Genomic DNA, 288,358 nt, shown 5'->3' with positions numbered 1-288,358 from the left:
TTTAGGTGAGTGGTTCTGGCTCAGGTCTCTCATGAAAGTTCAGTGAGAGGTGGGTCTACAGTCTTCTACCTGGGTCTGGAGGTGCTACTTCCAAAGTGGCTCACTTACATTCCTAGCAAGAGATGCTAGTTGTTGGCAGCAGGCCTCATTTTCTCCCCATGTGTCCTCATGACATCGTGGCTGCCCTCCCCCATACTGAGTGACTGAAGAGAGAGCAAGGTAGAAGCCATAGTCTCAGAAGTCATCTTTTGTCATTGTTCACCCTACTGGTTACACAGATATGTTCTATTCCGTGTGGGAGGGGACTACATGAGGGCATGCAGAGGGGAAGACTCCCTCAGCACCATCTTGGGTGTTGGCTACCACTAGGGTGGGGTGGGATGGAGTATCTCAACACTTTTAATGTACATTTTGACTTTCTAGCCAATTTTAGCAAGGAATCATCATCTTTAACTACACTCAATGTCTCCAGTTCAAGGACCCTGAGTTTTGTCCTCTCCAAAGAATAAATTTCCAATCCTCTGTAAAATGGAGGATAGCAGCCTCCTGGCTGCACTGACGGGGGGTGGGGGGTGGGGGGTGAAGGTCTAGGAATTTGCATCTTTTTTTTTTAAGATTTATTTATTTATTTTAGAGAGAGAGCGAGAGTGCCCATGTGCAAGGAGGAGGGGCAGAGGGAGAGGAAGAAAGAGTCTCAAGTAGACTCCGCATTGAGCCCAACCCTGGGGCCGGGGGGTCCATCTCAAGACCCCAAGATCAGGACCTGAGCCAGACACTTAACCAACTGTGTCACCCAGGTGCCCCAAGGAGTTTGCTTCTTAAAAAGACTTTCATCCAGTCTTCCTGTCATTAGCTCCCCCTTTACCTATGCTTCAGGGAGTATCTGGCCTGCTAATGCCTGAGTCTTTGGGGGAGGGAGGTGGCTCAGCCGCATAAATTGGGTTGGTTCTTGGCTTTTCCCACTGCCAGTTTAAAATTCAGCTCTGCTTCTGCTAAGTCAGCTCTGCTCATCCATCTGCTTTTCTGCTTCCCTTTCTCTTACTCTCTTTGTTCCCATGGATTTATATCTTTCTAATAATCTCTTTATCATTCTTGATTGGGCTTTAGGGAAGGAGTAGAAGCTGGTGCGTGCCTTTTTTTCCCTAATCTTTCATTGCCAGTGCCTCTCTTTTCATCCTTGCTTCTTCTGGGTTTCGCCCTTTGGAAAATTTTTCTTTTTTCTTTTTTTTTTTTCTCTCCCACCTCTCATAAAGCTTCTGAAATGAAACTTAAGGACCTGTTTTGAAAGCTAAAACTGAATAAAGGTTCTTCCTAGGTACATTTTAATCCTTTCTAGGAAATGGATGACTCTGGTTAAATAGGAAGAAGGTCACATACAAAAAATAAAGTATTACACACTCCAAAATATTATCCAACCACAGAAGCATCACCCTCCTAGTCAAACGGTCATCGGTAAAAAAAGTATCAGGTAAAAGAAGGTAACTGAACTGGTAAAATCGTATTCTTGACCCAAGCATGTTGAGTGTTCTCACATTGAGCCCACCCCACTCCCTCCCCAAATCTCGTTGTTGAGGCTCCACTGGGACGTACAGGGCGTACTCCTCTGTAAAGAAGTAATTTGTATTGATTGATCATGAAAACTTACAACTTCTTAGTTAAGCATGTCCTGGTTGAGAAACTAGCAGTTCTCAATAGAGCAGAACTGTCTGTCTTGGAATGTGTGGAAATGGTGGGGTAATTTTTGGTTGTCATCAAAGACTGGGTAGCAATGCAGGCATTTGTGAGGCCAGAGATGCTAAACGTCATAAAAGTTTTAGAAAATACTTTACAGTGAAGAATTTTCCTATCCCGAATGCCAAAGGCCCTCTCATTAAGAAACACTGCATAGGAAGATACCTTCAATGGAGCTTGAAATTATAAATACAGTAACTAATCCACAGAGTACTAGAGCTCGATTAGTTAAGTAATTAACTTGGTTCTATAGAGATGTAACAAACTATTCAAAGGAAATTTGGGCTGAAGTGCCAGGAAATGATAGATAACATATTCCAGAAGAGGTGCTAAAACATATACAGAAGTGAACAAAAAAATTTCCAAAAACTGTTTACATAACTCTTAAATTCTTACCCACCTTGAAGGTGCTAAAGGGTCAAGAGTAGGAAATTTGGGGAGAAATTTGGAAGATTTCTTTATAAAGAGGCTATGCTGTGAATCCTTTCCCTTGCAACACTTGCCAACAGGGACTTTTTCAGTTAGAAAGGTCACTACTGGGGCGCCTGGGTGGCTCAGTCGGTTAAGCGGCTGCCTTCGGCTCAGGTCATGATCCCGGGGTCCTTGGATCGAGCCCCACATCTGGCTCCCTGCTCAGTGGAGAGTCTGCTTCTCCCTCTCCCTCTGCCTGCCTCTCTGCCTACTTGTGCTCTCTCTCTATCTCTCTGTCAAATAAATAAATAAAATCTTAAAAAAAAAAAAAAAGAAAGAAAGGTCACTACTTCTGCAGCTGAGGAAACAGAGGCTCACCTTTGCCCCTCAAGTTCTTAGCCATGAGTGGCAGAACTGGAAATAGAATTGGGACCTTTGAGTTTTATCCCAGTGTCTTTTTTTTTTTTTTAATTATACACAAGTGTTTTCTTTTCCCTGCCACAGGAACAAAGAAGGGGAGCCACGCTGCTCCTTAGATGTCTGCGTGTGACTCAAGTCATGGAGCACCCAGGCAACCCCTCCAGGAGCTCAGTGATGCTGTCCTTAGGCACCTAAGGGTGCTGCCTTAATGAGGAAACCTGGGATTGAGTCCCACATCGGGCTCCCTGCTCGGCGGGAAGCCTCTTCTCCCTCTCCTACTCCCCCTGCTTGTGTTCCCTCTCTTGCTGTGTCTCTCTCTGTCAAATAAATAAATAAAATCTTAAAAAAAAATAAAAATAAAAAATAAAATAAAAATCATCAGGAAAACATGTTTTAAAATACAGGGTTTAAGGCCTGGCCCCCAGAAATTGAGATCCAGTCTGGGGTGGTGCCCAGGAGTCATGTTTTTGGCAGTCAACCCCAGGTGAGTCTGATGCATGTGGTCCACAGCCTTTACAAGTCCCATGAACAGATCACGTTGCCCTAAGGAAACTACTGCACTTCAAAAATGCTATCCCTCTGGGGCACCTGGGTGGCTCAGTTGGTTAAGGGACCCACTCATGATTTCAGCTCAGGTCATGATCTCAGGGTCATGGGATGGAGCTCCTTGTCGGGCTCCATGCTCAGCAGGGAGTCTGCTTAAGATTCTCTCTCCCTCTTCCTCTGCCCTCCCCCAATCTCTCTCTCTCTCTCTCTAAAATAAATAAATCTTTTATGGGACATCTGGGTGGCTCAGCCGATTAAGCATCTGCCTTCGGCTCAGGTCATGATCCCAGGGTCCTGGGATGGAGTCCTGTATCGGGCTCCCTGCTCCGCAGGGAGCCTGCTTCTCCCTCTCCCTCTGCCGCTCTCCCTGCTTGTGCTCTCTTGCTCTCTTTTTCAAATAAGTAGGTAAATAAATAAAATCTTTTAAAAAATAATAAAATAAACAAATCTTTTTTAAAAATGCTATCCTTCCCCTTCTGGCAGGTTCAGGTAGGAGCTTCAGCGTGGGCTCAGGCTTTGGAGGAAAGAGGACAGCTCCTCGGAGTGAATTCAGTGGCAAGGTAATAGATATGGCAATAGATGCTGTTTCTGGCACTCCTGGATCTTCCAGTGTCTGCATTATGATTCTGGAATAAAGATGATTTTGAATCTGGGGCCCTGAAGATGAACGGGACCCCAAGATGGCACAGATGACATGCTCCCTGCCACAGGAACAAAGAAGGGGAGCCACGCTGCTCCTTAGATGTCTGCGTGTGACTCAAGTCATGGAGCACCCAGGCAACCCCTCCAGGAGCTCAGTGATGCTGTCCTTAGGCACCTAAGGGTGCTGCCTTAATGAGGAAACCAGCTTTGGCTGTTGCTCTTTGAAGAAGTCTATGTATGTGTGTGATAACACCAGTAATAATAACACAGAGCAGGACATTATCTGCATCCTTTCTTTTATCTGTGAACCTATGTGAAGGTCTAATGACTCTCCATTATTAGCTTAACAACGCTTACTTAACCTTATGTTTTCTTTTGTCTAGAACTGGGTTTTATTTCCTATCTCTAGAGATCTTGCTCTCTGTTTAACACACTCAAGTGGGATGCACTGTTGGCGTGCTCTCAGAGAGGCAGCCCCACATACCCTCCTCCTTCCTGGTATTTGTCGAACTTTACAAATAATTACATTGTGATGATTTGATGATTGTCTTCCCCCTAGACCGCAAGCTTCATGTGGACGGGAATCAACACATTCCCAGATAAAGCCCAGTGCCAGCAAGGCAGAGTGGTGGCTGGATGAATAAGTGGATGGTGAAGGAGCTGACCAATGCACACCTTATGTAACAAAGGGATGCTGGCTGTCCAACCTCTTGTTGGATGGTAAACAAGGAGAAAGTTTGAGATCACCCAAGTGCTGACCAGGCTTGGAGAACTTGCTCTGCACGGCAGATGAAGGGGTCCTGCCATCTTGCATGTCCCAGACTATACTCTTCATCGCCCCCCCGTCCTGAAAAGCCCCCCATCCTGCTCTTTCTTGGCCTCCTCTCAATGACGGGCATAGTCACCCCCCTTGTGTCCCCGTCAGGACCCTATGCATCATCCTTGACACTGGCCTCTCCCACCTTGACGAAATCCAACTCATCCCCAGCCAGGGGACTCTGTTGGCCTCCCAGTAGCCCCCCTAGCTCTCAGCCCCCCTCCCTCAGCTAATTCCCACTGGACTGTTAGGCTTCACGCAGTCATCCCCTCCCCCTTTCCAGATTCCATCCACTCCCCTCCTTCCCCCCCACCCTGCCACTGCCAGAGTCAGTTAAAAGACATCAAAGGAGCACTCCTTGGATCTGTCTCTCACTGTTCTCATCACCTACAGATGCACTGGCCTCTTTACCTGCCTGTCTCTCCACCTAGACCTAAGAGAACAGAGCCCGGGACTGTGGAAGTTCATAGCTATTTGTTGGAGGGAGGATAGAATCACAGAGGGACACACCTGTCCTCTCTGGGCCGCTCCTCCAGTCCTTCAGTTGGCAGCTGTCTCCAAATGGTTTCTATGGGGTGCTGTTAAAGCAGGGGGGAAGGGTCTTTCTATTCACTGCACCCCAGTTCCTACTGCACCAGATTCATGGTTTTTTTTTTTTTTTTTTTTTTTTGGTCTTAACAATTCTATTCGCTTTTGTTTGGAGCAGAATCACTGGGGACCACTGAGTCTGCGGCTCTTGCTGCATTGGGGTTCCCACCATCCCGCACACCATCTGCTAGGCAGGGCTTCTTGAGTTGGGCTGCCCAGCTGTCTCCCCCTGAAATCTGATTCTCCACACCGGCATCTTGTTCCCACAGCTTGCTGAAGTCTTTGTCCAGGGGCCCATCGGGGGCTGAGGATAGAAGGCAGGGTGTGTGATAAAGGAGGATGCTGTTCCCACTGCTCGGGCCCCGACTCCTGAGAATCAGAGGTCTTGCCAACAACCCAAACGTTCCCAGAGTGATACAGAGTCACAGAGGCCTGGCTGTTCCTGGAGTGAGCCCATTCTTCTCTTATCAGGAGCATGTGCTCAGCACACCTAGGGGCACCCTGTCCTCTCCTCTCCCGGTCTCTCCACGGGCACCCCAAACCACAGTGTAATTCCACTGTGCTGTGAGGCTCACCCAAGCCCTGACGCCATTGTTGGCTGAGCTACTCTAAAGCCACATTCCATGACCTAAAGCTGTCGTTAGAAAAGGAATGGGACCAAGAGGCAGACAGTGCCGGCTCTAGTCCTGGCCCTTCCATTTGTACTTGCCTGGCCATATGTGGTCACTTTGTTTCTCTAGGTCTCTGATTCCACATCTGTATAATGGGTTTATGTGCCTTCCCTGTCAACTCACAGAGTTGTGGTGATGGCAACACGAGTTGGTGAGTGTGAAAGTCCTTGTCAAGTAGGGAGGGATGTACAAAGGCAAGGCAAGTACATGCATTAATAACAATGAGGGCCAGGCCTCAGAAAGTGGAAAGCAGAAGTTTGCCTCATGTCTTACTGTCCATTCTCCAGTCATTTCCATACCAATGCCCATGTAGACCACCTAGTTCCAGAAGAGAAGTTGGGCATGTAACCTGCTGACCACATTAGTGTACATTCATTTAATGTATTACTGCCCTGGGGCATTTTAATTTTAACAGAATGAAAGGAGAGAAACTTAAAGAAATTAATAATGCAGGGGCGCCTGGGTGGCTCAGTCGTTAAATATCTGCCTTCAGCTCAGGTCATGATTCCAGGGTCCTGGGATCAAGCCCCGCATCGGGCTCCCAGCTCCGCGGGAAGCCTGCTTCTCCCTCTCCCACTCCCCCTGCTTGTGTTCCCTCTCTCGCTGTGTCTCTCACTGTCAAAGAAATAAAATCTTAAAAAAAAAAAGAAAGAAAGAAATTGATAATGCAGGGGCACCTGTGTGAATGGGAACACACAGGGCAGGGAGATTGTCCTACATAGTGCACATGACTTCATCATCAGGGAAGGGCAGTGCTTTTGTGGGTGGAGCTTTAAAGCTTTGGCCTTATGCCATGCCCCTTCCTCCCGCCACAGAGAGGGGGGCAGTTGAGAAGATTCCCCCTGTGTGTTCTGAATGATGTGCCTGCAGGGGAGGAAGCAGCACAAGTGAGTTGTTTAAGAGCACTGTGGCCTTCTCTGAAAAGCTGTTAGCCCACTCCAGGTCTCTAAGACTATTCAGAGTGGAAAAGAAATGATCGTCCCACAGCATGACAGAGGTGGAGGTGGCTCAGCTGCTCTCTGTCCCTGTCTGTCTCTAGCTTCTCTTCTCTCCCATTCTGACCTTCAAAGAGTGCCATGGGTCTCTGTTCATGAACACACACACATGCAGCGCTCATGGTGAAGTGCCCAGAACCAAGCTGTATGCAGATGGCAGTACAGCCTGGAGGGTGGGAATATGGCCTTGGAGAATCACAAAAACTGGAAAAAATGAAGCTGGCCTTATTGAAGAAGTTGTTTTTCCAAACGACTCCTCAGGACTTTATTAGATCTTTTGAAGCAAGGAGACCAATAAGTGCATATTTTCTCCTGCACATGGGGTCACCCTGGACTTGAATCCCAATCCAGCAGAGTCTGGACCCCATGGCCCTTCATCTCCTATGCTCAAGCTCTGCCTCGGCAGAAGGCTGGTGACTGTGGCCCTCCATCGACGTTATAGTGCCTGTCTTCAGGTCTCTGCTCCTCAGCAATATGGCCACCATCTTCTACCCAGAATGCTTTCTCCTCCTCCCAGAGGGCAGTCTCTTCTTCCCAGAGGGACTTTTTATCCTCCCACAGGGCCTTCTCCTCCTCAAGAAGAGCTCTTTCCTCTACCGACAGGGCTTTCTCTTCCTCCCACAGGGCCTTGTCCTCCTGAAGAAAGTTCCGATCTCTTTCCCATAAGACATTGTCCTCTTTCCAAAAGGCCTTATCCTCCTTCCAAAAGGTACGGTACTTTTTCCAAAAGGTTTTCTCTTCTTCTCGGAAAGATTTTTCCATTTCCCAGAAGGTTTTTTCCTCTTCCCAGAAGGTTTGCTCCTCTTCCCAGAAAGGTCTCTCCTCTTCCCAAAAACCTAAGATCTGACCCCGGAAAGCACAGATCTTGCCTCGGAAATTCCACATCTCTTCCCTGAAATTTTCTATTTTCTCACGAAAAATTTTCATCTCTTCCCGAAAAGCCTTTTCTTCCTGCAGCTTATGGATTAGTTTCTTCCGGCGAATGTTGGGTGAGGAGCCCACCATTGACCGGAAGCAAGCAAGCCCCATCCATTTGCTCACCTTGAAGGGAAACATCTTCTTAGTCGGCCAGAATGGTGGGGTGGCCATGATGGAGAACAGGGCTGTTGGCCAAGTCCAGGTCAGCTGGTCGAACCCTGTGGGGGCAGCACAAGAAACATGTTCATGAGTATCACATGCCAGAGAACAAGCCCTTGGGTCTGTATCATTTGATTTAGAAAAATTTAACCGTTTCTCTCTTTGTCCCATCGGCTGTGTTTGTGAGAGCTGAGGTTTGGTAGACAAACACTCTGAGGGGCCATGGTTTTGGGCTGAAGAGGTGCTCAGTATATTCAAGCTCAAGGCTGCTAAAATCACAGAATCTCAGCCAACAAGGACAGGGGTTCTCAACTAGGGTATCAGAACACACGAGTATGTCATGGTCACTTAAGGTGTGTGTCACAGGATTTTTTGCTTTTAAATAATAAAGTACTGTAACCCCCAAATGATTTACTTTTGTTAAACCAACCAGAATTCATTTAAAGTTTTGACATTCTCACTTGGGGATTGCTCAGAACATTCTCATGGTCACGCTCACAGCAGGGTGCCATGTATGTGAATGTGTTGTTACAGGTCACCCGGAAAACAGAGGGTGAGACCCACTGACATAGAGGGGACTATTTTAGTAGAAGAGTCTTTGGCGGGGGAACAGAGGCTCAAACAATAAGGTGAGAGACAATGCCAAATGTTGGCAAGGATATGGAAAAGAGGAGCTCTGACAATATGGAGTAATACTGAACAATAGGGAAGACATTTTATGACCCAGCAGCTCCGCTTCCAGATAGGTACCCTGAGGAAACTTATGAATCGTGACCAGGATACACATACAAGAATGTCTGAGGAACTTTGTTCAGGAAAGCTCAACACTGCAAACAACCCAATGACAATCACAATAGAATGGAATTTAAAAATGGTAGTATATTCATGCAATGGATAGCATAGCTAAGTGCAATAATGTGGGTGAATCTTATAAACATAATGTTGAAAGAAAGAAGCAGGATCAAAGAATTTCAAAAAATAAATTCCCAAACAGGCAAAACTAAATGCTATTGTTTATGGAAATATGCATAGGTGAAAACGCAAAAAGGCACAGCAAGGAAGTGAGTCCCATAATTCGAGAGAGTGGTTACTTGTAGGGGGGAGGATGAGGTGGGGAGGTGAGGGCGGCTTCTGAGGGGCTAGCAGGCTTCTATTTCTTTACTTGGAAGCTGGTTGCATGTGTGTTCATTATGAAAATGTGCTAAGCTGTATGTATATATTTTATGTACTCCAGTAAATGTATTATATTTCACAACAAAATATAAGTTAGGGAGAAGGGAAGGAAGGAAGAGAAAGAAAGAAAGAAGAAAGGAAAAGAACAGAACAGAGAGAGAGAGAGAAAGGAAAACCTCGCCATACATCTCAGGTATCAGATACCAGAACTTTCAGAACTATCCACAGACATTCCAGTTAACTACAAAGGTGGGTCGAGGGATGAGAAGGTCTGGACATTGTAGAATGGGCAGAACAAGGGGGGCATGCACCTGGTGAGGACATTGATTTCCATTTTGAGCCTTCCGGAAGAGCTGCCGGGGTCGGCTTCACTCAGCGGGCCTCGCCAAGCACCGCGCGATGGAGCAACATGAATCCCTTTGGGAGATTTCTGGGCTTTCCCCTTTTTTCCATGTTCTGACTTGGGAGCAGCCGGGGTATGTGTGCGTGCACGCTCATGGTGAAGAGATAGACGGTGGCTCCGCTGTGGGCAGCCAGGGGCGCCAACATATCCACCCAGCCACACAAGCCAGAAACCTGGAGCTTACCCCCGACTCCCTCCTCTTCCTCACCAGACTTTGAATCCATCATCAACCCTCCCAGTTAACACTTCTTGAAATCATGCCCCCTGCTTCATCTCATTGACCGCAGCTGGCTTAGGCCAGGACCCCTGTGACCGTCTCCACCAGTCCCTCTGGGATTGAGCTCACCCTCCCATCCGCCCCTACTGTAGCCCCAGGGGTGTTTCTAAAACACATCACATCACACCTGCTCACAAAGCTCTGAAGACCCCACAGCCAAATCCAAACACCCTGATAAGGTTCCCACTGTCTCCAAAGCTAAGTTTTAGTAAAAATAGGCTATATCCAGTTCTCTGGACGAGACCCTCAGTTTCTTGCCTCCAAGCCAAGGAACATGCTGCTATCCTCTGTACGGATTTTTTTTTCTCCCATTGTGGGCTGGAATTCCTGTCCACAGCTGTCCCCTCTGAAAGCTACTTGGACCCTCCAGGGGCGCCTGGGTGGTGCAGTCGGTTAAGCATCTCTCCAACTCTTGGTTTTAGCTCAGGTTGTGATCTCAGGGTCGTGAGATTGAGCCCTGCATCAGGCTCTGTGCTCAGCAGGGAGTCTGCTTGAGATTCTCCCTCTCTCGCTGCCCCACCCCACCATGCTTTCTCTCTCTCTCTCTCTCTCTCAAATAAATAAATAAATCTTAAAAACAAACAAACAAACAAGCTACTTGGACCCTCCAGATGAAGTCAGTCACCACCTCCTCGATGCCACCGTGTCTCCCCACTCCCCTGATTGACTTGTCGCACTTGGTTGAAATTAGGCGTGGGCGTGCCTTGTCGCCGTCCCTATAACCCAGTATCTAATATGAAGCTAGGGGTATAAGAGGTAATTGATAAAAATGTTGGTTGACTTGAACTGAATTTCATTGAATTTTGGAATTTTGATTTTCTATGTTGTATTATGGTTATTTGTCTTATTTATGTAGCTGTTGATATCTCGAGGTGGGAGAAAGTGCCTCCTTCTTCAAGTGCCTACATTTATTTCTTTCCTCTATGAGAACACAAAGCAGGCCCTCAATAAGCGTTTGTTGAACTGGATTCGGAAACTCTATGAGCAAAGCCTCAGGGTCAACTAGAGTCCAGGATAGCAGTCAACAACAATCAGCTTTCTAATTATAATGTCAGGAACAACATCAACTACCTGCTCATTTATTCAGCCCTTTTATGCTGGGCATTACACCAGCATTACCTGTTTAATCCTTTTAACCATAATGTGAGATAGGCACCTTGATTAACCTCATTATACAACTCAGGCTTGAGTAAGTTAAAAACCTGTTCAAACAATTAAGTAGGTGAGTCAAGATTCTGCTAGTAAGTGCTAGAAGTGCATTACGTGGTCAAGCAATACTGCTTGTAAATACCATCAGGCTGATATTTTCACTAGGAAGATGTGTGTGTGTGTGTGTAAGAGAGAGACAGCATTTGTATCAAGCCCTGGACCTACTGATAACAACTTAATGATAACATTTAGCAACTTGGTCACTAATTTTAAATGAATCTCTTTTCTCCTCATACAATCCTACTGCTGGAGGAAAATATGCCGATACCCACACTAAGAAGCATATCAAAGAACATGGAATGTTACCACTGAAGAAAATAACTATATTTTTCAACAAACAACAAAAAAAGACTCACAAAAGTCTACTTTCGTATGTGAGACCTGTCCCCAATTTGCAACAAAACAAAACAAAACAAAAACCAACCAACGAACAACAAAAACCACTTTTGTGCAGGCTTCTGACTTTCTTCTGAAATGTTTCCTGGACCTATCCCAACACCAGAAGGAACCACCTTCCAAATTACACTAAAGCTTTATTTCTTACTCCTTGGGAAATGTTCGCACTAACAGAGCACTCACGGAATCAGATTAATAAATTCCTTTGTCCTTTTGGCCAGAGATGCCAACTGTTGCCTAATTCCGCATTTCCCTCTGTCCAGTTTCTTCCAAGCTCTTCTCTGGCTCTTGCCGTGGCCACACACATTCTGACGCTCTAGCACCCCTTGTTGCTCTTGGCGGGCCTTCCTCTGAGGGCTGAGCTCCACAAACAAACAGTGGGGGCATTCATGAGGAGAGAGCCCCACAAAGCTGGGTGAGAAGTCAGTTCTGGGGGGCTGGCTCAGTCCACGGAGTCACTCGAGAATAGGACAAAACTACAAATCGTAGGTCTGTGAGCACCAAGTGTTCACTCCAGCTGCTTTTCCCCCTGAGTCTCACTGCCTGCTTGGCAACAGCAGCAGAAATGTGCTTATGGCACTTGTTGACAAGAAACTTCTCCTTGTATTGTATTATAAGTATTTGGGGACTGCCCCTTGTTGCCAGAGGATCTGGGTTCCTACGTGTGGAGAAACAGAGGCCCATGGGCTGAAACTTCCTCGGCTTCCAGCTCCCCTCTTGGCACCCACGTCCGGGTTAACACCCTCCTCTGGGCTCCTGGGCAAAGCTGGACCCTCCCCCCATCTCCTCACAACCCAGTGGGGACCTTATTTCCTCAGGGATCCCTCACTCCTGGGCCTTCCCTGTCTCTCTCTCTCTCTCTCTCTCTCTGCTCATTCTGGCCTCTGGGCACACAAACACAATCCAGTCCCTCTCATCTTCAAACCACCACCCAAGTGCCTGACCACAGAATCCGCTAACTCCCTGAGCCCATTTGCTAGCCCTCTCCTCCTTGAAGAGTCTTCTCAGAGAGCAGCCACCAACCGCTATCCACCACTTCTGAATTGCACGTATGCCTCATCCTCCGGCAATCTGTCTTTTGCCTCCTCACTCCACCGAAACTGTATTCATTAAGATCAAGAGTGACTTGCTGGTTGTTCAGTCCTTCGTCCTCACTGACCTCTGGGCAGCATTTGACTCTAGTCCTTTTTGAATCTCTTTCTCCTTGGCTTCTATAACACCAGGCCATCCTGCTCCAGTCCCACCTCCCGGGCACTCTTTCTCCATCTGTTTGTGGACCCCTTTTCCCGATGGAATGTGCTTTATCCACAGAAGGCAGTACCCACCTCATGGGGCTCTTATAGGAAATAAATTGGGTATGTCGAGTGCTTAGCCCAGTACCTGGCCCATAGCAAGTGCTCAATAAACAGAAAACCATTTTTGCCTTATCTCTCAGCCACCCTCCCTGATGCCTAGGCTCTGGCCACGCGCAATCCCTCAAACGTGCCAAGGTTTCCTCAGTTCCCCGCCATACTGTTCTCTCTCCCTGGATAGCCTTGCCTAACCTCACTTCACTTCACCTAGCTAACCCTTCAGGACGTGGTTACCTCCTCTAGCGGCCTCTCCTGACACCCCAGTCTCCACCAAGTTAAGACTGAGAGTACGCTCCTCTTGTCCCACTAGGAACACTTTGTCTCACATCCCTATGCCCGGCATCCAACACAACCACAGGTACATAATACATGTTAAGTAAATGGCAGCTGAACGAAGGGGAGTCTCCAGGTTAGTATGTTAGAGAAAAATTCATTTGCAAGTTTTTCTCGTGATCATTTAAATTATCTTTGAGGAAGAGATAAATTAAGTACAATATCAAATGTGTATTTAGATATAAAGCATAAGATAAAACTGTAAATGTGTACCTACAGAGATATAAAAACATGAATCAAAGAAACACGCCTAATCTTCAATATTGTACTTCAGGACAGGAACTTAGTTTTAAGGAAAACATTACATATAACTCTATGCTTTGAACGGATGCTATCCAATCTAAAGCCAACAGTTACTTACTGCTTAGCTGTTTCCCAACTGGGCAGGTACTGTAGCCCTCAGAAGGCTGGCAATCATTGTCACATCACAGACCCCCTAAGGCTGTTTGTAATGACCCCTCTGACCCTCTCAGGCCTGACTCACAGGGTAGGGAGGGCCAGGATGGGTTAGAGACTTTAAGGAATGGAGAGGGAAACACTTGCCCGTCTTCCATCTTTGACTTCACCAATAGGGTGGCTGTTGATGACTCGCAAATGATTGTTACCTCACATTCTACCTGGATTGTGTCCAGGAGCAGGCTTCTGGAAAATCCCATTGCAGTTGGGGGTTTGTAGGTGATGAATCATTTCTCTTGCTGCCCTGGAGCTGCTGTCTTTTGGCTTTTGACAGTTGGACTTCGATGTGCCTGGGTGTCGATCTCTTTGAGTTTATACTACCTGCAATTTGTTGAGCTTCTTGGAGATGCAGATTTGATGCAGTTTTTCCCCAAAATTTGAGAAGTTTTTGGTCATGATCTCTTCAAATATTCTTTCTTCCGCTTTCTTTATTCTTCCTCTAGGACTCCTTTTATATGTAAGTTAGGAGCTTGATGATGTCCCACAGGTCTCTGAGGCTCTGTGCATTTTCTTCATTCATTTTCTTTCTATTGCTTAGACTGGATGATCTCAATTGATCTGTCAGTGCTCATGCAGGCAGTTTACAATTCGGCCTTAGCCTTCACTTCCTTGCTTGTGCAAGACCTCAAGGCCAGTCAGAGGTAAAGAATTATGACCTCCTTAGATCTTTCCTGGGCATGTACACAGTCACATATGTGTGACCTTCTAGATTCCCATAAGTATGTTAGAATTTTTCATAGTCTCCATGTTATTCCCCAGTTTTTCCTTTTAGGTTATTACTCAGCTTCTTATGCCCTGAGGATAGGGCTATTTGCACAGAAGTAGCATTGACTTAGGTTAAATAAAGACAAGTCCTTTGGACGGAGCTTTTCAGTGAACTGCCCCACAAGTCAAAAAGTAATGATTCTTTGGAGATGGGGATTTTTATGGTGCTCCAAACCCAACCTGACCCCTTGCTTGGCCATTCTCGGGGTCCCAGTCATTGGTTTTAATCCTTGTTCTTTTCTAATATATATACTGAAGACTCTCAGTCTCCCTATAAACACACTTACTTGGATCTCACATGCTTTGACGTCACATTTTAACTATCCTTCAATTAAACTATTTTCTGATATTCAGTGTAATTTCTTCTTTGGCCCACTGGCTATGTATAAGTATGTTACTTAATTTCCAAATATGTGGAGATTTTCCAGTTACCTTTTTGTTATTGATTTTTAGCTCAATTCCACTATAATCTATGTCTGCACAAAGAATATGATTTGTATACTTTCTATCATTTCAATTATTTCAATTTGTTAAGACTTGCTTATGGCCCTGCATATATTAAATTTTGATAAATGTTCCATGTTCACTCAAAAATAATTGGCATTCTTCAGTTGTTTGATGCCATGTTCTCTCTCTATATGAATTAGGTTAAGTTTTTAACTGTGTTCAAATCTTCTATATCTTTGTTGATTTTTTTTTTTAAAGATTTTATTTATTTATTTGAGAGAGAATGAGAGACAGAGAGCACGAGAGGGCAGAGGGGGAAGCAGACCCCCCGCTGACCAGGGAGCCCGATGCGGGACTCGATCCCGGGACTCCAGGATCATGACCTGAGCCGAAGGCAGTCGCTTAACCGACTGAGCCACCCAGGCGCCTCTTTGTCGATTTTTATGACTGTTCTATCAGTTACTGAGAGGATATGCTTACAGATCTATTTCTCTTTCCAGTTCTGTCAGTTTTTGCTTTATATGCTTTGAGGCTAGGTTATTAGGTACACACATATTTACAATTGTTATATTTTCTTAGCATATTAACTTTTATTTTTATGAAATGCCCCTCTTTATTTTTGGTAAGACTTCTTTCCTTAAAGTCTATTTTGATGTTAGTATAGACACATCACCTTTCTTTCATGTTGGCGCGGTATATCTTTTCTATTTTTCCATTTCAACTTTTCTGTGACCTTATATTTAAAGTGTGCTTCTTGTGACTAGCATATAACTGAGTTTTGTGTTTTCCACTCTGAAAAAATTTGTCATCTCATTGGGGTATTATTTTATATTCACATTTAATATAATTACTGATGTATATTTTGATTTGGCTCTCTCATCTTAGCATTTTTTTCTAGACCCACTTATTTATTCTAGACCCACTTCTTTCTTTTTTCTTTCAGAGTAATTTATTATTCCATTTCCCTTTATTATTTCATCAGTTATATGTTCTTTTAGTAATTATCCTAGAGATTAAAATAGGCATCCTTGAACTATTAAAGTATAATATACATTTTTACCTTTATCACATCACTGTAATGCTAGAATCTTAGAAGATTTTAGCTCCATTTACACCCCTCCTTCTCAACTTTTACATTTTGTTGTCATGAATTTTAATTCTACATGTATTTAAGACTCCAGAAGACTTTACTATTATTGTTTTGAGAAGTCAGTGTTTATTTATAATTACACATATTTTTATCCTTTCTGGTTCTCTTCATTTTTTGCTGCATCTCTATGCCTCTCTTTGAGATCATTTTCTTTTGACCCCCAAAATCATACCCTTTAGGTTTCCTTTATTATGGGTCTTGTGATGACTTCTCTCAGGGCTTATTTTTTGAAAATACTTTTATTGTGCTGTCATTTTTATACCATCCAACAGATTTTATTTATAAAATAATTTACTTAACGTGTTTCTATTACGATGTAAACAAATGATTCTTTCATTTTTTTGGTTCTCACAGTATTGAGTATTTCATGGTAATAGGATTTCAAAGCATTGTAAGAAATGAATTTTAATTTCTGTAAACATACTGGTGACAAAATCAGCATTTGTCTCTGTTGAATTTGTATTATCATGACATTGGTTCTAAGTTTTTAATAGAAAGGAAGAAAATGTACTTTGGGGCTACCCAACACTGAAATTCTAACATCAGTATCTTTGGTTTTTACTCTGAAATGCAATCCTTTATGATCCCATTTGTCTTCATTTTCAAAGCATATTGCCACTGGTTAGAGAATTCTAGGTTAGTTGTTATTCTGGCTTTTACTGTTCTGTTGAGAAGTCAGCATCAATTTAATTGTTGCTTTTTTAGAAAAGTAGTATGCTTTTTTTGTTTTTAGCTGCTATTAAGACTTTGCCTTTTATCTTCAAGTTTTATTTTGTATGATTAAATATGCTTTACTTTGTATTTGTCATGCTTGGAATTTGAAGCATATCCTGTTTCTATGGCTTAATGATTTTTATCATTTTGGGGGCATTCTTGGCCATATCTCTTCAAATATATCTTCTCAATTTCTTCTCTCTTCCATTTCCAATAACATATACGTTAAACATTTTCACTGGGTTCCTTATTTCTTATGCTCTTTACTATATTCTCCATTTTTTTTGTCTTTGTGGTTTAGTTTGTGCATTTTCTACTGCCCTATATTCCAGATCATTACTGTGTCTTCAGCTGTGACTAATGTGCTGTTTACTTATCCACTCAGTCTTTTCTTTTTTTATTGGATATTATTCAGGTCTGGAATATCCATGTGATTATTTTGCATAGTTTTCAGGGGTTTTCGTGCCAAGTTTATTCATCTTGATTTTTAAGTCCATGAATATATTAGTAATAGTTCAGAGTGTATGTCTTATTATTTAAAAAATCTGGATCTTCTGTGGATTTCTTTCTATTGTCTGTTTTTCCCTTTTGGTTGTCTGTCAAAACTTGTTTTCTTATATGACTGGTTACTTTTATTGATGTTATCTTTTTCCAGAGGTACTTATTTTTTGCTTTTAGTAGACAGAGAGGCTAGAAGCTGATTACCTAAATCCAATCAGGTGTTGCTATGATTCTAAAACTAGGCCTTAATCCCTGTGAGATATGCTTCTCCAGTTGACCCTTTCTCCAAAAAATATGTTTGTGATGTTTTCCAGTACCTCTCCCCTCTAATAAGTTCTTTTTTTTTTTTTTTTTAAGATTTTATTTATTTATTTGGCAGAGAGAGACACAGCGAGAGAGGGATCACAAGCAGGGGGAGTGGGAAAGGGAGAAGCAGACTCCCCGCTGAGCAAGGACCTCCCGATGCGGGGTTTGATCCCAGGACCCTGGGATCATGACCTGAGCCGAAGGCAGACACTTAAAGACTGAGCCACCCAGGCGCCCCCCACCCAATAATTTCTTAAACTCTAATTTTATCCCTCTAAACATTTTCATATTGATGAAACCTCTCTTCATACTTTCCAGCTTTCCATTCACTGCTTTTACTTTTGGAATCAGCTTCAAATGTCACTCACCTCTACTGACTTGATTCCTTATTCAGATCTTGGTCTAAAAAATTCTCCCTGACTAGATATTTCTGAGATTTCCAGTATTTCTACTTGTTCCCAGCAAGATACGTTGTCTCAAACAACCTAGTCAGCCACTGCCGAGTTACAAGACTCATATGGGGGCTTATAACCAAAGGAGTGACAAAATGTAACTCAACATCATTGACCTAGCCAAAAGGCCCAAAGTAGATGCCAATAAATTAATTATATAATTGATATCGCTAGCACTGATTGATCATTAACTATGTGCCCAGCTGCTGTTCCATGTGCTTTTACATGTATTTCCTCACAACAAATTAATAAATTAGATAGTATTGCTACCTTCATTTTATAGATGAAGAAAGAAATACATAGAGAAGTTAAGAAACTTGCCTAAGGTCATACAGGAATAGAGCCTGTATTCGAACCTAGGTAGTTTTGTTCAGGATGCATACCTCTCTGATGCAGAAGATTGCTGTGATAATGGAGGCAACAGGTTGTCTGAGTCATGATGGGTATTGTAGCTGGGGAGTCAGAGAGGAATCAATAGCTATAGGAAATAATTCAAAGAAAGACTCATTAGGTGATCAAAACAGTTGCATGGGATGAACACTAAGGAAGTAAGGGCAAGACTAAGGTGCCTGGCCTCAGTGCCTGGAAAGTGACCAGGCACTGATTAGAAATTTGAAATTGAGATGGAGTTGATTTAGATGAGCTGAAGTATTGTTACAGGAAACCTGTGAACCTCAGTAATTCACAATTCATAAAATGTTGGTTATTCCAAATAAACCTTATAGCCTCTGGGAGAAATAGCAAATGAAATTATTATTGCTGAGTGTGAATGGAGTACTGAAAATAATTTGATCCTGAACATCAGTGAGCTCACAGGATTGAAAAGGATAAGCTTTTCCCTAGCACCACCTACTTTGCTCCAAATCAACAGTTCCTGGTCCCTCAAGACAGAAAGTTTAGCTTAAATTTTGTTCAATATTATTATTTAAAAAATAATATTGCCATTATTGCCAATTTTCAGAACAATACATGCTCATTGTAAAAAATATTAGGAAATAGAGCAAGGATGAAGAAGAAAATTAAAATAATCCATAATCCCAGTACACATTTGCGGTATAGTCTTCCACCATTTTTCCTGTGCTAATGGCTAGATATATTCTGTGTGACTGGTTTTCTGCTGTGCATAGTGCTTTGTGGCTTGCCTTTTTAGGTAATAACATAGCATAAGCACTCCCCCATTTCTTTAAATATTTCTGAGAACATGATTTTTAATAACTGCATGAGTGCACATTCCCCTCTTTTTGGAAATTGATTTGTTCTGTTAGGAATATACATTATTTTCCTGGACGAGTAGGTCAAACCAGAAAATTGCTCACAGATGAAGACAATGGCAACATAATCAATCATTGCTGCCCATGGCCTCAGTCTCTGCATTGAAAGAAAAGAATTCTTTCTAGCAGCACCAGTCATAGAAAGGGATCATTCATGGGAAGCTGGCCTTGTGAGGGCAGAGATTTTCTTTGTTCCTGACACCTCACAGTGCCCATTTTACAAAGAGCTTCTGAAATCAAGCAGAAAAAGGTAAACAACCCGATAGATAAATGACCAAAGACTGAATAAATTGATTGCAGATAAACAAAAATGACTCTAGGAAAAAATTCCCAACCACACTTAAAGAGAAATGAAATTGAAAATAAATATTGCATTTCCTACCTACCAGATTGGCAAAAATCCAAAAGTTTGACAATGCACTCTGTTAGCAAAACTATGTGGAAATAGGCCTCTTTATACCATGCTGGTAGGAATGCTAAATGTTACAACCCCTAGAGAGGGGAACTGGTCGGTATCTAACAAAATTACAGATGCAGGTAACTACCTTTTGACTCTGCAACTCCATGTCTGGAAGTGTATCCCACAGGTACACCTCTAGAAGGACAAAATGACAGCTATAAAGGTTATGCAATTCATTGGAGTATTGTTTGTAACTTCAAAAGATTGGCAATGATCCAATTTTCCAGTGATAAGGGACAGCTTAAATAAATGATGTCCTGTCCACCCAGCAGAGTAGTATGCAGCTGTAAAAAAAAAAAATACAGCAAAGGCTCTACATGTGTTGATATGGAGAGGTCTCCAGGATATACACAGTAAAAAAACCACCATCAACAAGGTGCAGAATACTGCTACATATTGTGTAAGGGAGAAAATAAGAATACATACCTATGTATTTGCTTATATTTGCACAAAGAAATATTAGAAGAAAGGGTGGCTGGGTGGCTCAGTTGGTTAAGAGTCCGCCTTCGGCTCCAGTCATGATCTCAAGGTCCTGGGATTGAGCCCCACATCGGGCTCCCTGCTCTGCGGGGAGCCTGCTTCTCCCTCTCCCTCTCCCTTTGTGATCTCTCTCGCTCTCGCTCTTGCTCTCTCTCAAATAAATAAAATCTTAGGAAAAAAAAAGAAGTAATAGAAGAAAAACACCAAGCTAATAAAAATGGTTATTTATGAGGGAAACAGTGGAGGCGACAGGAGTAGAAACAGTACTCTTCTGTGAGTATCTTTCATGAAGGCTTTGGTCTTTGAATGATGTGTGTTATAAAGTCTAAAACAAAAAGTTCTTAAAATTGGAAACAAACCCATGAACATAACCATACATCCGTTATTACCAGGCCCGCATAGAGGAAGGATTTATTTCAAGTGACATTAGAGCACAGTGCTTTGACTTTACCTCTTAGTGGCTACACCACGTGACGTTGGTCAAAGGGCACCATGTGAGGTCCTACAACGTGTCCTCCATGAAGGTGGGTGTTACGGGACGAGTTGTGTTCCCCCAGAATGTCTTATGTTGAAGTTCTAATCACAGTACCTCAGAATGTGACCATATTTAGAGATGGGGTCTTTAAAGAGGTAATGAAGTTAGAAGGAGGTCACTGGGGTGGGCCTGAATTCAATATGACCCGTGTCCTTGTAAGATGAGAAAAACAGGACACAAACACGCACAGATGAGAGACCATGTGCAGGCACAGGAGAAGGTGGCCGTCTACAAGCCAAGGAGAGAGGGCTTAGAAGAAACCAAATCTGCCAATACTTTCATCTTGAATGTCTAGCCCCCAGAACTGTGAGAAAAATAAATTTCTGTTGTTTAAGCCGCCTAGTCTGTGGTTACAGACTGTCGTTCCAGCGGCCCTAGCAAACTAATACAGCGAGGGCTTTTGCTTCATTTACTGCTTCCTTCCTGCACTTAGAACAGTGTCGGACACATAATAAACAGAGTTCTTGAATGAATGAATGAATGAATGTCCCACTCCTAGAGTGTCAAATAAAAACAGGAGAAAAGATCTCTACTTGCAGCTCTCCTCTATCTGTGGTTTCTGTTCTTTGGCTCCTCCTCCTATTTTTTTTTTTTTTTAAATCTCAGAAGAGGTTACCCTCTTGTTTTCCCCTCCCATCCTCTTCTTCCAGTGGAGGAAAGACTTTTACTCACCAGCCTATCCTCCGGGGATTTTCTGAATGTCACATTTTCTTTTGTGCATTCCTTCGGATCTCTTTGTTCTTAGTGGTTGAGGCAGATTGGGCTTTCCAAAGATGGCCTTAACAAGATCTCTCATTCCTTACACTTTCTTTACCCTGTGACCTCCCAATCCCCCATCAAGAGGCAGAGTCTTCCCCCTCCCCTTGAACCTGGGTGGACCTTTGGATTGCTTCAACCAACAGAGCACAGAGAAGGTGATGCTATGTGACTGCTGAGCATCAATTGTGTTGGCCATGCTACTAGCTTTCCAGTGAGAGTGGATATCTTGCTCTAGCTTCAAGCCCAGTGAAGTCACGCCAGTGGGCTGGAAAAAGCCACAGGGGAATGATTTATAGGGCAGAAGGCAGCAAGGACTGGGATCACACACATACACACACACACAGCTGTTGTTAAACATTACCCATAAAAAGTGATTACAGCCTCCCCTGGTGCTCCATCTCTCAGCACATGTGCTCTTAAATCTGAGCCAGGGCACATGCAGAGGCCACATGTAGTGTTTCGGCTGACAGCCCCAGCTAGCCTCAGCCACCACTGTACCTGTGAGTGAGAAAGCCCTCCACGACCGCAGCCTCAGCCTCCATCTGTCTGTGAGCCCCGTCAGCTCCCAGAACTGAGAGATATAATAATAAATGATCATTGTTTTACACCACTTAGCTTGGAGATTAGCAACAGCTAATCGGAGCAGTGATGCTTGTCTCTGGCCTTCATCATGGCACCATAAGTTAAGAGGAACGAAAATGCATCAGTTTAACGTTTAAAAAATGTATCAGTTTTGCACGATAAATCTCCCTGCTCAGAGTGAGATTTATTTGTTCACTCATTTATGCAGCAAATATGTACTGAGTGCTAATTAAGCACCAAAGCCTGTGCTCACTCCATGTGAAGGGTAGAGGAACTCCCTGTGCACAATGGAAACAACCAAATACGGACATAGCATGAGAGGCACCCACAGAAGTGTGTCCAGGATCCCCTCGGAGTGCAGAAAGGAGAAAGGGGCCTAACTTTTCTTTGTTGGGAGGTGCCCAGAGCGCAGCAGATAGTTGAGGAAGACCTCAGAACGTCTGTTTGGACTGAGTCCTGAAAGCTCGGCGGTTTTCCATATTATTAGCGGGAAGGGTTTTCCAGGCAGAGAGCGGCCCACGAGAAGGAATGAAACACTGGGATCCTGAAGCCCCTGCTTTGTATGACTGGACAGTCCCCCATTACTGATCAACAGTTGCCGGAAGATTAGGATCAGGCAGGTGCTCGCTGAGGCACGTTGAGAAACAGAAGGCTGGAAAAATAGGTTGAGACCAAGTTATGGAGACCCTTGACTCTATCCTGAAAAAAAACCTTTGGTAAAATAAAAATTAAAATATTATTTTACAATTATCATATAGTTTCACTCATATGAGGAATATAAGAAACTGCCAGAGGATCGTAGGGGGGCAGGGGAAAATGGAATGGGAAGCAATCAGAGAGGGAGACAAACCATGAGAGACTCTTAACTCAAGGAAAGGAACTGAGGGTTGCTGGAGGGAAGGGGAGTGGGGGGATGGGGTAACTGGGTGACGGGCATTAAGGAGGGCATGTGATGTGACGAGCACTGGGTGTCATATGCAACAGATGAATTAATGAAGTCTACCTCTGAAACTAATGATGTACTATATGTTGGCTAATTGAATTTAAAATTTTAAAAATAATAAAAATAAAATATTGTTTTAAATCTATTACAAATCAACAAACAATGTCATGCTTAATGATAAAACACTCAGGGCTTACTAGGTGCCTGTCACGTGTGACACTGCACAGTGATTTAGCTGTGCCGACTGTTTACAGCCGGTGATTGGCTGGTGCTGCCATTCTGATTGGTCAGGGCCCGTGGCCAGGTTTTAAGCATTGCATTTTGAATATATCACCCCTGAAAACATTATTAAAATCAAGAACAGGACAGGGGTGCCTGGGTGGCTCAGCTGTTAAGCGTCTGCCTACGGCTCAGGTCATGATCCCAGGGCCCTGGGATCAAGCCCTGCCTCTGGCTCCCTGCTCCGCGGGAAGCCTGCTTCTCCCTCTCCCACTCCCCCTGCTTGTGTTCCCTCTCTCGCTGTGTCTTTCTCTGTCAAATAAATAAATAAAATCTTTAAAAAAAAAAAATCAAGAACTGGACAAAGTGGGTAAGCTTTCACCATTTTGAGAGCAATAGCCAATACTTCAGACAAGGAAATAAAACAAAAGGAAGGGGCAATGCCATCATTATTGGGGGATGATTTGCTTTTCTATCTTAAAAAAAAAAAAAGAATCAACTTATCCAGAGGATTTCTCCCCCCCGGGGAACTCAACTAAATCACTCTTTAAAAAAAGTAATCTGGAGAAGGAAATATGTGAGAATGATGAGGAGCCTGACCCAGTGTCTCTGGCTTCAGAATCCAGGTGAGAAGAGAGAACAAGTTGGGGGGCTGGGGCGGGAGCCTGGCGAAGGCAGCCATTTCTGACCAGAGGCCAAGGTCCCACAAAGGGCTGGCAGATGGTAGGGGAGGAGGGGTGGGGGGAAGAGAACCCCTGGTAGGTGGTGTTGAGCATTTTCCCAACTGTGACACATACTCCTGGGGACTCTGAGGAAGAGGTCCACGAAGACAGGAATTATTCCTTTCCCTCAATGCTCTAACTAGACCTGAGTCAAAGGATTGAAGCTGGAAACCTCCCAGGGAGTGAAGAATCAATCCGCAGGGATGTCGTGTCTTCACACCCTCCCTAGAGCCAATGGGACCCCTAGAAGTGGGGCTCACGGATGCCCTGACATTTTCTGCCCCGAAAACTACCCAGTTCCACAGGGCCCTTAGAATCTTCTAGATTGACTACCTTTTTTTTTTTTCTTCTCCTAGACCCAGGAGTTCTTGTTCATTTATTTATTTATAAAATTGTGGTAAAATACACATAGCATAAACTTTACCATTTTAACCATTTTAAGAGCACAGTTTAGTAACATCAAGTACATGGATGAGGTCCGTTGTGCGGTCATCACCACCATCCATCTCTAGAACCTTTCCATCTTGCAAAAGTGAAATTGTACCCAATTAAAAATAACTCCCTTTTCCCCTCTCCCTCCGAGCTCCTGGCAGTCACCACCACCTTCTGTCTCTGAGTTTGACCACTCTAGGTACCTCACATAAGTGGAATCCTACTGTGATTGTCCTATTTCCCTTAACATAATGTCCTCAAGGTACATCCCAGTTGTAGCCTGGGTCAGGGGTTGACGTTTCCATTCTTCTTCTGACTATAAACTAGTTCAGGACTCAGACGTCTTGCTCCTCTTTTTCTTAAATTATCCTCAAGAAAATTATAATGCTGAGAAAAGTCCAAAAGGGAATAAAGTGTCTATTGAAAATGCTTTCTGATTTAAGTGGAAGATGACGTGAGGGACCCTCAGGGTTTTCTCCCAAAATAGGAAGCTGCCAGGATTAGTGGATGGTAAATATAGAAAAAGTGACTCAAATAGAAGAGTGACATCAGAGTAGAAAGCTCTCCAAGGAAAGCATGAGAAGAACAAGAGTGGCTGTACAGGGCTGATTTATTGGAGAATAACACACAAGAAAAGACAAACTTCTGCACTGTCTGGGGGAGGAAAATGGGGACAATCCTCCGTGAACAGGGGAGTCAGTGGATTGTTTCTTTGATTGCTCCTTGTGTGGTATGCAACTTGGTCCTTGGCCAACTTTAATACCTCCCTTTATTTCTATGGCTTCTGTCAAGAATCAGGCATACCCTCATTAACTCACAGACTCCTTTGTAATTAAACTCAGCGATACACTCATTAACTCATTACTCTTTTGAATTAAAATTCCTTATGGGATACATCGGATTTTATGAAGTAACCCTTTTACTCATAGTGTCTGGCTTAGAGTAAGCCCTATTTGTTCAATGAATGACTGAATTCACTTCTACCAGCAGGGCTCCATTATGTAGGCCACCTCAAGGCTTATTCATGACAACATGCATAATAAAGCTTACACTCTTAATTTAATTTTTAACTCAACTCTACTAACATTTCCCCGCGTGGCCTTTATTCATATGGCAATAAGTGTAGTGGGCAAGAGCATGGACTCTGGATCACACTGCCTGAGTTTAAATTCATTACCCACTCAGGAACTTTGTGATCTTGGGTAGTTACTTAATCTCCCTGTGCCTCACTCTACTTATCTGTGAAATGGGTGATATTAATATCACCTGCCCTGCTTTGGGCAGCATTTCCAACAGTGGTTTTGCACTCATTTCCAACAGTAGCTGCTTCCATCGTCAGCTGCTAATCTCTGAGTTGCCTACCACCCCCCACCCCAAAACTTCCGTTTGCCTTTTCTGTTAGCCGTTCCACTTTTGTAACTAATTCTTCGTTTTATTTATTTATTTATTTGAGAGAGAGAGAAAGCTGAGCAGAGGTGGGCAGTAGGGGCAGAGGGAGAGAGAGAAGCAGAGTCCACACTGAGCCCAGAGCCCAACGCCGGGCTCAATCCCAGGACCCCAGGATCATGACCTGAGCCAAAGGCAGACGCTTAACCGACTGAGCCACCCAGGCGCCCCTACTAATTCCTCATTTTAAATTCACTGTTTTAAGTGATAAGCCTATTCTTATTTATTTATTTGAGAGAGAGAGAGGGATAGAGTATGAGCAGGAGAGGGAAGGGCAGAGGGAGAGAAACTCAAACAGGCTCCATGCTGAGTGCGGAGCCCAACACGGGGCTCAATCCCAGGACCCTGAGATCATGACCTGAGCTGAAATCAAGAGTCGGACACTCAACCTACTGTGCCACCCAGGCGCCCCGAAGGTAAGCCTATTCTCATTGTTACTATCATTTAGACTTCGAATCTCATCATCACTTTCCAAAGACTCTTGCTTTTTCAAAAACAAATCCCTCTATTTCTGTACATAAATATAAATTGTCTAGTTTGGGAGCAAATATTCTCTGACCCTTTGCTGGGCCTACAGGTGCACCTGGAAAAGCTGAGAGACCAGCCAGTATTCCTCCCTCGCTGGCCCCCCAGGAGGACTGCCCCATAACCTGAAATTTAGTCTGTTTTGACCCTTGGGCTGACATATGCTCAAAAAGGCCTACTGTCCCCCTCCAGCCAGCCCCAGGGCTTTGATGGAGGGTCTGGGAGTGTGAAGGCTCTGCCCTCCCTGCTCATAACCACCGCACTTGAACTTGCTGAGGGGGAGGTGTGGCCCAGTGTTGCCGAGAAGATTCAAGTGACCCAGACACTGCCCAGTTCCTCCACCGGGTCCCCGTGTGCAGTGAAGTGGTCAGCTTGGTTCAGGGCTGGATGAGGCTGAAACTAGAAAGGCACTGGACCCAAGACTTGAGGAGACGTCACTTTCTGGGTTGTGCAAGTGCAGGCTCAGCCTTAAAAAGGACCGCCTCCTTACATTTTGTGCAGCCGGAACCTCTGCCCCACCTTAGCCTCACCCCTGTAGACGGGTCTTTTCCATGAAAACAAAAACACAAAACCTGGCATGTCAGGTTTGGAGGATGCCTTCCATGCCATAGGACTCCACTGCTTCTCAGAGTGTGGTCCGTGGACACTTGGCGGAATCTAAAATGCAGATTTCTGGGCCCAAACCCAGACTTACAGATTCAGAATTTGGGAGGTGGGGCAGGAGTCTGCATTTTGATAGAGTCTCAGACACTTCTTATAAAGTAACAGTTGAGAACTTCTGCTACTTGATGTTTGTTAACAGGCAACACAGCCTCCGGGGGGAGCGGCCTGCTTCAGACTGAAGACAATCGGAAGTTTATTACGGCGGACATGCTTCTGCCCCCCAAAACACTGCTCTCTGTCTCAGGTCTGCAATGACACTGAACGTTTCATCTCTTTTCTACACGCAGTCCTCCAGCCCTGAGGGCACCTCTCACGTGCTCAGCCCCTCCGTGAGTACCCCCACCCCGCCACTAACCCATCCCTGTTCACGGGACCCTTCTTCACCTGCCACCAGGCATGTAGGGAGAGCAAGAAGCGACAAGAGCGTCTCCAGGCAGGCCTGCACCACCGACGAGAGCCACGGCACTGAAATGGAGTATTTCCAGCACCCATTTATAACTCCCTTGCATTATAACCTCAGCTGTGCATTGTACCCACCCGCCTTGCGAGAGCTTCGCGGATTGGTCTGCTGCCCCCTTCCGGCCGTGGGGAGCACGCCAGTTTGTTAAGGCTGGCTGTGGGGTGTGCCATTAACCCACACGTGGGAGGGAGAAAGGCAGATAACCCGTCCCCCCTCCCCCCCCGCAAGGCAAAAGCCAGGAGTTGCTATTATGCAGCAGGCAAGGGATCCGAAGCGAAGCGAGAAGCAGAGAAAGAAGCACGCGACAGAGAGGGGGACCTGCACGCGAAGAGGGGCCCCACAGACGTAGACCTGGAACCCTGGGACCCCAGCGTGGCTGAGTTCTGCCCGGATTCTGGATCTGGCTCTTTCGTCAGCTCTAAAGGTGAGTCAGGACAGCCCGTGCAGCCTTTCAAGTTGGAGAAACGCTCCTAGCAGATGGTTTCTCAGAATCATTCAGAGGAAGATGGCAATGTGCTGATTTATGCTTCCTGGAAGGGAAAGGACTGCATTGGGGAGGTGCTTTTCTTAATTGTGTGAAGGGAAAGAAAACTTTAATCTTCACGAGTCTAAGGAAAATGGTTTTTCTCGCGGAGAGAATTACCGCAAAGGAACAATGAACCACAGGGCGAGAGCAAGTTATGCTGGACTATTAGAAATAACTCGCTAACTACAGGGCAGTGAGTGGGGACCACCTACTAGGTCTCTGAGCAGGTGGCTTTGACTTTGGTCATTATAAAAGTGTCCTAGAGTTCAAAGGAAGTACATTTTCCATTTCATAGGAACCAAACAATGAAGGGTGCATAGGGAAGGGGGGGGATCACTCTGGAACGTAGTAGGTATGCAGTAACCTCCGCTGAATTCACACACGATGGAGAATAGTTGGGAGAGGAAACATAGCATAGACTACATAGAGAGCTACAGACAATAAAGGATTTGTGTCTGGAGCACCTGAAAGGTTTGTTGGAAATACTCAGTGATTCTGGTTAACATTTGCCTTTGGAGGAACAGGGATGGAGATGGTTAATGCTTAACATTTAATGTTATTCAAAAACCAAGCAATGAGTTGGGGTCCCCATCACATCTCATATAGGATCAAACAGTCCTGTCTACCAAAGAAATCACTAAAAATACCATCACCGAGTCAAAGATGTGCTCTTGCTTCACCTTGGAGCTTTGGGGTGAAAATAAGTAATGCTCAACACCGACCCAGTGCTGAATGTCAAGAAAACTTAGACACCTATAGATACAGGCTCACTGTTGAATTACGACACAAATCAGAGGTTTAAAATATATTTATTAGGGATGTTAGACAGATATAAAAGGGTTTCTCAAACTCAGACCTACTGACATTTTGGACCAGATCATTCTTTATTGTGGGGGCTGCCCTGCTCCTTGCAGGATGGTTTTGTTTTTTTTTTTTTAAGATTTTATTTATTTATTTATTTAACAGAGAGAGAGAGAGAGAGCACAAGTAGGCAGAGCAGCAGGCAGAGGGAGAGGGAGAAGCAGGCTCCCCGCTGAGCAGGGAGCCCGAAGTGGGGCTGGATCCCAGGACCCCAGGATCCTGACCTGAGCCGAAGGCAGACGCTTAACCGACTGAGCCACCCAGACGCCCCTCCTTCCAGGATGTTTAGCAGCATCCCTGGTCTCCGTCCACCAGACACTAGCCACCAACCCCACCCTCGTCTTGACAGTCAAAACTGTCTGCAGACATTGCCCCTGGGAAGCAAAGCTGCCCCTGTTTGAGGACCACAGAGATACACCAACTGGACTGAAAATTGAGAGCGTGTTAAGAATGTCATTTGGTAATCATTATCAATTAATTTCCTCATTGCCTTTATTATCAGTCAACTTCCAGGGGAGGAAGCAACAGGGGCTATTATCACTACTCTTCTTGATGCAGAAGCCCATGTGAGACAAGCAATCCTCTAACTATCTTACGTAAGGATAGACTTCTAAGTCACTGTTAATTCACACTGGAAAGTACTGCCCGGCCCCTCCCCCCAATATCTTCCTGTTTCAGATTTCTACCAAAAAAGAAAACCTTCCACCAAGTAAGAAGCATTTTCATTTTCTTAGTACTTAGAAACTTTAGAAATTGACTAAAATTGTCATTATCACCAAGATTAACATGGATCTACTCTGTTGAGCATCTGCTGTATTTGAGAAGCTCTTAGGAGAACTTCTGTTTAAAAGGGCTGGGGAGGGGCCTCCTGGGTGGCTCAGTCGGTTAAGCGTCTGCCTTCCACTCAGGTCATGGTCCCGGGATCCTAGGATGGAGTGCCACATAGGGACTGAGACCTGCATCGGGCTCCTTACTCGACGGGGAGCCTGCTTCTTCCTCTCCCTCTGCTGCTCCCCCTGCTTGTGCTCGCTCTCTCTCAAATAAATAAATAAAATCATTAAAAAAATAAAAATCAAAGGGCTAGGGAGCATGCCATTAAGTTTTGTGAGTTTTTCCATGTTCCCGCTGTAATAGTGGGAACTTTTCCATGTTTCCACCGTAGTAGTGGGAACTTTCATTTGAACCTGTAAATTCACAGTGAGTTCTGTGAATAAAAAAGCAGATTCACTACTGTGTTTTCAAACTGCAGCTTTTTGGGGGGCTTGGCCTTCAAAAGATATTTGTTTTTGCTTTGAGTTGAAATAAATCCACATCAAATATCATAAAAAGTAATTTACGATAGGGGACAGACGACCAAAACACAAGCAATGAAAGAATGTGCAATACCCCTGGTAAACAAAAATGTAAATGAAAATCATAATTAAATTCCATTTTTACCTATTAAAATAATAAAAATGCTTTAGTCTTTCTAACACCAAATGCTGGCTAGGATATGATGAAACTGGCACTTTCGTGGATTGCTAGTGACACCCTAAGTGGATACAACTCTTTTGGAAATTAATTTTATCTCAAAAGCCAAAAATTGCTCACCCTTTTAAATTAAATAATCCCACATCTAATTACTTATTCTAAGGAAGTATCTAATGTATGGAAAAAATAATTTTCAAGGAAAGATAGGTCTCCTAGGATTAGTCAAAATAATAAAAAATTGTAAGTAAATATCCAACATGAGGTATGTTTAGGTACAGCATGACATATATCCTGCTCTGTGGAATGTGATAGAACTATTAAAATGATGGCTATAAAGTCCACATAATAACAGAAGGAATTCTTATGTCGAAACGTGAAGTGTGAATTTAATGTGCCTGCTAAATACAGCCATCTAGTTATATGCATGTGCACATACACATACATATACGTATACACACAGTTGAAAGAAAAACTCCAAAATACTAACAGTTGGTGGCCAAGTCAGAGGATTGCTTGTCTCACATGGGCTAGGCTGTGTGGGAACTAACGTAGTAGTGAATCTGTTTATAATGACAAACGGTTTTCTTTTCCCTATGATCTAATTTTTCTTTCTCTGTTAATTTACTTTCATAATTTTAAAGAAAATATTCCAAAAAAGAAACAGAATACTTCCTCACCACCATCACATCCTGTCTCCCCTTTTTGTTTCTCTACTCCAGCGACTGGTTTCTGCTTATCAATGCCCTTCAAGCTACTTTTTCTTTCAAAAAATACTTCTTAAATGTTTTAGATTATAAAAGTAAAATCTGCTCGTGGGTAGCAAAGTAAGGCAGGATTAGGGTATCAAGTAGAAATGAAAATCCTTCCCGTTGGTGCCTCCAGCCCTTTGTTCCAACCTTCCTCCTGTGGTCCTGGTTCCGGTCCCTCTCTCCAGAGGCAGCGGTTATTACCATGTGATGTGTCTGCTTCCGAGCTTTTCCTCTGCATTTACATATACATGTGGGCCATGTTTACACAAATGAAATCCTATTATATGCATCATCCTGCCCGCTCTGGTTGGGACAGGTTGTCCCATGTTGCCCTCCAAAGAAGTGATACCAACAATGTATCCTTCACTCTGTTTCCCTTTCTCCTCACTAAAATCCTAAACTTTCTGATCTTTGCCAAGCTGATAAGCGAGAGATGTTAGCTCACAGCTGTTTTAATTAACGTGTCATTCCTTATCAGTGAAGTTGAACACCCTTGACGAAGTCTGCTGGCCAGCATTTGGGACTCTGCATGAGAATTCTGTCTTCTCTTTCTGGCTGGCCGCCAGAGCTCAGCTGCAAGGTCACAGCCACCTGTCTCTTCAGGAACATTCTCGAAGGCATAACAGAATTAGTAGGACACATCATTTTCTCTTAGTTCTCATCCATCTTCCCAGCTTATGAAAATAGAGGGCTGGAGGGAATAAGAATTGCCCCATTTATAAGATGATCTAAATGCCCGTGCCTCGTGTTGGTTTGTTCTGTTGGAAACTACTTCATTGGGTCTGATACTGTGGTTTTTAAACTGATGCTTCTACCACTATTTGCAGTTAGTGACTAAAAAGACCAGTCAGTTTGGGGTATTTGCACTTAAAAAGTTCTCTGTAGGGCACCTGGGTGGCTCAGTTGGTTAAGCGACTGCCTTCGGCTCAGGTCATGATCCTGGAGTCCCGGGATCGAGTCCCACATCGGGCTCCTTGCTCAGCAGGGGGTCTGCTTCTCCCTCTGACCCTCCCCCCTCTCATGCTCTCTCTATCTCATTCTCTCTCAAATAAATGAATAAAATCTTTAAAAAATAAAATAAAATAAAATAGCACTACTGTTTAAAAAAAATAAAAAAATAAATACAAATAAAAAATAAAAAGTTATCTGTACACCCCTCTGTTATGTCCCATAGTGACACTATTCAAGTTTCCTGGGAAACTAATGTGTGCACCTCCTACCCCATTCAGCGGCCCAAGGTACAAATCTTTGTATCATTATGACGTGACACAGACAAGTACAGGTGGTTTCCACAAAGCTGTTGTAGATTTAAAAACCGGAATATCTTGGGTTGTAGGTATGAGAGGAACACTTTTCTCTTATTTCTCCTCCCTCTGTTATTTCCCTTCTGTGAGGTAGGAGGAAAATGTTATGGCCCCTGGCTAGATGTGAAGTCCACACCAAGCCCTGAGAAGAAAATTCCACCAGCTTCTCAGTGTGATTTACATACAGCGTCCATGGTGCCTAGGGTCTGCATTAGTGAAGCTCACAAGTTCTAGAATTCCAAAGGCTGTCTGGGAGGGCAGGGATGCAGGACATCTGGAGCTGAGACAGGAAGAGAGATGCATAGGGCCTGGTGACATGGTCTCTAACTCTGTCAGCGGTAGAGGTTGTGGGGTTTCTGTCCCCTCAGACCTGCCAGCCGACACGGATGACGAGACTTGCCCAGAGCAAGGGCTTTGTGTCTACACCAGGCACACCTATTCTTTACCTCAGAAGGATGAGGAAAAGAACTGTCCCTGCTGGTTAGGAGCTCCGCTGGGCTGGGACCCTCTCCTGCCCTTTTAGATAAGTGGGCTTGTCCTCAGGTGCAGGACGGTTGATTTTCTAGATAGGGTTTTAGGTGGTTTAGTTTATATGGTGCCCCTGTGGTAATTGACCTCGATAAGCATGGGCACCAACAATAAATCTATAATTCATTCAGTCACCAGTTGCTTATGACTGGAGGCCTACTTTCTATTTAACAAAAGGGCATGCACCTGGGGAACCCCATCCGGCCAGAGAGGCGGTCTAATTTCGTGTCTATCCGTGGAAAGCCGAGCAAATGATGTGGGAAGAAGCTGTTGCTTATTCACGGCTGCAGTTTTCTCGATTTGCTGTTTGTAAGGACACCAAGGTGGTGGTTTTTGCAAGGATACTGTGGAAAAAATGGAGGCTGGTGAAGAGTCACGTGACTAGTAGTTCATGGCATCATCAAATATATATTGAAGGCCTACTTTGTGCCGGGAAGACAAGGACTCACACACGGCTTCCACAGGTGCTTCTGAAAAGGCAGCCTGAAGAGTCAGGATCAGCAGAAGGCTGGGTGGGAACCACCTAGCTCTGAATTCTGTAGGATCGGGCGGCAAGGAGCCCTTATGCTCAGCTCTGCTGCTTTGCACCCTGATCAGGATTACCAAAGTGGGTTCTGCCCGAGTGAGAGCAGGCATCTTGAGTTTGGCAGATCGTCAGATACCTGAGTTCCAATCTAGCTCTGTGACTTGGGCAAGTTCTCCACACTTCTGACCCTCTGTTTCTTTGTCTGCAAAATGGGGACAGTACTCCTTCCCTGGGAAGAGAACATTGTGCCTCCATGGGACTGATGGAGAAGGCAGGCCAACCTCCTTGCAGCCCTTGACTGGCACTGGGAAGCCTTTCTTTCCTCCTGCTCTGTGGCAAGGAGGAGAGACCGTGGGCTTGGAAGTCACAGAGACCAGATTTCACACAGAGGCACGGAGGTCTCATTTCAGATCCCAGCTCTCCCCTTCACTTGCTGAGCGATTTTGAACGTACAAACTGGCTGAATCTCGGTTCTTTCTGTAAAATGGGGCGTGGCTGCCCCGTGGGGTCTGGGGAACGAAATGAGGTCGCATGTGAAAGACCTTGGCAGGGCGCAGGTGCTGTGCCTCGGGTTTGAGACTGACCCCCCCACCGCCCCCACCTCCCCTCACCCTGACTCTGACTCGCCGTAGAGGGGGTCCTGCAGATACCCGACCAGGCTGTGAGTGTGACATGTCCCGGAAGCAGAGTGATGGGAACGAGAGCCCCATATCTCGCTGTAATCCCTGGAGCACAAAGCGCTGGCTAAATCAGCCTGTCTGCAAGTTAGTGGAGGATCAGCGATAGAGAGAAACTGACAGAAAAAGAGCTTCCGGCCTGGGTGTCCCCCTGCCAGCAGGTCCCTGCTGAGCCGTGGCAGTGAAGTCAATGACGGCGAACAACAGCTTCAGGCCTTGCGCTCTGTACTCCCAGCCATCATTCCACCTCTGTCCCTGCACTGCCGTTACCCACCTATCACTGCCGGGTTGCCCTGCCCGGAAGTCTTCCCACCCAGGAGGGCTGCCCGTAGCGTGGCCACCTGCCCTGCTTCCCCGGTCTGCAAACCCCGGCACTATGGGCGGGGATGAGATTTATTTTATTTTATTTTATTTTATTTTATTTTATTTTATTTTATTTTATTTTATTATTTCCTTTTCTTAAATCAACATTCATTTTCTTTTTCTGTGAGCACAGCTGACACACAATGTTACCTTCATTTCAGGGGGACAACATAGTGGTTCCCCAAGTCTGTACTCGGCACAGGTGTAGCTGCCCTCTGTCACCGCCCGAAGCTGTTCCAGTCGCGCTGAGTGTACTCGCTTTGCTGTGCCTTCCACCCCCGTGACGTAAGGGGAGACCGCCCCCCTTTACCCCCACTTTGCCCATCCCAAAGCATGCTTGCAAACAGAACTGTGCCCACTCTTGCTCAGTCCTGTCTTTTGCATCCTGCCTGGGTCAGCCAGCCCTCCCAGAGACCAAACAACAAAAAGTAACAAAAACTTCTCCCAGTAGAAAACTGTACAACTGCCCCCTAACCAGGCTTTAGGGGCAAAGGAACAGAGGTACCCCCACCATTCCACCTAATGACTTTACAGGGCTACCTCATTCTGGGCAGGGGAGTTTGCAGTCCTACTTGATTGGTTGGGATTTTGTTGTGTATTTTTTTTTTTAAAGATTTTATTTATTTATTTGACAGAGAGAATGAGAGAGAGAGCACATGAGAGGGGGGAGGGTCAGAGGGAGAAGCAGGCTCCTGCCGAGCAGGGAGCCCGATGCGGGACTTGATCCCGGGACTCCAGGATCATGACCTGAGCCGAAGGCAGTCGCTTAACCAACTGAGCCACCCAGGCGCCCATGTTGTGTATTTTAAAATTAATGGATACACTGGGGTACCTGGCTGGCTCAGTCAACAGAGCATGCAACTCTTGATCTCGGGATTGTGAGTTCGAGCCCCATGTTGGGTGTAGCCATTACTTAAAAATAAAATCTTTTTAAAAACCCCAAATATACACATGTTTTTAAAAAAATAAATAAAATTAATGGTATTTCTTCCAAGGAAGAGTAGCTCTTTCTCATAGGGGCAACCAACATACTCAGACCATAGGAAGCCCACCACGAAGCTGGGACGGGATATAGGCTTCTTGGGTCTCAGTCCCAAGCTGCCATGGTCAAGTCCATAGTTACCCTTTGTCTTTGCACCCTCGGAGGGTGGTGTTACAATGGAGAGTGCTTACATGTGTGTGGAAGTGAGAAGGACCCCAGCTCTGTCAGTGTACCTGGGTCCTGTGTGGGCTCTGCCAGTTGCTAGCTCTGACTTTAGACATCAGTCTTAACTTCTCTGAGTCTCTGAAGCGCCATCTGTAAAATAGAGTTAATACTACTTCTCAGACAGGATTATGGTGGGGATTAAATATGAGAATTTGTATAGAGAGAGCTAACACAGCAGCCGGCACATAACAGCGGCTTGGTAAGTCATAGTTATTACCATCTCACCTCCCAGACCCTGTATCTCCCCAGCTGGGCATCAGTGGGCAAGCGTCTTAACCTCTCTGAGCTTGATTTCCTTATTCCTGAAATAAGAGGTGCTCTCTCTGCCCACCAGATAACGGCTAGCGAGGCCACACCTACAAGCAGCTCCGCATCGAAGCTGACACCCCAAATCCCAGCCTGACTGAGACCCCCCTTGCCGGTGCAGACGACCCACACAGAGGTAGTTAATAGTTGCTGAGGAAATCCTGCCATGACGTTGGTAAAAAATTATGTTTGACCCCCAGAGCTTTGTCAATGAGCAAGAACCATGCCAGGAGGTCTAGAGAAGGCGTGTCGTCCGTGCATTTTGAAAATCGCCAGCAATGGTGAGTCATGGCCCTGAGAAATGCCCACACTTTGAAGGATTTGGGGCCTGGGGTCCTATGACTTGTTAGCCGTGTGCTGTAGCATGAGAACAAGTGACCCATGGGCTGGTCTGTGCTTGGCTCAGGGTGGCCCTGGGGTAGGCCTGGGAGGACAGTGTCCTTTCCTCTGTTGGTACCTTCTAGTTCTACGCCTTATTTATTAATCTTTAGCTTTCCCCAGTACATAGGATGTGTGTTCAATATAATATGTGTTCGAAGAATGTTTGAGTGAATGGAGTCCCTGGGACAACCAATGCATAATGGCAGTGGGGCTGGGAGACAAGGCAGGCAGGTGTGAAACCGCTGGCTTTTCCTTGTGTCCACCCCACTCTATCTCCTTGCCAAATTGGACTTTTCCTCCACCATCACCTGCTGGAGTCCTTTGTGTCCCAAGGGGCTGGGTCATGTTACAGAAGGCCCAGGCTACATCTTGACACTTGGAATACCCTGAAGCAAATCCCAAGCCTTGAGGTTCCTTGGGATGAAAGTAGGCACCTCATGGGGAGAGATGTTGTCTAAGGCTTCCCACAAGGATCCCTTTACTCACGGTTCATCTGTAAAATCTTAGAGCAATAATGTCAGGAAGTAGCAGTCCATAGGCAGGGCAGACCAAGGTAGAGGGGACGATGACGCGTGCCTGACTACAATGGTTTTGGCGTGTGGACAGCCATGTACTGTCTCCAGCTCCCCCCAGGGGGTCCAGCTCACTGCGGGCATATCATAGGAGCATAATACCTGCCCACTGGATGACTAGATGGGCGAATGAATGAACTACCTTGTCCTCTAGCTGATGTGTCCAGCCCCCATCTCATCCTCCTCAGGCACAGCCTGACGTTTTCTTCCCTAGGATGGCTCTGGGGGCTATGGATTCTCCCCCGCCCCCGCCAGTGCACACCTACCATGTGGGAGCCAGAGTGGGAGCAGAGGCTCTGAGGCTCTGGCAGGAATGAAAACACACAGGCAGGTTCGCTGCCCTCTGGAAGAGGCGACACCTTTGGCCATATTGTTGTTCTATCTTCTCCTGAAATTAACTGCCACCCCACCTCTCCACACACATCCCTACCCGTTCTTGGAATGAGAGCCCTGACAGTGAGACAAAGTTATCCAGGGAGGAGGTATTACTCTCAGGGTTTCTCAGGAAAAGGGATGTTTCTGGGTTATACCAGAAGTCCCCTGGTCTAGGCCATCAGCTCAAGTGCCCTTGAAAGGTGATGGAAAACCTTTGACTGGCCCTCCCCTATCTGGAGTCTCCTTGATCCCTGAGCTTTTGCTATTTGTTTTGGGAACAAGTCTGTCTTCAGCTTGGATCATGGAGGGCCTCCTATGTGCTCCCCCTGCCTGGTCCCCTCAGCACACCCTCCACACATGGCCAGGGAGGTCTCTCCCTGCTTGGTGACTCCCCATTCCTGCAGAACATCAGATCACTCGAAAGACCCTCTGTAAGCTGAGCCCTGCTCACCTCTTGTGTCATCTCTTCCTTTTTGACTTCTCACCCTGGAAAATGTAGCCGGACAAAAACATCTCAGCTTCTCTGAAAACACTAGGCTCCCTTTGTCGCCTGGGCCTCCCAAAAGGGCACTTCTCCACTCTGAGCTCTCCTACATCCCACTTGCCCTCGTAAAGATTGGATCAGGCAAAAATCTTCCATGGATGCTAAATCTAAGAGGAAATGTTGATGATCAACCAGCATGATGTTTGCATTGTCTTAGAATCTTTCCATACGCTTCTTACTGGGAGGGAGAAAAAAAATAGTAATTATGCAGTGGAAAAATTGGGGAAAACTTTGAGGTTCAAAATTAGCATCACCAGTGAGGGACAGGTGGCCATCACCTACACAGCAACCTGGCCAAGAACGTACAACCTTAATCTAAACACAAAAGGGCATCACAAATCCAAAGTGAGGAATGTTCTATTCAAAGACAGTGGAAGGTACTGTCTTAGTCCGTTTGGGCTGCCATAGCAACTTACCCTAGACTGGGTGGCTTATAAACAACAAACATGTATTTCTCAAAGTTCTGGAGGTGGGAAGTCCAAGGTCAGGGTGCCAGCATGGGCCAGTTCTGATGAGAGCTCTTTTTTAGTGTCAGACTGCTGACTTCTCATTGTATCTTCACATGGTGGGGAGCAGAGAGGAAGCAAGCTCTCTTGCATCTCTTGTAAGGGCACTAATCTCTTTCATGGGGGCTCCATCCTCATGGCCCCATCTGATCTGAATTACCGCCCAAAGCCCTACCTCACCCTGGGGGTACAGTGTCAACATGAATTTAGGGAGGACACATTCAGTCCATACAACTATATTCTTCAAAAATGTCAACATCACAGTAAATAAAGAACGGCTTTGGACATGTTCCAGATTCAAGGGGGCTAAGGAGATAAAACAACAAAATGCAGTATCAGACCCTTGGATCCAAGGACTTTATTAGGTCAATAAAATTGGAATATGGATGGTAGGCTAAAGTGTTGTATCAATGTGAATTTAAGAAGTTGCCACCTTCTGCGCTTAGCGTGGAGCCTACTTAAGATTCTCTCTCTCCCTCTGCCCCTCTCCCCTCCCCCACCACACTCTCTTAAAAAAAAGAGAGAGAAGTTGCCAACTGGACTGAGGTTATATAGGAGAATATCCCTATCCTTAGGAAATATACAATGGGATTATTTCCAACCAAAAAGTTCAAAAAGTTAAAACAAGAAGCATGCAGACAAAAAACCCCCAAGTGATAGGTACCTGAATGTTTGTTCTATAATTCTCTACTTTTGTGAATGTTTAAGAATCTCATAATTAGGGGCACCTGGGTGGCTCAGTCAGTTAAGCATCCAACTCTTGATCTCGGCTCAGGTCTTGATCTTGGGGCCATGAGTTCAAGCCCTGTGTCGGGCTCCATGCTGGATGCAGGGCCTACTTAACCAAAAAAAAAAAAAAAGAGAGAGAGAGAGAGAGAGGGAGAATTTCACAATTAACATTCCTCTTAGAATTTAGACTGGAAAAAAGCCTCCCTGGTCTTATCCCAAATTTCTTAAAATGTTGCCCTAGATGCATATACACCAGAGTGTTTTCCTTTCAAATGACTTTTAAATTTTCTTCTTTCTGCATTTTCCACATTTCCTATTAAGTAGTATATACTTATGCAATTATATAGAAAAGTTGTATTTTTACAACAGTCTTCAGATATCCCCTTAGGTTAATTTGCAGCTGGTCCCTATCCACATGTAAAGTTAGCCAAATGGTGGTGGGGAAGGGGAGAGGAGAGGGGCCCAGGCCGCACGGGAGTGACCCATCCATCTGTCTGTCCATCAAAAGAGCAGGGCAGTCTCAGTCATGCATCAGACTCCACCAAGCCATCCGGCAGAACTTTCCAGAGCTGCCCTGGACCACTACCCAGTCCTGACCATCAGCCTCCCATCTTATATATTCTTTTCCGTCAAGTTCACTCTGTTGCGGTACATTTGCTTCCCTGTGCCCTGAGGCTGGCTTGGAGGATGAATTTAATAACTGGGAAGCAATGAAATCTTGATAAATGCATGTGCAGTGTGTGTGGCCTCCAGCCATCACAGGATAACTCAATTAAATGCGACGCGTGTGGTGGACCCAGATCATTGACACGTATCCGGGCATCCTGGGAAGTGCTTTTGAGCTCTACACGGAGACAGCAGCTGGAAAGGGGACAACAAAGCACAGACTCAGGAGGGACGCCAGGAGAGAGGCCCTCCAGCCTGCGACTGGACCCAAAGAACTGTGCCCCTGGATGTTTGCAGCCCCGCAGCAAGGTGGAGAGGGGCTCACAATACTCCACACACTGAACGTAGAGTGGCAGTTTTATTCTACAGTTCTGTTGTGAGCACTCGTACATGTTGTGTTGTGTTGTTATTTTTAAATTTACTCTTAAAACTTGAAAATGTCTCTCCTTCTAGATAAAAGTAATCTGACTTCAGTTTCCTACTTGCCAGACTGGCGAGAAAATCCATCTTGGGCACTTCAGCCACATACGAGTCCAGGTTGTAGGAGCTGAGGCTGGGGAGAGGGGGTGCCACTCTTTTGGGGTTTGGGGTAGAGAATGCTTCCACTCTCCAGGCAAGGCCATGATGAGTCTACTTGAGAGCTTTGTGCAACTTTTAAAAGGCGCCCTCCTAGTAGGGATAGCTTCAAGGACATGCAGCTTAGGAGCAGATGGTGCTTTTCTTGGAAGAAAGGGCATCCCCTTCTTCCAGGCAGGGGGAGCCTCACCCAGGCCCCCTGTTCCCTGCGCCAACTGCCCAGCAGAACGCTGTCCTTGCCATGTGCCCAGTGCTGGTGCCAGGCTTGGGCTGTTGGGGTCTTTACAAGCCTGGAGGCCTGGTGCCCCCTTCTAGATGCTTCTTGTAGTAATTCCCGCTGGATGCTGCCAGGCAAAGGGCCACCAACCACAGGTGCCATCAAAGAACTCCATTCCTCATGGGCTCAAGAGGCTGCTCTCTCCCGGCTCCATGGCTCCCCCTGCATCTGGGCTCTTTCCTCCATCCCTTTCCTCTGGGACAGTCCCACAGAACTGCTCTCACACTCGGTGGAAGCACAGTGGCCACCCTTGCCAGAGATCAGCAAAGGAGATTCTAACATTGGCCCGCCCAGTACTTCTTACTAACTCGCCCCATTACCCGAACAGCTGGAAGCCTTGAAACGTTGGACCGTCGAGAATGTGGGCAGTGGGGCTGGTTTCAGAAAGTCCTGGGGCTCTGGACTCACAGATGCCTATAAGATGGCCTGGCACATTAAAGGCAGTGAATTCTGAACCAGACACGTGTCCTTTCCCAGAAGCTCCTCCTCTTTCCGTCCCTCGCATCTCTGTCAACACCACCATCGTCCCTGTCACCCAAGCATGGCACTGGGGTCACGTCCCTGCTCCTTCTTCTTCTGCATCACCACACCCAACTGGTACTCAAGGCCCTGCCCCACCTGTACCCTCGATTGCTCGCCAGGCTCCATCATGGGTCAGCCTCCTCGCTGGTCCCCCTGCCCTGTCACCATGCCGTGGCCCCATCCTTCTTCCAGCAGTTTGACTTTATGTCACCCCCAGCTCCAAATCCCTCAATGCCCTTTATCTTCCTAATAAAATCCAAAAACGCTCTATTCTCAAGATCTCTTTCCAATCTCATCCACATTTGTCTATTACGAATGACCTATGCTCAGCTAACACTCCCCAAAACCACCCGGAACTTTTCTTACTTGAATCTTTTGTCTCCTCTAGGAATTTCCCTTCGACTAAAGAGCCATCTCTCCACAACTCAGCCTTTCAAAACCCTACCCACCCATGAACACCAGGGCTGTATCACCTCCTCCTGGAAGTGTTCCTTGATTGCCCCAGGACTCCCTTCCTCTGGGCTTCTTACTGCTTCGGGCACCGCTGCTGGCCCCTTTCACCCACTGCTATGTACTGCTCCTCGGGTATGCCTCCCATCTGTCTCCCTTATGAGGTCGTGAGGTCTGAGCTGGTGTGGCTCATCATGCCCATTTGGCATCTCCCCAAACCTTTGTCAAATACTAGAATACATGGGTGAATGTCTGTGATGAAGCGGGGTAGGCGCCGAGCAAGTGCCACCCCCTGCAAGCTGCTTTGGCCATGACCTCTGGGGGCGAGCGGGTGGCTGTGAAACAAGCCAGGTGAGAGGATGCTGCAGGTGCTGATACAGGAGGGTAAGAGGAACAGGTGGGAAAGACGAGGCAGAGACGGAATCACTGGCTGTATCAGGAGGGGACAAGAGATGCCTAGGTGATGGGGTTTGGTGCCTTTAAGGATACAGGCAAGTGGGGAGGGCAGTTGGGAAAGAAGGGGAGTCTACTTTGAGGTAATCCTCCCGCCCCCTTTGCCACCTGCCTGCTGGGCATTCGGTAGTCAGGGGGACCTTGAAAGGTGGTGTTGCAGAGAAAAACGACCGGGTTTTAGTCTTGGCTGCCACATTAAACTATTTCACCTTAAGCAAGAGCAAGGGATACACTTGCTGTTCATAGGAACAGGTTCTGGAGATCCTCGAGAACAGACTAAGCTAAGAGCTGCCCACTTTTCCTGTCAAGATTACCCCTTTTAAAAAAGCTTTGAATACTTCTGGCTGTCCACTTTGACCCACAGCAGGGTGCTCCCATGTCTCCAACCAGCCATGGTGGGAGCGGCAGAGTTAAACCTACTTGAAGGTGTGAGGAAGGATGCTGAGCTGGCTAATCCGGACACCATCTTCCTCCTCGCCCCCTCGCTAAGACAGGACTCAGTTTATCTGTGCTCTTGGCATAAAGAATGGTTTGGCTCCAACCCTCTGGTTCTAATATCCTCCCACATTGCTCTAACTCTGAATTATTTGGCCCTTTGAGACTCTCCGTTGATTTAGGTCTGTCACCGAGCTCTTTCAAACTGACCCGATAGAGACTCATTTTGTCAGAAACCAGAGGGCAGCGCTCTGAGCCACCTCAGAATCCGTGCTCAATAAGCTCAAAAGCATAGCAGTGTTTATTAGCGGTGGTCACTGCTGTCAAAGCACCGTCCTGGCCTGAGTGAGGTCCTGAGGCAACTCAGCCTCTGTTGCAGAGAGCTCGGGTGACCCATCAGTGTGGAACCAGCTCTCCCAGGGGGCAGGGGGACCAGGGGGGAGGCGCGGCTTGCTGATCTCTGGCTGGGGCTGCGCTGGCCCTTATTAGGACCAAGTGGTCAAGAAGCCCCAGTGTTGTTAGCCGCTGATGACTTCCATCCCAGTGAAACCCCGCAGCTGCAGCACCTCGCGCTGCCCCAAACAAGCAGGCTCTAAGGAAGGCCTGGCTGAAACCTCCCCGGCCCTGCTTATGAAAAAGATGGCATGCGGACGGCCTGCTTCACCATCCCCCGGGCAGTGGCTTTCAGACAGATTCCCAGATCCTGTTTTGGAGAGATCCTGATTTTGTAGCTAGCGTGGCCAGGGAACCCGAGAATGATGTGTAGAGAGCAGGTTTGAGCCTTAGGCCCGGACGGGGGTGCTGCAGAGAGGGGGCCTCTCGTGAGCTGGGGGCGCAGTCTGATGTCACCTCCCTTTGGGTTTGGGACTGTCCCTGCTCAACTCATTCAAAGTCCCTGCGAACCACAGGGCCTCCCTCACTGCTGTTCTTCCAGTTCCGCAACTGGGCCCTAGGTGGGGTCTGGAATCCAAGGGAAGTCACACATCTTGAATAATAATAGTGGTGATCATGACAGTGGCTAACGCTTAGCCCCGTTTATCATGCAGCAGACCTTGTGTGTCTTGCCTTACATGGGTTATGACACTCGATCATTTTAACAGATCTATTAGGAAAGTCCTAGAATAATGCCTAGAATGATGATCAGCATTATAGCTAATTCAGAGAAGGGTGATTTGAAGGGAGGAGTGAGCACTGAGGCCCATCACTCTGCGTGCCTGTCCTCGACATCTCCTGGAGGTGAAGGTCAAGATTGGCATGAAGGGCAACTTCAGGGGGCCTGCTGAAGAGGAGGGACTGCCCTGTCCATCCTGCTCTGACAAGCTCTGTTCTGACAAGTAGGAGCAGAGCTTGTGGTTTGGTGTCGTGAATGGGAGGCTCTCGGCTGCAGACACGCGCAGCCTCAGATCTTTTCTCCGCCAGAGACGACTGGGATTCACAAATAAATCTGAGATCTTTGACGATCCAAAACTGGAATGGGCCTTGTAGATTAAACTAATTACAGAGGGTTCAGTGTAAGTAATAGAAAACCCAACTCAAACTGGCTTAATTAATAAAGAGGATTTATTGGTTCATATCAACAGAAATAGTTTAGCTTCATGGGTGTGTAATTCAGTGGGTGACAAATGCCACTGAGACTCCTAGTTTCTTCTTGCCTCTCCTTTTTGCCTTCCACGTGTCATTCTCAGGCTAATTCACCTTCGTGGTGGCAAGATGGCAGCCAACAGCCCCTAGAGCACGGCGCTTGCACACCAGTGGCCAGGGAGGGAGAGAAGCCTTGCTTCTGGAAGGTCTACCCGAAGAGTGAGAAAGCTTATTTCCTTTTTTCTCCACTTGAGTATGCTTGGCCCAAGATGAGTCATAAGCTTATCCACCAAATGATAACATATCCGATGAATACTACTCTGCTGATTAATTTAGAGCTAAACCTCATGCCCTTCTCCAGAGCCCAGGGTGGAGTCAGCTTGTGTTAGAGCACATTAACTGCACAGGAGACTGGGAAGGTGGGCAGGTGGGGAGACGAGAGCAAAACTTGGGGTGATTACCTAGAAAGGAAGGAGTGAATGCTGAGGAAGCCACCATGATATGCACTCCAAGATCCCGTCTCTGTTCTCAGCGCTGGCATCAGAACCTAGCAGGATACATAAATGTGTGATGTTATCAAAACTTTAGCATCGAGAACTGGGGATGCGGGGGCAAGCTACCCAAAAGGCATTCAAATTCATAATTAAGAAAAAAATGCTAGCCAAGCGAAACCTGCATGTGCAGACCATTTAACAGATGGGGAGACCAAGAAACAACAAGGGGAAATAATTGCCTAATCATAGTAGTGCCATACACTGAGCTGGGGTGTGCATCTGCTGATGCATTGTACAGAAGAAGAACGTGATGCCCCAGGAGGTCATCTAATTTGCCCAGAGCCACACAACTAATGAGTGACAGGCCCAGGGCTGTGCAACTCCCGTGCCACTCTCCTCTCCCAATGCCAGAGGGGCGAAATGGGGGCAGGAGCAGGAAGAAAAACCCCAAGCAAGCAGCAAAGAGCTCTCTTCCACTGTGTGTCAGTAAGAATTGTAGGAGACCATCTCCAAGCATATTCTGTGGGAGATGGAGCCAAAGAAACAGAAAGGGAAAAAGACTTCGTGAAGCAAATTCTGTAAGTGATAAATCAAGTTGTCAGTGAATCTTGGGCAGGGGAGGGGAAGAACCATCTGCAGTGGGGAGAGGCTCCCAGGAAGGGCAGGGTCGATCCTGCCTGGCTGGGCGAATGCTGGTGGCTTTTGGCATCCTGGCGGGCAGAGCTGCAGTTCATAAACTCCTTTTCTAGAAGCTGTCAGATTTGGGAGAGGTGGTGCAGGAAATGTGGGTCTTCGACCTGGCACGACGCTCCTCGGCGACATTCAGCCCTCCCAGAGAGGCAAGTCTGGGCTTGCACCCCGCCCTCCCTCCCGTGCAGTCGGGTAGGGACCTCCTGCCATCTGCTGACTTGCCAGAAGGTCGGGCCTCACGGAGGCATCAGGAGACGGCACTGCGAAGGAAGTGAAAGGGTCTGCGTGTTTCTAAGCTGGTGCTTGCTCCTTCTCCTGGCAGCCTGCTTCATTTTCATGCTCTCCGCCCTCCGGGTGCTGCCACTCACAGGTGAGCCGGCTGCTGAGCTGCTGGACCCCACGGGTCAGCCGCGTCCGGCCTCAGACCACGGCGCCGCATCTTGAAGCATAAAACGTGTGCTAGGAAGAGCTGGCTGGACCAAGGAGGATTTCCAAACGCATATTAATCGTAACAGAATGACTTGGTTGAACGTTTTAAAAAGACTGAGTCCTGGGTCCTGCCCTGGGACATTGATGCGATATGTCCAGGGTGGGGACACATAGCTGCTTTTAAAAATCTGTGGCTAGATGATGTGGGCCAGGTTGGGGGCCAGTGGGCTGAAGGTTTCCCAAGGCCCCCTCCCAGCTCCTGGGTTCCCATGTGGAAGCCTGTCGTGAGCAGTGTGAGAAGTGCCATGGTAATGTGTTGGTGCCCTGTGAATTTCTTTTGCTGAATGCATGAATAAATACTTTCATAAGTCACATAAATTAAATAACCTCAATAATCTGGAAGTGTGAAGTGTCGAGGGAGTAGGAAGCTCCCTGAGTAGCTAAAAATCGTTGTCATGTGTCAGTCAGTGAAATTAAAGTCAGGCCCTGGAATGTCGCTAATGGGGGCCCCTGGGTTCTGTACACAGAACTTAGCTAGACCCATTTCAATAGAGACCTAGCAAGCCTGGTGTTCTAGTCTCCAAGTTCACAGCCCACTGGAGTAGAAATTCAAAGAGCATGGGAGTTGTTGAATAAGACCCCAGTACCCTAATTGCTCAATGGGTTTGGGTTTTCCCTTTGAGGTGATGAAAATATTTTGGAACTACATAGAGGGGGCAGTTATACAACTTTGTGAATACACTCAGTGCCCCTGAACACGTCACTTTAAAATGGTTAACTTTATTTTACGTGAATTTCCCTCGGTAAAAAAAAAAAAAAGCAGCTAAATACTAAAAACAAAAAACTAATACAAAATAGTGCTCTTAGATCTGTAATAAGCGAAAGCTGACAGCTTGATGGGAAATAAAAGAACAAAATAAAACTCTAACGTTTGCCACGAACTGAAGTAGCTGAGAAGTCTAGGGCCGTTTAGTGGAAGGGCAGATAATTCAACCACTTCAGTAGGCCCTTGAAACTGTCATTATTAGAGGGAGTTCAAAAATAAAACATGTATTATACGGCTCTGCTCGACCCTGCTTAGGAAGTCAGGAGCATCCTTTTAAAAAATGTCCTGTGCAAAATCTATCAAGTGAAAGATAGATTTTTATTGGGGGGGGGGAAGCTTTTGGAGCCTGTGGTTTAGTTATCTGGAAAATGACTTTCACTGGAATAGTTCATTCACTAACAAGGCTGCTTAAATGAAGCAAGAACCTACAAGGGCCGTTCCCATAGATATTACACTAAAATCCCTACACTCACTGCAGGAAGAGAGTATTGAGGAATCACTGCTCCATGGTTATGAGTTTCTGTTCGGGGCGTTGAAAAAGTTTTGGAACTAGGTAGTGGTGACGGATGCACAAGATTGGGAATATAATTAGTGCCCCTGGATCATACATGTAAAAATGGTTACAATGGCAAAATATTGTTATATTTATTATACCACAATAAAACATGTAAAAACATAATTTTAAAAACCCCATAATATGAGCCCCCCCCAAAAAAGCCTAAAGAGGGTCATTGTGATCCTGCCGATCAGATAGAAAGAAAATCTAGAGGTAAGGTAGGTACTAAGCAATACGTGAAGAACACAAGGGGAAAGACGCTTTTATTAAATTTATTAGGATCCTCTGAAGCCATCTGTGCGCTGTTTGACCCTCCTGTGAGAAGCAGCTGCTTTTATTCATTAAGAATGAGCAGATATAGAAGTCATTACTCAGTGTTCATCTCGCAGCTGGGTTTTGAATTGAAAGGCAGTTCATATCCAACAACGTTGGCATCCAGCATTTAAAGGTCTTTGTGTGAAAAGGTTGCATTGAGACTTGGGAAGTATTTCCATCTAGTAATGGCTTCAGCGGAACATCAGAGATATCTAGGAAGGCAAGCCTCCCCAGGTTGATGATTGGAGCAACGTACGTATCTGGTTTTACTCTGGGGCCCTTAATTTGTGGGTGTCTGCCTACCCAGGAATTTTTATTAATTTCAGTGAAATATGGTGTAGCCATGGGGAAATGGCTTATTTCCTCTAAGTGCCAAGGCATTCATGGGAAATAAAAATCAAATCAGAGCTAAAACTTTAAATGTCATTTTAACAGAACACTTTGATTTTACAGTGAGCATCCCCTTTCTTGGGCTCTGTTGACGGATGTATTGGTCAGGTTAACTTGACCGCGCTGCGGTAATAAATTAGCCCCAGAATCTCAGTGGCTCAACGCTATAAAGGTTTATTTCTTGCTCATGAAAATTCCACTATGGGTCAGGAACCCCCCAGGGTTCCAGAGGACTCCCCAGGGTAATGTGATGACTTCACACTCCAAATTACTTTAGTCTTGAGCACTGACCATCTCGACCCATGGATTCCAGGAGGTCAAAGCAGGGGAAGAAAACCAAGGGTCACATGTCAGTTTTTAAAGGCTTTGGCCCCAAAGTATCCCACGGGACATTGGTTAGAAGTAGTCACACAGCCCTGGGCTACCCACAAGGGGGCTGGGAAATGTGAGGGATGCTCGCGGAGTGGTCAATGTCTCCTCACAGCCAAGATGTGTGCTGGAACCCATCCAAAGCCCAGTCATTTGAGCCAGATTGGTCATGGAGGGCAATAGGCATTTTTTTCATATGTTTTAAATAATATATCGTACCACCATTAGTTAATAATAGGCCTAGAAGACAGAGGCCTGAGAAAAGTAGAGAAAGCATTGCTAGTGGGATTAAAATTATCATTAAGAAAGGGCACAGCCAGTTAATAGCCAGACGAAGTGATGTCTGATCCTTGCTCTGCCTGATGTCTGGTGGACAGCCATTCAGTCCCCTGAGCATCCTAACAATCAGGTGGCCAGTGAGACTGGGCGCACTCCACAAGCAGGGAATCGATCAGGTTACAGTTTATGTGAGGAGCATCTGGGCTTCTGCAGAAATCTCCTGAATCTTCCCAATTGGCATTGTGCTCTTGAATGCACTTCTCTTAATCCTCGTTTGTTCTCTCCCCTTTGTAGGAATGAAGTTTTTGGAGACTGCCCCATGCAGCTCCTCATTCGTCTCTGTTTGCTAGTGGGTGGGATCACTGGAGCCTTAAAGGAGAAGTGTATTTATCCGTTGTTTGTAGTTCTTGCAGAAATGTAACTTACAGGCACTGTGGTATGCATCCTTTAATTGTTTGCTGCTCACAGAGGAGCCAGAACACCTCCCCGCAACCCGCCCCCGAAGCCCAGGGCTGTGGAAGCAACAGAGCAAGGTGGGTCCTGGAGTCTGTTTGCAGAGACATGGACTTTTCCAGATGAGGAGCGTTCACCCAGAGCTGGGCATCTTAGCAATAGCCTCCCTCCTGCTGCCCTGAGTTCAGTGTGCTGAGTTGTGGCTTTGGTCCGACAGCAGTTGACAAAGAGGAGTCACTGACTGCCAATTAATTTTACCTTTGAATCAAGCCAGTGTAATCTTAGCCTTTCTCTGTGCTTCTTTTTAAAAAGTTTCCTGTGAAGGGCAGTGGAGTTTGCCGCTAGTTCAAATGTATTTAATTTGAGCAGCTCTTATTTCTGTTTTTCTCCTCATTCTTAGTTGATTAGCACCGAATCCGTTAGCTGCAGTCATCAATCAAACACTAAACTTGCATGTTCAGGGGTAGGAGTGCTTCTCTGTGATTCTCAGCTTATGTCAGTGTAGGGAGCTGATTTGCTCATGGGTTGTACTGACATCTCTTTTCACAGGAAAAGTGACAGAAGAAAAAATATGGAGGGGCCTGCGAAGTCTGCAGTTAGTTTCCAAACCCCTGGCCTACAGAAATGTCCCACCTGCCCAAGGCACCTCAGGTCTAAGGTATGTTAGGTCTGCCTCCATTTACCAGTGACCCTTCCCAACGGTCCACGCCTGCTCAGAGCTTCCCGTATCCAAAGCTAGAACACACAAGCATCCATTTTTCCAACATGGCTTCATAAAAATGAAGCGCAAGACGGGGCACCTGGGTGGCTCAGTTGGTTAAGCGTCTGCCTTCAGCTCAGGTCATGATCCTGGAGTCCCGGGATCGAGTCCGGGGATCGAGTCCCGTATCAGGCGCCCTGCTCAGCGGGGAGTCTGCTGCTCCCTCTGACCCTCCCCCCTCTCATGCTCTCTCTCTCTGTCTCATTCTTTCTTTCTCAAATAAATAAATAAAATCTTTTAAAAAAATGAAGCACAAGAGAAAACAATCAAGAGTACCATATATAAAATTTCATTGGGACCCACTGTCGGATTTCTTTGCTGGCTTCCTTCTGGAGCTTGGGGCCTTCAGGAGATGCTGGCCGGTGGCATTGGTCAGGGTACTGATAGGACATCAAAGGAATGTCTTCAAGATTGCTGCTCTCATTTGCAGCCAGAAGTCACTGGCTCAATTCACGGGAAACATGTCTGATTTGGGGCAAGTGCTCTGAGCCTTTTGTGTCTGAGTTACTTCACTAGTAAATGCCCCCAGGTCCTGACAGCAGTCGGGGGTGGTGTTCTGGAATGTGCAGTAACATGTGGTCCCCCCACCCCGTGACAACATCCCTACGGGATCTGCTTGGGACTCTGTTTAGCTCCAGGGAAACCCAGAGGCTCTCTGCTCAGTGGGGCCGCCTATCCCCTGTGGCCCCGTGGTGTTAGGGGAAAGCTCTGATGGATTGAGCACCATAGAGGTGTTCCAAACAAGGGCAAAGTTTTCAGCAATTACCTCTGCTCAGCCCTCTCTCACTTGACTAGCTCATCATCAGGCTGTGAACTGAAACTTTCCTGTGGAGATGTTTCCATCCATGGGGTCTATTCCTCTTAACAATGGCAAACTTTTCCTTTATGAAATCCAGCCCAGAACCCAAAGGTAATTTATTTTAATGAACAAACTAGGGCCCTAATAAACAGCATTGATTTTTTTCCCTCTGGCAATCTAAACCTGCTTGAAGCCAAATTAAATTTTTGTGCTCATCATGGCAAGGTAATACACAGTGAGTCCATAACGCTCAGCGCAACAGCAGGCAGATTTATAGAATCCCCAGACAGAGAAGTTTGAGGGAGGCCAGTGATTTGTATTTAACCCTCTCGAGACACTGCATCACAATGCCCAGCATCCTCCCCGAAATGCATCAGATCCGCCAGAGTGTTACATTTTATTGAAGAGAAAGCTGAGCAGCCGCGAGTGGACTTTTCCCAGAGTCACCAAAAAGAACTGAGAGTCACAACCCACTGGAAAGATCAGAAAATGAATTTAGTAGGTTGTGACCATTTAAAAAAAAAAAACAGGATAGAAACTCTGAGAGGACCCAGTAACTACTATGTGACACACACATACACATGTGTGTTTGGGTACGTCGGCCACATAGTTTATCATCCAAACTGGAATGCTTTTGCAAGTACAAGCTCTAATAACAGTCCTGTCAGGAAAACAGCACAACCCACGACTTCTCTGAGCCAGCAAAGGACATACAGTCCCCCAACTACTAGGTTGTGATGTAAAATGTATTTGTTACTGAGGGCCATGATAAAAAGAAAGGTTCAGAAACACTGATTTAGTGGCCATTTACCTACCTAACCCTCCACTTCATCGTCCAATAGTTCACTGCTCAGTAAGAATTTCTAGCACCCAGTGAATGCTTACCATGTACCACGTGCGGTGTTAAGGGCTCTACCCTTAGTCCTTACAAGACCCCTTTGAGGCAGGTACTTGTAAAGTACAAAAAAGGATTTTTGAATACAAGGAACAAGGACTGCCCACAAAGCAGTCCTGGGTGGGTAGCCAGATCCGTGGACCTTGGGCATCCTGCTGCTCCCTCCCCCTGGCATGCTGAGAGTATGGGGGAGGCGCCTCTAGGGAGGGCAGATGCTGGGATTTTCTCTCCTGTATACCTGTGATGGGTGGGTGACACCCACGGGATCGGGCCCTGCTAGGAAGGAAAATGGGCGCTGAGTAACTGAAAGCCGAACTGTACCATCAGCTCCAGCTTACAGATGAGGAAACTGAGGCTTACAGGTTGCTTCTCTTGAGTTTATGGCAGAGCTGGTGTGCTATCCACTCCTGCCCGAACTCACAGTTCCCCTCAGCGGCCCTTTTCCGTCAAACTGTTTCTATCCTGTTCCCCAAACCCATCACCCTTCACCCTCACCACACCACTTCCGCTCCAAGGAGGTCCCTCCCACCTCTCCCTGCTCACAGGGGTCCAGAGCATACGCCCTCTTCCAGGAAGTCCTCCTTGGGTGAGCCGGCTCTGTGCAGGTGGCTCTCTGGACCTCTCTGAGCCTTCACTCTCCTTTTCTTATGGAAATAATCTGCCTCCCAGCCAGGCTCTAAGTCATACTTCTAGAAAACCTGGGCAGGGTTGGACCAGACGGGAGCACTTTCCCAGCAAAGAGCCCCTCCAACTCAACATTCTCTGATTTAGACATCTGGGGAATGTGGTGTAGACAATGGCCACAAGTGTGGACCGACACCCATCTCATCCTTTTTACCCACTGTGGACCTGGCTTGAAGGGAAGAAATGACTTACCTTCTCTGCTCCTTAGTGTCCTCATCCATGGGGCAGAGATGATAATAAGCAGCTCCAAGGTTGGTGTGAGCATTAACTGAGATCATACAGGCCAAGCAGCAGACCAACAACTTTACTTAGGCTGTGCTGTCTTTTCATAAGTAATAACTCTACATGGTAGAAAACAAGAGAATAGGAGAAGCACAAAGAAGAAAATCAAAATCACCTGTAAATTCCACCACCCAGAGAAAATCACTGCTGATATTTTGGCCTGATGGCTCCAGCCGTGGTGCCCCCAGGTACCCATTTAGTTAATGCAGCTCGCCTCAGGTCTCTGGGAGTGTTAATCGAGAAGGTGCACACCGGGCACTCACTCCAGCACGGGGACCTCCCTCTGTACAAGGCCCATTGCCAGAGACACTGTCACCATTGCACACGGAGTCCCCAGGTAAGTCTGTCTCCCCTGTCACTCTTCACCCCCCAGGCTCTGATCCCACCATCCTGCAGGTCCCCACCACCTACATTTGCATCTGGAATTTTAAGTGTGGCATGTCCAAATCTGAAACCATCATCCACCTAAAGGCACAGCTTGGGCTCCTCTGTCCTCTGCCTCTCTTGATATGATCACCCACTCCACTGCCCTGGCATGGAACCTTGTTTGCTCCCTCTCTTGGCTCCGTGCTGCCCCCTCACCAATGTGCCACACTGTCGGTTATTGGAGGATTTTTTCTGAAGCCAAGTTCTCCATGGGTTAGGGGTGCCGTGAGGTTGGCCTTAGAAGAGGTGGGGAGCCTGGGACTCTGGAAGAGAATGGATGAGAGGCATAGGTCTTCTGAAGACATCATAGATCAAGTTGCTAGACACAGGGAAGATAAGGAACCAGGATTCCTTAGCAAAGATGACTTGTGGTCTTCTGTGGGTGCATCTTTAGAGGAAGCATCTGGAACTGAAACATGTGAGTGCCGTCAGAGCTGGGTGGGATGGTGGTCCTTTGTGAAATAAAATGCGAGCAGCATTTCAAAGGGGAGCCAGGAACTACCCACTAGGGGCGAGATAGTCTTTGTCCCTCTACAAGCAATTAGCAAGGCTAAGGCTCAAAGGACAAGGGTCTGTGCTCTTGACTGGATGGATTCGTAAGAACAGGAGGGACACACTCATGCTCCTTGGCCCTGCTTGGAATTGCAGATCCCTGGAGATGGTGAGTGGTGGAAGCATCCAACACAAGTAATTATCTGTTTATGAGCCTCTTGCTGAAGAACTGGGGCTCCAGGAAAATAAGGACTAAAATTGACCTTTGGATTTGGATGCATGGAGGCGTGGGTTGAGGCGTGGTCGCATGGCATCTGGAGCTGACCAGGCCTGCCAAGTGGCCTGGAGGTAGCAGGCAAGTCTGCTGGGGGCTCCTCACAGGGCGGAGGGTCCAGCATCAGGACCAGGCATCCATGTTACAAAGTCATGTATGGTGGAAGTGTGCTAGTGATAAGGAAAATCTGTGTCCTAAGATGGCCGACCGAGCCAACGAGAGAGTCCCAGTCCTTGCCCCGGGGCTCTTCTGGGTTCTTCTCCCTGCCCCGCTTCACACACGCGCATTCTCATTCTTCAAAAGTAAATTTCACTCCTTGGCGGCATTTCCAACTCCAGTGTGCACACTTTTCATAATAAATAAATCTCTGTTTCTCCCCTACCTTCTCCCCCCTCTCATCCCCCTGCTTTGCTGCTCTGCCCTCTGACCCCTTCGCTCCCTACCACAATCCAGGGGTCTCTCCTGCTGTACGAATCCACCAGGATGAGGCGGCTTCTGTCCCAGGCCATGGTGATCGACAATGACAACGATGATGCATATCCCTGGAGGCCGAATGTGCACAGGTGTTATAGACTCCTAAGCCTCAGCCTCTTCCTGCTTCTGTTTCCTTCTGGGAAACCACTGGCTCTTTTCGGTTTATCTGCCTGATTCTCTTCCCCCTTTCCAGCAGCCTCAGAATTACTGTGACAAAACCCTGTACCTCTTTGCAGTAGGGGTCCTCGTGCTCAGCCACGCCGTGCTGGGCCTACTGGTCCTGTGCAGCGGTTGTCTACGTGTGGTCCAGGTGAAGATTTGTTGTCCATGAAGACTAAGAACCACCCACTCTGGCACAAACATGCACCCATACACACACACACACATGCCCATGCGTGCACATGGGTGTATGTACAAATACACACACAGACACACTCACACATGCATGCGCAGTTGCAAGGGAAGGGAGTGCTGGAAAGGTAATAAATCCTTCCCTACAGGCATTTAAGAAACCACCAAGATGCGCTGCATATTCTAGAAGACTAAAGAAACTCTTGCCTCCCTGGGCCTGGGGAAAGCACTGTGGCTCTTTTCAGAGTGGAACTTTTGTGCTCATGAGTTCGCAGAGGGATTTTTTTATTTGAGGGGATGAAGTAAGGTGAGGCCGAGAATGGGACACTTTTGAATCACACGCAGTTCCAAGGACTGTCACAAGTTCAAGGTTTGTTGTTACTGTTGCTACGGCTGTGCTGTCATTCAGCCACCGGCAACCCGAGGTTATAGAAAGGTATGTCTTTCAAACAAGACCATCTTAACTTCACTTTGGTGGCTTTGTTACGAAAAGGAGAAAGGTGCTCTTGTTTAATGACCCCAGGTGTCTTTTGGGAAAAGTAAGGAGGTCTCTTTCCCAACCCCTAATCAGATGGATTTGTTCTGACAGGTAAGGGCATCCCAAGGACAGCTCTAAAGGCTGCCAAGGTCAAGGGAGTCAGTCCCCCTCGGGGCTCTGGTCTGGCGGGTGAGCCTGGCATCACAGAGAGCAGCACGTCCTCCCTGCGTACCTTGGATGGTGCTACTGCAAATCCTTGGCTTGGCCTGCGTCTGCTTCTTTCCCTCGTCGTCTATGTACATCTCTGTGGGTTGCTGATCGCATAAACCAATTTTGTGTAGGCTTTGGCCAGGCTGCATGTGGTCTGGTTAATGTAGGTGTTTGTTTGGTCTCTGAGTTTAAATACTCTACAGAAGCAAATCTACTTGACGTCAGGTGAGAGTTGGGAAGCCTTTGGCAAATCCATCTGTCTGGAAGTTCAGGATGACACCAAAAAGCAAACACTGACATCCCCTCTTGCTGCCGTTGTTATGAGTGAAGTTCCTGGGGACTGTGGTGCCATGTTGGTGTGTCGGAGCGGAGCGTTGGGGCTTTAGAGTTTTATTTATTTTTTTAAAGATTTATTCATTTATTTATTTTCGAGAGAGCATGAGTGGGGGGAGGGGTAGAGGGAGGAGCAGACTCCCTGCTGAGCAGGGAGCCCAATGCGGGACTCGATCCCAGGACCCCGGAATCATGACCTGAGCCGAAGGCAGATGCTTAACAGACTGAGCCACCCAGGCACTCTGCTTTAGAGTTTTAGATGAAGACTCTGTCATGTTTCTAGAGCCAGTGCCCGCCCCGGGGGGCAGGGGAGAGGGGCACCTTCACAACTGTGCTTCTGTCTCAGCTATATGCACAGCCTCTGTTTACGTGGTGCTAAACTACTTGCTTGCTTTTGAGGGGGAATGCTTTATACTCAACTCCTCACTGGCCGTCAAGGTTGGCTCACTCATCTCAAATGGCTCATCGAAAGGCTCATTCCTCTCCATGCTTCCAGAGAAAAGGACTTGTGAGTCCTGTGGAGAGTTCACATTGAATTTGGGCATCTGTCATCTGCTGTCACTTTTGGTCCCCATTCCTCCCAGGTAGGGAAGAAGGTGCTGGGTGCGCCCTCTGCTGGGCAAAGGGTGGAAAGCCCTTATTTTGCCCCTGCCCCTCGGGGACTGCTCAGGTTTTCATTTTCACCTGAGCCATGGAAGATCAGAGGGAGTACCACTTGAAGTTCCTGCCCTCCTCTGTGATGCCCGAAGTCATTCTCATTGTGCCGCATGTCACTCTCTCCATGCTGGGAGCTCAGAGACTGGAGCAGGCAAGGTGTTCCATGGGCAGCCCCTTCCACCTGCTTTCCCTAGGTGACGACTCATCAGTCACTCCCAGTCACTTAGCTACTGTTTGGACACAGATGAACACAGCTGAAAGCCAACAAAACCCATGTGTAAGCTCAGTCCAGGCCACACATCAACCAGCACGTCACTTAACGTCTCTGACACTAACTCCTGAGCAGGACCTGAAAAGAGTGTCCAGGCTCCCATCTAAAAAAATGAGCCAAGCCTATTCAGTTAGGGCAAAGCCAGGCTCTGTTATTTATGGAGGAGAATGGCCTGGCAGCCCCCTGCAGAGGCATGCTCCCTCGGTGCACGGGGACCACACCACCGGCTCGGGCACCTGCCGAGGATGGCAGACAGCTTTGTTCTCTCCTGCTAGCCCCCGTCACGGAAGCACATTGTGTTGGGAATGACTCTGAGGCTCTACTGAGACTCAGCAAGAAAGCGTGTTGGGACTGAGGAGCCATGCCCATCTGGGGCATGGGAAGGGAGAGGCGCCAGCCACGCCACGATTGGCAAATCCACAGTCCTACTGGGGATCACCCTGGCGTTCTGGGGACCGAGCAAATGGAGGTTCTCCCGCTCACATCTCAGCACTGTCCTCACCCCCACAGTGGTGCTAAAACACTTTACGGTGCCCTAGTGAGTGACTTACAGGAGGAGTCTGGCCACGGAGAGACTGTGACAAGGGGAGGATGCCCAAGGGAACATATCGCTGACTCCTCTTCATCTGTCGACACTGAGGACCTGAGCCCATGCCCCCCACATTCCTCCCACACATGCTTCTAAGACTGTGTTGCTGGGCCCTGGGTAAAGGTGGAAAGAGCTTATGAAAAAAATCCTTTAAAAAATCGTAAAACTGGCTGTTAGCAGCCCACAGATATTGGCTGGTGTTTGGGTACACCAGTAGCCAGGTCTCAGATGTTGGAGATGCCCGGTCTCTGATAGGCATGACTGTCCCTGGAGTGTTGCAGAAATCTCTATCTTGGCATACGTGATGACTTACCAAATACGCTTGTGAAAGTGGCAAAATATCCCCTTTGCCAGAAGGATTTATTTCCTGCCTTCATTCCTTTCTCTAATTATATCTTGTTTCACAACAAATTTGGAGGGTTTTTTTAATGCTGTATTGGAGACAATAAAATTAAAGAAAAATATATAGTAAAAAAATAGAACTATAGAAAAAACTGAGATGGTTAGAAAGCTGGAGTTCTCAACCTCTTTTTCCCCCTACACTGACACACTAGATTCTCACCCCAAAGGGAGAAATGAAGTAGGGTGATCATTCTCGTATGTACCCCACCCCCTTTGCAAAGGAGAATAGTGGTCATAGGTCCTCAATAATTACTAAAACCTGGACTAAATTTTCATCTATGAACTGCACATTTTCCACGGAGGAAAAAAAATATGCCCCCTCTGGAGAAACATGAGTTAAGTCTGCAAGCCCATATTGCTGTGCATCCATTCATGGAGGGAACATGGAGGAATTCAGTGGGTGACATCTTCAGTATGCTCTACAAATGCACCTGCAGGGGTGCCTGGGTGGCTCAGTCGTTAAGCGTCTGCCTTCGGCTCAGGTCATGATCCCAGGGTCCTGGGATCGAGCCCCGCATTGGGCTCCCTGCTCTGCGGGAAGCCTGCTTCTCCCTCTCACACTCCCCTTGCTTGTGTTCCCTCTCTCGCTGCCTCTCTCTCTGTCAAATAAATAAATAAAATCTTTAAAAAAAAAACAAAAACAAATGCACCTGCAGCCTGTGAATTTTAATTTATTAGAGCCTCCTTCAATGATGTGAGGTGGTTATGACAAGGCACATTTCGGAAAAGAAGTTCTGGGCCAAGGCAAATGGTCCACGACTACAGTTCTCTGAAGGTCTGGCTTAACCCAGAGAGGACCTTCAGATTGTCTAGGAAGTGATCAGTTGCATGTCCTTTATGTATTCCGTTAGGGTCATTTCCTTCATCTAGGCTTTTTGATAGAAGATGAGCATGGGATGTTCAGAGTCATAATCCAGAGCCCTGATTATGACTTAACACTGATGTTAAGTGGACTGCATATACCTGCAGAATGAAAGCACCCTGCCAAGAGTGACCCAAAAAAGTCAGCCATTCCTCCTTTGCAGGAATGGTATTCTGGGGAAATTAACATGATAACATCTGAACTTTTCAGATGTTTTGAGAAGTCAAAGACCAGATCCATACGACTAGAAGGGATAATTGATTGTTCTGAGAAAAGACTGCAGCAAATATGAGCTATACACTGAAGTCATTTAATTTTATTTGCTACCTTGGGCATCACGGTAAAAACCACATTGTCCCTATTCTTTGCCTGAATCTATGGAAATGGTAGTTGAAAGCGGTAAAAATGGAACCATTTCACTGGGGTCAACCACACCCGTGGTTCACGAACCTCAGTGAACCATCAGAACTACCCAAGGGTTTGTTTAAAATGCAGAACCATGGTCCGCAGAGATTATGATTCTGTGGGTCAGAGAGCCACACATGTGCCCTCAGGCCACACAGGAGTCCTAGGCTGACCCAGAACTGTTCCATCTTGGTAGTGACCCTGAGGGCCGTGTGGGTGGCACTTCTAGTATTTCATGATTTCCATCTGTTTTAGCATGAGAACAGGCAAAGCAGTCAATAACTTTCATTTTGGGGCGCCTGGGTGGCTCAGTCGTTAAGCGTCTGCCTTCGGCTCAGGTCATGATCTCGGGGTCCTGGGATCGAGCCCCGCATCGGGCTCCCTGCTCTGCGGGAAGCCTGCTTCTCCCTCTCCCACTCCCCCTGCTTGTGTTCCCTCTCTCGCTGTGTCTCTCTCTGTCAAATAAATAAATAAAATCTTTAAAAAAAAAATAACTTTCATTTTTGTATAAATGAATCTTGTGCTGCATTTCCTTGTGGGCATCTTTCATTGTCAGTGAAATAAACTTGGAACAATTGTTCCCTGGTGCTTTCCCTGAATCCCCTGGGGGACAGAATCCTCCCGGCCTGGGGACGCTTCTCTTATTCTTCTTTCCAGTGGGATTTCCATGGGGACAGATCGTACACAGAAGCCGACACCCATCAGGGACCTGTTCGAGGCAAACTGGTCTCCATAAAACTCCTCATCTGTAGGTGGGCGAATGAGTTCATAGTGGATTCTAAAAAACTGAATTAATAAAAAATCCTTATTGATTCTAGTGGTAATTTCTCTATGGGTATAGAGCTAAAAAGAAAGTAAATCTCTCTTTTATAGAGATGGAATTGCAATAGTTCACTTTGCAGGTCAGCTGGTACGATAGCAGCCGACTTATCTTGGCTCTCGTCAGCGACAGCCTTTTGCTATTCCTCGCAGAGCTGAAATAGGAGGTGGGTGTTTCTCAAATGCATCTTCTATTGTTTTCTCTAGAACACTTTCTTTGCTAGATCCGTTAGCTTTTAAAGTGTAAAACTTTCTTTCTTTCTTTCTTTTTTTAAAGCTTTTATTTATTTATTTGACAGAGAGAGACAGCGAGAGAGGGAACACAAGCAGGGGCAGTGGGAGAGGGAGAAGCAGGCCTCCGTGGAGCAGGGAGCCCGATGCGGGGCTCGATCCCAGGACCCTGGGACCATGACCTAAGCCGAAGGCAGATGCTTAATGGCTGAGCCACCCAGGCGCCCCTAAAGTGTAAAACTTTCTTACTGCATTGTGTGGAAGTACAGTTCCAAAGGCAAAGAGAAGGCAGCTCGTACTTTCTGCAGAGTGGGCGTGGCATTCAGGGTTTGCACGTATGGCAGGTTCTAATAGGGCCCCCAAAGTCTCATGACTCAAAATGTCTCTCTGTTCTGATTGCCTTCTGTTCACCCCATTGGTGAGAGAGGGGTCCCTCGCCCTAAATAGTAGGAGATGGCTGAACACCCCACAGTTGACCCTGGGCAGATGCGAATGATGGGAGTTTCTTAGCCACGTGTGTTCACAGCCCGGGGGAGGAGGACACGGCATGCGATGCAGGGCCCCATGGAGGTTGCACACGGGAACAGAGCGACCAACCAGGGCACGCAGGGGCCATGCTCTGTAGTAATGAGAGGCTGGGGTAACCTCTGGTTCCGGTGGGCGGATGTGAAGGGCTTGTTTGAACCACGTCTGGGGTGCGGCCAGTTGCATAAGGGAGCTAGCAGGTGGGAGCCTTTCCTGTTGGGTGGGGGGCGTCTCTGCTCAGAGCAGGGAACTTGTGGTTAGTCCTCTGAGCCTCACTGAGGCTCAAAGATGTCAAGGCAGCTCATGAAATCTGGGGCCTTCAAATATACCTTCCAAGATCAATCTCTACCTTTATTTGCCTATATTCCCTGCGTTACTTAGTCCTGGATTCAAATCTGGATTTGAACTTTCTCAGTCACCAAAGCAGAAGGGAGATACAGTCAACGATGAGATCTACATTGTCCCTGAAGTCAAAAAAAGAAAAGCCCCTCACACCATCAGTACCTAGGTTAGAACACTCACTTCCCGAACAACTCTGCCCCTGGTAGGAGGCTCCGAGCTCCTCCAGCCTTCTGATGATTTTCCCCACCATTGCAAAAATCTTGCAGTCTGATGGGATTCTTCCAAACCAATTTTTTTACTCTTTATTTCTTCATTTGAATATTTCTGCTTTAAAATGTCTGTAGCCTGTGCTTTTCCATAGCCAGAAAAAAAAAAAGGCATTTCACAAATCGATTTACAGTTTATAAGTTTGTTTATAAAGAAGCCAGTGTCCGTTCAGCCGCCAGTAAACTGGGGGACGTGGGTGTAGCCCAGATCCCGCTGGGACGCCCTGTGCCAGCCTGGTGGGCCCACCCCAGACTACTCTGGTGTTGTGGCTGATGGCTTACACCTGCAGCCTTTCCTGGAGACCCATCCTTGGTTAGTGGAGCCAGCTTGCCAGGACATGCACCAGAGTGACCCCCTCCCCGCCCCCCAACATCCACAGTTACTCATAGCTTAGGATGAGTTGGGGAAGAGGGAGTAAAAGCTCAACCCTCTTGCTTCAGGGCAGGTTAAGCTCTGTGGTGTCACTGAGAATCTGAAGCTTTCTGCGGGATCAGGCCAGACTTCATGAGAAGCCACATCCTTCCCCAACTTCTTACTTTTCCCGGTCCTTCTTCCCTCACTCGCATTCTAATCTCTCCCAAGACTACTCCATTAGTCCATCACTTTCCACAAAGCTCCACCTGGGGCTCTGTCTCCAGGGAACCTGACCTAGGACAGGGCTATTCCTCCACAGCTGGAGACAGGAGATAAATCAATAGTATAAAGCCCTTTTATTTTCCCAAAATGACTGTTTTACAACTTTTTGTAATTATTATAAAAGTGATACATGCTTATGGATAAGCATTCAGGTAGAGGCAGAGGGTATAAAGTAAAATGTAAAAGACTTCACACCCTATCACAACTCCCAGTCCCAGTCCCCTGAAAGGTGACCAGCGCTCATTTTTTAGTATCCTTTTGGAACATGTCTATGTATATATAACCATAAGTTATATCAAATTAGTCACATTATTCTGCAACCTGCTTTTTTCCGCTTGCTATATCATGAACTTTCCATTATGGATGCAAAGAGATCTGCCTTCAAAAATGCCCCATATTCATAAGATTCATTTAAATAGGCACATTCTCTGTTACTGGCATGTTTTTCCATGAATCAAAATGGAAAGACCAGTAATCTGACATTTTATTTTGCCAAATGAACAACTGAGAGCTCAGTTGGGGAAAACAGTTGTCATTTCCCACCTTGTGTGTCTGGTGAAATGAGCCCAACTCAACCAAAACACTTGATGAAATTAGTTGCCGAGCCTTTTGGATTAAGGCCATGTGACTCACCTGAGGGAAACTCAATGGTCCTCAACAATGGATTAAAGCCAGTGAGAGAAAAGAAGTGGAGTCGGTTCTAAATTATGCACATCCACAAAACCTCATACCTAAGGAGCAAACTGTAATTTCAATATTGCATGTGTGTGAGGGTATGTGGATAATTAAGGTATATTAAGCAAAGAAGACAAGACGGGGGCACAGCAGATTGCACAGAAATTATCAGAAGCATTTTAAGATACAGAACAAAAAATAATGCAACACAAAGAGATGCCATCTCACACCCATTTGAGTGGCCATTCTACAACCATAACAACAAGAGAAACCAGAAAATAACAAGTGTCAGTAAGGATGGGAAGAAATTAGAACCCTCGTGCAACATTGGTGGGAATGTAAAATGGTGCTGCTGTTACGGAAAACCTTATGAAGTTTCCTCAAAAAATTAAAAATAGAATTGCCATGGGATCCAGCAATTCCACTTCTGGTTATACACCCAAAAGAACTGAAAGCAGGATCTTGAAAAGATATTTGTACACCAGCGTCCACCAGCATTATTCATAATAGCTAAGAGATGGAAGCAAGGCAAATGTCCATCAATAGATAAGTGGATAAGCAAAATGTGCTGTATTTACTATGGAATATTATTCAACCTTAAGAAGGAAGAAAATTCTGGGGTGCCTGGGTGGCTCAGTCAGTTAAGCGTCTGCCTTCGGCTCAGGTCATGATCCTGGAGTCCCTGGATCGAGCCCCACATCAGGCTCCCTGCTCAGTGGGGAGTCTGCTTCTGTCTTCCCTCCCCACCCCTGTCCCTGCTCTCTTGTTCACTCTCTCTCTCTCTCTCAAATAAATAAAATCTTAAAAAAAAAAAAAGGAAGAAAATTCTGACACACAATACAACATGGATAAAGCTTGAAGACATTATGCTAAGTGCACGTAATCAGTCATAAAAGGACAAATACTGTATGATTCTACTAATATGAGGTACCTAGAATAGTCAAAGTCACAGAGACAGAAAGTGGAGGGATGGTTGCCAGGGGCTGGGGGGTGGGGAGGAGAGTTAGTGTTTAATGGGGTACCGAGTTTCAGCTTTGTAAGATGACAAAGTTCTGGAGATGGATGGTGGTGATGGTATAATGTGAATGTACTTAAAACCACTGAACTGTGCATTTAAAAATGATTAAGATGATGAATTTTATGGTATGTATATTCTGCCACAATAAAAAATAAGACATAAATGAAACTGTATTCCTCAGTCCTTCCAAGCCTCCCCAGGATGATCAAATGGCCCAGGACTGAATAGCGGACAAGGGCAGGGTCGTTGCAGGTGTAGATAAGGGATGCACGCTCACAGGCTCAAAACCCAATCTCACTCTGTTACTCTGGGTCTTAGTGCCCCCCCCCCCAGCATGCTCCCCCTTGAGTCTCTGAGTGCCTCTAGCTTGGCGGGGAGTCCTTGGAGGGGTGTGAAATGGAGGGCAGGGGAGGAATGCTGGTAGAGGGAACCGAGGGGACTATGAGTCACCCATTTGAACACAGGAACCAGTCAACACACCAAAAAAAGGGGAGGAGTTTCCAGCCCGATGGAAGTGGCTAGAAGAAGAACCTGAGGAGAACCCACTATGAGAGGTGTTCCATCCGTACAGAAAAGGCGTGAAGGCTGTCCGGTTGGAATCCTGGTTGTGCTGCTTTCTAGATTCTCACGTGATCTTGGACACACTACTGAAATTCTCTTTGCTGCAGGCTCGTTTGAAGTGAGCTTAGAACAGTGCTGGGCACATAGCAAGTAGAGTATGAGTATTTGTTAAATAAGAGGAAAGGTTTTTATTTCAGCCTCCCTACTATGCTGTGAGGACTAGACAGTTAACACTGCTGTGTAGAGGGGAAACTGAGGCTCAGGGAGGTCAAGTGTCTCCTCTGAAGAGGTGTCAGAGCTGAATGTGGGTCTTCTGACTCTCGATCCCAGTCCCTGCCACCTCTGTGTCTGCCTGTCTCTCCCTGCCTCGCCGGTGGCCCTTCTCCTGAGCGGCAGGGGGACCTAGGTGGTACAGGGAAGTAGGTGAGGGCCAGCTACAACAACCTCCAGGCTCTCATTCGACCCCCACCCCTGAGCCCCCACTGCCTTTGCATTGGGAATGGAACCGGCTTGCCATGAAAGTAGAGCTCTAGAAACAGACACCATGAGAGTTTCAGACCAACACGAGCCCCATTTTCAGGAAATCACCTCCTTCATCAGCTTGGGTACATGGAGACTGATCGACCCAGGCTTCACGACTGCCCTGCCCTTGGCCCATCTCACCACTACCATCTCTAGTTCTGGGAAGGAGGACAAGGGAAACAAAGTGGACCTTTGCATGTTTTTTATTTGGATAGCTAATTCATGCACATAGTACAAAATTCAAAGGCTCAAAAGGGTATTCAGTGTAAACCGAGTCTCTCTCCCACCCTGGTTCCCCAGTGCCAAAGCTCTTCCTAGAGATCCCCACTGTGAAAGGAAGGAAACCCTTACATCAAATGGATTTGTTCTTTAGAAAGTTGGTTCAGATGGACAGCAGACAGCCCTGGAGTGAACCAGTCTGGAAAAACTGGTGGGCATCAAGGGACTCGGGGCACAACCAGAAAGGTACTTCTAAATCGGGTCTGGCTTCCTGCTGGGTGGTTGTGTGAGCCACTGCATGGGAGCGTCATTGTCTGCCACGTACATCTCCCCTGGGCTGCTTCTCTCCTCCTTTAGTGTCGCCTTGGGTTTCTTATAATCAGACTTTTGTAATTAAGGCTGGGAGCCCCTAACCCCGTTATTGTCATTACAGAAGAGACCAGTTCTTGAATCCATGCACAAACAGGGTCAGGACCTGTGCATGATCCACGCTGAGGAGTCAAAGGGACCAGCATCAGAGATCTTCTTCCCCACCCCCAGCCTCATCCTCCCTTCCTTTCTGTTCCTTTCCCTTTGCCCTCACTTCTCTTCCCCACCCCCAAGTCCACATTAAAGACATACAAAGAGCAGTGCCTGGGCTTCCTATGGATTTATGATTTATGCTTATTCATCTTATTATCTAAGTGGTTTTGCCAGGTAAAATATTAAGGCACCACTGCCATTATAACCTTGTCTTCCATGATCTCATTGGCAGCTGGTGTTGCCATGACAACTGGGCTGGAGAAATTGGTACTGAGCTTCGGTGGAAGACGATACGAACACTGGTGTGTGTGTGTGTGTGTGTGTGTGTCTGCAGTCTTCCTATCATGTATATCTGTTGTGTGAGAAGCCATGGATTTCTTAGGCCACACCTTCTGCTTCTCCTTCAAGTTTGGTCTAAATTAGCCTTAGGACTCTAAATCAACTGGAAGGAAGCTTTGGAGGAGGCTTTCTTTGTTTGGTTTATTGTGTAGCAAATTGAAAGCTGGGACACATAAGAAATATTTTAGAGTCTTTCTACCCATGTGAAATGAAGCAGCTACCCCCACTCAGTGTCACTCTTAAAAACACCTTGGGCTTAACTTATTTAAAATTTTTATGTAATTCTCTTATTAAATATAGAAAGTCAGAGCTAGAAGGGACCCCACATGTCATCTGTTTCCCCCTTTCATTTGGTAAGAAAACTAAGGCCCAGAGAGGCTAAGTGACTTGCTGCATACAGTATGGCTCCAGCATGGACACTATGACTTCAGCTAAGGGACTTACTCCTTTAAGTCTCAATTTGCTCATCTGTAAAATGGGGATAATATCAAGAGCCACTTTACTAGGTCACTGTAAGGCTTAAGTGAGATAATCCCAATGCTTGGCACATATCAAGCCCTCAATAAATTTTATCATTATTACCCCAGGTCACACTGGGAATCAGAAATAGGACAAAAATCCAGCTGAGCTAACTCCTACTTAAACTGGAGCCTTTTCCCATTAATCCTGTCCTGTCCTCTGTTTCTTTTTGTGTATATGTTTCTTGTCAGCCAGGGGAGAGTGGAAGGCCCTTCTGAGGTGGGGGTTGTCTTTTCTTACAACCTCCCATGATGTGTGTATAATGCACACACTAGGTACCCTGTGGATGCTTGTTGATTTGAGGATAAACATTACATGCTTCGTGCCCTCATGGACGATCGACTGAATGTACATGGCATGGCTATACTGTAAGGGGAGAAAGGAATAGAAGGACAAATTTAAGGAGGGAAGTGAACACTTTTTGATCACTTCAGATGAAACCAGGCATTTTGCTAAGCTCTTTACAAAAGTGTTTAATCATCACCAGAACCTCATGAGGTGATGAGGTGAGCATATTCATTCCCATTCTATGAATAAGAACACTGAGACAGACTGGCTATGCAGCGTGCCCGGGGAGGTTCGCACGCCAGGTTGAGAGCTGGCCTTCCACCCAACCTTTCACTTCAAGGTGCGGCTGATGCCCTCAATAGACTCTGGTCCGAAACAATTTCTCACCCCTCTGCGAGCCAAAAGCTTATTTCCTGAGGTGGTGAGTGGGATGCAGAGCGGACTGACACCTTTTCCATCACTGACACAAAGAAGAGTATACAAAGCACAGTTGTGTAGCTCTGGGAATCTAAAATATTCCCCCAGCCAAACCAGACTGGTATTGAAAGTCACACCAGGCTGGGCGGTTTTACAGAAGGCCTCCTTTCATCACTCTGTCAGGAATAAGAGCAATGCGGTAGAACCTCACAATCCTGTTCAGAGGAACACACTGTTCTGGGGAAACTTATTTCAAAAGAGATTCTGACGTAAAAACCCATCCACTTGGTGGGGGTGGGAGGTAGTGATCCTCTATCTCACATCCTAGGCAATGAGGCCATGAAACCAGCAGGTCTCTGTACCTCTTAGGTAAGAGTCGCTCCGTCTCTGGGCGAGCTGGGTACAGCAGTACAGAATTTAACTGAGTGCCCCGTCTCTCGATTAGGGACGGAGGTGAGATGTGGACAGGGATGCCTGATGGCGCGTACACAACAGGGCTAGATGACTTCACTGGGGTCTAGATCTGCACAGCAACCATGCTTTGCTTACACTGTATGTTTTCTGGAGTTTGGGGGGTGGGGGGGGCGATGGAGATTTGGAGGAGATAAAGGGGCCCTCCTTGGCACCGCATGAAGTCGCCGAACTAGGGGCAGACGTTCAGATTTAGAAGACAGACTTACCTCTCCGGTGGGCGACCCAGCCCTGCCTCTTGCCAGATGTCACTGTGTTCACATTACCAATCTGACTCATTGCACCTGCTGGAGAGGGGAGCTGTATCGCTGCTGAGTTACTCGGGACATTACCTGCAATAAGCTCATTAGGAACCTGGGAAATGCTAGTTATCACAACACCCCTTATGATGAAGCTCATCAGATGGAGAAATCTTTTTAATATCATTGAGCCTAATCTTTTTAATTCCGCACGATTTTCTGGGTAAGCACTTTCTACGAGGTGAGTTGCGGTGCCATCTTTGCATCCCAGCCATACCCAGCAGACAGGTATCCCCTAAACACATACTGACGCCCGCTTTCAACCCCGAGGTGACTAGGTGGCCCTGAGTGCGGCCCGCAGCAGGCCCCGCCCTCCCGCTCCCTGCGCTCAGAGCCTGGGGCAGGAGTGGGCGCTGGGCCAAGCCTTACGGGAGACCCTGCCGCATTCCGCGTAGAGAAGAGCCCGGGAGACCGCGGCTCTTACATAACTGGAATGACGTAACCGCTGCCGGCTCCCGAGGGCGGGGGCAGCGGGGGCAGCGAGAGGGCGGGCCCCACCGCGTCCCTCCACCGCAGCGCCGCGAGGCTCGCCGAGGGGCTGCGCGAATACACCAAGTAAGACGGCGCGGGCGGCCGAGGGTGCAGCGCCGGGTGGGCGGGGCCGCTGGCCGTCACGTGGCCCGCCTCGGCGCGGGCGAGCAGGGTTGGCGGGGACGCGCCCGGGACTTCGCGATCTCGCTGGACCGACGAAGCGACAGTGGCACCCGCAGGCTAGCAGCCCGCGGGCACACATACAGGGCGGGCAGGGTGCAGCTCCCGGACGCTCGGGGACCCGGCTGGCGCCCGAGGGGCGGGGCTTTGCCGCGCCTGGGCCGGGACCCACTGACGACAGGCGGCCCGCGGGCCCCGGAGCCCCTGGGCGTTACCTTGGCGCCCTGCAGGGCGTGCTCGGGTGACTGCGCTGGGCTGCTGTCGGCGTCAGGCCGGGCGAGCTCTAAACTGCTGCCGAGGACGCTGGCTTAGAACTTTCCTGGGTGTGTTTTTTTCTCACCGATAAAACGCAGCTTGTGGACTGTGACCTCTGGCGCCTGCTGGAACATTCCGAACGCGGGTTTCGGGGCGGGTGTCCACTGTGCACCGTGTGAGCTTGATGAACGGTGCTTGATGATTTCACTGGCCTGGTGGTAACCCTCGCTGTGCCCTAGCCGGTTCTCCACCTCATTGTGATTTTAAGGGGCGGCCAGTTCCCGGGGTTGGAGAGATGGTTTTTATCTTAGAATTAATTAGGCTTATGCAGTGGTTCGCAATCCTGTCTGAATAACGGGGCAAGAATTTAAAATACCAGTTTCGGGCCCTGCCCCTAGAGATTCTGATTCAGTTGGTCCGCACCGGGGCCTACGCTGACATTTTGTAGAAATCCTCCAGGTGATTCTCTTGCGGCCTGGTCATCTGAGAGACTCTCTCTCCTCCCTGCACGAGGGTTTTTATCAGTTCCTAAGGCAGCCCCGCACATTTCCATCATTCCAAGGGGAGGCAAGCGGCGGCTGCTCCCTTCTCTTCACCCCACATACTTTTGGGAAAAGTGCTTGTTTTTCTCAGGAGGCAGGACTGCAGATAATGGTGGGAAGTGTAACCGTCAACCCTGCCCCCCAACCCCCAGATTTAGGCAAATACAGTGGCAGCCTCTTTCTTTCAAAGGGGTGCACTCTGGCGGTGGCCGCTATTTGCTGGGTGTTTCCATGTTACACAGAGAGCAGCCCCAAGAGCTTGAGTCAGCTTCCTGCCCTGGGAGAGCAGGCTTCTAAAAGTCTCTCCCCAGACTCGTTCACGGAGTGGGAGGGGTGCAATCCAGGTGGGTCTCCCTGTTGTTGTACATTTAGTGAAATGGAGGGAAAGATAATTCCTTATTTTGATTCCAGTGTGAGAGTCACTGTAGTTTGGGTTTATGCTGTTTTTTCTTGGCACACCATGACTTTTATAAAGCTCCCCTATATTGATCTATGCAACAGTACCAAGTCACTGTTCCCTAAACTTGCCTGAACCTAAGAATTACCTGGAACAAATTTAAAAGACAACAAAACCTGATTCCTAAGTCCCTCACAGAAGTAGGTGGGGCCTAGGCAAATTCCATATTGGGTAAATTGGGGGAAACATGCCTAGGAGCTCGCCCCTTGGTGATTCCTATCTTCAGGGGTTCAGGAAGCACTAAGTACAGTGGTTGCTCAGTTTGAGTCAAAATCATCTGGAGGGCGTGTGACCACGCCCTCGGTAGACCAAGACCACGTTTCTAGCAGGTTCCCAGGTGACGCTAAAGCTGCTTGTGTGGCGCTCATCCTTTAAGCATCACTGGTGTAGTACAAGGTGCCCCAGGCTGGGTGTTAAAAGAATGGAAACCCTCCTTTGGCTTTATGACCTACCATTTTGTGATCTTAGGCAAGTCATTCATTTCCTCTCTGCACTGAAAAACAGGGACTGATATCAAGAGTTTGTGAAGATAAAATACTTCCCCAGAAAGTGGATGGGGGATACAAAAAAGCCAAATCTTATTGTTTTTTAAGAGTTTACTTATTTATTTGAGAGAGAACACGCACGCGTGCAAGCGAGAGAGCACAAGCAGGGGGAGCAGCAGAGGGAGAGAGAGAAGCAGACTCCCCGCTGAGCAGGGAGCCCGATGGGGGACTTGATCCCAAGACCCTGGGATCATGACCTGAGCCAAAAGCAGACGCTTAACCAACTGAACCACCCAGGGCCCCCCCCAAACCTTATTGTTAACAACAGATTGACCCAGGACAGGATCATGCACCGAAGACAAATAGCCGGGAGGAAGGACAGAAGGAGGGTGTGACATGCCCTGCAGGCCAGCCTGGCACCGCCCTCTGGCATGGCTCACAGCCTAGAGCTTGAAGAAGAGGTTTAATCCACAGGAGCTGCCCTTGGCAAACCTTAGTGTTTAATAGGATCAGTGTGGTCATCCAGAGGCTCAGGTCTCCTCTAGCTAGGTGTCAGAGAGAAAAGCCTCTGGGCTTCCTGCCCCTGAAGGAGGGGATCTTCAGGGCAGTTAGTTGCAGGTTCTCTGTGGCCCTGTTGTGGTTTGGGAAGGTCTCACTCGTTCCCCACCAGTACCTGCCCTTGGCTAGGACCCTGTTCATTGACTCCAGGGCCTTAGCCCTTTCTGAGGAACTGCTTGCTTCTGCAAGAAAATTCTTTCACAGTGATCCTGCCCCCCGCCCCCTAACATTTGTCTGGGGAAACACAGCTTCATCTTTGGTTATAGTTTAAGGTGCTCTCAAAGTCCCTAATGATTTGGAGGGCCGGGATGAGGGTGGGGGGCAAATGAGGAGCTCAGTTTTAAACACGGGGATTATTGATGTCATTATTAATAATAGTAATATTAATAGTAACTACTATGTATTGAGCTCTTAATTTATTCCAAGCCTGGTAATAAATGCCTTGCATACATCTCCTCTAGGCTGCCCAATAGTTAGCTTTTATCTTCCCTTCTCTGCAGAAAAGTCTCCTCTTCTGGGCTGCAGGAGCCCAGAAAGGTTAAGTCAACACAGGAGATGGCAGAGCTATTAAGAAGCAGAGCTGTGATTTAAACCCAAGTTTTTTGACCCAAAGCCCTTATTATTGATATTCTTTTTAGCTTCAAGTCAGCCTCCCAGGAAGCTTCGGCATAGTCTGCCGTCTTGCCGGCCGCACTGCGCCACGAGCAGCAGAAGCGGTGGGAAGGGTGTTCTCTGAGCTGCCCTGGACATTCCGTGAGTCGGAGGGAGGGCGGGAACAGGAACATTCTTCCTGGTCTCTCGACTGTGAGTCAGGGGCCATGACTGTCCGCAGTCGGTGGCAGTGACTTCCAAACCTAACCTGGGCTCATACACATTCTTTGGCCTCCTCAGCAGTGTCCGGGCTTGTAGTTGGCAGTCATGCAGGCCCGGGAGCCCAGCTGTTGGCAGTCTGTGTGGAAACACGGTGTGGGGGAGGGTGCTGGGCTTCTCGGAGAACCTTCAGGAGAAAGGGAACTGTTCTCCACTGCAGGGGAGAAATCACTGGGCTCTTTGGGTGAGAGATCCAAGCTCTGAGACCCAGCCTGCCCGTGTGTGGGGACACTCCTGCCCTCAGGGCCTCCTCCAGCTAATCCGCCTCCATTCTGCCTCCACCACCCTCAGCCGGTTCCATACCCAGCCAATACCAGGAAAGCAAAGGTGGAAGAGGGAACTCAAACGGCCGAGAGAAACGGTTAAAGAACTCAGGGTTACTTTTATCCAGTGTGATCCCTTTGTGCAAATTAGAAAGGGCAGCTCCTTCGCATGCTTTGCTGCCATCTGCAAGCAGCTGCTCGATGCAGATACAAATGCCCCATCACTGCAATCTGAACAATGCCCCCTAGAGTTGTGCGGTGCACACCCCCTAGCCCCGAAGCAGTCTTGGCTTTCCCTGAGGCCGTACCGAACTCAGCTACCTTCCTTCCTCCTGCTTCTCTCTGTCCTTGCAAAGCCCCCCACTGCACCCAGTCCTTCTACAGCTAGGTAGAAGGCATGGGCATGATGCCAATGGTCTCCTAAGCTCCTCTTCTTTTCCCCCCGAAATTGGATAAAGGGAAAATAATCCATCTATCAGAGGATTTTGGGGGGGGGGGCACTTCCAGTATCAGAGGCAGTCAGAGAAAACTGGCTTGGGTGCCAAATTGTTAGAGTCTAATAGTTTTGAAAGTTCAAGAAGCTAATGAGAGAGGAAATGTAAAGCCTGAGAGGATGGGATTGTTCCTGAGCCCAGGGAGGGAAGCAGGGAAGTGACGAAGGAAGGAAGGAGCTGTGTGCTGTGCTGGGGGGGAGTAGTAATGCCCACCCCAGAATTAGGCTTTCTCCCCACAGGGCTTTCTGTTCCTGGCTCCTGACAGCCATTCTGTCTATCGGCTTCCTGCTTCCAGGAGTGGCCATGCATCTGCATCTAAGGACTTTGTGCCTGATGCCTTCGAGGTCCAAGTTCCTTGAAAAGCCTTCTTGGTCAGCTGAGGGAACAGTGGCATTGGGAAAAGCAAACTGCTATTGACAGAGCCAAGCGAGGTGAGCAGCCTGCTGTGTGTCCACAGGGCCTCAAGGCCAGCCTGTGGCCGCTCCACACTGGGGAGAGTGCCCAATGTCACAGGCAGGTCAGGGAGGGCCCAGCCAGCATGGCCAGGAGTTGACCGTGATCCCATGAGGACCGGCACAGCTGCTGATTCTCAGCTGTGCATTGAGCTTCCAGCTAGAGGTGGACAGAGCAAGTGACCGGAGGAGCCTTTCCTCAACTCTTAATTCACGGGAGAGCTCAGGTCCTGGCCACACATCGTTAAGAGCAGTGAGGGGTTCCAGCCAACTCTGGGCCTCTGAATCATCAGTGGAACTTTAAAAGGGCATGGATACCTGATCCCCACCTCATGTCTTGTCAGTGAGCATCTGAGGGTGGCGTGGGGAGGAGGGTGGGAGTCCACTGCAGTTTGGCTGTGGACCCTACTTCAGAACCAGTGCCCCCCCGAATAACCTGAGAGGGGAGTGCGTTGAACTTGCTTCCTCCTTCCTGGTGTTCTGGGGTCCAGCCTCCAGGCTTAGAGGGGCTGGGGATGGCCTCCTATTTCACTTCCCTAATCTTGATTTTGTGAAAGGCTCTCTAGGTGCCCTGTAAATTATTTAATCAGCTGAAGTCTTCCTCTGAGTAAATGCCAGAATTTCCTGCATGAATTCAATGGTTCTGGGTCACCAAATGGCACTGTGGTGGCTAGACAAGTCCACCATGTCTTTCCAGAGATTCTTCTCCAGAAAAACGGATGTTCCAGTAGAAGTTGGAGAAATAGGCTGGGAATGTATCACTTCTCCAGACGCTCAAAGTTGTTTTTGTTTTTTGGGTTTTTTTCCCTCTGAAATCAAGTTAGGCATTTTTCTGGGGGAATATTATAGCATTTGGAGTTGTATTTCATTGTCAGCCAAGTCAGGGTGAGGAGTAAGTGCATCTTAGCAACTGGGAGGTCCTCTGAAGTGTTGTGGGGAGGAGGACAGAGCAGAGGGGCTGGTTATATGGTTAGCTGAGAGCCTCCCATGAAACAGACCCCACTTAATAAAGCAAGCTATTTTAAGTGAAGAAATCAGGCTCTGTAATGATTACTTTTTAACTGCCACAGCCAAGGCATTCCCCTTTACATAAACTTTGATTGATGATAGTATGGTCTTTGCTGGAATAGTCTGAGTGCCAATTATGGATTCAGCCATTCAATAAATATTAATCGAGTCCCTGCTACATGTTAGGCCAGTGTTTCTGAACTTGGGCTGAGCATTAGACTCACCTGGGGAGCTTTTAAAACATACCCAGGCCTGGACCCATCATCTGGAGCTTTTAAAAACACCCCAGGCGAGTCTAAAGTGCAGCCCAGTTGCGACCTCTGTGTCAGGTGCCATGTGAGATGCTGGGAATGCAGGTGTGACCAAGAGGGACACTTCTTAACCTTGATGTGTTCAAACCCCTACAAAAATCAGGACCTTATCCCGGATGCCCCATCAGTCAGCCCATTTAGGCAGGAGAGCACCTTCCAGGATCACCCTGGCTATTATATCCGCTGCTCAAATTGTGGCAACCATCCATTTAGATTTTCCAGAGGAGTCTCAGTTTCAGGCATTCTTCCTGTGAGCCCGAACGTCTTAATTCATCTGGAAAAGCTGGTCTCCATAGCCACAGCGATCTCTAGAATTCACAGATGGTTTCCTTGAATTCCACCAGGTGGCACAATTCACCTGGTTTGTCGAGATCAAGACCCAGCTCGAAGTTCCAAAGGTGAGATCATCAGGGGGAGCGCTAAGCAGGTGAGCTGCCTCTCCTGCTGGGGGTTTCTTTCAACCTGACCTCCATCAACTGCGAGAGGGCTGAGCTGCTGCCCGCGCTCCCTGGCTTGGCAGTGGCCGGCTTGGGGTGCTTCTGCTCTGGAAGCAGCCCAGCCACCCGAGCTTTCTAGTGGCTGGGTTTGACCGCTCATCCCGGTCGGCAGGCAGGGGCCAGTCCCTGCTGCAGAGACCTTAGACTGGACGATGACTCTGCTGGGGTTTCCACCGGGGAAGGAGCTCCCGCCGGTGAGACACATCGAAGGGGACTGACTGCAGCACGCCACGCCAAGCTGTAAACTGACCCAATGGCTCTCCAATAAAGAGGGACAAGAGACATTTAGGTCTTGATGAGAGCCACCTCTTCACAAGAGCTTTCAGAGCCGGCCCACATTTTGTCCTCTGGCTTTTCTAAGAGAGTCGGAGCCAGGACTGTCCGCCTAATTTGCGGGACAGCGCAAAATGAGAATGTAGGACCCTGGTGCAAAAAGTATTAAACATTTCAAGACAGTGAAGGCAGAGTACAAAAACGAGTGTGGGGCCCTTCTGAATGTGGGGCCTGTGTACCTGCACAGGTTGGCCCCCATGAACTTGGCCCCGAATGGAAAACTCACTGTGAAGTGAGCTCGGGCAGTGTTCTTAGCTTCCCCGAACCTCCGTTTCCTCATCTGAAAAATGGGGTGATATTATTCTATTTTTGAACATATGTTTGAGAGTGAACCATATGTCAGGCCGCGTGCTAGGAGCTGCAGAGATGATAAGACGGAAGAGGCCCCTGGGAATGGCCCTCAGTTACCATGGCTCCCTCACTTTCGCAGCAGAAAGTCCCTCGACCCTGCCTTCCAGCCCCGCCCTCACCGCCGCCTCCGCCGCGAACCTGCTTCCCAAGCCGCCCGGGGGCGGGGCCGGGGGCGGGGCAGACAGCGCCCCCGCCCCCTCAGCCTCGGCGCGTGCCCGGGGGCGGGTGGGGGGGGAAATGCTCCAGTCTAGAATGGAATATTTTGCATCCGCTCCTGAAGGTGGTTCTTCTTATTTTTCATAACGCTCTCAAAGCAAGTGTCCTTTCTGTTCTCACGGCACGTCTGTGGTCTCCCGCCATCAGATGCCGCACAGAGGCTCCGCGCCAGCCGCGAGAGTGAGGGTCTCTAAATCTTCCTCTACGGTGTGCGCGCCGCGGCGATCTGCGGCTGCAGTTTTTGAGATTGAAAGCTGGCTGCCTGCCTGCTGATAACTTTCAGCTGTGCCTGCTGCAGGACGCAACAAGAATACTAATCTCAGGCCACAGGCAGATGAGGGTTTGCCCGGATTCCAGCCTGCTGGGGTTTGGGCTGCATTTTTTGCAAAGTGGATTTATATGGAAAAAGATGACAGTACGGTTCTGTTTATAATGTTGAGCCGTCGTTGGGAGGGTAGAGCTGAAAAGACGGAGCACACGTATTTCCTGGGGTGGGGAGAGAGGCAGCCCTTCACCTCCTGCCTTACACAAGGTGGGGTTGGAGCGCACACAGGGGAGATTCCCTTTTCTTGTGTGTGTGTTTATAGGTGGCCTCCAGCGCTGAGAGCTCCAAGGGCCCAGGGCTGACAGTGCTGTCTGCTCATCCCGGTGGCGTGGTTTCCCTGACTCAGTGTACCCTCCAGGCTCTGCCAGGGGGATCGACTGCTCTCCCCGCCCCGTTTATGAAGAGGCACCACTCGCAGCCTCATGCGGTCTAGCACGTGCAGCCCCCACACAAACGGTGTAGGAAGGAGCTGGGCTCAGCTTTGAGTCCTGGTTCTGTGCTCAGTAGCCTTGTGAGCTTGGGCGGTGTTCTCAGCTTCTGTGAACCCCAGTTTCCCATCTGAAAAGTAGGGGTGATATTACTCTATATTTGAACACGTGTTTGAGTGTGAACCATGTGTCAGGTGGTGTGCTAGGAGCCGGAGACAGAGGTGATAGAGTCAGATACAACCCCTCACAGTCTTGGGAGGGACCAAGTGGTTAACAAGCACCTGCCTGCTCAGCTCTGTAGCACAGTGGGGGCAAGTGGGGAGTAGCTGTGCGGACCCCCAACTATGTGTTTCTCTGGCCTTCATATCAGCCAGCTTCCGGCTGGGTTTGGCCATTGAGGAAGAGTGGTAGGTGGTAAGAAGAGAGAAACAGGATATTTGACTTCCCTGGCAACGCTGGACCTCCTCTGAGGTTCCTCCTCTCGGTGGCGAGCCTGTCTCCTTGGCTCAGGTCACACCACCTCCTCCACTCATTCCTCCACACCAGGCCGGTGGCTTCCTTCTCCTCCCGATATTCTGGTTAGGGGCCAGTCCCAGTTAGCTTCTTACCATCTTCATCCTCTGGGGACCGATCCCTGCATTCAGCTCCCTCTATTGAAAGAGGTTTTGATTAGAAACTTGACTGGCATAACATGATATGTGCTATGACATGGGGAAGTTCAGGGTATACGTTTAGCTCTCAGTCAGTAGGAGAAGATTATTAGTGTTCTCGATATTTTTTATCCTAATACTTTCACCACTCCCAACCTTACATTCTCTGCTTCAAGCTCCCCAGTTCTCTTGAATCAATGTCGAGAGCGCTGGAGGGACAGGTCCTCTCTGCATGGTTGGGTACAGCGGTGCCTTGGGCAGGAGAGCCTGGGTAGGTGTGCAGCAGGCTGGCCGAATCAGGTGAGTGTGGGCACCAGGGAAGGTGCAAGGTCCTGTGCGAATCACTGGCTTGGTTTAGCTTCCTGACTACTCAAAATTAATATTAACTAGCACCTCATTCCTATGTAGCGATTCCTACTAAGGATGCATTCATGCACTGTTTTCCATTTGCTCATCAGACTCACGCTCTGACACGGGTAGAGGGGTTCCTGTGATGTCCCCTCATGACTCCTGGGCCACGGAGCAGCTAGATGGTGGTTTGTCTGCAGAAAGGATCCAGTTGAGTTTTGTTCAATTTCAAAGAGTTAGTATGGCGGTGCCCACTGGCTCCGAGGGTCAGCCTTGGCATGTGTAGGTCAGCGGATTGGGGGTTCTGATGCGCATGTGTCTGTTCCTAGCTCCTTCCCCTAGTCACAGCAGACTCCTGGCCTATCCTTCTGGATGCTTCCTGGCCTCCTGTTTTCTCCCAGAGGGAGACAGATGATTTCCTTCATCTTTTCACGATGCTTCATTTCAGCGGGCTCCGTGGTTGATTTATCTAGGACAGTGATTCTCTCTTCCATGCTGCTACCTCCGTCCGATGCTGAGACACCCCAGGTGCCTCCAGGAGATTCAAGGAGGTTGTGGAATGTTCAAAGTGGAATTGATTTTCGCTCACTTGAATTTTGTTGTTTTTTTGAACCTGGATTTTATATGAGTGTTACTGGGCACCATTGGGTAGGAGAGAATTTTAGGGTGGTTATGGGGAAGAACCCAAAAGAAAGGACTGGGTGTCTACAGGCTCAGTGTGCAGCCATCGGGGTGGGGGTGCTCACCCCCCCCACCCGGGAAGGAGTCAGCAGGCAGCCCGTGTCTGCTCTGGCTGAGCCAAGGCCTTCACAGCCTTTTTTTAAAGAGCGTAGTCCTGTACACATCATGCTTTTCCTATCCTTTGAAAGTAGAGGAATATTCAGCTGCGCCAGACTGGAGCTGAATATGGTATTTAAGATGACGATAAACCTTCTGAGGCAGGAAAATGTAGGATTTTTTCGGTTTTCTCATTTTCTGAGCCTTTGTTTCAGAGTGAGAAACAATATGTTTTAAGACCAGTAGAAAGAAATTCTGACTACAGTCTTGGGTTCTGTAACTCAGCTAATGGGGAAGCTGAGGCATGGCCCGGAACTCTGCTTCATCCAAGGAATTGTGGCTGTTGCTCAGAACCTGACCTGTAGGGTCAGCTCTCAGGTCTCTGCGGTAGCAGGAGTCTCTGCCTTGGGTTCGGGGTAGGTCACAGATGCCCGCTGCGGCGCAGAGGGCATGTCCTTGCCCGACGGCATACTTAGACTATAAGCCTGATTCCTGTGCCGGGGACAGAGAAGGGGCTGGACAGCCAATATACATTAATCGTCTCCATGTACGGCTGTGTGCACCACCCAGAGGCAAGAGGGGGGCATTCAACATGACTCCTCCATCAAGAAGTCCCCAGTATACTACGGGAGGGAGCTGTGTCCAGCAGCGACTATAACACAAGGTGGAAATTGGTAAACATCATGAGCAAGGACTGAGTCACCAAGGAAGTCGTCATCTAGTAATTACGATGTACCTTAGATCTAGTCTTAAGAGCAAAATATTGACAAAAACCCTAAATGATCGGCAGGAGGAAGCTCTACGCAGCCATGCTGAAGTATGTTAGGTAACCATAAAAGAAAGAAGGCAGGCTTATAGATAGTTTAAAAAAAACCTCTAAAATATATTAAGTGAGAAATAAGGATGCAGAGCAATGTATAGTCTGATCCTATTTGTATGGAAAGGGGGCACATATTTATAATATGTATATCATGCTTAATATACATAATATATATTATGCTTTAAATATATGTATATAATTACTGTATGTGCTTAAAATATTTCCGGATGATTAAAAGAAACTGTTAGCAGTGGTTTACTGCTGAAGAGTGAGACTGCTACTTTCCATCTTGTATTATCCTCCAAAGCATTTTATTTTAAAAACACACATATGTATTTTTTAAATTAAAATATGCTAGTTTATATCTTTTTTAAAAAGCTTTACAACTTTTTTTTCTGGTTTAGAACATCTTTCTGCACATGTGGATTTGTCTGATCCCAAGAATATCTGGGAATTTATTGAAAATTTCAAGCAGGAAAATCAACTCAGTATTCTGGTAAGTTTTATAAACCTAAGGAAAGGATAAATCTCGTGTGTGTACATTTTTCATCTATGTGGATACAGACTGATATGTAGGTCTGTGGGTCTTTAAGACGACATCTTAGTGAGAATCCTCTATGGTGAGGCCTGCTCATGCAATCGGGTTTACTCACTGGCCTCAAGGGGAGACCCAGCACGTTGTGGGAAACGGGAGGGGACCACCCACGGGGTAGATACTATGGGAAGATGAGGACATTCCATTTTTCATAAAATGATGATGTGTGTATCTGTATTCCTAAGCTCTGTAGATTTGGGTATGTGTGTATTAAAATTAGGGGTTCTGGGAAAAATAAAAATAAAAAGTTTGGTCCAAAAGAATGCCTGCTGCAGACAAGCAAACCTTTTAGTAACACAGTGTGGAACTCACAGAGAGCCGGGAGGACTCAGGTGGGATGGTACGTGTCTGCCCCTCCCAGATGCTCTGCATTGAGCCGAGCTGCTCTTCTATCTGAACAGCTTCTGATGTGCTCAAAAATGCCCATTTGGGCCAAGGTCTGGTCTTGCACTGTCCAGTTTGGCTAGGGAGCATTGGAAGTGTAGCTAGTCCTAACTGAAGTGTGCTGTAAGGGGAAGAATGAGTCAATTTCAAAGACTTGGTCTGGAAAAAAAAAAAAAAAGCAAACCATCTCGTTAAGATTTTTCTAATGATTGCATGTTGAAGTGATACTATTTTGAATATACTGAGTTCAATAAAATATATTATTAACATTTACCTGCTTCTTTTTTTCTTAAGATTTTATTTATTTATTTGACAGAGACACAGCGAGAGAGGGAGCACAAGCAGGGGGAGTGGGAGAGGGAGAAGCAGGCTTCCCGCCGAGCAGGGAGCCCGATGCGGGGCTTGATCCCAGGACCCCGGGATCATGACCTAAGCCAAAGGTAGACGCTTAATGACTGAGCCACCCAGGTGCCCCCTTCCCCTTTTTAAAGATTTTATTTATTTGAGAGAGAGTGAGCAAGTCAGATAGCGAGCAAGCGAGAAAGAGAGAACACAAGCAGGGGGAGAGGGATTACCTGCTTCTTTTTATCTTTTTAATGCAGCTACTTTTGAGAAAAATTACATATTTCTATTGGACAGCTCTGGTCTAGGTGCAATCCCAGAGCACCTTACTGAGGATTCAGTTGCCCAGACAACCCCTTGTCATCAGAGATCTCTGCACCGTTCTGTGGCTGAGCTTTCTGCCCAAGTGGCGTTTTCCTGGAAGGGGTCTGACGTGAAGGGACAGTTGAGCACAGTTATTGTCATCACTTGGATATGGGACTGGTGGTGGCCATGGAGGTGTGGAGTTTGGAAATGGGTCTTTTGGCCCTGGTTGCCTTTCTTTTGAAAGGGGAACTGTGGTCTCTAGATCAATAATGCAGGATGTGTGGTCAATAAGACAGAGCTCACTGAAGACGGACTTGAAAAACACTTTGCTACCTGTACCCTGGGAGAGTATGAGCAGTTTTCTTGTTTGTATTTAGCAAAATAAACAGAGACCTAGATGATACCATAGAAGCATCAGAAACACATCAGTCAACTTTTTGGATTCTTGGTCCTTAGCATGATTGTGTTTGCATCCTTCACTGCATTAAATTTTCTTCATAAGACGCTCTTTTCAAAAAAAAAAAAAAAACCACTCTTTTCATGATTTTTTTTTTATAATATGTGTTAGTGCCGGAAGTACTTAGCATTGTTGAAGCATTTTTTTTCCAGGAAGCTCAAGGCTCATTATAGATGTTATTTTGGTGAGGAGCGCTGGTTCATCCCAGGTGGAGTGTGCAAATATAAAACCAGCAGCTAAGGGAGCTTCCAGCCAGGGCTGAGGAAGGTATAACCATGAGGCAAGAAGATGGATTGAAAAGGGCATTCAGTTAGAACACAGGACACCGGGATTCTGGTTCCCATTCTGTAATAACAGGTTCACTCATTTTATGCCAGCCCAGTGGTTCTCAAAGTAGGGTTCCTGGACCAGCAGCATCAGCATTACTGGGGAACTTGGTAGGGTCTCTCCCCCAGATCTACTGAAACCAAAACTCTGGGATGGGCCCAAGAAATCTGTTTTAACAAGCCCTCCAGATGATTCTGACGTCCATTAACATTTAGAGAACCAATGTACCAGGCTTTTAATGTCTTTGAATTTTCTCCTTCTTGAACCAAGGAGTCTGGAGTAAATTCTCTTGGTGCCTTTCAGCTTGGAGATGCCATGAATATGAGCTTCTCTCCAGTATCTATACCATTTCCTCACTGTAAGTTAAGCTTTTAATGAGGCATTTTAATTAAATCTTGTCCTAAATCACAAGATGGCTGGGTGGGGTTCGTGTGGTTGTTGGGGGTCACCGAGGGTATCCATTAATAGCAACCTTCTTCTCACCCAAGAACTGAACAAACTGAGGAGTGAGACAGTGGAGTAATAGCTGAAAACCAGCGTATCACTGTTGTTACTGATGAGGCTAGTTGAAGGGTGTGGTGCAGGGTGAGAGCCAAATGGGTTTCCTAATATCACAGCCAAGAGCTAGACAGACTCACTCACCTTGTTATAGCTGGCCGGCCCAGGACAGACACCACCTCCTCCTCCCAGGAGAGGAGAAGAGTGGGGAGCAGAGCTGAGCATGCCCAGTTTATTGCTCCCAAATATGCTATTTTTTAAAAAAGATTTCATTTATTTATTTGAGAGAGAGAGAGACAGAGATAGTGAGAGATAGTGAGAGAGAACACGAGCAGGGAGGAGAGGGAGAAGCAGGCTCCACACTGAGCAGAGAGCCCGACGCGGGACTCGATCCCAGGACCCTGGGATCATGACCTGAGCCGAAGGCAGATGCTTAACCGACTGAGCCACCCAGGCTCCCCAGCTCCCAAATAGACTAAATTAATTATTGATAATGGCTCCACCTCTCCTGGATTAAGGGAAGAAGGGGCTGAGGGAGGGCAGAATCATACTCATCACACTCTCTCCATGAGGAAGGAAACAGTGGGAGTGGGGAAGGACCTTTCTCCCCAGTGGTTAGATTGCTCTTCTTTTCTTTTTTTCTCTTTTAACAAATACCCAGAAGCTTGCTATGAAATGGTGCAGGTTTAGTACAAAATATTTTCATCTTTGATTTTGTTCCAAATGTAGTGTCTTTGCCCCAAGTACCAAACCCAAATATGGGGTCGAGTTGCCTTATAACGTTATAGGCCGGCAAAGCCTCCTAGAGCCACACGGCTGGCCTCCACGTGGGTTCTCAGCAGGACCAGCTTCATGGTTTGTGGGGCCCAGTGTTGAGCAAACATATGGGGCCCCGTACTCAAAAATTATTTTAAGAATTACAATATACTGACAACAGAGCATTAACCTGCTGCTCACCCGCCCCCCACCCGCCCTCCATCCGACAGAACTCCACTGGGCACTGACTGCGTGCTGGGCATCAGGAGTGTTGTGGACACATCACGCGTCATTTAACCCTGGTGAGCATCCTGGGGTGGAGGTTTTCTTACCTCTGCATCACAGATGAAGATACTGGGGCTGAGAGACATTGAATCACTTGCCCAAGATCAAGTAGAGGAGTCAGGATTTGAACCCAAGTCCGTCTGCCTCTGGAGTGCGTTACCAGGATACAGTTCTTCCACTAGCGGCCTTGCCACCCCGCCGTGTTACAGTGAAATACAGGGTGCTAAGGAGCCCTGGGCGGGGGGAGTGAGCAGCCCTGCCTGGCGGAGGACGGGCAGGGCTGGGGCACCATTTGGAGGGCCGGCTGGGACTCTGCCTTTACAGAGTCTGTGTCAGGTGTCACAATCTAAGGGGACTGCCTTTTTGATTATACAGCTGGTGCTGTTATACTTTTGTACGACTCCGGTCTGCTTCTAAGGACCTTGATATCTCTTCATTTTCATTTCCTATTTGTGTGAGAAACATTGTATTGATCTTCCCAACCTCTCTGAGAAGCATAATAATTCTCATGCTCTGCTATTTATTCATCCTCTCCAGAGTGGAAGACAGAGTGCATTACACAAAGCAGCAGGATCATGACAGAGGGGGCAGCTGAACGTGGAGAGGTGAAAATATTGTCATTCTTAAGCAGGTCCAGGCCAAAGGAACGACTCAGACCTCTGAGTCCTAGAAACTGCTGGCTGCCTTTCTAATATGAAACATGTTTTCCCGGCCCAATTATGTAATGTGGGATGGGTTGTTTTCTATTTTCCTAGATTCAGTTGGGCCTCTAGAAACATTTCCAGTCTGCAGCCAAACACCAGTGGGTTCCCGACACTCTGAGGACAGGACAACACCAGGACTTGCAGAATCTATAACCAGATCCTAAGGATCTGGAAGCCAGAGGATTGGTTAAATGCAAGATACGATCAGAGCCCACACCTGCACGTGGCCACTTGTGGAGACATCATAGTATATGAATTAGACAAAGTTTGGAAATAATTCCCCTTAACCTGTTGTGGGGCTAGGTGGGGTACGGAGAGATCTTCATAGTTTACCCTTCAGTGGAACAAAATGAGCTGCTCTGGGTAGATCTGTGGGTAGATGCCCTATGAGGGCGAAGTGATCTCGTGAGACAGATTCTGTTTGGTTGCTGCGTTCACCCCTGTGTTTTGGGTGTCCTCAAACCATAGACACTTTGCCTGTGAGCATGCAGTGGTATTAGGCGTCTGTACGGAGGGAAGACAGATGGGAGGGGAGGGGAGGCTGCGCTAAGTGCTCTGTTGGCAGCCTGCCATAGCCCGAGCATGAGCGGATCAAACCCACCACATCTTAGCCTCGCTCCCACTCCAGGACACACGACCAGGACACTGAGTCTACCTCCTCCGGGACAGCTGCGTCATCAACTTGTTGACTGTAATAAACGGGCCGTGGTGCCTTAGCTCTTTGGCAGAGGGTGGGGAAGTTCAGTGTAGGTCACTCTGGAAGGACGCACATCAGCGTACCGTAAGTGTTCCGTTTCTTGATGCTCTGTGATTTGGAGATTTGGAGTTCTCTGCTCACTGGCATCTCCCCACACCCAGGGAAAACTGCTCTTTAAGGCAGGGACTCAAGGTCCAGAAACATCATCATCATCATCATCATCATAAAGAGCACACATTGAGCACTTTCAATGTACTGGGGGTTGCACGAAGTATTTTGGGTGGGGGGGCCTCATTCAATCCTCATTAACAGCTTTACAGATTTTCCAGACAAGGGAACTGAGAGTCAGAAGTGCTCAGAAACCAGAGTCTGCGACTCACTTTACTGAATGAAGGACAACTAAATTCTAGTTGGTGCATTTTTTTAGTGCAGGGTCGTATCTCTCAGTTATTGCTACATAACAAACAACTCTAATACTCAGAGACATGCAATAACAAGCATGTGTTTTTTGCTGACTCTTCTGCAGGTCTGCTGGGCTAATCTCGGCTGGGTTTAGCAGGGTGTTTCAAAGCAGCAGGTTGGAGCCAGAGTATGTTCCAAATGTCTCACATCTTCCTTGGACCATTAGGCTGACCAGGGTATGTTCCCACGGCGATTGCAGAGGTCCAAGTGTGCAAGTACATTTCAAGCCCCTGCTGGCTTCACATCTGCTAACATCCAACTGGCCAATGCAAGTCACTTCATAGAGCCCCAAACCAGAAGCCAGGGAGCATACTCCTCCCACAGACGTGGGGAAGAGAGGGTGAATATTGTTGACAATAATCTTCCACAACATCTGTTTTATTACATTCTAATTCTATGGAAATAGGTGATCTGAGCTTGATGTGGTAACTATTTATTAACCAAAATATTTAGTGAACAAAACACTTTATTTGTTTGATAAACGTGCAGAGATCCCCTACTATATGCCAGACACTGTGGCCAGTGATGAGGACTCAGAAATGGAAGGGACTCCTGGTCTAGTGGGAGAATCAGACACATAAACGATTTCGGTAAGCTCTCTTTTCATCCATGAAGGGATCTAGGATGCAAAGCCTCAGAGGAAAGCAAAGAACAGTTCTTCCAGGGTATAATGTTTCCTCAGACACTGTGTGTGTTTGGTACCAGGAATTCTTGTCAATAATCTTTACCCTGAGCTTTACCATGCGCCATTTTGCTTCAAAGACCTCCTTCCAGCTCACAAGCCGTCAAGCTTCCCAGAGAGGCACAGAATTTGGGAAATAGTTAAGTACTGTAGAAATGTCAGCTAGTATTGTGTTAACATCCAAACCCCTTAACTTGGAATTGAAGTCCTTTATTGTCGTACCTCACCTACCTGCACAAATTTCCTACTTTTTTTCCTACGTGGATCCTTTACCAGTCAGCCCATTATTTTTGGAATGTGCCACTAACAGTTACGTCTCCATGCTTTTGTCCTTGCTGCTCCTCTGCCTGGAATGTCCTCCACTTGGTTAACTTCCACTTCTCCTCCGTGATTCAACTGGGCACACCCCCAATGCGGAGCTTAGTCAGGTGCCCCTCCTTTCAGCTCCCAGAGTACCCTCCGTGAGCTTGTTGCCTCACGTTAGGAATTACCTGTTGACAGGTTGGTTTCCTGCACAGAGCAGGGATCCTCGAGGGCCCATGCCGCCTGGCCACTAGGAGGCACTCAATCTGTGTTGGCTGAACAGTAGTCCAGGTGTTCCACCCCTTTAGGACTCTCCACACCTCCCGTTCCTATTCTGTAAAATGTGGATAATGGTACTTTTATAGGCTAGGTGTTAGGATTAAAGAAAGGATTGTAAGTTATTTACCCAAAGGAAATCACTCACATTCACACAAAAACAGGCATGTGAATGCTTAAGCTGCTTTATTTTTATTCATAGTCACCCCAAACTAGAAACAACCCAGATGTCCTTCAGCTGGTGAATAGATAAACTGTGGTCCTTCCACACAACGGAATGCTATTCGGCCATAAAAAGGAACAAAGTATTGATGTAGGCAACAATGTGGATGAATCTTGAATGAACTGACAAAAGTCAAGCCAGACCTGAAAGGGTACATACTGTATGATTCCATTTACATGACATTCTGGGAAAGGCGAACCTATAGGGACTGAGAACAAACACATCAGTGATTGCAGGGTGCTTGGGGTGGAAGGAGGGATGACTATGAAGGGAATGGGTGACCGTGAGGAAATATTTGGGATGAAGGAACTGCTCTGAATCATGCCATAGTCTAATGCATTTACTCAACACTGTGCATTTACAAAAACTCACAACTGTATACACACACACACAGATGCAGAGTTTTACTGTGTGTAAAGAAGTATAAACATACAGTTGACCCTAGAACAACATAGGTTCAAACTGCACTGGTCTACTTATACGTGGATGTTTTTCAATAGCTACAGTACTATAAATGCACTTTCTCTTCCTTATGCTCTTCTTAATAATGTGTTCTTTTTTCTAACTTACTTAATTATTAGAATATAGCATATGATATATATTTAAATATGTGTTATTTGATTGTTTATATTATTAGTTAAGTCTTCCGGACAATAGTAGGCTATTAGTAGTTAAGTTTTGGGGGGGTCAAAATTATACACAGCTTTTTTTTTTTTTGAAGAATTTACTTATTTATTTTAGAGAGGCAGGGAGAGGGAGAGAGAGAGAGAGAATCCCAAGCAAACTCTGTACTGAGCAGAGCCCGATGAGGGGCTTGATCTCACGACCCTGAGATTATGATCTGAGCTGAAATCAAGAGTCAGACACTTAACCAACTGAGCCACCCAGATGTCCCTATACACAGATTTTTGACTGCATGGGGGGTTGGTGCCCCTGACCCTGTGTTGTTCAAGGGTCAACTATGTGTGTATGTGTGTGTGTGTTTTTTTATATATGAAAGAAAAAAGAAAGAAAAGCATTGTAACTTTCAGCACAATGTCTGGCATGTAGTAAGTCCATTTCTTAGTGAGAAGCAGATTATTACGGTTGTTTTTTGGTGCCTTTTCTTAGTAATCAGTGAGCTCCTAGAAGGGGAGGACTGTATTTTCTTCAGCTTTGAATGCAGATCACCCCGCACATGCCTGATAGTAGCAGGTGTTCAGAAGTATCAGTTGGTGAGGAATAAATGCAGAGGCACCTTTCAGGCTGTGCTGTGCAGAGGTGGGGGGGTCACTTCCTGGCCCACCTGCTCCAAGGACCGTGGGGTGCACAATGGCTGGTGAAGGATTAAACAGCAAACTTTCAGTCTAGGAGAGCCTCTTAACCCCAAATTTTATGTTTCCTGAGAGCCCATATCGTTCTGGGCAAAATCGGGAAGGGGACAGTAGTCCCAAAAGATGACCAGCCAGCCCCAGTGCTTATTGGGGTTCTTATTGTTCCTCCACTCTCATCATTATCCTAGAATTTTCTCTGCACTGCCTTTCCCCTAAGAAGCCACTGAAAAGGAAGGAGAGAGGAGGATGGAGAAGAAGAGGGCCACCATCCAGCTACATCAGAGGTCTCCCTGAGGTTTCCTTTTACCATTTTGGAGTCTGGACTCCAAGGTGCCCAGACTCTTCTGATCTCTTCAGAAAATCAAATGAATGGATGCTAGAGTATTATCTAGGCCCCAGCAAGGCCAGTATGGTCTCAGCATTATTCCACATTCTGGACCATTCTCAGTTCCCTCCCTTAGTTCTCCTCTCTCCCCTCCCTCTAAACATCTGTCTCTTTTCTCTCATTCCCTTAGGCCAACACTACTTGCTGGGTCCCAGCTCACAGCTAAGGAAACCAAGGGATCTGTTCTCATCTTAGCAGGTGCCATCTTAGGACTTGTATGTGGGGGTGAGGTATGGGAGGAGGCATTTATTCAAGATCACCTTTTTTTTCTGATGAGTATTCACTTAAAAAGTGGGGAAATAAAAATATATGAGAGTAATAAAAAAAAAAACCCTGTAATTCCATCATTAAGAAATAACCACTGGTAACATTTTTGGTCTATTTTCTTTAAGCCTTTTTCTATGCTTGTCCCCTACTCTTATCTGGAACCACACTGTATATATCATTCTGAGTCCTATGTTTTCCCACTTAACATTATATTTTAAATGTTTTCTCACATCATGTAATATCCTTTAAAATGTTACTTCTATTTAGAATGAGTCTATTGGATGAATGTTCCATAATTTATTTAATTAACCCCCTATTGTGGGATATTTAGCTTGTTTCCAACTTCTCACTATTGAAAATGACTCCGTGATAAATGCTTTTGTACATATATTTTTGTTTACATCTTTGGTTATTGCCTTAGGATGGGTCCCTAGTTGTGAAATTACAGAGACCTAGTGTGTGAGCATTTTTAAGACTTTGATATATATTAACCAAATTACTCTCCAGAAAAACTGTAGCGATTTATATTCCCACCAGCACTGGAAGTGCTTATTTTTTTTACTTCCTATTGTTCTCAAGTGAATGATCTTTGCAAAACTGATGGATGAGATATGACATCTTACTTTCCTTTGCATTTCTTTGGTTGCTAGTGATATTGAAGTTGGTGGTGTTGGTGGTAGTTTATTGGCCATTTGTATTTCTTTTGCTAATTGCCTGTTCATGTCCCTTGCCCATTTTTCTATTGAGATCGTTATCTCTTAAAATTGCCTTATAAACCTTCTTTGGCACATTTACTGCAAGTCCTCCCCCCACCCCAGTTTGGCAAATTCTTTTTTAGTTTTGTTTTTGATGTTTCAGTTTGCCACACAGAAGTTTACATTTTTTATGTAGTCAGGCTGAATATTTATCATTAAGACTGATTTATTCACTTTTATGATAAAAAAAAATCCCTTGTTATTCGAAATAATTACATTCCCCCCCTATTTTCTTATAACATTTTCTTAGCTTTTTAATGCATCTGGAAGTCACTTTTGAATAGGGTAGGTAAGGAGCCTTTCTTTTTATTTCTTTCTCTTTCATGCTCTCTCCCTTATATTCTTTTTTTTAAAGATTTATTTATTTGAGAGAGAGAGTGTGTGTGTGTGTGTGTGTGAGCATGAGGGGAGGTGCAGAGGGAGAGACAGAGAAAGAGAATCTCAAGCAGACTCCCCACTGAGCAGGGAGCCTGACACGGGTCGTGATCCCAGAACTCTGAGATCATGACCTGAGCCAAAATCAAGAGTCAGATGCTTAACTGACTGAGCCACCCAGGTGCCCCCTCCCTTGTATTCTTAATAAACAGTGTCACACAGCACTGCTTATTTATTGCGTATGCTTTCCTTTCTTTTGAGTTGTGATGCCGTCTTTATTGTATACCAAATTCTCATTAAGTTGCTTCTCTTTCTGAGCTCTAGTCTGTTCCACTGATCTATTAATTATTATGTCAAGACCACACTATTCTAATTATTCACAGTACATTTTAATATCTTCTAGGGCAAGCCCCAGCTCATTACTTGTCTCATCCTTAAGATATTTTAACCCACAGGATTGGTAGGTTAGGGTGAGGAGGCAGATTTTACACAACAGGGGAGATGGGTGGGGTCTGAAGCTCTTGAAATCACAAATAGGATCACCCCCACCTCCACCACCCACATTCAGAAGGATTCTGGAGCCATGCGTGAGGCTCTGGGGAGTTCTGTCTGGCCCTTCTATGGAGAAAGAATGAATGAATCCAAAAGTTTGAGATCTTTGCCCATTGGCTTTTGGTTTCCTGCCAGCCAGTGAGGCTGCTTTGGATGAGGCACAAAACCCTCCCAGAGTTGAGCTCCTGGCCACGTTGTTCCTGGGCCTCCCCACCTGCCCCAGGGGTGGGGTCTGGGCTGCTGTGGCACTCAGGGCAGGGCTGAGCTCTCTCTGGGCTCTGCTGGGACTGCTCCTCTGGTCTCCCTGCCCCAGTCTGGAAAGTCAGTGGTGTGCCTGGAACTCCTCCTGGCCTGTGGGCCCAGGGCCTCATCTGATTACCTGGCTGGGATTCAGCAGGTGTTTTTAAAGAAGTGTTACTCATAGCAGTTCTATCTAGCCCTCATTTGGGGGAATTTTAAAAACAAAATCCCAATTAAGCACCTTCATGCTTTTAATGAGCAGAGGCCCCAGTGTCCACACAGGTTCTCCCTGCTGTAAAGCAGGTGCTCTCATTGTGTCCCAAGAGTGGCAGGCAAGAGCCTCCCTCATATGTGACAGCAGGGAGCAAATTCAGTCATCTTGCTCCAGAAACACTGGTTTTGCTGGTGCACCATGAGGGTTGGACTTTGGATGGCCTGGGGAGGATGCGGAAGCCACAGCATTTTAACACTTGTGTGAGTGACATGGAGTCAGGACAACTGACCAGGGCTCGCCCCTCCCCCATCAGGTGGATCCTTCCCATTAGCATTCATAAATGTCCATTTCCTTGTCTAAAAACAACAAGAGCAATAACTTTGCTACACTCCACCTTACGGTGACTAGCAGTCTGGATTTCCCCAGGACTAAGTGGATTCCCAGCATGGAGGACTTTTAGTGACAACACTAGGGGAGTCCTGGGCGAGCTGGGATGAGTCCCTGCTCCACACCCTGCTCTGTCTTCCTCCTCTCCTTCCCAGCTGGTTTCTATCTTCCCTTCCTCACTTCCTGCTCACTCTGCAACCACTCCATCCTGGTTTTCTCCCCAACCATTGGCGACTCTTGCTAAGGTCCCCTGTGACCCTTGTGTTGCCTCCATTCTCAGCCCTCCTGACCCCCAGCAGCACTTGACATGGCTATCTGGACTCCCGGGGAGCGCGGTCTGCATAGGCCCTGTGCTTCCACTCTTGAGTCATGGCTCCTCCTGTCCCTGCTCCGTCTTCTTCAAGCTCCAGAGCTGGCGTGACCTGGAAAGACCGTAGTCCCACCCAGCCCAGTCCTGGCCTCCTCCCTTATCCCCCTGCTCTCTGTGAGGATCTCACCCCTGCCTGCAGCCCCACATGCCTGCCATCATTGGCTCTGGCTGCCCAGAGGTCTCCATGTAGCCCCGGTCTCTCTTCTGAGCTCCAAGTTCATATCTCAAATGCCTCCTACTTAGCTTGTCCAAAATTCAGCTCTCGATCTTCCTCACCGATCTGCTCCTCCTCTAGTTGAGCCCACCTCAGTAGATGGCGTGACTGTGCACCCACCCACTCATCCTTGGCGCCTCCCCTTCCTCACCTCCTGTACGTAGTTTATCTGAAGCGGCCTCTGTCACATGCTTTCAGCCTGTCTGCTTCTCTTTATGTCCACACTAGCACTACCCAAGCACCCCGGTCCCTGCGACAGAATGTGTAAACTAGGGCTCTCGGTGCCCTCTCCTGCCCCCACACCCCCGTGGCTTCCTCCATAAAGCTGACAGAGTGATCCTTAAAAATGCAAATTTGCTTCCTTCTGCTTGAAATCAGCCCTTGGTGTCATGAAATCTTGATGTCATTGGCATTGACCTTCCAGCCTCACCCAGCCCCACTCTCCGCCTTGCTCACAGCTTCAGCCACCCTCGGTTGAGCCTCTTTGCCCAGATTGTGCTCCACACCTGGAACACCCTCCTCCCTGTCCCACCCCCCCTCCCACCCTTTCCACTTCTTCTCTGCCTCTCCTCTAAATCTTAGATGCCACCTCATTGCTAATGTGGGCCCCCATTCCACCCCCATGTGCTCATAACAGTGTGCACACACTCTTCCATCACGGTACTTACCTGAACAGTGAGTGTGGGTTAATTACGTAACAACCTGCTTAATGCCTATCCATGCCGGGAGAATGCATGGGGGTAGGGGTCCTCACAGTACCCCTCATCCTTAACACCGGGGCTGGCATTTAGAGGCCCTTGATAAACACTTGCTGAATGAATGGAACTGGATAGGGAGGATGAGTTGAGGTTGGGGGCAAAGGGAAAAATCTGACTCCCCCTCACCGCTGTCTGACCCCAAACCAAGAATACCGCATAAGAAGCTGATGACTCAGATGCTTCCTAATGCCTCATTTTCTGTGGGAACCTGTGTTGCCGGCCTCCTCAGGTGATATGATCTTGGAAACGGTCTCTATATACCTTGTAAGGTCAGTGTGTGAGTCTCCCACGATCCCTATGGGATGTTCTGTTACTGCACACATGGAGAAGTACCAAATGGGATTCCCCAGTGCAGGTGTCTGCTCCTTTAAGATCTACACCAGTAACTTTCCAGAGCCAGAGTGACAGTTCTTTCAAGCTGGCTTTGAAAGTATCTGAATAGAAATACCCCTCAGTTGTCTTATGCTAAAATGTAAAATTTACAATATATTTTTCTCATCAAGCAATATTTAATGCTATTCAAATATACTAAACTCAAGATATTTTATGATTTTAGGAGCACCACGGATTTTTTTGTTGGGATATAATTGACATAGAACATTATGTTAGTTTCAAGTTTAATGAATTTAATATTTGGCTAGGAATGTGGTTTTCATAATGCTTTAAGAGAGCTGCACATCTCTCTTTCAGCATCACCCGGACATGACACAGTTTTACCTCCCTTCCTAATTAGCTTATAGAGAGAGATTTGCTTCAAGTTATGCACTCATGTAATAAAGGTCCTTGTTGCCATATTTAGAAGACTGTGTCCAACATAAATTCCACTCCCAAATCTCTTTCTTATAATGAACCTCCATCAACATAATGAGTTCCTTGGAAGGAAGACATTGTGTAAATTAAAAATACTAATGAGTCATTATGATAATGAATTATTTTCCCTATTACTGGGAGCAGGACTAACCTTGGGCACATTTTCCAGCAGCTGAAGGTGCCTTCCCTAGACCTAGGGTTGCCCTCCTCTGGGACCCCGTTCTCTAAAATTTCTCCTTCTTCTTCTTCTTCTTCTTCTTCTTCTTCTTCTTCTTCTTCTTCTTCTTCTTCTTCTTCTTTCTTCTTCTTTCTTCTTCTTCTTTCTTCTTCTTCTATCTTCATCTTCATCTTCACCAAAACTCTGAATCCCCCAAATGTCCCTGATCCTATCTGGTCAGTCTTGGAGGAAAGGAAGTTACCAAACTGGTTCACACTCAAATATGAGTGACCAAAGCATCTGTTAGCCATTTCCAACAGTGCCCTGCCAGTACCACCTGGATGTTGTTATTTTTTAAAAAAAGATTTATTTATTTGAGAGAGAGAGAGAGTTAGAGAACATGTATGCCAAGGGTTGCGGGGGGCGGGGGGCAGAGAGAGAGGAAAGAATCCTGAGCAGACTCCATGCTGAGCACGGAGCCCAACGCGGGGCTGGATCTCATGACTCTGAGATCATGACCTGAGCCAAAATCTAGAGTGTATGCTTAACCGACTGAGCCACCCAGGTGCCCCCTGGATGTTGTTATTTTGAATGGTGGCTGATTAGCACAGAATAACTGGCAGACTTTCTAGCTAAGCCGAGTATCTTCGGGACTGTTAGGTTATAAGTAACAGGAACCACTCAAGCCAAATGGGCAAAAATAATTTATTAGTGGGCTTACAAGGGCACAGCCCTCACAGAACTCGGTGGCAGAGGCACAGCTGGGCTTTGGGCGGGTCAGGGATAGGACAGCACTGCTGTGAGGAACCGGGGTAAACGTCTTTCTCTGGGACGGTTGTCCACAGACTCATCACAACTGTTTCGCTCTCTCCTCCTCTGCCCTTCCATGCACGTGGGCCAAATATGGCGCCCTTGAGTCAACCTGCCCTCAGTGCAAGGGTTCTGTTTCCACACTCTTGGGGGAGGGGGGAGCTTGAGGCCACATGGGACAAACACAGTGCCTGGCTCAGGGTAACAACTTCGTTATGTGTTTTTTTTGTTTTAGACAGGATGTGGGACCCACCCATGAGGGGAGAGGTTGGGGTACCTCTCCAAAAGAAGTCTACGACATCAGGCCAAGGAGCTTTTTGCTTAGTTCAGTAGGGAACCCCGGATGTTGAAGGGCTTTGGGGGAGGAGAATGACATTGATTTGTGTTAACAACAGGCCTGTAATGGGCTCTATATGAGTGGGGCGAAGAGCTCCTGGTGCCAAGTTCATCCTCAGGGAATAATGACTTGCAAACAATGGGATACATTCCCACTCTCTCGGCATCAGTGTCGCCTGGGACTGAATGTGGTTTAATGAGTCAAGAAAAGGGAAATTTGCCATTTGTTTTCCACTTTGTATGCCCTTGCTGGGAACTTGGATAAGTCACCAAACCTCTTTGGGATTCTCTTGATTCCAATTCTTTTAATAAAAAATTTTACACACACACACACATGCGCACATACGTACATTACTTACATATTTTTATGTTATTCTTTCAGCAGATTATTATTCTGTTTCTCTTTGCTGGCCTGAAAAGACTCTGAAGGTACATGGGCAGGGCCTCAGAAACCCAGCTGGGAGTCACAAGGATTATAAATCACTAGTGGTCAGGAAAAAAAGATGCTTCACCTCCTTCTCAGGGAGGAGAAATGTGTGCTGCGTGTGAAGAGCTACACAGGTTCTTTATAATGATGAAGCTGGTGATCTGGGAGGCAGAAAGCACACAGAAGCAAATGATATCTCAGATCTGCTCCTTTGGCAGGTGGGTGGGCATGGGAGAAGGGCAGGGAAAGGCCTGTTTTGCGGATTTGGGATGAGCGAGATTTTAAAAAGATAGAGAAGCCCTTGAAGGGCCTGTTGCTAAAAACTGTGCTGTTTCTCCAGGAGTCTTTAAAAAGCACCTACCACTTGGCTGTACCCTAGAGGAGAGAATTTGGCAGGATGAATGGTGCAGCCAATCCTCCTGCAGGTGACTCTGTTAACATTTAAATCAGGTGTGTTCTCCTAGGGGATGAAGCAGGAAACAAAACACACAACCATCTCCTGGGTAGGGTGGGGAGGAGCAGAGGGCCAGGAGAGAGGAGGTGTGCCCAGACAGGCCCGGTGAGCAAGCCCAGCCCTCAGCCTCGCTGGGCACGGACAGCTGGGCCTCCCGGAGGAGGGGGCTGCAGGCCTGCTGTGTGGACCCTCCTTCTAGCCTTCATTTCCTTTACTCAGGAGTCATTTATGACAATCCGTCGTGGCAGGCTGACGGGGCCGATAGCTTTTGGCAGAGGTCCTTTCTGCTTCTCGCAAATTAAATCACAGAGAGCGCCACGGGCAGTGAATACAAAGAAAGTGTTCAAGGCCACTGGATGGAGGGGAACAGCTGTTGGAGACCAAGTGTTTATGAGACTTCAAAATCCACATATACTAACAAGGCAGGCCCCTCCAAAAATAAATTGGGACATGGACACCTAAGAATGCTATCTGGGATGAAAGTCAAAACTCGGAATTACAAATAACAAGACAGAAATGAAATCTACAACAGACACACACCGAGAGCTTCCCGGTCCTGGGAGGGGGGCTGGCCAGCTCTGATCTCCCTCTTACAAGTAAAGAAACCAAGGCTGAAGTTGCTACGGTGACTCGCCCTCCGTCACATTGCTGGTAGGTGCCCAGATCCAGACTCTGAGCGCCCTCCAGGGCCCTGTCCGTGGTGCCAGGCTTCTCCAGCGGGCTCGGGTCTGAGCCAGGCAGTGGCAGTGGTGGGTGGAGCTGGCCAAGCAGACACTCCCAGCAGTGGCCCAGAAAAGAGCCCAGGGTGCTGCCATTTGGAACCCTTGTGTGTTTCCCACCTCATGTTAAAAAAAAAAATACAGATAGGGCGCCTGGGTGGCTCGCTCGGTTAAGTGTCCAACTCTTGGTTTTGGCTCAGGTCATGATCTCATGGGTCATGGGATTGAGCCCCATTTCAGGCTCCTCGCTCAGCCTGAAAGATTGAAAGATTCTCTCCCTCTGCCCCCGCCCCACACACGAGCATGCACGTGCGCTCTCTCTCAAAATAAATAAATACATCTTTAAAAAATAATAAAAAACAAAAAAATATTTAAAAAATACAGAAAGGCATGAGGACATATAAATAAGAGTTCCACCATTCAAAGATAAGCATTTTAAACATTTTAGCGCACCAAAATATCATCCTTGGAGATATTTCCTGTTTCGACACCTTTCCTTGCAAAAAATGAGATTCTGTTGTGCCTGCCGTGTTGCAACTTCTTATTCTGTATAGTGTGACTATCTCTCCAGGTCACATACACTTCAATAGTATTTTTTCTCATTTTGTTAAAAATGTATGTTTTATGATAACAGAAATAATCCTAGAATTATATGCTCATTGTAAAATATTCTAATTCAAAGAGTGCAGAAATGGATAGCAAAGAAAGCCAATGTTTCACTTCATCCCACCCTGGGGACGTAAGCAGTATTGCTAAATTTCTTATTTCCTGTTCGTCCTTTTCTGTGCGCAGACCAGATATAACAAACATACACGCATGTATCAGCTTCTCCCCACCGTGGGCTCCTAGACTGAGCTGCAGTTGGTATCTCCCCCTCCTCTTCTTCTCGGGACAGGAGGCCCCAGTCCTGGGAGAGGAAAGTGTCATGGGACCAGAGAAGGAAGCATCACAGGGCTAGTGACAGCATTTGGATTTGAAAACACTCTGGGGTGGTGGGTGGTGGGTGGTGGGTGGGGGACGGCAGCGTAGGGGGCCACTTACCCTCCTCCAGGGCCACTGAGTGGCAGGGCCCCACGGCACAGTCCACTGCCCGCCGCCCTCCCAGAGCACGCTGCCTCCTCAGGTGTGTATATTCTCACGACGGCCCTGATCCCTGCGTTGCAGGAAGAACTAGACCCCAGAGCAGCGAGTTGACCTCTTGGGAAGTTCTGTAGGTTTGATTTTGTTCCTGATGGCAAGTCGGTGGTCCCACATTTGCTGCCCCAACTGTCCTAAGGGGGGCATGTTGTCCACATCCATGGGAGGAACCGAATTCTGTCCGGTGGGCCCATGGGCTTTCTCTCTGGTCACCTGAAACCAGGCAGTCGGGGGCCAGACTGGACAGCATCCGGGTGGGCCTAGAGAGGAGATGAAGACAGCTGGGAGGTCACGATGTGGGTCTGCCTGGTGCTTCTTCCTCGGGACACACATACTTCAGTAGGAGTTCCTGACATGTGGACTGGGATTCCTGAATCCTCATTTGGGTGGTAGAGGCTTCTCAGAAGCCCGCTCCGAAGAGCACCTTCGCCTCCCTACTCCCACCTCCTGTCACGGCTGGGTGGCTGATGCCCACATATGGCCTATGAATTCCCTGTGGAAAGGGAGGAAGAACCATCCACGAGCCGTGTTAGAGACCCCAGCCCTCACCGAAGGCTTTGCCCTGATGTCATCTGAGAGTTGGCAGAGCATCAGGAAAGGGAGGCTTCTGGAGAGCAGGGGCAGCTGCAGAAGGCATTCAGGTCAGGGGTGGGCAGGTGCATTTCCCTGAGAACATGCTGCTCAGATGGGAGGGGCCGGGCTAATGGAGCCGGTTCTCTCCTAATGGGTTAAAATGACCCAAATCAGAGAAACCAGGAGGAAGGCAGTTTGCGGACGCTGCCTCTTCTCTGCCTTAGTGGGCAGAATGACCACTCCCCCCACCCCTGATGTCCATGTCCTCGTTCCTGGAACCAATGACTATGTCACCTTTCCTTGGCAGGAAGGGACCTTGCAGAGGTGATACTGAGACAGGGAGAGTATCCTGGACTATCCAGGTGGGTCCAGTATCATCACAAGGGTCGTTATAAGAGGAAGGCCGGAGAGCCAGAAGAAAAGGAGGAGATGCGCGGCTGGAAGAAGAGGTCATCTGGGTGGTGCGGTCACAAGTCAAGGAGAGCAAGTGGCCTCTGGAAGCTCAAGAAGGCAAGGCGCATGTTCTCCCCTCCAACTTCCAGGAGGAGCACAGCTCTGCTGACACCTTGATTTCAGACCTCTGACTTCCAGAACCTAGAAAATGCATCTGCGTTGGTTTAAGCCACTAAGTTTGTGGTCATTTCTTCCATCACCAACAAGAAAATTAATACACTGCTTGACAGAGAAGAGGGTTGGGAGGGTTTTGTAAGTTTTTGTTTGTGAATGTCTATCATATTTATTTCAGGTACCAGTCTCCTCGGGAGGAATGTTGGTTCCGAAATTGAACACCCATGATCTACAATCAGAAAGGACAGCACTTAGTGGAACGAGGGTCCATGCACAGAACAAGGTGAGTGACGCGGTTTTGTCAAGACTGCATTTTATTAATGTACCACATGGGCTCTTTTCCAAAACAAGGCTGATTCTGGGATACACATTAATTTGGATCTTAGCAGTTGCCAGCAGCACCTGGAAAGTTCCCTGGCCCTGAGGAGCCCCCCTCTGGAGGCGCCAGTCATGACTGTGCTCAGACCCGAGGGGTCTTCGTTATGCTCTTGGGAGAAGCCACGAAAGCTGCCGCCTCTCTTCTTGGTGTTTCCCAGGCTCGCCCACAAAGAAATTGGTGAGGGCTGGTGCCCCCTCCCCACCCCTGAGCAGGAGAGAGCCTAGCAGAGGTGCCCTTGGCCTGCACGGCTCAGAGGGAATCAGGATGGCGGGAGGTCACTCTTCTCCCCTGTGGGCGGCGATGGGCTCCCCAGCGACAGACGCCACAGGAGTATGCCACGTTCCCTGGGCTCACTGTGAAGGGCGTGCACCGTCCATCCTGGAGGAATGAAAGGCAGGCGTCCAGATCTCTTACCTGATCTTAGGTATGGTCGTACCGCCATATGTCAGGTGTGACAGCTATTTCTAAAAGCCCGATCTAGAACTTCCACATTGACGTTCTTGCCCTTAAACGCACCCGGTGGGGCTCCCTCGTTGTGTGTGAGGCTGCCAGCACCCATCAGCTTCCCTGTTGCTGGTGTCGACTGTCTCGGAGGGCCGCCTTGCCAGGCACTCCCACCTCCACCTCTGCCCTCTGTGCGCCCTGAGTGTGCCCCACTTTTGCTCACTGACCCTGCAGACCAATCCTGGTGGATTATCTCCCATGACTCAAAATCCTGACGTTCCAAAGAGCCACACTGCTTTACAGTTTTCCCAGGGAGCATGGGAATAAACCACTCACTCATCAAAGAGGCCCGGATGGAGTTCTTTGCAAAGCATGAGCAAGCAGCCCCGGGGTTGGGCAACAGCCGTGATGCAGTGGAGGTGCACGTGGGGTGCGGGGAGGGGGGTGTTCCAGGCATCTCAGGTATGGGTCCCACACGCCAAGGCAGGAGTTAGTTCAGGTATGACTGGACACGTGCTCAGTGCTAGCCTACGCTGGGGGCCTGAGCTTTGACAGCCCGCGGGACAGACCCTGCCCTCACCCGGAGTGCATACAGCAGAGAATAGAGGGGCACGACCCACTTGGGAAAGGGGCAGGTCTGGGCGCTAATTTCACGGGCAGGGGCTCGGGTGGCCTCCAGGCAGCATGCAGCGTGCTCTCGGGCATCATCACTGGAGTTCCCTTGTGCTCCTTCCGCCTCCTGAGGAGGGGCCAGGCTGCAGCACTGGGTTCCACTGAGACACCCATAAAGACCAGATCAGGAGGACCGGGAGGTCAAGGGCGAAATCTGTGCACACTGCCGTCCCACACGGGCCCGGGTGGGGGCTTGCTGTGTGTGCCCCCAGCCAGCTCCCTTGCCTCGCACCTAGGGGCGCCTTCCCTCTCCAGGTGCTCATCCTGCGCCCTTGTGCAGAGGCAGCCTGGGCCGCTGCCAGAGCGGTGGGCCCGAGGGCACCCGGCCACCCAGGGCTCATCACGCCGGGGAGGTCGCAGCCTTTAATTTCCATGCGGCTTTCGGTTCATCTAAAAATATCTGAGCAGCCACAGGATTGAATCTCCCCAGGAATGACCTAAAACCAGTGTAATGAGGACTGGGGAATTGCTTCATTTCCATTTAAGAGGGGCACGTTGGTACGAGAAAGGGAGAAGCTTCAGCTTCAGAAGCAGAGCTTTTGTCTCCGGTTTGCCTTGTGTGTGGCGGAGGGGGGCGGTGCTGGGGTCGGGGTGCAGCTAGGGTGCCCCCTCCTCCGGGAGCCCTCCCGACTACAGCGGCCTGGTGGCCAAGGGGGCTGGTAAATGCGGGCATTCCGGGCCCAAGAGGCATAAACAGGGGCCCAGGGAAGTCAACGGGAGACCGCTGGGGATCTGGGGACAGGCTCAGGCCACCTCACCCCCACCCAGGTTTCTCGAAATAATGAGTGTGCAAAGGTAAATAATCATCCCTAAGGAGACAACCAGAATTATCTGGGAGCCTGTTGGAAGGGCAGGGAAGGGGAGCGGGGCTCTCTTAGGGATCTGCCTTCCCCAACTCTACGAGGAAGTTTCAAAGAGGAGAGACCTCCTCCCCAAACAAGGCAACTAAACCCAGCCGCAGTCACAGCAGACACCCCAGCCCCCCACCCCCCAGACACCGGAGGTGCCCCCTGGATACACTGCATGTGGCCTCACCACCCCCGTGAGGGGGGCACTGCTGTCGCCCTGTTTACAGGCGGGGAACCAAGCACAGAGGCTGCCGTCCCCGCGGGCCCGCCACAGCATTCCGGGAGCACAATCTCCAACATTGCTGTCCCCTTTCCGAAAGCCAGTTTCTCAGAAGCCTAACATTTGGATAGATATCCTTGGAGTTCATCCTAAGAAATAATTAAAGATCTGGAAAACGAGGCTGCTCATCGCAGCACTAGTGAGAGGAGAGGGAGGTAATAAATTATGGAACACCTGTACAAGAAATCTGTTCCAACCTGAAAACTCTGCCATAGATAAATGTCTGCGGGAGAGGGAAATTGTCTGCACTATATCATTAAATGAAGAGATCCGGTTCCAAAACTGTGCGCGCCTTATGATCTGATTTTTGCTACACCCACGCCCCCCTAGGAAAAGGCGTGTGTTGGTGCTGTGGAGCATCCCACGGAGACCTGGCTTGGAGACTTGGCACAGATTCGCCCTCCGATGCACAGATCTGAGGAAGCTTTGCATATCCTGTTCTAAATGCAAAGGGGATGTTCTCAGGGAAGCACACACACCAGGAGAGACTCAGGCCAGGCGTGCTGGGGGACTGGCTTCTCAGTTCTTTCCCCTTCCTAAGGGAGACATGCGTGGCTCTGCCTGCCCGTGAGCGCCATCAGGCCACGGAGAGCCCCCAGCCGCTTTATTCCTCCCAGGTACGTCATCCTGACAACTCCAACGTCAACCTGTGTGCTTATAAAATCTGTGCTTGCAAGCCCACCACCTGGATCTGCAGTTTGCCATCTGTCGCCCACAGGTCACAGAGCACCAACGGGGCCTCTTGGGTGTGGGCAGCCCGTCCGTCCGTGGACTTGGGAGGCCTGACGGGGGTTGGGCAGGGGCCTGAGCACATGGATCTTGTCCTCCACGAGTGGGACACACAAGGCTTCAAACGCCATTTTTTGGTTCATCAGTATTTCCTCCGTCTTCCATAATAAACAAGTACTGCTTCTGTAAAAAGACGTTTAGTTTTAATTTCAAAAATAAGGCCCCCAGATTATATGATCCTTTCTATCTCTAAAATCCTCTGATCTCATTACAGCTCTCAAATGTTTACTCTGGGTTTTTTTCTTTCGTTGGCTTCACCAGAGAACAAGATTTTGTTTCCCAATGTGCTCACTGCAGGGACACTGTGTTCCCCGAGGTCTGTGGGCAAACGGAGGTGTAGTCTGTAGCCAGCCCTGGGGCCTGGGTGGGGGTGACACTAGGTGAGGACCCTCTGTGTAGTCTGGGGCCAGGATGGGGTGGGAGGATGAGGCAGAGCGACTTGGCAGAGGAACAGCTCTTTCCCTTCTTACTATATTCCTCCCTGAAAAGAAGAAAACACCTCAGCAATCCAAGAAATCATCAGCCAGGATCCTCAGAGAGGCCAGACTCATTTGAGCGAGATAGCTAACTCAGGAGGCAGGAGTCTGAGTGTTTAATCCCCTTTGGCCTCCAGTGTGGCCCTCCCAGCATGGGAAGGAGACCCTGTGTCTTAGCATGCAGAGGGGCGAGGGACTCCGCAGAGGATCTTGCTCTCGGGGGATGGGCTGGCATGGGTGTCCATGTCCCAGAGCCTGGAGGACACAGGAGCCAACACAGTCTCAGGCTCAGGGGAGCAGGACTTTCCACCCAGGCCGAGGGGCGACAGCTCAGGGGCTTTGTAAGAAGAATCTCTGGAACCTGAGCAGCTTGGCTAGATGCTGTTTTGAAGGAGAAAGAGAGAGGAGTGTATGATCACATTCCTTTGTATTATTTATTAGTGGTATTGGTATTAGAAAGAAGCCAAGCACACAATCTCTTCACTTGAGAATTCTGTCTGCGTTTCTGTACTTTCTTCTCATGGCTGTGAGTCTGTCAGTAAGGGGGTTCCACACCAAGTTCAAGGACAGGGTGTGCTCTGGGATGCAGTGGGGGTGGGGAGAGAGACAGCGTGCCGTGGCTGGCCTCACTCCTGCCACCCTGCACACTTCCGTACAGATTCTTTCAAGGGGACTTCCTGTCTGTGAACCCTTTTTCTTTTTCTTTTTTTTTTTAAAGATTTTATTTATTTGAGAGAGAATGAGATAGAGAGAGCATGAGAGGGGGGAGGGTCAGAGGGAGAAGCAGATTCCCTGCTGAGCAAGGAGCCCGATGCGGGACTCGATCCTGGGACTCCAGGATCATGACCTGAGCCGAAGGCAGTCGCTTAACCAACTGAGCCACCCAGGCGCCCTGTGAACCCTTTTTCTAACTCAGGCTGGGGGCCTCTCAAGGTGGACCCTCCCCTCCATGAAACTCAGGATAGGGTGGGATTGTCCCCCTTCCCCCATGACTGTGCCCAGGCTTTGCTGGTGAGACGTGTCCTTTGCCTGTTGGGGTGGGTTTTGTAAAAAGTGCCTCACCTGATTTTACACCCCGTTTTTCCCCCATCTTTCTGAACTCAGTGGGTCCCTGGAGAACAGAGGTCTTCAGGTTGTGAACCCTGTCATCAGAGTCCTGGGCAAGGCCAGGCCCCGAGGGCCCTGGGTAAAGGTGATCCCCCGGGAGGTGAAAGGTCATCTGGGAAGCTGACCGAACCCCAGGGAATGGGATCTGTCCAAAGCAGCACTGGAAAGCGAGTTAGCCGTGACTCTGCTTTTCTATTTCTGGTGGCCGTTATCTGTTAAGGTTTTCTTCTCTAGCTGGGCCGAGTCCCGAGGGACAAGCTCTGGGAGAGGAGGTGGGCTGGGAGGAGAGGGCACCAGAGAACACTTGACCTCGGGCGAAGCCAGGGTCTTCTCTCTGGATCTTGGTCCATCATGGACAACCACCCTCACTGAGCTGTTATGAGGCTCTGGTGACCCGGTGGCGGTGAGGGTGGTCGCCCCTCCCCTGGCTACCACCTGCCAGTTCCTGAACACATCGCACTCCCACCCACCGCAGGCCCCACCCCACCCCACCCCTGTCTGGAGACGCTCCCTCGGCCCCTGCACAGGGTCTGAGTCAGTCACACTCCGCTTGACTCCTGTTCTCCCCTGCTCGGTCTCCTGTAGCACGTCAGGACCCTCACCCGTGGGGACCCTTGTGGGCAGGGGCGGCCCCTCACGCCCGTGGGGGCCCTGGGCGGGTGTCAGTGACCTGACTGATCTAGGGCCCTGGCGGCCACAGGCACAGGCCAGTCGGGGAGCTGCCCTTCTCACAGCCGCGTTCCCCTCGCTGTTAGATCGGGACCCCGTTCCACATACTTGCCTCTTGCTAGGACAGCCTCGTCACCAGCTGAAGAGGAGGAATTGACAGAAATCCCGGGAGAGCGGCTCAGAGTAAGCAAGCCAGGCCGGGCCAGCTCGGGGCCAGAGAAGGTATGGACCAAGGGCCAGTGAGCAGACGTCACTTCTACTCCCTCCTAGAGATGCCACTGTAGCTCCGAGGAACTTCGGTGACTGGGAACTTTTACTTTAAAATAAGGATGACCGGGGCCAGGAACAAGCCAACCTTCATCTTCTGTGGCAGGCTTTTTTTTTTCCTCCTGTATGAATCTCTCCTTTATTTGAGAATGTGGTTTTCTTAAAAATTCCGTGTTCAAGATCACCCCACACTGTTGGTCTGAGGGAAGCAGGGTCGGAGGAGGGAGATGTGCGAACAGGCTGTGCACATCTGTCCTCCAGGGGAGGGCCCCACGCTGCCTTTGTCGTGCGTCCCGTGTGGCCCTAGGCTCAGAGCAGGATTATGGGACAGTGCATATTTACATAAACAAATTACATCTGCTTAAGATTAGGAGTGGCTTCGATAATGCACCTGGCATTCTAGTGCTAGTTTGAAAAAACTTCTAAATTATACCACTTTACCTCCTAATGACTGCAAAGTTGTAGCAAAATCAACCAGATTTAGGACTATCTACATACATTCCTGGTGTTCAGAGCGGAACAACCCTCACTCATCATCCATAGTGGAGGAAAAGGCAGATGGGCGGTTCCTCAGAGGCACTCAGACCCAGGCTGTCAGCCAAGGAGCCCCAAGGAAGGGGTTTTTCTGGGTGCGTCTGCCCGGAAAGGGCAGTGAGCATCGGCTCCATTTGACTGCATCCCTTCTTTTCTGAGAAAGTGGGGCCTCTGGAGTGGGGGCTGGGGGTGGGCTGTGTTGGCACAAAGGGACTGGGGGAGAGGGGCCACTAGTCACAGGGGCCATGGTTTGAAGGGCACCCCAGCTCCCCCACTCACTGGCTGTTCAATGCCGTGCAAGCCACTGTTTTCTTCTCACATGTTTTCCTATCTGTAAAATGGGCTTCCTGAGTTTTCAGAGAGGCTTTTCCTAGCTGTATTTGCCCTGAAGTCCTTTCTCCTCAGTTGGAAAGTTTATTAACTACGGTTAGAGCAGACTTACGTGAAAGAGCAAGAAAATAAATAGGACTACGTGGCCACAGCCCATTTGCTGTGCACAGAGTCCGGGGCAAATGGTGGCTCACCAGCCTGCGGTTCTCCCTGGGGTCTAGACAGGTGCGGGAGCAGCCCAGAGACTTACCTTCCCTCACCCGGGTAACACCAAAGCAGGACTGTTGGGGTGTATGTGTTTCAGCCTGATGACAACAATGATGGGACAAAAGTTGCAGGAAGGTTTCCACAGAGATTTATTTTAAACCGTGGAGGCAACTTTGCATTGAGAGTCTTACATTGGTAATGGCCACAGGCATGGTTCGGTTAGAGGTAACACAGTGAGAACGTGAGCAGAGTTTAAAAACATTCACAACATCCAGCAGCATTGAACGCAGAACCGGACACAGGCATTTTAACATTGTTAAGAAATTCTTGCTCAGTCCCACCTGCTCAGTCAGGAAGTCAATGTCAAAGTCTCCAGTGGCAGAGAGCATGGCGATGCCAGAAGGGTTCTGCTAGAACCGCATCTGAGAAATCTGTTCCTGCTTCAGGCTCATGACATCCTCAACCTGACCCCTTGGGGAATCTCATTTCAAAAAGAAAGAAAAAGATATCCGTGAAGTAACATGCCTGCTGCAGCCAGGTTCTACAGGGGCCCCAGACGGACGGCGTGCAGCATGGAAGAGTCCGTTGCCCTGGTTAGGGACAGCGGTAGGTAGGCAGGCACGAACAGGGGGCGAGCACCTTCCCCGTTGTCTAGTTAATAACAGTTTTTGTACTTTTCATATAAAGATTTTCTTTTGCGAAATGACAGTACATGAAAATAAGTCATTTAAAAGGCAAGGCAAATGGCGTCCAACACAAATACAGGACGAGTACCGTGGTTACCAGTGACACAAGTGTTTGGTCTAGACTTCATACAGATGGATGCTACGGACCTAAGGCTGCCATCTATTCAAATGGGAGGAAAAAACGTGCATGTAAATGAAATAACGCTTTGCAAACCATTTTCCCTTTTTGAATTAGAGTTCACCCTCTTCTGATTCCCAGAGAACCAGGAGAAAAAAATATCAAGGTCAGATTCTCAATCTAACCTTTAAACCAACCTGTGGTTCTCTGCCACTTTCTCTCCCAAGGAAGTCAGCTACCGTTTTTGAGTCACAAAGGGGAACATTTTGAGGTATCTTATTTTTTAGTGAGATGGTACCATGATCAACTTCCACCTTCATCATCTTTTCCAGACCTCTCGATGGAAAAATGCAGAGAGCCATTTCCTTGATAGGACAGAAGACAAAGACCTCCCGATACTATACTCCCACCTGTCGGAGTAAAGTCAGCCATTAGTCCAACAATAAACATTCATGGAATCACAGGATCGCAAGACCGGAAGGGGTCTCAAGAACGAGCATCCAATCCAGTCCCTCCTCCAGGCTTCAGCCGCCCGCCCCCGTCTCTGACAAGGGACTCTCTACTGTGTGTTCCAACATTCCCTGGTGTGCGAAACGCAAAGGAGGAATCCCACTCCAATTTTGGACAGATCATATTCTTAGGGACTGCTTTTGTGTGTTAGGCCTAAATAGGCTTCTCAGTGGAAAGGATCATGTTTAAAGGCAAAATTACAAACTAAAACCCCCAAGGGGTGGTATGTATGTAATTCTCGGTTGTGAAGTTGAGCTGAAGTTGAAAAATGAACATGGATATTCCTGAATTAAGTTACGGACACAGGACACTTGGGCAGCGAAAGAAAAAGGCAAATGGATGGAATGGCAAGAACCAGAAAGTGCCAAGCCTCGTGGGGAGGTGGGGGGGGTGGTGCTGGGACGCCCCTGCTGGGCAGAGTCAGGTGTCAGAGGGGGCGCTGCCTGAGCCCTTCTCACGGCCTCTGACCTGTGGGAATGTTCCCTTCCAGGTGGCGAGAGGCACTACGGTGAGGACTTAGCACGTTTCCCACACTGCACTGAGAAGACCCATGACTTGCAGGAACAATTCAGACCAGCGGGGAAATGGAGGGCGGCCGCCAACGGGCTTGGCTCTGCATACACCTGTGATGCTGCAGTTGTCTAGAACAGTCTCCTACCACCCGGCATGGTCTTTCCTTTGTCAAAGGGGAGCAGCTGAGCCTGGCCCACCTGTGTCATAAGGGAATTAGCTTGTGCCTTCTCCCAGGCCAAGTCCACGCATGTGGTGGCCTCCAGCACCACCTCACGGCCTCCGGGGCGGGGCCGTGCCTCCAGAAAGTTAAAAAATTAGCTGCCATGGGTCATTTTAAGATAACCATCCCAGGTCTTTCTAAAGGAAAAAAACAAAAAGCTTAGATACTGGCCTCAGTCAGCTGCAGGAAAACCTGACTCTCAAACGCTGAGTGAAGCTCTCATGGTGCTCCGTGTACTGCTTCCCTCTGAGGTCACGGGGAACCCCACACAGCCCCCCCCCAAACCCTCCCCCCTGGACTGCAGCCGAGCACCTGATACCCTCTGGCAACTCCAAACCACTTGTGGCCTCTGTGCACCAGGCTGATGCCAGATCGTAGGCCTGTTTCTGTCTCAGCAGCCTGCACATCATTTCCCTACTGGACTCACTCCAACTGCACCTTTAACCCTCCGCTCAGAGGTCCTTCTGCTGGGGGGCGGGCACCCTGTGCACAACCCCTGGGGTGGGCCCCCGCACACTTCTATCACAGAACGGACCGCATGGGACTGACATGACCCATCCACTCCCTCGAGTGGCCTCTGCCCAGGCCAGGGAATGGGCCCCGGCCCCCCACGGCCTAGTTCAGAGCCTGGCTTGCAGCAGGCGCTCTACAAATGGCTGAAATGGGCTACACTCTCGAGGATCATCTAAGAGAACTCCGTGTTTAAAATGGACTTAATTTCTGTGTTTCCCAATCAACTTAATAGATATCCCCTGTCGGTTAAAATTTACCATTGTTTTAAAGGAGAGAAAAAGACTGTTTGGCAAAGTGCTTTCTTTTACTTTAAAATACGTATCTTAGTGAATGAGATCACTTATATATGATTAAACTATGAAAAAGCAAAATCAAAGGAATCTCATTTAATGAATATTTATGTCCAGTAACTTTGGTACATAGTTTAGAGCTATCCCTTTACTTAAAAGTCAATCTCCAGGCTTTAAAAAGGGATTAATGTTAAGCAAAAATAAATTATGCTTTTTAAAAATGAATCTCAAACCATGAAAAGGTGATGTTTCCTAAGAAAGGCAATGGCTGTAGACTCAGACTCACTCAAGGCCGGCCTTCAGACAACAGGGGAGATGAATTTTCAATGCCCTCAGATTTCCACCTGGATTTGTTGCTGGGGAGGGGTCCTTGAGGAAGAGTGTAGGAAGGAGCTTATGCTGATCAAGACCTGCAAGAATTGCCTCACTGCATAGTACCCACCCCCTCAGAAACAGGGCTGGGGCCAACAGAAGTGTCAGATTCACCCATAAGAGGATCAGGTCTGGTTCCTGAGAGCTGCCTAGAGGTCATTCCTCCTAGTCATGCCATTAGTAGTTAATGCCCAAAAGCAAGTGTCCCTGGAAAATTCTTTAAAACTTTTAGATTCTCTTGTTGACACCTTAGCTATATATCCGACTGCCTGGGATGACCAAATGTTTTCTGCTTGGAACATTCTAGATCTCTGAAGATCCCTTCCAGTTTTGTGATTCTATGATTCCTTGAATAACTGAAACATCAAATGAGAAATACATCATTGATTGACATCATATAAAAAGACATGCAATTCCAAGTACTTAATGTAAAACCACCTTTGCTACTGTGGACACAAACCCAGACCATGAAAGGTTCCAGTAACATTTCTTTGGAGAAACCAAGAGCATGTGATTGGTTTTATCCTACCAAATGCATAACAAAAGTCTGTGCATGAGATGTGCAGTCCTGCCACTTTCCCGACATGACCACGTTAGGCATTCCTTGCCAGAACTGCTGAAGTAACAGAGCAAAAATATACGTAAAGTGCAATTCCAAGAGGGCAAAACAAGAACTATGACAGGAGAAAAGACAAGTGCTGGCGTCAGCTTTCACTCCTAATGAGTGAAGCCACTGCCCCATAAAATGCTGGGAAGACACCCAACACCAGCATCTCTCTCTCCATGAGTTACAAAAAATGGTGGAGACACTCATCGCAAAACTCAAGAATTCACAGTATCACAAACACACACCGTTGGTTTGCTAAATACTTCTTAACAAATTCAAGCACCCACGCACATAAGGAGAAAGAAAAGGGCAGAGAGGGGGAGACTATGATCTATCTGTGGTTTTTGATCGGGACTCTCATCCCCAATGAGGTGGCAAGTGGTGTCAACCTCTGAGTGGCTCTGAGTGGCTCTGCGGGCTGGGGATGAGCCACGCCGGGAGGGAGACGGCTGCAGTGAAGTGCGAGGTTGCAGCCCAGAGTAACCGCGGTGGACACTCGTGACCCAGCAGGGACAATCCGCCTCCCCAGTGGGGTGCGAGCTCCTCTGGACCTAACTCAGAGCCCATCAGCCTCGCTGGGCACTGATCTACTGCTTCCCTGACACCGTCCTCCCTCTCTGCATACGGGCCACGCTCCGAAATTCGGGAAGGGAGAACACAGCGATTCGTTCTATTACTCGTTTCCAACACATGGTTCTCTATTATGTACAACTTAGTACATGGCTCCAAGTTCCAGGAGTAAACTATAAAATAGATATTTGAGTATTTTGAATTTCATTCCCTTTTTAAAGCTCTCTCACAATCATGCAGACAAGACTCAGCTTAATTCTAACAGCTTCGACTGATGGCAACCAAGAGTAGCGTGGAAGGGGACAGCGAAGTGACAAGTGGAAACCGCTTCTGTGCGTGCGTGCATGTGTGTACACGCGTGTCCAACCTTAGAGTGTGGTCACATGAGCTCGTCTGATGTCTCAGATGACGGCCGCCATGTGCCAGGGCTGCACGGGGCACACCCACCGCTCCTGCTTCCCACGGCTGTGGCGACAGAGCCGTCCCTAGGAAGAAGCCCCGCCCTGGGAGCACGCGGGTCAGGGGTCTTCAGAGAATGGGAGTATGGCAGCCGAGGATGGAGGGTAGTACTCTTCCCGGTTGGAAAGAAAAGTAATTAATAGTCGTGAGGGGGAAAAAACAGCTTCCCCCCCCCAAAAAAAAGAAAAAAAAAAGAAGGAAGGAAAGAAAGAAAGAAAGAAAGAAAGATAGATAGATAGATAGATAGATAGATAGATAGATAGATAGATAGATATAGGGAGCATTTCAAACACCACCAACAAAAACCTGTCAAATCAGAAGGGAGCAAGATAATGAGGACGGCTTGGATAGCGAAGGGCAAGTAATTGGCCTGTTTCTCTGCAAGGCTTCATTGAACCTGGTGATCCTCAAGAGACTCGGTGGTCCCCCGACGCCCCTGACAGGTGAGGGTGAATGAGGTGGGATGTGTAAAGGGCACATAACGGGGCAGGCTCACGGCACATGCTGGCTGCCAACAGGTGAAAATAAAATTTCTAAAAAGGACTCAACATTTGAGCCACTACACACAAGAATATTTCACTTTATCAAGTTTGACTGGATTCCCTTAAAATTAGAGTTCTTCGGGTTCATTTTCTAAAGCCCTCTTTTTTCTTTTCTTTCTTGTTTTCTTGTTTTCTTTTAACATTCCCAACCGGAACACAGTATAAGCTGTAGGACTCGGTACCTTTTATGTCTCAGATCACACAGTTTTAGTATGAAAGTGTGCAAAGTGTTCTGCTAAAATACACGAAGATAAAAATCTTTAAATATCTAGTTTTTCAAGGGGAAGAAAATACAGATGGTGAGGAGTAGAGCAGGATTCAATCTTGCAGGAAGGAGCACATTCAAATTCAGAGGTGATGTCGCGTGGACAAACACATCTTAAAGACACTTTTTTCTGAAGGACATGGGGTCTGGGTTTTTTTTGTTTTGTTGCGTTTGTTTTCAATACTGTAAATGAGGAAGAGCTATGTGAATCACACGAAAACATCAAAGGCTCAGAAGGCTCCAACTGAAGGAGAAATGACCCAGGCACTGAGAGTCGGAGCTCTGAGTTACAATCATCGCTTCTGGGACGACAGTGGTCGGGAGCAGCTTTCTCACAGCACAGACAGAACACTGAGCGAGGCAGAAGCACAAGGTCGCGTCTACTCGGCTGAACAGGAATGCGTTAGACATTCCAAACGGATTACTCTTCAGGTGATATTCAAGAAGTCAGTCGGAAAACCCACACGAATGGTTTCCCGAACCTCTCAGTCGAAGAGGAGGTCTGTGAAAGCAGAAACACTGAGAATAAAGAGTGTCAATATAAACACATACACGGGCGAACATGAAGCGGAGGGGAGGTGACAGAGAGGGAGGGAAAAGGACGCCGACCACAGAACATGCCCACGTGAAGGAAACATGGAAAGGACTTTATAACGACCAAAAATACCCCCAACAGATGCCTTCCTCATCTCTCTAACACACAGAGCAACAACGAAAAGGAAGTGAGAAACACATACAAATTAAACACCCCACACAGAGTTTTCAGTATGCTCAAAACAATGTAGCACAGCCAGAGTGTAGAAACCATTTGTTAAAAAAAACATATCTTCTTTTCTATTGTATGAACAGGTTGAAAGAGTCTCCTTGCCGGTGTCCACTCACTAGCTCCCATGCCAACTCAGCCCGGCTCGCGAGCTTCTCTCGGACTCTCACGCGTCTGCTGACAGCCCCAGTAATAAAGTGGATTCCAACAACCGTTTCTTGAGTAAATGCTATCTGTCTGCGCCTGGGGTGTCCTCAAGACACGACTGGGGTCATATCCCATAACTGCGGAAAGGAAGAGAAAATGCAGGATGAACTGAAATTCCATTGCGTTGAGTGAGGATCAACAGTCCTCGTCATTGAATACAAGTGAACTTTTTAATTTGCCAAGCAACTCAGTACTACACTAACATGATTTCTACATCTATAAAATGGTATTTTGCCATGAAAATGTTTGACACAGACTTCAAAACCACGGCCGTGGGCGCCTGGGTGGCTCAGTCGGTTAAGCGACTGCCTTCGGCTCAGGTCATGATCCCGGAGTCCCGGGATCGAGTCCCGCATCGGGCTCCCTGCTCAGCAGGGGGTCTGCTTCTCCCTCTGACCCTCCTCCCTCTCATGCTCTCTGTCTCTCATTCTCTCTCTCTCTCAAATAAATAAATAAATAAATCTTAAAAAAACCCCAACCAAACAAACAAAAAAAACCAAACCACGGCCGTGGGGAATTCTCATTCGGCTAGTGCAGAATCTGACAGATCAGGTTCCCTCTGGGGCAAGGGAACGAACATCTATCAGGCCCCCAGTGGGCCCCTGGGACGCGCTGTGTCCCTTCCAGATCTTCTCTCATCCAGTCTTCCAAACAGTCTTCCAAGATGTCCCATTTTTCAAAAAGAAAGGAACCGAGGCTCCCAGAGTTCGCTTTAAACTTGCTCCAAGTCCCAGGGGCCTAGTGGCTTCGAAGGGGCTTATTTTAACCACCGCATCCTGCTGCTGCCTCCAAGAAGGGACCAGAGCGGCTGGGGTGACAGCGCTCAGTGTGCGGGGCGAGCCCGTGGTGCGGCTGTGGCCCCTCCTGTCCAGGGCCTCTGCTGGGGCACCAGATAAACTCAGCATAGTCCTCAGGCCCTGGAGGAATGCTTCTGGATTAACTGATCTCCTGGGGAAAAGGTCTTGTTTATAACTTGCTGGCTTATTCGAGTCCTTCCTTTCACTCAATGCTCAGCTCAAGCCCCCCTTCCTTCCTGAAGCCATCTCCAATAGCCCCATCTCCCTCTACGGAGCTCTCAAGGTAATTCTTGCCTGTATCACTCTTTTGGCTGCTGAATACGGGACCTATTATTAACCATCAAAAAGAGTACGTCCCCAGCAGGCGACGTGTTCCCTGAAGCCAAGAGCCATGTCTCGGCGTGTGCAGGCAGGGCCCTCCTGCACATGGTAGGTTCTCAAAAATGCTCACTGCTGAGAGTAACCTTGTGAGCAGACCTCACACAGTCTTGGGGCTCCTGTATATTGGCATAGGACCAAAGATGGAAAGCTTCTAAAAGAAGATGGCGTCCTACCTTAATAACCTTGTCCGTTCCAGAAGTCAGTAACCATCCTCGGGTTGCATCAAAATGCACATGCACAATGTTATGTTTGCTGTCGTGGAAGGTCGCTGTGGGTGCACGTCTGGAAGGAGCAAAGTAAGTTTCCAAGAGTGAAAAGCGGTGACACATGAATGAAGGAGAGATCTAAGGTGTCATGAAGCTCTAACGGGCAGCCAAATGACTAAGACAAGTGCTTCACTTTAAAACTGCTCCTCATATCTACCTTTATTCCCTGGGAACCTGTTAATGATTTTTTAAAAAAGATTTATTTATTTGAAAGAGACAGAGAGCGTGCACAAACAGGAGGGCTAGAGGGTAAGGGAGAGAGAATCTTAAGCAGGCTCTATGCTGAGCTTGGAGCCCGACCCAATCCCCCAACCGTGAGATCACAGGCTGAGCCAAAACCAAGAGTCCCGGACACATAACCGACTGAGCCACCCTGGCAGCTTTTTAAAAGGTGAAAGGATTCTTATCTTCTCCAAAATGGGAAAGAGATGATGACATTTCCCAAAGTCTTATGGATTACTTGTTGCTCTGATAGAGCCTATGAAAATCTCATCTATGCCTCTGACAAATCTTAAAACAAACACCTCAGTGCTTCTGCTAGGTCTGATCTCAGAAGGACCTGCTGGTATAATAGTCTACCTGTGCCTATTAAAAAAAAAAAAAAAAGTACACCTGTTACAAAGCCTAAGATACCATTCTAATTGAAGGGTTACCCATTCTTTCTCCTCGTTTTCCTGGTATAACTGCAGGTTTAGTTTTTCTATGGTATTCTAACACTTCAACAAGTAAAACAATCTATAAACAAACATTTTTATTTGTTTTGTATTTTTTAATCTATGCATTGTTTTAGTAAGAAGGCTTGTCGACTGCTTAGGTGATCTAGAGGCAATGCAAAAAAGGCAGAAGAAACAACGACATGTGGAGGGGGACAGGGACATGGGGAAGGAGACAGCTGGTCTGTCATCAGGCTTCAAGGGCACCCACTCCTCAGCAGTGGGCTCTCTGAAGACAGTTTTACCTGTAGCTAGGTCTACGGGACAGTCTTCAGTATCCTAAGATAATCACTTAAAATATTTAGAATTCAAGATTTAGGCTTAATGTGCAGCTGCTTAGGCTCTCTGGGTCTGTGTCTTTATCTATAAAATGAATAATTAATTTAGAGTATCTCTAAAGTCTCTTGCAGCTCTTAATTGAAAAGAACTCTCTAATTTCATCACATATGATGAGTGGAAAATAATCAATGAACATAAATGCTTACTGATGCAAGGGCATCTTAATTTATATTTGATATGGATAAAGAAGAATGAAAAAAAACACATACATTAGGGTTATCCATAAGAGAATACTTAATTGCCACGACTTTCCTTTAAATGCTGACTTCCTCTGGTGCATCTGAAATACGTTCCTATTTACATGCTGTTTTAAGACACCCGTCTAGTACTTAAAATGATTCTACTGTATACAAGGTGGGGGAGTAGGTGGGGGAGAATCGGGCAGATGAGTTTCCTAGGAAACCCTGCTGTCATTCATTAAAAGGGGAACCTATTGCAGATCATTCTGCTTCTCTCTGGGGCAGTCTGCAATGAGCGGCACTGAAGAGATAACACAGAAGTGCCCTTACACCCCCCCCCCCAAAAGCACAGGGACGTGCAGTAACCTAAGGTCCTGGATTATCGGGCAAGACCACCAAGCAAGACTGAGTCGCTGGACAACTAGTGGTACTGGCCTCTTAGATAAAAAGCGACTCAGCTCTTCCGGAGAAAATGCAGCCTCTGGAGCCCATGGGCTGATTGAGCTCCTGTAAAATGACCAGTTTGGGCTAGAAAATGAAGCCTGGGTTCCTGCACTCCGGAGTGACTCTCAAGGAAATAAAGGGCTGGCAGGGCTGGCTGAAGAACCCCTGCTGGCAGGGCACCTGCCCCTGGGGTGGGGAAGAGCACAGAAGACATGAGTTCTTGATGCGGACTCTCCTTTCCTATCTCACGAGAGCGCGCGGATGTCCTGGCAGAACGGAGGGCTCTGCGCCCGGGCCACGGTCTGTATTGGCAACCAGCAGGAACGAGGGCGCTGGTGGTCACGGCTGCGGTGCCGGGTCACCTTCTCCCCTTAGCCCAGCTGGAACTCACTCTTCATCGGTGATGGCCTCGTGGCAGCTGTCACAGACCCTCACTTCAAACTCGAAGCCCATCAGAGGGATGGAGGAGCGCTTGGAGCTGCACTTGCCGCAGACGGCCTTCCCACACTTTCGGCAGTGGTGCTGGAGGCGGAGAGAGCACAGGCTTGCTGGGGCTCCCGCAACCCGGCCCCGCCACGTCCCCGCCACGTCGGCGCGGCCGTGGCCAACAGCATCCGGCTGAGGATGCTGAACGAGAGCGCCCAGGAAACGGACGAACACGCCAGCTGCGTTCTCTTTTTGGGCTCTTTGTTCAAATGGAGAACCGCTGGAAACACATCTGTTTGTGTCACCACACCCACCCCCTACCCCCACCTCCCGACCACAGCCCCCCCTCCGCCCATCCTAGGTCCTTCCCAGCTACGGTTAGCATAAACTCGAGGACCACCTGGTGGATGAAGGACCGTGTGAATGCAATCCAGTTCAATCTACTGTCTACACTTTGGCCATGCTCAACTAGGTGACTAACACGGATTTCCTTGAGGAGGACCAAACCCAACCATGAATCGGACTGAAAATGCTGTATGATTACAAGTAGCTCTAAATGACTAAAACTAGGATGGCAAGAGAGAAAGTGAAATTATTAAGAAGAAATAAATACCTCTTATATAATTCTACGGTTTGGTCCCACTATGAGCTAAGCATGATCCCTCTAATTTTAAGGTGTATTTCCGTAGATGCCACTAGAATTCTAAAATCGTATCTTAACTACTTGAAACAAGTCACTACAGAAACTGAGTCCAGGAGGAATGAGCTGCAGTAGGTAAGGGACTACTTGAATGTGCATTCTCAGAGTGGCTCCAGGGTAGCGCCTGAACCCCCCCCCCCACTGCCCCCCGCACACCCCCTGCCCGGGGGTGCTAGTTCTAGGCTCACAGGTGAAGCTGTTTCCTCTCTATTCCATTTTGATGAGGGATCCATATCACCCACCTGTCTTAGGCCAATCTTCTTATTGTCCCACATTTGCTTGAAGTTCCAGAAGAAAGGCTGATTACACTTTTGGCAGGAATCACTGTCCAACCATTCAGGAGTCTGGTGAAATAAAGCACACAACAGGTCACAATGCGACACAGTGAGGACAAAGGAGCCATTAACAGTGATGAAACTTACAGAATCAAGACGTGTTTCTAGGAAACGGAGGTGTGAATTCTCAGTCATTTACATCTACTGAATGCCTATGGTATCTCGAGCCCTGGGGATGTAGTGATGATAAAAAGAATCTCTCCCGTCATGGGGCTTATAATTTATGAGGGAAGACTAAACAAGACAATATTATTAATATCAATTATTTAAGTAAGAGGAAGTGTAAAGGCCCGAGGAGTAGAAGCAGCGCGCCGGGCGGGGGGGGTGGGGGGCGGCTGGGGCCAGGTCACTCGCACAGGGTTCTGACGGCCATGTTGACTTTATCTCATATTCTCGGATCACATGCAATTAGATTTGCTCTGGCTATACAGAGTTATGTGTAACTGCACAGTCCACATGTGCACAGCTACCTGCACTGGAGGATACAACCTGACCGCAGTGGGTGCCCAGGAAAGCTGCCTGTCCACCCTCCGCTCACGGCAGGGCCCAGCAAGCCTGGAGACTCTGTGCCTTGCCTCATGGAACACACGCTATTCTGCCTTTATTCACTACTGCCCAACTTCATCATGAGTACTCGAAACAATGTCAACTGGGTTTAAAAGATATGTTAAGCTTAAAGCTATTCTTTAGCAAATCTTTACAGATTATGCATACAGTGATTCTACATCTGTTTCTAGAGTTCCACGTTCAACTCTGTACATTTATCATTTGGATGAGGGACAGATCTCTTTCCACATATCACTGAACCTAAGGAACCTGGAAAAATATATCCAAACCCGGGGTTTCTCAGAAGTGAGTTGCAGAGAACTCCATTTTGACTCACAGGACACTTACTATAAAAGAAGCCTGAGATCAAACAAGTTTGAGAAATGTGGCAAACAATGTCCTGTCCCCTCTCTCTACAAGATTTTTTCTTGTAGCTTTTTTCTGCTGATGTAATCCTTTTCTGAAGAAGCCCTATTACAGAACAGACTTGGGGATTTAGCCTATTCTCCTACCTACAAGCAGAAATGAACCTAAAGCTACACATTGTCTCAAAAAAGAAAAGTAAGAAGGTGACATTTGAAGAGTTCCAATTCTTGGTCTGTTTATTTTATTAAAACCAAAGAGTTCTTAAGAAGTAAGCTTTGATTTGCTTTGTAATTTTCAAGTTCTAATCAGTTTAAAGACTGATCTAACAAAATGTATAATACAGTTTTCAGGAAAAACATTTTATCCCTAAAAGACTTATCTATGTTGTGATTTTTCAAAACACTTACGATGCAGGAAAATCAGGAGGATTTACAAAAAATTGTCACACACACTACTATATCTTTTATAAGGAAACATGCAGGGTCAGGACGTATATCAAATACATTGTAGTGGGTATCTATGAAGAGGGAAATGGGAGTAAGGAACAGGAAAAGGGGAAAAAAACCCCAGCATGTGTAGTATGATTCCATTTTTTTGTCAAAAAAAAAAAACAAAAAAACAACAACCTGAAAAACAAACCCTGTGCATGTGTTTTTGCAGAGAAAACTGTAAGGAAGGATGTTACCGGTGATATTCCTGGGGTGGTGGTATTATTATGAGCAATTTTTTTTTCTTTTTTTTTTTAAAGATTTTATTTATTTATTTATTTGACAGAGAGATAGAGAGCACAAGTAGGCAGAGAAGCAGGCAGAGGGAGAGGGAGAAGCAGACTCCCCACTGAGCAGGGAGCCCGACGTGGGGCTCGATCCCAGGACCCCGGGATCATGACCCGAGCCGAAGGCAGCCGCTTAACCGACTGAGCCATTGACATGTTTTCTATTTGTTAAGGGGTACTCTGTAACTTCTCTACAAAGAACATGTTTATCCATACTTCTAAAAAAGGATACAATTTTTGCAAAAATGGATTTCGTTAACAGTAGAAACACCTTTAGCCTATGAGATGTGGGCTCAGCCACTCCGCCTTCCATCTGCCCCCCAACGCCACCCCCATGGCCAAGCTATCATCTCTGATGCTTCTACTGCTCAGGAGCACCAGGACACAGGGCGCGACTTCTCTCGTTCACCTGTCTTTCCTCGTGGTGTTCCCTGTGCCCCTCAGAGCATAGCCAGGCCCGAACAATCTTTCAGCGCCTACGTCCTTCCACAAAGTCTCTGCTGAGAACGTTAGCCGACAATGGTAACGCCCCTTCCTAAATGCCCAGCACTAATGTTCCATCCTACAGCAACTGTAATCGCATCATTTTTACCATGTAATAGTTTTCTGAAGTCTTCTCCCAAATATTTTTTTCTTCCAGAAAGCCTACCAGCGCAGGGACTGCTTCCTTACATGTCTCTGGCCTCTTGAGGTAAGCACTGCACAGCACTGGCCATGACCCCCAGAAGCCCCACGATACATCTCAGGGGATTTAGGTTTATAAAATATGACACTTGAAAAAAAAAAAAATGGCTGGGACCCTCTCTACTCACTGGGGCTCTGAATCACCCGAAGATTCAAGATAGTCAACAAGTTGCAAGTGCCCCTGTATCTGCATGTCAAAGGGCATAATTTAAGCAAGATGGCTCAAAGGACTGCCCATCAACCAACTGGGTTCATCTCTGGAAAGCACATCATTATCCTCCTTTGGGCCTCTGTCCATCAAGGCTGGAGTCTGCGTGCACCCAGGGAAGAGAGCCTGGCGGCTCCCCCTCTGCTGGTCTGGTCAGTTAGGCCTGGGAAGAAGTGGGGACAGACGAGGTGTGACCTCCCTCGCCCAGAGCAGGCTGTCGTGCAGGATCTGCAGTCTCATGGCTGTACCAATTTCCCTGCCTTTATACTGAAGGGGCCAAGTGGTACTTTCAAAAGCAATATTCTACAATTCCCCACTTCCTAACAGTAATGATCATTTTAATTAGTTACTAATAGAACTCCCACGGATTTATGGTTTGAGCAAGTCAGGCTTTAATCTTCTTAAGCATTTAATTACTGCCATTTGAAAGGCATTACATGGTAGATAATAGCAACTACTCTCTTGAAATGAGACTGGGGTGAGGGCATGGAAAGAAGGTGGGAAATTGCTTTTGTCTTTTTAAAGTGTTGCTTTTCTAATTCTTGCATCCTGCAAGGAAATACATTAGATGAATATACACCGTCAAAGGGAAAGTTCACCCAGCATAATTCTAGGGAAATGAGAATATGGCTAACTTCAAAGTTCTTGTCAAGGGGATATTTAGTAAACATGTCCGTTGATAAGATGCTTAAAGATGAAAAAAGAAAACTCATAAAAACAGAAGGCCAGAAGAAAACTTAAATGTATTCTTAAAAATGACGGTGTATATATTTGCATCTGGAGAACTGTTTAGAGCATGATTATAAAGAAGCACAAATAAACAATTAGTTATTTCTGATATTTCTATTAATATCAAGCTAAGGACTCTTACTTCACCAAATACCATTTCTCACACATTAGTCACCATTCCCTGGCTAACATAAAAGACGCGAGCGAGTCTTCTGTGTTCCTGGGGCACTTCAAGGGATAATGGTCTGAAAACAGATGGTTCCCTCTTTTCTCACCTGGACTTTGGTTGTGAATGGAGCAACAGATTCAAAGTCTAAACAGCTTCATCTCAGTCGAAATTCTTATGAAATCACTACTACATGAATGTTACACGCCAATTTGGAAGGAGTAAAAAAAAAAAAAAGGAATTTCCTTTTCTACTAGAATCTTTGATTCTCTGACATAACAGGTCTTATTTCACATTTAATCATAGGAGAAATAAGAAATGAGGCTGAGGCGTTTTTCAGCCCAGCCAGAACTGCAGAGTCCAGCCCAGCAGCCCCGGAGTGGCCCCGTGACCTGCCACGACACCTACCTCCTGCCTCTCCACGTCCATGTTCCAGACCACGATCCCACCATCACCACCACAGGAGATGAGCTGCCGCGTGTGCTGCGCATAGGAAAGGGCCTGGACTTTGTCACTGCAAAAGCAAGCCAGGGTCAGTGACAGGTCTGGAGAGCAAGGCGAAAGCCCTACAGGCAGGACGCCCAGCAAAGTCAATCGATGCGCATACTCCCCCTTGAGCCCCAAGTACAGATCTTAGAAATCAGATGGAATCAGAATGTTTACTTAAGATGCTGAGGCCTCAGGAAGAGAGGGTCTTTGTCAGTTACCGACACTTGAGGAGAAAAGCTGATTGTTGAACTACTTGTAACATGGGACTGGCTCCTTCCTCAATCGATTAATTAAATAAAACCTGTGGTACATGGTCATGCCGTATTTGTTCAAAAGTCATGATTTTACTTTTTTTTTTTTTTTAAAAAGGATCCCACTGCACTGACCTGCCAGAGCCAGGTAAATTGTGTCGGTTGAGGTGTGGAGTACATCATGGTGGCTTAAGCCCAGGCGCCATTTCTTGGCTTCCAGGGTGAAGCCAAAGAAGCAACAGACTTGAGTTTTGCTGACTCTCTATTTTCTCTGGTTTTCATTCCCTCTCTACTCATTTTGTGCTTTATTTTTCTTTCCAGTTCATACATGGCTGACGAAGTATTCCCTCTTGGGGGCAGCCACCATGGAGCGTCCAGTTCTACGGTCTGACAACGTGGGGATCACTAACAAAAGGTTACAGACATTATTTTCCGCTGGGTGAGGGAACAGGAAATAGGGCTTCTTGGTTGTTTCTGTTTGAATATTTTTCTATTTCGAGCTCAAGTCAATTAAGAATTCTATGCCCACTGGGGAGAACCGTCCCTTGCAATCTGGACTGGTGATTTGTGTGCTTTCGTGTTTCCTTCTGACCTGTGGCTGAAGTTGTGGGACCGAAGCTGTTAAAACTCTGTGTGTCTGTGACTACAGTTCAGTAAGGCCTTTCCCTCTCATGTCTGGAGCACTAGCCTATTGCCAGAGGGCATCAGTAAATTAGATTACAGTATTCTTTCTTTCTAATTAAAAAAAATTTTTTTTTTAGATTATAGTACTTTTTAGATTATAAGAACTTGTTCTGTTTGGCTTTTAAAGATAAACAAGTGCTTATATAAACTGAATTTTCATAAACTTAATGGAAAAAAGAAAATTGAGCCCCTAAGACTTGAAATTTACTAGACTTAAAAATCCTTTTACAAAAACTACTAACTCAGTAACATTTTAAGAATCTAGGTTCACAGAATTGAGGTGAACTCTTTGGCAAGTGAGACGAGTGTGATAAATTTTAAAACACAGCTATGTCTTTCTCTGATTCATCAGTGTTAAGTATGAGCAAGTGTACATCTTACTTTACTTGGGTTCATTTCTTCTAAATATATACAGGATAACCAGTCAAATAAGCTAATATTATGCCTATGTAATGCTATATATGAAAAATATAAATTTGTGTTCAACTCAACTAATTGTTTTGATAAACTTTTCATATAAATAGCAATTATATTTTATAGCACATCAACTTAAAGATAATCCCTAAGATCTTTAGGTAACTTAAAACGGATTACTATACATAGAGCTAATTGATAAATAATCACTGGATACCCACTTAGATAATTTCTAAATAGGTCAGAATACTGAAACTTTGATTACAAAGTATAATATTAAGTTTATATATGTTTGCTTCTCACTTTTTATTATAGAGAGGCTATAACTTAGGTGAGTCACATCCATGAACATGTTCATTTTTGCCACCTTAAGGAGACGTAAGAGTGGTGTATATTGCAGGAGAAATTTCTGTTGTGTGTGTTCATGAGCTTTGCTCATCTGCTAAAATGCTTGTATGTGACAGTTCTCAATTATCCACATCCTCCCTCCTCCCAATTTTCTCCATGAAATATAAGTTAGTTACTCTGGTTAATTATTATAATTAAAATGGGTGGTTGAGATTATGCCAGGGGGCAATGATGGAAACAAGATACAACTATGTATGGGCTTTTGTTTTTAACAGAGAAAATAGAGTAGCTGTGTCTTTTTTTTTTAGATTTTATTTATTTATTTGACAGAGAGAGACACAGCGAAGAGAGGGAACACAAGCAGGGGGAGTGGGAGAGGGAGAAGCGGGCTTCCCGCAGGGCAGGGAGCCCAATGCGGGGCTCGATCCCAGGACCCTGGGATCATGACCTGAGCCGAAGGCAGACGCTTAACGACTGAGCCACCCAGGTGCCCCGGGTAGTTGTGTCTTAAAAGCAATGGTTCTCGAACTTTTTCGTCTAGGATCCCTTTACACTCTTAAAACTATTTTGAGAAGACATCAAAGAGCTTTGGTTTAAATAAGAAATTACCAATATTTATTGTATTTGAGATCAAAACTGAGAATTAAAAAAAGTATCGATTCATTTGAAAATAGCAATAATGAATCCTTCTATTTTAATATAGATAACACAGATTTGGTGAAAATTAACTACATTTCCCAAGGTGACAAATTTTGATGACAAAAATGGCATTAACATCTGCAAGTCTTTCTAATGTCTGGCTTAATAGAAGAGAGCCCGATAGATACTCATCTCTTTCTGTATTTGTTCCGATAACCACTCATCATGCATCTTCTGGAAAACTCCATTGTACATTTGTGAGAGACTATGGATGAGAAAGGCACTTCTTCTAAAGTAAAGTATAAATTTGTTCCAGAATATGAGAGAGAAAAATGAAGGACAAAACTTGGAAAGTGAATTTTATTTGCTTTGGTTTATAATACTCAAGTCTGAAAAAAGAGCTATAAAATGCATTAAAATCTTGGCACAGTTCCCTCAGTTTTGATGACTTCCTTCCTTGCCTTACTGATTAATGCCTTTGACTACAATGCAAAAGGATATTCTTTACCTTCTATAAAATCTGCCTCGCTAGCAAAGATTCTGTGTGTCACCACATTATTTTCAGAGCTTTATGTTGACTTGGTTAAAGTCCCAAAAACATCTTTGACAACTCATGATTTTGCCTTCCTAGGCCGTACCCTATATTTTGAAAAAATAAAATAAAAACTTTAGGATACTTCCTACACCTACAACTATCTTTGAGATTCCCTAGAGGGATCCTTGAGAATTGTAAAGATGTACTCCTCTGCCTTATAAAAAGAGAGATGCTATAAATAACTATATGTGTTTGCTGTGTTGCTATTTTAAGAGTTTCACTGGAAGAGTCATCAGATCAGAAGAGGTGCTCGGCCTTCCCTAGGTCAAGTCAGTTTAGATAAAATTTTATTAATGTAAGTATTTCTGAAGTTGCATATTTTATGGGAGGACCCTGGAGGTTTATTGGAGCACTCATTGTCTCTAATATGCTTTCCCCTCCAGGGAAATACTGATCAAAACTCTCAGGAGATAGTTATGTAGGCTATCTCAATAGAGAATTTTATTCTCCTGCATTATGATTACTATTTGTCACAGTAAAAAAAACTAACCATTGAAGTCTTCATAATCTATAGATAATTTCTGTTTTACTCTGATGCTTGCCTGAGGGCTTTGCTATAAGCTACAGGCCAGAAAGGACAATCTTAAGAGTTTCACGGAAAAGGACTATATGTACCAGGTATTTTTAAATATTGATATTTCAAAAGAAGAGACTCTTGGGCAAAGGCTACAAAGCTGACATTGCTTAGGTAATTTTTAAGCTGTGCTAGTGGACTGAGTCAGGATTTCCGTGGATTTCTGGACTCTTTTTAGTCTGGATGCAGACAGCTTCATGAATGCAGACTGCTAAACCAAGAACTAGCAGAACAAGAACTAGTTGCACAAGACCGGATGAACTGAAGAGGGACATTTTACTGTGGTTATTTGTCTGGAATACTGCTGATGTTGTTTTAATGTTCTATTTTCTGGATATGGGAGGGTGCTTTTTCTCCTACTTTTTATCCTATTTCTAACCTACAATCTTGTAAACTCTGCTTTTACAAGCTAAAGAGAAACATTTAAAAATGACGTCTAGTTTTCAATGATTCCCCCAGAATTCAAAAAGTATTACTGAATCCCCTTAATTTTAATGGCAAATAGTTATTTCATAGGTTCAGTTAGCATCTATCCACAGGATATAGTTGGGCAACCAACCGAGTCCTTACCTAGAATGTCATATTAGAGAATAATGCTCATTCAGATATGACTAGCCGCTTAAACTTACGCAGTGGCTACAAAGCCCTCCTAAGAAAACTGGCCCTAGTACCTGGTTTGCAGGGTCCTGGTCTTACAGGTGGTAAGGAAACTACCAGGCCAGAAACCTGGCAAATGCTGGAAACTTCAAGGAATTCAACCAACGTGTAAGTACTACAGGTGACATATGGCGGAGAATATTGGGCTTGGTTTCCTAGTCTTGGTATAGCAAATAACAGAGGCTTTGAAAAGCCCAATCCAGGACTCCTTATGCACAGTTCCAGGCAGACGTTAATTCTGTGGGCTCGACGGTTGTTTAATAATACTCTACAGCTCTCTACTTGCAAAGCAAACCGGGAAGACCCATATGGTTAATTAACACTCTCACAGCATGATGTTAATAATTAGGCCAGCCCTTAGGAGGCCAACCTTCTTCTGTGATCAAGAATAATCTCTGAGATTATCATGATTACAGGAGCGGACAGGGGAAGAACTGTGAAAGAATGACATGGGCAAAAAGAAAGTACTGGCATCTTCAGTGGAGGATGTGTTATCAGGCACACCTTTCTGGGTTATCTGATTCTATAGGGGCCTGCATCTTGCAGCACCTTTAACTGCGCTACTTTATAACTCTGTAAACGTTAACCTGGTATTATGGCAAATGAATCTTTCCAGTGAAGATGCAACGAGTCTCCATGCCCCGCCCCTCCCATGGAGGAAGCCATTTGTGAACCTACCTACAAATTCATTTCCGTTCTCCCCTGCCGATGCATACGTCTGCTCTTTGGATTTTCCTTTGAACTGGCTGTAACATCTTAAAAGTTCCTTTATTAATTAATGACTGATATAAAATCTTTGACAGGTACTCGTTAAAAAGAGAGTCTGTTGTTTTCCAACTCTCTTGGTTGTTATTTCACCCGTCTTAAAGTATGGAGCGCCACTGTTCTGACATTCAAGGGCAAGAAGGAAAATCTATCTAGTCGACTCGTAACCCTGTGATTTGAACTGCATTTCATTTGTTAAGGTGTCTTGATACACATCAGTGATCTTGTAAACCCAAAATAAGCTACAGAAGGAAATGCTTTGCCACTCATACCTGGCAGCAACATTCAGCAACAAATACATAATTTATGGGACTCCAATACTGTTAATAATATTCCAACACAGAAGGGTGGAAGACCGTGACGAATGCTGGATTCCAAGCTTTGTAATAAAGCTGCTCAGGGACTTCTTGATTTAAGGGTTCACAACGTAACCACCTTGCAGCTAAACACGAGGTGAGGGAACATCTCCAGGTTCACAGATTAAGGGTTATAAAGAATAAAAGATACCTTCTTCTTACATTCATATTTCATCTGACATCAGTGTAGCATTTCCACTAGAAAGCAGTTCAAAACTGGTCATTATTTCCCAGCTGAGAGCTCCACGTATTGCACAGCAAATGCTCTCACCAGCGCTCAAAACCCTCACTTTTCACAACGACCAGAATCTGCCATCTCCAAAGACTACACTTACTAGGGAAGGCCTCATTTCCTTTCTCACCAGCCCTAGAGGGAACATATGTCTTATTAGGCCTAGCTACATGGTCTGGGGGGGCCTGATGATGAATGAAAATACAAGGCCCCTTGCTAAAAATGTCCTAATAATGACAAGACGGTGACAGTACAACATTAGCCCAAGCATGGGGCCCTGTGGGACTGCACGGGTCGCATGCCCAGCGGGCCGGTCCTGTGCCTGACGCTTGCTTGGGAAAAAGGGTAGAGAAGCCTTTCTTCTTTTTATAGAAACCGATTTTCAGACATAAGCTAACATCTGCCCAAATGTCAACTTAGGCCCTCTTCTGCCTCCTAAGAGTAGGGGGGAGCCTAAATGTATAGGAGCTTTCATCTTTTTGATGAAAAGCCCTAGGTGACTTGGGGAAAATCTAATCAGTTAGGCATCTGCTACCAGAGCACTCGCTCTCTTAGATTCAGAACTCCCATATTCATAAACCTCCCAGAGCTCCAAGGACCAGAAAAGGCTCATGAATAATCCACACACGTGAGGTCTCCTGGATAACTGATACCTGGGGTCATCCCACACCAAGGGGACCCTGGAAGGATTTCCCTCCTCAGGGACCCTGCCTAGGAGCACTCGTTCGAGATCAGCAACATTTGGTTGTTTTACTGGCTAAGGTGGAAGTTCAGATTAGCCACTTCTGTCCACTTGCCATTTCCTGAAAACACTGTAATGAGTTCATGCAGCTCTGTTTGGGGTAACCTCCTGATCCTGAGAACTATGAGAACCTATTCATCTCCTAAGACCCAAATCAAGAGTGACTCCCTCCACAGAAGCCTCCCATTTTTTTGTCACACTGGCATACTGTCCTAACTTTACCCCATTCTCATGCATCCAGCTTGTTCCATCTAGTCCGTGACTGTTTTCACAGTCCCCTTTGTATCCAGAGTGCCTACTACAAAGTCTGGTATATAGATGGAGCTCAGTAAACAGCTGCTGAATGTCTTATAGAAGGAGTAAGTACACGTGGCAATATTTCCATTGAAAATGCTATATTCAGAGAGAAATACGACTCCTATCCAAAAGCTTGATTTTCAAATTACTGTAATTTCTGTTATCAAGAATAATTTCAACAACCGGCACTTACTAGCCCTTACTCTTCTGCTGATTTTTTAAAAAGATTTTATTTATTTGAGACAGAGAGAGAGAACGCGCGCACAAGTGGAGAGGAGGGTCAGAGGGAGAGGGAGAGGGAGAGGGAGAAGGAGAATCCCTACTGAGCAGGGAGCCTGATGTGGGGCTCGATCCCAGGATCCCAAGATCATGACCTAAGCCAAAGGCAGATGCTTAACTGATTGAGCCACCCAGGCGCCCTTCTTCTGATTATTTTATATACATTCTATCATTTATGGTTTTTGACAATCTTTGAGGGTTTCTCCTTCCAGTATTATCCTTACTTTAGAGATAAGAAACCTGAGGATCAGAGAGATGAAGAATCCTGTCAAGGCCTACATGGCCATTAGCAGAAGGGCTGGCTCAAACACAGCCTGGCCTGGCTCAGAGGCCAGCGATTAATGACCACGCAGTACGCCATCTCCCCCTTGATAAGGTTCTCCCCTCTATGAAAACCCTCACTGCTAATTCTTTGATCTATTATGCATTTAGCTCAATTAGAAATGGAAAAGACATCTCTTCCCCTGGATCCTAATAATTCTCTAGTGCTACAATGACAAATGCTCCTAAATCTGAGATTTGCAAAGAGAAAAAGCTTGCTCTCCTTGACCCTTGCTCTCCTTTCCCAAACCCAGGAGAGTATGAATGTGAGAATTCTACTTCCTTTCCTAACTTTACACGCAATTTGCCTGATAAAGAGGGAAAGGTCCAAATTCTACCGATGGATATTTATTTACAAATAGCCCCTTTCTTTACCAAAAGGCTTCGAAGATGCTTGTAACAAAAGTCTTACATATGCTAAGAGTCAGAAGAGAAAAACCAAGAGCTGGGACTGTGAAAAATACAGAGGCCCTGTGTGACAACAGCCCGGGCAGTGACCACATCCCATGTCACCTACGGAATCCCAGTATTGGTGGAAGGTTCCATCCCAAGAAACGGCTCAGATCTTTACCTGTGCTTTAAGTCAAGTTACCATTAAATTAAATTGCCACAAGTCTTAGAAGCCTAAGAAAAATACTGTTAGAAAGGAAAAGTATGGTCATAAAGTTGGTCATGAAATGATAGGTATTATCTAAGAGTAAAAAAGGATCTAAAAAGCCCAAGTATCATTATTAGATTTGACATGGGCATGGGACAATAAATGTCTAGGTTTATGCTTCCATAATATCCAACCAGCTGGTAATGGATACTTCAGAAACATAACTGGTCCCTAAAACTAGAACCTTTTCTATGCCTTTCCTTTCACAGAGCTAGCACATAATCATGTTCCACTTGCTGCAGGGAATAAAAACACTAAAATATGTCAAATGCAGATAAAATTGTATAGAAGTATACTTTCTTAGCTTTTTTTCCCTTGAACTTGGAGACATGTTAGTTACTCTAGTGCTAAAGCTCTCTCTGCTTTGATGGGATTTTTATATACCAAATCAAATTACTTGCAAAACTGTCATATTTCTGCTGCTGAAGGATGGAATGAAGCCACAGAACCTAGGACAGAAGACCTGGGGAGCTGTCCCTCCACATCATGCTTGGATATTCCCACCAGAGGGGAAGGCAGTCTCCCCACCCCTCTGCGTCTTTGGTCTGGTTGGCTCTGCCCAGTTCCCAAGCTCACCAATTCGGTGCCCGATCTGGAACTCTAACCACCTGCAGTCACCCTGGGGGGAAGGTGGGAAAATGAAGAATTGTAGGACAGCAAGGGACAGCCGTGGGCCCCAAGAAGAAACTCTTTGGCCTCTAAAGTATAAAGACAAAAGAGATCATGGCGGGGGGGGTGGGGGCGGCACGCACCTGGGTGGCTCAGTCGTTAAGTGCCTGCCTTCGGCTCAGGTCATGATCCCAGGGTCCTGGGATCGAGCCCCGCATCGGCCTCCCTGCTCCGCCGGGAAGCCTGCTTCTCCCTCTCCCACTCCCCCTGCTTGTGTTTCCTCTCTCACTGTGTGTCTCTCTGTCAAATAAATAAAATCTTTAAAAAAAAAAAAAATCATGGAGCACTGAGGGGACCATCTGTTAGTCAATGTTCGCTTCAGTACCCCCAGTACCTAGCACAGTGCAGGATACAAAGAAGGCTCTAAGGAGCTTTCTCTGTTGGACTGAGCTAAGGTTTGGGAGAACTAAGCTACCAGCTGGGGCCTTTGAGGACTCAATATTCTCATCTAAAAGATGACATCTGGCTTCCCTCCTACATATACAGAGTGCTTACAAGATGGCACTGAGGTATCTGTGTGTTTGCTCTCTGACGAAGAGCAATCACTGAACACCAATCCCGTGGCCAATTTTCAGGGCAAAGGAATGGTGGCTGTGAACGTGGCCCTGTGGCTCTCCTTCCTGCCTGCTGGCCTGGCCCCTTCTTTCCGCCCCCTTTTGTGAGTCCCATCCTCCTCCTTTCAGCAGCTCCGGTGTCCTCCCTGACTCCACCTCGGGCACTCAAACCCACTCTAACAGGGTGACACCAACTGAGGAAGTTCATTTCCCCCAGACGTGTGACACCAGGCAGCCCCTCTCAGGCAAGGCCCAGTGACGAGGAGCCCCTCACAGAGTTCCCTTTATTCCTCAGCTTGAGCTAAATAAAGCACAGGCAAAGGCCTTCTGCCATTATTCCTGTTTAAAACCAGTGCCGACCGGCGGCTCCTGATCTCACCAGCCTGCCATCCCACTAGGTTCTAAGGGTGTGGATTATTGGGACGGACTCCTAAGTATGGTTTGTTTCATTTTCGAAAAGGCCAGGTCCGTATTCCTTAGAAACTGGAAGACCTATTAGCTCAGGTTCCATTTTTCTGGGACTGAGAGACTCTATCTCAATTTTACAGCTTTTCCTTTCTTACCAAACGATAGGTGCAAGTTTCCCAGGTCAACAGTTTGTGGGGGGGCACTCAGCACGCAGTGCTGCTGGTGTTGAGCACTGTTATACTTTACTACCCTGTGGATGGGTCATGCAAGATTGCCTGCAGGCTTTATTCACCACTGTGCAAAAATAAAACTAGTTATGAGCTAATCTGAATGAGCCCAACAAATATTACTGATATTCATTCAAAACTGGCCTTTTATTTCTCTGAAAGACCTGAGGTGGCAGGAATTAACTTGGCATTTTGGAGAATAACTGAGTATTATTAAACAGGACTGTGTTTGGCTTCTCTTCTTCTTCATTTACATGGATGATGTCAACTCCTTTTATACAATACTGATGCATGTCCCCTTGTCACGGAGATAAATACAAGGGAACGATTCCTCTTATGAGCTGATGACAAGGTCCGAGTGGCCCCACAAGCCAGACAAGGCCCCAGACAACGGGCCCATTTTCTAATGTGGGAAAGAAGGCTTCACAGCTACTTCTCAAAGACTAAATTCTAACACTAAGATAATTATTTGTGCAGAGGCCCTCCAAAATTGAATCCGTTCATATCTAATAATCCAACTATAGATGTAACTACTTAGGAGAATATTTACTGGGTAGATTTACAAAAAGAGCTAATGTTGCTTAGAACCAGTCAGCTCGTGGGAGCCTTACTAACATTTGCTATGGCTATCTACAGTTGCTCTTGACATCACTGTGAAAACTTCACAAGTTCAAAACAATACAGATTAGCTTTAGAGCTCGAAAGCAGATCTACAGTTCTTTTCTGCCCACGACCAGGCTTTGCCCCTAGGACCGGCGGGCAGCACAGGGTAGGACAGGTCAGAGTGTGGTCTGAGGGCTGCCAAGAGAGCTGCCTGGGAGGCCTCGTACAGCACAGACACTTGCAGCTCCAGACGGTGACTGGGCTCTCCAAGGACAGGGTCCAGGAGTCTACACTGTAACAAATTCCTTGGTGACTCTTTGCACACTGCAAGTTTGAGAACAGCTCCAAGGAAACACAAAGCTTTCTTTGCTCTTCCTCTCAGCCCTGTGAAATCTGCCTGTCAAGGAAGAAGAGCCTGATATGAATCAAGGCGAGTGCTCAATAAATATTTGGTCAAGTACAAAATATATAGTGTAAGCTTATTATCTCTCCCCTTTTCCTTAAGCTGCCAGGAATCTTGCCACATTTGAACTCAATTATTGAAATTCCATAGGCTTTCATGGCTTATATTTTTAAGCTCTTTTTTTCTCGCATTCTCAAATTTTTACTCGTAAGTCTCCCTGGTTCTCATTTTTACTTTTTATTTCTTTGCTGCCATTATTTTATTTTACAGTTTTTGCAAGCACTCTCAAATCCTCCATGGAATTAAATGAGGTATAAATAAATAAACATACCTACGCACAGATATAATTCAAAGTGGCTATTATTTGTGTTCCGGCAGTTTGTTCCCATGTTAAGATCTTGCCGTAGACACCAGACCACACGCCTGTTCTAGCTTTCACTGGGAATCTTTTCTCCGAGTTTGTTAGTAAAATCATCAGCTGCCTTACTTGTGTCCTTGGAGCTCGATGGCCGTTCCTTTTCTCCCACCGATGTCCCACATGATGACAGAGTGATCTGAGCTGCCCGAGAACAACACTCGCTGGACAGGGTCCCAACAGAGAGCAGTCACCCCACCTGTGAGAACAGACACAGCTGGACATTAGTCACAAAGCAACAGTATTATTCACTAATAAATGTGAATACAAAGGAGTTAGGATCTAGTGCAGTTCTTTTGCTTATAGAACAAACAAGTAAGTCCCCAAAGAGAAAAAAACTGGCTCCCAGAATAAAAGTCCTGCCCTTTCAGGATTTCCCCCTCACATTTAATGTACCATAAAATCAATTACTATAAAAACCAAAAGAAAAGAAAAAGGAAATTGTCTGACAAGAGACGTAATTCAAAGAATGGAAAATATCACACTACTTGGAAATATTAACTGTATTTTCTTTTTCTTTTTTAAAGATTTTATTTATTCATTCGAGACACAGAGATACAGAGAGAGCAAGAGCATGAGCAGGGGGAGAGGCAGAGGGAGAGGGAGAAGCAGGCTCCCCGCCGAGCCAGGAGCCGGACGTGGGGCTTGATCCCAGCACCCTGGGATCATGACCTGAGCCCAAGGCAGACGCTTAACGACTGAGCCACCCAGGTGCCCCTTAACCATATTTTCTTAACTTCTGCCTACCTCCCACCCTGACAATAACAGACAAGAAGTAAATGGAAGTTTAGAAAGCTCAAATGAATTTTTTATTCTTGAACACAGATAAAATTAGACCACAACATCAGAATTTAAAATTTATTTTCTCTTTGGGATTTTAAATTTACAGATTCTAGGCACATCGTTTACATCGTTAAGTGTCAATTTCCTCGACTGTAAAATGGGGATAATGGCGCTACATCTGAACATCTACATACAACTATTCTTACTACTAATGATGATATCAACCTAGCCCTTACCTACTTCATACGGTTGTGGTGATAATCAGGTTGGATCAGTTATATAGGACCGCTCTGTAAACTGTAGCGTGCAGTACACATGTTGGTTATTAGCATTACTCTACTGGTGTGGCTATAAAATATTATGACAGATCTTTCTCTTGGTAGTCCCCTTATAAATCAAACCCCTGCATGATGAGAACAATATTAACCTTTTCCATTTAGGATGAGCCCAAAGCCTACAAACACTTAAGAATGTCAGAAAGACTCATTTTTCCATGATTGAAAAATATTATATTCTGAAAAGAACATGAAATAGCATCTTGTTTATTAGAATCTGACATTTTTTCTTATTTAGGTGATCAATTTGTTCTAACAAAGTGCTGCACTTTAAAAGCTTTTAGGAAAGTTTCTTTTACATAATATTCTCAGGGTTTTTTTTTGTTTGTTTGTTTTTTAAGATCAAAAAGGCGGGGAAAAGTCCCACTGTTCTGGCTTATGCTTCATCGCTTCTCCTCATACCTGCACAACATCCTCCTGTCCATGTACAAGTAAACACGCCCCCCCCCGCCCCAGTATACATACAGTCCACCTCCTGCCGCCACCTAACAGCACCGAGCACATGGCCAGTGGCACATTCTTGAATGAATGAAGGAGCAGACGAATGAAAATACAAACATCTTTTCTTCATCCACAATCCTTGTTATTTGGAACTCCTCTACTAGACTCACTAACCCTTCAAAGTTAAATCCTGTTCCTCCTTTTGTACACCAACTCTTCGTTCCCTGCTGTTAAAACTCCATGATTACCGCAGTCCCTCCTTGTTCCCGGTTTCGCTTCCCTGTGGACACCTGCGGTCCCGAAGCAGATGATCCTTCTTCTGCAGGACCCTCAGAAGGCCAGCAGTGGCCTAACACTGCGTGCCTACGTCATGCGCCTCATGTCATCCCATCATGTAGGCCCTGGATCATCTCACTTCATCCCAAGAAGAAGGGTGAGCACAGTACAATAAGGTATTTTGAGAGGGAGAGAGACCCCATTCATATAACTTGTATTGCAGGATATTTAAACAGTATGCCTAAGGCTCAGTACTATCTGTAGTTTCAGGCATCCACTGGGAGGTCCTGGAACTTGTCCCCCGCAGATTAGGGGGGACTACTCTATACTTGTTTTTTTTAACCATTCTTCAGTATTTGACAATGTAATACTTCAGAATGTTCTATCCTGCAACACAAGTTATTTATTCCCACACAGTACGCAAGTGACTTACTTTGTTAAATATCCATGGCAGAGTTAGCTACCTGTCCACCTCGATCCTTACGCCCCCTCCATGTATGGAGTGCTTCCTGGAAAGCTGCTGTCCTGCAGGGACCACATTTACCAGCCCTCCTGCATCTAGGGGGCGTGTGACGAGTTCTCAGCAACTGAACCCGGAAAGTAATCTGCATTCCTTCCAGACCAAGGCAGTTAAGATGTCCCTTTTTCACTTTCTTTTCATACTTACTCCTCAAAGACTCCAAGACTCAGGGCACGGAGAAACTACATTCTAGAAGGAGCCAGAGTCCCTGAATTACCACATGGAAGAGAGCTGTAATTCAAAAACACCCGCACTGGATTGTAACGTGAGCAAAAAATAAACTGCTGCATTAAGCCACTGAAATGTTAGAAATTATCTGTTAGAGCAGTTAGCATTAGCTATTATAATGCCATAAATTTACTAGGACATATAATGAGACTGGCCCAAGGGGCGCCTGGGTGGCTCAGTTGGTTAAGTGGCCAACTCTTGATTTTGGCTCAGGTCCTGATCTCAGGGCCTTGAGATGGAGCCCCACGTAGGGCTCCTCGCTCAGCAAGCAGTCTGCTTGAGATTCTCTCCCTCTCCCTTTGCCCCGCCCCCTCGTGTGTCCTCTCTCGCTAAATAAATCTTTAAAAAAAAATTAAGGCTGGCCCAAGAGGAAGGTGAGAGTCACCAAAAACCTCATAAATCAGGCAAGTAAAAAGAACTAACTAGTGTAGACTGTTAATACCGATGCCTACTACCTAAACAGAACTGGAGAGGACCCCAGTTGGAAAACCACTGCATCAGCTTCCACAGCAATCCATTGTAAACTCCGAATTGTTTTTTTTCCAAAATTGTATCTTAAGTCTAAGCACTTTCCACCTCCTCTACTACTACCATCTTTGCATGAACCATTATCAAAATTCTTGGCCTAGAAGATTGAAAAGCATGATACATATTTTCTTGGAAAGCCTATGGGGGAAAAAGGCACTCATATAAGACAGTGTACCATAGTTCACAGTGACTATATGAACTATGGTACATTCACTCAGTATTCTGCAGCTATGAGAAACAATGAACAAGATCACTTAGGCGGATAGCAAGTGATTTCCAGGACACACTGTAAAGTGAAAAAGGCAAAGCACAGAAAAATAGCTACATTGTGCTATCTTTCATCTAAGAAAAAAGGGTAAATAAGAAATGAATGAGATTTGTTACCTTCAGCAGGTGCATGGGAACAACTATGGAGAAGGGCTGAAGCAGAGTGGCACTTTCTGAGTATATATTTTTTTTTGTTTGGTTCTGTGTTTTGGAACCATATTAATGTTTCACATACTCAAAAATAAGTAAATAAAATTAACAAGGAGTGTGTTGGTGGGGGGCAGGGTGTGGACCCAAAATAGGATATAACCAGAAACAAGTGAACCTAACTGTATTACAAATGAATGATACGACCACACTGAAGGGAGGCAGGGGGAGAACTGACAAAAGTCACTTTGGGAAATAGTAATTTGACTACATAGTCTAAGGCAAAATATAAGATTTGTACACAAATACAGTATTTTAGTTAGGAGGTTTGTATATGGGTTACGTAGGTTAGTAATTCTGAAGCTATTCTGTGTGTATTTTAGGACTGAGAAAGTAAATATGTTGAGGATAATGAGAGCTGAGTTTCTCACTGTCTTCATAGGAGTTACAGGTGTGGGGGGAGGTTAGAATAAACTCTTTGGTGTTAGATTGGAAGTATCAGTATGAACTTGTGTGTGTGTGTGTGTATACACATACACCCCCCCACACACACACACAAATACAAAAGACACAGAAACAGTTACAGATATGTGAGCACACACATATATTTCCTAGCTCCCCCCAACAGTGAGCACAGGTAGCACTCAGATTTTGGCTTCTATATACTTCTAAATACTATCTATTCTTCAATGAAAGAAACAACGTCTGTATGAATGGTTAATTCTAGGGCTGAGGCACAGAGTATACAAGATGAGCCAGGAACATCATGTTGTATCAGAAAGTGAAGGGACAGGGGGCGCCTGGGTGGCTCAGTCAGTTAAGCGTCTACCTTTGGCTCAGGTTCTTGGGATCCAGTCCCTGCATCAGGCTCCCTGCTCAGCGGGGAGTCTGCTTCTCCCTCTGCCCCTCCCCTCTGCTCATGATCACTCACTCTCTCTCTCTCTCTCTCTCTCATGCTTGCTCCCTCAAATAAATAAAATCTTAAAAAAAAGTGAAGGGATAGTCAAAAGGTCACAGAAGCCAGCGTGAAGAAACCAGTGTCCCATTGGTCAAATCAGGGACAATTTGAGCAAGAAAATAAATAAATGATAGCAACGAATTCTCACACATAGAAATAATTAAGAACTCATGAGCCCATATTGGTATAAACAATGGAAAAAATAAATATGGGGAAGAAGTAAAGTTTTTCTTTATAATAAAATTCCAACCAAAAAGTGTGGAAAAGATAATGACTAGAAAAAGCACAATCTGGCAAATACCACAGTCATAATTGTTTCCGGAAAGAGTCATCGATGGAGTCTCAATGGATAGTAAAATTACTGGACAGAAATATGATGAGAAACAGTATTTATACAGTTTCAAAATATTTCCTCATAAAATACTTATGAATTACAAAGGGTGACTACAGTGGAGAAACTTGGCAGACACTACCTTAACCAAATGATCAACGTTAACATCACCAGAAACAGGATAAATCAGTATCACGTGCCTCTTGACACAATCCACTGAGAAGGATGTAACATCACTTCCATGGTATTCTTATAAAAAATGCATAATCTGAATTTAACCATGAGGAAACAGCAGACAAATGCAAATGGAAGGACATTCTGGCTGGTACTCAAAAATGCCAAGGTCATGAAAGACAAAGGAAGACTGAAGAGCTGTCTCACGTTGAAGGAAACAAAGGAGACATTATCACCAAATGCCACTGGTCCTGGATCAGCTTGTGAACACCCCTGAGGACTCAAGAGTATTACATGACGCTTCAGTAAGAGTGGAAAAGATGGAAGAAAAAGCTTCAAGACAGGAAGGAGGATGGGACTGGGGAGAAAAAAAAAAAAACTTTTGAGGTCCATCCCAGCTCTATGTACATGTCCTAGCAATGGTGTCTCTTGGAGGTTGGCATATAAATCGCAAACAGTAGCACTCATTTCAAATCAGTGCATCCAGCATGTATTGAGCATCTTCTATATGGCAGATACCAGGTTAAGCTCTGTGGATACAATCAAATCAAATAAGACTCAGACTCTACTCCCAACACAAACTTAGCTGAAGATGATGGCATTAGTTTGGAGAACAAGAAGGGCATGCATCCTGTGTTCGGTGTGGTATTCTCTCTTGGAACACATGGCTACTCCCTCTGCCTGGAGTGCCCATCTTACCTTTTATCACCCAAGAAACCTTTCCTTTCTTCAAGGTGGAGCTCAGACGCCGTCTCCTGCAGGAACCCTTCCCCAACACTCTCAATCAAAGTGAGGTTCCCACCTCTGTGTGTGTTTCCATCCCCACACTCACCCACTGCATTGAACTTATCAGATTATAAACATGTCCCCACAGGAGACTTTACATTCTGTATCTTTGTATTCAAGCACAGTGCCCAGTGCCTGGTACACAGTAGGTGCTTAATAAATGTTTATGCACCTGGCCTGTGAACTGGATGGCAGAGAGGAATGGGAGACAAGAAAGAAGATTAATAAGCCATCACTACAGAGGCGTCTGGCAGAGCCTTGGGATGGGGGCTGGTGGGAAGGCAGCGCACTAAATCACAGGGGGCACAGAGGGGTGGAGAGGAGAGCTGCTGATGGAATGGCCTCTTCCTTCTGAGGAGAGTGTTCCAGCAGCCCTCAGCAGACAATTTCCTGAACAGTCCTTCCTACAGATGCTTTTGGCAGCATGGAAAGGCAACCCCCGTCAGTGAGCCTGCATTCCAGAGCAACGCAGACCCGCACCTCTGCGCAGTCCACACCCAGGGCGTCCTTCTCACCCTCCGTATCTAAGTTGGAGAACAAGAGCCAGGGGCTACGGTGGGTGTGGGTTTCTGTGTTTATATTTCAAATCACAAACATCCTTTCTTCCATTCACTTCAGATTCCTCCATCTTTCTGCTCCCCCTCATTTCTTGATATATGCTTCTCCCTGCCTTTGACCTTCATAATATAGGACTGATAGAGCAGTTTCTAACATGAATGTATTCTTTTTTTTTTTTTTTTAAGATTTTATTTATTTATTTGAGAGAGAGAGTGAGAGAGAGAAAGAGCACAAGAGGGGGGAGCGGGAGAGGGAGAAGCAGACTCCCTGCTGAGCAGGGAGCCCAATGCGGGACTCGATCCCGGGACTCCAGGATCATGACCTGAGCCGAAGGCAGTCGCTTAACCAACTGAGCCACCCAGGCGCCCTAACATGAATGTATTCTTAAAAACAAAGGTCTCTATCATTATAAAATTTATCTATACTATTACATTTTCTCATAAATGAAAATTTTAATGGTTGCGTAATATCCCAACACATGGATATACCTTATTTCACTTACTGTCACATTTTCCTCAACTTTTAACTATTATAAATTTTGCTAAGATCAACATTTTTATTTGTAAAACTTTGCTCACGTTCCTATTTAGTTAGAAGTGATTCCCAAACATGAAACTAGATCAAAGAGTAGGAAAAGTTCTAGAAATTTAATACATGTTACAAAAATGCAGAGTGAACTCATTTTTAAGAGACTTTTACAACCTATCTTGCAAAAGCTAGAGAGACTACGTGCAGTGTTGCAAAGTCAGGGCTGGAAACGGCTGGGTCTGCCTTACCCATGTGATGTGGCACCTCGCGTGGGGCGTGCCATCCCACCTACAAGGTGAAGGACTGCGGACTCCCTGTGATGACACGAGAGCGATGGAGTCCCCAAAACACAAGGCCTCTTGAATAAAATCTCTGACCTTTCAGCTGCTGCATTTTGCAGTAACTGCAGGCTGAAGTGAGGAGTGTTGCTGTAAATCTGAACGTGCTCTACCTGCAGGCACCCCTCCTCCCGAGAGCCACCAACGGACATGCCACTGTTTCCTTGCCACCTCCCAGGGGCGTCTCTTCAAGCACCGTGGGATCTCCCTCCCCAGACCGCTCTAACCTCCAGTGCTCCTACTTTGGGCAAATGGCAGCACCATCCACCCAAATGCTCCAGCCAGAAACCGGGGAGCCACTCCCACCCAAATGCCAAGTGCTGCTGGCTCCTCATCTCCTAAAAAGTCCTTGAGTCCCTCCTCTTCCCGCCATGCCCACTGCCATTCGCCCAGTCCAAACAAGTGGGACTCAGGCAGCCGCCTTCCTTCGAAATGGTCTCCGCACATCCATTCTCGTCCCCACCCAATCCACCGCCATGGCTGCCACAGTGACTCGTTAAAATGGAAAGCAGGCCACCACCCGGCTCACACTTCATCACTGGTTTCCCACTGCCTGAGAACAACGTCCGACGTTCTTCACATCGCCTGGAAGTTCAACCTCCCCTCCTGGCCCCTGGCTCTCCACAGTGCCCACGGGGCTCCATACGGTTGCTCACACTTTCCCACCCCAGGCCGCATACCCACGTCACACACCTGGGGCCTAGAATGGTCTCGCCACCTGGGTAACTCTTCTTCCTCCTTAAGGTTTCATTCAAACACCGCTTCCTCAGAAGTCTCCCTTGAGCGTTCTGGAGAGGGAGGCCGTCTTCTTCCTTGCTCCCCAAGGAGCCTCTGAGCTGCACTGGGGTGTCATATCCCTGCTGCGCTCATAACCTTTTGAAGAACTACCTCCATTTATTGGTTTAATGACTGCATTCCATGACTGGAAGCTGAATAGGCAAGCATTATGCTTGTCTGACTCACCCCTATATCCCAGCACTCATCATGCAGAGGGCTAACGACGTGGCTGACTCGATAAAAATCTGCATCTACTGGATGTGAAAGCCTTCACTGTAAACAAAAATCAAGTTTTCAGCTTAAGGATTTGAACTTGCATATCTGCACTGAACTATGCCTTTCCTTGTTTTAGTTATTTTTGTTACAGTTATACTGTTACTTTCAATAATTCCCCTAACAGTTAACGAACAAGACTGTATTTAAATTTTTGTTAAGCAGTGTGCTTTGGCAACTTATGTTCAATCCCTTCTGTTTCTAGTATGTTCACACTAACCAAGATAATCCTTAGAAGTAAAAGAAAAAAATGACTTTACTGATACTATGAATTTCCAATGGTTAAAATCTGATTTCTTCCTCCCTTTGTTCAAGTCAGTGTGACTTTTTGGGAGAAATACTTTCTGATTTCTGCATAAATAGCAAAGAACTATGATACTTGGCATTTAGTTCCAGAAATAAAACCAGCAGAGGGAGCAACGGAACATAAAACTAGTTTCCTAGGTCCCCATGGATTAGTAAATGCTATGTTGGCTTGTGGTATTAGGCCAATTCCATCTCTTACCCACATTTTTATACGACCTTCTGTACTATAACAGAGTGATGGGTGAATGGTTAGGACTCTGTATACATACCAGACTGTCTGCTTCTGAGTGTGGCTCTGGACTGACAAGACCCCCAATATCATTCTTTAATGGATCTGGGTTCATCTTAAGGTCTTTGTTTTGGGGTTAGGGAATGAGGAGATTAATCCTTACAGAGCCCCTTTTCCCAGAGTTTGGAACCTCTCAGGGCCCAGGATGGGCCGACTGTAGAGGAAGAGCTCAACAATATGTTTGCATCATCAAGGAATCTCTTAGACATCCCTGCTCTGGCTACAAATGAATGAGTTGTGCTGTAGCCAGACTGGCGATGGGTAAATACTACTGTCTATGGATAATAACAGTAAGTTGATTATGTGACCTGTTACATTTGCCTTCATGTGAGTTAGTGACTCTCCTGGGCCATATCTGGTCTTCCTCAAAGATAGTTCACGATAAAGTCATAGAGGAATGCTTTAAACTCTGAGAAAGATAAAGCATAATGCCAAGACAACATTTGATATTAGAACTAACCCAGAAGACAGGAAACCCTTGGGCCACATCTGGCTCACTACACAGCAGTAAGCGGCAGCTACTCACCCCTTTTCTGGCCTCGAGGCAGCAACAGAGAACTCAGAGCACAACTCTCAGCCGTACAGTGAACGGCTGACTACTAAAGAGCCAAGCTGAAAGCCACCTCTGCCTAAACCAGGTCTGGGAACTTCCCAGTCTGGTCACCAGGCTTGCCGAACTCAGCCCCTGAATTTCACCTTGGGCCCATCCACTCCTGGCTTTGCCGTGTACTCCTGCCACATTTTGAGGGGCAGTTCCTACTAGCTTTCCAATTACACTCTCTATCCTGCTGCCAGAACCATCTTTTAGATTCTGACCAGGTTAACATCTTTGCTTCAAACTCTTTTATGGTTTCTCATTGACGTCAGGCTCATGCCTCAATGATCCAAATGGACTCTCACTTCCTTTCCAGCTGCCCACCACCTCAGACTCAGTGCGCCAGCCAAAAGGAGTTACTAGAGTTCCCAGGAGAGCACACTCTTGCAAATCTCCACGCCGTGGACGATGCTGGTTTTCTCTGCCTGGAGTGTTCTCCTCACTTCTTTTTCATGAACTCAACACTCACTCCTTCCCAAATATCTTAGGTCAACAACACCTCTGCTGGGAAGGCCTTCCTGACGGACCCCCACTCCTGTTCGAGCTAAGTGCCCATTCTGTGTTCCTGGAAGTGCCCCATGCCGGCTTCCCCCTGCCCCTGCCGCCATGTCACTCTTTTGCTCCTGGCTCTCTCCCTGGGCTGTGAAGAATCTGAGGAAATAACTGAACCTTTTATTTCCATGACAGGGAGTAGTGGCTGAGATCAACTAGGGAGAGCAATGAGTGTAAAGAGACCAAGGTTCAGGGCAGAACTCAAAAAAGATCACTAAGGAGACGAGAAAGAGCAGTCAGAGAAGCAGAAGAAAACTGGGAGAGAATGTGTCACAGAAGCCAAAGGGAGGGCTGTTACAAGCATGAAGGAAGGGCGAAATGTTAAGTATGACATGGTTTAAAATACGTCCACTGGATCTAGCAACCAGCAGGTCACTGGCCACCTTGGGGACAGCAGTGTCAGACAAGCGAGAGACAAGCCAAACTGCAGGTGGGTGGAAGGCAAGTGAGAGGTGAAGAATTTGAAGGAGCTGGAAAATGATATTCTTTCAAGAAGCCTTGCTGTTTGCTACAACATGAGGACACTATGCCAAATGAAAGAAGCCAGTCACAAACAACGCATCCCATAGGAGTCTACTCTGTGAGGTACTGAGAGCAGGCAAATTCGTAGAGACAGAAGGTAGAATGGTGGTTGCCAGGGGCTGGGAGAAGGGGTATGGGAGTTAGTGTTTAATGGGGTCAGAGTTGCAGTTTTCTAAGACAGAAAATGCTGTGTGGATGGATGGTGGTGATAATGAGGGTACTTAATGCCACTGAGCTGCATGCTTAAAAATGATTAAAATGGTGAATTTTCGATTATGTACATTTTACCATAATTTAAAAAAAGAAAAAAGCAGCACTGCTGTTAAGACAATATGACGAAAACTGCTACAACAGGATACAGGATTGAGAGAGTTTTGTTCATTGAACAGAAAGCCAAGACATTTAAGCATGTTAATACACTGAGAAGAGTGAATTAGTCAAAAGGAAGACAAAGGGAATAGTTTTTGATGTGGAGACCAAGTGTGTTTGTTAGGGAGGAATATAGGGCGGGCAAGAAAAAAAATTTTTTTTAAGATTTATTTATTTATTTGAGAGACAGAAAGAGAGTGCGCAAACATATGTGCATGGGGGGAGTAGGGGAAGAAGGGGAGGGAGAGAGAGAATCTCAAGCAGAATCCTCGCTGAGCGAGGAGCTGGGGCTCGATCCCACATTATGACCTGAGCCAAAAATCCAGAGTCGGATGCTTAACCAAATGAGCCACCCAGGCGCCCCAAGAAAAACCCTTTCGAAGCTTCTATCTGATCACCTCTATTTTTCCTTGAAGGAGGAGTCTGGGGAGGGAGCAGTGGCTCAGGGAGAACAGTGAAGGTCTGGAGAAGCCCAGGGGAGTACTGAGGACGTGCGGAGGGACTGAGGCGACACTGACAGGTGAACTGGAACGCTGAACCTGCAGTGGTAATGGTGGCCTAGGACTCAGGTGTGACTCGTGGCGGGCTGGCGACACTGTGAATGGTGCACACATTCTTCCAGAAGCACCAGAGCACCTGAACTGAGAGTGTTGGGCGGCTCGTGGCTGAAGTGACAGCCTTCTGGAAAGCAAGAGAGGATGGGGCACAGACACGGGGGACTGAGGGACCAAGGACGGACTGGTCAACAAGGGCAAGAGCAAATGGAGCCGGAGGCAAGGTTTAGAAAAGCAGGATATTAGGAGACTGAAGTCAGCAGTGAAATACAGAAGTTTAAGGTTCCTGACATGGGAGAGTTCTGGGTCCCCACCTGGCGAGGCTCAGCCAGGGTGTAGGTGGCTAAAAAGAGAAATCCAATTAGGAAGGACCTGGGGCCTTTCCACAGGGGATGCTTCTATGTGCTCTTCCCAGAAAACACAGATAATTAAGATTATTTTTTATGACTCTTTTCCTCTGGATTCAATTTCCTCTTTACTGCATTCCTTTTTTCCCCTTGAGGAAATCCCTCATGATCTAGGTACTATCCCATTTTACATCCTTATTCACCTATTTGTGTTCTTATATGCCATCTAAACTCAATATGAACCTTGTTCTATACTAAATCATAGGTTGGTAATCTGTGGGAGACATAAAAAGCCCATTAAGAGCCATGAATACAGGCAGTGACTCATTTCCCAGGGTCAACATCACATATTAAAAATACTAGTAAAAACGAATCATTACCACCTATTCAAGTGTTTCAAAGGCTAAGCATGGATTTTTTTATATTACCTTGCTTACATGATCCTAAGCAGATCCTGATTCCCTCCCCAACAAACAAACCCTAAATAATAAAAGAACCCAGAAGGAAGTTAAAAAGGAACCTGTACCTTTTTATGTAGCCCAGCTACCCACAACATATTTTTTTATTTCACTTGTCTTAGAAGTGGGGGGAGTCTGTCTTGCACACCATCTTCTCGCTCTAAGGATGGAAAGGACAGACTAAGGCAGCTGTATTTTTGGCCTCTCGAGGTCTGTGCAGTTGCCACATGGTCTCAAACAATGTCTCATCAACACACGCCAACACTAGCTTTCCCCAGCGTGACACGACATAGAACCAAATTACCAACATTTTCAAAACAAGAGTGGCTCCTTTTTCGTGTGCACTGAAAACTGTAGAAAATTTTTGACATTATATCTTACTGAACCATTCTGAAATCAGCTAAATGTATCACGTGTATCCGAGCACACTGGACTCTGTCACTTTCACAACATGGCATCCGAACGCCAGAACACGTGGCCGGCGATATGTCACTGTGAGAGCGGCACACGGAGATTCTGCTTGCAGTCCCACCTGTATGTCCTCTGAATGTTGTGACCAGGGTGCAGCTGTCTTGCTCCAGTTTGAGGATGGTTACTTGGCCTGACTGGTCACCAATAAACACATGCCGGGTTTCAACATCAAATCTATCATGTAAACATTAAGGATGTTTCTCAAAATTGAGCAGAGGGATTTACATACATAAATCAAGCAATAAATAAATAAATAAATAAATAAATAAATAAAACCAAGAAATCTGCAAATCCCATATGAAGAAAGCTTGGACATAACTTAGCTAAAAGATACAAAAGTAGACACAACAAAATAAAAGACGCAATATTATGGGACAATAAGACTTCACATGATAATGATGTCATTCCTTACAACATGGATTTACAAATTTAATATAATCCTTATAAAAATATCAACATATGTTTTTTCCCAGAGCTGGGGAAGTTATTTAAGTTCATATAAAAAATAAATAAACAAGAAGAGCCAGGGATATTCTGAAAAAAGAGCAATGTGGTATGTGATAGGGGAGGTTAGCCCTACCAGATATTAGAAGATGTTACAAAATCTCTGTAATTAGAAGTGTGGTATTGGTGCATAAACAGACAAACAGACCCATGGAACAAAATGGCAAGTCTAGAAATAGACCCCAAAGCATACAGAAATGTAGTACGTGTCTGATGAGGGTGGCTCTTCAAATGAATAAGGAAGAGATGGGTTAAAAAAAAAAAAAAAAGATGTTGGCATAAACTGCACAGTCATTTGGAAAAACAAAACAGGACCTGTATTTCACATTCTGTATCAGGATAAATTGCAAATGGCTTGAGGATCTAAATGTAAAAAATTACAAATGTAAGTTCTAGATGGGAGAGTTCCTTTATAATCTTGGAGTGGGAAAGGCTACTACTCAAAAACATAAACAACAACAAATAACATCAGCAAAGCCAAAAGATAAACTAGAAAAAATATTTTTAACTTATGTTACAAAAGGTCAAATCCCTAACACAAAAAGAACCATCAAGAAGAAAGCAACCACAAACCTAACAGAAACATGGGCAAAATGTATGAACACATAGTTCAAGAAGAAATGAAGATGAAAATGAAAATGGTGTGTGAAAATGAAAATGTGTGAAATGGGCCTGAATGCTAGCCTTCAAAAGGCTGCTTACAAAGCTGGCCTGATGTCTCGCACCTTGGATTTCCGGAGGGCCCCACCTTTAACAGACAAGAGTGGCCTTAACTGTACACAGAATATGGTTTATGCCAAATACCTGCTTTCCTACTTAGTCTGGAATTTTGGTACATGTCAGGGACAGGCTGCCTACGTGACCAGTGTCCAGTACAAACCTAAGGCACTGAGTCTCTAGTGAGCTTCCCGGGTTGATAACACCTAGCAACCCTACTTCTAGAGATCTATCCCAGAGATACACTGGCCAAAGTACAAAATGCATGCCTGAGGCTATTTGCTCCATGCTATTTTAAATAGCTAAAGTGTGAAGACAACAAAAAAATTCCATCAAAAGGGCACTTACTGAATTAACTATGATATATCTATGCAATATCAGGGGAAAAAAGAGTTCCATATCATAAGCAAACACATGGAGGAATTTCCAGGGTATATTATAAAGTGGGGAAAACAAGCCAAGGTATATACGCTCACTACACTATCTTTGCATAAGAAAGAGAGGGCAATAGAAATGTGTGTGTGTGTGTGTGTGTGTGTGTACCCGTGTGGGCACTTATTTTATAAAAGGAAGCTCTGGAAGGGTAAGTTAATATCTCACACAAGTGGTTGCCTATGGAAGAGGGAGAAACAAGCTGAAGGGACAGGGCTGATGGTGAGACTTTTCTTGTCATAGTTTGCATCCTGGAGTCATGTCATTATTTTACGTATTAAAAATATGTATAAAATTAAAAGAAAAAATCCCCCAAATTGACAACAAAGTAGAATCGGTGAACAATAACTATGGTGATCACCATAGTTATAAGCACAGCTAACCATATAACCATAGTTAACAGAATTATTCAAGTGCCTCTAACACACAGCGTTTCAACTGTACATCCTTGGGAGAATATATTCTAAGGACAAAGAGAACTGCAAGGAAAGCTAAAATCTCATTCCGTAGTCTTGGTGCTATAATACTGCTATTATTATTTTGAAACAGCTTAAATGTACCATAGGATAAAGCAAATACGTTAATGTTTTAGAAGCCATAATTTTCAGCCCAAGGTGAAAGAATCAAGTACAAAAATGAAGTAAAAACTCTAAAATGTTAAAGTGAATATATTATATGAATTGATGATTTATTTTCTTTTCAGAAATATACACACATATATTTCCTAGCTATCTCTGAATACTACGCCTCACTAAAAGAAACAGCTGATTCAGGACTGGGACAGGAAGATACAAGATGAGGTTAAGATGTGTTGTGCCAAAAAGTAGGAAAGCTCCCTTCAAAGGCAAGTGGGGTTCTAGCAAAAGACACTGGAGCCAATATGATGGGGCTCTTATTGGCCAATGATGGGACAATATTCGCATCAAAAAAGGCAAATTATTGAAATCTACCAGATATATTATTTTAAAAAAACCTTAAGAGTTTATAATAATGCTCAAAAAGAAAAAAAAAAAAGACACCTGTTGGAGGTAACCAGGGCATTGAATCTCTACTCTGAAAATGAGCAATTAAAGAGAAATAATTAAGAATTTATGTTGCTTTTCCCATACTGATTTTATCTCAGGGTAACCAAATAGCCCTAGTTAATGAGGGAAAGTTCTACTCTATAGAAGAATTCCAACTAATACATGTGGAAAAAATGATATGATTACAAAATAGCCATTTTGCGACCCTAACAAAATAACTGGTTCAGGCGAGACCACTAAAGGCAAGGCTCATGTGGAGGTCAGCACTGCAGGGACCTGGTGGTCACCACCTAAAATACTAACCAATCCCAGCATCTCTGGGAGGGGGTGACAACCCACCACTACGTGCCTCCTGCTGCGAAGCAATATGAACCAGACAGCACAAACACCAAGTGTCCTTACCAGAAGCTGGATCTGAACTGGATCAAGACTGTAGAGGTAACTCCCAGCTTACAGAAAAATATGGGAGAAGTGCAAGTAGAAGAAAAAGTGAAATGACATCATGAGGAAGCAGAGATCACTTTAGAACGTAGGGCTGTCTCCAGGAACACGGACTCAGCATCTCCAACAAGTTATAGAAGCATTAAAAAAAAGTGAAGGGAGGAGATCACTGCTCTAGATTGAGAGATTTAGGATATGACAACCATAGTCAATGGTCAGTGTGAACTGTGTCTGGCCCCGATTTCAAACCAACTCACTGCAAAAAGCCAGTAAGTGAAATGTGAAAATGGATCAATTATTCTACAATATCAAGCAGTGGTTATAAATTTTTAGGAGTAATAATAGCATTGTGGTTACTGAAAATTTCCGTATTTTTTAGTGATGCACAATTAAGTATGTAAGGATAAGATGACATAAGGTCTAAAATTTGTTTCTGAATACTCCAGCAAGGAGAGAGAGAAAGCAAAAAAGATCATAGAATCAACGCTGGATCTGATGAGTACGTGAGTGTCCATTATAATCTCTTCTCCCAGTTGGTGCATGTTTTGAAAATTTTCATAATAAAACTTTTTTAAAAGTGAAGGAGAACAAGGCACCACAAATTCTTCCAGTCTCAAGAACAAGGGAGATATATGTAAAACAATACTAAGATTGATATGGAGTAAGATCGCCTTACATTCACCCAGATTAATTTTAAGGACACTGATGAAAAAACAAATGCACTCTGACACCCAACAGTCTTTATGATGGCAGGTAAATAGTAGTATTCTCTTAAAAAAATATAAATGCAACAAAAGCTATTTGAAAGAGAGCTGAAATAAAATTATACTACAACCTCAAAGCCAGAGTGATTGGCATTAAGTATGATATGAGGAAATATAAAAATCAAGATAATCTTATAGCTTTCCAGTACCCTTGCCCTGAATATGAATAGATCTAAGAGACTTCTTGGTGAAAAGACCTTGTACTATATAGGGTGACATCTTGGAACTATCTCTAGCATGAATAAAATCTTAAAATGAAGAGTATCTAAATTATTTCTGTGGAAGCATGAAAAATGTGATCGAAACATGGTCAAATGACAAGACTGAAAGGTGAAACTAAATTATTCACAAATTTAAATACTAGTAAGTGAAGTGGTGAAGGAAAATAGTTCTATTTCCTAACATCAACCTGCCATGTGACCTTTGGGAAATACCTCCACTCTACTGTATTTAGTTGCTCAAAGGGCTAGCCAAAAGACTGTAATACCCAAATTCTAATCCTGGTTCTGCCAGGCATTAGTCATGTGATCTTGAGAAAGTCCCTTAACCTTTCTGAGCCTTGGTTTCTACACTGTGAAAACTGAGGATTTGGTCTTTGGTTTTTACTTCTCATTATTGTTAAATTGATTATTGTTGTTAGTGTTATAGCTCTTAATACTTGAAGCTTCAGATCTTTAGCCAAAGCAACCAAAGATTTTGAAGTTATTCAGAAGTTGGTAATTCATTTTTTCATGTGTCTGTTAACCATTTGTATGTCTTCTTCAGAGATGTGTCTTTTCATATCTTCTGCCCACTTTTTGACTTGATTATTTGTTTTTTGGGTGTTGAGTTTGAGAAGTTCTTTATAGATCTTGGAAATCAGCCCCTTATCTGTAGTGTCATTTGCAAGTATCTTCTCCCGTGCTGTGGGTTGCCTCTTTGTTTTGTTGACTGTTTACTTTGCTGTGCAGAAGATTTTTATCTTGATGAAGTCCCAAAAGTTCATTTTTGCTTTTGTTTCACTAGCTTTTGGAGATGTATCTTGAAAGAAGTTGCTGTGGGTGATGTCAAAGAGGTTACTGCCTATGTTCTCCTCTAGGATTTTGATGGATTCCTGTCTCACATTAAGGTCTTTCATCCACTTTATCTTTGTGAATGGTGTTAGAAAATGGTCGAGTTTCATTCTTTTGCATGTGGCTGTCCAATTTTCCCAGCACTATTTATTGAAGAGACTGTCTTTTTTCCATTGCATGTTTTTTCCCGCTTTGTCAAAGATTATTTGACCATAGAGTTGAGGGTCCATATTTGGGTTCTCTATTCTGTTCCACTAGTCTATATGTCTGTTTTTGTGCCAGTACCATGCTGTCTTGGTGATCACAGCTTTGTAATATAGCTTGAAATCGGGAAACGTGATGCCCCCAGCTTTGCTTTTCTTTTTCAACATTTCCTTGGCGATTTAGGGTCTTTTCTGATTCCACACAAATTTTAGGACTGTTTGTTCCAGCACTTTGAAAAATGTCATTGGAATTTTGATCGGGATGGCATTGAAGGTATAGATTGCTCTGGGTAGCACAGACATTTTAACAATGTTTAATCTTCTGATCCATGAGCATGGAATATTTTTCCATCTTTTTGTGTCTTCTTCCATTTCTTTCATGAGTGTTCTGTAGTTCCTAGAGTATAGATCCTTTACCTCTTTGGTTAGATTTATTCCGAGGTATCTTATGGTTTTTGGTGCTATTGTAAATGGAATTGTTTCTCTAATTTCTCTTTCTACAGTTGCATTGTTAGTGTATAAGAAAGCAACTGATTTCTGTGCATTGATTTTGTATCCTGCCACATTACTGAATTGCTGGATGAGGTCTAGTAACTTGGGGGTGGAGTCTTTTGGGTTTTCCACATAAAGTATCATGTTGTCTGAGAAAAGAGAGAATTTGACTTCTTCTTTGCTGATTTGAATACCTTTTATTTCTTTTTGTTGTCTGATTGCTGTTGCTAGGACTTCTAGGACTATGTTGAACAACAGTGGCGAGAGTGGGCATCCTTGACATGTTCCTGATCTTAAGGGAAAGGCTCTCTCTCAGCTTTTCCCCACTGAGGATGATATTCGCTGTGGGTAACAAATAATCAAGTCAAAAGGTGGGCAGAAGATATGAAAAGACACTTCTCTGAAAAAGACATACAAATGGCTAACAGACACATGAAAAAATGTTCATCATCATTAGCCATCAGGGAAATTCAAATCAAAACCACATTGAGATATACACCAGTTAGAATGGCAAAAATGGACAGGGAAAGAAACAACAAATGTTGGAGAGGTTGTGGAGAAAGGGGAACTCTCTTACACTGTTGGTGGGAATGCAAATTGGTACAGCCACTTTGGAAAACAGTGTGGAGGTGCCTCAAAAATTTAAAAATAGAGCTACCCTATGACCCAGCAATTGCACTCCTGGGTATTTACAGATGCAGTGAAAAGAAGGGCCATATGCACCCCAATGTTCATAGCAGCAATGTCCGCAATAGCCAAACCGTGGAAAGGGCCGAGATGCCCTTCAACAGATGAATGGATAAAAAAGATGTGGTCCATATATACAATGGACTATTACTCAGCCATCAGAAAGGATGAATACCCAACTTCTACATCAATATGGACGGGACTGGAAGAGATTAGGCTAAGTGAAATAAAGTCAAGCAGAGAAAGTCAATTATCATATGGTTTCACTTATTTGTGGAACATAAGGAATACCATGGAGGACACTAGGAGAAGGAAGGGAAAAATGAGGGGGGGTGGAAATTGGAGAGAGAGATGAACCATGAGAGACTATGGACTCTGAGAAACAAACAGGGTTTTGGGGGAGGGGGGATTGGTTAACCCGGTGATGGGTATTAAGGAGGGCACGTACTGCATGGAGCACTGGGTGTTAATACGAAAACAATGGATCGTGGATCACTACATCAAAAACTAATGATGTATTGTATGGTGACTAACATAACATAATAAAATTAAAAAAAAAAGAAATTGGTAATTCAATTTTTGAAAGGTCAGTCTCTTTGTCTTCCTTTATTACTCTACTTGAATTTTTGTTATTTTCACTGCACACGTACTTCTCCCCTATGAGGCCAGAAGGAAGACAAAAAAGGCTGAATTCAACCTGACTTCTATCACTTGCTGATGTGGATGAATGACTGTGAGGTGGAGATAGGAAAAAGGTGGTTCATCTGTGGAAGGTTCTTATGTACACCACCACTATCCACCAGGAAGAGAAATTGGGGGTACTGATATTCTAAACATTTTATATATGTTGTTTCAGCAGATCTTCTTCCTTCCCTTAAGAAAAGAAACCTATAAGTATGGTAGGTGGCAGAAAGAAGAGGAAAGAGGTGGGGTGGAGCGTTCCCATGAAGAAATGTGTTTAAAAATTGGATTTTAATGTGAGCCCCAACATTGCATAGGTACGTTAACACTGTTAACAATCTGTGCACCAGGCAGCTCCCAGAAAAAACCCTCCAGCCTTGGGAAAGTCGCACGTTTCCTGCATGTTTCCCTCGGCAAAAGCAATCCTGTTATGCCATCAGTGTGGAGCACTGGAAAAATATCAGAGATAGAAGGATATAAGGCCATTCTTAAATCAGGAGCAAGGGCAGGCACTGTGAGAGGCAGAGCTGTAGAGATGCAGGAATCTTCTGGAAGAGCCTTTCTGTAGTACTGCAGTTCCCCTCCCCCTTAACAACAAGGTTGGACTAGATGGTCATTTACACTGGGAAATGAACCCAGAGGCTTTCACACACACACACAAACTTCTGATATCTGATCACATGATTTTTTCTGCTTGGTAAACCACGTGGTGTGTGGCCAAGGGAAATGGTTGAAAAATGAAGGTGACTTTAGGAGATGCCTGAAGAGAAGGGTCAGAAACCACCACAGTCAGGAGACTTTCAGTTCTGGGCATTTTGTTCTGTTTCTCATTTTCAAATAGTTTAAAAAGTAAACTTCTTAAAGGCAAGATCTGCCTTTTTTCTATATTCCTTGGCTTGGCTAAGTGCTACTGAAGCCAGCATTCTATTGATGCCATTAGTTCTGGTCTCAAAAGGGTAACACAGTATGATGGGAGAAAACAGCAGTCCAAGGCAGAAGACCCGGGTTCTGGTGCTTTTCTGACATACTAGCTGGGTGGCTACAGGTAAGACGTGCGACCCTTTCTGGGCTTCAGCTGGCTCATCTGTAAAACGGGAGTTGACCCAGATGACGGCTCAGGGTCTTTCCAATTCTAATACTATAAGAAATCAGTCATCTATTGACAAGAGAGTTCATGTATTTCAGGCATTAGGCTTGTCTCAACTGGCTTTTAGAAAGTAAACTTTGGAGTTTCTTCTCTTAACAGGTGGTACCACCCTCTCAAAGATAAGCTGGTCCTGCTTGCCACTCCTTACCACCCTCGTTTCTGGCCTGCTTGGTAACTTGCCATTTTTACAACCTTCCATGATGGCCATTCTTAGTTTCTTCATCTTGCTCTTCCAAGTGAGGAAAATAAGAGAGAAAAATAGGAGTGACATTAGCTAACAAACACACACACACATAAAGCTATTGCTGCACGTCTGCAAGGAGACAGCAAAGTACTTGTTCAGATTGTTGAGAATCACCGAATAGGCATTTTATAAATATAAGATGAACATCTGAAAACAGGTCTTACTATTTCTTCCTGCTTTTGCTGACAAGGGATCTGTTTCCATGTATTCCCGCATTCGTCGGAAAGTGGAGAGTGATTCTCTGCTTTTTAAACCAAGAAGCTCAGGGCCTGCTACTCCTTACGTGGTGGCATTGCCCATACAGGCTTCATATCCGTCAAGCCTGTGCTTGCTACAGCCCAGTGGGCCAGACATGAGGATTACCCAGCATTAGGGGGCATTCACACTGGGCATATGGGTCCCAGAGACTTGGAAGATGAGAATTAGTATCACTCTACATATCCTGGAAGGGGCTTGTACCTGGAACAAAGTTTGTACCATTACCGTGTAGATACTAGCTAACCTACTAGTGGTCCTGGCGCAGTGGCTTCTCCAAAAATATTTAAAAAATAAATAGGAATCTGGTGGCTCTTCACAACCTCAATATCTGTGTGTAAATTACTTCCACAGGTACAAAAATAAAAGGCTGTCTTTCACTGATGGTTTTATCATCTCCACATTCCAAAATTCTTTCTGACCCCTGAGGCTCATAAATCTGGGCTGCGTCCTGTCTGGATGTCAGACTTGTGTCACAGTCACCCCACAACCTGCTCAGCAGGATCTGTTATTTGGGGGAAATCACCTCACTTTAATCCACCTCCGTGAGGACCCTCCATCATTTGTGTATCGGTCAAGTCAATGAGAATCTAAATCAGCAGGGCAACTCAGCAAATAAAACAAAAAACTTTCAAGTTGCACATACCCAAACTTTTCATGAAAGAAAGGAGTCAACAGCTAAGTTTCCACCAAGGGATTTTTGTCCAGCAAAGGATACTGCAGGCCCGAGGCCACGGCACTGGTACGGTAACCTCCCAGGCGTTGCCCACTCTCCGAGCAGTGCCAGGCAAACTGCTTATCCTGCCCCGTGCTCAGCACCCACTCCAGCTCCAGGACAAACAGGATCATCGTCACTCTGCTCTGATGCGCTAAAAGCCAAGAGACAAGAAAATAACCCATAAAGCATCATAAAGGAGATTGATAAAGCATGGTCCACAGAGATGCGTCATTCTCTTCTCCCCACCCCAGAGGAAGCTGCATTGTATGGACAGTCATTACACACACAGAACAGCGGTTCTCACCAGGGGAAGAGGTATACCACTGTCGAGGGGCATACCTGAGCTGTTGGACGATTTTTTAAAAACTATTCATTTCCTTCCACCTGTCCACTGTCTATTTCCTCCTACCTCCCACTGTCCATTTTTTTCCCGCCTGCACCAAATCTAAGTTTACCACCACCCGGAGTCCCCATTACCAAAGGGCCTGGGCCACCTCTCTCAGACATGACAGAGCTGCTGGACTGGAGAATGCCAGACTCAATGTGACCACAGGACAATAGAATGCATGATGATCTTATAAGTTTATGCAAGCTTAAAAAAAGTAAAGAGCATTACTGTGCTCCTTTTGGTGAAGTATGGCTTATTAAACCTACAACAAAGTTCTAGATGAATTTTTTGTAAGAAATCAAATGCTAGAAAGGAGGGCAGAATTATTCCCAAGTGCCACGTAAAAGAGAATGAAATAACCCTTATGTCAAAGTATACATACATGTGATAAGGAGGGCAAATCTCCCAGGGTTGCTCATACACAGAGGCAACACCATCCACAGAATTACCGCATCACACAATTTTATAGTTAGAAGAAACTGTTCATGTCATCTACTCCATCTCCCTATTTTACATGTGGGTAAATTCAGGCACAATGAAGTGGAGTAGTTTGGCCAAGGTCTCATGGCTTCTCAATTATCGAATAAAATCCATAAAAATTTGCTTTCTTCTTACACAGTTCCAGAGGGTGAGGCAGAGGGGGTCCATGGCCACTGAACAGAGCTGACTGGAATAGACAAAGATCAATACCCTGGAACCCAGACCTCACTGGCCCTGTGCCCAGGAGCTGGCAGTTTGGTGGGCAAGAGCAGACTCGTCACGAGCGTGATGACGTGATAGAGAAAACATCAGTTTCCCATTTTGATCATGAAAATAAAGTTAGTATGGACTAGATGGATCAGTGCAGCTCTATTGACAATAACAATACCGCCTGCCAATTTCTGAGTGTCTAACAAGTGCCAAGTACTTAAATATATTCTTTCACTTAGTCATTGTAATGACCCTGCAAAAGTGGGTAGTTTCTTCATCTTATAGACACAACCTGGCCTTGGCAGGATGGCCCTTTTACATTGGCTACCAAACCAATGAGTACCCATAGGACAGCCATTCCACCAAATGCCTGATATTTTAAAATCTGCTATTTGAAGCATAGAGAATCTAAAGGGACACAGAAGGGCTACAGAAGCAATAATACTATGACTTCTCTACAGTAAACACCTGCCTGTCAGAGTATCAGCCACCATTCAAGATCAAAGTGTTGTCTTTAACTTAAAAGGTATGATTTCTTGGGAGAAACTCCTGAGGATCCTGTCATCAAATGTCCAATTCAAGGCTCCACCAATGATGGAATAAAAATGAACTTCTCTAATGGTTCAAGTTTCTCAAATCTATTTCAGCAAGAAAGTAGCCCCCAGCACTTTGTCCCTTTCTCCCATCACTCTCTAAGTCCAAGGGGATGACAGCAGTCCAGAAGACAAGGGGGGTTAAGCCCTCTGAGCTGCCTTCATGTGAGGGGAGGAGACAGAGGCTCACACAGGTTGAGTGACTTGCTCAAATCTGCACAATCAACGAGTGATGAAACGAGAACTAAGACCCTAGGCTCTCCACCAAAGTTGATTCTCTTTCTGTGTCAGGCTGCCGAGGACTACTGAAAAAACAAAAAAACAAGCCCCAAAACTCAGAGCACATACTCTTTTCTAAGGTGACAGAATTCTTTCATTCAAAAAGAAACCCTTTAAAGGTATCATTAAGCTTCAGAAATGTGGCTTGAAGTCTGGCTATACTTCTTGAATAGGAAGGCTGAGAGAAGACATCCTTGTCTTGTTCATGATCATAGAAGGAAAGCATCTCCTTTCTCACAATTAAGTACAATGTTAGCTGTAGGTTTTTGTAGATGTTTCTTTATGGAGTAAGGAAGTTCGCCTCTATTCGTAGCTGGCTAAGTGTTTTTATCACGAATGGGTGTCAGAGTTTATCAAATGCTTTTTCTGCACTAATTGATATGATCATATCATTTTACTTCTTTAGCCTTTTGATGTGATGGATTACACTGATTTTCAAATGTTAAACCAGCTTTGCATGTCTGGAATAAATCTTCTTGGTCATGGGTGTATAATTCCTTCTATATATTGTTGGATTTGCTAGAATTTTTTTTTAAGGATTTTAACATCTAAGTTCATGAGAATTACTGATCTGTAGTTTTCCTTTCTTATAGTGTCTTTGCTTTTGGTATCACTGATTGGTTTTTTTAAAAATGTTTATTGAGGTAAAAATCACCATTTAAACCATTTTAGAGTGTATAATTCTGTGGTTTTTAGTATATTCACAATGTTGTACAATCATCATGGAAAAATGTACTATTTACAGAACATTTCCATCACCCCAAAACAAACCCACATCCCCAACTCCTCTTCCCTTATCCCTGGGCAACCACCAATTACTTTCTGTCTCAATGGAGTCCCTTATTCTTTTTTTTTTTTTTTTAAGACTATTTATTTATTTATTTGAGAGAGAGACAGAGTGCGAGCACAAGTGGGGGGAAGGGCAGAGGGAGAGGAACAAGCAGACTCCCCGCTGAGTGGGGAGCCCAATGTGGGGCTTGATCCCAGGACCAAGAGATCATGACCTGACTTAAAGTCAGATGCTAAAACAACTGAGCCACTTAGGTGCCCGTCCTCCCCTATTCCTGACATTTCATATAAACGTATTCATACAAAGTACGGTCCTTTGAGTCTAGTTTCTTTCACTTAGCACGTTTTCAAGGTTCATCCACGTTGTAGCATGTATCAATATTTCATTCCTTTTTTGTGGCCAAAAAATAATTCATTTCTTTTGATACACCAGATTTTGTTTAACCATGCATCCATTCATGGACATTTAGGTTATTTCCACTTTTTGGCTATTGTGAATAATGTTGTTATGCACAATGGCATTCAAGTATGTTTGAATCCCTCCTTCCATCTTTTTTGGGTATAAACCTGGAATAATCCTTGCTTGGTTGTGATGTACTATCCTTTGTATATGCTGCTGAATTTGATTTGCTAAAATTCTGTTTAGATTTTTTTGCATCTGTTTTCATGGGGAAGCCTGGCCTATATATTTCTTTTCTTGTACTGTCTTTGCCTAGTTTTAGTGTCAAAAATCAGTTGGAAAGTCTTTTTCTGGAAGAGTTTGTGCAGTTTGTATTGCTTCTTCCTTAAATATTTGATAAGATTCACCAGTAAAGCCATCTGGGCCTGGGGTTTTCTTTGTGGGAAGGTTTTAATTATAAAGTCAATTTCTTTAGTAGATACAGGGTTATTAGGGTTATCTATTTCTTCTTGAGTGACCTTTTGCAATTTTTACCTTTCAAAGATTTGTTCATTTCATTGAGGTTGTCAAATTTTATTGGCATAAAGTTGTTCATAATATTCCTTATTATCCTTAAATATCCCTACAATCTCTAATAGTTATCACTTCCCTTATTCCTGATATTGGTAACTTGCATCTTCTCTGTCTCTTTTCTTTCTGTTAAGTCTGGCTAGAGGTTTATCGCTTTTACTCATCTTCTCAAAATAAACAAAAACAACAGTTTTTAGTGTCACTGATATTTATTTTCTGTTTTCTATTTCATGAACTTCTGCTACGATCTCTCTTCTCTTCTGCTTGGCTTTGTTTCCATTTGTTCTTTTTTTTTTAAGATTTTATTTATTTATTTGAAAGAGAGAGCATGAACGGGGGAAGGGGCAGAGGAAGACGCAGACTCCCAACTGAATGGGGAGCCCGACAGGGGGTTCAATCCCAGGACCCCAGGATCACAACCTGAGCCAAAGGCAGACAGACCCAACGGACCGAGCCACCTGGGTGCCCCTCTTTCTGGGGCATAAACTAAGGTCACTGATTTGAGACCTTTCTTCTGTTCTAATATAGGTGTTTAGTTAAGTACTGCTTTAGCAGCATACTATAAATTTTGATATGCTGTTTCCATTTTGATTTCTTCTTTGACCCATGGATTACTTAGATGGCCCATGGTTATTTAGCTTCCTAATATTTGGGGATTTTCCAGAGATATTTCTGTTATTGACTGCTGCTTCAATACCATTTTGATCAGAGAACACACCTTGCATGACTTGAATTTTTCCAAATTTACTGAGACTCGTTTTATGGCCCAGACTGTGATCCACCTTGATAAATGTTCTGTGTAAAGTTGAAAAGAATGTGTCTTCTGCTTTAGTTGAATGGAATGTTCTACAGATGTCAATTAGAGCAAGTTGGCTGTGTCCTGTTCAAGCCTTTTACACCTTATTGATTTTCTGCCTACTTATTCTGTCAATTATTGATATATTCGATCAATTATTGAGAGGAATACTAAAATTTCTGACTAAAATTGAGGATGTGTCTATTTCTCTTCCTGAAGTTTCATCAGGTTTTGCTTCACATATTTCAAAGCTGTGTTTATTAAGAGCATAAACACTTAGGATCGTTATGCCCTCCTGATGGACTGACCCCTTAATCATTATGAAATAATCTCTGGTAATATAATCCTTTATCCCTGGTAATATTCTTTTCTCTGAAGTCTACTTTTGACTACTATTAACATAGCCACTCCAGCCTTCTTTTGACTACTGTTTGCACAGTATATCTTTTGCTATCCTTTTATTTGTAACTGCTTTATGTCTTTATATTTAAAGTACATTTCTTATAGGTGGTTTACATTTGGGCCTCCTTTTTTTCACTCAATCTGAAGGCCTCTGCCTTTTAATTAGCCTTAGGCCACATACATTTAATATGATTATTGATAACTGGTAGGTTTAAATCTATCACCTTGTTATTTGTTTTCTATTTTCCCATGTGTTCTTTTGCCTTTTCCTTCTTCTTTTTTTTTTTTTGGCGGGGGGAGAGGGGTTCATTGAGAATGATTTTAATGATTCCATTTTATCTCCTTGGTTGGCTTATTTGTTGTAACTTTTTGATTTGTTATTTTATGGTTGCTTTAGGGCTAGAAGTATACATCTTTAACTTATCATTGTCTTCCTTCAAGTGAATCTATTCCACTTCATGTGTAGCATAAGAATCTTAACAATAGTATGTTTCCATTTCTCCCTGGGTCTTGGCTTTTGTGTTACTGATGCCAAACATTTTCATTTTACATGTTATGACCCTCGTGCTACTTTATTCTTTTTAGTTCAATAGCAAATTGTCTTTTTATAAGATTTAAATAATAAGAAAATATCTCATAGTAACCACGCCTGGTGCTCTTCATCCTTTTGCGTACATCCCTATTTTCCTTTGGCATCATTTACTTCCTTCCTGAAGGACTTTAACATTTCCTTTAGTGCAGGTCTATGAATTCTCTCAGTTTTTTATGCCTGAAAAAATTTTTATTTCACCTCCATTTTTGATATCTATTAATATTTACTCATAGTGGATTGATTCCTTTTAACTTTTATAATTTATTTTTATTATTATGAATTCATCTTAAGCAGGGCTTGTTTTTGCTGTGGGATATTTGTGTGACTTGTTTTGTTGAAGAGAGCTTTTGAATTTATTTCTAGCAGAACCATGAGGATACCACTGGCCCAGGACCAATTTTTATGTTAAATTCTTAAGCTGGAGCTTCTAGCACTACATGAATGATTTAAATTTGTATTCCAAATCCAAAATTTCAGGTTGCAAGTTTCATTTATCTGGAAGATTCTTCCCTCTATCCAGATCTGAGATCAGGAATAAATTATGCTATGGTCTTCTGGGCCAATAAGTGGAGAGTTTTGGTCCTCTCCTTTTTCATGGTGATACAGCCCTTTACGCATTTCATCTTTATATGTAAATATCAGTTGCAACTTCCCATCTCACTCAAGCCCTAGGTCTCATCTTCTGTCCCTAAGTCATTGTTCATACAAAAGCTTCTAGCTATTAGAAGTTCTATTTTTCTCCCCAAGATAGCTGCAATGTCAGGTAGTATGCATATCACTTTGAGTTTTAGTTCTCCCTTTGCTTCTGGTACAGGGGACTCTCCCTCTTGTTTCTCTCATGGTCTTATTAGCATTGCATTAAAAAAAAAATTAATCACAACTGGGATTTCAAAATGTCTTGATAAGCTGAGATGATGGACTAAATAAAATGAGACGATGAATAACATGTAGTCCAGCATTTAGGCTAAAAACAAAACAAAACACCCCCCACACCAAAAAAGGCAACAGCTTCAACAGTTTTATCAGTACCCGATAAAAACTTAAGTGAGAACCATTAAGGGGTTTGAGTTGACTGCTCCACATGAGCCTACAGTGTAAAGTGGCTGTCAGAAGTTCACCCTTCATGGCACAGTGACCAGAAGAGGAAGGAAATACCACTTTGTAGTTACCACATTACATATGTATATTGGTTATCTACTGTATAACAAATTACACCAAAACTTAATAGCTTAACAGTAAACATTTATTATCTCAGAGTTTCTGTGGATCAGAAATCTTGGTGCCTCTGCTGAAAGGTGTCTCACAGGATGAAACCGAGGTCAAGTGGTGGGGCTATGGTCTCATCTGTAAGACTGACAGAGGGAGGACCTGCACAATTCCATGTCTCTCATGTTGACTAGATTCAGTTCCTCATAGGCTCCTGAGCTACCGGAGGGCTTCAGTTCCTTACCAGCTACTGATGTGGCCTCCCTCAATTCCTCATCACATAGGCGTCTCCATAAAGTCGCTCATAAGATGGCAGCTGGCTTCCATGAGAGTCAGCAAAAGCAGGAGAGGGCAAGCAAGAAGGACTAGTCTCTTTGTAACCTAATCTCAGAAGTGACATCCATCCTTTGCCATATTTTAGGTCCAGTCTACCCTCAAGGGGAGTTGACACTCAAAGGCATGAATAACAGGAGGCAAGGATCATCAGGACCCATCTTAGAGGCTGCCTACCACAATGTGTCACATTTTTCAAGGGCTCCAGAGGTAGAACATGATATCCCAAGATCTGTGACCAAGACAACTAAAAAAAATTTTTTTAGAACAAAAATTCAGGTCATGTAAAATGTTTAGGCTAGAAAATAGAAGAGATAAAAGGGGAGAGGAAGAGCCAGGGTGGGAACTTTCATGGCTGTTTTAAAATCACTGAAAAGCTGTCATCTGCAAGAGAGATTGTACTTAGTTTCTGTGGCTCCAACAGGCTGAACAAAAACCAAAAGGGGAACATTCTAGTATTTACAACATAACATTTTATCGACCTGGTTATCTGTTTGTAACCTCTACATAATTATAAACTGCTTATAGGCAGGTACTATAATGGCTTGTTTACTATTATAATCCTCAGTTACTGGAACTCAGTAGGTACTCAGTGAATACTTGGTAAGTGTTATGTGAAAGCGATTAAAGAACAAATCCATAGGGAAATGAATTTTGGATCAAAATCTAGAAATAAAAAACTTAATACTTAGAATTGTACAAAAATCAGGATGGATTGCTAGGTATGTCTCTGGAGGCATCAGAAGAGAGTCTGGATGATCATGCAGGATGGATGAAGTCGAGAAATGTGGATGAAATAACCTCTAAGTCTTAAAAGATCCACCTCTAATGTTCTGATCCTATAACATCATTGGTCTAGATAAATAAATCATTACAGAAAATGGCTCCTGATCCATCTATGGTACACTGCCAATGCTGAAGACACAAGAAAACCTTAATTCCTTTCCCTTAGACAACATGGACACTTCAGGCCTTTTAAAATATTTAACCAAAAATGAAATGAACCCCATGTAAAGTAGCTCACTCCTAACACTGACCCCACTTCTCTGCATCTGCCGCACTGCTTTGAGGTTGTATGGTGTGGCAGAGAGACAAAGGACAAAGGTCAGAGGTTCTGGGGTCACAACGACCCAGTCTGGGTCTGCACTTTACAGGACCTCAGGCAAGTCACCCAACCTCGTTAGGCCTCAGTTTTTTTACTTCAAAGACTCGGATAATAGTCACCTGAAAGGACTGCTCTGTTTTGCTCCCCCTGACTACTGTAAAGTGAAACCGTCAAGAATCATCTCAAAATCTAGGTAAAAACATTGCTGTCTCACTCCTACCTTGGTAGTTTTTCACAGGAGTCATCTTGTTATAATCTTCTGATAAAATAAACTCCTGCAAAAGAGAAGAAAAATATCAAGCAAAAAGAAAGTCTTTAAGTGAATAATTAGGTTTCGATAAAACCAGACTGCATGAAGAAACATCATCACAGAATTACATCCAACATTAGTATTTTGCCAATCAACTCAGCATTTTTGTACATCTTTAACAGTAACAATCATAATTATGAACTAATGCAATTATAATTTTTATTTTGTAACACTGAAGTTGTTTTTTTGTTTTTGAGTATGTGTGAGAAGAAAACTGGATCAAGTTCAGTGTCTTGACACCATCTTGTCAATTTTGAAGATAACCCGCATTTAACTTGCTACAACTGACAATTTGGCCAATGAGCAAATGGATGGCAATCCTCTTTTAGAGAAGCAAATTAGGTATTTTAAAAGATTGTTTCTAACATCAGTAACTTATTTCTCCTTACAGTAAGCTTCTCAAGGGTGCATCTTACTCATCCCTAAATCCCTATGGTACATGGCACAGTGTCTTGGTATAGTAAGAAATCAGTAAGTATTGACCAAACAGAAATGTGAAAGGCATCTCCCAATCTCATGAGATTAATCTGAATGTCAAATTTACTCAAAAATAGTTTCTATATAATGCATTGTATATACTCTGTGTGAGGACACATAAAACATGAGTGGGTGAGTTTGTGTGTGAGCACATGTGCATTCTTCACCTAAGCATCTACATATACAATGACCTATATGTAGAAGTCAATCAAGTGTTTATAAGCCCCAGCCAGGTTTTGAGTCCTTCAGCTTCTCTCAAATGCAAAATATCCATATACTCTTAAATAGTAAGTTGTCAAACAAGGAAAGCTGCAGAGGATAACAAATTGATGCCTTCATCTGAGCTCAGAAACAGAACAATGAGTCTTTTCAAAACATTTGGAGGCTTCCAGAATTTTTCCTTGAGGTCTTAAAGAAAGGTGTGTGGGAGGACAGATGTGTAAACTCCTTAATTGCTATCTGGGTATTTACTGAGCTGATAGAGTGTAAATTTTAGAAGAAAATACTTATTTTATTGTTTTGGTGACAGATGCCACAAAGGTATGTATGAGGTGATGTGACAGAATATAGGAGGTAACAAAGTTCCTCTGGATGTTCACTTTCCTACCCTGTCCCTCCTTAAGAAGCTTATCTACAAAATGGATTTTCTCAGTAAAAACATTACTCAACTTGTCACTTTTTAAATTCCTATCAGTATTCCTTCAAGAAGTACCACTATGCTCACTTCTCATTTCTTTTTTAAAGATTTTATTTATTTATTTGACAGAGAGAGACACAGCAAGAGAGGGAACACAAGCAGGGGGAGTGGGAGAGGGAGAAGCAGGCTTCCTGCTGAGCAGGGAGCCCGATGCGGGGCTTGATCCTAGGACGCTGGGATCATGACCTGAGCCGAAGGCAGACACTTAATGACTGAGCCACCCAGGCGCCCCTCACTTCTCATTTCTGAAGTTAGACTCACAACTGAAGAGAGCAGGCCAATTTTTAAAAGGAGTAAAGTCGTTTTCCCATGAGAAGCTGATGGTGTGGGTAAGGAAGCTATGCAGGCATCTAGGCCTCGACTCACCACCACCCTCAATCCCAAGCAAGAGTACCTTGATCCTGAGCCTCCCACTTTAGAGGGCCCCAAATTTCCTCACATACACGCTGAATAAATTTATTAAAGACCATTATTATTTAGGCAAGTGTTTGCTGAGTTCATAGAATTCATATGTTACTTTGATTATACTGAAATTGTTCTCTAGCGTGGGCAAAAGGTCACTCAATTCCTTTCAGGACAAGGCAAGGTATAAAATGAAACAACTGGATGTAGATCTGTATTTAGAATCAACATATTAGAATTAACAAACACAATAAAATTACCAGTTCACTGCATTGGTACACTTAATTTTTTTGTTTATTTGCTTTCCCTATGAAAATAGAAACATGTAATCATGGAGAAAATTTGGGAGATTCTGTCAGCCTTTTTTCTTCTTATTTTTTTTGATCAAACAAACAATATGCTATTTTAAAGAAATGTAAGAGAGACAGGCATTTAAAAGTCCCTTGTGATATTGTTTCTCAGAGATAACTATTATAAAAAGTATTATTGGAATAATATACATAATAAAACAAAATATTAATACTTTTTAAATTGTTTTTAATTTTAATTCTAGTATAGTTAACATACAGTGTCATATTAGTTTCAGGTGTACAATATAGTGATTCAATACTTCCACACATCACCCAGTGCTCATCACAAATGCACTCCTTAATCCCCATCATCTATTTCCTCCCCTCTGGTAACCATCATAGTGTGTTCTCTATAGTTAAGAGTCTGTTTCTTGGTTTGTCTTTTTTTTTCTTTGCTCGTTTGTTTCTTAAATTTCACATTATAAATAAGATCATACGGTATTTGTCTTTCTCTGACTTAAAATGTTAATACTTTCTAACAAGGCTTTTTTTCTGTTAACAAATCATGTACATCATTTCACATGAGTACATGTTTATCAATTTCATTCTTTTTGTGTGTGTGTGTGCTGTTTTTCTTATTTTTTATTATGTTATGTTAATCACCATACATTACATCATTAGTTTTTGATGTAGTGTTCCATGATTGTTTGCATATAACACCAAGTGCTCCATGCAGAACGTGCCCTCTTTAATACCCATCACCAGGCTAACCCATCCCCCCACCCTATCATTCTTTTTAATGACCGCAAAGAACGTGCGGTAATGGTCTTCTACTGATATATGCTTACATTTCCAGTTTTCCATATTTAAAAATACTACATTCAATATATTTTATTTTTTTACATCTCTAACAATATTTCAATGAAATAAAGTTCTAGAATTGTTGGATCAGAGGGTATGACCATTTAAAATTTGACCATTAAAATTTGATAGATACTTTCAAATTGACTTCTTAAAAGATTTTTATCTATTAACACTCACAATATAACATGTAAGTATGGCTGTAGCCTGGAATATTTTGTTAGGTTTAACCAATCAAAGCTCAGTAGATCAAAGATGTACACATTAAACAGTTTTTTAATCCATCTTTCTATCATCCCTTTACATTCAACTGTCCATATATCTATCATCCTAACTTTTTTTAATACTTAATTTTTTTAGAGCATTTTTAAATTCACAGTAAAATTGAGAGGAAGGCACAGAGATTCCTCACATACCCCCTGCTCCCCTCCAAACAGCCTCCCCCATTAAAACCTCTCACCAGAATGGTACATTTATTACAACTGATGAACCTACACCCCTTCCAAAGTCCATAGTTTACCTTAGGGTTCACGCTTGGTATTGCAAATTCTGTGGTCTTTGATAAATGCATATTGACATGTATCCACTATTATAGTGTCATGCCCTAAAAATCCTCTGTGCTCTGCCTATTCATCTTTCTCTTCCCACCTAATCCCTGGCATCACTGATCTTTTCACTGTCTCCAAAGATTCACCCTTTCCAGACTGTCATATAGTTGGAATCACAGAGTTTGTAGCCATTTCAAATTGGTTTCTTTTACTTAGTACTATGCACTTTAGTTTCCTCCATGTCTTGTTATGGCTTGATAGCTCATTTCTTTCTAGCACTGAATACTATTCCATTGACTGGATGTACCACAGTTTATCCTTTCACGTACGGAAGGACATCTTGGTTGCCTCCAAATTTTTGTCAATTATCAATAAAGCTGCTATAAACATCCATGTGCAGGCTTTTGTGGAAATACAAGTTTTCAACTCCTTTGGATAAAAAAGCAAGGATTGCTGGGCTGTATGGTAAAAGTATATTTAGTTTTAAAAGAACGACCAAAGTGGCTCTACCACTGTGCATTTCCACTAGCAATGTTACGAGAGTTCCTATTGCTCCACGTCCTTGACAGCATTTGGTGGTGCCACTCTAATAAGTATGTGGTGGTATCTCATTTTAATTTGCATTTCTCTGATGACATAGGATATGGAGTATCTTTTCATATGCTTACTTGCCATCTGTAGATCTTCTTTGGTGAGGTGTCTGTTAAGGTCTTTGGCTCACTTTTAATCTCTTATTGTTGAGATTTAGGAGTTCTTCAAATATTTTGGATAACTCCTTTTATCAGATAGATCTTCTGCAAATATTTTCTCGCATTCTGTGGCTTGTCTTTTTATTCCCTTTACAGTGTTTTGCAGAGAAGAAATGTTTCATTTTAATGAAGCACAGTTTATCAATTCTTGCTTTCATCATACCTATACTATATTATCTAAGATGTCATCAACAAACCCAAAGTCATCTAAATTTTCTTCTATGTTTTCTTCCAGGAGTTTTTTAAGTTCTGCATTTTACATTTAGGGTCTGTGAGTTATTCCAAGTTAATTTTTGTGAAGGGTGTGACCTGTTGTCTAGATTTATTTTTTTTACATGTGGATATCCAGTTGTTCCAGCACGATTTGTTGAGAAGACTATTTTTTTCTCCATTGTATTCCTTTTGCTCCTGTTGACTTTATTTATGAGGTTCTACTTCTGGGCTCTCTGTTCTGCTCCACTGATCTACCTGTCTATTCTTTCACCCATACCACACTATCTTGATTACTATAGCTTTACAGTAAGTCTTGAAATTGGGCAGTGTCAATCCTCCAACTTTGTTCTTCTCCAATATTGTGTTGGCTCTTCTGGGTCTTCTCTCTCTCCATAAACTTTAGAATCAGTTTGTCGAGATCTATAAAATAACTTGTTGGGATTTGGATTGGGATTGCACTGAATTTATAGATCAAGTTGGAAGAACTGACATCTTGACAATATTGAGTCTTTCTATCCATGAACATGGATCTCTCTCCATTTATTTAGGTTTTTAAAAATTTCACTCATCAGAGTTCTGTAGTTCACTTCATACAGATCTTGTACATATTTTGTTACATATATACCAAAGTATTTCATTTGGGGGGGTGCTAATGTAAATGGTACTGTGTTTTTAATTTCAAATTCCACTTGTTCATTACTGGTATACAAGAAACCACTGACTTTTATATATTAACTTTGTATCCTGCAGCCTTGATATAACTGTTTATTAGTTCCAGGAGGTACTTTTGGTCAATTCTTTTAGATTTCTCTACATAGACAATCATGTCATCTACAAAGCGTTTTATTTCTTTCTTCTCAATCAGGATACCTTTTATTTTCCTTTTCTTGTCTTATTGCATTAGCTAGAACTTCCAGTACAATGTTGAAAAGGAATGGTGAGGGGGTCATCCTTGCCTTAAACCTGATTTTAGTGGGAAAGCTTCTGGTTTCTCACCACACCTAATAGTCTTTAATGTTCACTGTAACAGCTCAAACAGTTTGGTATATATAAATAAAAAGTCAGTAATTATCTCCACCTTTCTATCTCATCCCTTTTGAGGAAACCAGTGTTAATAGTCTCGTGCCTTATTTCACATCTTTCTTTCTCCTTTATCTTTACATCAACATATGTAAACGCATAGAGTGGTTTTTATTTGTTTTGTTGCACAAAAACAGGGTCACACTATAGATATTACTCTACAACTTGCTACTTTCATTTATAATATATCAGAGCTATCTTCCAGGGCAAAACACATGATTCTAATTTATTCTTTCTGGTGGCTCTTTTGTACTCCAGAACATGAATATGCCATATTTTAGTACTCACATACCCTCTGTTAAATGGACATTCTATTTTTTACTATTACAACAATACAGCATGAAATGTCTTTGCATGTATAAACATATGAATTAATGTACAGGTTGAAAAGATTGTTAGCTCAAAGATTATAAATACTTAATATTTTGATAAACTCTGTCAGATCGCACTTTCCAGAAGTATGCAGCATTTCAATTCCCTACCATCTGACATTCACGCAATGGCCTATTTCCCCATATCTAATCAGCTCTGAATATTACTCATCTTTTCAGTTTTCTGCCAAATTGCTGTGCAAACAAATATAACTCACTAAGGTTTAATATGCATTACCATGAGCTAGAGCACATGTTTATTTGCCATATTCATTTCTTGTTCTATGAATTTCCTCCTTAAATCCTACCACAGCTTGATTTCTTAAAAAGGAGAGCGTGAGGCAAAACTTAAGTACTGCTGCTTTTTTTGATGGTGCAATATCAGCAGTGTGAATGAAGGAAAAGCAAAAAGAAGCAGAGAAAGTTAGGTTGTACATCACCAAGCTGGCCTGTGTTTCCTGAAGAAGCCCAGTTAGTTTTCTAGCATACAGGAAGTCTCTAACAGACCGAATTTAAACGCCAGGCTTTGGAAGAATCCATTGGAGAAACGGATGGAGAAGGAATTTATCTGCCAGCTCTCTCCTCCCTTGCTTTAAATTTTGATCATAACTCCATGGGAACTTAGCTTCCCCCTCCTTCTGGAAGATTTTACTCTCTAGCCTTATTAACAGCCACTGGGGAAGTCAGATCTTAGACTTTGCAAGTGCTGTGCTTCATACAACTCAGAAAGTTGCTGAGGAACCAGAGTGCTATTTCCCTTAAGTTTTCATTTAAAGATAGCAAAGCACAGTGGTTAAGAGTTAAGAGCTTGGGCACCGGAGCCAAACTGGTTTAAATCCTGGCTAAAACACATACTAGTTATATGATCTTGGACAAGCTGCTCAAGATCTCTGCACTTTAGTTTCCATTTCCACAACAGTAATAGCCTCGTAAGACTGTGGTGAGGATTTGGTTAATATTTATAAAGCTTTTAAAGTGGTGCCTGGCACACAGTAAGTACTCTATGAGAGCTAAGTAAAATAAATGCTACTTTTGTAAAATGAATTAAGGAGTCTTCCTTTAAAAAAAAAAACTTCTGAACTACATTGAACAACATTAATCAAAGAATTAGAATTTGGCTATAAAATACTGAATGCCTGGTTCTTTTTTAAATATCAACTTTTCTAATTTCTTGTATAGTTAGGAGTCTCCTAAAGCTTTCTTAACTCTCTTTGGGTCAAATTTATTAATTTATATTTTATTGTAAAATCATCTACTTCCTTAAAGTTTTCAAACATATTACCATGGAACTAACATAACACTGTCTGCTGATTCTTTTTAACTGTCTTTCATATAAAGGCAGTTCTGCTGCAAGAGTTATTCTGAAGATGTGAATTTGTTTCAACATGATTGGGAACAAAATTAGGGAACAATTTGAGCATACTCAAATTTCATGTCACTTTTACATGATTTTGTCCAGAAACACTAGATGAACACAGAAAACTGAATCAAGCTAGGTAGGAATACATAAAACAGAGACACACAGATCTCAAACATCTACCAGCTACCTCAGTGTACCACCCCTTGGGAGTCACACCTATCTCCATCTGGTATTAAAACTTGGCCTTCTGATTTCAGATTACCTCCTCCTACCATTTCAAAATAACTTAAGCTGCAATCCTTCTGAGGCACACTTCCACAAGCAAACTTCAGGCCTTTTTCAAGGTAAAGTGCCATAGTTATGATAATTTTATGTATTCCCTAATTTCGCATGTCTAAAACTGTGCTACATTTTGATGAGTGTTCCATCTTTATTTCTTATGTATCACAAACTAAGTTGTGCGTGTGTGTATGTGTTTGTGTGTGTGTGTGTGTTTAACAAAGTTTTTAAGTATTGTATTCCTAAACTCATTTTCCCCTAAGCCGTTTGTGGCTTTTATTGTGCAATTCTACATAGTGTGGTGATTTTTAAAAACAAGCTGCATTATAGCAGAAATGAGTGGCTATATATATAATGTGGTTACACCTCTTTCCTTATGCTTAACATTATATACTTCTTATTTCTTGTTTTCCTTAATGAGATGTGCCAAGGAATTTATCTATTTTATCAGTACTTTCTAAAACTCAACTTTTGGTTTTACTTACTGTCTTTTTCTCCCTTTAATTTCAGTATTCATTTTTATAATTCTCTCTCCCAACCTTCTTTTGGTTTATTTTATCACTTTGGTATAACTTAATTTGAATGCTTAGATTCACATGTATAACAACTTTTTATTTTAAAGTAAAATTTTAAGGTACAATTCTCTAATATAGATTTGACTATATTCCATAGGTTTTTAGACAAAGTGGTTCTCCTTTAAAACGATTTCTATATTATTTTATGTATTTCAGTAATATTCTATTATATATATATCTATATATATATCTATATATACCTATATATAATCTATAATCTATATCTAACTATATATATATATATACACACACACTCATTTACTCTTTCAATTAGGAACTTAGAAAAAAATGTTTAATTAGCAAGCACTTATATTTATGTCTACTTTTTTGTTGCTGCTTTCTAGTTTTACTGGTTTATATTCAGAAAACATAGTATCTTTACTTTTCAGAATTTACTAAGATTTTCCTCTTAGTCAAGATATATTCATGATTTCGTAAATGTTCTGGAGATATAAGAAAAAAATGTATTTTATCCAAAGTTCTAGATCTACTTGTATTTCTATTCAATGAAACGATGATAGTTTTCAAATACTCTATATTTTCATTTTTCTTGCCTACTTGAATTTCACATTCAAAAATAGATGTACTAAAGAAATGTGCTTTTTTTTTTTAGAAATGTGCTTCATTTTAAATGTCTATTATTCTGACTATAAAAGTAATATGTATAATACAGTTATTATTCTTACTATAAAAGTAACATGTATCATATAATAAATGTTAAAATGGAACACTATCAGGAAGGAAAATTTAAATAGTCTATACTTCTGCCAAATAGTGCTAATTACTATTAACACTTTTATTATTTTGCTTTTCCATCTTTTCCCTTATATACATAAAAACACATTAAACTGGAATAGTACTACCACTGATACTGTTCTGTAGCTCTCCTCTTTAACTTAACATCATCACATGAACATTTCCAATGTCATTAAATATTATTTGAAAATACATGTTTAATGGCTACATAATATTCCACTGGGAGGCTACATAAGATTTTGTCTGATTAGTCCCTGTTACATTTCTAAGACACCAGTGTTTTTAATATTATAAAAACAATTGTTAAAATAATATTTATTATTACAAATAATCTTTCTTATTTATTTATTTTATTTATTTATTTTAAATTATGTTATGTTAGTCACCATACAGTACATCATTATAGTTTTTGATGTAGTGTTCCATGGTTCATTGTCTGCTGGATTTTCTTTGGATGGTTTTCTAGAAATGTAGAGTTATTGATATAAAGGTACAAATACTTCTCGAGTTCTAGTTACATATGACCAATACTTTTCCTAAATAATTAATGCCAATTAACTCTAACAGTGTACAAGACAGACCATTTTATTCAATGTCAGCCAAGAGGTATATAGTAAAGTTGATATTACTCAGGCAAAAATAATTTAAAAAACTTTCACAAATTAAAATATTTATTTGCCCTAAGTATTTCCTTTTATGACTTTTCCACTGTCTATAGGATTTTAGTGCTTTTCTCATCTATTTGTATATGCTTGTCGACTGAACAGATTATCTTTCCTCTGTCATATTTTAAGCAACAATGTATTAAAATGCAGTTAAGTAGCTTTTTTTACACCAAGAAGTTTTGGAATTCTATGCAAATATTATATTTTCCTTTGTGATTTGCACTGTTTTGAGCTTACACATTCTTCCTGATAGACTGTTTATAAATGTCCACTTTAGTCACTTCTAGTTTTTTTTCCTTCATTTTTTAAGGCTTTACTTTGTACATCAAAGCTACTTATAAGACATGAGATGAGGATTAAAATCAATGTTTTTCTTAAAAGCAAGCCAACTGCTTTGGCACTATTTATTTAATAACTTTTCCCATCCACGACTGACGTGTGATGTCTTCTTTCCCATATTCTATGTTCTTACATATAATTGGGTCTGTTTGGGAGTTATCTAACTCTGCTCTATTGACCTCCTATTCTATTCTTGTGTCAAAATGAAAATGATTTAATTACTGCAGGTATCAAATGTGTGTTAACACAGAGGCTATGTGTCTAATTTCTCTTCTTAAAAAAAATGTAGCTCCCTATGACCCAGCAATTGCACTACTAGGTATTTACCCCAAAGATACAAATGTAGTGATCCAAAGGGGCACCTGCACCCCAATGTTTATAGCAACAATGTCCACAATAGCCAAACTATGGAAAGAGCCCAGATGTACATTGACAGATGAGTGGATAAAGAAGATGTGGTATATATATATATACACACACACACATATATACACACACAATGGAATATTACTCGGCTTTCAAAAAAAATGAAACCTTGCCATTTGCAACAACATGAATGGAACTAGAGGGTATTCTGCTAAGCAAAATAAGTCAGTCAGAGAAAGAAAATTATCATATGATCTCACTCATACGTGGAATTTAAGAAACAAACAGAGGAGCACAGAGGAAGGGAGAGAGAAATAAAATAAGATGATATCAGAGAAGGAGACAAACCAAAAGAGACTCTTAACCATAGGAAACAAACTGAGGGTTCCTGGAGGGGAGGTGAGTGGGGGGATGGGGTAACTGGGTGATGGGCATTAAGGAGGGCACATGATGTAATGAGCACTGGGTGTTATATATAAGAGATGAATCATTGACCTCTACCTCTGAAACTAATAATACACTATATGTTAATTAATTAAATGTAAATAAAATAAAATAAATGTAGGTCGATGATTATAATCTTCTTATATAACAAGAAAAATCACATTAAGAATTCTGACTGGAATTGCATGAAACCTCTAAATTCAGGGACTTATAAGTCTTTTTTTATGTACATTAGTAAATTTTTATAATTTTCTTTGCCTAAATTTCACATAGTTCTTTTTGAGATCATTTTTAAGAGTTCTGTTAACTTCCAGGAATGGGATTGTTTTCCATTACTTGGTAGACTCTGAGTGAAAAAAGACAGATTCATAGTTGCTACTTTTGGATTAAAACTGAAAAATAGTGATATCACAGTTCCTGGAGACACACTATGGATCCACTAAAAATCTTGATTTGTGGCAGTTAGAGTGAGGCGATCAATACCGGATAGGGTACTTGGTTAAATGGGACATTTAACACAGTCGTTAACTCCAAAGGCAGAATGAAGCACCATTCTATTCCTAAGATTTAGAAGGAAAGGAAAAAGGCATGTTTCAGATCAAATTAAGGACAGAGGGGGAAAAAATGGCAAGACTGGTTAAGGTCCAATGTTATGGGCTGTTACTAACAGCCAGTGCTTTGGGCTGAGGGTGGAGTAAAGAATATAAATGGAATAATGCCATTATGCTGCTTTGTACATTTGTCCACACTTTTTCTACTCCTCTTTGTCTCTCCGAATTCCTACGAAAACCAGGTCCTCCATAATGAATCAATGAGAAGGTAGTATTACTTTATGCCCTGTCATTAAAGAACGTACGTCAAGGCCCATGCTTATGTATACACATACCATTCTCAACCCCCGGGTGGCATGTTTCACAAGGACAGTCATTACTTTCTATTGGTTTATAAAAATTTATCTGCCAAATAGATACCATGGCTCTTGTTTGGTAACAGAGGTCACCTTGCCTGAGTCAAGTTGTTACTCAGCTTTTTGTCAGTCTAAATTAGAGGTCAACAGATAGTACATTGTCTTTTCCCTAAAATGAAAGGTATGGTTTTGTTTTCTGGTCATCCTTAGACTCCTACACACCCCAAGTTCCCAGGGATGTCCTGGATTCTTGGAAAAGCAGACTACAATCCACAGTGCTGGGTTGTTGCTTCTGGTTCCGCCCAGAGAACCAGGCATGGCAGGGGCACAGTGAGGCCCAGGTGCTGGAAGAAATGAAAGCATCTATACCCCGCAGAGATACATACCCCGCAGAGATACCCAAACTACCATATGATTCAGTGTTCACACTACTAGGTATTTACCCAAAGAATATGAAAATACTAATTTGAAAGGATACATGCACCCCTATGTTTGTTGCAACATTGTTTATAATAGCCAAATTATGGAAGCAGCCCAAGTGTCTATCAATTGTCGAATGGATGAAGAAGAGGTGGTATATATATACAATGGGATGTTACACAGCCACAAAAAAGAATGAAATCTTGCCATTTGCAACATGGATGGATCTACAGGGTATAATGCTAAGCAAAATAAGCCCATCAGAGATAGACAAATACCATATGATCTCACTCACATGTGGAATTCAAGAAACAAAATAAACAGAGGGGGAAAAAAAAGAGACAAATCAAAAAAACAGACTTGTAACTACAGAGAACAAACTGATGGTTACCAGAGGGGAGAGGGTTGGGGGGAGGGTGAAATAGGTGATGGGGATTAAAGAGCACACTTATTTGATGAACACTGAGTAACGCATTGAAATGCCAAATCACTACATGGTACACCTGAAATTAAAAGAAAAGAAAAGAAGGAAAAAAAAGATCTCTAGTCTTCCATATTGCTGGCAATGAAGTTTATGAAACCCCAAAGCAAGCTGCTTATGAATTTTAGTAACTTTTGAAGATTAAATACTAAACATGGATTAGAAAAGAGAGAGAAATTGATTGAAAGCTGAAATCTTGTTGGAAGGCCCGATACTGGTAAAATTCTCATTTTATATTTCCATATAAAATCCATTTCTGCATCTACTTTAGAAATGTTCAGAAAATTGTGAAATATATTACTTAGGGTCTCAGTTGTTAATATACATGAAGGTGACTGATTTTTTTTTTTTATTGTGGTAAAAAGTACATAACATTAAAGTTACCATCTTAATCATTTTAAAGCGTACAGTTCAATAGTGTTAAGTATATTCATATTGTTGTGAAACATATCTCTAGAATCTTTTTCATCTTGCAGAACTAAAACTTGATACTCATTAAATGCTAACTTCACCCCACCCCCACCCCACTTCCTTGGTAACCACCTTTCTACTTTTTGTTTCTTTGATTTTGTTTCTTGTTTCTATGATACTTTAGATATTTCATATGACTGGAATCATACCGTCTTTGTCTTTTTGTGATTGGATTATTTCACTTAGCATAATGTCCTCAGGGTTTAACAGTGCAGCATGTGACAGAATCTCCTTTTCTAAGGCTACAATGCTATTTCATTGTATGTATGTATCACCTTTTTTAAAAATTTTTTATTGTTATGTTAATCACCATACATTACATCATTAGTTTTAGATGTAGTGTTCCATGATTCATTGTGCATAACACCCAGTGCTCCATGCAGAATGTGCCCTCTTTAATACCCATCACCAGGCTAACCCATCCTCCCATCCCCCTCCCCTCTAGAACCCTCTGTATTACCTTTTCTTTATCCATCCACCTTTCAATGGACTTCTGGGCTGCTCTCATCTCTCGGCTATTGTAAATAATGCTGCAATGAACATGAGTGTGCAAATCTCTCTCACAGGTCCTGCTTTGAATCTTTTGGGGTATATATTCATAAGTAGGATTGCTGGATCATACAATAATTCTATTCTTAATCCTTAAGGGACCTCTATACATAAGAAGGTGATTGATTTTAAATTCAGTGTTCGAAAACTTTGAAACTACCTTCTTTTTTATTGTATGGTTTCAGAATGAACAATGTCTCCTTTTTGCCTTGGCTATCAGGTAGTCCAGAATCAAAGTCAAGTCTTAATCATACAAAATGTGCTAGTCCTTATAATCTTCATTTGTGTGTTACTCTAGGTTCCACTCAGCCTCTTTTGGTAGCCAGGAAGTCAAGCCAGTAAAGAAGAGAGGATTTATGGCAAAGACACAGAGACCATAAAGGGAAGCCTGCTGGCCACCAACGCTGCACTTGCCCACCCTGTGTCTCTCTCCTGCAGGCTCAGCACTTCTCTCCTGCTATCTCTGTGTCTTTTTTCTCCAAGTGCAATCTCTTATCCTTCTCAACCACACAGTCTCTTCTGACAACTCAGTTTCTGTTCCCTCGTAAATGGAGCCTGCACGTGGCCTCTCCAAGTCCCTGTCTACAACATGACCTTTCAGCTTCACTTTCCACCCACTGGCTTGTTCTCTTGGTACTTCCAGGTGCAAAATTAAGGGAGGAATCGGACCCAAGCCAGTCCATACAAGTCCCTTGGCCAGTCTTCAGGCCAAGTGTCCACTCTCAGTTCTATCAGTTAATACTCAGAGAAAATGGGGTCATGAGCTATAAAACATGGTTGCCTCCATCTTTTCTTGAGGGCCCACACAGGACCTTTCTTTCCTCATAGAAGAGGCTGAGCAGAGACAGACACTGTGTATGACATATTTATCTGGTCCATCTTTATATGACCACAACATGTAAAACACACATGCTCTAACATTCTATGTCTCTGACTTATGGCTATCTCCACATTTGGGTAAACACACACACACAGATTATGTTCTCTCGTCTTGATTCCAATTTTTATTTTCACTTTCACTTTTAGTTTTTTAAAAAAGATTTATTTAAATTAAATTTAATTAACATACAGCATATTATTAGTTTCAGAGGTAGAGGTCAGTGATTCCTCAGTTGCATATAACACCCAGGGCTCATTCCAAGGGCCCACCTTAATGTCCATCACCCAGTTACCCCATCCCCCCAACCCACCTCCCCTCCAGCAACCCTCAGTTTGTTTCCTAGAGTTAAGAGTCTCATGGTTTGTCTTCCTCTCTGTTTTCGTCTTATTTTATTTTTTCTTCCCTTCCCATATGTTCATCTGTTTTGTTTCCTAAATTCTATCACTTTCAGTTTATTATGTATACTCTTGCAAGCTTCCACAAAAACTTCCTGAAATCAGATGGAACATACAATAAACAGAAAATCCACAATGATAAACAAAATAAACCTAATTTTATAGAAGTTGACCCTATTTTGAAGGCCATTTTTATACTAAAAAATTGCAGTGTTTCAACATTATTGAGAAATTTAGAATTTTGAAAAGAGATTCCAGGAAAGTAGTGACTTCTGCTCAAATATTTAAAGGGGTGGGGGGAACAACTTCATTTCCTAATCCTTTTTTAGAAGGCAAAAGGTCAAGAGGCCCACTCCTCCCCTGGTTTCTAGCTGTTCTTTCCCATCTATGGAAAGAAGGAGGTCACTAGTCCATGGGGTGAGGACAAAGGAGTCTCCACCTTACCCATGGGGTTCTCATTTGGCCTCTTTTTACCAATATGTCTCGCGCTCTCTCTGGACTTGCTTTCAATATGTGCCGTTATTTTTCCTTCCTACACAAGATCTAAAAAGCTGAAATCCCATTAGGATGACGCTGAGAAAGACCCTTAAAGATGCCTATGTTCTTACTTATGACTGTTTCCACACTTCAGCAATCAGTGACCTGAAATATGTCTATCTCTTCGCTGTCTTTCTGTTTAAATTAACCAGTTCTCAAATTCTCTGGTTCCCTTTACTCTTATAAATTATTAAGGACTCCATGGGTTTTATCTATTGATATTTATCATATTAGAAATTGAAACTGGGAAAATTTTAAAATATTAATTCATTAAAATAACAACAAAATGTATGACAGTCATATAAATCTATTTATTTATTTTTATTTATTTTTTATTTTTATTTTTTTTTAAGATTTTTATTTATTTGACAGAGAGAGAGGGAACACAAGCAGGGGGAGTGGGAGAGGGAGAAGCAGGCTCCCCGCTGAGCAGGGAGCCTGATGCGGGGCTCGATCCCAGGACCCTGGGATCATGGCCTGAGCCGAAGGCAGACGCTTAATGACTGAGCCACCCAGGCGCCCCTAAATCTATTTAAATAGCTATTAAATATCTGTATTTTACAAAACAAAAAATTAAGTTGAAAGAGTGGCACTGTTTCCCATTTTTTGCACATCTCATGAATAGAAGACAGTTGGATCTTCGTATCTACTTCTGCATTCAATCTGTACACTTATTAGGAAATGAGAGTAAAAAGGGTACATAACATCTTACTATTATTATGATAATAGCTCTGACCTTGTGGACCACAGTTTGAGAACTACTGGTTCTGAGAACTACTGGTTCAGTGACTGACCTGACTTTTGGTTTTGATTAACCTTCTTTGCAGATTCTGCCAATGTGCCCTGCAGAGTTCAAAGAATTATTCTTGTTTGTCTATAAATTACGAAAAGAGGTTTCTCTGGCCACCAAACAATGGAACATTCTCTCCACCCAGGAACTGGAAGGGAAGGTGCCTTTTCCCCCTCCTCTCAAATGCCTAACGACCCTAATCTTTTCTGACCACATGTATTTTACAAAATGGGGAGAAGGAATGCTTCAGCTGCAAACTCCCAGCCTCGGCTCCAAACTCTGCTAGAAACCCCTAGTCATATTTCTAAGAAGACTGACATCTGTCACAATACATGGAAGCAAGAGAAAAGATAACTGAGGTTTGTATAACAGCAGCTTTTAGCCTCTCTAGATTCAAAATACCTACAAAAAAAACCAACAACAACAAATTGAGGTCTCCAAATTCTTTCCATAAACTCTCGTTCAAATTCAGGTTTACACACAAAACACACGCAAGGCAGTTTCAAGGTATTTCCACGCATAAACCACAGGGCTGGCTGCTTCCTCTCTAGGTTTTGCCTGGGTGTTGAATGGTTTACCTGTCATCATCTTTCTTTAGTGGATGGTCCACATTTTTTGCTTTCCTACCCCGAGTCTTCTAACACCGAACGCAAGTAACGAGATGCAGTTGATTTTTCAATAATATCTCTCCCAAGAGGATGGCAGGGAGAAGGTAAAAGAAAAAAGATACACAGGTTTGAATGCAACAACTTTCAAGACTGCCTCTGGTAAATTTCAGAATCTTAAGGACAAAGGCTCTTGGAAGTTATTCAACGAATGGGGAATATCCTGCTCAAGGCCAAAACCTGCAGCCAGAACACTAATGTATTTACACAAAGAAAGCTGCTCAAGTACCCTATGCCCCCATTACCCTTCATGGAGAGCGAAAGAGATTGTATACTTTGAATAACAGCTATATACAACAAAAGTTCTACTGTCACACTAAACAGCAAATTACATGAGAGCTCAGTTTATATAATGTCTAGTTGCCAGTACTTATTTTCTGGGCTCAAAACTTTTGACAAAATTATTCTCAACAAAAAAGCTGCCTGCTGAAATTGGAAATTGCTGATAGCTGATGTCATGAAAGTTAGTGGGACAGTAAAGGCTGTGACTACTGTCCCTACTTATGAAAGCGGCTGCAAGTTTGGACCTTTGGTTGCTAAGTTTTGCGTTTCCTGGAATTCTAGAGTCTGTAAAGGGGTCTTAGAGATTGCCTAGCACAGTGACTCACTCCTCCGATAAACTGACGTCCCTGGATACTAAGGGACTTGTCAAGGTCACAGGCTCACTTGGTTGCACAGCCCAGGCTCAAAACATGGGTCTGTCTCTTTAATTTTTTTTATCTACTGATCTTTTGATTCAAACAAACCTCAAAGAGCCTCTTCAAAAAGATACCGAAACCCAGGCGAATGTCTCATTGAATTGCTATGAGCAAAGGAAAACATTACACTGCAAATTCTGAAATCACCCGATCCTTCAGAGAATCCAGATAACAATACATTACAACAAACATGAATATAAAGTTAAGCACAAAGCACCACTAATGCCTCCGTCATTACCCCATTACCCAGGCCAGACATCTGGAAGCAGGACTCACTGGTATACCACGGGCACGGACCGCGCAAATGCTGGCTGTCAATGGCAGCAACTGACTTATGCTGGCTGGGAGTTAACTCTGCCAACTACTGCTTCTCTCCACTCAATTTCTCCTACACATTTAGTCATCAGATCCTTACCATCCTTCTTGAACCCATGCCCTTTCCAACGTGCTTCCAAGTAAACCACCTTTGTCCTTGACGGGGGCCTGCGCCACATCCTGCTACCTAGACTTTGCACTTGTTTCTCCTTTCCCAGCCAACTGTTGCCTTTCTCTGATGTCCATCACTTTTCAAACTTACCCTTCTAGGCAAGGTTGAATGGTCTGCGTTCACATGATCACTCATAAGGCAGAATGGTCTTTCCTTTGCTGAAAATCAAGAGACTGCAGATCTTTCATGCCATTGTACAATCTGCATTAAATTAAAGCTATCATGCTATTTTACAATCTGCATTAAATTAAAGCTATCTATGATCACATTATTTTACCTTTTCTTGCGGATTTTAAGTTGAAAGGAATGGAGTTCTTGTTTTCTTCATAGTGTGTCTCCCCATATGTCAGCATTTTTGCCAAAAACATATGAGAACAAATCAATAAATATTTATAAATAAAGAAACATTCATTTTTTAAAAAATATCAAGTCAAGATTTAATTGTACTACTATAAGCACCCAGCCTCAGGGCCTCCGCACTGTCAGCGCCTCTGTCTTAAACATTCTTTTCCCAGATGTCAGCACGATTCACTACCCCAACTTTCAAGTCCTCTGCTCAAATTACACCTTCTCAATGAAGCTTAACGTGTCCATCCTTTTGAAAACTGCAACTCGTCTCCTCTCCCCTGCCCTCACATTCCCAATCCCCCTTACTCTGCTGTTTTTCCCATAGCATCTATCACCTTGTAACTTACAGAAGTTATTGTATTTTTTTGTTTACTAAATGCAACATACACAAGGAAAGGGATTGGAGCTGAGTGGTCACTGATGGATCTCAAACACTCAGAACCCTGACTAGCATATAGAAGCTACTCAACAGATGTTTGTTTAAAGAACTGAATACAAGAATTAAAATGCTATTTTAAGAAAATCTGAAGTTATTTTAAGTAAAATGTTATTTTAAGCTCACTATTAATATACTTTTGAAATATGTGAAAATAATAGTATGCAATATGCTATATGTATTACATAGTATAATATTTTTTAGTAACGGCTTCAGTAAGTATGACTACCCAGAGAAGGTGTGAATGAAAATACATACAATTATCAGACATTCAAATAACTTTTAAAAAGGAAAGAGAGCCTAATTGCCAAGCTATTACTTTTTGTAATCAGCACCAAATGTATTTTTTAAAAAAATATTTATTTATTTAATTCTTTAAGAGAGAGAGAGAGGGCGGGCTTGGGTATGAGTGCAAGGAGGGGAGGGGCAGAGGGAGAGGGAGAGAAACTCAAGCAGACTCCCTCATGATTGTGAGGCTCCACACCTAGTGCGGAACTGGACGCAGGGCTCAATTTCAGGACCCTGAGATCATGACCTGAGCTGAAACGAAAGGTCAGACGCTTAACCACTTGAGCCACTCAGTCACCCCAACGCCAAATATACTTTTGACTCAAATCTCAGGACTAATCAATGTTTCACTTCCTAGGTCAATAGGAAAACACAATAATGTACTGCTCTTTTAAAAACTTGAGATATAACTGACATATAACATTATATTAGGTTCCGGTATACAACATAAGATTCAATTTGTATATATCGTGATGTGTTGCTTTACATGGTTAACTATTTCTAATCATGGTCTCTGTACAAAAATGTTAAATTATCTTTTTCTGGATTTAAATTCACAAATTTTCAGCCTGAACATTATTCAAACCAATAAAAATGCAGAGAGCAAGGAGTAAGCAAAAATTACATATAAAACCCAGTTTTACTAGCCCCCAAAAAAGGTGCTCACCAGAAACAAACTGGTTTAAAATTATTATTTAAAAAAATTATCTTTGGGGTCGCCTGGGTGGCTCAGTCAGTTAAACATCTGACTCTTGATTTCAGCCCAGGTCATCATCTCAGGGTTGTGAGACGGACAGAATCCTCCCATTGGGCTCCATGCTCAGCAGGGAGTCTGCTTCTCTTCTCCCTCTGCCCTTCCCCCACACGCTCTCTTTCTCTCCCTCTCTCTCTCTGTCAAATAAGTAAATAAGTAAATCTTTTTAAAAAATAAGTTCTGCTTTAAAAAAATTCTTTGAACTTAGATGGCAAATAATTATGTAACAAATCAGTCTTTAATTTCAAATAAAATTAACCTTATCAAAAAGTAAAGTTCAGGGCGCCTGGGTGGCTCAGTTGGTTAAGTGACTGCCTTCGGCTCAGGTCATGGTCCTGGAGTCCCTGGATCGAGTCCCACATCAGGCTCCCTGCTCCTCAGGGAGCCTGCTTCTCCCTCTGACCCTCCCCCCTCTCATGTGCTCTCTCTCTCTCTCATTCTCTCTGGCTCAAATAAATAAATAAAATCTTAAAAAAAAAAAAAGTAAAGTTCATCTCTTCTTGAAATGAACAGAATCTCTGCTATAAAAGTAATAATTACCATTTATTAAAGGCCTTTATATAAATTATCTCATGTAATCCTCATAAATCCTCAAGAGGCACATATTATTATTCCCAATCTAGAGCGAGTAAATTAAAGTTTATGTAAGGTTAACCACCTCACCATCATTATCCAGCTAAAAGATGGGAGCGCCGGAAGTGAGATGCAGGTTTCTCTGGAAGCAAAGTTCACACCTCAACCACCAGGATGCCTTCCCCAGATATCTGCCCCTGATGTGTGAAGGCTAAGTGTGTTGACGGTGATCTCTACCAGGAACTCTGAGTAGCCCTACCTGACAGAGGCCAGGAGGAGAGTGCAATCGCCTCCTCCATAGCAAAGAGCTGATGAAAAACAACTTCTAGAAGGCTGACTAGACTGTAAGCATGAAAGGGAAAGGAGAAAGAACTTCTGGGCAGAAATGCAAATGAAATTGGTTGGCTTTAATTCTCCTGAACACTACTACTGAGGTTCCATTCGTGTAAGGCTCTCGACTGGGCACTGGAAGGAGCCATGCATATGTTTCCTGCGTTCAAGTGGCTCAGGCTAATGGAGGTCAAGAAAACAAGGAAATGTGCGCTTATGAAATGTCTCCTATTTGCCAGACCCTTTCACGAACTATACATACTCTCTTATTTCATACACAATATAAATGAAACATACATGTAAACTGATAAGTATCACATAAATACTAAGGCAGAAATTTGAACTAAGTGCTATGAGAACCCTTAAGAAGACCTTTTCACTCTGCCCTGGAGTACCGCAGGCTTCTCAGAAGAATGGATTTGGGGCTTTAATGAATTCTTAAAGGTAGGCAAGGAGCTTCTGGAGGGGAAGAAGCAAGCCGAGAGCAAGGGGACTCCATGTCCATGGGCACTGATGTGTGAACCAAACAAGTCTGATATTTGGGTAGGAGGGTTGTGACAGATGAGGCTGATGAAATGGGCAGGAATTGAGGGATCTGAATTTTATCCTTCTGGAAGTTGTTGAGAGTCTATACAAGAGGAGTGGCATGATTACACCAGAATTTTGAATATCTGATGGCAGAGGGTTGGAGGGAACTAGAGACAACAGATAGTAGGACCGATCTGGGGCTTCGTGTAGCAGCCCAGGCAAACCATGCAAGAGACAGGAATTTTAAAAGTACCAGTGGGAACAGACATTGAGGGAGAGTCTGGAGAGTGTTCTGAGGTCAGTGGGCCAGGGCAGTGGTTGCTGTGATATTGGAGGGGAAATGCGGATCTACTCTAACTCCTATTTCTGGTTGGGGCTATTCAGTGACGCCATGTCCTGAAGGGATGAGGAGAAAGAGCACATGCTGGGGAAAAGGGAATGCTCTCCAGTTAGAATACGCTAACCCAGAGGGGTCCTGGAGACTCCCAGGTAGGAATGCCAAGGAAGCATCGAGAGTCCGGGTTCAGGCTCAGGAGGACAGAATGGGCCCCCGGTCTCAAGAACTGTAGATGTAGGGATAACTAAGCTGCAGGAGTCGTTCACAAAGAAAGAGAAACAGCCCCAGGGAGAGGCCTGGCAGCACTGACATCAAGAGCCAGTAGGAGAAATCTGGAGAGAACTCAGGGTTGACTAAATTTAAAACACCACACCACATACCCAACCATGACACCATGCAACCTGCTGAAAAGCACTTTTCCAGCCCCTTTCTCTCCTATCTATGATAGACAAGATCGGGGCGGAAGAAGCTGCCCTATCTTGACTTCTCTCCAATCCAGGAAACGAGTTGGACCTGAGTTATTGCTAAGGATGGAAAAGCTGTACTGTTCTTTGTGCCAATACGGTTAGCAGTCTTTTTGCAACCATGTAATTTGCTTCAGTTGAGCTAAAGGTCTATACTGATGGTTGTCTCCTGATGCTAAACCAGTATTTATAAAAATGCAATATTCACTGATAACTGAGGGAAGGGTTATTCCCCCATCTGTAAGGAGATGGAGATGAGTGGATTGTGGAGCCTATATTCAAGGTGCAGAGCAGTAAATAAACAGGGAGGGGCACCCACTTCGGAAACAAAAACTCTGGGTTACCACGACCCTGAGTTACTATAGCATTCTACAGTAAAACAAAGAAACACAGCCCAGCACTGAACCCCCACTGAACCCCAGGGACTAGGGCGTATCGAATGCTGCTCTCCTCTCCGCTGCCACAAACTTAGAGCCAGCAAGCAGGCAGCCTGTTTTCCAGACTGTCTCAGATCACTGTGTAGGTGCAGTAGGTCCAGGTGATGGCAATCCAGCGACAGGAAGGGCTATAAAAGAATAACTGCTTCCCTCACACATTTTGGCTCTAGTGAGTTCTCAGGCTTTATAGCAAAAGAATAAATGTCAGGTGGCTCTTTGGGGGGTCGGTTTTATGACTGCCGTTGTCAAGGTACTTTGGGAGGAATGCCTTCAAAGGTGATTGACATGGAAATGCCACATCAGTCCCTCTGGGCTCTGAACTTTGCCATCTAAATATCAGTGACATGAGAACCATGGTCCAACTCTATAGTTTATATAAAAGATTAGCTCCAAGTGAACATCAGCAAAATATTTGTGCACACAGAGAATATTCTTATATGCCCGGACGGAAATAGTTAAGAAAAGATTTGTGAAACAAGACTGATTCCTAGTGTTGTAAAACTTTGTAGGGGCACAGACAGCTGTCTGAACGTTGGGTCTATAAAACTCAAGACTCCTAAATAAATAGAGAGTGACAGAGCCCCAGTGGCTGACAGCATTTCCACCTCCCACACTTCACAGTCCACTAGAGTAAGGGTGTCTCTGGTGATAAGAAATTTGCTACATCTTCTCCAAATATCATTCAGAGCATCTTCAGTAATCTGCACACCTCTCTAAGTTCAACCTTTTCCTGTGAGTGATGAAGGTTAAAATGGCAACAACCTAGATGAGAAAATTTTTGGCAGAAAAATTAGCCTTTGACAGTCCATGTTTTTTCAAATCACTGGTGAATTACTATGGTGACACAGCAAAGATCAAAAGATAGGACCAGGGCGCCTGGGTGGCTCAGTCGTTAAGCATCTGCCTTCGGCTCAGGTCATGATTCCAGGGTCCTGGGATCGAGCTCCACATCGGGCTCCCTGCTCAGCGGGAAGCCTGCTTCTCCCTCTCCCACTCCCCCTGCTTGTGTTTCCTCTCTCGCTGTGTCTCTCTCGGTTAAATAAATAAATAAAATCTTAAAAAAAAAAAAAAAGACAAGAACCAGAATTCAGCTGAACCATCCTATGGAGTAGGTCACCATTAAGATACTTCCTCCCCTTGGAACTGGTCTGCTAAATCCACAAGACATGGATTTTCACCGTCTTCCTGGTGACCACCAATGGAAGATGTGGCTGTTGCTAAGACAATGACGTGGAAAGGAGCTAATATTATGGAGCACTTGACATGCGTGGGCACTATTCTCAGAGCTTTATATGTGTACTATGTCAGATAATCCTCACAACAAACCTATAAATGGTTATAATTATTATCCCCATTTTACAGTTAAGGAAACTAAGGCAAAGAGAGTCAAGCAACTTGCCCAGGGTGACACCACTTGTGAAAACAGCTGTGATTAAGCTCAGGCAGTCTGATTCCAGTGCCTGTGGTCTTAGCCTCTCTGTACTGTCCGTGCAACAGACAATACTAATTAACTCACTCATTAATTTGTCTGTGAATATTTACAGAGCACTTGTAATTCACGGCACTGCGATGGGTGTCAGGGATGTAACAGAGAGTCAAGCAGACACAGTCACTGCCTTGTGGAGCTTATGCTGAATATTCACATTAATCGAGTAATCACACAAATGAGTATAAAATGACAACTCTGACAGCCGCTACAGAGGACGGGCACGCAGTGCTATGACACTTATAATCCAGGGATGGGAACTGCTGAAAGACCAAGGAAGACCTTCCCAAGGCAATGAAAATGAAACTGAAATCTGAAGGATGAGAGTTAAGTAGGCAAGGAGAAAGGAAGCTCCATCAAGGCAGAGGCTCGGAAGCTGGTGGGCATAAGCGACTGAAAGTAGCTGAGGCTAAAACTCCAGAAGGAAGGGCACTGAGCAAAAGAAGGCTGTGGAGGGAAGGACCAGACCCGGCAGGGTCACATGGGCCATGGGAAGACTTTGGGCCTGTGCCCAAGAGCAAGGGAAAGCCACTGGAGAGGGCTGGCAGGGGATAAGACAAAATCAAATGTGTATTTTGAAAAGATGCTTCTAGCTCCAATATGGAAAAGAGACTGGAGGAGGCAGAATGGATATGGGATGACCAGTGAGGAAGTCAACTGAGGGTCCAAGGAGGAGACTATGAGCAGGGCGAGGGTAGTGGTGGTCAGGGGTGATGAGGATGCTGAGGATGACGATGATGACGACGACAATGGAGTGGAAGCTGAGAGGTACTTGGGAGGCAAAAACCAGCAAGTGATGGACAGGGCAGAGTCGAGCGAAGAGGAAGGAAGATGACTCCAAAGAGCCCTGGCTCATGCAACCAAGTGGACAGTGGTTTCACTCAAAGAAATAGGGAACTCTGAGAAAGACTAGGTATGTGGGGAGGCATGTGAGTCTGATTTTGGACCTAGTGAACTGGAGGTTCCTTTGAAGATATTCAATAGGAAATATGAAGGCCTGGGAATGTCAGAGAAAAGGTCTGAAAAGAGATCAAAAAGTAAGAGTTATTGTCATATGTGTAACAAATGAAGCCATGACACAGGTAAGACAGCCCAGAGAGGGGAGAGATGAGGGCCTAGAAGCAAATGTGGAGAAACTCCAATACCAAACCAAAGCTGGCTAATGGACACCCTATGATGTAAACAGAGACAAAACAGCCAGAAAACAGGAGGAAAACCAGGAGAGTACGGGGTTGTGGATGTGCATAAAGAAACTATTTCAGGAAGAAAGAGCAGAGCTAAATGCTGCAAGGAGGTCAAACATGCTGACGACTTAAAAATGTCAGCTGGATAGATCCACAAGGAGATTTTCTGTAACCAGCGCCAGAGCTGTTTGGATAGACTGATGGCAGTGGAAGCCAGACTGCAGGGGTCCAAGTAGCGAAGGGGGAATGGGGAAATGCAGAAAGTCACTACTATGACAATTCTTGTGAGAAGTGTGATTATAAGGAGAGAAGAGAGACAGAACACCAGGTGGATAGGGAAGAGCTGTGATGTCTCTGTTCTCATTAAAAAAAAAAAAAAAAAAAAAAAAAACCAAAAAAACAAAATAAGGGCGCCTGGGTGGCTCAGTCAGTTAAGTGCCTGAGTCTTGATTAGGCTCAGGTCATGATCTCAGGGTTTTAAGATCGAACCCCGCATTGGGCTCTGCACTCAGAGGGGTTTGTTTGGGGTTCTCCCTCTCCCACTCCCTTTGCCCCTTCGCTCTGTGCTCTCTCTCTTAAATAAATAAATAAATAAATAAATAAATAAATAAATTTTTTTAAATTTTTTTTTTAAGATTTTATTTATTTATTCATGAGAGACAGAGAGAGAGAGAGAGAGAGGCAGAGGGAGAAGCAGGCTCCCAAGGAGCAGGGAGCCCGATGTGGGATTCGATCCCAGGACCCTGGGATCATGACCTGAGCCGAAGGCAGACGCTTAACCATCTGAGCCACCCAGGCGCCCATAAATAAATATTTTTTAAAAAACCCATAAACCTCGAGTGTGTTTAAAAACCAAGGGCAGGTTGCCTGGGTGGCTCAGTCGGTTAAACATCTGCCTTCGGCTCAGGTCATGATCCGAGGGTTCTGGGAGCTCCCTCTCCCCCTACTCATTCTCAATCTCTCTCTCTCAAATAAATAAATAAAATCTTTAAAAAACAAAAACCAATGGACAGGATCCAGGGAGGAGAGAGAGATTACTGAGGTATAAGACTAATAGAACGTTACCTGGAACATAATATACTCATCACTTCCTAGCCGTTGCCTTTCTGGAACAGAGATATACTACTTGATGTGGTCAAGATAAGAAGATGACCACCTTCTGAAATAGTAACACAATGTCCTCATAAGGCCATCCTTTGTGGCAGATGACTTCTGGAGATAGTGTATAAATGATTTCAACCTACCATGTACTCTTACTGAATCTCCTCAGCACCCAATTTAAAATATAGGGCAATTAGGGTATTCTATAGATATGGATGCTACAGAATCAGTGTAAACGGGGGACTAAGAAGGCCATCAAAAATTCATAATTGCAATGGAGATGCCACAAAATAATCTTGGGCCTCAAAGAATGCCCTTAGCATCTGCATTCACTACCACTTGACTGAGTTTTTAGGGAATATGCAGGTACTGAACAAAAGATGACAGGATTACATGTACAATGACATAACTGGGGAGAGAAGCTGGTCCTTGAGACATTCTAAGAAGGTCTGTGATCCACACAAATACTGACAACATAGTAACTCCCATAAAAACAGTAAGTATTTCCTTTGACAAAACCACCTTCAGTGAATTATACCGTATGAATACATAGTAAGCAAGCAGCATGTCAGCACCCCAGTTGGGTCCCAGGTACTGGGACCCAACTGCTAAGCTACCCCAGGACCCTTACTGCTAAGCAGGAAAAAAGGAATTATTCTCTAAGTACAAAACTTGGAATGCACCAGGATCTCTCCAGCAGGAGTGGCACAACTGGGTGCTCGGCTTGGGTAGCAGTTGAAGTATTTCATTCGTAGGCTACCTGTCATCACTGTAGAACGTGACCCTCACCATTTGGGTTCAGTCCCTATAGGCTCATTACAACCCACAGTAATAAACAACTCATCTAAAACATCTCGTTACTTTAAAGGCTCAAATTCTCTTAAAAAAAAAATATTTTTAGCAATGGCTAGATGCATGGAATAACACAAGCTTCCAATTGATTGGTGACCATCCTAGGGCAATTCCTTGTGGTTGGGCTGTCTTGGTTGTATGAAAAAAATTAACTTGGTATCATAAGAAGAAAATCTGACTAAAGGTCAGGGAAATCCCAGCTCTGCCGCCACTCTCTTAACATGTGACCTATCAATACATCGCTTAATCTAGGGGAGGGTAGCATTAGCTGTAGAAGGATGAAGGTCTCTTTCAATTCTAATATTTTCTTATCTCCCCCTAGGGGATTTTGAACCATCTTCTTTTAATATATTTGGATACCTCTTCCTGAAGGCATCATACTGCATATTCACCAAATTGTTTCCTAATCAACTGCTAGAACACTGTTAGGGAAATACTGTACATACAATATTATGAAGTATCCCGAGTTGAACAGTGTCTTCTCAAAATGCATGGCCACCTAGAACCTCAGAATGTGACCTTATTTGGAGCGAAGTTCTTTACAGTTGTAATTAGTTAAGATGAGATCATACTGGATTAGGGTGAGCTCTTAATCCAATGACTGGTGTCCTTATAAGAAGGCCATGTGTAAACACGGAGACACAGAGAGGAAGGGGACATGAAGACGGAGGCAGGGATTGGAGTGACACATCTGGAGACAAGGAATGCCCAGCAACCACCAGAAGCTTGGAAAAAACAAAGAAGGATTCTCTCCTAGAGCCTCCAGAAGGAGCCCTGTCGACACCCTCATTTTGGACACTAGTCTCTAGTACTGTGAGAAAACAAATTCTGTTGTTTTAAGCCACTCAGTTTGTAGTACTTGGTTAGAACGGAAAGTAATATACCAGGTATTGATATGCTGCAACTGGTAACGCCTCATCTTGCTCTCGTGGTAACACATGAGGACTGCTAAGATATTACAACTCCTCAGACCTTCTGAATAGGATAAAACACTTGGGGAGTTCAAGATCCTGGTTTCAGATGGTAAAAACAGCTCTGATGATTCTTTGGTTTCCTTCTAGTGGATGCTAGGGATTGTATTTTCAAAAAGGTAATTTCTCCTCTTACTTGAGAAAGTAATATCCTCTCTCACAGAAACTACATAGCTCTCCCTTAAAGCTATCAGCCTTCTGGAAGGGGGACACTTTTTGCCTTCCTGCTGCAACCAGACTCTGTCTGAGTGACTCCTGTGACCTATGATACAGATTCGCCATCTGTGAGATCCTGCCAAGGCATATACCCCTGGGAATTCCATCATGTGAAGCAGTTTCAGAACACACCACCTAAGGAATAACTACTGGGGACCACAGAGCGATGCTCTTGTAAAGCTGTTAATTTAATCTGTAAAACAGGAATCTCTAAATAATAGGAAATGATGTAAGAAGGCATATTCCTTCAACAATCCCAAAAGTTCAACGGATTTCTAGTCTAAGTGAAAAAAAGAGGCAATGAGAGACTTATTCACAGCATCGTTTTGGGTCCCACAAAGTTATATTTCTGCTTCGGTTTCTTCGTTGTTTGCTTAGTGAATCTCTGGTTTGTGGATTTCAAGAAGCAGAGTATGGACATCAAATTCTTCCATATGCCCAAACTAGTCATGTAAACAAGAATCGCTCACATGTGTCAACTGAGGAGAGCAATTTACCTTTGCTGGCTAAGTGCCTGACTTTGGCATTAGCATCCCGATGACATAAATTGAAACACCTTTCTTCCCTCACTCAACGTTTTACAAAGCATCTACAGTGGTCCAAGAACTCTGCCAGGATACAGACTGAAGCAGACATGGTCTCTGCCTTCAGGCAGTTCACAGTCTAGTGAAGGAGACAGTCCCACAAACAAATGAGGCAACATGCCCAAGAATACTCAGGAAATAGAGATATAATTGCCTATTGGGCAAGAACAACAGGCAGGGAATGGAAACCCTTTAGCGGGAAATCTTTATGGACAAAGAAGTGGCTCCTGGATGGCAGCATGGGTGAGGAGAAAGCCCAAGCTCCACAGGCACCCAGAGTTCCCGGCTCTGCTTCCTGGCTAAGCAAGCTGGAGAAGGCACATGAACTCTCCAAGCCTTAGTGTCCTTCTCTGAGAAATGTTGAGTGATGCCACCTACATCATAGGATTCCTGTGACGCTGCAATGAGGTGATAGATATGAAACAGAGTGTCTAGGACACAGTGCATGCTCAATAAGTATTTAGTTCTCTTTCCTTTTTCATTCCCCGGGGCAACTATGTGAACTAACAGCAATATATACTACAGGAACATAATCACCGCAAGAACTATGAAAACAACAGCAACAAATCCATACATGGTCAGTATCGTTTATTTTTACATAATAATCATTATCCTGAATGCTAACCATTATATAGATCAATCTTTTCTTCTCATCCCAAATTTACCATAAACACATATATGAAAACAATCTTCAGAGAATAGAGATTTATCATTCTGGGGCTTTGTTCAAAAAAATAAATCTTCAATGAGTATGCATTTATCCGGCAAGATTTCAATAAAAACTTCGGCTCACTAACAGTTTTGATGAAGCAGAAAATCTATATATTTATATAGATTAGCATCTATACATCTCTATGACTAAGCCGTTATTTAGTAGACTCGGTAAAAATTAGTTTAAGGAAGTTCTTTCGTTTCTGCGTGGACATTTCCTCACCAATTATCCTCTCTGAATACCTTAGAAAGTCTTCCAGTGGTGCTGGAGGGAGATGTTCCCTGTTGGGGATCCAGCTCCTTCATATGCCAACTACTCATCCTGAGCCAGGACCCCAGCCACCTTGTATATTTTATACTCCACTTCTCAAATTGGTTCATTTCTCTCCAAACACTTCTTGCCCTCTCTTACCACCATGCTTTCTTCCCCTATGCCATTCACCTTGCCTGAAATACCTTACCTTCCCATCTTCAGCCAACAAAATCCTAGCCCATCTTCTAAACCCAGCTCACAGCCTGTCTCCACGGAGCTGACCCGGGCCATTACCTCCCACGCTCTCCTGACCTCACTGTCCCGTCAGCATCACATTCACTGGTGTACTCCTGCTGGGGCTGTTATTTTTTTACTCTTTGTTACTTATTTTACAATTTCACACTCCCTTTTCCCCCCAGCTGAATAAGCTTTCTGAGACCAGGAGCCACATGTTAGAATTGAGCATACTCTTTTGCACACTGTTGATATTTAGATTTATTCATTGGTTGGCTAGAATACATGAGGTATTGTGATAGGAAATTTCAAAGTCCTGGAGCACCTGGGTGGCTCAGTCGGTTAAGCATCTGCCTTCGGCTCAAGTCATGATCCCGGGGTCCTGGGATTGGGCCCTGCATCTGGCTCCCTGCTCAGTGGGGAGTCTGCTTCTCCCTCTCCCTCTGCCTCTTCCCTCTGCTCATGCTCTCTTTCAAATAAATAATAAATAAATCTTTAATAAATAAATAACAATTAAAAAAAAGAAAATTTCGAAGTCCTTCTTCAGCATGAATAGCAGTTTGCACAATATGAGTGACTTCTTTTGACATCACAACAGATGACATTTCTGAAAGCTCAAGATGAATAGATGAATTAAACTATTGGCATACTGTTTTCCCCTGCAGAAGGTATTTCATTGTGACAAATATTTTGAATGGCAACAGAATTATACAAATAAACTATCTCAGAATTCAAGCAGGTACTTATTACAAGCAGCTATATTAAATAATAATAGTGTTTGTATTTTAGTCAACAACTTATTTAACAAATTATTCACTGAGTCCCTAATTTGTACAAGGAACCATACTAAGATCCACTGGGAGAAGAGATGAGTAAAAAACCAGCCAAGGGCGCCTGGGTGGCTCAGTTGGTTAAGCAACTGCCTTCGGCTCAGGTCATGATCCTGGAGTCCCGGGATCGAGTCCCGCATTGGGCTCCCTGCTCAGCGAGGAGCCTGCTTCTCCCTCTGCCCCTCCCCCCTCTCATGTACTCTCGCTCATTCTCGCTCTCTCAAATAAGTAAATAAATCTTTAAAAAAAAAAATAACAACAACAACAACAACAAAAACCAGCCAAGTCCTCAACACTCAACACTTTAACTGAGGAGACAGACTTAAAAAATTTTTTACAAAACAAGTTAAATGAGCAATAAAATATAGCTAACCTGAGTAATGTGTGTGATTCATTTCAACTGGTAGGGCTTAGGAACCATCCGTCAAAACAAAACCAAACCACAAAAAGGGACAAGATGACATTGGAACAAGGCATTGAGAGATAATTGGAACTCTGTAGACCAAGACGGCAGAAGGGGGATCGGGGTTATAAGATTAGCAAGAGCAAAATGTACAGACATGAACACATACCCTCACCCATTCTAGCTTCTTTCAGTAGGTGATCTAACCTGCTACTTCATGAGAAATTGAAAAGGTCATTCCTCTCCTGCATCTCACAACTGCCTCTGCCTTTCGCTCTATCTCAACAGTTTCCCCATTCTTCCCTAAAGCTAAATTCTGCCAGTTGTTCAGGACCCTCCTGCTGCTTGTCTAATGTCTCATCTTGTTGCAGCGCTCACCCTCCCTCTCCTTCCTTTTGCGGACAAGTTTTTGAAAGCATGGTCTGTACTGGTTGTCTCTACTTCATCTCTAATTCATTTCAGTTACATAAGGTTAACTGCCTCTTGAATCTTTTTTATTCAGTAGAATAAAGAGAAACAAGGATTTACTTTCTGATTTCCTCCTTTCTTTGTTTTAAAATAAGTTAACCAAAAAAAAAAAAAGTTAACCAGTTATTTCTTTTTAAAATTTATTTGCTATATTCAGGAAACAGAGAATGAATAGTCTCTGCATAGGATTTGTCACGTCTGCAAAGTGAACAGCCGAGACTCTGCGTAAGTGTTTCTAACCCCACTGAGAACGCTGAACCTTAAACAAGCCCTTCTTTCCATGTGCCTTTCCTAACTCAGCTCTTTACAGTTCTTCAAATGAGAGGAGACAGTGTATACAATTCATCCTCTTTGACAATATAAAACAGGTCCTTTTAAGGAAATTATGTCACACGAGCTGGGTCCTTAATCTTTTCTAGGAGATCAGGGTAAGGTAAGGCTTGGTACAGCCACACTGTACTGATACACCTGCAGAAGCATCCCAAGCTAACCCCCTTGATTTATGTTCTGCTTCTCTGGAAGTTTCATTTACTAAAGGAATAATAGCTACGATGGTCTCTCCTCTTATATACGATAAATAGCCAGAACCCTCCATAACTTACTTTGTTCACCTTTCTTTCCCTCAAAGCCAAGTTTATCAGCACCCATTAACCACCTACACCGATTTCAAAAAATGCAAAGACTAACCCATATGATATTTACTTAAGTCTTTTCATGGACAGTGAGTGTTACGTATACGATTCCATGAACTGTTGGACAATATATAGATCTTAACTCATCTTTTCAGATTTCCTTTGCCATGAACTTCAGTTCACTGAACAATCTAGTTACCCCCCTTCATCTCTTAAAAATAAATTTATCCCCCACACACTCTGCTTTTTAAATATAGCTCTCCTTAAAACAGATAAAGATCTGTATCATTCACTTCTCTTCTGTCCTCCTACAGAACAGAGTTTACAGACCTCCCAACTACACTGGACATTATAGAAATTCCATAAATATTTATCAACAGGTTTATATTTAATAATATTGTTAAAATTTCCGTAACGGTCACCAAATAAATGTTTTGACTAAAGACCAAATGGAAAATTTCAAGCCCACCTCTTCAGACCCCGTGTAAGACTCAGGTTAAGATTACAGATGGAAACCCACATTCCATATGTCTAAATATTTAAAAGTTATATATCAAGTTAAACTATTAAATAAAATATGGTCTCTTCCTCCAATCTTGACAAGTATACCTTCAACCACCTGGGCGTACAGGAACGAATTTAGAACTTCTAGACTCCTTAAAGTTCCACAATATAGTACATGCAGGCTCTAAGCTGTTTGGGGTCAGGAAAATTCCAGTCAGGTACTCAGAATATGGGGGGTGGGTGTGTAAGGGCTGGGCACACCCCCTTAACCTCTTAGGTCCTTCTTCCCGTGGGGAAATGTGGCCAGAACAGGGTCCTCTAATTCACAGGTCCTCTAATTCACGGGCCTCTGTTGCTGGGACTGAAGGCAATACTGCATAATTTACCAAAATGGAGAATTTACCAGATCAGTCTTATTACACTCGGTTAATACAGTAGCTGAAATTAAATATATAAAAAAAGATTAAGTAGTAAAACCTGAAACTCCAATCCCCAATCACTTCAGTTCCCTCGAGATCTACAGTAAAAAAGAGCCTAATATTTATCTGACTCTACCCTATAGCCTAATGTAGATTCTGTGCTTTTTTTTTGTTTTTTTTTACAAATTCATACAATTTACAGGACTCTATTCACAGCTAGAGGGAGTTAAGACAAGAAGGAGCAGAAGAGGGAAAGGAGGAAAACATCAAGTATTAGAGATCAGACATGCAGGTCTAAGAAGACATTTCCCTTGTGTTCTGTCACTTGTCTGAAGAAGCACATGACACCATGACTAACCATCTGATCACAGCCGTGAGTATCCTTGCTTGCTCTCACTAACACACAGATTCATGTAGTCTGTTCACGGGCCTCATAAAGCTCCTATTCTAGCCACTGGGTCCATGGGAAGGCAAGCTGAACCTTGTCAATGTTTAAGCTGAGACTGATACCAGCTCTCTCTACACCTCACCATAATCTGCTGCCCTGCAATTTCCACTTCACTTAGCAAGAAAATTAATTTGTTAATTTGAGAAAAACTAATAAATAATTCTCATCCCAATACATACATACATACTCCACAGGAAGGGAAGTATTTCAACTGGAAATCTTATTTATGTGTACTTACTGAGATTGTACCATTGTCTAGACCTATGGACAGTCTTCTTGTTTCCGGGTTAAAAGACATGCATGAACATGGAGCTGAAAGAAATGAACATGTTGATGAAATTAACAAAATGATGATTCTCACTGATTCAGGAGTGACTAGCTAAAAGTGTGTGGCTATTTTTTCCCCACTATTTCCTGAAAAACAGTTCATTTAACGCCCACTCACCAAAAAATAAAAACAGTAATCTTACAACCAACCCCTAGTTTTTCAGTTATCCTTTTAATGAATATAACAAGTAAGATATTCTCAAACTGGACTAGTTCCAAGGGGCTTGGTCTCAGCTGTTCTGTCAGAATGGAATCTAAATTTGCTTGACTAGATTAACAATATTTTGTGCTGTGTAATCCCTCTGTCCCCAATCTATCTCTTCCACTCAAACCCCATCTTTAATAGAAACAACCTGTCTTTTCTCAACTAAGGAAAAAAATACAAAGAAAGATCTTGTAATTCCCTCCTCCCCCCAGGTACACACACTAGTATAAACATCTGTTTTTTGATGCAGAATTGATTCGGGGCATGTGGACTAACAGAAGTCTTTTACTCTCAGCACTGAAGGCTGCTAAGTGAAAAAGCCTGAGGATCTGTCTCAGTTTAAGGGGGAACCAACTGGACACAGAGCCAGGCTCTATGGAAAGAAATCAAGTCTGGGGAGGGCCTCCCTGTTCTGTGAAATTGGCTACTTAGCTGAGCCTAAGTAAACTAAGCATGCCTGGAAGCCGGTGTGGGCAAGAAGTGCTTGCTGAGCAGACCGCTTCCGGGTCCCTGCCTTCTCTATCTACACAGGCTCCCAAGAATGGAGCCTGCTGGCAATTTATGCTACACCGAAATTGTTGTTCTAAAAACACATCCAACAGTTTTTAAATTTCTCCTCCACCTTCACAGTGGCCCTGTAGATGACAAACTGCTCATCAACATAATCATAATCAGCCTCAGATATCTTTACTCCTACTTTCCACAGTTATGATTAGATGTCTTACTCAAGGTCACGCAGGAAAAAAGAAGTTGGAGAAGGTTCAAAGACTTCATTCAAACACACAGTCCTATTTTGAAATACCCAAATTAGATTACCTCTAAACTATAAAAGAATTTCAAGTTCTACTAACAGAGCCACTTCATAAACAGATCACTTAGTAACATTTTTTAACACACACACACACACACACACAGGTTTGCTTGGTGTTTTACCAATAATGCCCCCATGGAGGGGCGGTTTTGTCTTTGGGGGCACCTGGAAGCTAATGCTCTTTAGCTCTGGCATTCCCCTGTCTAGAACCATCTTGGGTTCAAGTATATGGGTTCTAGAACAACAGGATTTCTAAATTTATTTTGTTTATGGGACTCTCTGGGAAAGGTCTTCTCCTTTTGAATTCTGATAGTGTTTCTTACCGTAAACATAAAGTGATTTGGACTATAATGGTGACATTGGGATGAGTCTTACAGTTCCTGTACATGGTTGGTGCCAAAATCTATAAATTCCTTGATGACAGCTATTTTGGTAGGCTCACCTACCAAACCATTTCCCAACTGTGACACTCTAACAGGAATAGGCCCTGGGTTGGTTACCCATAGGTCCTGGCAGGGCCAAGGAGACAGGGAGTGGACTAAAAAGAATCTTGATGCCCATGTCTGTTGTTACAGTAAATGTCTTTCCTTTTGGGAAATGGGGGAGTAGATAGATTGACAGAGAGATCCTTCTACCTTCAACTCACCAGAAATTAACAAAAAAGCAAGCTCTGAAAGACTAGTGTTAAGGCCCATACAGAATGGGCTCCTATCCATGCAAGAAAATATCGAAGGGGCAGAACTGTCTGGGGAAGGATAAAAAGACACAGTAAATTAATGGTAATTCTGGCCAAATGGAAAAAGGGGTCCCTCAGCAGGAAGGGTTAGGAAAGAAACAAAATATGATTTAAGCGTAATATTTGTAGCTGGGTTGCAAAAATGTGATGTTTCACAAATAAGAATTCAGCTTTAAATGATGTAAAACTAATGGTTCCTAAGTCGATAAAGAAAGAATTGCTCCATCTGATGGCTGAAGGTTGAGGTCGGGGATGAAGTGGCTGAGGGACTTCTATTCCCTCACCTCGCAGTGGCTTTCTCCAAGGGCTCAGTGAAATGGCTGACCAGACCCCTGAAATTACAATACAGCCCCTCCACTGGCCTTCTCCTTCACAGCCGCATCCCTGAACTCCAGATGAAATAAATACAGCATAATACAAAACCTGAAGATATATTTATTTCCCCCCCCCCCTTTAACTGTTTTCCCCATGAGAGAGGATAACCACATCTGGTAAGCTCTGTGGGGCGACCCCCATCTGCCACGGCCTCCCACGTGTATCCATCTGTACACAGTTTACCTGGGCCTGCTCCTACACAAACCCAGTAACTGAAATTCAAGCCCTTGCCACTGGTCTTGTTGATGTTATATCATTAGCTTCCTATTTTTTCCCCCAACATAGTCTATTAAAACCTAAGAAAAAAATGCTCACAGTTTATTCCTCAATAAAATAGTACAAGAATTCATTTCTATGCTATCTGATTAAGACTTGCCATTCCCTCTTTTCTGTTTCAGACTGAGGACAACCAAAAGAAATTATCTGGTAAAATTTTAGGAAGATAATAAAAGGTACAGATAAGATGGAAAAGAAATTTGCACAGGTCTATGAGTAATGAAAAATAATAGTCTCTTATGTAAGTATCAGGACTTTAGAACTTGATGGCTTGTTAAATCTTATCGTAAAAATTAAACACTTTCATAACATTGAGCTTTTTTTTTTTAATTAAATCTTTGTAGTTTCAGGCAGGTATTCAGCTTAAGGTTTAGGGAAAACTGAAATAAAGAGAAGCTGCAGTCTGGGTGGTTATATTAATGACCATATAATTTGAAGGAGAAAAGCTCAAGAGATACAAGCCCCAGACAAATGGAACTCAAGAGACCGACATCAACCTCAACAGAGTTAGTAATTAAGTGGATTACAGAGAAATTGGCTACTTGTATTTCTAATACTTCTATTCGTTAAGTGGTCTCAAAAAATATACGTATATATATTGCTCTTGCTTTTTAAAAAAATATATAGTTAAGAGAAGGCATTCTCAAAATACTCTTATTGGGGGGAAAGTTACCTAATTTCTGTTATTTACACCTATAACCTCTTCATTTTATGACTGCTTTATCTTCTGTCCTTTGTTTATTGGTTGGACTTTGCTCAAATAAACACAAGTTTCATTGAAGCTATGGATTTCAATCACACCGACTGCTGCTTTCCATTACTTGGCAGGACACACTAATCCTCACGGGATGTTCTAGTGGTCTCTTTAAAACTAAGCAAACAATGGTACTTCCATGAATAAAACTTCAGGTGTTAAAGGAATCCTGATCAAGTTGGATATGAGGATCCTACAATAAGAGGACTTCAAGGAGGGGCGCCTGGGTGGCTCAGTCAGGTCTGCCTTTGGCTCAGGTCATAATCTTGGGGTCCCAGGATGGAGCCCTGCATCAGGTTCCCTGCTCAGTGAGGAGTCTGCATCTCCCTCTCCTTCTGCCTTTGCCCCTCCCCTCCACTCGTGTTCTCGCTCTCTCTCTCTCAAATAAATAAATAAAATCTTTAAAAAACTTCAAGGAGCACCCCACCACTGCACAATAAAGATTTAATTCATGGACACTATTTCATTCAGTCCTGTTTATCACAAGACAGTATTTATTAGGTTTACAATATTCAACCCATGTTTTACTAAGAACACTTATAATTAGGACTCCAACTGCCTAGCATTAAAAATCATTTTTCATTTCAATCAAATATTTTACGTACTCTACTAAAACTAACCACTTGCTTCCTTTTAATTTAGTCTGAGTAACATCAGCAAAATTATAGTGAATTAGCAGTGGTCACTTTTTCTCCCAGACAAGTTTTAAGTTACAGCTACAAGTTTAAGATCTAAGTTCAATAAAATTTTAAAATACTCTGTCATATGAAAATCAAATAAGAGTATGCTAAATAAATGCTATAATTATTCAGATTAGTTAATATCTATTATTTTTACCTTGGATAATCCATGTTTTCATTTTCATTAAAAATCAAAAGTTCCTTGGGCACATTTTCTTCTTAGTAAATACAGAATTAAAAGATCATATTACATAACTATTTTTGAAAATGTAGATAGTAAAAACAGTAAATTGCTTTTACATATAGTTCCATGACAAAACCTATACCAAAAAGACACCAACAAAGGAACAATATACTTCACAACTAGGAACCAAGGAGCTATTTGAAATAAGGTATAAAATAGTAAGATGACCATTTCCCAATTATACCTATATCCCCTAGTCTGCCACAAAAGTCCCTCAATTGAGTTAAAGATGTTGTCTGAAAGTCACCAAAACAATCACCACCTTATAAAAACAGAACTGTCAAATTCATTATTTTAAATACCTTTTGGGGCGCCTGGGTGGCTCAGATGGTTAAGCGTCTGCCTTCGGCTCAGGTCATGATCCCAGGATCCTGGGATCGAGTCCCACATCGGGCTCCCTGCTAGGCGGGAAGCCTGCTTCTCCCTTTGCCTCTGCCTCTCTCTCTCTCTCTAACTCTCATGAATAAATAAATAAAACATTTAAAAAATAAAATAAAAATAAATTAAATAAATAAATACCTTTCTACCACAAATCTATCCACATGAATTTCCCCCAAAACGCCAACAGACCCAGTAGAAGAGGTGGGATAACACACAAACGAGCTCCACCCATTGTCTTAAATTATACAAAGTTCTCCTTTGACCAATGGAAAAATCAACACTTGTGATTTACATACAAAATGACACATTTCCATTTCAGGTATACAGTATACGAACATATTACTCATTTTAATTTTCTAAATCCTCAATTTCACGTTATCTGTTGCTGCAGAACTAAAGTTCCAACACACAGGAAAGGGAAACCAATCTAGCCACAACCTCACAAATCGGTCAATCTTGTCTTAATCCCCTTTGGGTTCAGATCAGCAACGACAGTCTATATTGCTAAGCACCAAGAAAGTGAAAGTACTTTATAAATTACTTATTTAACATAACTCATAACCAAAATATGTTTGCAAATCTGAGATCAAAGGAAAAGGACAGTTTATTCATCAGCCTCCAGAGCAGGGAAAAATGTAAAGGATTTGCCTGAAATGACTCAGCAAATTAGCAGCAAAAATGAAAATCCAATTCCAGTTTGCCACCCAGGGACAGGTTCCAACCTACATGCTATTTTGAAAACTCCAATCTTAAAAAATACATATTTTGGGGTGAACTACATGTAAACAGTAAGCCTATGTCCAAACTTCATCTCTCTAGTTGTCTTAACTAAGATAATTTAATGCGTTTCCTACCTCATTTCACAAAGAATTTGAAATGACTTAAAAAGCAGACACAATGAAACCAAACAATAGAAATAAGCAAAATGCCACGACTAAGGAAAATATGTATAAGAACAAAAAGGAAAAAAAAAGGAACAGAAAGAAAATGAGAATAAAGATCTGTTGGCAAACATAACAGGTTCCATGTTTTACATTATCCATAAGGACCGTGAACCAGGTCCCTAGAGCTGTCCCGCCCAATCCTTTTCACCTCATGATACATGCAGAAAACTAGATTTGAACAGCCCACTGGAGTCAATGGAAGAGATGCGCAGGGCCCAGATGACTGGATTTCACCTGCCAACCTACGGAGATCAGCTCTCAGGGCCTGTAATCCATTTGGATCACCCCAACACGATGTAGCACACGGGTTGGTAAGAAAGCAAAGGGCTTCCGGCCCCCTTAGTGCTTCTTCAAAGGCGCACGGAGCATTATGGTAGACAATTACCTCAAAAACAGCCATAAAGCATCTCATATACGCACACATCAGAACAGGCGGAGGGCGCAAGGAAGGCAGGCATTCCCGCAGAGGGCTAACCCAAAGTGGGAAAACTGTGCTGATGAGCCATCAGACCCCAAAGCCTGCATACTGCCCTCCATAAATAGTCTCTTTCAACCAGGCTTTTGATAAAAACCAGGAAGCAACAGTTCAGAATTATGCTTCTCAGTGAGGACTAGAGTTTCTATACATTAAAAGTTAGCCGAGCAAATGGTCAAGTGGCCATACTTGTGTGAAAACTGAGGGGACCCAAGACACAGCTCCAGACCAGGCAAATGCCAGCTCACCACGCCAAGGCAGAGAGCTGGAAAAAAATAGGTCATTTTATTGCTGTGTTAGGCGTGCCTCTGATTTGTACTTATCTTTGAAAAACCGTCTTCTGTTTTGCTCTGGGGACAAATTCATAAACATTTAGGAGCCAAAGTAAATTCCACCTGCCTGCCCTGGCCAACTACAGAACCCACAGAGGTTTTCCAATTGTCCAGCACACCCTCAGTCCTGAGGCTCTGGGCCTCTTAACCTCCTTCCTAGTCACTACATCTTTGGCAGCCAAGTTGCTTTCCCCTATTCTCCATGCCCAAGGGGAAAAGCCCATACATGATACCCAATACTTTAATACACTAAGTAAAATCTCAAACACCTGCCACCCTGGCTTCTGCTTGAGATTTCTCTCCTCCATCCCTTTGTTTGACCCCATGAATGGCAAACCTAGTTTAAAAAGTAAATCTAAAATAACTCAATCATGAAAATGGGAATGCCTACGCTTTTCATGTTTTTTTTCCCTCTGTAGAGAGATGCAAATGTGGTGGTTGAAATGGTATCTATTAGAAGCCTGGAACAAATAATCATTTATGGCTACAACTGAAACCTCAGCTCTATACCCTCAGAAAGAACCCTCCCTGGTTTCCAAGCTCAAGCAGGTCCCAGTTGGGTATGCTGTAACTTGATCTTGTCATAGGCAATAAGCAGCTATCACACAAGATACGTCAAGAAGATAGGATTTTTGGAAAGAATATTAGATAGGGAAATGCTCTTATTTCTCACTCATCCATAAACAGTGGCACACAGGAAACTACAAAACAAGTCATCAATCACCCCAAATTCTCTATAGACAACAGAGTTGTTTTTTTTTTTCCAAGATTTTATTTATTTATTTTTACACAGAGAAAGACATAGCAAGAGAGGGAACACAAGCAGGGGGAGTGGGAGAGGGAGAAGCAGGCTTCCCACTGAGCAGGGAGCCTGACGTGGGGCTCAACTTAACGACTAAGCCACCCAGGCGCCCCGACAGCAGGGTTTTAAATGGGGCTTTCTTCAGGGAACCTTTGTGACCATGTTCCCATGACGCCTGTTTCTTTCCCATTATAACACTCAGCACACAGCATGAGTAGTGCTTATTTTAAGTCTGCCTTCCCCATCAGACTGTACACACCATGAAGACAGGAATCATCTGCCCTACTTAACCACTATATCCTTGGGACACTGCACAGTGTTGAGTATGGAAGAAACTTTTTTTTTTTTAAGATTTTATTTATTTATTTGAGAGATAGAGAATGAGAGAGAGAGTACAAGAGGGGGGAGGGTCAGAGGGAGAAGCAGACTCCCTGCTGAGCAGGGAGCCCGATGCGGGACTCGATCCAGGGACTCCAGGATCATGACCTGAGCCGAAGGCAGTCACTTAACCGACTGAGCCACCCAGGCGCCCCAAGTATGGAAGAAACTTTTAAAATTTGTTGAATGAACTGTCCACAGAAATTAAACAGGATAAATATTTCTTTCTGCTTTTCTTCTTTACTTGCCCTCACTCATCCCAGACTATTTTCAGCTCAACATCACAGTGGCATCAATTGGGACACGGCTCAGTCTTTTCTCTTTAAAGATCAGAGAGACCCTGGAGAAACTGAACAGACAGGAATTGGGAGGTATACAATCAAGGCTAGGCCGTGTCAGAAACTTGCAGTTGGGAGGAACAGAAACCCATTGGAGTGAATGTAAGCACTAATGGACATATCTCTTGAATTCAAAGGCAGGAGCAGAGCCAGGCTTCTGGAGATCAGGGGGAGGAGAACAAAAACCTCCAGGTATCACCTGCTTAGGTTTCTCTCTCTCTAGAGCCAAGTGGCCCTTCCTCTCTGATTCATACTTCCTTTTAAGTGGATCAGCTTTCACTGTTTCTTTACGCACTTAAATACCTCACAGCTCTAAGGTTTACATGTTCCCAGCTCAAGGGACCAGCTGAGGTTTGAAACAAGCACTTCCTACTTCAAATTCTAAATCCTGGGAAAATAAGGTTGGCTCAGGAGCCAATAGTCTTAACCAGGCAAGTCTGGTCTCTCCTGGTTCCCTCCTAAAGGGGAAGCGGGAGCTTCTCAGAAAACACAGGGTATGAGGGCACACACCCAAAGCAGATGTGTTTTTGATCATGATGTGTCTGCTCCTTATCCTTCTCTTGTCTACCACACCCTAAATTCATCCAGCCTTCTCACATTTACCCACCTTTCAGGCTCACTCCCAACCATCACACTTAGCCTTCACCATTCATTCCTTCTCATCTAATGCCTTCTGCTTCTTCCTGTCCGTGAAACTTCAAATTCTTCTCAACGCTACAAAACATTACTATCCTACCCTGAACATGACAAATATTATACCAAAAGGTATTTTAATAAACAAAATAAACAAATAAGCCATATATTACATGTATAAGATATTTTCTTTATGTTCTCTTCTGGATTTGGAATATTACTTATTATATACCACTATAAACACATCATATGGTCATATCTGCCTTGTGATGTCCATGTCATAGCCTCCAGATATCCTGTACCTTTCTACTTATTTTTAACTAATACCACAGAACCGTTATTTAAGGACTAAGTAATCTCTTAACAAAACACCTTTCAATAGAAAGAAATGTAAAACAATCCTTTGGAAATTCAAAGCTATTTCAGGTTTTCTAACTGTCCAAAAATATAGCATAATTCCTTATGCAGTAAGATCCCGCCTCTCTCAAGTTAAACAAAATGGACTCTTGCTCAAAGATCAGCTACTATGTTATCTGAATGCATTCAATTCCTAGGAACATAAAAGCCAAGGCTATGTAAAGAACATAGCCTTCTGTTCTTTTACCTCTCTGTGGTGGTGGTAGCCATCCAACAATGGAAGATTATGGAAATCACCTTGACCATACGCACCTTATTCATCTGCAAACCCTGGCAACTAGCTCAATGGCCTGTATACAGCAAGTGCACAATAAATGTTTGATCCACGAGAATGTGTACTTATAATGTATACTTAAATCTATGTATTTATAAATCAATACTATATATGCATAAGGCTTTCTATGTGTTCATATAAATGTGTGTAAACAGATCAGCATGTTGCCTATAATGCCAGAAGACAATCTTCTCAAACTTTAAAGGACATTCAAATCACCTGGGCATCTTATTAAAAATGCAGATTCTGATTCAGTAGATCTAGCATGGAACCCAATATCTGCATTTCTAGTAAGTTCTCACGTGACCCTAATGTAACTGGTCGAAACACATTTTAATAGCAAAGTAATGCCTTTTTCACTCCCTTTGGTAGAAGGCTATAGGCAAAATATGCAAATAATTCAAGGGTACTCCTTCTCAAAGACTGTGTTCAATCACTAGGAAAATGTCCGATGCTGTTCTCGGCACTCTTCTTTACTATCAGATTCAAGTCTGCAATAAGTATTTATGTATTGAGCACTTCTGCCTGGTGTAGGAGCTACAGCAACCTATAGTTATTCATACAGCTTCATAAATGATAAAAATGCAAGCAGAGGCTTCTTTGTATTCTCAGTGATATTCAAATAAAGAGAACATCATTCTCTGATGTTTGTGGATATGTGTGTATGGGGAAGGGGGCAGAGAAGCAATTGTTTAGGATCCTGTGTCTCCATGAAGTTCCTATTTGTGTTCATCTCAAGAAGATTCCTTGCTCACCATCCCCGAGCTCTCATCATTCTGCTCAGATCTGACTCTCCTCTGTCTTCATGGTCATGGGAGTGACAGACATCCCAACCTTCCCCACCTCCTCTAGTTAGATATCATGTTAAGGTTGATGAAAAAAGCAAGATCACGGATAAGACTGGTTATATCACTCAAAGATCAGGAAAAACAGTCCATCAGAGAATTCCTTTCCCTTTCGTTTTACCTGAGCCCTCATCACTGCCACAGCTTAAAGAGAAAGTTCACTTAGGCCTTTTGCTATTGAATGCCATCTGCTGGAGGCACAACAGGTCAGGGGCCAATATAAGAATCACAAGAATTTTCTTCTTCCCCAATGCAGGATTGACCACTTGGTTCAGCTTCGTGGTTATCATTTATTTACTATAAAATTCTAAAGATATGCAAAACCTTAAAGATAATTTGAAAATCACAGAAAGCCATTATATCCTTAATAATTCATTTGTTCATCAACAAGCAAAATTGCTGTTTAAGTTACCACAGTATTCTGTTGCCAGAGGCGTAAACGTAATCACATCTACAATTTAGCATGAATTTATTTTGGCTCTACACTGTGGCATATATTTCCCAAATCAGGATACTCATATCAAGGGAAGAGGTGCACACTGCAGCAAGCCAGAGGGTACCTGGGCCCAAACAACAAACCTGAGGGATTTTTCTAGGGTGTCAATTTTAATTAAGATTTGAAGGAAGGGGAGTCAGAGAAATGTTTACTAATATAACTAATAATAAATTTAAATAATTATCTTATACTCAAATAAACACAGAACAGGATGCCCAACCTTCACTAATTTTTAACAATAAAACATCAGACTAAAAAGAAATTTCCTATTTTGAGGAGCCAGCTCTTCTCTCTCTGTAGGAGAACTTCTGCCAGCACACCAATCTAAGAATCAGTCATATATATATATTTTTAAATATATTTCAAAGATTAGCTATCAGCACAAGGACATATTTCTCATATAAGAGCTTGAGAAAATGAGATTAACCTCCAATTAGAATGTTTCAATCTTAAGCAAATCCTTGTGAGAACTAAATCATCAAGCTGACTGTCTTATATCTGAATGACTAACATAACAAAAACGCAAGAACAAACTTACTTCACAAATGTAATCACTGGGCAAAATTTTAAATGTTGAAGGAAGTACTCCACAAAAAAAGTTAAATAAAAAGTTGGAAAAGAGGGGGACAGCTGTAATCAGAGAGCCTGTGTGCTGTAGTCCTTCTTCCATTAATCTTATTCAGAAACTATGAATATATAGTCAATGTCAGAATAATTTTCTTATTTTACATACTGAGAGCTAAAATGATTGAATATGGTACTTTCCATTATAATGATAATCCCAACCCTCAGACATCCCTACTCAAGAAGAAAATACAGAGAAGGCAATCTGGAAAGGAAGGGGAGGTAGGGTCCATGTCTGATTTTTAAAGACCGAGATCCAGATACTTACAAGGCATCACTTGGTATATGCTTGGCCAATATTGTCCACTGTCTCTCTTTAGCCATACACGAACGGTCCTGCAAAAGGAAAAAATATGTGTGTTAACAATCACAGCGTTTTTAGTCATAGGAAAATGTTGACAGACAGAAACCAAACCTCTTGACTTTAACTATATACATCTTAACTATATATATTTTATATACATATAGATCTCAACTATAAATATTTACTTATATATAAATATATATATGCACACCACTTATGCCTCTTCATAGATTGTATATTCCTTAAATTTAAGGCTTGTGTACACTTAGAATTACATTACTCTTGAAGTATTATCCTCACATATGTCTACGTACACACATGCAACAGTGAAAGTGTTTGAAAATTACTACTTTTGTTGTTGTTTTGCGTGTCCAAGTTTGTGACCTTTGCCTTAGTCTGCTGGAAGCATTCATCTGTCCAGGGAGTTGTTAGGTTTTACTAGTAAAGGAAGTGTGAAGAGATAAAATGAAGCATCTTACATACGCAGAAGGGTTACACAGTAAATTCATAGTCTCACAGGCCATGCCATTGCCTTGAGAGAGGGTTTTTCCAGTCATGGTCAGGTAATGTAAACTCTGAGACTCAGATTCCTGAGCTAGAAGGCTGACCAATGGGCCCAGATGGAACCTGGAAATCCTGCAGCAAAGGCTGTGGATGAAGTTCCGGGCCAGTAGGCCCAGATACAGACATGGAAGAGACCCAGAGGAGCTCAGAGAGAAGGAGCCAGAGAGAAAATGAAGCAGTCAGGGAGCACCACTAGGTTCTCACCAACCAGAAAGGCCCCACCATGAGTTACACTAGCCATGACATCATCTGCACAGACCAGCAAGGCAAACACATCTAGAAGGTAATGGAACATTCTTCCAGAGGCCAAAGGAGGTAGCAGAAATCAAACCAAGGGAAACAAGCAGTTCCCCACTGGTGGGAGATGATATAGGCCACATCCCTCACCCCAAACACTTAAATCATCCAGGGTAAAAAGCAGACAAAGACTGAGTATCTTTATCTCACACTATTTAAGTCATTGTACTAGACTAAGTTTTAAATTGTATTGGATTTTTCCCCTAGCTAATCAATGGGTCTCCTCCTGTATGGAATAGAAAGAGAAAAACAAGACTAACTACAGATACAATAAAGAAATGCCATTTTCTCCGCACAGCCGCAAGATAAAATGTAGTGATATACAGTGATGAAACTACATATACATGCAAAAATTTCATCTTCTTGTTCAACTATCCTAATTTATGAGAGGGACAGATGTAATGGCAAATAATTTGTAAAGAGTAATTCCATACATACACCATTTATATCCATAGCAGCTTCACTTAAACAATTTTTTTTTAATATGCTAGTACGACATTTTAATATTGACACTGTTACCTCAACAAAAATAAATACAAGTGACATCACAGAAAATGGCACAGTAGGAAGCTCCAGGAATCAGGCCCTACACCAAAACAGCTACTGAGCTGGCAAGAACTGTCAGAATCCCTATTTCAGAACTCTAAAGTCTAGTTAGGCACTTGCAGCATCTAAAAATCACAAGTATGTGGAAATTAAACAACATAACCTTAAACAACCAGTGGATCAAAGAAGAATCACTAGGAAAATCAGAAGATATTCTGAAATAAAAACAGACATAATAAAACCAATGAGGGGCAGTGAAAGCAGTACTCAGAGGGTAATGGGTAGTAAATGCCTATATTAAAACAGAAGAAAGATCTCCAATCAACAACCTTGCTTTACACAACCTTGATTTACATACAGAAAATCCCAATGAATCCACAAAAGCACTATGAGAGCTAATAAACAAATTAAGCAAAATTGCATGGTACAAGATCAATACACAAAAATCAGCTGTGTTTCTATATACCAGCAACAAGAATTGTGAAAAGAAAATTAAGAGAACCATTCCACTTAGAACAGCATCCAAAAGAATAAAACCCCCAGGAATATATTTAACCAAGGAAGTGAAGGCCTTGCACAGTGACAACTACAAACACTGCTGAAAGAAATCAAAGAAGATGCAATGGGAAGATAAATGGGAAGGCATCCCATGTTCATCAACTGGAAGACTGGATATTAATATGACAATACTCCCCAAAGCAATCTACAGACTGAATGCAATTCCTATCAAAATTCCGACTTTTATTGCAGACATGGAAACATCAATCTTCAAATGTACATGGAATTGCAAAAAGCCCCAAATAGCCACAACAATATTGGAAAGAAAAACAAAGTTGGAGGCCTCCCACTTCCTTATTTCAGAACTTACTACAAAACTTCAGTAATCAAAACAGCATAGTGTTATTAGCAGAAGGTTAGATTGCGGTCAACAGAGTGAAGGAGAGAGTCCAGGGATAGGCACAAACATCTATGGACCATACATTTTTGACTAGGGTGCCAGGATACTTAAAACGGGAAAAGAACAGTCTCTTCAATAAATGGTGCTAGGACAACTAGATAAACACACTCAGAGAAATGAAGTTGGACCTCAACTTCACATACAAAAACTAAGGATAGATCAATGACCTAAATATTGCAGCTAAAACTAAAACTATTAAAGGAGAACACAGAGGCAAATCTTCATGACCCTGCCTTCAACAATGGATTCTTGAATTAGACGCCACAGCCTGAGCACAAAAAAATAAATAAATTAGACCTCTTAAAAATTCAAAACTTTTGTGCAACAAGGGACATCATCAAGACAGTGGGAGGACAATCTACAGAATGAGAGAAGATGTTTGCAAATCATATAGATGATGGAGATTTGGTGCCCATTCTATGTAAGAAACTTGCAACTCAACAACAACAAAATGACAAACAACCCAATTAAAGGATGGACAAAGGACTTTAGTAATTTTAGACATTTTCCCAAAGATTAACAAGTGGCCAACAAACACATGAAAAGATGTTCAACATCACTGGTCAATAGGAAATGCAAATCAAAACCATAGTAAGATACCATTTCCCACTCACTATGGAGGCTAGAATAATTTTTTTATGGAAGTAAGTGTTCTAGAGGCTATAGTGAAATAGGAACCCTCGTACATTGCTGGTAGGAATGTAAAATGATGCAGCCATTGTTGAAAATAGTTTGGCAGTTCCTCAAAAAAACAGTAAACCATATGACCCACTAATTCTACTCCTAGGTATGTGCTCAAAAGAATTGAAAACAGGTATGCAAACAGATATGTGTTCATGTATGTTCATAACAGCACAATTCTTGCCATATACAACAACATGGATGGATTGAGAGGATAATGCTAGGTGAAGTAAGTCAGTCAGAGAGACAAATACCATATGATTTCACTCATATGTGGAATTCAAGAAGTAACAGACTCTTAAAGATAGAGAACAAACTGGTAGTTGCCAGAGGGGAGGTAGGTGGGGGATGGGTGAAATAGGTAAAGGGGATTAAGAGTACACTTAATCATGATGAGCACTGAGTAATGTACAGAAGTGTTGAATCACTACACTGGGCACCTGAAACTAATATAACACTGTATGTTAACTACACTGGAATTTAAAAAATTAATTTTTTTAAAAAGAAAAAAATAAGCACAATTCACAATGGCCAATAGGTACAAACAACCCAAATGTCTATCAGCAGATGAATGGATAAACAAATTGTATATATAATATAATATTATCAGCTATGAAAAGGAGTGAAGTATTGATACATCTTAAACTTGTATGAACCTCGGGGCGCCTGAGTGGCTCAGTCTGTTAAGCGTCTGCCTTCGGCTCAGGTCATGATCTCAGGGTCCTGGGATCGAGCCCCGCATCGGGCTCCCTGCTCTGTGGGAAGCCTGCTTCTCCCTCTCCCACTTCCCCGCTTGTGTTCCCTCTCTCTCTGTGTCTCTCTGTCGAATGAATAAATAAAATCTTTAAAAAAAAAAAAAAAACTTGTATGAACCTCAAAAACTACACTAAGTAAAAGCAGCCAGACAAAAAAGGTCACATATTGTTTAATTTTTTAAAATGAAATGTCCAAAATAGACAAATCCATAGGGACAGAAAGATTAGAAGTTGTCAGGGGATGAGGGTGGGGGCACAAGGGGAGTAATTACTCAGTGGGTAATGGTGTGTTCTTCTGGGGTGATGACAAGGTTTTGAAACTAAAGATAGCTGGTGGGTACACTGCACTAAATGCCACTGAATTGTACATTTTAAAGTGGTTTGCTATATGTTATGTGAATTTCACCACAATAAGCATTTAAGAAGAACAAGCAATACAGACTCTGCCTGGAATTGAGGCCCCACCTTCGATCATGAGACAACAAGCTTGAGGACAGAAGTGGACATGCTGAGGTCCACAGGGTTGAAGGAAGAAAGGGCCTGGCCTCAATAATGCCCCTGTTCCACCAACTCTTTAGAATAACTGTAGACTTGTTTGTGAGATGATTTCCTTTATTTTTACCCCAAATCACTGTTAGATGGATTTTGTTACCAGGATCCGAATACATGTTAATGGAGAGAGAAGATGATGGAAAGGAACATCTTTCTTTAGGTTTGGGGTTTGTCCAACTACATGATAGTGCGGTCATTCAGAGATGAGGAACAATGGAAAAGGTCAGGACGTGGGGTGAGAATCATGACCTCAATTTTGAACATTTAAATCAGAGGTGTCTTTGAGTTAGCCAAGAGTTCCTAGTTAGTGAAAAAGGAGAATTATAATTAGAACCTATGGCAGAAAGTTGTTGTGAAGATTAAACGTAAGGTTCTTTTTTTTTCCAAAGATTTATTTATTATTTTAGAGAGAGAACGAGAGATCGTGCACGTGGTGGGGGGTGCAGGGGGAGAGAGGGAGAGAATCTCAAGCAGACTCCCCGATGAGTGTGGAGCCCGACATGGGGCTCGATCTCATGACCCTGAGGTCATGACCTAAGTCAAAATCAAGAGTCAGACGCTCAACCCCGACTGAGCCACCTGGGCGCCCTTAAATGTAAGGTACTTGACATACGGCAAGCATTCAGTAATTGCCAACAATTATTATTATTGTCATTATTATCACTATTTTTTTAAAAAAACATATGAATCTACCATAGCTTGGGAGAGTTCAAGATCCAAAGCCTTTCTGGCTTTGCCAACATACCGAACATTTGAGTCCTTGATGTAAGGGACTTTCTCCTCAACTTACAAAGATGTCCTGTTCCTTTATCTATTCCTTTTACATGTACTGAGTATCTGCTATGTGCCAGACATTGTGCAGGAGCTCCACATGGACAGACAAGTAAACATCATTACAACTGTGAACGATAAGGGCTATGAGGTATCTGGAATCCACGTAAGGCAATGTTGGAAAGGTATGTAATCCACATGGAAAAGGGTGGCAGGCTCGGCGCAGGGATGGCATTATCTATTACTCCATTTACTTCCTTCATTGCACTGGCCACAATCTGTTATTTGATTTACCCACTGGTAAATGTGTTTATTATCTGAAAAATAAAAATAAGAAAACAGCATGATGACAAAGAACATTCTTTTCTTCTAGCCAGAGGCTGCCAGAGTGTATGGCACATGGCAAATACATGGTAAATATGTGCTGGATGAATGAAAATAAGTTAGTCCAAGGCGGCAGAGACTGCTGGTTGTCTACGCTAGATTCATTCTCCTCTTCTCCCTTAGCAGATGTTACAGTGACCTGAGAGGGAGGGGCAGAGCACAAAGGCCAATAAATAGAAGACAACAGACCGCAAGCTAGACAGGACACTTGGCAGAGGTCATTTGCTATGGATACTACTATACTCAAACAAAAAAGAAGTCGGGCTTTTCAGGGGACTGTTTGCCCACAAAATTCCAAACGTGGCCTCCCAACAATCCCAACAATTATTAATCTCATGTCACCGATGAGGGCTCTGAAGCACAGAGAGCCCCCAGGTGACACAGAACCACCATCTGAACCCACACCGTGTCTAGCCTCTAAGGCTGCTCCTCTCAACCACCACACTATGCAAAACTCTTCCCACTACGGGAGGGACAGGAAGGCAGGAGAACAGAGCAAGTTGCATTTCCAACGTACTGAGTTTAAAATAGCTATAGATGTGGACCAGCTTCTTCTGTGAAGATTAGAGCTGAAGGGAGCACCTAAGCCAGGTGCACCCAGACTGTAACACTACCATGTTAGTGCAGTCGATGCTCCTGGTCTTGCAGATGCATAAATTATAAGGGTATATAGATACGTATCTATGTACGTATGTACGTATAAACATTTGAGTAACAGTGATTCTAAAAATTCCAGTAAAAAAGGCACGTAACAATACAGCTAATACACGTCTGTTTTAAGATTTTTTTTAAATAGCTGTATGGGTTAAAAGGGTGGCAGGTTAATATTAGTTTTAACTTTAAAAATAGTGACAAGCCTTTTTACAGAAACAACAGCCCCCAAAACACTCTGCGTATACATATATTCCTTACACTAGCTCTATGAAACAGAAATCATCCTTTACAGGTGAGAAGGCCCAGAGAATTTAAACAATTTGCCTGAACAGATCGATAACCTGCAGTTATTTTAAATTCTGTACTCTCTTCACTAAACATAATGCCTTCCTTATACCAACATGTATTAAGAGCAATTGGTAATTTTACAATTCAAAATAAAATTATATTAAAATATTTGTTCCCTTATCTTTAGAGGTGTATTAACAGTTAAAAAAAAAAAAAAAGGGCACTACATCCTAGAGGTCAAAAGTAAAATTTGGATAGCTAGGAATTTCCTAGATGAATGTAAATTCCACTATACAAAGCCTGTAAGTATTAATTTTTTTGCAAATTATATTTTTAAAGCAACACAAAACGTTTTTAATAGTAAGTGAAAAACTTTTTTCCTTGGAAAAAAATAAAAAAAAAACCAGCTGTGATTAAGAGTCATGGTTAAGCCAGTAGAGGTCAGTGTATTGGAGAAAAATGCATGCCCCTCCTGAAAAGCAGAGAAATTGCATTCACCCCACACAAAGCCCTGGGCTCACAGGACCCCAACAGAGCCACACACCTTGCACCGTCCACCTTACCAGGTCCTGTCTCTTTCTCCCCTCCTAACCCTCTCCCCCAAGCTCTCACCAAAGGCAGAAACAGACACTGGGACAGTTGGGATAAAGAAGCAATTCTCGTCTCAAAAATAGTATGACAAGATATCCCCGGGGGGGCCTCAGTCAGTTTAGCAGCTGGGCTATTTTGAAAACAGCATCATCTTATTCTATATTGGACACAATTCACCACATTTCAACAGGTAAACATTACTTTTAAATATTGGCCTTAAATATTATTCCTTGGGCGCCTGGGTGGCTCAGTCGGTTAAGCGACTGCCTTCGGCTCAGGTCATGATCCTGGAGTCCCAGGATCGAGTCCCGCATCGGGCTCCCTGCTCGGCAGGGAGTCTGCTTCTCCCTCTGACCCTCCTCCCTCTCATGCTCTCTCTATCTCATTCTCTCTGTCTCAAATAAATAAATAAAATCTTTAAAAAAAAAATATTATTCCTTAAACCTAAAAGAGTTTTTCTTTTTTTTTTTAAAGATTTTATTTATTTATTTGACAGAGAGAGACACAGCGAGAGAGGGAACACAAGCAGGGGGAGTGGGAAAGGGAGAAGCAGGCTCCCCGCAGAGCAGAGAGCCCGATGCGGGACTCGATCCCAGGACCCTGGGATCATGACCTGAGCTGAAGGCAGTCGCTTAACCAACTGAGCCACCCAGGCGCCCCAAAAGAGTTTTTCTTTTTCTTTTCATTTTTAAGGTGAAAACAGATGTTGGATGAATTGTAGTATTTATCAACACTCCACCATGATCAGCACGAGTTGGCTCCTTGACTGAGCTCTAAATACCATCAGAGAAGGAATCACATTTTCTCATACTCGGCGTCTGCCCAGGGCCAAGCTCCATGCCAGGTCCAAAAAGTGGTACTCATCATTTCCAACAGATCAAGAGGATCAGTCAAAAGTTCCTCCCCACAGCCACCCACCCCCAACCTGTCCACTGCCAGGAAATTCTCTGATCACATCTGCAGAGACCTTGTGCAGAATGGCAGCAAAGAAGCTGATCTGAAACCAAGAAATCTGTACACTGTGCTGGGGGATGATGGGGAGGAAACTGTAAATTCTTCATTCTATAGCTCCAGGGTCTACCAGTACCCTAAAGAAATGACAAATGGAAGGGCATTCCGATCCTGCCTCCCATCCCACTCCAACTCCCTCTAAAGAATGGAATCCACTGCCTGCCTCCACTACAACCTTAACCAGCATAGGTGTGACCTCCTCCCAGGCAGCCCTCCCCAGGAGCCCCCCAGTAGCCAATGTGATCAAACTTTCAATCCAGCAAGGGAGTCAAATGCTCCCTTCATGAGATCCCCAAATTTTGGTCTGTACCTGACTTTCTTGTTTTGAACTGTGCTAAATACACACAAGCTGGCAACAGAGTTTAGTAACCCAGAGTTGCTGAACTGTGTGTGTGTGATACAAGACACACGGACGGGGACACACACACACACACACACACACACACACACACACAGCCAAGCACCAGACCAGGCCCACTCCCACCCCCATCGTATCCAGGAAAAATATGCCCTTTGTTCTAAATTCTAGCAGTCTTTGAGAATCCACTTAATATAGATGGAGGCAATGAACTGCAGGGACTGGAACAACTTGGATTTTCCAAGACCATTCAAATCTCAAAGTTCGGGGTTCTGCCCCATTGCCTCACAAGCGCATTTACATACATTCAATCACTGACCTGTTGATCACTGATCCACTCATAAACATTTACTAAACACCTACTAGGCACTTGTATGGGAAACGCACTGGAAGCACAAACACAAACAAGTGCCACCTCTGTTCTCCAAAACGCACCACCCACTGCATGCGGCAGGTGGCAAGGCATTACAACCCAGGCACGTAAGAGCTTGGGTAGGAGAAGCCCATGCTGTTCAAGAAACATGGGCGGCATCTAACTCTGAAATGCAGCCTGGGTTAGATGTTAGGGAAAGCGTGCCAGAGATGATGGTGTCTGAAATGCAGGAGGGGGCAGCATCTACCCGAGGAAGGAGGCCGGGGGTGGGAGTGTGCTCCTGGAGCACAAGGAGGCGTGGGGGCAGGAAGGGGCAAGGTGGGAGTAAGGAGACACCAGCTGGACAGAGGAGCAGGCGGGAGGCCACCCAGGGCTCTGTAGGCCATGCTGACAAGGCTCGGTTTTACTCTGAGGACAACAGGGAGCGACTGAAGGCCAAGCAGCCAGTCACAAAATCAAATTTATTTGTTTGTTTGGGGAAGCCTGGAAGAAGCCTGCTTACCCTGAAGCAACCAGTTTGGTTAGCCGGTAAACCAGGCAAAAAAGGATGCGGCTCGGGACAAGAGAAGAAGGCAGACGTTAGAGCACTTAGGAGGTGGAAGCATCCGGACTCGGGGGCTGACTGGGGGTGGGGAGCTGCATAGTCCCATTCACCAGGAAGTGACTTTTGTAGAAGGCAATGCTGACTTGATCTTGAACTTGCTGCATGTGGGGATGCTCCAGTTAGGACTGTCGAGAAGTGAACTGCCTGCCTACTTGGGAGTCCATGGGCATCTCGAGACCTGAGCTGAAGATGAAGATTTCCGAAGTTACCAACACATAAGCAGTAGCTAAGCCACTGGTAAGTAAGAAGAACAAAGAAGACCAAAGACGAACCCCAGAATAACACCAACAGTTAAGGGGTGCAGCACGCAGAAGATCCACAACAACTTGGGTGTGGGCCGCCAAGGATGTAGAACAAACAGCCTTCACTTCTCAGACATAGCACGTGTCCTCATTTTGGGTCCAGAAAATAAGGTCATTATAAACATACCTAAGAACTGAACCAAATTCACAGTGAAAACGTGCCCATAATAAAAAACTATCTATATAGGTCACTTTTCTGAGAGAAGAGGGAAGATTGGGGGTGGTGACAAACAGTATACCACAGGTTGCTAAGCTACTGAATAAAATAAGACGAGGCGTCTACCCATGTTGAAATTCAGGCTTTTAAAAATGTGCCCTAGAATGATGCAACCTTCATTAGTTACCATAGCAATGAGCTTCATTTCCCAGGGGACAATTGTTATTTTTGCCACCACTGAAGTAACTTGGGGGGGCAGGGGGTGGGATGGGGGAGAGTAGTGATACTGACTGTATTTTCAAGACCCTGAATTTTCAGGGAATACTTTTCTAATAGATCACACATTGCAACCTCAATACAAACAGAAGGCAGCCCCTAGCGATGGGCAGATGAACAGAAAAACTTGAAGCAATGGGATGGCAGTCAATAACTTTTTGTAGTTTTTACAGCGACTTGTGTAAAGGGGGAAAAATGCCTCTAATGCAAATAATGTTGCAGAAATTCTTGGAAAACATACCTAAAAGATTTTTTTAAAGCCATTTTCCTATGATTATTTATAATAAAAACAGACTACCTGATCCTCATTATATGCATTCAGATCACATATAGTGAATAAACTAAACCCAATCGTCTACAAAACACTGTGCATCTCTGTATGGAGGGTTTCTCCACAGCTAGACAGACTGCTGTGTGGAGTGAATTAAGGCAACCAGGGGTTTGAGACAGAGGAGCTCAAGCTGGGCGCTGTCCAGCTTCTCGACCACCCCGCCAGGCAGCTCGATGCCAAGCATAACCACCCACTACATCAGACCTAAACAACGGTACTGAATCACAGACACCTGGATTTTCTTTCCCATAGCCGTAGCAACCTAGCAATCTGTGGCTGAAGAATAGCCATGGCTGGTTTATATTTCAAAACCTGGAGCTTTTAATGGCATTCCTGCCTGAAAAACAGTAACAGCCATTCTGGTCATTTGCAGTCATGTGCTACAGAGGCATGCTTATTACAGCCAACACCAGACAGTATTTTAACCAGCTGGGTCCCTTCTCTCAAGCCAAAGGTCATATAAGCCTTCACAATTTAGAATTTTAAACATCACAGTCAAGTGGCAGTCTCTTCATTGTTTTTTAAAATCTACAAAGTGAAGTTAAATGGACCCATACGGCAGGTGAGAAATTACGAACACACAAAATACATGGAATGACTGACTTTGTCAATCAGTAGTAAGGGCCTCAAGAGAAAGAAGCCCCCATAAGGTCTTAATTCTGTGTGGTTTCATTACTATTAAGCACTACTCTGGGTCTGCAATTAGTTTCCTAGCATTCTAGCTTTGCTTTGTTTGTTTTCTTGGTTAAACTTTGTGGCTAATGTTTAAGCACAGCTTCCTGTCTTTGCATAGCTGGGGGGTTTAGGATTCCCAGACTAACTTCCCTCTCAGCCCTCACCGCCGTTACCTGCAGATCGGCTCTCTCGTATTAGCATAACTCCCCTGGCAAGCCTACCAGACTCCTGGGCAGAATGAAGCTCCAGAATCACTTTGCATCTTGCCAATGTCAGGACAGTCACATTGCCTGTCAATGCTGGTTAGCAAGTCCATAAATCCCTTGAGAACTTCAAAAAAAATTTTTATTTTTGAATATTTTTACCTTTGATTTTTAAAAATACCTATAAATACTTTTACTTCAAATAGATATAGTACTTAGCCCAAAGAAGGTGCTTGGAAAAGGTCGTATAAATACATAAAAGGAAAAAGAACAGGAAATAGAAGAGAAAAAAAAAAATGAACACATTCCCAGTGCAATGGTGAAGAGTAACCCATAGGGCAGCCCTAGGAATGCACCACATCAGAGAGGCTGGATGGGTTCCTGGATATTAGCATCAGCAGTGCCATCTGCTTCTCAGCCAGAGTCCCTCACAGGCAAAAGAAACAGGAGTACCAGCCTTGAACTGTCAGTCTGAGCAATTCAACAATATGAGAACGGTCATCAATATCACCCACTAGGAGGAATATGGATGGGATCGCTAGAGGAACGATGTAGATTTAAATATTGTTTTTGCCTCTATACACGGCGGTGGGGGGCGTGGTATCTGTTGTCAACCTCCTCACCGCTATAGTCCTACAGCCTGCTACAGTGGCAGGCAGGTGATAAATGCTCAACAGGGACTTAATGAAATAGTAAACTGAAAGAGCAGTGATTCGGAGGATGCCCGTGGCTGCCACTGTTCTGAATCTGAAAAGAGATGAACTGCTCCCTTCCAGGGCAGCCACATGTAGCACAATGGCCAAGAATCTTGTTACATCTTAAAAAACAAAGCAGAGCTGGGAGGAGGGGCAAATGGAGAGTTACTGTTTAATGGGTATGGAGTTTCCATTTGGGAAACGGAGAGTAGGGATGGTTGCACAACAGTGCGAATGTACTTCATGTCACTGAACTGCACCCCTAAAAATGGTTCAAATGGTAAACTTTGTTAGGTCTATTTTACCACATTAAAAAAACTTTTTTTGTTTTTAAAAAAGAAACAGGTTCTCTATCTCTCTGAAAGTGTAACCTTCCTAGAGTTGCCAAAGATGCAGCCATTAGAGGGCCAGCAAAGGGCATCCTTGGCTGAGAATGTGTAAAGGGAATTCACTTGCCCACTCCAACAAGGTAGAGCAGCAGATTCCCTTCCAGAATCTAAATCCAACTGGGACCTACGGTTTGGAGGAATCAGACTTGGTATGCTATGAAAAAAAGGAATAAAGGACAGTTTCTGAACCATGTGTAAGTGGGTAAGTTTACATAATGAAAGGGGATGTTTTCAAAAGATTACGTTGGCAGTAGCAAACAACTTGGATTAGACAAGAGAAAAAGTAAAAGCTATAAGACCAGTTGAGCGCCTGCTCTAGTGATCAACATGTTATAATAGAGTAGTGGCAGGGGAATACGGAGGAAGAACCATGTCCTAGAACCGTCTCTAAGAAGAAATCACAGGATGGAGAAAGAGCCAAAGCCGGCTACAACATTTCCAGTCTAGAGAGCCACACAGCTGATGAAGGCAGACTGTGACAGAGTTACTACCCATATATGAAAAACAAGGAAAAACCTCACAAAGTCAACTCACTTTTCCAGAAAGAGAAGCTGGAAAATCTCATTGATTTTCGGCAGTGTGAAAAAATAGACACTGAAAGACCTTCTGAATTAAAGCAATTAAATGCTGGCTTCAGTTTAGTAGAATCTGGTCTTCTTTTTGTTGCTGTTATTTGAAAACTTGTTTGAAAGTGAGGGATCTGCAGATCCCCAAAACTCTAATAAGGGAGTTCTGAGCAATTTTTTAACTATTACCCTTTTAACCTTAAGAGTTTCTGTTGGACCCTGTAGATCTTAAGTATCCATTTTAATGTCACACTGGGCATGGGCTATAGGAGAAAAGGTCTAGAGCCTAATCAACATGGGGAATCTAACGAGAAACCTTATTTAAGCCAGGATTCCAAAGGCTACACCCTGGGTACAAAAGTTTGTAAGAAATATATCCCACCCCCCATGCAGAAATGGGACAGCAAGGAAACTTATCTACATAAAAATAAATCAATCAATAAATCAAGCTGTTCTCCACAAGCTGACCCTCATGAAAGATTTGGTACAAATTTATTCTGCTTTTGTGATCTGAGAACCCTCTAATGGAGAAATTAATTTTAAGTGGTCCTAGGTTTATCATGTACTCAGGCAACCAAAGAAACAAAAGCAAACCCAGTCTTATGGAGCAACTCAACTTCAAGGAGACCTTAAAAAATTCCCCAGATTGGGCGCCTGGGTGGCTCAGTCGGTTAAACGACTGCCTTCGGCTCAGGTCATGATCCTGGAGTCCCGGGATCGAGTCCCGCATCGGGCTCCCTGCTCGGCAGGGAGTCTGCTTCTCCCTCTGACCCTCCTCCCTCTCATGCTCTCTGTCTCTCATTCTCTCTCTCGCAAATAAATAAATAAAATCTTAAAAAAAAAAAAAAAATTCCCCAGATGAAGTTCTAAGGGAAATAATGAGTGGATCCAGTTTTTAAAAATGACAAAACCCACCTGGAAACTAGGTATCAGAGTGAGAGCCAGCAAAAATTAAAGAGCAAAAAGGGACCGACCGACAAAGACTTCAGATACTAAAATCAGAAAGAGAATATAAAATAACTACATTTAATGTGTTTCAAGAATAAAAGAGGTTGAAAAAAAATAGACAGTAAGTGGACTGAAAATAAAACAAATAGAACTTCTGAAAATGAAAAATATATTAGTGAAATAAAAATTTCAATGGACAAATGGAACAGATTAGATACAATCAAAGAGGGGATTTATAAACTAAAAGATAAATGAAAAACACTCTACAAGACAATGAAGACAAAGATATGGAAAATATTCAAAGTTAAAAAATATGAAAGTCAGAGTGAAAAAGATTAGAATGAAAAGCTCTAAGATATGTATAATTGGAAGGAATAATATAGAGAAGGGGTAAAAGGCAAGAGTTGAGAGATAATGCCTCAGCCTCTTACAGAAATTTTGAAAAATGTCAATTCTAAGATGAATATAATCGATGGTGGGAAATGAGCCCAGATCAGATCAAAGGTTATCATTTCCTTTCCTTTTTTTTTTTTTAAGATTTTATTTATTTATTTGAGAGAGAGAGAATGAGAGAGAGCATGAGAGAGAGGAGGGTCAGAGGGAGAAGCAGACTCCCTGCCGAGCAGGGAGCCCGATGCGGGACTCGATCCAGGGACTCCAGGATCATGACCTGAGCCGAAGGCAGTCGCTTAACCAACTGAGCCACCCAGGCGCCCTCCTTTCCTTTTTTTTTTTTTAAGATTTTTTATTTACTTGAGAGAGAGAGAGCACAAGCAGGGAGGCAGAGGTAGAAGCAGACTCCCTGCTGAGCAGGTAGAACAATGTGGGGCCCAATCCCAGGACCTCAAGATCATGACCTGAGCCAAAGTCAGACACTTAACTGAGCCACCCAGGCACCTGACAGTTATCATTTCCTTTCCTAGATAACTATCAGACTACGACAATTAACTCAGCTATGCTCCCATTTCCCTGATGTCCTAGAACTTCAGGCAAAGAAAATATTCTCTAAGAATGAATGTGGGCCTTGTTAAAGAAAATAGGAATCCAGTCATGCATCATTAGATCATAACTACTTTTTCTTTGTTGTCCATGTTCTCATAAGAAACACACCATACACGTTTTTCAACACTACCTCTTATATTTCAGTGGTGACTGGAAATTCTCCATGAATAATATGGACTCAAGTTAGGCAAGACATTATTTTGGGAAATAACTTCCACTAATGAATTTAAAGAAAGTAGGGCAGAAAATATAAAATCCATCCATTTGCCTGCCCTCCTCTATTTCTCTTTATCCTTTACAAAACACCCTAAGGTGAGTAAAGCAAAGATATCATCATTCTTAGTGAATGTCTGAAGGTGCTCGGAGTCTAGAGGACTTAAGCCTACTGTTGGGGTGCCTGGGTGGCTCAGTCGGTTAAGCATCTGACTCTTGGTTTTGGCTCAGGTCATGATCTCAGGTTCCTGAGTCCCTGGTCAGCCTCTGTGCTCAGCAGCGGTCTGCTTCTCTCCCTCACCCCTCCCCCTGCTTACATGCTTGCTCTTGCATGCTCTAAAATAATCTTTAAAAAATAATAAAAAATAAAATATCTTTTAAAAAAAATCTTGAGGTCTTAACTCATAACAACTGTATATATAATTGTATGTAACAGAAAGGCATAGCCTCCTTTGAATACAGAAGAATTATGAATAGAGAAATAGTAATGGATATTAATTTCAAGTAGTACTCAACAGTTTTGTCATCCAGTTGGCAATCTGAACTGGTTTACCAGGTCTTCCAGAATCCTTTGTGGATATTAATAAACAGTTCACAAATGAAACACTTTTTATTTCTAGAGAATGGATAACAAACAATTTCTGGGTCTCTAAAATGAATGAACAGCCTAGAAAAAGTCATGCTTTTAAGGTGTTAACAGCTGAGGCAAATTACCTGGCATATATGTCCAAAAGAAATCAATACAAAGTATCAGAATAAACCTGCTAGAACATTTTTAAAGTTCTCATGTTAAATATTCTCAATACATAAATTATAGTAGCACATGTAAGTGATAAGGGAGACAATAGCATATGGGCTGCTTTGAAGTTAGCAGACTGGATGAAAATGTCTATTTTCTGCAGTCCTTAAATATATTTCATTAGGAGATTAAATTCTCCTCACTACTGGAAAACACTAAATGGCATAATCGTATTCAGATTCCATATTAAATAATCTACATTATTTTGAACATCCATCTGCTCTCCCTTATGACAAGAGACAAGTACTGAGTGGAATCATAAAATCATAGAAGCCCTTACAATCTAGCCTATTTTATATAGTAACTAAGACTAATCATATTTCTCACAAATTTTAAATGTATCGGACATGCTTTGTAGTAATACATAGTTAGTATAAAACGGGAAAATCAAAAAGAAAATGATACTACATCTTTACTCTGCCAAGTCAAATAAACACAGAACAGTAGCCCTCTATAATTTTGCTCGATATAAAGTGATGGTTTAGCATGAATGGTTGAAAAATTTCATGTTATGTTGAAAAACCATAGTATACAGATATCCTCTCCTCCTATAATCCACCTCTCTTCCTATGGGTTTTTGAGATACATAATATATACTCATGAATGTTAATAAAGCCCATAAATCAAAATCACATTAACTTTCCTTCCATATCAAACCTCCCCCATAAGCTCCCATAGAATTTCCTTGATGTACCAAAGTACACAGTGTAAAACAGTGTAGATGAACCTATAACAGCAAAATTTCTTTATGTGTTGGTTGAAGAAAAGTCTATAAAGTCTAGAAATAATTCATTATATCTTGACCTCCCTTGGAAAACATGCTGAAATTTAAGTCATACCAACAGAAAAGCTTACACGCTAACTCATTAAATGCAGAGAACCCAGAGAAAGAGAATCTTGTTTATTAGTCAACTCTCATTTGTATTTTTGTCAGAGAAGTCAGATAAAAGTAACAGTAGATACAAAATTATTTTCTAAAATTATTTTAAGAATTCATTAACTTCCAAAAAGATTCTGAAATTCATAAGAATTTCCTAAGAATTGGGGCGTCTGGGTGGCTCAGTCGTTAAGCATCTGCCTTTGGCTCAGGTCATAGCCCCACATCGGGCTCCCCGCTCAGAGGGAAGCCTGCTTCTCTCTCTCCCTCTCCCACTCCCCTGCTTGTGTTCCCTCTCTCGCTGTGTCTCTCTCTGAAAAGAAAAAAAAAAAAGAATTTCCTAAGAATCTTGAGCTAAGGCTGACAAACCACAGAGCCCCTTCACCAGAAGCCATTCTGTAAATCAAGCATGATATGTAAATTATTGCTCTACATAATATGCAGCAGTATTGAGTTAATCCCTGCAAAAATAAACATCCAAAAAGCTTAGCAGTACCCAATATTTTTACTAGCTAGCATTCTCCCAAGTAGTTACATACGTAATAAAATGAATGAAATCAGCATTTTCTGACTCATACAGCGTAGCTTTTCATGAATGGGTACTTAAGTGTGAAGATGGATTAACTCTCTGATCTCATTTTAATGAGTTTCTCTTTGTCTTTGAGGGACTACACTGCACAGATGCTCAATCACTCCACTCCATAGTCATTTAAATCAATCCATTTAAAGAGGTTTGAGAATGGTGCTGACTCATACTTATTTGGACATACAAAATTCACCAAAACTTAAAGTCAGACAATAATTTAAATAATGTAAAGTTCCCTCTTCTGTCCAATAGATGTTAATTCCTGTCAATTCCACCTCCATGGTGTAAATGAAGTCTGTCCTCACTCTGCTGTATCACATTGCTTTCGTCACACTCACAATGATACCCAAAAAAGCCTCCTACCTGGTCTCCTGCCTCCTATTTCACTCTTCTCTGATCCCTTCCCACCAGCCACTTAAGTCAACTTTCTAAAATGCAAATCCAACTAGGGCTCAACCTTCAAGATGTGGGCATCAAGTCCACCCGCATGGTCTACGAGGTCCTCCAGAATCTGAACCCTATCCGCTCCTCTGGCCCCAGATGCCCAATACTCTACCCAACTACTCTTAGTTCTCTAAGAGTAATGGCCAAACTTGGTTGGATTTCATAGGTCAGGAGAGAAACTAAAACTAAAGCTAAAAGGGTGGTGAGTTAAACACAGGGTTGTCAGCTTTTGATTTTGCCAAGGAAAAAACATTTCAAACCAAAAAACCCTACAATTTGCTAGCACTTTCATTTTACAAAAAGCGAAGAAGGACGTGATCTGAGAATTCTAAAATCTGAATAAACTTAATTTTAGATATAAAAAACTCATTATATTGTCTTTTTTCTTTTTCACTGCACAGTGGTGAAAATTCTTGCATGAACTTATGCAGTGAGAGCCATGCCCTCCCTCCTCATACCCTTGTGCCCCCTGCACTATGCTGACCCTCTGCTGAAACATTTGTTTCCCCCCCCATCCTCCTTTTTCACCTGCATAACTAGTAGTCATCCTTCAACACACACCTTATAGGGCAGTCCTTTTCCGATTTTCCTGTGCATAAGAATAAGCCTGGGGATTTTGTAAAATGCAGATTCTGATCACAAAAATTTTGTCCTATGTTTCTTCTAGAAGCTTTGTGGTTTGGGGTTTTACATTTAAGTCTATGATCTATTCTGTGTTCATTTTATAAAAGTATAAGGCATGGGTCAAAGTTCCTTTTTTTAATATGTGCATATCCAATTGTTCTAGCATCATTTGTTGAGAAGATAATACTTTCTCCACTGAATTTGTCAAAAATCAATTGACTGTGTATGTGTGTGGGTCTCTTTGTGGATTCTACTCTGTTCCACTGATCTATTTGTCTAGGCCAAACTATCTCACATGTATCTTGAAGGCTCAAGATACAAAGACAAAAAGTACTGTGAGCAAATGAGAAAGGACCTGGGATGTACCAGACCTCCTCAATGTTTGCCTTGTGTTTTCTTTCTCCTGCTGTGTTGTATCCATTGTCTTTACTAAAGCCCCAGGTAAGTATACTTTGGGAAATCTTGTGAGTCCTTTCAATTAACTGAGCCTGAGTGACTGCTGCAATGATTTCGCTTTCTGTGATTAAAAAGACAGAACACAAAGCCAAAGAACTGGCTGTCTTCCATCTTGCCTAAGTGGGTCAAGGTCAATTCTCTCTTTGCCCTCTCTGCTAGGAATGGCACTTCCCAAGTTACACTGCTCATGGCCTACAGGTCTGCTTTGATAATAACCAGTTAACCATGACCAAGATAACTTAGATAATTGCAAAATGGGGGAATTTTTGAGTCTAAAGCATGTTTACAAATCAGGGTCCACGAATACTTTGTATGCATGAATGTAAGCTACGGAAGGCAGTTGAAGCTAACACAGCAACCTGAAAATGAGCAAAAGCTGGCATTTTTAAAGAAGTATCACCAACTGCCCAACAAATACATGCTGGGCTTCCTGATATATAAAGGAAGACAAAGGCAGGCATCCAGCACATTGTAAAAAAAGATTAAAAACCTTCTGCTGGGCATCCCTTCCAATAAGCATCCAGTCAGATTAAAGTGTATGCAGGCACTCCCAAAGTCTGAGAAATCTGCCCAGATATGGGGACACCAGAAGAGCAATGGAGAGTGGTGGTATGGTTAGAGTAAAGCTTCCATCTCTCCTTCTATTAGCTGAGGAAGTGAAATAGCAGTAGTAGTAGAAGGAATAATAACAACTGTTCCGTACTAAATGTTTACGTCCTTCCCAAAATTCATCTGTTGGAATCCTAACCTCCAATGTGATAGTGTTAGGAGGTGGGGCCTTTGGGAGGTAATTAGATCTTGAAGGTGGAGCCCTTGTGAATGGTGCCCTTTTAAGAAGAAACACCATCTCTCTGCCATGTGAGGATACGAGAAGACAGACAGTCATCTATAACCCCGGAAGAAGGCTCTCACCAAGAACCTGACCATGCCGACACCCTGATCAGACTTCCAGCCCCCAGGACCGGAAGAAAACCACCCAATCCTCAGTAACTTGTTACCGCAGCCCAAACTGACTAAGATGCCACCTTAATGAGCATTTTTTATATAAGACACATTGTTCTTTACTTGCTTTCCTTCACTGAATCCTCAGAAAAGTTCGAGGAGGGAGATCCTGTTTCCATTTCCATTTTAAAAGTGAGCAACTACAGTGTGCACACGCCCACCCACCTGCAGCCCCCAGGCAGGGAAGAACCGGGAGGTACTCCAGGCAGCCTGACTCTAAAGCCTCAGTCTCTCTGGCCTCCATCTTATTTCTGAGGCTGTCTGACCGCTCAGAGTGTAGCAGACTGAGCAAAGGAGAAATGCAGGAAGCTTGGTGAAATTTTTCACTATTTAGATAACAGAAGACAGGAAGCAAAGAAAACGGCTGATGGGCATTACAGCCCCTTGCACAGCGCTTCAGGTAGGTCTGGATTTACTCACTTCTAACAGGCCTAGAGGTACATGAGACAAACAGCGTGCTGTTCTGTCAAATCCTCTCAGCTACCCAGAGCTGCAACTCACGCTGGCACAGAAAACCATGGTCACATCCTAATTTCTCTCCCAACTCCTCTTATGCCACTGAAAAGAATGAGGGCTTCCTTACGAGGCTTCTCCTCCAACTCTGAGCCTTGTCAGTATGGACGAAATCCACTTTATCCAACCAGAACACATCCAATTGCTTTGATCAGTATACATAAAACATTTTAGCCAACAAGTCCTCCTTGCTCTACTAAATTTATTTCTTGGCACTGAATACCTTGAGAAAAATCAGCCTTTTCCATTCTTAAGGTGGTAACAGGTATTGTAAATTTGCAAAAGTTTACTCAACTCTAACCCGGTTTCATTATTTTTTTTTTTTTTAAGATTTTATTTATTTATCTGTCAGAGAGAGAGAGAGCACGCACAAGCAGCAGGAGCAGAGGGAGAGGGAGAAGCAGGCCCCCCCACCGAGCAAGGAGCCCGATGCGGGGCTCCATCCCAGGACCCTGGGATCATGACCCAAGCTGAAGGCAGCTGCTTAGCCAACTGAGCCACCCAGGAGTCCCTATTACATTCTTTTTTTAAGATTGTATTTATTTGAGAGAGAGAGAGAGCATGAGCAGGGGGTGGGGCAGAGAGAGAGGGACAAGCAGACTCCCCGCTGAGTGCGGATCCCAGGACCCTGAGATCATGATCTAAGCTGAAGCCAGACACTTAACCAACTGAGCCACACAGGTGCCCCTCTCAGTATTTTTTAAAACTCTGTTTTTTAAAAGGCTAAAGTATTCCTTCTCCTTCATTTTGGAAAGCATGCACTGAGTATGTATTACAAACCAGAACTAGTACTAGAAATACCAAGAGGGTATAAATGGGGTCCCAGGCCTCATGAGCCCAGAGTCAGGTTTTTATTCACGCTTTCTCAAAAACACACCTCTGGGACTTTGCAAGACTACACTATTAGTTCTTGGTGTTTTTATTTGTAGAATTAAAGCCACATCTCTGCTTGGAAATAAGGGGAAAGAAGATCATGAAGAAGAGAATCTTTACAGTTTTTTGATCTCCAGTTTTAAAAGGTGGACTCAAAACTACAAACATCTGTGTTATATATGGGAAGAGATTTTGAGATGTAATAATGAGTAACATTTAGTGAGCACTTAACACTAAGCAAGGTTCAGTTTTAGTTACTTTATGAGAATTATTTGATTTAATCTTTACACGGGTCCCACAGATCAGCACTACCCCTATGTCCATTTTCAAGATGATGAAATTGAGGTACAGAGAGGCTGAGTAAACCTCTTAGGAATTAAAGGAGCGAGAATTCAAACCCTGGCAGCCTGTCTCCAAACCCCATGCTCTTCACAACTAATCCTGCCACTGAAGAAAGAGATTCAAATATCATAGCACTACCGCAGATTAAATAGACTGACCAGTGGAAAAAAATAAAAGCCCAGAAACAGACTCAAGCATATATACTAATTAGCATACTAAAAAGTAATTAAGAATAATGGGGGAAAGATAAATTACACAATAAAAGATGCTGCCCTAATTATTTGTTTCCCAAAAAATGGACCCTTACCTCACACCATTTATTAAAATAAACTGTAGGAATTACACGTGAGGGGTGCCTAGGTGGCTCAGTCAGTTAGGCATCCAGCTCTTGACTTCGGCTCAGGTCATGATCTCAGGGTCTTGCCATCCAGCCCCACATTGGGCTCTGTGCTCAGCGGGGAGTCTGCTTGAGGATTCCCTCTCTCCCTCTCCCTCTGTCCCTCCCCCTGCTCACGCATGTGCACTCTCTCCCTCTCTCTCTCAAATAAATAAGTCTTTAAAAAGAAAATAAAGAATTACATGTGAGCGCCTGGAACTAGTATGACACATGACTCCCTTTCCTCATCACTTTTTGTGAAAATGACCCAGGTAACTCCATAAGGAAAATTCTTCACTACCAACTGGCCAGTTAAGAGCCTCATCCACAAACATGAACCCTTGAAGAGAGTCAGCAGAGGATGGCTTAGGGAAGGAGCATAATGAGATGAGAGCCCAATCAGCAGCCAGTCCCTGGGACATCACTCGCAACAAAACTCTACCATCCACCGGCTACTGAGAGCTGGAAGCCCGATGAAGTGCCTTAAGCTGCTAACAAATTTCAATATTATTCGATACACCAGGAAGCTGGTGTTCAGAGGGTTAAACAAGATGCCCAATGTTGAACAGCCAGTAAGTAGCAAAGCCAGAATTGGAACACAATGGCTATCCGACTCAAGCTTAACCTTTTAAGCACTCCACCACACAGAGGGCCCAAGTCCACCAAGGTCCCCTCTTCAGATCCTGCAGACAGCTCGAGAACTGGACCAGAGGCTGGAAGCAAGACCGGCGTGGGACAAAGAACTGTGCTGGAGCTTCTGCCGGGGTGCCAGGCCAGGCGGCTATTCAGGGCGAAGGCAAACTACCCCAGTCGGCTTAGAGCTGCCAACGCAACACAAAAGGGAGACTGTTCCTCAACAAAAGGGGTACTCTGCCCTGCAGCTGTCTCCCGTTGCCCACAGCTCCATCCCTACCCCACACAGACTACTAGAACTCTGAGCCGCTGCTGAGAAAGTACAATCAATCCAACTTTTCCCCGTTGCCTGTAATGAAAAGAATGGAACAATGACCTCCACAATCCCTGACAAAGCATATCTCAGTCACCGATATTGAACAGACCAGACCTCACTTGGCAGATGAGCCACCAGAGAAGCTAGCAAAGGAGACAGGAGAAAAGACTCCGATATTTTTTTTTTTTTTAAGATTTTATTTATTTATTTGACAGAGAGAGAGATAGCAAGAGCAGGAACACAAGCAGGGGGAGTGGGAGAGGGAGAAGCAGGCTTCCCGCCGAGCAGGGAGCCCGATGTGGGACTCGATCCCAGGACCCTGGGATCATGACCTGAGCCGAAAGCAGAAGCTCAACGACTGAGCCACCCAGGCGCCCAAGACTCAGATATTTTAAGAGAAGTGGAATCAGCTGAATAATGAGGGTAACTGCGAGAAACAAGCCAAGTTTACAAATCTTAAACTGTATGTTCTCACTAAGATTCCAAGAACAGTGAACCACCTATGCAAATGGTAGCAGGATGAAAGATGAATAGGAGCAACAGGGAATAGTACTTGAAGATAAAAGGTTAAACTGGAGGCCTAAAAAACAGGCAGGGAAATGCAGACTGGCCACCGCAGAAAACCAAGGCGGGTCTGCGGAGATCTGGCTGTTCAATGAGATCTCCCAAAACTCATAGGGAAATGAGGAAAAACGGGAAATTACCACTAAAAAAACAGCTCCTGGGGGCACTCAGTCGGTTAAGTGGCCGACTCAGGTCATGACCTCACGGTCATGGGATCAAGCCCTGAGCTGGGTTCTGCACTCAGCACGGAGTCAGCATGAGATTCTCTCTCCCTCTCCTTTTGCCCTTCCCCCTGCTCGCACGTGTGTTAAGTAAATAAATAAAATCTTAAAAAAAAAAAAGAAAGAAAAGATACTGAATAACAGATCCAGAAGCTCAAATGTGTGCATAATCGAAATTCTGAAAGAGAAAATGAAACAGGGGAGAAATAATGATTGTAAAGGAGAAATAATAGTTAAGTAAATAATGAGAAAAAAACCAGAACTTGAAAATGAGTTTTTCAGACTGAAATTATTCATTCAGAGCTTGGCAGAATTCATCATAAAAGATCCACACATCCCAAAATTTCTGAATGTTAGGAGAAAAATAGACATCTGAATCTCCACCAAGATTAACAACAACAAAAAAGAACATGAATGAAATGGACATCGGGCTTCTCATTTGCTGTACTAACTACTAAAAGACGGTGGAATAAGATTTACAGTACTCTGTAGGGAAAAGACTGTGGCCAAAGAAGTCTAAATTTAGCTAAATTATCAATACTAAAATTAATATTATAAAGCAGGAGAAATATGTAAGAATACATAAGAAATATAAGAAATAAAAATATATAATACATAAGAAAAATATACTTTCCATACACCCTTTCTGGATAAAAAAGTTTTTTGTTTTTGTTTTTTTGAGTGGGGGGCGGGCAGAGGAAGAAAGAGAATCCCAAGCAGGCTCCCTGCTGAGTGCAGAGCCCAACTTGGGGCTCCATCTCACAACCCTGAGATCATGACCTGAGCTGAAATCAAAAGTCAGATGCTCAACTGAGCCACCCAGGCGCCCCTGGAAAGAAAATTCTTAAGGAAGGGAGGACATACAAGCAAATGAAAAAATAAATTAGAATAAAGAACTCAAGAAAGGAGAAGATCTACAGAAGTAGAGACATACAGAGGGACGCCTGGGAGGTTCAGTCAAGTCTCGATTTCAGTTCAAGTCATGATCTAAGGATCCTAGGATCGAAACCCACATAGGGCTCTGTGCTCAGTCGGGAATCTGCTTAAGGATTTCTCTCCTCCTCTCTCTGCCCTTCCCACCAATTGCGTGCATGCTCTCGCTCTCTCTCTCAAATATATCTTAAAAAACAAGTACAGACATATAGAAGTATGGAAGAAATAGCAGTGAACAATAAAGCTAACAAAACGATGCTAATGGTGTTGAAATGACAGAAATATTCAGCAATGATGCTTAAAGGAGCAAAACATAAAAAAAAATGTATGAACAAACATTTCTAAGTATTTCAATAAAATTTAGGCAGTAAGAGGGAGGAAGGAAGGAAGGAAGGAAGGAAGGAAGGAAGGAAGGAAGGAAGGAAGGAAGAAGGAACCAACGTGCTGAAGCACGTTTATGGGAACTCCACAGATAATGTTAAATAAGTTCAAATTTTAAATGTACTCACAAGAACAAAATTAGGCATGTAACTCCCAAGTCACAAAGAGAACTGGTTTTTCTGCTTTAAAAGAGAGAAAAATGACAAAATAAAGCAACACAAAACTTAGAAAAAGGTAAATAATCAGAAAGGATAATAATTTTGAAAACCTAACACAAGATGCCAGGGTAAGACCAAACATTCAGTGAACATTAAGTGGTTAAATACCCCTACAAAAGAGGAACACTCACAAACTGGGTAAAAGAGCGAAATACCACTCACCCCCAGGGTTTATTAAATGAGGCAACGTTTGCAAAAAGTGCCAGGCATATAGTACTTGCTCCAAGAGGTGTATATAAAGAAAGAAAGAACATTGCAGGCACTGTGGTTAACCAAACACTTAAAAAAAAAGAAGAAAGAAAGAGGAAACTCTACCAGTTTAAAAACCAGAAACTCATTAAAATAAAAAAAATGTTCTTAAAGTCTTATGATGAGCTGACAAGAAAAAAAAGGAAATCCTCAGAGGTCAAAAACCTTAAAAAGCATATAATCTTTGACCCAGAAATTCCACTTGTAGAAATTTATTCTACATTCACATGTTACAAAAGTAAGGAAAAGTAAGGGCGCCTTCCTTCCCCCTCAAAGCTCAGTGGGTAGAACATACGACTCTCGATCCCGGGGTTGTAAGTTCAAGCCCTACCTTACATGTAGAGATTACTTAAAAAAAAAAAAAAAAAAAAAGGTAGCAATTGTATGTGATATGAGAAGAGAAAGGCCGCGTATAGTCCACTATGGATGACAGGCTCTATGTTCATTGTGTGCAAAAGTAAGGAATCATACGTGGGAAGAATGAATAAACTCAAGGCAGTTTTCTCAGTTTAGGATGATCTGAGCTGCAAATAACAGAATTCCAACCACAGTGATTTATTTTTTTAAACAAAAAGGCCAGAAGGCAGGCAGTTCCAGGCTGACTCAGGGGCTCCCATGTACCTTTCATGGCTGAGGCTCCATTTTTCCACCCAATCACCCTCTTCAGTGTGCTGGGGACATCATGTTAGGCAAATACAAGGTTTATAAGATTGTATACATAAAACTATACTAAAATTGGAGGGAAAAAAAGAGCTAACAGTAATCTGTTAATAGTGGTTCCCCCAACATGGTAGATCATGGGTGGTTTCTTACCTCCTGCTTCCTATACCTTTTTGGACTTTCCATATTTTTTTATCAGAATGTAAATGCTTGTATAAACTGGGGAAAAAAGTACCTATTTCAAAAGAACTGAAAGAGAAGTGCCACTGAAGAAAGGGGCTCGATGACCTCTCGGCCATAATGACACAGGGACTTTTCTTCTTGTTTTTCGATTAGACTTCTATCGAATTGATTTGTCACAAGTAGCAGTTTTCTAATTCTCCACCACATGCATAATAGTTCTATACAAAAAGCTCATGATGTCGTTAATGATTATCCCCTACATAGGGTGTAACGCTTTCTAGAACAGTTCCCTTTACTGATTACAACCTTCAAAGATAAATACAGGAAAATTAAAATCGATAAACAGAGCATGTTGCAGTGAAGAACTTGAAACTTTAATCATTCGAGAGCCTTTCCTAAAATCACATTAAATCAGGAAACCGAAATCCATTTTTCGCCAATAGCGAAATTCTCTTTTCACGTGCCATGTTCCATAAAGATAATATTAAGATAAATTCATGGTTATAATGCATCAATTTCCAAGGGACTCAAATCCTTTTAGATATTTAATTAACACCAGTAACCATCTGTGCCCTAAATCTACTGCAGACAAAATGAATGTTTAGAGACCAAAGCAGACCAAGAGAAACTGACACTATCCATTGGGTGTACTTCAGCGACTTCTTCCTGTGAACCTTCCCCACATGATGAGGTGGATGGAACAGTGTGAGGGACTTCCCACGTGTAGAGTTCAATCCTTTAATTTCATACACATCTTGCAAGACCGCTTCTCCACAGCTTAACACTGAAACTTTGGATCTCACAATTTCAGTTTCAAAGATTTCAGCCCTGAAGGACACCTGAGACATAATCGAGGCCAACTCTTCATTTCATACACAAGGAAACTGGAAGTGTACAGTTTAAAACTGGGATCAAAACGGATCCCAGCTATAAACGGAAACGTTCCACTGAGCACACAAAGATGTCTTTGGAAGATGTCTAAACCCTGCAAGAATGTATCCTGCTGCCCAATCTTTAGCTGTAATCCTATTTGTCAAATGCTGGGCAATCAGCTTCTAAAGCGCTTTTGGGCTATTCCGAATCCTCAAGTAAGAGATTTCCATTCAGTCAAACACAGGGTGGAGGCGACTGTGGCTACATCACGTGCCCTACTCGCTCCTCCCCCTCCTCCTCTCCATCCACAGGAACAGAAATGAAGCTCTGCCTTTATGGTTATTATTGTTGTCTTTCCTAATGTGGCAAGAGGCACCGAAGAATTTGTAAACATCAAATTCACTAAATTTGCAGACAAAAAATTCACTGAAATAAAAATTTTTGTTAGGCTTGTTTCAGTTTGTTTGAGACCCTGCCCATCATTCGCATGAATTATGAAATATAATATAATTCATTACACAAAATTAGATAAGCTATAAACATCTACAATGTTAATCGTCAATCAAAATGAATCGTTTGAGCCACTGGTGGAGAAAGAGGAAGGAGCTATTTAATGAGCCTTGCATGGCAGATGATGCTTCCTGTACTATTGTGTTTGTTGGGATGATCCTTCCAAGACCTCTAGCAAATATACATGAAAAACTGCCATACAGAGAAGTAAACTGAGGCTTGCAGAGGCTGATTCGAGCCTCACAGATAACAGCACGGGAAGCTGACATCTGAACCAAACCAGTCTCACTCCAAGCCCGGTCTTGCCTCTACTGCACAAGTTAGTATTGCGACAAGTACTAACAAAAAATAAGAAAAGATGTAGGTCCTACTGCCAAAGAATTTCTGTTCTAAAGACACACTTGGGCCTCACACCCTCACCCATCTAAGAGCCGGAGATTTCCAGTGACATTCTCAAGTATTAGCTCCCCTGCAGCATCCGTCCTCCCTCAGATCCTCACTGCAAGGTCACTGGTGTGGCAACAGGCCTGGTGGTGGCCGGGGGGCTCTCGGCCCCCCCAACCATGGTTTCTATTCTATTTCACCATAAATTCTTCGCTGGGCTTACTCATAACTACATGAACAATGTATGACAATATTAAAACAATCAAACAGAAGTACCACGCTGGAGTGTGAAGTATGAAATACTACATCAGGTGAAAATTCCCTCTGCAGATACCAATTTCCTTTTGGAAGTCCTGGCTCATCCCTGCCCTGTCAGCATTCTGCCCTCAGCCAGGGCTGGCTGCACTCTGAGCTGGCTAATCTTGGCTGAATTCCACAGGATTTTAGTTGGCCTCAGTAATGTTTCTGCTTAGCTCTCAAGTCCGGAGATACTTATTCTATAAATGATTTCCATTTTTATACTGAACCTCTGAAACCCTCCAGACGGAGGAATATTTTAATTGACTCTTATTAAGAATAGGAGCCGAACTGTAATGGTGGTTGCCATGGGCTTGGGTGGAACAATTTTGCTCTGTATATTATGTTTTTTTAAAGATTATTACTTTTAAGAAAAACAGATACATTTTTTCCTCTTTATTACATAACCGAGACTAAAAACAGCTATGTTCATTCCAGCTTTGAAACAAGACGAAACCCAAGAAACTTGAATTTTGCACCTGAAACATTAACACAAACAAGTGCTAGACACACGTGACCTTAACAGAGGAGGAAACCATCAGACCAATACGAGGAATGGTTCTGGCTACAGTGCTGTACCACCAGAATACACCTGACCAGAAACCCCTAAGTCAAATCTGAATGATCAAAGTCTATATATCCAGGACCCTACCACCTCTCACTACCTCTGCCACCAGAGTCCTTCCTGGTCAAAGCCACGATTCCTGCTGCAATGGGCTGGCCTCCTAACTGGTCCTCCAGCTGCTGTCCCCAATCCCCCCCCACCCTGCCCCTGGTCGAGTCTCACACAAGTCAGTTGATCCCATTAAGATAAGTGAACTCTTAGCACTCCTCTAATCAAAACTCTGCAGCAACCCCTCCATTTTGCCAGAGGAAATGCCAACATCTTCACAATGGTCTCCAGTGCTTCCTTCTGTGGCCATCCCCCTGACCTTGACTCTGAGCACTCTCCTCCCAGCCACAATGGTCTCCCCACTGACCATCAGGGATGTTCCTGCCATAGGGCCTCTGCCCTGGCTGTTCCCCGTGCCAGGGAGCCCCACAGCTAGCCCCTCACCCTTGATCTTGGTTCAAATATCGCCTTCTCAGGGAGGACTTAGCACCCTCAGTGAGGGCTGCCCTGGCCATTCCTTTGCAAAAAGTGGAAACTTCACCTCCCCCCAACCCATATCTGCATTCTCAGCCCTTTTACCCTGCTCTGTGTTTTTTCCAGGCTGCTTATTCACCCTCTAACACACTCTTATCCATTGTGATTACTGTTTATTTCTCACCGCAGAATGTAAGCTCTACAGTGCCAGAGATCTTCGTGTTGTTTACTAATATTATCCCCTGCCTAGAATAGTGCCTGAGACAGAGTCAGGAACTCAACTCACATTTGCCAAACCCATGATGAATTAAAGTGAAACGAGCACAGTGAAAGTGGCCTCTTGCGGCACATGGAGACCCAACACACAAGATTCTTGCCACTCCCAGGGATGAATGGAACTGGGAAAAGCAAATCAGGAGTCACAAAAGTACAAGAGTGACGGCTCACACCCTAGTTCTGAGGAACCGAACTATAAATAATCATGCAAGGCCTGAAACACAGGGTTAGAGTGTCTCCGATGAAATCTGAACTCCTGCTTTTAGCAAGTTCAACCTATCAGAATCCAGTCATCTGTCCACAACTAGCCCAAGAAAAGTGTATGCCTGGAGAAGCCTCTGATTCAATGACTCAAACTGTATCTTACAGTGGTTTCCTCCAACCTGATCCCTTCTCTAATCTTTCATCCTTTATCACATTATCTCAAAACTGGTTTCGATCACTTCAAAGGCAGCTCTTGAAAGGAATATTAGGGGGCAGGGGGAGCAGACCCATTTAATTATGTCTCTTTAGCCTGGTCCTCTATTTTAGATGCTTGGGGGAGGGGATGAGACAGTGAAGAACTTCAATGGATTAAAAAAAGGATCCATCCCTTAAAAAAGAGCTGCCTGTCATAACTGCCTATTGTGGAAAGACGGAAACGACCACAAGATTGGGAGGACAGGAACCATAAAATATCCAGGATTTCTAGAGGGAATGGGAAAAAGTTGGAAATAAGGTAGTTTCCAAATGTTCACACGATACGCATTCCTACATGTTGACAGCTGTCAAGAGGTTTGTCCTGTGTAAAAAACACACAAAAATGTATGGACATCTACAACCAAGGAAAATCATAGGGGACTAATAAAAATGGCTGAAGCTGATGAAGGGAGGCCAGGTCCGAGGACTCAGAGCAGGTCTCGCAGGACTAGCCAAGAGGGTCCTTGGCTTTGCAAAGGATGGAAATCAAATGCAAGCCAAAAGGAAGTGAGAGCAGAGTTTATTGAAGACCTCGAGAGAGCAGATACAGACAGAGCGTCTCGGAGACTCAGAAAGGAAAAGAGCACATGCTTCATCTGTACTTAAGGTCTGGAATTTTAATTGAGGTTGGTGGTCCGGGGCACGTGTCCTCTCAGGCATCCAGGAACTGGTCAAACAGGGACGCGTGCTCAGGTGGCCTCCATAAGTCACTTATACCCTGGGGCCAGGGGTCTTAGCATCAAGGTGCCTGGAGTCAGTGGTCCTGAAAAACATTCATGACGACCTCATCCAGATACTCCTTAGATGTTCTCTATTGGGCCGGAAGACTCCAAAGAAATCATTAACTCCTTAATCTTTATAAGGTGGACATACATGAAGGCATGTGTAAGGTGGGGGTGCAGGTCCCAGCAAGAAGAGAAGCAGGAAAAGCAGCAAAGGGGGAAAAAAAAACCCAGCTTTTTCTTTCATGGGGTCCCTTCGGTTTCCCTATCTCAAAGAGATTTTAAAAACTACTGCACTCTTAGGCAGTCCCAGGAGCTTGAATTAATTCACTGAATCCTGTTTAACAACTCCTATGAATTAGGTGCTATGCCCATTTTAGAGATGAGGAAAGCAAGGCTTGGTGTTCTTTCACAGTCCTGTCATTCTCCCCGCTCCTTCTTCTCCCTTTCATCCTCCTACTAGAATGCTTGGTAAGTTGTCCATTATCTGTTTTGGCCAGCTGCCCTGGCTTATGTCTGATGTTCTCACCTACATAGTAATAGCACCTATTTTCGTTTTTGTTTTTTTTTTATTTGCAGGAAAAAACACGTAACATGAAATTTACCATCTTAACCGGGTTAAGATGGAGTCAGGTTACAGACTAAGCCAGCCAGCCTCCCCCCATCTTAACCATCTTTGTTTTTAAATTTACCTTCACTTTTATTTTTTTTTTTAAGATTTTATTTATGTATTTTGAGAGAGAGAGAAAGCGAGCACAAGCAGCAGGTACGGCCCGCAGAGGAAGAAGCAGACCTCCCACCAAGCAAGGAGCCCAATGCGGGCGGGCCGATCCCAGCACCTTGGGACCACGACCTGAGCCAAAGGCAGACGCTTAATGACTGAGCCACCCAGGCGCCCCTTACTTTTACTTTTAAAAGGGTCCCAGTTTAGACTATAAATTATCTGATCAGACTTCTCTACTTTAAGTTCTCTACTGTAACTGTTTACTTCCCTGCCTCCCTGAGCAGACTGCGAGCTTTTGGAGAACAAAACGGGGTGTCCTGTGATTTTATGCTCACAAACCAGCAGAGTGCCAGGCAGATAGTAAGTAAATGTTTAATAAGTGAGCAAACTGAATGAGTGTTATTGTAAAATCTCTCCTAGTTAACTTTCATTTTACAGAGGGAGTCTGCCCTCTACCAGGTTCAGAATTTGAAACTTGTAAACTGTTCCTGATGTACTGGAGACAGATAATGTAACTAGAGACAGAGCCAGTGGTCTACGGAACGCCGTCAGTGTGTGTTACTGCACAAAAGAACAGTCATTCACCCACCAGTGGGCCGCCACAGGAGACACTGGCTGCCAGGAAATGGAGTGGGCTTATAAAGCTCTGGGCAGATTCACAAGACTGGAATAAAGAACAATAATAAAAACAAAGAAACTACCTAAAGAAGGGTCTCAAAACACAGAGAAGAAAGTCAAGGGCTCCACTTAAGCATCCTTTTAAAATTCAAGTATTATCTTTAGGATGCAAAGCCCTGCACTGTCAGCATATAGCCTCCTGGAGTGAATCACAACACAAATGTGCTCTGAGTTAATCCCGTACCTTTGTGAAGAGGGAAAAGAATAACCTCCAATTTCAGTGCAATTTTACAAACCTAAAATGCAATATTTAATATGCAGCGAAACGTCCCATCCTTCCCTCCATCCCTCCCTTTCTCTCTGTCTCTGTCTCTCTCTCCCACATACACACACACACCTCCAATGTTCTACATGAAGTTCAACAGAGCAAAAAGATAAAAACAAAATTAAGAAAAAAGGATGAAAGGAAGTGTGGTTTGTATTGACTTACAAACAGAAAATCCCACTACACCCACTACTAACTGGGATAGTTCCATCAACATCATACTACTGAAGTTCTGTTTTGGTTTGGTTTTCCAGGCTCCACCCAGATTTTTGAATCACTAGTACATGTGGCCGCTCCGCAACCAGTCTAGTCCTCTCTGTATTCTTCCAGATGGCAGCTGTCATCTGGGCCTGAGGAAACCCAAAAGGACCGATCTGGCCAGCCATCACACTGTGTTCTTTAAAACTCACTCAGAGTCGAGGTAGCTGCCACTTGACTATTTCTAACTCTGTTTAAGATACAAAGTCCAAAAGATATATTCAATTCAGAATAGTCTCGATTGCTTTAAAGTCTGCTGTTTCCCAGGTAAACAAGGTCCCTTAATTCTCACCGATTTAACGAAGAGAGTATTGTGGGGCTATCAGTGTACCTGTACTGAACATGGCTAGCCCTCAATCTACCGGAGGTGTCCGTCTGCCAAACGCAAGAAGGGAGGAGGGGACGAGAGGAGACGGACATGATTTTGCAGCAGGAATCCCATGCCTTATACAGAGAAAATATATTTTTCTAAATCACTTCAACTTTAGTAAACACATGGAAGCCAAAAGGACTAGATCACCATGTTTTATATGGAAGGGACGTTCTAACCTAGTAGGATGAGGAAAAGGGCGCAGGGCCTGGCCCAGAGGGAAATGCGAAAAGACGAGAGCCAGAGTCAAGAGAGGAAGTGGGTGAGGTGTGTCCCAACCTCCCCTCTTGAAAGGTGTGCTCACAGGGTGAAAGAAGAAAGAAGGCCTCTGCCATGCTTCCCATTTAGGATTCTGGGAAAAGACTGCCTCGCAGGCCACACCACACCAACTGGGTACGGTCAGTTCCATCAAAGTCAACAGAGCTACAGCAAAGTCAGACGGAACAATGGCTGGAGTTGATTTTTTACCTTCGTGGCCCTGATTTTTGTTTTGTTTCCACGAGACCCAGAAAATCCTGCCTGAATAGGGTGAGACAGAAGTGAGCAGATGCAAATGGGGTGGGGTGGGCAGGGGGTCATGGGAGTGCCTGGTAAAGGGCGAGGGGACGCCACTACAAAGCCCACAGGGGGCCAGATCACTAGGCCAAGAGCTGGCTGAAGGATATGGCAGAGGCCCAGAGGGGAAGCATGGCCGCAAGAGCCAAAGGGAAGTAGAGCCTGCCAGGAGCACTACCAGGCATGACGGAGCATGACAAGCAAAACAGGAGTTCGACCTGCAAGAGCTTTCAGCAGCAGACTCCAGGGAGGGGCGTCATCCCTCAGCCATCTCCAGGCCGGGCAGTGGGCCAGAGCAGCTGCTTCATGGCAGAGCCAAAAGGGCTCTGGAGGTCACCAGGTGGATTTCCAGATCCCATCCACCACCACCACCGCCCCCCCGCACCCAGTCCTCTCCCCCTTCCCCAGATGCCACTTTAGTGAAGACCCTTAAGGAAAAAGGAAGTATAAGAATCAGAGCAGTTCACATGTTTAAAAAGGACCATTTCCCTAAAAACCATTTAACTGTTGCATCAGACTAATTTTACTGGATTACACTATATTTAAGCTGCTCCCCCCATCCACTTCCATAGTGGGAAGGGGCTTGTAAGGAGGATCATGCCAAATGATTCAAAAATAAGGAATCATTCTCTCTGCCTGCGTGTTCCATAAGTAACCACTGCTTCTTCTCACCCTTATTTCTGACTGCCCACAGCATGAGGCAGTGAGGGAAATAGTCCCCAATCCTATGTGAGCGCCCTCAGTCCCATTATCTAATTGTGGAAGGGTCAGGGAGAGAACCTCCACTAAACACCCTCTGGAGTTCCTCTTTATTTGCCTGTTGGGGAAGGTGGAAGAAGTACGTCTTGCGAGGAATGACCCAACAGACATAGCTGAGAGAGAAAAGGAAAGCCAAAGAAAGAACGTGAGGCACCATTTTTTTCCTGCGCTGAGCTCTGCCACTCACCCTTACGGTACATTTTTATAAAGAGGCAAAAGGCATCACCTATTTTGTTCCCTTCTCTAGCCTCACCAGAGGTGGATAAGCTCCAGCCATCTTGGAACGACTGCCTGATGAAAGGTATGTGGCACTGCTTACTCCCTCTTCAACACACCCTCTCCCAGCACTCACAATGGCGACAGGGAGGGAGGAGGCCCCCCAGGCCTTTGTTGTGTGGCTCTGGCAAGTCTCCCATCTTCTGCAACTGTTATGTTCTGTGTCCAGGGAAATTCCAGCAACATTCTGGGAGAATGGGGATTAGTCACAGGCTGACGCTGTATACTAACAGTGAAGGTTTGGGGTAGGTCAGGAGCAACAGCAACGCGTACGTTCACCTTATAGGAGGTAAACAGGACGCAGGAAACCCTTCAGACATCTACTGATGATTTCAAGATCCACTCATTATCTGTAAATCATGAAGCTCTCCAGGGTAGAGACCAGGTGGTACATCTGGACTGACTCCGCTCATTCATCCATCCATCCACCTACACAGGCATTCATATACCTAACTTTAATGACACACGTTGTGGAATCCCACTGTGATACACAGCAGAACAAGATACAGTCCCTGCCCTCAAGAAGCTCAGAAACTGGTAGCAGAGGGGCACCCGGGTGGCTCAGTCATTAAGCGTCTGCCTTCGGCTCGGGTCATGATCTCAGGGTCCTGGGATTAAGCCCCACATCAGCTCTCTGCTCAGCGGGGAGTGTGCTTCTCCATCTCCCTCTACCTGTCACTCCTCCTGCCAGTGTACGTGCTCTCTCTCCCACTCTCTGTGTGTCAAACAAAGTCTTTAAAAATAATAATAATAAAATCTTTTTAAAAAAAAAAAAAAGAGGGGCGCCTGGGTGGCTCAGTCGTTAAGCGTCTGCCTTCGGCTCAGGTCATGATCCCAGGGTCCTGGGATCGAGCCCCGCATCAGGCTCCCTGTTCTGCAGGAAGCCTGCTTCTCCCTCTCCCGCTCCCCCTGCTTGTGTTCCCTCTCTCGCTGTGTCTCTCTCTGTCAAATAAATAAATAAAATCTTTAAAAAAAAAAAAAAAAGCTGGAAGCAGAGACAGATTAACTACTGAAGCACCATACTGTCAATTCTTAGTTTATTATCAATACGTCAGAGACAAGCCATCCATTACCCTAAAGCAAACTTCTAATAATGAGATAATGCGAAATAACATGGCATTAGCAGACAGCCAGTGCTCAAAACAATGTTATTTTCATACGCTTTTTTTACTGATACTCTTCAGGAAGTGCTGCCAGAATGTAGCACCAAACCCAGGTGACCCAGGATCACGAGACAAAATACAGCTGAATTTGTAGAGTGTTTATCCCTTGGACCTGAGAGGCATCCCAAATTTTGGCCTTGAAGTATATTTCCACATCAGCTAAGGTGTGATCCCTCTCTTCATAAGACTTCGATTTCTACAGTCAGTCCAAGGCTGCTGAATGAATAAATGGCAGATGAAATTAAGAGAAGTAGAAACACATGGGTGGCTTCATCCTTTCTAATCAAGCTTCTTTAAGTAGTACAACAACTTAAGAGCTTTTTCTATTTAACAACTAGAGAAGAAAAAGACAACCAGTAAATCAAACATGTTAGCTTGGAAATTTAAGGCCTAGAAAGTTAGCCAACTTCTCAAATAAATCAGGCTATGGACACATTTCTTGAAATTTCTGGACAGTCAACCCACCATTTTTATTAAAGTGGCAGGAGAGATTTTTCTACCTCCCCCCAGATCCTAGGAGAAAGGTTTGTCTGTCTTCGTCCATCCCAAGCAATCTAAGGACGTGAAACGTTTGCTCATGCATGAGAAGACAGGATGGAAAAGAGCTGAGTCCTTCAGGGAAGTAAGAGGAAAATGATTGAGGGAACTAGGGAGAAAGGGAAGAAAGATCAGAGGGAGGAGAAACTCCATCATGCCCAGAAGAGGACAACTTCAGACTATTCGCACTATACTAAACGATGGGGCATCACAATAGTAAAGAACTCTGTACTTGGACTTCATGTGTACAGAACATTGTCTAAAAAGATTTCCTTTCTGTTGATGGAATGTACCTTCCCTGTCAGCCAAACCCAAACAAACATAGCTAAAGAGTTACTGCTATAAAACACATCCCTGAGGGGCACCTGGGTGGCTCAGTCGGTTAAGCGTCTGCCTTTGGCTCAGGACATCATTTCAGGGTCCTGGGTTCGAGCTCAGCAGGGAGACTGCTTCTCCCTCTCCTTCTGCCCTTCCCCCCCGCTCATGCTCTCACACTCTCTCTGCCTCTATCTCTCAAATAAAATCTTTAAAAAATCAAAATAAGGGGTGCCTGGGTGGCTCATTCAGTTCAACGTCTGAGCCTTCGGCTTAGGTCATGATCCCAGGGGCCTGGGATTGCGCCCTGTGTCAGGCTCCCTGCTCAGTAGGGAGCCTGCTTCTCCCTCTCCCTCTGGCCTTCTCCCTGGCTCGTGCTCTCTCTCTCTCACTTTGCACTCTCTCTCTCAAATAAGTATCTTTAAAAAATCGTTTCAATAAAAAATAAAAATAAAATAAATAAAAGAGAATACATCCCTGATAGCTACCATAAATAGGAATTTCTTATTAAATAGATTAAGGCCTCACTACGTTAGAATTTTATAAAAATATACCAAAAGCCCCACAGAAATTTCCTTTATAATAAACACTTTCTTTATAGATACAGTTAGAATAAACAATTTGGGGGGAGGGAGTTTTCAAAATATTTAAGAAACATTTTCACAAAATCTTACTTTAAAAATCTCTACATACAGACAAATCTCTTTAACTTCCACAGGTTGGATACAATGACATGAACTCAACAAATGCCTACTGATTCAATTAATATGCAAGTCAGTTCATACATATTTCTTAAGAAATTCACCTAGCTGAGTATAAATAATCTATAAAAACGAAAACCCTTGTAACACCAGAACTATGTGCCAGGCACTGTTCTAGAAGCTCATCTCACAGTCCCCCTTTGACGGGCTGTGATAGCCATTAAGGTGCTCACAAGTACTCAGATTCTCCTCCTTCCAAGCACATTAGAATGACACTTCCTGGCCTCCTTCAATTCAGACATGACCATGGCGCTTGCTTTAATTAATAAAGAGTAAGTGGGAAGTGCTGGGTGTCACTTCTGGGAAGAAGTCTTTAAAAGCCAGTGCAGGATCCACTAAGCCCCTTCCTCGTCATGGTGAGGGGCGATGCTCAAGTCGGTGGAGCCTCTCAGACCACCAGCTCTGTTAGGGAAGCTCACAGACAATGCTCAATAGTCATGAACCAGGAGTGACAAATAAATCTTTGTGATGTAAGCCCCCGAAATTTGGAGGCTGTCTGTTATTATAATCTAGCCTATCCTGACTCATAGGAGGTAGTTGAAAAAACATTTTCTCCCAATAGTCTGTCATTTAGATTGTTAATCTAGACTGTTTTCTTCTTACACATCATTTCCTCCTCTACCACTCCCAGGAAACAAGCCATAAAAATCACTATCTGCATTTTAGAATTTTTATAGAATCAAAAATGTATTTATCCCTTTACTTTTTAAAATTCTGCTTTAAAACAGTTGTTAGCAACTTTAAAAAAAGGCAAATCATTCTTGCAAAACACACACACACACACACACACACACGATTTGCCCCGCCTGAGATTCAAATAATATCTATGTACAAAAACTGAAAAATCATCACATCTCTTACCCCAATTCTTTTATGTGCATAAATAGATTCACTTTTTTAAGAGAGGTGTCACATACATATTACTTTGCAACTTGCCTACTTAATAGTCCACGGACAGCTCGCCAGTTAATAATTACATTGTGTGGCTATAACATAATTTATTTAACCGTGTCCTAACTGATTGATATTTTTGTTCATTCCACATTTTTATTTAATTGCAATTCTACAATAAACATCCTTGTAAAATCATGCTAATATTTCTGTAAAATTTATCCCAAGAAATGGACCTGCTGAGTCAAAGGGTATGGACATTTTGCATTTTGACAGGTACTGCCAAACTGCTCTCCAAAATGATGGTATATCAGGGTGCCTGGCTGGCTTAGTTGGTAAAGCATGCAACTCTTGATCTGGGGGTCTTGAGTTCAAGCCCCATGTTGGGCATGGAGACTACCTAAGAAAAAAAAATGATGGTATCAACCCAACAGGACTACCAACAGTATACGAAAGTGCCTTTTCTCCCTAGATCTTACAAAACTGGTTATTATTAATTTTTAAAAATATTTGTGAAGTGGGAATTACAAAAAATGGTGTTTTAGTGTTTATATTGCTTTTACTATCTTTTTCTAGTTTTTGACTATCTGCATATTTTCTTCAGAGAAATATATGCCTATCCATATTTTTAAATAAAGTTATGTTTTTATTATTTATTTATAGATGCTTTTTATCTATTACGAATATTAAGACTCTTAAATCTATGTTGGAAGTATTTTCTCCAAGTCTTCATTTATGAATGCTGGGTACCAACACACAGATTTTTTTTAAATTAATATGTTTCAATTTGTCAAAATTTCCCATTATAATATCTGGGTTTCAAGATAAAGTCCTTTAAGCTCATAGGTTGACTGTGAGAACATTTCCACAAAGAATACAATTAATCCTGTTTTTGGCTCTTCAAATCCACCCTGAACTTACTTTATTCTTTACTGTAAATGTGTACATGATATGTCTCTCTGAATGCTAAGGCTTAAATAAGATAATGCCCCCAAAGCAACCAGCGCAACATCCAGTATGCTGTTTTCAATAAATATTCCTTTATTGGGGCGCCTGGGTGGCTCAGTTGGTTAAGCCACTGCCTTCGGCTCAGGTCATGATCCTGGAGTCCCGGGATCGAGTCCCGCATCGGGCTCCCTGCTCGGCGGGGAGTCTGCTTCTTCCTCTGACCCTCCCGACCCTCCCCCCTCTCATGCTCTCTCTCTCTCAGTCTCTCTCAATAAATAAATAAAAATTAAAAAAAAATAAAAAATAAAAATATTCCTTTATTATAATTCCTCCCGAGTCCCATTAGTTTAGAAACAGACGCACAATTCTTTCCAAAATACTTGCCATCAGAATTCCAGTTGTGTTCAGAGTGACGACACATCCCATGTTTCCCAGCCTTGTGTACACCTAAGGGTGGCAGTATGACACAGTTCTGGTTAACGAAATGTAAGTGGAAGTCACAGAACTGAGCTTCCAGGAAGCTCCTTGAAAGAGAACAGGAGCAGCTGCGATCTGCCTTTTGCCATCTGCCCTCCCCCTTCTTCCTGCCTGGAAGGCAGATGCAATGCTGGCTGGAGAGCAGCCATCTTGAGACTTCAAATCGACAAGATCACTAAAGGGGCTGAAGGGGTCTGTGATGGTTCTGACCAATCCTGGAATGCCCACCTCTGTATTTCTCATTACAAGAGGAAAAAAAAAATCCTTTAACTGGTCTGAGACAGTAATTTTCTGTTTTCTGTTAATTGCAGCAGAATATAATATCTAAACTCCATGTCATGATTCACCCAACATCTTCATACAGATTTTTAAGCGTTCTTCCCATTTTCACGGCTTGAGATGGTCCTCTGAACAAAAATTATACTGGTTTGAAGGGCAAGTTCTCCATTCACAGATACATTAATTTAAAGAGGAGAAATCAAATCATTAAGCACTTCAAGTAGAAATCCAAGTGCACCCTAAGGAGAAGTCAGTAATCAGCAACATATGGTGTCACCTGTGCTAATCCTGGTGTTCAATCACCCTTATCAGGACACCACACAACTCATTTTAGTTGTGAAGTAAAATCTTAGGGACAAAAGAGATCTTGAAGGAAAAAAAAAAAAAATCACAGCATTGGAGGAATTCTTAATAATTATACAAGACTAAATTTTTATTTTGCCATTAATCCCCGAAAACTTGGGCTCACTTTTAGTTTTAAATGAAATTAAGAATTAAGAAAATATCCCAGTAGGAACCCAGTGAAAGCCTCACCATGTATTTCGCTAGATTAGGGAGGAAAAGAACAAGCTGAAGGAATTATTTAACCACTCTGCTACCAGGAAGAACAGTCTCAAAATGCTGGTCCTCTTCTAGTCCTCTCACTTCAGCTAGCCAGCTCTCTAAGCCTGAAGAAGCAAAGGGCTGAGGGAAGACAGATTCTACCCCCCACAGCAGTCCTCTCCTCTCCAGAACAGCAGTCTCTTCAACTGGGCAAAGAGGAGGTGGGGGCCATAGACTGCAATCCCCTCTAGGAGACTGGGCACTAGCTCAGTCCTCTTTGCTGCTCCCTCTTATCAGCCACCACTGCCTCCAAGAATAATGGTCTTTCAAAAAATACCTAATCCTCCCCCAGCAAGTATCTCTTACATGGCACTGAATATTTTTTAATTGAATTCTTCAACTATAAATAAACTCCCTTACTCAGATTGAAACACTGTCCTGATCTGCCTCTGTAATAAGAAGCAATGTGACACATGCTACTGGTCACAGTCTCTTTACCCTCTACCTGTAAGGGGGGAAGGAAGATGAAAAGAAAAGCGGGTGGAATGCAGACAGAACGTCAACAAAGAATGGCAGTGCAAAGAACATCACGTATATGGTCAACCAAAAGCTTTCATATTAGCCAATGTCAGTACAGCTTCTGAAGTCGGACATGTAGCCCCTTCTCTCATTCAATCCAATAGGCTGGTCAGATGCCATTTTAATTCCTTTATAAACGAACCCATCCCACTTCTCAACACTTAACACAATCCTTGAAATATATATCCACAGACTTAGGCAGAGTTCAACAAACTTTTTGGAATGTATATTCACAAAACAATTTTTAAAATTACTTTAGTCGTAAAAGAACTTCTCTTCAAGTTGTTAATTTGTAAAGAAAGTTCTCATTTAGGTCAGCCAAATTAAGAAAAGTTGGTAACCGTATCAGTAAGAATTTTGAAGCAGTATTTGTTACAGGTAATTAATCACCAAATAATTAGGAATTGTCTAGAATGTATTTCAAACACAAATACCTAAATTGGTAATACGGTTCCCTCCCAAGTAGGGAGGCAGGGCTGTTTACAGAGAAGTTACATTGGGAAACAGGAAGACCACCAGGCAAGGAATTAGAGTATGTGTTTTAATTCTCCTGGCTTCCATAGCGAGTTCACCCTCTAGTGATGATCATTCCATTTAGAGCTCCAAGTCTCCACTTCTTGCCTGTAAAATGGCAATAATGATACCAATTATCAGTCAGCCGGAGTAAGAAAAACTTATTCTCTGGTAACAAGAAGTCAGCAGTGCGGTAGCTCCAGGGCTGGCTAATTTGGTAGCTGGTTCTTTCCATCTTTTCCTCCCACTATAGTCAGCATCCAACTTAATTTTAGTCTACCTTCCCCTCTAGTCACAAGACTGCCGTAGCAGCTCCAGGTGGTCAAATCCAGTCATGACCAAAAGCGGCAGAAAAACAGGGGATGTTTCTTTCCTGTGTGTCCTTTTCAAAGGGGGAGGGAACTTTTCCCACATGTACCGTTACCCCCAGCAGACATCCCCTCTTAGATCACTAGCCAGAATGGTGTCACGTGCCCATTCCTAAACCAGTCCCTGGCAAAAGGAATGAACTTACTCTAACAGGCTTAGACTACTCGGGATTTAGTCCTAAGTTATGTGAGGCAGGGGTACACACCTGAACAAAATCAGGTTTCAATGAACCAGAAAGAATAAAGTAGACAACTGGGCAAATAATCAGCAGTGTCAGGAACCCCTTACCGCAGTAAGGACCAAATGATAAAGCATGAAAAATCTGTAAAGTATAAAATGCTTTACAGATGTAAGAGATTATTATTCACTCAAGAATGCTGTATATTAAGGAAACAATAGTTCCCCAAAATCTTTATGATGAAACAGATTCACTGAAAAGATATTCTTTTGTAAAAAATCACAAAACAGCAAATTATAATGACCATCATTCAAATTGTAATGACGAAATATGAGGTTTTGAACTACTGTGAATATGCATTTTTCAAATATATGCAGACTGGTAATAAGAAGCATCAGCAATAGGTTTTACAGCCAATATATTCTTCCATCCTATATTCAATACTTTCTGAGCATCTACTACGAGGTACTATTCTAAGCACTGAGGATACTGTAGTGAACAATGCAAAATCCCTGCCTAGTTAGTGCTTATATAACCACACTTAACTGCATAACTACTTTTGAAGACCAGCATTCTTAATCACCAACATATGCTGAAATCAAGGTATCAGAATATGTATAATTTTAAATTACCCGTAATAACTTTGGTTTTTGTTTACTTCCCCACACCACCCACAAATAAAACCATGAATCTAGGGGGGGAAAAATGGACAGGTGCTCCCCAACAGAAGAAAGGATGTGTTAACCAGACTCTTCTTTGTTGCTTTTTTCCCTCAATTCTGGATGGATGCCCAAAAGCAAAGCCACGTTTCAGCTATCAGTTCCGAAAATGAAAATGATACTTGCAAAGGGCAGAGCTAAAATAGCATCAATATCTATAGTCTAAAAACAATCAAATACACACAAAATAAAATCTGAGAATCCGGAGAACAACCTACATGTTTGCCATGACTGTTGTCCATTAACAGTAAATCTGACATTATACTTTCTACTTTCTACATTATACTTCGTATTTTTTTGACATTATAGAGGAAGCTTACAAGTAAATTCACACCAATCCTTACAAAGCAAGATAAATGATGTTACTGGATGCAAAGAAGGCTTAGTTGCCTTATTTTTCATATTTGCAAAAATAGAGTTTGATGATATCAAGGAATCATACAAATTAGAAACGGGAATGAAACTGAGGTACTTAAGCAAATATTCATCACCTGGCTTCTAATTAAAAGAATTTTCTCTACTAATTTCATACAACAAATACATAATACTTATGCACATTTATTTGAGGGGGTTTGAAAACGTGTGTTTCCTAAACAAATGAGTATTTAGCAGGGCTCTTTAATGATTCACTTTACTTAGCTCCTTTAGAGATATTCACTCAAGGCTGTCCCAAATTTGCTCTTTTTATTGAGAAAGATACATGATTTCCTATTTCTGTTTTCAAACAGAGGGCAGTGTGAAAGCATTACTTTGTGTTAACCAAGCCACCAACCCCCCCACCGTTCCCATTATTGTGTGCAAAACGCAAAGTGGCAACCGAATGATAAACTCATTACTCTTCCCTAAACTTTGCTTTTTTTCTTACTTCCCAAATCCCTGAGACTTTTTTTTTTTTTCAAGATTTTATTATCTGACAGAGAGACAGACATAGAGAGAGGGAACACAAGCAGGGGAGTGGGAGAGGAAGAAGCAGGCCTCCCACCGAGCAGAGAGCCTGATGTGGGGCTCGATCCCAGGACCCTGGGATCATGACCTGAGCTGAAGGCAGACGCTTAACGACTGAGCCACCCAGGCGCCCCCCAAATCCCTGAGACTTTATATCCATATAAATTACCAATGGAAAGAATCAGAGAGTTGGCTCTTAGGCCAAAGAAAGCCAAATATGTCTGGGGGAAAAACAGTAAAGACGATACAACTCTGAATCCAACTCAGAAGATATTCACAGCTATCACCTGCTTGAGGTGAGTGATATCCTTTCTACCTACGCATATCCATCCTCATGTATTCGCCACCCAACCACAGAACCTAGCCAAACCTAGTAGGAACTCAATATTTGCCATTTTTAGTTCTACCCTCTGGGCTTGGGTGTAAGTCAAAAAAGACAAGAAACTATATGTGCCGAGTTTTCAGTTCCATCTTTGACTAATCAGCATTGATCAGAAAGAACTCCTTTGGGGAGTCGGCAAGAGAACAGACTAAGAACTAGACCTTCAGGGCTTGCTCTAAATCAACTTCCCTTAGAATCAATTTAGCTTTTAAAAATGAAGATGGGGTTGCCTAATGTACCATATGATGAATGGATGCATGTACTTGACATCTCAGCACACTGAGGCCACCTCCCTGAGTGAATTTTCAAGGTACCAGACAGATGTCTTTTCAAATACCACTGTTTCTTTTCATCACCTTTACGATACTCTTCCTAAAATATTTTCCTATGTTCTTAAACATTTTTTATGCCTTAATTATAGATATCCCAGGAACTACAGTCTTGCACAGAGATTGCTTTTTCTAACACTAAATGTCCCAAACTCTCACTTTGTTTTTAGTTCTTATATCCACTTCCTGTAATTCTGCTAAGGTCAACTGTCAATTCTCGATTTATTATTAGGAATACCCTAATTAGCTCTTTTCACAGTTCTAATATTTTGAGGGCCAGATGATCAAGTTTGTTAGCGTTCTGGCCAAACTAAATAGTGGCAAATGAAAAGTCAGAATACTGTTTACCTCTTGGGGGTTGTAATCAGCAAAGGACACACAAGGTCCTTCTGAGGGGCCAAGAGTATTAAATGTCTTGACATGGATTTCTTTTCAGTACGGCACTTAACTATACATTCATGCGTTATGTGCTTTTCTGTATATTTCATATATACAGAACTCTAAAAAAAGAGTTAAAATATTATAGGCAAAGAGTTGAATGGGTAGATACAGCTTTCCCCTCACTCCAGCATGCATGCGCGCACACGCACACACACACCGACATTCATTAAGGTAGTAATTCAATTGCTTAAATTATATTTGTAGATGATAGCCAATGATGTTTGCAGAAGCTGCTTCATTCAGCACTGTTTGTAGCAGAGGAAAAGAAAGAGAAACAGAAGCAAACAACATCCAAAAACATGTGAAGGCAACCTAAATGTTCCCTAAAAGGGTATGTAAAATAAATTAAGGTACTGAATGAAATAAATCACTTTATTCTGGTAAGAAAATACCCAAGAATACATTTCATTAAATAAGCAAGCTGCAGAACAAAATACACGTACCTGATATGATCATATTTGTACAAAATGAGAGAATGGATGTGACTATTTCTTTTTTTAAAAAAGATTTTATTTATTTATTTATTTGAGAGAGAGAGAGAGCGTGAGCAGCAGGGAGAGGTAGAGGGAGAAGCAGACTCCCTGCTGAGCAGGGAGCCCAACATGGGGCTCGATCCCAGGACTCTGGGATCATGACCTGAGCCAAAGGCAGATGCTTAACCGACTGAGCCACCCAGGTGCCCTGAATGTGACTATTTATGAAGAAATGCATAAGAAACTGTTAACAGTGGTACTCCAGAGAACATGGGAAGAGCTGATCAAAAATAGGGGATTATACTTTGACTCTACTTGAATTCCTAGTCAATAACCATGTATTCTTTAAAAGCAAGAAATTAAATAAACAAATATATTATTTCCATTTATAACTGTAACAAATGACTACAAACTTAATGGCTTATAACAATGCAGTCGTATTCTCTTAACAGTTCTGGAGGTTGGAAGTCCAAAATGAGTCTTAGTTAAGGAGCTAAAACCATGGTGTCAGCAGAGCTGGCTCCTTCTGAAGGCCCCAGGGGAGAATCTGTTCCTGCCTCTTCCAGCTTCTAGAGGCTGCTGGTATTCCTTGTCTTGTGACCCCATCTCACCAATCTCTGCCTTCATCTTCACACTGCTTCTCCTCTGACTCTTGTCCTCCTCTGACTCTCATCCTCTTTTAAAGACCTTTATGGTTACCTGGGCCCACCCCCAACAATCCAGGATAATCTCCCCATCTCAAGATCCTTAACTTAATCACAACTGCAAAGGCCCTCTTACCATGGAAGTCCCCATGCTTGGGGGGCCTCTGTTTAGCCTACCACAAGTATATGCCCAATTGTTCTTGTGCAGGATTCTTCCAGGGTCTGAGATGTGGGGGAATGGGGCTAGGAAGCACTTTCTTATTCTTCTGTATTATTTTAAATTCTTACATTGAATATGTATTTTTTTTTTTAAAGATTTTATTTATTTATTTGAGAGAGAGAATGAGAGAGAGAGAGCGAGCATGAGAGGGGGGAGGGTCAGAGGGAGAAGCAGACTCCCCGCCAAGCAGGGAGCCCGATGCAGGACTCGATCCTGGGACTCCAGGATCATGACCCGAGCCGAAGGCAGTCGCTTAACCAACTGAGCCACCCAGGCGCCCCGAATATGTATTGTTTTAATTAAAAAACCCAGTAACCCAATACATATGCCGTATCTCATCAGCTCTAAGATGCCATTGGTCATAAAATACACAATTTTATGTATGACTAAGAAAGAAAAAAACACTAATTAAATTATGATATTCATTTTAATGTCACGGAAGATTGTTCGCCAAAACGTCCTCAGAAATCCCTCCCATCCCAGCACGTCTAAACCTTTGCAATGTGACCTGACTGCTCCTCTCATCAAGAGGCAGAGTATTTCTCCAGGCCTGACTCTGGGCACGGCCCTGTAACTTGCTTTGGCTAATGGGACATTAGCAAATGTGACTCAAACAGAAGCTGGGAAAGGGCCTGGGCTGGCGCTCTCTCTTGATGCTGCCTTTCTGCCACGTGAACAAGTCCAGGCAAGTCTACCAGCCGCCCCGGCCAACTCATCAAATCCTGGGCAAGCCACGATTGTTGCTGAAAGCCTCTAACCCTGACGTCAGAAATATTTAAAGGTAAAAAAACCGGAACTTCAAGCCATTGAAATACGACATTCCACTAAGTATATTTCAGTATAATATCGGTATATAAGTAGGCGTCGGAAGGGTATTTCTAGGAGGAAAGTGTACAAATTAGAGAGCTGAGTTTTTATGCCACATTTTGGCTGCTACAGGTTACTCTTGCTTATTTTCTGGTTTTCAGTTACATTTCACGAAGTCGAAGTCACTGGGTAAGTGATCGCTGGCGCTGCCGGGATACTGTCTGCCGCAGAGTATTAGAGCAAGATAAATTACCTTGTCTGTTCAATGGGAAAGAAACCAACAACCTCTAGGATTAAATGGTGAAGAGTTATTACTTTGCCAAGCAGGTAGGTACTGTGAATCATAAATTAAGAGTGACAACACCAGCAAATATCTCTTAATTTTATCATATAAAGTAGATAACATTATTAAAAAACTGAAAATACAGTGGCACCGTGTGAGTTCTAGCATTTATTACGTTTGTCATTTTTTAATCAAAATGATTCTAAAAACAAAAGAGGTTCAAGTCACTTCTCAATACGATACTGCATTTAAAAGCCTATTGTGGTCTTCTTGTTCAGTGGGATCGCTGATATAGACAAGATATATTTTGTTTAAAAAAAAAAAAAAAAAAGGCCAAACAATAGCTCCATAATGAAAGGTGAATTTTCTGCTTTAAAATCCAGTTTCTGGATTATTATTATTTTTTTAAAGATTTTATTTATTTGACGGAGAGAGACACAGCGAGAGAGGGGAACACAAGCAGGGGGAGTGGGAGAGGGAGAAGCAGGCTCCCGGCCGAGCAGGGAGCCCAACGTGGGGCTCGATCCCAGGACCCTGGGATCATGACCTGAGCCGAAGGCAGACGCTTAACGACTGAGCCACCCAGGCGCCCCTTTCTGGATTATTATAAGAGCTACCATTTATAGAGTACTTGTTTCCCAAATAACTAGTTAATAATAATACCTGATCTGGGTGCATCACTGACGGTAAATAAGCAGCAGAAAGAACAGGTTTACTCCTAGGCAATTTCTTCTCCATATATACAAACAATTACATAAATTACTGGATTATTAATTTAATGCACAGCTATTCTGTGCTTATAATGTGCCTGACACTGTACTTAGGAGTAGGGACACAACCCCCCTCCAAAAGATAAAAGCTAAAATTAAAAAATCTAAACTTTGAACTGGAGGTATCAACTGAATGAATGCATTTGCTCACATCTAAAACTGCTACCAGGTGCCAAGAGCTTTACATACAACTCCTTCTGTCCTTCAATCCTCACAAACATGACCCATTTTAAAAATGACTTTAACCTCTCTGAGAGAAGTCACCCAGCTAGTAAATGGGAGAGCTGGGATTTAATCCAGACAGGTCTCTCTGGAGTTCTTTACCACCCAAACCACCTTTTGCTGTCTTTGCTTTGTGCTTTTTTTTTTTTTTAAAGATTTTATTTATTTATTTGAGAGAGAGAATGAGATAGAGAGAGCATGAGACGAGGTAGGATCAGAGGGAGAAGCAGACTCCCCGCTGAGCAGGGAGCCCGATGTGGGACTCGATCCTGGGACTCCAGGATCATGACCTGAGCCGAAGGCAGTCGCTTAACCAACTGAGCCACCCAGGCGCCCCTGCTTTGTGCTTTTTGATTTAAAGTAAGAAGAGCCTAGTACAGGTTTATGCTAGAATGAAAGAGAAGAACAATCCCATAGAGTAACCAGGGGGAAAAAAAAGAATCATCTTGGAAGCAACTCATCATGATAAAATGCTGAGAAAGCCCTCTTCCCAGGTCCCTGAAAGGCATGTAATTATTAGTTCCCAATGAGCACCTTATGTCTGCTCTCAGACGCACAGCACCCTTTTCAATCATCCAGTGTGTATTTACCATCCACGCATTCAAGTATTCTAAACTTTATTAAATGTATTTCTCAATAAGGCTCTGGGTAATGAGTCCCACTGTAATGACCGGGTACATAAAAGTAACCCTTTTTCATTTATACCAAAATTATTTTCTTCACATTCTAAATTTCTGACAGGGTGCCCTTTAGTTTTAATAATACATATTTGGTAAAAATTCTCCATGTTTGTACAATCCACATCCACTGTGATTCTCTATTATTCAATATTGAACTTTCACTTTTCAAGGATAAGTTCTTAAATAAAAACTAACATCTATTGAATACTTACTCTATTTCAGACTCTTCACTAAATCTCTATACGAAATACATCCCTTAATACAACCTTTTGAAATAAACTCTAAATTCTATCACCGCACCCATTTGGCACATAAGAAAACAGGTCCAGGTAATTGAGAGCTTGTATGTTAATTATGCAGTATCAGAGCTAGATGTGGTGACCTGAACCCAAGTCTGACTCCAATGCCCATACGCTCAATCCAATGTGCTATTCTTATGTGGATGGACAATGACCAACCCAAAAATCCAGAATCTACTCATCTTTAGAAACTTGGTTAGCACTAACAGTCCTCACTGCAAGCTTCCCCAGCATTTTCATTGATCACACTTCTCACTTTCTCCCCTCCTGGTTCTACCTACTTTCCCTGGGTTTCCCAAGGCTTTCATAATCCCCATTTTTTTAGTCTAGAAAACTGAGCCTTAAGGAACTTGTCTAAGACCATACAGCTAAGAAATGTAGAGCAGACTCAAATCTGACACCAATCTTCACTCTTAACCCCTACGCAACGCTGCCTTCCCAGGCAGGACTCACCTTCCTCAGGAAGCCTGAGATCCTTCCATGTGCCCCACTGCCCATGCTTCGGTTCAGGCACCAGCATCATTGAGTTTAACCTTTAACTAGACCTCCCACTTCATGCCCCTCTTCCTCTGTCCACACTGCTCCACAGAAGTTTCTGCAATAAAAGAAATACTCAATAATGTGCACTGTCTAATCTGGCAGCCACATGTGCTTTCTGAGCATTTGAAAAGCAGCTAATGCCACTAACTGGTTTTTTAAATTTTAATTAATTTAAACTTAAATTTAAATGGTCACATGGGGCTCGTGGATACCATATTGGAAAGCACAGCTCCAAAGAGTCCTCAAGTCTCTCCTGTTCCCAAACCTTGATGTTCATAAGGCTCAGCCACATTCCCTCCCTCCTTGGGTTCCAGGATGTTTCCTGTAGGCTCATAAGAGACTCCCCGTTCCTTACACTTTAGGGGTATCTCTGTTTCATAACTAAAAGTCAAGACTTCGCCTGATTCCTAACCACTAAGAGAGTCTCTCCTCATGAGTTTTTGTTTGATAGAGGTCGGATTATAGTGATGTTCCTCAACATACTCAGGGAAGAAACTTTCAATGGAGAATCTGAAGCAGAAATATCGGAGAGCACAAAATGAGGGAGGCAACCCTCAAGTTCCCTAACTGGAAACTTTGTCAATGAGTATTATAAATTGGCATGCATTATTCCCCAAAGAAGTTAGTATTTATAACACAATGGGCAGACTCCAGCCCATGTTAATATTTTGCTTGGTCTGTAGAGTTTGTAAAAACAGTTTCTGCAATAACTTTAAAACTTAAAAGATGTCACATAAATATCTGGGTTTCCAGTACTTCTTGGATAATCCAGGGATCTGGAGACACTGGGCCTGCATTCCCACCTGGCAAACATCTGCTAGATCTGAGAAGCTGCTGTTCTCTCTCACTAGGCTAGCACCCCACTTTGCCGCAACCCCCGCTACACCCTCTTGTCCCGCTGACACCGGGGCCCGACCTACTTACAACTAATTATTCTCAAAGCACGCTGCTTCCCTCATTCATGTTACATGCCTTGTGCCTATGGCCGTGCGACTTTCTGACCCCTAACAGAGCATCACGAAGTATTTTCATGTCCATTATTTCATTTTATTCTTACCACAATCTTATGAAGAAGGTGGCGTTATTCTCCCTGTTTTATACATTAGGAAGCTGACCCTCAGAAAAATCAAGATTAAGTGAGAGAAGCATGATTTTAAGTTAGGCCCTATAAGTCCTTCTCTCACGCTCTTTTCTACCATGTCTACCAAGGACATGGCTTGACAACAGCCCAAGAACGATTCTACAATTTAAATTTTAGGCAAATTACTTATATTACAATATAAAGAAAACATTCTTGGGGCGCTGGGTGGCTCAGTCCGTTAAGCGTCTGCCTTTGGCTCACGTCGTGATCCTGGGATCCTGGGATTGGGCCCCGCATCGGGCTCCCTGTAGGGAAGCCTACTTCTTCCTCTCCTCCCAGCCCATGCTCTCTCTGTCTCTCTCTCTCAAATAAAATCTTAAAAAAAAAAAAAGAAAAGATTCTCCAATATCTTGCTCAAAAATGTCAGTGAGAAAATGTGGCCAGGTTTGATGATTTGGTTGTTGTAAGTACAAATAAAAGCCATGAGTGTGCCTAGAGAAGGGCTTCCCGACCTCTTCTGGCACCGTGAGTACCTACACAAAGCTTTCCCCAGCCAGAAGCACACAGCCCAGGGGCGGGCTCCAGCTGCTCCAGGCCCTCCTGGGCAGCACTGAGGACACACTACCTACCTTACCACACACCTCTAATTTAAACCTTCCGCAAGGTACTTCTGCTCCAGACATTCTGAATATAAATATTAATAGAAAACACACTGCAAGTTTAGAAAACACACAGTGGTTGAACACTTACAAATTCTTCCAGCAATTCAATATCTGGCATCTAAATGAGAACAGCAAATGAATGATTTCAGGTGGTTCTAAAAGGCTGTCAAGAATTGGCCAGCTTTCTAATATTTCTATTTGCCAGATTAATTGATGAACTTCAGGGTGGTCCGTGGCCAAAGCACTCATACACATTAATCATCAAAGTCTCAGGCCTACATTCATTAAACTAAGGAACACAGGTCCCCAGATATAAGGATTTAGACGACAGCACTCAGGCCAATCTGGGAATCCGTTCCAAGAGGCAAAGGCAGAAAGGACAGAGTTGGGGGAAGGAGAAGAGCTGACATCAGCCTTACAGGCTACGAAACTGAAATGGAACCCATTTGGAGACAAAGCGATTCCCAAGCTTAAAGCCAACACTGGTCAAAATAGTATAGGGTAGTTCCCCTAGCCAAAGGCTTCAGATGAGCAGTCTTACTAGTTATTCATCTCCCCAACATCCAATTTTGTTAAAGTGTTGCAAACAAACAAATGCCCCATCCTCCCTTGCAGTTAGGTGGTCTTGCGATCAAGTTATGACCAGATGCAAAGCTGAAAGCCAAAGAGCCATCTTGAACTATAGGGAGGAAAGCCGGCTGGAGATGACATCTCAAGAAGAGATAAGGACCACCTATCTCCAGATGTTTTGTTGTATGAGAAACAGAAGCCTGTATTTGGTTGAGCCTAACTGATAAAGGCCCCATGCAGCCTAAAAGGCCTTCCTCATTCAAAGTCCCTGTTGGTCATCAATAAATTCATAGCCCTTTCTGGTATAGCTCAAAGTCATACCTATAATTTTGTTTATTTTAGGTCAATGTTTTTTTTTTTATTGTGAAATGATTACCACGGTAAGTTCAGTTAACATCCATCATCTTACACAGACACCAAAAAAAAAAAATCTTTTTTTTCCTTGTGATGGGAACTCTTCAGATTTCCTCTCTTAACTACTTTCAAATATACCATATGGCACTGTTAGTTACAGTCATCCCATTGAACATCATATCCCTAGGACTTATTTGTTTTATAACCACCTTCCTCCAATTCTCCCTCTCCCTACCCCCTGCCTCTGATAACCACAAACCTGATCCCTTTTTCTACGAATTCAATTTTTTTTTCTGGATTCCACATATAAGTGAGATCATACAGTATTTTCTTTCTCTGTCTGACTTATTTCACTTAGCACGATACCTTCAAAGTCTATCCATGTTGTCACATATGGCATACTTCCTTCTTTTTATGGCTGAGTAATGTTCTATTACATATAAACAACTTCTGTATCTATTCATCCATTGGTGAACACTTTGGTTTGTTTCCATATCTTGGCTATTGTAAATAACACTGCAATGAACATGGGGGCACAGATTATCCCTACGACATAAGTGTTTTTGTTTCCTTTGGATATGTTCCCAGGAGTGTAATGGCTGAATTATATGGTGCTTCTATTTTTAATTTTTTGAAGAACCTCCACAATGTTTTCTATAGTGGCTGCACCAGTTTGCATTCCCGCCAACAGCGCGTAAGGGTTTCCTTTTCTCCACATCCTTGCCAGCATTTGTTATCTCTTGTCTTTTTGATGATGGGCATTCTCACAGGTGTGAGATAGTATCTCAATACGATTTTGATTTGCATTTCCCTGATGATTAGTGATGCTAAGCAACTTTTCATATACCTGTCATGTATCTTCTTTGGAAAGATGTCTATTCAGGTCCTTTGCCCATTTTTTTTTTTCAAGTTTTTATTTAAATTCAGTTAGTTAACATAGAGTGTAATACTGGTTTCAGGTGTAGAATTCAGGTGTAGATTCATCACTACATACAACACCAAGTGCTCATCACAACAAGTGCCCTCCATAACCATTACCCATTTAAACCATCCCCCTGCCCACCTCTGCTCCAGGAACCCTCGGTTTGTTCTCTATAGTTGAGTCTGTTTCCTGGTTTGCTTCTCTTTTTTTTTTTTTTCCATAGGTTCATCTGTTTTGTTTCTTAACTTCCACATATGAGTGAAATCATATGGTACTTGTCTTTCTCTGACTGACTTATTTCACTTAGCATAATACACTCTAGCTCCATCCACGTCATTGCAAATGGCAAGATTTCATTCTTTTTGATCCTTTGTCCATTTTTTAATTGCGTGATTGATTTCACATCTATAATTTTGTAAGACCAACACCCGGAGCAGGTAAAGAAGGGTATCATAAGGATGTAAAAGGATGCCTACTCTCTTTCTACTTAATTTGCATTATAATTTATTGACCAGTTTGCTGATTTGCCAGCTTTGCCTCTGAAAAACCAAATTCGGCCTTTTGTGATACCCATGGAGGCTGGTCCTTCTCCCGCTCCATAGAGGCCTCTGACAGATGGCGTGGCACAGTGAGGCTGGATGGAAGGGTTGTGGCGTCCAATGACCCAGGGTTGCACATCCTCACCCTGCCTATTCCTGGCTGCATTTGTTCCCTCATCTTTCAAATGAGAGTAAAATACTAGCTTCATAAAATCATCTTGAGGATTAAATAAGAAAAGGCACAAAAAGGGCTTAACACAGTGACTGGCACATGGTATGTACTCAATAAATGTTAGCTATTACTAACTACTATTAATATTCTTGAGGCTTTCCAACCTTCTCCCTGAAATGGAATACATACCGTGCCCATATGTGCTTAATGTCATTTTTCAAATCTGAGTTTGTTAAAAATATAATGAAATATATATATATATATAAGATCATCCATCAGGAAAAAAAAAACCTTTTCTTTAGCCATGTGTTTTGGAGTTTAGAAAATATGGTTACCATATGGGGTCTACTCACTAGTGCTAAAATTTGTCATATAATAATGGCTTTTGCTCAGGAAACATTCATACTGAAATACCTACCCATTCTCCTCCTTTTATTCACTACGAGAAAATAGCAGTCAACATGTCACATCAGCAAATGAAGTGATGAGGAGAAAACGGTGCCAAGTGCTATATGAGCAGATTAAAAAAAAAAAAAAATACAAGGCAATGAAGATCATGAGAAAAGGAAGTCAGTGTTCCTTATTCTGCTGCTACTAGAGCGACAACCAACAATACACCAAGCTACAAGGGCACAGTGTTGTCTCATGCCCACGCTGTTCCAGAAGTGGGCACTTGCTCCATTGTGTACCTTACATCTTGTCTGACACTTGCCCTTCCCCTCCCCCTCCACGGGCTGCCGCAGTGACTGCCATAACCTGCAACATGAACCCACTTGTGGTCATAATCCTCAAGTGAATAGGTGACCATGGCTGGACCAGTAAGTCCTTCCCCAAGGAACTCTGGAAGTAGGACTGGAAGCCTGACATCAATCTCCCCGCTTCCCTACAGTAGAACACGTACATTTCGGGAGCAGATGGCAGCCATGTTCTGCCATGTGGACTAAGTAAGAAAGAGAAAGCCAGTGTGAGCAAGAGAGAAGAATGAAGCAGACACAGAAAAACCCATGAGCAACAGGGAGGGAGCACTTCCGGATTCTCCGTATGTTCCAGTCTTTAGCTCTATTACTAGAGCCCAAATGCATCCCTGTCCTCAGATTCTGCAGGATACTTGAGCCTTCTGCCAGTAAACTCCAGAGCTGGTTTCAGCTCACTGTACTAAGAGACTGTGCCATTATCTATCACTAGAAGACAAGTGGTTTCCAGATTCCCTCCCTCACTGTGAACGTTAGTTATAACACACAACACAAACCTCTATTGCTCCAATTCTGCCTACTATGTTCTACGTTCTGAGCCAGAGGCCTTGAAAAAACACAATGCTGAGGATCCCAGAGCAGGACATAAGTAAACAGATAAATAATTTTAATGCATGTAAGGAGGTGTTTTAATAAACACATGAAGAGGGTGCTGAGGGAATGCAGCTATCAGGAGATCAGGAGGAGGAGGAGGCCGCGGAGGCCACATGCAAGCACTGTTAATCCCCAGAGTAGTTCTACAAGTGAAGTTTACAGCTGCGAAAGCAGAAATGCCCAAAGAGATCCCTATCAGGCCACATATCAGACAGAGCATGTGCAAATCCTATCAGCTTTCCTTTCACAAAATCATAAAACCCACAAGTGGGAAAGAGCTTAACTTTTCTCAGTAGAGCCTTCTGAGTTTCACACATGCATGTACTATCACCTAAAAACCAAGTTTAATTATTTTTTAAATGTAACTGCTAGTATCTAGCTGTTTTTACCTGCTATTTTCTGTTCAGATATTCAGAACTTCAGTTATGGTATGGATTAATTAGTACCCATGGGAAATGAACTACCCAAATAAGCAACCTTTTTTTCTTAACCTTAAAAAAATCTTGTTTCTTTTGTACTATGATTATTTAATTCTCAAATTGTGGCAATCTCCCAGCAAAATTACACTTCAAATAACTAAATATTTCACCATTTTGATCCCAATCTCTCTGCAAATCCATCCAGGATTTGTCACCAGTTTAACCTCACTGTTCCACACAATATGGAAATGGACTACTAGGCAAGAAAAGCAACAAAGAGACCAATTAGCAAGTTTTGTAAAAGTAGAAATAAGCAACGCTGGGCCCTGAAAATACTATGACAACATACTCAAAAGGACAAACTTAATATCGTGCTATGTAAAAACTGTCCAATACTTCAAGTTTTCAAGCTAGCTCAAGTTCAGTTGAAGGCTCAAGAATGGAATTTCCCAGTAATTATTTAGTGGTTAAGACATCAACAAGGACCTATGCCAAAATATAAAAATGTCAATTACAATCAAACATACAAAAGGACCATCTTGGTTCCAATGGACCACTCGAAGCTACTCAGAGTAATCTCAAGAAATTAACCTTTTGGGGGCACCTGGGTGGCTCAACAGGGAAGCGTCTGACTCTTGATTTCGGCTCAGGTCATGATCTCAGGGTCATGAGATAGAGCCCCACGTTGGGCTCCGTGCTAGGTGTGGAGCCTCCTTGAGATTCTCTCTCCCTCTCCCTCTACCCTTACCTACCCCCTACTCGTTCTCTCTCTCTCTCAAAAAAAAAAATTAAATTAAAAAATAAATTAAAAAAATAAATTAACCTTTTGTTCACTTATCAACAAATCCACAACTTAAAGAGTGTGTATGGATCTTCTGGGTTCAATAATGATACTGATATGTATCTCCAGATGTATGCAACCCTAAAAGATTCATTTAGTAATATTAAATTATTACAGAGTAGAGAAGTATAGCAAGGTAGCAGGACACAAGGTTAATATACAAAAGTCAACTGCTTTATTATATACCAGCAATGAACAAGAGGAATTTGAAATTAAAAACACAGTACCACTGATACCAGTGCTCCCCAAAATGAAATACTTAGGTATAAATCTAGCAAAATACATACCGGATCTATAGGAGGAAAACTACAAAATTCTGATGAATGAAATCAAAGAACAACTAAATAAATGAGGAGTTATTCCACCTTCATGGATAGGAAGACTCAATACTGTCAAGATGTCATCAGTTCTTCCCAACGTGATGTGCGTTTTCAACGCGACCAATCAAAATCCAAGCAAATTATTTTACGGATATTAACAAACTGATTCTAAAGTTTGTAAGGAGAAGCAAAGGATTCGGAATAGCCAACATAATACTGAAAGACGAGAACAAAGTTAGAGGATTAATGCTACCAGACTTCAGGACTTAAACTATAAAGCTACAGTAACGAAGACAATGTGGTATGGGTGAAAGAACAGACGAAAGATCAATGTAACCGAATGGAGAACCCACACACAGACCCTCCCCCCGATAAATGACACAACTGATCTTTGACAAAGGAGCAAAGACAGTCTCTTCAACAAATGGGCTCAGAAGACTGGCATCCACATGCAAAAGAATGAATCTAGAGAGACCTTACACCCTTTACAAAAATTAACTCTAAATGGATCACAGACCTAAATATAAAATGCAAAACTGTAAAACTCTGTTCTGACAGTCCCGAGCCTACTGATGGTAGACCCCCCATTAGGAATGCCTGCATGCACATACCACTCATAGCGAGCGCCACAGACACTTCCCGGGCTACAGCCCCTATTTATGGCTGCGCCAGCTCTTGGGTTCTTAGTACAACTGCAAAATGCATTTCAGCAAGAAACCATTACAGAACTTTGAGGAACAAGATCTATTACTCACAAGTTCTGGATAGTACACAGCACTCCAGAGGGTCACAGAGCAAGGTCACAGGTAGAGAAAGAGAGAGAGAATGGACCCAGGGCTCTGCCTTTACTAGGGTCCAAGGGTTGTGTCTAGGGTTTCATGGGTTCACTCTTTATTGGCTAACTTAAAACATGAGAGCAAGAATTAGGGCACTGAAAGGAGAAGTGGGGTCTCTCAAGCAGTCACTTATCTAGGTTACCCAGAGCTTTTTTTTAAATATATATATATTTTAAACTTTTTATTTTTAAATAAGTAAACTTACCAAAAAAATTGCAACAATAGTATAAATAATTCTACATACCCTTCTCTCAGATGCCCTGAATGTTTACATTTTATCACATATATACCATTGTTCTTGCCATATATATGTGCCTATCATTATTTTTTTTTTCTGAACCAATTTAAAATGAATTGGAGACATGATGCCTTTTTATTCTGAAATACTTAAGGATGTATTTCCTTTAAAAAAGGATAATCTCTTCCATAACAAAAGTTAATTTAGCAGAATTAGGAAATTAACCTTGGTACAATGCTATTATCTAATGGATAGCCCTTAATCAAATATCTCTAATTGTCTTTTTTAAAATTTTATTGTTATGTTAATCAGCATACATTACAGCATTAGTTTTTGATGCAGTGTTCCATGATTCACTGTTTGTGCATAACACCCAGTGTCCCATGCAGAACGTGCCCTCTTTAATACCCATCACCAGGCGAACCCATCCTCCCACCCCCTCCCCTCTAGAACCCTCAGTTTGTTTTTCAGAGTCCATCGTCTCTCATGGTTCATCTCCCCCTCTACCCAGAGCTTTTTGAAACAAGGACCTTCATGTGTGGGAAAGGCCTAGTTCCTTATCTGGTTGTCTTACCAGAAGCTGTGTCATAAAACTGGCAACATGTTTATTCAAGATGGATGCCTTCTGAAATGAATGCCTCCACAAATAAAATGTCAGGAACTTACACTACAAACTCCTAGAAGATGAAATAAAAGAAATTCTTGGACCTTGGACATGGTGATCATCTTTTTAGGTACAACACCAAAGACACAATCTATGATAGAAATAATTGATAAGGGCGCCTGGGTGGATCAGTTCCTGGGATCGAGCCCCACATTGGGCTCCCTGCTCAGTGGGAAGTATGCTTCTCCCTCTGCCCTCTCCCCTGCTCATGCTTGCATTCGCTCTCTCTCTCTGAAGTAAATAAAATCTTAAAAAAAGAGAGAGAGAAAGAATTGATAAGCTGTACTTCTTTAAACCTAAAATTTCTGTTCAGTGAACGACAATATCAAGAAAATTAGAAGACAAGCCACAGACTGGGAGAAAATATTTACAAAAGACATATCAAAAAAGGACTATACCCAAAACATACAAAGAACTTTTAAAACTCAACAAGAAGAAAACAAACCATTCAAGTTAAAAAAACAAAACAAAACACGGGGCAAAGACCTTGACACTTCACCAAAGAAGATCTACAGATGGCAAATAAGCATATGAAAAGCTACTCCACCTCATGTTATCAGAGAAATGCAAATGAAAATAACAATGAGATATCACTACAAGTCTATCAGAATGGCCAAAATCCAGAACACTAACACCATCAAATGCTGGTAAGGATTTGTGGAGCAACAGGTACTCTAATTCACTCCCGGGGGCAATGCAAAATGGTCAGCCACTTTGGAAGACAGTTTGGCAGTTTCTCATAAAACCAAACATGCTTGTGCCATACGATTCGCCAATTGTACAAATACCAATTGTACTCCCTGGTATTTACCCAAAGGAGATGAAAAGATGTCCACACAAAAACCTGCACCGGGATGTTTACAGCAGTTGTACTGATAACTGCCAAAGCTTGGAAGCAACCAAGATGTCCTTCAGTAGGTGAATGGATAAACTGTGCTACATCTAGACAATGGACTATTATTCAGTGCTAAAAAGGAATGAGCCATCAAGACATGAAAAGACATGGAGGAAACTTAAATGCATATTACTAAATGAAAGAAGTCAATCTGGAAAAAGCAAAACTACGGACAATAAAAAGAATAAGGGCTTGGGGGGAGATAGGATGAACAGGCAGAGCACAGAGGATATTTAGGGCACTGAAAATACTCTGTTTGGTATTATAATGATGTCATTATACATTTGTCCATAGAATATACACCACCAAGAGTGAATCCTAGGGAAACTATGGACTTTGGTAAAAATGCACCATCTGGTAAGTGATGTTGATAATGGGGGAGGCTATGCATGTGTGACGGCAGGGCATTTCTGAAAAGAAAACAAACAAAAAAAGTAAAACCAGAGGGGTGGGGTAAAGATCGTACCAGAGAAAAAGGTCAACCCCCATATATGTACCTACAGACAACCCACACACCTCTCTGGAACTTCAAGACTCCATGCCTGGGCCTCTTCCTCTCCCTGGACTACTGTGAACCTTTTCAGACGGAGTGAACTTTTTTCTCAGCTTTTTTCCTACTCTGTTCAGATAAAGCGCAAAGATCTACGTTGTGTACATCTGACAGACTCTCCACAGTGCAACCAAATTCCAAACCAATTTAATCCATTCAAATGGCATGCTAATTCAGCTAACTACTGTTTAAGCATAACTAGCCTCTCTAATTCAATTTTACCTTCTGGAGAAAAATTACGCATTCTTCAAAACTGTTTAACAATCTAAGCTTTGAGATATAAAGAGAACTTATTAAGCCATTCAAATCAGAATATAATAAATTAGAGATTTCCCAATACCCCTTCTCCTGCAAACAAAATCAACCTCTAACATATCAGACAGCTAGTATTTTCCAAGGGCCAGAAATGCCAATGAGCACTAAAACAGATTATTATAATTCTAACAGCATGGGAAGCCTCTCTTCTATTGAAGATAACTGAGGGGCTCCTGGGTGGCTCGGATGGTTGGGCGTCTGCCTTCGGCTCAGGTCGTGATCCCGGGGTCCTGGAATAACTGACTCCAGAAAAATATTAATCCAGATCTACAAAATAATAGGCAATGCTATAATTTTACAGGTTTTTTTTTAACACTAGAATTTAAATGTATTTAAAATATTACATCTATCTACTTTTAAATTGAAAATAAAGAAAACACAAACTCTCTAGATTCAAAAAAGTATACATCTGGGGCACCTAGGTGGCTCCATCAGTGAAGCAACCGACTCTTGGTTTCACAGCTCAGATCTTGATCTCTGGGTCTGAGAGCAAGCCCTGTGTCAGGCTCCCGGTTGGGATTCTCTCTCCCTCTCCCTCTGTCCCTTCCCCTGCTCACACACACGCACTCTCTCTCTCTCTCTCTCTCAAATAAAATCTTAAGATTAAAAAAAAAAGTATACAGGGACGCCTGGGTGGCTCAGTCGTTAAGCGTCTGCCTTTGGCTCAGGTCATGATCCCAGGGTCCTGGGATCGAGTTCCGCATCGGGCTCCCTGCTCCTTGGGAGCCTACTTCTCCCTCTGCCTCTCTCTCTCTCTCTGTCTCTCATGAATAAATAAATAAAATCTTAAAAAAAAAAAAAAGTATACATTCATGTTTTGTATTTAGAGTCACAGTCCTTAACATCTGTATAGGACCTGACATATATGAAGTATTTTCACATACATTATGCAAAACTATGAAAAAATCAATTCAGGGGCACCTCGGTGGCTCAGTTGGTTAAGCGTCTGCCTTCAGCAAAGGTCACAATCCCAGGGTCATGGGATCAGTCCTACATCGGGCTCCTTGCTCAGCGGGAAGCCTGCTTCTCTCTCTGCCTGCCACGCCCCCTGATTGTGCGCTCTCTCTCCCCGACAAATAAATAAATAAAATCTTAGAAAAAAAAATCAGATCAGAAGAGGATCAAAGAGGGTTCTAGAACTAGTGTCCGATGCTTGAGTCCTCTTTCCAGAAGCAATGGCATGTAAGGAAAGAGTGGGGAGAAAACTAAAGGGAAAGAAGGACTGATTCAAAGACAATAAGGGACAAGGAAGAGTTAGAGGGACAAGACAGTTATTAAAGAATTAGAAAAGCAGGGGCGTCTGGGTGGCTCAGTCAGTTAAGTGTCTGCCTTCGGTTCAGGTCATGATCCCAGGGTCCTGGGATCGAGCCCCGCATCGGGCTCCCTGCTCAGCGGGGAGCCTGCTTCTCCCTCTTCCTCCCTATCCCCCACCCCCCCGCCGCCCCGCTTGTGCCCCTGTTCTCTCTCTCATAAATAAAATCTTTAAAAAAATAAAAAGCATTAGAAAAACAGCCTGCAGGAAGGGAGGCAAACCGCAACATTCCTGTAGGAATGGCTAGATGCAGCACTTTGGAGCATAGCATCACTGAACACTCAAAATAATCCCACAGGGTAGGTATTTTTTTAATTCCCATTTTACAGCTGCACAGGTCATCACACAACTGGCAGATGCAGCACCAGGTGTCAAACCCAACTTTCCCTGACTTGAGCCCCAGGTCCCAACACTGTTACAAGCCTCCAGAGAGGGGATAAGGGGATAAATGCCCCGCCTAATTTACCAACACCTGCCTTTATTTTATATATTTACTGTGTATAACATGAGGCTGGCTTATAAAAGCTGTCTCAATGTTTAACATATGTGCTTCCTCCTTCCACCCCCACCTAATTTTTTAGAAGTATGGGCTCTCTGGATCTCTTTCCATTTCTTCCACTTCTTCCAAATACCCAAAAAGCTCAAACTACTGGCTCCACACAAGGGAAAGTGCTGCCTTTCAGATTTAGAGGAAGACCGGAAAGCTGCATCTCATCTGCAGTTTCCCCACCAGCAGGCAGCAGGGATGTCCCTCTCGTGGCCTTGCCCAAATGACTTTAGCCAGTGGGCCGAGCAAGGGGCCCAACAGGAAGGGGCTTGAAGCCTGGCACAGCCACATCTTCCCCATCTGTCAAGAGAGGCCAGCAATCTGGACTTTTATGTGAAATCCAGATTTTTAAGACTCGGCTACTAATTCAAACTTCCAGAAACTTTGCATAGGGTCAACATCTGCCTAAAGGTGAACTCTACCCACCAGCTGCAGGCTTATAATGCCCAGGCTTCCAGCTGAGAGTAGCTCAGTTAGACATACAACTCTACCTCAAAATATTCCCCATGGAATACATGGAAGATACAGCCCCTGACCTCCAAGAGACCAGTGGGGACAATGGACACACCGTTTCAGGACGATGACAAATGGAAAGGGGAAGAAGCCTGTGAAGGAGAACATAGCAGCCAGCAGCCACATATATCTCCTGACCACTGGCTTTCGGGGGGGCAAGTCTGGAAGTGGCAATAAAAAAAATCAGAGTGACATTACCCTTCTATATCTAGAGAAGAGAAACAAGGGCTCAGAACTCTATGAACACACACAAACAAAAACTCAATAGCCCTGCCTTTGTGTAGCCAAGGTGACTCTTAAAATAGTCAAGCCTTAATGGAACCATAGCAACAGGAAAAGCTTACCTACTCAGAGGCATGAGTGGTATCATAAAAAATACAACTCCCCTTCACTCAGCAAACACCATCTATACTCCCAGTACAAAGCCAAGTGCTGCAGGAATGTAGCTCATCTAAACCTCCCAACAACTCCAGGAGGACTCGTTATGCCCAATTTACAGATGTGGAAACTGAAACTCTGAAATCCTAAAGTTTGGGAAAGAGCCAGTCATCTGGAGCCAAATGACGCCAGTCCTATTAACTCACCAACCTGGCCAGAGAGACTCAGGCTATTATCAGAGACAAATAATGGGATGCTGTCAAGAACAACTCATTAGTTACAATAACTGAAAGTGTAGAACCAGTATTAAAAGAAGCCCACAGTAGGCCCTGTTGATTACGAGAATTTAATTTTGTGATAAAGGCAGTTTCACAAATATATACAAAAGAAAGCATAAGGACCATTCAATAAATGATGTTGAAATAATCAATAGCAAATTTCAGAAAAACCTTTTACACTCTTCAATTGACACCATCCAACGAAACACATTCCAAACAAATCAAGAGGTTACTTTTTCACCAAATTATGTAACCAGGATAAACAAAACATGCATATGCAATGACTCCCTGGGGAAAGAAAATTACTTCCCCAAATTAGGAATGATAGAAGAAACTTCGCTAGCAAGAAAGGACAGATGGTTCAATTCAAAAGTAAATGTTTTCTGTGTGAAAAATAAACAGAGGATAAGACATATATCTGGATATACAATAGACAAAAGGTTAATATCCTTACTATATCTATGGAATACACGCACAAGAAATTGTACAGAAGAACCAGGAGCAGTCAGTGGAGAAACAGACAAAGGACAGGAACAGACAATTCACAAAAGGAAAAATAATAAGTAAACAAGTCAATAGAAAATATTCAGGGACGCCTAGGTGGCTCAGTCAATTGGGCGTCTGACTCTTGGTTTCGGCTTGGAACATGATCTCAGAGTGGTGAGATCAAGCCCCATGTCACGCTCCACGTTCAGCACGGAGTCCACTTGAGATTCTCTCTCTCCCTCTCTCTCTGCCCATCTCCCACACTCTCTCTCTCTCTAAAACAAATAAATAGATAAAATCTTAAAAGTATATATTCAGAAGCCAACCAAAACATACAAATTAAACATCAATGAAGCAAGGGCCAAGAGACCAGTGGGGACAATGGACACACCGTTTCAGGACAACATGGCAAACGGAAAGAGGAAGAAGACTGCAAAGGAGAACACCGTGGCCAGTAGTCACACACATCTCTGACCACCAGCTTTCACGGAGCAAGTCTGGGATGTGGCACACTGACATTCTTGAGAGCAGGATGTCTTGCTCATAAAGGGCCAAGTACATACAGTGCAAGCATTACATAAATATGAGTGCAAACTGAAGTAAAAGAAAAATATACAGCCACTAAAAATGATGGCTAAAGACAAGATAGCTGTGGCATACTTTTAAGTGGGGGCAAGAATAATAAAAGTAGTGATTACAGTCCTATTTTTGAAAGCTGCATTAGCAAAACTTCTAGAAGGAAATACATATAAAACACTAACAGTCATTGTGTTACGAGGTTTAGGAGTGATTATTTCTTATTATGGTTATATTATCTTTATTTAAAACGTAAACATACTCCAGAGGGATTGTTATGGTGACTTAAAATACAAATGGATCCTCAGAAATTGAGGAAAAGATAAAAAATGTATTAACAGGGGCTCCTGGCTGGCTCAGTCGGTAGAGCCTGCGGCTCCTGATCTCGGGGCGATGAGTCTGAGCCCCATGTTGGGTTTAGAGATTGCTTAAAAAAATAAAACTAAAAAAAAAAACATAAAACAAATGGAAAAAGCATAGAATCCCCAAATAGCTCCACACTACAGGTAAAAAGCGAAAAAGACCAGCTAAAAAAAAAAGCTTTTTCTCACAGAGAGGTGAGCAGCTGACATTCATAATTTGGATGAGAAGCACCATTTCTGAGTCCTAAAAGTCAGTAATAAATGAACACATCACAGGAAGCCAAAATGCAGCCCCTCAAAACAGCTGCTCAGTATGCTGTGCTCCTGGTCTTCTCTGAGCTCTCTCTGGCTCCGGGCTGGAAGGGTTCCAAAACTTTCTCTCACAGAGAGAAAGAGGGTACAAACCTTGGACAGTTTCTCTGAAGCTCTGTATTTCACACTGCCGTTCTCAACCCGCTCTGGTTCACAAAATCACCTGCATGAGTCAAACCATACAGACGACAACAGAACTTCTGTTGTTGCAAGCATGTCACATTTAAAGGATACCATTCTACAAAACTTTGGTTTCAGTTATATACCTGTGTATGTGTGAGAGTCTAACAGTCTTGGGTAGCAATGCTAAATACATTTCTCACTATGATGGGTGGTCTAAGAAGTGTCAAAAGCATTACTCTAGACCACTCAGTCCCTGACACAGGGACCAGCAAACCACCCAGAGCTAAACTGTTCAGTTATTCGAAACCAAAGGATTCATCCAGAAGTAGGAATGTAGTGAATCCAGTTCAACGGAGTATTAGGCACCGATACAGAACAAACGCCTCTTTAATATTTCATCCTGGAAGAAATAGCACTGCCCTCCAAAGGCTCCAGAAAGCACTGTGCATTTAGAGCCACCTCACAGAGACATGCCACTTTTCCCCCTCTGCACACCTCCCTCGGCTCAAGGTTTGAGGGTGATGCGCTTGCAGACGGTTTACACCTGTCTAGTCACCACGTGGGCACGCCACACTGCCAGAGTCTCAGCTAGGAAAGCCTACACGCTCCTCGGGCAGATGGGAGAAACTGAGGCTTGGAGTGATGAAATGCCCAAGGTCAATGCCGGGGACAGCTGAGATCAGACTCCCGAGCCCAGTTCTCCTCCAAGAATCTTTAAATTAAAGGCACATGAGAGCACAAAGCAGCATACCCTGCCAAGAAACCGGCAGATGACTTTGTTTTGTTTCCTGGTCTCATTTGCTAGTTTCTTACACCTTTGAATTAATTTTTTTTATTCTTTTTTTCTTAAGTAGGCTCCACGCCTAAAGTGGAGCTTGAACTCACGACCCTGAGATCAAGACCGTAGCTGAGATCAAGAGTCAAACGCTTAACCAACTGAGCCACCCAGGTGCCCCTGAATTAATTTTTACTGATGCCTAAATGCAACATTTGGATGAGGAGGCCCCCTGCCCTTTAAAAAAAGAAAGAAAAAAAAAAAAAGTAATGAGACTGCTTGAAGTTGCACAAGCAAAGTTGTTTTTTCTGTGTTAGGTAATTTTTTAGGTTAACTATAGCATCTCCTTGGAAGATCTATTGAAATAAAAATAAACAAGTGTTATCTCCTTTTGAATTCCTTCTGTTCTGATACTGTAGGTAAGAAGAAAAGCTTGGCTTGATGGCCATTTTCCTTTCAGGTAAGCATATATTGTATATAATCTAGACTACTGCTACAGATACCAACAGCTCACTACCTGAAATAATCTTAAGTCACAATTTACTTATTGATTTCTAAATGCCAGTGTTTTAATTACCCCAAAACTGTGAACTTTTTAATGACATCAAAATGATTCTCAGTGACAAATTGAAAATGTTTCCCTCTCAAAGCCAAATTCAACATGAAAACAGAGACAGGGAAAGATGCTATACAAGGAAAAGCAGCATTTTCTTTTTTAACAGTTTTGATTTAGTTTGCTTGGAAAAGATCAGCCCTCTAAAGCCTCCTCGTCCAGCTACTAACATCCTATGATTTTTATCTATTTTTCTTTTCAAAGTAAGTTTAGTTAACACGTGAGGTATAAGATTGTTGGTCAGGATTTCACAATTCAAGAATTACTCATTTTCGGAGGGTCAGAATTTTCCATTGTCCTGCAATATCCAGATGAAATGTACCCTGATTAAGATCTTTGAGGTCGTGGACAGAATCTGGTTTAAGTGCATACATTAAGTAGGAAATTCAGAACCATCAGGAGCTCTGGGGTCACTGGGAGCTAAGACTCCTCCAGTAAGCCTCCTTAAACAAGCTTTCCCATAGTGATCTTTTCTTAAAAAGTCAATCTGTATTCTGACCTTTAGAGACACAGAAGCAGCCTGTTTCCAGACAGATTTGCTGGCATAAAGACTGCCTCATGCTCTGAATTCAGCATCAAGGTCTAATTTTTAACAATCACATGGGGTAAATTCCCATTTTGGGACCTTGAAACCAGCAATTATTACCACCAAGTGATGAGTCTCAAGTGCATAGTTGAAAGTTTATTAATTTTATGCCATTAAATAGAGACATGACACACTCAAAAATTTGTTTAGATGGGTTCTAATTTTGTCCACTTTAACGACCTCGTATCATCACTCTTAAGAACTCCTCAACTTTCAGAACAATGCTTGCACTGTGGGAAACCCCTGATTTGCATTTTCAAAAATATTTTTTTGATGCAAATGTTATAAAATACACGGTGCATAAAACTACCAGGAACTCAGCTGAACTGAGCCAAGGTCTAAATATTAGTGAAACAATGGTTCTCGGAGAACTGAGATAGTGCAATTCACAATGATAAGAACCAATGGCAAATCAACCAAGAGCATGAAGATTTATAAAATGAAGTGAAATTTTAACATATCTTTTCAAGAAATAGTCAAGTAGTCATGACCACTTAGAATTGAGTAGTTCAGAATTTAAAAAAACAAAAACAAAAACAAACAAAAAAACCCAAAAAACAAAAAACACCTTAGAGATTAAAAAAAAAAAAAAAAATCCAACCCTTCTCTTGTCCCAGTCCCTTCCCAACCCCATCCCCTGCTGTATTTTTACCCTGGTTGAAAGCAAGCTACTAAGTTTCTCTCAGACTCATCTCAAATATCTTTGCTCTATCATTGCTCCAGGAAACTCACCACCTCCTCAGGCCCAATTCATTCCAAACTGGTGATTGATCAGCCATTGCATAATTCATTCAATGAATATATACTGCCTTGTGTCAGGCACTAGGGACCAGATCTCCTCATTTGGAGATAAAAATCTGACTCTTTTACCATTTTGGGGGGTAGGGGGAGTGGGGTTCTGTCTGCCCTTAGGGATTACAGGGAACCCTAACTATGCTGCATAAATTGGTCCTGAATTAAATTAGAATATAAGGTGGTAGGTCCCCCCCACTCCCTTCTCCATTACACTCATCCCCAACAGTTCCTCCCCCACCCCCACCCCCATCAGAGCCTCCTCCCCAACACCCCACCACCACAGCCTTGGATCTTTTTATCCAGAAAAGAATTTCAAATTCTTGTGCCTAGAGGTTTTAGAAAGTTTCACTCAAAGTCACTCCTCTGGAGACACTAATTTTCCAGATTCTTCAAATCACTCAGAGCTGAGTTCTGAATTCATGCTGACTGGCTCCTGAATCTATACTCTTAACCAGTCCATTCTAGTGCTTCTCAATGAATGAGAGTTTTCTTTTCCCTCTCTACCTACAATGCTCTTTACCCTCACTTTTTCACATAACTCCTAGTCATCCTGCAAGACCCATCTGTAGGAGCACTCCTTTTCTCTAACCACCACGAGCAGAGATTCTTCTGTAACCCCAGAGGACGTTATTTGTACCTGTCTTCAGCACATCTCCTTATACTGAGATGTGCTGAAGGCACACACGGACACAAACGGACCCCCCTTTACCCACTGTGAAGGTACAGACTCCTGGTGAAGGAACAATTTCCTTTAATTGCCCCCTAGTAACTACCCAGAGTTACTAAAACTCTCTGTTTGAATGCCAAGATTGATGACTTGTGTTAAAATATTCATATAAAGAATATATAAACGTGATGGGGTTGGGTCCCACCTGGAGAGAGGTCTCTCCTGGCCTTCATCACTGAAGAAGAGGCGATCACAAGACAAGGGAGCCCCTGAGAAGCTGCAGACTAGATATCAGTGTTAATCAAAATCAAGCTAAGATGTCTCGTATGAAGCTCCTAAGCAAGGAATGTTAAGATAGCACCCACTCAGAAAAGACAGTCCAGAAGGCAGCTAGGACATGAGGAACCCAAAGTACCAAAGGTGGGTATGTCCCCTAGAGACAGAATCTAGCTATACGCAAAGCAAAGACAATCTCAGAAATGGCCAGGGAGTTCCCAGAACAAGTTCTGTACTATGATAGCACCAGAAATCTGAACTTTGAAAACAGATTGTTTTTATATTTCTTATGTTCCCTTATATTTCCTTCCTTGGTATCCAGCAAAGTTCCAGGCTGTCCTAACTGTGCTAAGATAAACTGAGGGTGAGGGTTTTTATGGACTCTTTGGCCTGACGATTAGAATATTATCAACCCTCTACTAACAGCAGCAGTAGGATGAAAATGGTAATCCAAGTGAAAGAATCCCCCAAAAGAAGATAAAATGTAGGAGACAATAAGGGCTATGGAATCCGGCTACTCTCCCCCATCCAAAAATTCTCTTTTCAATACTAAATCTTGGAGGTTGTGGTTTTGTTTTATTATCTTCTAAAACTACCCCCCCTCCACTAAATTGTATCTTGAAAGGATCTTGCCATTTCACCAATGCAGTATGTGCAAGTGTTCAGAACACAACAGAAATGTAAATGTTTGTTGATGGCATGAATGAAACAATGCATGGACTTTCAAAGTTTTAAGGCACCCTGAAGACCACCCAGTCCACTCCTCCCAAAAGTGCACATTTGTCCACACAGGGCTTTAATAGGTTGTCATAAAAGTCAATCAACAAATATCAACTAAATGCCTATAATAGTTAAGATGCTTTCAGGAACAACAACAAAAGTATATCAGTCACTGATACACAACAAATGTCAGGCACTTTGCTAGGCCCTAAAGATACTACAATAATAAGACACACGTGGGAAATCACACATGTGATTCCCGACGCCTTGCGGTGGAGAAGATGACTGGACCGTAAGTATCTACAATATTGTTTAAAATAGAAAATGTTAAGTGTTTTCTAAGGTTAGATAAAGGCTATCTGGATTCAAGAGGTCAAAAAGGGAAACCAGGTTTCCAAAGAACTTCCAGGACACTGCCAGACAGGATAGGACGTTATTTGTGATTTAACCTTAGAGTTCAGGAATGAAAACTATTAGTTTCTAGTTGAAGCAGTTAATGGAAATGGCTTTGTATGTATTGATGAAAATCAATATTCTATCTTCATATCTTTAGCATTATGTCAAATGGCATTGACAGTGGATTCTGAAAGAATACATATCAATTCTCTTTTAATGAAAACCATAATCAAAACTGAGCTCTAAATAACAAAGTTATTATCACCTGTGAGCATGGAAACACAGATTTGTCGAGTATTAGTAAAATATATGTAAAGAATAATTCTGGACTTATGTGTGGGCCTTATTTATTTAACAGTAACTCTATAATAAAATAATTCCTAGTTTAATAAAATAATTCTAGTTTACATTGTAGACTAGAAAAGTGAAAATTAAGCTACTATATAGCTAAACATCACATTTTTGTCCTGTAATCAAATGAGATTTATCTTTCAGTTTCTTTCATATATGCTACTTCAGCTTCTCCAAACACCTTGAAATGCATCCTACTTAAGCTGCTTCCTTCAAGATAAACACACTAGAAGGGGAATCAGGAGACTCAGGAGCTAAGCCTGGCTTCACCACCTGCTACCTGAATTTGGGCAGGTAAATGCTCTGGCCTAAATTTTCTCATCCATAAAATGAAGCAGTTAGAGCAAATAACCTCTAAAATCCCTCTGAACTCTTAAGACAACAACAACAACAAAAAACCCCTGAAAACTAACCTCTACTCCCAAACCATCAACCAAAGCAAAAAGTTTCAAAACTAGTATTAAAGAAGCTTAAGTTTAACCACCTTTCTCCTTCATTTACTTGACTCAACAAACTTATTTATGAATTTCCTACAGCAGTTAGGTTCAGCAGTTTCTTCTACAGCAGTTATAGACTGGGAAAGTGACATCAATATATCGCTTTAGAAACAAATCCGTAACAAATTTCTAGGTCCAGAAGCAATCTCCTTAATGGAATTTTGCCTCTATCAAAAAACTAAACATGGGCGCCTGGGTGGCTCAGTTGGTTAAGCGACTGCCTTCAGCTCAGGTCATGATCCTGGAGTCCTGGGATCGAGTCCCACATCAGGCTCCCTGCTCAGCAGGGAGTCTGCTTCTCCCTCTGACCCTCCTCCCTCTCATGCTCTCTGTCTCTCATTCTCTCTCTCACAAATAAATAAAATCTTAAAAAAAAAAAAAAAAAAAACTAAACATTTATAAACTTCTTTGTGAATTTCAAAAGGTTTTTAAACCATGTACTCCATTTCAGCAATGTATTTCTTCTGTTCACTGTAGACTGCTTGCCACTGGCCTATGTTTACAATTTTCCCCATTGGATCTAGGAAATGAATAGAGCACCTTTCGGCCATTTGTAGGGAGTATGATGTAGACAAACACGTGTGATTAATATACTCATCTTAGTTATACTGAAGAACCCATCATATGAATAGACCTATCAGGCAAATTTTTTTGAGGCCACACTGCATACAAAGTGCTGAAATGACTATAAAGACAGTAATGAACACGTTGCTGCTTTGCCCCTACCCGCAACTGTACTGGTCACAGAGGAAAAATTCCTCTACCTCAGCATAATTTGAATTTACATTAGGAAAACCTAACTACTGTTTTAAGGTAAAAGCCCCTTGTCATATACCTCTATAGTGTTACATTTTTTAGAACGCTAGTTGGTATTATCGAAACAATTCTAGATAAATACCATAATTACTATATTCAAGCATCATTCCTATGGAAATCAGCTTCATCGGCTTAATTTCTGCATATTAAATGAATTAAGTTAAAGTGCAAACGCTATTGTCTGAAAAACAAGGGAAATTATTAATGGCAGAACAACTGGCTCCACTTCTGCAAATTAAGCAAAATTAAGCAAAAAGAAAGGAAGCAAGCAAAGGGAAGGAACTCGAGAGCTATTTGCAGCAGTGGTCCCTTGCAAGTTCCAGGCGCTTCCCCTTGAGCTCGAAGAAATAAGAAAATGAGAGCAAAGAAGAGGGCACCTCTCCTTTCGGGCAGAAGCCCAAAGTTATACTCTCTTCACAACTTGCAATATTCATTGAGTTCAGTGTAAGATGTACAGGAGATCTGGATTCGGTGGGACTGTCTGGGAGAAGGGAGTGGCATTTACTCTCCGTCTGGAGCCCTAAGAACTGTACCAGAGTACTCCAAAACCCTTAGTTATCTAGCAAAGGCTCTCGGAGCATCCTCCCCACGCACACACCTGCAGGGCTGGGCGGCCCCACCCTCCTCCCCTCCCGTCCTTAGGGCTGGACCAAGGGCCAGTAGCCGGCGCACAGTTAGTCCAAGGACCACCCTGGCCGGGCCTGCGCCACCCGCCCCGGGCAAGGCCAGAGCGCACGCCGCTGTCTGGTCTCCGCTTCCCAGAGCCACGCAGTGGCGGCGGAGCTCAGCTGGACACCAGCACCACCAGGATGCGTATTATAATAAAAACTTGGGGGAGTATGTCTACACTTGCGCCGACGTGGAGGCACAGCCCGGGACGTGGGCTCCGGGACCGCCGGCCCGTCCCGCCCCTCCTCGCGGCCGAGGGGCGGCGGTCCGTACCTGTCCTCCGAGACGCTGATGACGCCCTCCTCCTTGGGCACGATCACGGCCATATTCACCACCTCCTGGGACCCCTCGACCCGCTGCAGCAGGATGGGCTTGCGGGTCAGCGGCTTGGGCTGGATCTCCGCCGCCATCGGGAGGAGGGGGCGCGCCGGGGGTGCCGCCGACAACCGCGCCGCGGGGCCGGGCTAAGGAGACCGCTCGGGTACGGGCACAAGCTGAGACAGGGACTCTGGGTGACCGGAGCGGGACGCCGGGGACCCGCGATCATAGCCTGGCCGCCGGTCCGGGAACGACTCCGCGCTCCCGGCTTGGGGCACCGAAACCGCCACGACCCGGGCTGCAAGCCGGCGCCACCACCGGAGGAGGGGGCGGAGAGCTGGGGGGCGGAGCCGGGAGGGGGCGGTGCCTGCCGCAGGGGGTGGCCGCTGGTGGGCGCGAGGGCGGCTGCACTTCCGGAAGAGTGGCGGAGGAGGAGAGGAAACCTGAAGGAGGAGGCGGGGCGCTGGCGGCCCAATGCGCGTGCGTCAGTTCACTAGCCCGTTTCCGCCCCGCCCCTCCGTGATTCCCGACGCCTTGCAGCGCCGCCCCCGGAACGCATGCGCCTTCCATTAGCCGCGGTCTCCTAGATTCGCCACCTTCCACATCCAATGTTTGGTCCCCTCCCTTTTTAATCTCCCATGAACGCGCGTGTAAACACCTCTGGGAACGCGCTTGCCAGAGGTCCCGCCCCCTCCAAAATCCCTAAAAAGGGGGCGGGGGTGGGGCGGGGAAAAGCGCGCCTGGGCGAGGCCGGAAAGAGAAGAATCCTGCAGGAAGGAAAGAAGCCGAACTAGTTGGGACGTGACTGGGCATGCGCACGGGTTACCTGTCCTGAGCTGCCTTAACAATGAGCCTGCCGCGGCAGGAGGCAATATACTGCTCCCAGCATGCACCATGCCCGGGCTGCCGAGTGGCGCCCCAAGGTCTCCTGGGAGTTGCAGTTTTTCAGAGCCTCCTCTCCCTTATCCTGGAATGACCTATCGCCCACTTCGGATCCCGGCAGCGTCCCGGGCAACTGGCTGAGTCGCGGCCCAGACTCAGCTCTAAGGAGGGAGTTGAGGGGCAGCCCAGGGCTGAACAGGCAGGCGGTCACTACACCCTTGGTTCAGACTGCTGCCTATAATAGTGGAGCCCTAGAGATGGGGAAAGAAGAGAATCTCTTGTACAAGTATCTTCGAGGGAGTTTCAAAATCATCTGTAGTGTAATCTTTCTGGTTTTCTTAAAGGACTAAATTACCAAATCAAGGTTACTTTAGCTCCCAGTTAGGGCTATGCGCCACCTCCACACACACCCCCCATCCCCACCACCCGACTTAAACCCAGGCTCCCCTTGCTCCTGGTCCTGTCTTCTTTCCATTCCCCAGTAATCCAGCCTTTCTAGCTCACTCCAAAGACAATGGAAAGAGTTATTGTGATTATTGAATGAAAGTTAGGTGCCTGGCCTGGCATGTGGGGTTGTTCATTATGTGATGACCCTACTAAGCCCTCCCAGAGCTAACAAATTAGCTGAGGAGTGGCCATGAGGTGTGATTGGGCTGGCAAGGGGTCTGGAGGTCAGAAAAATAATAGGCCAGAGCTGGGCGAAGAAATGACAGGCCTCATAGAAATGCATTTCTAGGGCAGGTTTTTGGCAGCCAAGGCAGTATGCTACAAAGGACCTGTCTCAAAGCACACAGTGCAACTCTTTACCCATCCTTGCAGTGAAACAGGCATTTTCCAGTTCTGGGACATGGAACAAGGCATTCCACTTCTCTGAGTGTCAGGTTCCCCATCTATTAAGTGGAAAATAATAATACTTACCTTGGGTGTTGTGTGAGACCTACAAAAAACATATTTTAAGTGCCTTCATGAACAATAGGTCCTTTAGGGTTCCAGGGATTAGGACATGGACATATTTGGGGGGTCATTATTCAGCCTACCACAATGGTGTCAAATACTATTCTTATGCTCCTCACTCTCCTTATCTCTACCCCTGACCTCACCACTGAACTCTAAACTCATATCTAATGCTACTCTACTTTGTCACTTAACTGTTTAATAGGTGTTCCAAACATTCCTAAACAGTATCTTTAAGTCTACTGCATCATTCACTCAGTGGTTCAAAACTAAGTTTCTAAGAGTCATCCTTGATTCTTCTCTTCTCCTCACAACTCTTATCCAAACCATTAACAAGTCCTATCAGCTCTACCTCCAAAGTAGATCTTGAATTTTCCCACTTATATCACCTCTATCCCAGTCCAAATCACCATATGCTCTGGCCTCTACTACCAGTGTATCCTGCTTTCCTTGCTTCTTCTCTTGAACCCTTCCCCCATTCAGCCCAACCCCAACCTTTTCAATCCATTTTTATCGCAGTGGCCAGAAGATTTTGTTTCAAAATATAAGCCAGATCGTGTTACTCCTCTGCTTAAAATTTGTCACTTTCACTTTCAAGCGCCTTACAGAATCCATTGCACTTGAGATAAAATACTTCTCCAACCTCACCTCTCCTCCTGTTCGGTACTCTCTAAGCCCCGACTTGGAAAAATCTCAGAAACACCAACCTTCTTCCTGCTGGTGGTCCTTGCAGTGTTTACCTCTAGATGTTTTCTTCTCATCACTCAGTCTTCACCCCACTGTTAGCTCCTTAGAGAATATTACCCTACCACCTCTCATGTACCCTACCTTTTCATAACACTCACTGTCACGTCACCCTGTTTTGTTTTCCAGTCCTCTCTTCTGCGCAAAATAATCTTTGTTTCTTATTTATTTCTTAGTTTTCCCTTTTGTAGAAGAGAAGCACCAGGAGGAGAGAAAGGACCTTATCTGCCTGTTCATCATTGTATTCCCAGCCCCTAGAATAGAAGCTAGCACATTAGGAGGCATGCTGTAAGTGTTTGTCAAATGAATGACTAGAAAAAAAGAGAGGCAGGTTGGAATTTAACTCTTTTTTCCATTAGAGCATAATGGAAAGACTGGAATCTGGACCTTGCCCTAATTTCTGGGATGGGATGATCCTTGGGAGAATATATACAACAGGCAGATGATAATACCAACATGGTAAAGCCAACAGGTGAATAACTGGTATCCAAGAGAAAGGCCTCGTATGCAATTACCCCTTCTCTTCCTGGCAGCAGGCACAAGGGCTCCCTCAGCAGCGAGGTTTGGTGGCTCTGAAGCCTAGGTGCACATTAGAATGCCTTGGGAACTTTTTGAAAATGCAGATCCCTGGACCTTATCCCTGAATGACCAAATTTGATTTTCTGGGAGGTTGGCCTGAGAATATGAATATTTATAAAGTTTCAGGTGATTCTAAAGCAGGTGACCCTTGGTTTCTAGTCTTTTCTGGGAATCCCAGGCCTAGGAATCCAATGGAAGGGTGCAGGAAAAGTGATGAGTGGTACAGAGGGCTGGGCCTCCAACCATGGAGCACATCTCCCCTTCCCTTTTTTCTTCCCCAGCATGAGGGACTAGCCAGGCTACTTGCTCTACCACTGGTAACATCTTGTGTTTCTGATCAGACCAATGTCTTTTTTTGTGTGGTCCATTAAGTAACAGAACACAGCCTGTGGCTCTTTGCCCTCCTCACCTGTGCCAGAAGCAAGCCCAGGACTTTGGCAAAACTTTTCCCTTAATCTTTCTCTCCATTCTCTCTAGCCTGGGCAGGCTTGGGTTAACAATATGTTTTCATGTATACAAAGGTATGAAGTAAGGTTCCTCTATATATCTGTATCTACATATTCTTAAGTATATTTTTAGAGCAGTTTTAGGTTCACAGTAAAATTGACTGGAAAGTACAGAGAGTTCCATATAGCCCCTGCCCCCACATAGGCATAATCTCCTGCATATCTCCATCCCCCACCAGAGTGGGACATTTGTTACAATCAATGAACCTACACTGATACATCTTTACCACCCAAAGTCCATAGTTTATCTTTGGGTTCACTCTTGGTGGTGTATATTCTATGCGTTTGGACAAATGTATAATGACATGTATCCGTGATAATAACACCATATAGAATAGTTCCACTGCCCTAAAAATCCTCTGTGCTCTGCCTATTCCCAAACTCCTGGCAATCACTGATCTTATTGTCCCCATAGTTTTGCCTTTTCCAGAATGTCATATAGTTGGAATCACACTGCTCTAAATCTTCTGCATCAAGTAGTGTTAAATAGAATGTATGAAGCAATTAAATGAGGCCTATGAGGAATGAATGTGGCTCGTACATATAGTTGGTATGTAGACTTTTCAGATGGGCTTCTTTCATTTAGCAATATGCTTTTAAGTTTCCTCCATGTCTTTTCATGGCTTGATAGCTCATTTGTTTTTAGTGCTGAGTAATATTCCATTGTCTGTATGTATCATAGTTTGTTTATCCATTCACCTACTGAAGGCCATCTTGTATGCTTCCAAGTTTTGGCAATTATAGATAAAACTGCTATAAATATCCATGTTCCGGTTTTTGTGTGGGCATAAGTTTCTAGTTCCTTGGGGTAAATACCAAAGAGCCCGATTGCTGGATTGTATGGTAAGAGTATGTTTATTTTTATAAGAAACTGTCAATCTGTCTCCTCAAGTGGCTGTATTGTTTTGCCTTCCCACCAGTTAGGCTCCTCTGTATTTCAGAGGAAAAGTAATTCTCCTGGAATTTTCTGCAGAGGATCTAGGAAGGCAGGGTAGGATGAAGTAGGAGTGAAAACCAGCCTTAGGGAAATGGCTGCAGGTTGACACAGTGAAAGAAAAGAGAGAAGGAGGAAGACAGCTTGTTTCTGTTCCTTCTTTGCTTTGTCTTTACTAATAACATTCAGCCCCCAGCCCCCCTTCCCCACCCCCACACCCCCCCCCCCCCGCCCCCCGCCGCAGCCCCACCCATACACTGGCCCTGAACTGAACTCAAGTGAGAGGCAAGGACTGTGACTGATTAAGTCTGCTCCTTAGAAAACCAAGAGCAAAGCAAGGAATCCCAAGTGCATTTTGTCAAGAAGTGAATCCACTATTCCTACAACATAGTAGCTCTCAAAAAATGTTTGCTGACTGAAAGCATAAACGAAAACCTAAACTCCTCAGTTTACCCATCAGAGGTTTTAAATCTATCAGAATCCTTGGTTTAGCTTCAGGAAATTCAGGCCTACTCACAATTCCATGGACACTGTCTTCATTCTTTCTTCCAGCAAATCAGCGCCTCGTGTGTTCCAAGGAGTAAGCTAGGTGCTGGATCTAACCTTTGTGAAGTCAAGGACAGAGCTCTGTGTGGCTTATATCTTGATTTCATCATCAGACAGCTACTGGCTCTGGGCACAGTGAGCAAGTCGTGAAGAGGAGTTGGTGTGAGAAGGTTTTGGTTTAAAAAGTAAAGGTCAGGACTATGCTCAGGTTCTGCTGATGTGGTCAGTTCTGCTCTAAATCTTCTGCATCGAATAATATTAAATAGAATCTATGAAGGAACTAAATGGGACCTATGAGGAATGAATGTTGCTCCTTCCAAATACTGAGATGGGAAGAGGGGTGAAATATACTGCCATCTAGGCAAAATGACTAATCCATTTGGAAGGAATCAGTCTCTAGGTCTCATACACAACTACAATTACTTTACTAAGGAATGAATGTTTTGTATTTTGTGGCAACTTTTGGGGGAGACCACATTTTGCTACATGTGCCTGTTTTTGGTTCCATTTTCCACCTATAATTATACACATGAGGAAAATAAGTGATTCTGCAAACAAAGAATGAGATCATCTTTATCTCAAAGACCTTGACTGAAGGTCATGGTTAATGACCAAACTTCTAATGTTGCCGCTGGAGTCCTGGCAGAATTATATCTGAAACTCACTGGCTATCTGATGACACCTTTCAAATTTTTTATATGCTTCAAGGATCAACACAATGCAGCCATCTGACATATAAACCAACTGTTGTAGTATATGCTTAGGCCTCATTGACATGGTTGTAAGAAAAGCATTTCCCATCCTCAGAATCTAAACCATAAGCCTTCTTTAAGCAGAAATAGCTTTCCTCTCCTGTTGAACTACCCTGATATCAAGCACAGTACAAGGCATGGAGAGAGAGCTCAGTAATGACAAGTGAGTAGAAAGATTAATTGAATCTTAATGTCTTTGCAGAACAGGTTCTGGTGAAATGGATCACAGAAGAGTTGTATACCCATAGTCCTCCTATCAATACAATTTACTTGGCAGTTAATACCGGAGGCCAAAGAGATCAGGACAAGTGTTTGTTACCAAAGATACCTCCCCTTGAGTAAAATTAGTTAGGATCAGTTTCATTTTCCTTAACAGCAACAGATACCATGGGAAAAGGGCTTTTGTGCCAACCAAATCAACATTAGTCTTTTTCTTCAACTGCCTTTCTGTTTCAGGAGGTGGAAGGGAGCAAAAACAAAAAAACTCAAGCAATAGGAAGAAAAGACTGTATTGACAAAATAAATAAAAGAGTTCAGAGGCAGTAGAGAGCACATTCAAAGTCCTAAAAAGAAAGAGAAAGAGGCCAAGATATTAATGATAGCCCAAATGGTATGATCCAAACTTTGTTGTCCCACATTAAAACCCTGAAGAATTTCATGGGCTCCTGAAATACATTTTTACTTCCAGGGTATGAAATCCTAAAGAATTTATATCCTGTATCGGATGTTCACAGATTAAGTGTATTGAAAAAGTTGATTCTCTTTTGAGGTTGGTGCACAGAGAAGCTAGAAGCTGTACCCCCGAGTAGAATGCTGAGTAAGGTAAAACTATGGTGTAGCTTCCTCACAGGTCTCACTGCCCCCAGCCTTGCTCTCTCCAAGCCATCCTTCTCGTTGCTGCCAGAGTAATCTTCCTAAAACTTGTGTTATTCCCTAACATAGCCTAAAACCTTCGAGAGCTTTCCATGTCTCTAGAATTGAAACTACACTCATTCATCTGGCTCATGCCTACCTCTGCGATCCATTTCCCACTTTCTACCCCCTCAAAACTCACCTCCAGTAACACTGCATCAGGTAGAATGGTTTTAGTTGCAAGTAACATGAAATTCTACTTGATCTTTTAAACAATGGAGGGAATACCAGCATCCACTTAACCAGTCAGAGTTTGGTGATGTCATTGACTCCATTTCTCTGCCATTCCCTTAGGTCTATGTGACATCTTTATCTTCTGGTTCCCTCTCCTTGAGGTAACAAAATAGAAACCAGCAGCTCTTGGGTTTAAATGCTTTTTCTTCCATATGAATGCATCTCTTCCCCAATCATCAAGCCAAAATCCTGGACTTCTTTCTGATTGGACATATCCAGCCCTGAACTAACATCCCTGAGGAATGCCATGGCTGATTTGCTTAGGCTTGGATGTCATGCTTCTCTGAGAGCCAGCTATAACAAAAGAATGGTTTATGCTGACTGGCTAAGACCAACCAAGACCCATCCTTGATGCTGACAATAATACTCAACCCTTGGCTGGAAAATTTGGAGGGAAGGAAAGAATGGATGCAGAATAACCATCTTCAGAATCCAAACTACTTACAATTCTCTAAGCCTTTCAGCCCATGGTTTAGCTCTCTGCCCTCTTTCGGGAATGTTCTTTCCCCACTTCATCCATCTGGGAAACTCTTACTCTACTCTCAACTCCAGGCCAAGCATTTCATCCTCTGTAAGGTCTTTCAGGATCCCTCACCCCAAACAGTGGATTAGGTCCTTCTGTGTACCATTCTTATACCCAGTACAAACTTAATATGTTGCCTTACTCATTGTTCATCAATTATTTGCTTGATAGATTTGTCTCCCCTGATAGATGGTTAACTCCTTGAGTACAGAAACCCCGTCTTTTTTTATCCTTACTCTTGACATTTATAAAATGACCAGAGCATATTTGGATATCCTTTAAATAAATTCTGAGTTTTGTTAATTCTACTGGAGATTGATCACCATCTGCTGGTCACCAAGTTATGTGCTCTGTGTGAAGGTGTGACCTCCTCTGATGTCTAACCTCAAGAAAGAGACAGAGCCTCAAAAAAAGTAACTGGAGCCAGAGCAAAGGAAATAGAAAGTGAAATTCCTGAGTCACTCTGTTTCTTGGCCCTCTTGGTCCTGATTTACAGGGATCTAGAGGTCTTTGAGGGTCCAGGGCACTATTAGTTGCTAAAGGTGTCCTCTAACTATGGAGGCAATTCAGGTACCAGGCAAGAAGTTTTCCTATAGGAACCTCAAGCTGGCAACTTGGTCAGCCAGGGTCCCTAACTGCATGTTATATTTCATGTTTATGATCCTTTTATTATTCCTAACAAAAAAGGGCAAAGCATGCTCTAGATGCTCTTTCCTTTCACCTCTCAGTGCCACAAAAAGAATACCACCTTTTACCTTTCCTCAATTTACAGTATCCGAGGGTGGAGTAAAGAAGTAAACATTTCCCAAAAAAGGAAATGAAATGATCATCATTATCAGCAACTGTTTTTAACACACACTCTTGGTAGGGCACAGTATGGGTGGCCAAGAAACGTAAGAAGCAGCTGGAAAATTTCAGGGAAGCTAATAATTAATTCACAAATGATAAGTGCTCTGCCAATAATAACATTGATGGTGGTAATGCAAATATTCTGGAGGACCCTGAGATTCAAAGACGATGAGACACTCACTGTACTAGATGCTAGTATCTGTCAAAAGCAGCAGAAGACCGGCTCTCTGACCTTGGTGAAGCCACATGTAAATGTAACAGCCAGAGACTATTAATAAGTATACGATAGCATAGTATAAATTATACATCTGCGATGGCACGGCAACAACATTATTTGACTGATTACTGAGAGAGTGATCAGGGTGGAATGATATTAGTCAGGAAAGGCTCTTGAAGGGGATGAGTCACAGGTTTTTGAACAAGAGGCTGACA

General features: G+C 43.6%; 4 protein-coding genes across 5 annotated transcripts; 2 read left to right on the top strand and 2 right to left on the bottom strand.

Moving 5' to 3' along the window:
• Nucleotides 1–7,092: 7,092 nt before the first annotated feature.
• CCDC70 (coiled-coil domain containing 70) lies at nucleotides 7,093–7,910 on the bottom strand. Its single transcript, XM_045867527.2, has one exon. It carries the CDS (start codon nucleotides 7,908–7,910, stop codon nucleotides 7,209–7,211), a length of 702 nt encoding a protein of 233 aa, XP_045723483.1. The 3' UTR covers nucleotides 7,093–7,208.
• A 45,899-nt stretch (nucleotides 7,911–53,809) lies between these two features.
• TMEM272 (transmembrane protein 272) lies at nucleotides 53,810–54,131 on the top strand. The gene is given in 2 exon segments (XM_045868537.2): nucleotides 53,810–53,928; nucleotides 53,930–54,131. Coding segments are annotated over 2 exon segments (321 nt in total).
• A 13,351-nt stretch (nucleotides 54,132–67,482) lies between these two features.
• On the top strand, nucleotides 67,483–100,766 carry DHRS12 (dehydrogenase/reductase 12; the record flags this gene model as incomplete). Its single annotated transcript, XM_045868538.3, is given in 11 exon segments — nucleotides 67,483–67,583; nucleotides 71,899–72,007; nucleotides 72,010–72,034; nucleotides 73,719–73,801; nucleotides 78,524–78,536; nucleotides 78,539–78,615; nucleotides 80,009–80,081; nucleotides 90,953–90,961; nucleotides 96,083–96,144; nucleotides 97,415–97,519; nucleotides 100,190–100,766. Coding segments are annotated over 11 exon segments (771 nt in total), but the record flags the coding sequence as incomplete, so codon positions are not given.
• Nucleotides 100,767–104,363: 3,597 nt separating this feature from the next.
• Nucleotides 104,364–280,101, bottom strand: WDFY2 (WD repeat and FYVE domain containing 2). 2 transcript variants are annotated; one of them, XM_045869383.3, is made up of 12 exons: nucleotides 279,467–280,101; nucleotides 206,192–206,259; nucleotides 194,815–194,888; nucleotides 160,944–160,998; nucleotides 152,581–152,731; nucleotides 143,280–143,392; nucleotides 130,580–130,706; nucleotides 119,336–119,441; nucleotides 115,361–115,462; nucleotides 114,384–114,514; nucleotides 112,225–112,333; nucleotides 104,364–110,950 (listed from the first exon to the last, which is right to left on the bottom strand). In XM_045869383.3, exons 1-12 carry the CDS (start codon nucleotides 279,601–279,603, stop codon nucleotides 110,921–110,923), a joined length of 1,203 nt encoding a protein of 400 aa, XP_045725339.1. In that variant the 5' UTR covers nucleotides 279,604–280,101; the 3' UTR covers nucleotides 104,364–110,920. The 2 variants fall into 2 exon arrangements, with proteins under 2 accessions (XP_045725339.1, XP_064442212.1); XM_064586142.1 differs by lacking the exon at nucleotides 279,467–280,101 and adding an exon at nucleotides 211,326–211,690.
• Between the last annotated feature and the right edge of the window lie 8,257 nt (nucleotides 280,102–288,358).

This window comes from Mirounga angustirostris, unplaced genomic scaffold (assembly GCF_029215605.1).
Source record: "Mirounga angustirostris isolate CCGP_5_RB_7025 unplaced genomic scaffold, mMirAng1.0.hap1 SCAF_3, whole genome shotgun sequence".
Classification (NCBI taxonomy): Eukaryota; Metazoa; Chordata; class Mammalia; order Carnivora; family Phocidae; genus Mirounga; species Mirounga angustirostris.
Note: the sequence above shows the minus strand (reverse complement) of the source record. Positions and strands in the feature narration are given on the sequence as shown.

Bases quoted from the DNA above. Each gene is read 5' to 3' on its own strand.
- CCDC70 (XM_045867527.2), bottom strand. From the start codon at position 7,910: ATGGCCACCCCACCATTCTGGCCGACTAAGAAGATGTTTCCCTTCAAG.
- WDFY2 (XM_045869383.3), bottom strand. From the start codon at position 279,603: ATGGCGGCGGAGATCCAGCCCAAGCCGCTGACCCGCAAGCCCATCCTG. The intron at 119,442-130,579 runs GTAAGGCAGCTG...TTGCTTTTGCAG, and splicing joins ATCGAGCTCCAAGGACACAA to TGACAAAGTCCAGGCCCTTT. The intron at 110,951-112,224 runs GTAGGACGCCAT...TCCTTTCCGCAG, and splicing joins GAACGGACAAGGTTATTAAG to TTATGGGATATGACCCCAGT.